Below are 243,793 nucleotides of genomic sequence, written 5' to 3' on the forward strand. Positions count from 1 at the left end.
ATAATAATAATAATAATAATAATAATAATAATAATAATAATAATAATAATAATAATAATAATAATAATAATAATAATAATAATAAATAACAAATAACAAATAACAAATAATTAATAATATATGTAATTTATGATAAATAGTAATAAGAATTAAATAATAGTAAACTTGTTCAAACATTATTAACAAATGTATTCTCTTTTCTTTTGCAGGTGAGTACAAACTCGAAATCTTTTTCCACCAAAAATTACCAGCAAATCTATTGTAAGTAAATCAACAGTTATATAAAATTGAAAATTCAATTTCTCCTCCTCCTTCTTTTTACAGTGCAACTTTTGTCGAAATTCTATTTCATTGATTCGTATAAAACTCTTCAGTTTTATAACATACGAAAATGACAAAAAATATAAAAGACAAACTGAATTATAGGAATTAATATTTCATTTCTCCAAAATACTTCTACTTCAAACTAAATATATAGTAAAATAAACTATAAAAAATTTTATAACCAAATAGAATTTTAATGTTTCTCATTTTTATTTGTCTACCACAGAATTTTTCAATTTCGGAAATGACTTTTTTTTATTTTCCTTCCACAAAAAAGAAAACAATGCCACTGATTTTTTAATCAATAAAAGACAATTACTGGGTTGTAATTTTCTTTTTTTTATGTAGAAAATAAGGTTTTTAGGGAAAAGAAGAGAAAGAGAGGGTTTGTTGTAAAGCGTGGTATATACAAATCGAAAATGTATAAAATGTCAATAGACTTAGAATTTGAGAATCAAAGAGCATTTTCACGCGAATAGGGAAACAATTAGGGTGGTATGTAGGTGGAAGTTTGATATCCTAAAGGGATCGAAAATGCAAAAAGGGACAACGACGAGAGGACGACAAAGACGACGACTGTCTTTCGACATTTTACTTGGAAGATTTTTATCGAATTCTTAGCACGTTTCTTTTATGTTTATGCGTATGCGATTCCTATCTTTGGGTCGTCTTTGTCTGAGGAAAATGGAGTTCCCTCCCATGGGACTATTGAATCTCAGAGTACTCAAAAATGATATCTACCTCTTTCGTTTTCTTTTTACCCACCTCTCTCTCTCTCTCTTTCTCTCTTCCTCTTTACCTTTCTCTCTTCTTCGTTCAGTGCATCTTTTTTCTTTCTTTCCTTCTTTTCTTTTTTTCTTTTTTCTTTCCTCTTTTTCTACTTTACCGCCTTCTCTCTCTACACTGAAAGAAAATAATTACACCTAAAAAAAGTACAATTTTAATTTTTATAAAATAATATTAATAAAATTATAATTCTACTATAAAAGTCGCACCTTTTTGGTACTTTAAAGCAAAATGAAAAAAATTTAGAAGACAATAATTACACCTTAAAAAAAGAGTAAAATTTGAACTTTTATAAAATAATAATAAATAATAATAAAATTATAATTCTATAAAAGTCGCACCTTTTTTGAATTTTAATGCAAAATGAGTAAAAAATTTAGAAAGTTAAATATTTACACCTTTTAAATTAACGCCTTCAAGAAATAAAACTACGAAATAATTCCCAATAAGATAATCAATGATAATAATCTCTTTTTGTTTAACTCCTGTTCTTATCCCCTCTCTTCTCTTGTTTATTTTATTAAATTTAACTCAATTTTGAAATAAGTTTTTTACTCGAAAAACTTCACTCCCAATGACAATTATACTCCTTACATTTTTTACAGTCAGATAAATTATAGAAGAATTTTCCAATTAAGTCAAATGTGTCAAAAAGGGAAATTTTAATAAAAGAAATTCTAATTTTTAAAACAGCTTTTTATATAATTAGAAAAGTAGTATAGTAATGAAAAAAACATTTTAAAAATTTTAAAGTAATTCTCAACATTTTGAAAACTTGTACCTAGTTAGGTTCATAAAATATTTAATGGATTTTTAAATTTTTATACTAAAAATTCATTTTTAAATCCCATTTTCTCAAAAGTGTAGAATACTTTTAGGAAATTTGATAATTTAAAATATGATTTCAGTGATTTAAAATTTTTATAAATTCACTGACTTAACTAATTTATTATTATTATTTATTATTTTCGGAAATATAAATAAAATTCCTTGAACCAATTTAATTATTTTCAATAAAATTTAAATGAAATTTCTTGGAAGCATTCAATTATTTGCAATACAATTTTAACTACATTCCTCAAAAAAAATTTTCTTTTAATTCAAAACTGTTAAATTATTTTCAATACTCTTAATAAAATTCTTATTCAGTATTCAATTTTTTTTTTTTATAAATAATAAATTTCTTCAGAGGAATTGAATTATTTTCAATACAAAAAGTCAATAAAATTTTTTGATAAAATTCAATTATTTTAAAAATTTTAATAAAAATCCTTGAAAAATTTCAAATATTTTCAAATATTTTGATAAAAATTCTTTGCAAGAATTCAATTATTTTTTATAAGATACTGAAAAAATCTTTAAAGAACTTCAATTATTTTCAGTAAAACTTAAATAAAATTTTTTGAAAAAATTCAATTATTTTCAAGATTATTATTAATATTTTAAAAATATTATATCGAAAAAAAATTCTTTGAAAGAATTGATATATTTTTAAAATTTTTGATATGATTTTTATAAAGAATTCAATTATTTTCCAGAAACGATCAAATTCTTTACAGAAATTAAATTAATTTTTACAATTTTAATTGAATTCTTTGCAAGAATTCGATTATTTTTTATAAGTAATAAAAATTTGTTATAGAAATTCAATTATTTTCAAATAAATTTCTTAGAAGAATTCAATTATTTACACAATTATTATTAATAACCTATTAAGCTTCGATCGTATAACTTATTTCGGGTACCGTTTCATAAAACAAATTATGGAAAAAATTCTGTCTTCAGTCGTATGAGCAGCGAAGCGAATAATATTTCGAATAAAATCGACTTTTTTGAACAGAATGAAAATGTTTTTATTTCTAAATTGCGTAATTTAATTCTAAAAACAAATTAATCAATGCGACAGCACTGTTCACAGAAATTTAAAACTATGTACACTTAATCTCAAGGGCGTCTGCCCGTATATGTACTCTAAATAAATAAATAAATAAATATTTTAAAATTACTACATCGAAAAAAAATTCATCGAAAGAGTTGAAATATTTTAAAAACTTTTGATACGATTTTTAACAAGAATTAAATTTTTTTTTAAATAATAAATTTTTTTGGAGGAATTCAATTATATTTTTAATGTAATAAAAAAAATAAAATTTCAATAAGAAATAAAATAAAATTTTATAAATTAAAATAAAAGAAAAATAATGAAAAAATCTTCTTTCAAAAAAAAGTTTTCTTTCAATAAAATTTATTTGATAGTATTCAATTATTTAAAAAAATTTTAATAAAAGTCCTTGAAAAAATTCAATTATTTTCATAAATGATAAAATTCTTTACAGTAACTAAATTACTTTTTACAATATATATATACATTTTTGCAAAAATTAAATTATTTTTTATACGTAATGAAATTGTTTAATTTCTTTAAAGAACTTTAATTATTTTCAATAAAACTTGAATAAATTTTTTTGAAAGAATTTAATTATTTTCAAGATTATTATTCATATTTTATCAAAAAAAATTCTTTGAAAGGATTGATAGGTATATTTTCAAAACTTTTTTAATGATTTTTTATCAAGAATTCAATTATTTTCCAGAAACGATCAAATTCTTTACAGAAATTCAATTAATTTTTACAATTTTAATAAAATTCTTTGCAAGAATTCGATTTTTTTCATAAATAATAAAATTTTTAAGAAGAATTCAATTATATTTCATAAATGATAAAATTCTTTACAGAAACTTAATTACTTTTTACAATTTTGTTTTTGATAATACATTCTTTGTAGGAATTCAATTATTTTTTATACGTATTAAAATTCTTTACAAAAATTAAAATTTTTAGGTATTATTTCGGAAAACAATTTTTGGAAAATGTTTTTTTTCTTTATTTTTATCATTATTATCATTATCACTTTAATAAATAGTAAAGTATGTATACTGAAAAAAAATTTACTTGATTCAAATAACCGATTAATTGACTATTATCAATTAAATATTAAATTGAATCAAATAATTAATTATTGGAGTCAATTAAATGGTATTTGCTTCAAGTACTGAAATTATTGGTTCAAATACCATTTAATTGACTCCAATAAATATTATTTAATTCAAGTAAATATTTAATTGATAATAGTCAATTAATCAGTTATTTGAATCAATTAAATTTTTTTTCAGTGTAGATAAATAGTTTTTATCAATTTTAATTAATACTTTCTCGAAAAAATTCAAATTATCAAATAAATTTTAAGAAAGTTTGTTTATTAGAATTTATTTAGTTTCAAAAATTGTAATGAAAATTTTTTTTTAACAAAACTGTTGTCATTTCAAATAAGTTAAAAAAGAAGTATTCTTTGAAAAAGTAAATAATAAATCTGAATCGATATAAATTTGTGTGGGTAAAAGTTTGAACTTTATTAGAACAAAAGTGATGTAAAATTGATAAAAATTAATTTTTTAATTTTATATAGAACAAGAAATTTTTTCTTACTTTCTTTCTTTTGCTTTCTATTTTTTACTTTATTTTTCTTTCTTTCATTCTTCCTTTCTTTTTCTGTTTCTTTTTCTCCTTCTTTTTCTCTCTGTGTTTCTTTCTCTCTTTCACCCTCTTTCACCCTCTTTCTTTATCTTTTTCTCTTTCTGTCTTTCTTTCTCTATCTTTCTCTTTCTCTTTCTCTCTCTTTCACTCTTTTTTTTTCTATCCCCCGACGCTTGAAATAACGAGCGGGCACGGAGGTACAAAGGAGCGCACACGATATATTTTGCTCTTTGGTTCTCATGTATTCGTCCTGTCTCACCCTTCCTCCCCCCCCTTTCACGGTATATACTCTCTGCCTTTTGCCCCTGCCCCCTCTTTCGCGAGGAGGCAAAGGGGTGGGGCGCAACTGTACGTCTCTATAGGTGGCTTCGTTACGCCGATTTATCGTTTAATAAAAGGTGATACATGGTCGGAACAGGCACGACCTCGTGCCCGTGGCCATTTTATATTTTCCACATTTCCACCGAAGCAACGCAATTTTCTCTCTCTTTCTCTCTCACTCTTTATACATATATGTATATATAATCTATCTCTCTTTCACTATCTTCCTGTCTATATATTTTTGTTCGCCATCTTTTTTCCTCTGGGGACCATCCCTGTATCGATAATGTCGAAATAACTTCGGATGCAGCCTCTTTCCCTTGCCCCCAAAGGCTTTTCCGGTTTATCGTCGCGATTTTTTTTCCCACCCACCCACCTCAAGGATAATAACCTGGAGAAAATATCGTCAAGCCAGCAGATGCTTGTGCAACGATTGATGGAACAATCTCACGAAACCAGCCTGTTACACATCCACAATTGTGAAAATTCAATTTTCATGAATAGAAAAGTAAGCGTATTTTTTTGGGGTGGTCCTTATTTATCTTGCGTGTCTCGAATGTGCAGTTTTTTGTTTTTGTTTTCTTTCTTTTCTTTTTCGAGTGCGGATATTAAAATTCTTTTTTATTTTTGTCAATTTTTATGAGATACTGTATGAGAAAAATCATGGTGCTGGAATTATTAAATATTTTATTATTTACTTATTATTTATTGTTTATTTTAAACTTTCATTTTTTTGGAAATTTTTTATTAATTGTTAAGTTAATTTTTAATTTTCACGTATTTTATTGTCTGTTAGTTAGTATACTCTATAGTGACAGGCACTATTTTGCCTGACACAAAATTGACATTTACTACTCATAAAAAAAAGGATACGAAAAAAGGGATACGAAAAGTAAAATGTCTGACCAAACAAGTGTTCGACTACTGATAAAAATAATAATAAAATAAGTATTTATTTAAACATATTAAAAATAAAAGTTCATTTATTTAAAATAAATATTTTAGTTAATCATAGTTAATTATAGTGCGAGAAGTAAAATGACTGACCAAACAACTCTTAAACTACTGCCAAAAAATAGTATATAAATAAAAACAAACAAATATATAAAATCACTTTGTCTGACTAAAAACTCACTTTTACTACTGATAGTTAAATTAGTAGAAATTTCAAGAAACTTTAGATTTAGAAAAAATCTGTGAGACTAAAGTTGATATTTACCACTCATAATAAAAGTAGAGGCAAAAAAAAGTAATATATCTGACCAAACGAGTGCTGGACTACTGATAAAATTAATAAATTAAATATTTACTTAAACATATTAAAAATATCCATTTATGCAAAATAATATTTTAGTTAATCAAAGGATGACGAGAAGCATAACGTCTGACCAAACAACTTTAATACTACTGACAAAAGTTAGTACATAAATAAAAACAGAAAATAAAGATAAAAAAGGACTTTGTCTGACCGAAACTAACTTTTACTACTGACCATTAAATTAGTAGAACTTTAAAGTCACTTTTAAATTTGAATTCATTGTCAGACTAAAGTTGACATTTACTACTGATAATAAAAGTACAGGAATGCGAAAGTTAAATGTCTGACTAAACAAGTGTTTGACTACTGAAAAAATAGTTAAATAATTGAATATTTATTTGAACATATAAATATTAATTTTAAATATTTAAATAAATTAATAATCTAATAATAATCTGAATATCGAATCATAGAAATACGAAAAGTAAAATGTCTGACCAAACAACTGTTAGACTACTTTGAATTAACATTAACATTATAATTTGATGCATTGTCGTCTGATAAAAACTATATTTTACTACAAAAATAATATTTTCTAAACATTTTTTTATTTCCTAATAAGAAATATCGAACTATAGTTTTCGGTCTGACTGAAAATTGACTTTACTACTGAATGCATTCTCACTTGGGGTAAAATTAACAAAAATAGATTGGAAGAAATGCTTCTTTTTTTTGTTTCACTTGAACAAGAAGAATCTAAGAAATTCGATGAAGAAACGTCTGATCGAATTTTGTCCTATTTCACTCAAGTGGAAAGTAAAAGTGATAGGAATTTTTTTTTCAAAAAGACCATTTCTCTTCTTCTTTTTCTACACGTTCACTAATTGTTGAAAATTACAAAAAAAAAAAATTCTAAAGAATTAAATTATTTAAAAGCACTCTTCTAATTTGAATTTATAAAAATATGTATTAATGATTTTTTCATTTTGCATTACTAAATTTCATTCATTCGAATTTAGAAAATCCGAATTCGAAAAATTTAACTATTTCAAGAAATACAGTCTGACAGAAAAATGCCTGTTTCACTTAAACAAAAAAAGTGGAGAAATCCTAAAAACTTGATTTTGACCAAACTGATTTTATTTCACTTGTTACTAATAATTTTTTAATTAAAATAATCAATTATATTAATCGAAAAAAATACATTTTCGTCTGACTTAAATTTACTTTTACTACTTGAAAATCTAAAAGTAGCACAAATACGTTTTTTTTGTCTCAATTTGATTATTCTTTTTTCGAAAAATGTGATTATAAATAAAAAGGGAATAAAATGTTGTGTTTATAAAATGTGGAGGTCAAGCAACGTTTATGCGATCGTCTGAAAATCATCTTCGAAAGGGGTCTAGAGTCTCTTTTTCGTAAGTCGTTGAACAATTTGAAATCTCTTTATAGCGAAACCCTTTGTATATCTAATCTCGTGCTGCTGTTAACGCGTTAAGCCGGATTACGTTTCGTGGTACACACAAAGGCCAGCGCCTGAGTGGCTTTTCGTTCGTTCTCGGGGGCAGGTTTATGTCTCTCTCACTCTCCCTCTCTCTCTCTTTCTCTTCATTCCTATACTGTGTGGTCCTCTCCTCTTGTGTCTCGTTCTCCATTGATTCTCGATGTTACTATTCCCCATCGAAGAGCAAAATCTACAATGGATTCTCGTTCCATCGCGCTGCTGCTGCTGCTGCTGCTATTGCTGTTCCTCGCTTATATTCTCTTTTTTTCGATTCGCCTCTGTGTGTAAGTGTATATCTATGTACTCCTCTTTCTCTCCTTCTCTCTCTTTTTTATCTTTTATTTTTTATCTCTCACAATCTTTCTTTCTCTCTTTTTCTCTATTTCTCACTCTTTTCCTCTTTTTTTCTCTATCCTTCTCTCTAACTCTCTCTTTCTTTCTTTCTCTCATCCTCTTTCTCTCTATTTTTCTCTCGTTCTTCCTCTTTCTGTTTCTCTATTTTTGTCTCTTTCTTCCTTTTTCTCTCTCTCTCAATTTTTCTCTCTTTCTTCATCTCTGTCTCTCTATTTTTGCCTCTTTCTTCCTTTTTCTCTCTTTCTCTATTTTTCTCTCTCTCTCTTCTTCTTCTTTCTGTCTCTCTAATTTTGTCTCTTTCTTCCTTTTTCTCTCTTTCTCTATTTTTCTTTCTTTCATCTTCTTTCTGTCTCTCTATTTTTGTCTCTTTCTTCCTTTTTCTCTCTCTTCATTTCTTTCTCTCTATATATAAATAGAGAAAATAGAAAGAAACAGAGACATAGAGAGAGCGATAAATAGAGAGACAGAAAGAGGAAGAAAGAGAGAAAATAATGAGAGAGGAAAAGAGAAAGAAGAATAGAGAGAGAAAGAGAAAAAAAGAGAAAAATAGTGAATGAGGAAGAAAGAGAGAAAAAGAACAGAGAGAGAGAGTTTAGCGAATGATGAAACACGAGCGAAAAGAAGAAAGCACCAGTCGCTAAACCGAAGAAGTTCTCTGATGTATAACACGGCTTTTGGCGATATTCGATTTGGATTTGAAAAAAATCTGATTTGCCCCCAAGTTGTGCTGAGAATAAACTAAACTGCTCGGCACGACAAAAGAGAGAGAGAGAGAGAGAAGAAAAAAACTTGAAAAATAAGACAGTGGTACAAAATTTATTTTGAAATTCGAATTTCATCACGAACATTTCGTCCTTTAGGAATAGTTTCGTTTTTCGTAAAATTTTCCCTTAGGCAACGTCAGTGAAGTTAAAAAAAAACGTTTCTTGTTAACCATTGGAAGCAAAAAAAAAAAATTTTTTTAGAGAAAATAACATTTTTTCGGCTAAAACTAAAATACTCGAAAAAATTATTATTAAGTTCTGGGAACGAAAAATAGAAGAATTACAAATAAAAAAAAAATCTAATTGAAAAAAAAGTAAAAAAATTAATTTATAATTTTTTCTCTCCTGTTTTTTTTTGTCTTAAAAAATACCAAAAATCAAAAGACAAAAATTCGTAGAAAAAGAACTAAGAGAAAATTCCGTCAAATGAAATTCAGAGAAATAAAAATACTCTCCTAATGAGTTCTCTAGGACTTTCCTTCGCAAAGCCCCCCCATGGGAAATTAGTGTATTAGAATATATTTTTCTCTCTATTTACAAGAAATTTGTAATTTAAATAAAGGTAAAAAAAGTCGTCTACATGTGTATATTATGTGTCGTGTACATTTTTTTTTTTTGCAATATCAAAGGAAAGAAAATTATTTGAGCTAAAGAGAGATTTTCTAAAGAAGGAGAAACTTTATCATCTTGTCATTCGCAGTGTTTCATTTTTATTGCCGATCATTTGGAACTGTTTTTCGTATATAGTAATCTTGAAGCCAGACTTTTTTTTCTCCTATTAAATCGTATATTTCTTATTGTCACAGTGCGCTATTTTCTCAAGACGAGTTGAAGGTTTTTTTGTTTCGTTTTTTTTTTTTTTTTTTTTGTTGCTGAAAATTCCCGCAAAACACAACACAGTGCACTGTGCAGAGATTTGCAATTTATCCTATTTCGAATTATCCTTTTGTCGTCTCTCTGAACCCTCAGTTTTTCTCGACATCAATCTATTTGTCAATCTATCTAACCCAGAGAGAACACCCTTTCTTCCGATGGTTTTTTTTCTCTCTCTCTCTCTCTCTCTTTCGCTGTTCTTCTTTTTAATCCATTCTCTTCTTTTTTGCTCACTCGGTCTCTCTTTCCTCTCTCTCTCTCTGTTTTTTCTCTTTTTGTTTTTCTTGTTTTCTATTTTTCTCTGCTTCCCTCTTCGTTTCCTTTTTTTTCTCTCTCTGTTTTTCTCTTTCTCTAGTTTTCTCTCTTTTCTGTTTTTCCGTATTCGTTTTCTTTTTCTCTTTCTTTATTTTTCTCTCTTTTCTGTTTTTTTCCTTTTTGTTTCCTTCTTCTGCTTCTGTTTTTCTCTTTTCGTATTTTTTTCTTTTTGTTTCCTTCTTTCCTTTCTGTTTTTCTCTTTTCGTATTTTTCTCCCTTTTCTCTGTCTTTCCCTCTTCGATTCTTCTTCTTCTCTCTACTTTTTTTCTTTTTTTATTTTTCCCTCTTCGTATCCTTTTTCTCTCTCTATTTTTCCCTTTTCTCTATTTTTCCCTCTTCGTTTCCTTTTTCTTTCTCTAGTTTTCACTCTTTTTCTGTTTTTCCCTATTCGTTTCCTTTTTCTCTTTCTCTATATTTTTCTCTCTTTCCTGTTTTTCTCCTTTTTGTTTCCTTCTTCTGTTTCTGTTTTCTCTTTTCTGTTTTTTTTCCTTCTTTTCTTTCTGTTTTTCTCTTTCCGTATTTTTTTCCTTTTTGTTTCCTTCTTCTCTTTCTTTTCTTCTCTTTTCGTATTTTTCTCCCTTTTTCTGTCTTTCCCTCTTCGATTCTTTTTTCTTTTTCTACTTTTTTCTATTTTTCCTTCTTCGTATCCTTTTGCTCTCTCTATTTTTTTCCTTTTCTCTATTTTTCCCTCTTCGTTTCCTTTTTCTTTCTCTATTTTTCTCATTCTCTGCTTTTCTCTCTTGTCTCCTTTTTTCTTCTTTCTCTATTTTTTCCTATGCTTTTTTCGCTCTTTTCTTTTTTTCTTTCTCAATATATTTGTCTTCCTCTCTCTTCTTTCTTTTTTCTCTTCTTTCATTTTCTGACTTCTCTCTCCTTTTTTTCTCTCTATTTTCTCTTTCCCTCTTTTCATCTTTCTGGTTTTTTCTCTTTATTTTTCTCTTTATGTTTCTCTTTCTCTTTTTCTCTCTTCTTTTTTTCTCATTCCTTTTTTTCTCTCTCTTTTACTAATTTTTATTTTTTCCCTCTTTTTTTAATTTTCCTTTCCTCTTTCATCCTTCCTCTTTCTTTTTCTATTTCTCCTCTCATTTTCCCTCTCTCCTTCCTTTTTCCCAATTTTTTTTTCTCTTTCTCAGTTTTCTTTCTCCCTTTATCCACCCTCTTTCCATCAGTGCAACAAATCGAGAAAGAGAGCCATTCTTCGTCTTCCCGCGCGTAAAAAAATGTGCACCATTGTTTCGCGAATGATGAACCGTGCACAACGTCAAGTCGCACACTTTTGTTGTCCCTCCTTCTCTCTCTCTCTCTCTTTCTCTCTATGTATATATTTCTCCTCTCTCTAAAAGTTGATGAAAATGAAAAGTATTATATTTTTTTTTGTTTTCCTTTTTTTTATTCCTTTTTTTGGGTCTTTCGCCTCAATTCTAAATGGAGTGGTTTTGAGATATATGAGTGATATGGGAATGAAATTTTCGTTTGGTTTATATAACTTTTGACATCAATTGTCACTGTTATCTGGTATAAAACTTTTTTTTTTCCCCGGTTGCTTTATAGCGCAACTGTTTTAATCTTACGGATGAAAAAGAGAAGCTTTTTGCGAATGTTGTTCCGCTCTTTGTTATGAGGAGGTGAAAAAAATAAAAAAAAACGAAAAAAATTGTATATATTGGAATTCACACGCATCTATGCTTTTCTGTGTGTATGTGTGTGTGGGTGTATATCTAAATACACATGAATGCAAGAGGAAATATCAATGTTAAAAATATTTACTGAAAAAGGTCAGTGATGAAAATATTTATTGAGGAATATATCAGAGGATATAAATATTTATTGAAAGGGAGCTTTAACGAAATATCATCACTATTTTTCTAAAAGTTTTACAACCTTTTTTTTTAATGGATTTTTTTTGTTTTAACTGTATAAAAAAAAGAGATAATGAATTCTTTTTTTCGATGGTTGATATTTACCCTTAGGGTATTTTTTTTCATGGAACAAAAGGATTGAAGTATTTATATGAAATATGCTTAAATAAAGAATATATATTTTAATTTATTTTATATTTTTGTAATATTTTTTGGAGTATTTTGGGTTTTTTTTGGTATTTTAATATACTTTTTACTATTTTGAGTACTCTCAGACTTTTTTTTTAATATTTTGAATAAATTTTGCACTATTTCAAGTCTTTTTTTGGCATTGTAACATATTTTTTAGTATTTCAAGTGATTTTAATACTTCAACTATTTTGTAGTACTTCATGAATTTTGTTTAGTATTTATAATATAGGTTTTAATTTTTCGAGTACTTTTTCAGTATTGTGAGTATTTTAATTTATTATTTCGAGCATTAAGATTATATTTCAGTATTTGGAGTATTTTTTTATTACTTCAAATATTTTGAGTCATTTTCTTTTATATTTTTAGGTATTTTGAGTATTTTAAATGGTTTCAAAAATATTTTCTACTATTTTCAGTCTTTTTCTTTATTATTTTAGTTATTTTGAATATTTTAAATAGTTTTTTAACAATCCATTATTTTTTTAGTTTTTCAGTTTTTCAGTTTTTTTTTGAGTCTTTTTTATTGTTTTGAATATTTTTTTTTATTATTTCTAGTATTGTGATTATCTTTTTTTTAGTTTTTCAAGCGTATATTGAATCTTTTCTTTTGTATTTTAATTTTTTTATTTATTATTTCGAAAATAATTCTCAATGCTCAAGCCTTTTTCAGTATTTTTTTTTACTATTTCTATTATTTTGAATTTTTTCTAGAATCACATGTTTTCCTAAGAATATCAAATTGAGACAAAAAACGAATCAAAATGTTGCTTCGCAACACTTTTGATTCATTATTTGTCTCAATTTGATATCCTTAGAAAAACTGTGATTTTTTTAATTGCTTTGTGTATTTTAAGTACTTTTTTAGTTTTTCGAGAATTTTGCGACTTTTTTTTAGAATATTTTTGAGTAATTTTTTATTATTTCGAAAATTTCTTTAGTACTTTGTGTATTTTGAGATTTTTTTAATATTTTGAAAATAGTTTTTCATTTTTAGACTATTTTTTATAGTATTTTCAGTATTTAAATTTTTTCTTTCTCATATTTCGATTATTTTTTTAGTATTCTGAGTCTTTTTGTATTTTAAGAATTTGTATTTAGTACCTCTAGAATTTAGATTATGATTTGAAGTATTTTGACTGTTTTTTGTAATTCTAATATTTTGAGTCTTTTCATTTATTATTTAAAATATGTTGAGTTTTTTAAATAGCTTCAGAAATATTTTTTAGTACTTTGAGTCTTGATATGTATTTCAAGTGTTTTTAATATTTTACGTATTTTTAGTGTTTTTATTTAGTATTTCAAATATTTTGAGTCTTTATATTATTTATTATTTTGGGTATTTTGAATATTTTAAATAGTGTTTTAACATTTTTTCTATTTTTTAGTTTTTCACGTATTTTTTTGACTATTTTAAAGCTCAAAATATTTTTTAATTATTGTCATTATTTCTTTTTATATTTCTAGTATTTTCAGTTTTTTTTTTAGTATTTCCAGTATTTTTCGACATTTTAAAAAATATTTTAAGTAATTTTTTTTTTTATATTTTGAGTCTTTTTTTCTAGAATTTCATTCTCTTTATCGTAGGTGAATTTTGATAAAAGAAAAATTTGAATGCAAAAGAGGAAAAAATGTGTCTGTGGATGTTGGATATATATATTGTGGTGACTATATAGAAGGAGGCAAGGCACGAAGTAGAGAACTACCTTGGTTGACTGTGAAACTCAGTGACGTTCTATATAAGAGGAGAATGGAGTTCCATAATCTGCGCTAGATATACTTAAACGCCAGTCGTAAATCATAAGGCACAACTCTCGTAAATATAAGTTACTACCGGGCGAACTTCTCCTGTACCTTTACGAGGCCAGGTCCGAGAGGCTGATTTTAAATATGTGACGAAGGTACTAAGTGAGATTAGGGCCACTACTCTTTTATTTATTATCCAGAAATTCTTTCCAGCCTGTTATTACTTCTGTAAAAGTTCACAGAAAAAGAGAAAAAATGGAGTGAGAGGGGGAAAAAGCGAAAGAAAGAAAAGAGAAAGGGAAAAAAGAAGAGAGAGGGGAAAAAAAGAAAAGAAAGAGAGGAGAAAACTTAAAAAAGGGGAAATGCCAAAAAAAATTCAATGCATAAAAGTCTGACATTTAAGAGTTTCGGTTTTTTTTTTTTGAAAAGAAATAATAAACAGGCGTCGAAAAAAAATTGTAAGGGAGAAATAAGAGATAAGGAGAGGGGGGGGGGTGAAATAAGAGATATAGAGAGAGGTAAATATGAGAAAGAGAGAGAGAGATAGAGATAAATCTGAGAGAAAGAAAGAGAGAGAAAAGGTAGTTTAGTACTTTTGTTGGAATGTAAGGAGAGACAGTGATGAGAGATGAAGTCGAAAGAGTGAAGAGATGAAGAGGAGAGAGAGAGAGAGAGAGAGAGAGAGAATGATGGGAGGAGAAGGAAAGAAAGGGGGAGGGCTCTTTGACAAGTCAAACATGCGCTAACGCCTGCTCGTAGGTTCTCATTTGCACCCAAGCCGCAAAAGCCTAAGCTCAGCTTTTTTTTATTCTCTGAAAACCCTTCTAAAGGTCAGACCATAAGAGCTGACGCACTCAGGCGAATATGCAGAAGGGCTAAAAAGGAATGGAGCCATACTTCATACCCGCCCCCCCCCTCTCCTGCAAAAGTGTGTCCAAAAAATGAAAAATCTCCCTTCCTTCAAATTAAAATCGATAGGGGAAAAGACAGACTAAAAATAAAAATAATAAAATTATTCAAAAAGTAACTAAAATAAAAGAATTAATTTTTTATTCATCTAAAAAAATAAATTAAATTGAAGTAAAAGGAAAGAAATTAATTTAAAATTCCATCAAAAAAACGAATTAAAAAGTAACTAAAATAAAAAACTCACTTTTTTAAAATTTCATCTAAAAAATAAATTGAAGTAAAAGAAAGAAATTAATTTAAAATTCCATCGAAAAAATGAATTGAAAATAAATAAAATACAAAAAGTAATTATTTAACACTATCACTTATTTAATAATACCAAAGTAAAAATGTATACTAAAAGTTATAAAACTATAAAAAATAAAAATAATGAAAAAATACGAAAGAAAAATAAGGAGTAAAAGTGATTTTTTTCTTTCTTGAAAAATATTATAAACACGTTATAATCGTTTCTATTAAAAGGCGATAGAAATACATAAATAAATATGAAATTTGGTATTCATCATTCATCTAACGTGCGCTTGTGGTTATTTTTGCGATGAAAAATACTTGCCGACGATCATAGGGAGCCTCCCCCCTCCCCCTTGCCGCCCCCATCAGGAAATTGCGATCCGCCCCTTGTTCATTCCTCGAATTTCTTTCTCGACCTTAGACGCTCTTAACTCCTTCCTTCTTCTTTTTTTTTTCTTGTTTAGCTTTTTTTTCCCAACATCTGTTCTAGAAGATCAAGTTAATTTGTTTGACATTAATGAAGTTCTTAGACAAAATTAATTTCCTCTAATCATTATTTATTTCCTAGCTGTTAATTATTTTTAAATGGCAGTTTTTTAAAACTATTTTTTATTAATTAATGAAACTGGGTATTTATTTAAAACTTTTATTTTATTATTGTATACCTAATAATAATTATTATTTTGACACCTTTTTATTTTCATGTAACAAAATTTTTGTTTAGAAGAATTTTTATTTAGCAGAATTTCTGAATTTTCATTTAGCAGAATTGTTACTTATGAGAATTTTTATTTAGTAGAATTTTTTATTCAGAGAAATTATAATTGAACAGAATTTTTATTAAAGAAAATTGTCATTAGGGAATATTTTTATAAACAAATTTTCATTCAACGGAATTTTTTTTAGCGAAATTTTCATCAACAACTATAATTATTATATCCAAGGGATTAAAAATAGAAGAATTAATTAAAAAGAATAATATTTTATTATATTTATTAAGAAAATAAATTCAAAGTAAATAATAATATTCAATATGAAGCGGAAATTTGCAATTTCTAAACAGCAAGTTTTGAAATTAGGAGAAGTTTAATTCGAGTTTAAGGAGAGTCAATAAAGATGAATATAAATTCGATTCATTATCTTGCCGTGTGCGCGCTTTGGAACACAGATTGTTTCATGTTCGCAATAGACTTATTTGGGTTAATTTTGGACAATTGGAATTTATTGACAGATCCATTTTGTGCCACTTAGAGTAATAACATTATTAGTTTAGTCTGTAAAAATATTTGCAGAAGTAAATTTGTCTACTCTTTTTTTTTCTTCGTTATTTAAAAAAAAAGTTTGTGAAACTATTTTCATCGATTTTCAGTCTATTTCCCACTGACGCAAATAGGTAATTGAGGAAAATTGTTTCCTAATTGGCTGATTTGAATAATTAAAAAAAAAAAAAAATTGTACCACAAAAAAATAGTTTGTTTACGTAATAAAAGCTTTACTTTACCGATGGATTTAATTTCTGATTTTGAAATGTGTTTGCTCATTTGCCAATTTTAAACATTTTTATATCTTTTGCAATTTTTTTTTGAATTTTGTTAAAATTTTTGAATTTTTAAAAACAATTATTTTTTCGAATAAAAGTCACAATATCAAACAAAAATTTTATTAATTTTTTAAAGTGCATTCTTTATAAAGAAATGATTTAAATTATTTTTAAAACTGTCAAACAATTAAATTTAATTGGATTCAATTGAATTCATTTGAATTGATTTAATTTAATTTAATTAATTGATTAGATTTTAATTAAACTTTAATCGCATTGACAGAATTCAGCAGAATTGTAATTCAATTGAATTAATTAAATAGAATTGAATTTCTTTGCATTGATTAAGTTTAATTTCATTCATTGATTCAATTAAATTCAATTCTCTTGAATAAAATTAAAATTCTTGAATTCTATTTAATTCCTTTTAATTAACTGAATTCTATTAAAATCATTCGATTAAATTTATTTGAATTAATTTTGTATTAACTTTTTTTTGTATTCAATTAAATTTTAAATTAATTAGATTTCTTTCTAATTTATTAATTCTACAAATTGATTGTAATTGAAATTGCGAATTGAAATTCACAAAAATTGAAGTGAATTCATTTGAATTGAATGAATTAAATTGATTTAATGAATTTAATTGATTGACAAATCTTAATTCCATTAAGTTTACTAAATTTGATTGAATTCTAATTCAATAGAATTGATTAAGTGGAATTAAATTTAAATTCAATCCAATTGACTGAATCTAATTGAATTAGAATTTAGTTGAAATAATTGAATTTATTTTCAAATTGATTAAATTTTAATTTAATTAAATTAATTTCTAATTATTAATTTTAACTATTCATTAATTCTTTGAATTTATTAGAAGTTAAATTCTGTTCAATGAATTGATTAAATTGAATTGATTCTTTTGAATGGTTTGAATTCAATTACAAAGATTGTTTTCAATTAAATTTATTTGATTGAATTCATTGAATGAAATTGATTTTCAATTAATTTACGTTGATTAATTTTGAATTGATTCAATTGGAATTTAATTTAACATTAAAGTCAATGGAATTCAATTCAATTAATTTAATTAAGTTAAATTCTAATTAATTATTAATTACATTTACATTATTTACTAATGAATTGCTTCAATTCATTGATTAATTTTGAATTGATTGAATTTGAATTCGCAATTGAATGGAATTAAATTTAAATTCAATCGAATGGACTGAATTTAATTGAAATAAAATTTAGTTGAATTATTTAAATTGTCTGAAATGAATTGAATTTGAATTCAAGTTCATTGATAGAATCAAATTTATTTGAATTGATTTGAACTGATTAAAATGAAGTAGATACTTTTAAATTTATTAATTTAAATTTAATTAAAGTTAAATTCAATTGAATTTGAATGATATTTGAATGATATTTGAATTGAATTTGAATTGAATTTGAATTGAATTTGAATTGAATTTGAATTGAATTTGAATTGAATTTGAATTGAATTTGAATTGAATTTGTATTGAATTGAATTGAATTTGAATTGAATTTGTATTGAATTGAATTGAATTTGAATTGAATTTAAATTGAATTTGAATTGAATTTGTATTGAATTGAATTGAATTTGAATTGGATTTGAATTGAATTTGAATTGAATTTGAATTGAATTTGAATTGAATTTGAATTGAATTTGAATTGAATTTGTATTGAATTGAATTGAATTTGAATTAGATTAACTTTTAATTGAGTGTTATTTCAATTTAAATTCAATTGAGTTCAAACTCATTTAAAATTCAATTGAATATTAATTGAATTTTAATTCTATTTAAAGTGAAATTCAATTGATTCAGCTGAGTTCAAACTTAATAATATTAAATTGAATAGGTACAAATTTAATAGAATACAAACTCAATTAAAATTTAATTGAATTTTAATAAAATTTTAATTGCGTTTGTATTCAATTGATTTTTAACTGAATTTTCATTTTCATTGAATTCAATTGAATTTCTATTAAATTTGAATTTAATTGATTTTTAATTGATTTGACTGAATTCAATTTAATTTGTATTCAATTTATTAAGTTTGAACTCAGCTGAATCAGTTGAATTTAATTGATTTGGAATTCAACTAAATTGATTTTATTGAATTGAATTTGAATCCATTTATCTTGATTGAATCAAATTAGGAATTGAATAGCATTCATTTAAATTGAATGAAATTTAAAAAAAATTGATTTCGTGTAAAAAACACCAAGAAATTCAAAAATATCTAAAAAAAACACTATTTTTTATTAAAAAAAAAATAAACACACATTCAACTATTCTCTAAAAATTCCCAAGTAGTTTCTCGTCTATAGTATCTTATTGTTTCATTTTCAACAATAGGGAAACGAAAAAAAGCAGGGTACAGAAAAAAAAATGGATGAAAATATCTCTGGATATGAGAGAGGCTTGGAAAATGTGAAGTGTATATACGATGACAGACATAAGTGCAAATGTATCTTGCGCACATGGACGCTTTTCATGTACGAGTACTTAGACTTTGGTACTCGTATATAGCAGAGAGAGAGAGAGAGAGAGAGAGAGGATATGGCATAAGTTTCACCCTTGCCCCCGAGCACTATAGCCCTCCTCATTTCTACGCTTGCCTCCATTTCGTATATTTAAACAGCGACGGGAAATACTATTTGTCAACACTTGTGCATTTATACCAAGTCCGTGGACATCGGGCGGTAAATCATACAACAAGCGGAGAAACTACTGACCTTGCGACCCAGCCAGGTCACGTATCGCCAACTGAGGATGAGACAAATTTTCTACCGTCAGAAATACCTTCTGGATATATAGAGATATAGAGAGAAAGGACATGTTCTGTCGAGAATGGACAACTATTGTCCGGTCACGGAGTTCCCATAACTAGCGGTAATAGTCGGAGCCGTTCCGACTCTGTGTGACTGTGACGTCATATCGCGGTATAAAGCCAAACCTTCTTTTTGACCCCAAACCCAAACCCAAACCCACCCAGCTCACTTCAGCACACACCGCGTGTTTCGGAAATTAAAAAGCACTGAAACTCCAAAGCCACTAGCTGTAGCTGTAAATCTTTCCGAATAATCATTACGATTTTTGAAATCGGCTTTTTGTCAATGTTTTAGTAGCTGAAAATATTTCAGTATTGAACCAGCTGTTATCCTGCGAATTTCCAACCGTCTGTTTCTATTTTTAACACACAAGCTAAATATTCTGCCTCCCTTTTTCGTATATCGCAAGCAATACTCGCGCTTTTAACCCATTCTCGTTTAGAGAAATATCTCGAGTTCTCCTCTATATGTATGCTTTTTTTCTCAATTCACGATCGTAAATCAATTTTCAAGTGAGTTGTTTTTTAGAAAAAAAAAACAATTGATAAATAATACTTAGGCTCATAGAATTTTTTATCTATACAATAGAATTTTTATTTCGTAGAACTTTTATTTAACAGAAAATTTTATTTAGCAGGTTTTTTTTTGTTTTAGTAAGATTTTTATAAAATTTGCGGCTAAATCAAAATTCGATAAAAAATACTATCACAATGTAAAAATTTAGCTAAATATATTTTCTCTAATGCCAGAATTCTATTAAGTAACAAGTGAGTCAAATACAAATCTTGAATAATAAATCTTAGTGAAAATCAAAGAAAATAAAAAAAGAATTAATAGAAAAATTCTACTAAAGGATTATTAAATAAAATTCAGCTAAATACATTTTTCCTTAAGACACAATTCTGTCAAACATAAAAAGGATAACATAAAAAAAGGATAAAACATAAAAGTTCTGTTTAACAAAACTTAAATCAAAATCCAAAATTTTTTTTTAAATTTAATAGAAATCCTATTATTGAATTATTAAATAAAACTGAAAATTCTATTATAAAGGAACATTAAGTATAAAATAGAAATATAAATATAAAAATTGTATTAAGAAGAATGAGCAGATATTTAATTTCGTTTGGATAAATAAACCACAATATAATCTAAGAGATGATTTATAGTAATGAAATGAAATTCTGTAAAACATTTGACAAGAAATGTCGATAAATTTAAAACGATAAAGTTTTTATGATTGATGCAACATTAATTGTGCAGATAATAAATCCTTTTTACAGTTGATTATCTTGACTTATATGAAAGTCGATGGAAAAAGAAAATCCATCGAGCTTAAAGAAGAATGTAAATTGGCCGGAATGAGTTTTAAAGTGGTTACACATCATTGAGTTTTTCCAGAAATAGTCTTTCTTACCTTATAAATAATAATAAAAATAATAAAAATAAAAATAAGAAAAAAAATAATAATAAGAAGAAAAAAACTATAATTAATCTAATTATTTATTTAAATATAATTCTAATTACCTGTTTTCTTTTTATTTTTGAATCAAAGCAACTTTCCAGACAAATCTATTTCTGTCTGACTAAGTAAATTTTTACTACTTAAAAAGTGAAATGAATATTTTTTAAAAATCGAGGAATTTTTTTTTATAAATTAGATTTACTAGAAATATAAACGTCTGACTAAATCGTCTCTGTTCTACTTAAAAGGTAAATTTTCTTTCTAGAATCTAGATCAAATCAATTTTCTAGATAAATCAGATTCTGTCTGACAAAATAAATTTTTACTATACTTTTAGAGTAAACAGTTCTCATGAGTTAAAGCATTTTTTTAATAAATTGATTCAATTAGAAATTCGAATTTAGGACTAAGTCGACTTTATTCTACTCAATAAATTTTATTTTTAAATCAAAACAAATTTCTAGAGGAATGATATTATGACCGACAAAAAAAAATTTTCGCTGCTTTGAAAATATTTTTTGCAACTTAACAAATTATTCTTCTAAATTAAATTAGATTAGAAAATTAAATGTCTGACTAAATCGTCTTTATTCTACTTAAAAATAAATTTTATTTTCAAGTCACAAATTTTCAGAAAAAAAAAATTTTGACTTAATAAATTTTGGCCAAATAATTTTTTGCCACATTTTTCTCACACTTTCTAATTTGGATTGTTTTATTAAAAAGTACATTTTTACCAAAAAGGTTGGAAATTTTTTTTTTTTTCAAAAATCGAGTTTAATTTCATTTTTACTGACTAGATTAGTATTACTAGATTTTTCTTCAAATCTGAAGAAAATTAAAGCAATCTGCGATGTTTGAAGAATTTGAAGAAATATTATAAAAACTTGAAGATTATTTGAAAATTTTGCGAAGGCTGTGTATATATCAAGTAATAATGAAAATATTTATAAACATTTAAATCATATAAATAAACCATTTTTTAAAGATAAATTATAATTTCTGTTCTTTACATTCCTATGATTATAATAATAAAAGTAATAATTTTAATTACTATCACAAATGTCACTGTTCCATTTATATTATTTTGCAAATTAAAAAATTTTATATTTTCAAATAAAAACATTAATTTTTGAATAATTTCAGATTCAAAATTTAAAAAATTCACCTATTAACTACATAATTAACTATTTCTATTTATTATTTTTAAAAATGTTAATAACATTTTTCGCAAGAATTAAATTATTTAAAATAACTGTTAATGATAAGAATTAAGTTATTTTCAAAAATTTTAATAAAACATTCTTTGGAAGATTTCAATTATTTTTATAAACAGTAAAATTCATCGCAGGAATTCAATGATTTTCAGAACAATTTTAATAAAATTTCACGAAAAGATTCAATTATTTAAAAAGATTTTTAATAAAATTCTTGTTCAGAATTAAATTATTTTTAATAATTTTAATAACATTCTTTGGAAGAATCCGATTTTTTTTATAAATAATATTTTTTTCGAGAATTCAATATTATTTTCAATATAATTTTAATAATTAAATTTTCTCGAAAGAATTCAATTTATTTGAAAATTTTTTTTAATAAAATTCGTCAAATGACTTTAATTACTTTTAAATTGTTTTATCAAAACTTTGCAAGAATTAAGTAATTTCCAGTGTATTCATTTTCTAAATTTAAAACATTGAAAAAGAAAATTTATTAAAGAAGTTGTGATGCAAACAATAACTAACTTCAAACTGCGAACAGATTCAAACCCAACAATATTAATTTATTTTCTTAAAATTGTTTGTGAAATTTTATTCAATTTATCATATTTTAGAAAAAATTATAACCAAAATCTGAAGAAATTTTTTTTGATTAGTTTAAAAAATTTATTTCTATATCAAAACAAATTTCTAGATAAATCAAATTCTGTCTGACTAGACAAATTTTTTACTATACTTATAATATATCATAATCATAAATATTTTTTGATAAACCAAAGAATTTGTTTAATTAACAAATCATTCTTGTAAATTGATTTAAATTAGAAAATTGAATGTCTGACTAAATCGTCTTTATTCTACTTAAAAAGTAAATATTTTCCCTATATTAACAAATTAGTGTAATAAATTGATTTACTAAAAATTCGAATGTCTAACTACATCGGTTTTATTCTACTTAAAAAATGTATTTCTAAATCAAAACAAATTTTTGTAGATAAATCAAATTCTGTCTGACTAGACAAATTTTTACTACTTAAAAATTGATCTCTTTTTCCATAAATCAGCGAATATTTTTCTATTGAGTCAAGTGTCTGACTAAATCGTCTTTATGCTACTTAAAAAAATAGGTTAATTATTCAGATAAATGCACATCGTTAAAGATAAAGAGTATTAGAGTCAAAAAATCAAAAGTCAACTTGAAGACATGAAAAATTAATTGAATTTGAATACAATTGTGACGACTATTCGTATTCTTTATCCTACAGTACAAAAGATAAAAAAAGATATGAAAAAAAGGTGAAAAAGAAGAAATAAGATAAAATGAAATAAAATTCTTATGAATGATAAGCAGAGTAGAAGCAGAGCTAAGCAGTCACCCGTAACTAGCTGTGATTTCAAGTTAATTGGCACGTTGTAAAATTGGGGATTAGTGTAATGTAGAAAGAAAGAAGAAGAAGGAAGGAGAAAGAGGGATGGTTATCGAAATTATTATTTGGAGTTTTTTACGATGCACCCTCTCTCTCTCTCTCTCTCCAGGGGGTTGACGGGGTCGCGAAGGCGAATTGGTAGAGCTGAAAGGCACGAGGGCAGCAGGGGGTGGGATGCAGACGGTGCTGGTTTTAATGAACTCTTTCACCCACCACTCGTGCCACCCTTAAACCGCCGCTTTAACCAGGGATTCTCAACTCGCAACCCTTTCCATAAGCGATCGATACCTTATACACTCGAAAACTCGTAATCCAACTTGACAGCCCCGTCTCGTTTATGTTTCTTCAATTGCTTTTGCATGCGTAATGGAAATTTCATTCAAAGTACCTAGTCAAAAGTAAACACAACACAACGTGTTACGAACAATAGGATTTTATTCAATTACACCACTGCATTGGCCATTGATCAATGCAGAATGGCTCTGCGTAATGTCTAAATTAGTTTGCCAGATTTCTCACTTCCTCAATTTATATGCCTCACACTTTTTATTGTCTTTTTATTTCATTTTTATTAATTTACTCTTCATTTTATTTTCACGGCTTAGTAATAATAATAATAATAATAAAAATCACTATTACTATCATTATTAATATTATTATTTTTCAAAGTTATCACTTGATCACTATTTAATATATGTGATTAATATTATTATTATTAATATTTTTGTTACTATTACTATTTCTTAAACCGAGGTCTTTAATGTCAATTCATTTATTAGAGAAATTAATTCTAAAGTTAAAAAATTAAAGACGATAAAAATATTAAAAAGAAAAGTAAATTAAAAATTGAAACTCGTTTTTATTAATTTATCAAACTCTTTAAATTTGTATTTGATTATAAATAATTATAGAATTATCAGGGTCGCCACAGATCAACGAAGTCAGGGAAATATTTTTTTAAAAATAGGATTTTTATTAAAAACCTACGGGAAAAAATTAAATTTTTAGAATCCATAAGACAATTCTGAATTTTTTAAAAACTATCATAAAATTATTACCTAGAAATTATTTCATGAATAATTTCACTAAAATATTTCAAAATTAATTAAATTTTAAAAGAATTGGGTTTACAATTTTCATAAATAAATTTTCAATTTGAAGTTTTATAAAATTTCAATTTTGAATGAATTTTCTTAGAAATTTTAATGAACATAGATTTTTGAAAAATTTCAATAATTCAAATTCTTCTCAAGTTAGATAAATTTTTAATATATATTTAATTAATTATTAAAAATAATGGATTTATAGAAACATTTTAGTTAAAAACAATAAAAAAATTGAATTTTAAAAAAGTTACAAATAATTGCATGAATTCAATTATTTTTAAAAGTAATATAATTCTTATAACAAAATTCAATTATGATCAAAAAATTTTAAAAAATTCTCGTCAAATTTTCAATTATCTTTTAAAATAATAATATTCTTCTCCAAAATTCAATTATTTTCAAAAATTTTTCTCTATTCAAAAAGTTTTATTGTCTACTATTTTAATAAAATTTTCCAAAAGAATTCAATTATTTAAAAAGGATTTCAATAAAATTTTAAGTAATTATTTTCGTAAATAATAAAAATTTGACAGGAATTAAAACAATTTACATAATTTTAATAAAGTTCTTATAGCGAGAATTAAATTATTTTTGAAAATAATAAAATTCTACTCAGGAATGCAATTTACTATTTTCATAAATAATAAAAGTCATTGCAGGATTTCAATTATTTTTAATACAATTTTAAATTAATTCCTCGCAAAATACAATTCTTAACAATAAATTTTATTAAAATTCTTCTCAAAAATTCAATTAAGATCAAAAATTTTTTGAATTCTTGTCAAAATTTCAATTATTTTTATAAATATTAAAATTCTTCTGAGAAATTCAATATTTTTTAAAAATTTTAATAAAATACTTTGCAAAATTTTAATAATTTTCCAAAATTTCTCAATACTTTGATTTTCAATATCTACTATTTTAATAAAATATTCCAAATTTTCATTAAATTTAACGCAAACATTTAATTCATTGCAGTAATTCAATTATTTTCAAAATTAATAAAATTCTTCGCAGAAATTCAATTATGTTCAAAAATTCCAAAAAAAAACTTTTGGAAAAAATTTCCATTATCTTAAAAAGTAATAAATTTATTCTCTGAAATTCAATTATTTTTTAAAAATTTTAATAAAATTTGTGGCAGAATATAAAAAATTATAAAGAATTTCTCAATTCTTTGATGTTCAATATCTACTACTTCAATAAAATATTCCAAAAAATTCAATTATTAAAAGAAAATTTGATAAAATTCTACGCAAACATTTAATTCATTGCAGCAATTCAATTATTTTAAAAAGTAATAACATTTTTTGCCGAAATTAAATTATTATTCAATTATTATTAAAAAAATTCCTGTCAAAAAAATTTCAATTATTTTAAAAAATAAAATTAAAATTTTTCTCCAAAATTCAATTATTTGCAAAAATTTTAATAAAATTCTTGTCAAAATTTCAATAAAATTTTCAAAAATTTTCCTCTATTCAATTATTTTTTATTGTCTATTATTTAAATAAAATTTTTGAAAACAATTCAGTTATTTAACAAAATTTTAATTTCAATTCTACGACAATATTTTTGATTATTTTCAAAAATAAAAAAAAAATTTCACAGGAATTCAATTATTCACAAAAAATTATTGATAAAATTCTTTATGAGAATTCAATTTTAAGAAACATTCAACTATTTAATAAATTATTTATTCTTCTATTTAACTAATTTCGCTCATTTTAGTCAGCTCTTTTTTGATTTTCTTTCGCTCTTTTTCTTCACCTCTTTCATTGTTGTTTTTCGCTCTTTTTCTTTATTTTCTTTCGCTATTTTTCTCCATCTCTTTCTTTATTTTCTCTCTCGCTTTTTTCCTTCATCTCTTTCTTTATTTTTTTTCGATCTCTTTCTCCATCTATTTCATTATTCTCTTTCGCTCTTTTTCTCCATTTCTTTCTTTATTTTCTTTCGCTCTTTTTCTGTACCTCTTTCTTTATTGTCTTTTGCTCTTTTTCTCCATCTCTTTCTTTATTTTCTCTTTCGCTTTTTTCCTTCATCTCTTTCTTTATTTTCTTTCTCTCTTTTTCTCCATCTATTTCTTTATTTTCTTTCGCTTTTTTCCTTCATCTCTTTCTTTATTTTCTCTTTCGCTATTTTCCTTCATCTCTTTCTTTATTTTCATTCGCTCTTTTTCTCCATTTCTTTCTTTATTCTCTTTCGCTCTTTTTCTTCATCTCTTTCTTTATTCTCTCATAGTTATATTCTATAAGGATATCAAATTGAAATAAAAAATGAATGAAATTGATTCGTTTTTTGTCTCAATTTGATTTCCGATTTTTTTCTCGTTATAAGAAGTGAGAATAAGTAGCTCTCTTCTTATTTTCTCTATCCACGTGGCTCACGTGACTATCTCTCAATCGGTAATGACCGTAGGTGCTCACACCCACCGTTGTAGACCGCCACCGTTGACGGAAACTTGGAAAGGGTGAAATAGAGGTTGAGTGAGTGAGTCGCAGGCTTCTATGGCTATTATGACGTCAGCCGACGACTTAGGGGCAGTTGAGGAACACGACAAGGCTCCGGGGGGGGGGATATGGCAGACAGAATGCACGGTGCACAGTAGCCATGACACCGACTGGGAACCATGCCTCTGGTTGTAGGGGGCAGCCGCACATCCCTACCTCAACCCTTGTGAGCCAGGGGTATTTTTCCATAATCAATAACATGCCTCTATTCTCGTCACACTGAGCAGGCGAGCTCTGCCCTTGCTTCACCCACCTCTCACCCTCACCACCACCTTCCACTCAGCCTCACTAACCTGTCCAGGTGACAGTGGTGCTCCCTATATTCGCCATCTTACAAAACTTGTACTAAATCCATCCCCCCCCCTCTCTCTCTCTCTCTCTCATTCCTAATCCATTTCAATTACACCAAGAGCATCTCATTTCCAATTCTCTAATTAACTCTTCTATTCATCCATTTAACCCTACTTCATTATCGAGATCAACAAAATGTGACTAATGTAGAGATAGAGAAAAAGTGAGGGAGGGGGGGGCGGGGTGGAGATTGCTTACAAATTATGTAATAGTGTATTAGTAGAGAAGGGGAAAGGTCAGGCAGTGTCTTATCCTCATTAAAATCCCTTTTTTTTCATGCGGATTATCTTTTTTTTTTTTTCTTTTACTCTCAAAGAGAATGGGGCTTGGAAATAATTTATACTTCAATTACGCCATGGACCCAAGAAGAAGATTTTTTTTTTTCAATGAGAAGAAAAAAAGGGAAAATGAACGCAATTCTTCTTTTTTGGAATAATTAACAAAAAAAAAATTGTTTAAACGAATATATTTACTCAATGTCAGTTTTCTAATAATCCAGTGCTGCCAGATGCGATTAAAAGGACAAATCTTCAAACTTTTCTTATTTTATCCTCAGAAATCTTTAAAACTAAGCAAAAAAAAATTTCTTCTGATTTTGGTAATAATTTTTTCTAAAATATGATAAATGAAATGAAATTTCACAAACAATGTCAAAGAAATGAATTAATTAATAATAATTCGCATCATTGTTGTACCAAAATTTTCAAAATTAATATATTTATAAAACATTTTTTTTTTTAGAAAGATTTAAATATCTTTAGGAAAGAAATCCCTATAATTTCATTTTGTTAATCACGAATTTTAAAGAAATTATTTTAATATTGTATTTCCTTACATTTACATTAAAAAAATTTTTTTTTTAATCATAGATCGTCATTACAATAATTGAATATTGTTAGAAAATTTTTTTTTCTCTTAAAAATTATCTTTATTTGAAAAAGAAATGTTTCGAAAATGACCTTTATTAAAAAAAAATTAGAAAATTATTATTAATTATTATTATTATTATTTTATCTTTATTTGAAAAAAAAGGTTTAAGAAAATTAAAAATTAGAAAATAAGTTTTAGTAAAACTGTACCCCAACCAAATTTTACTAATAAATAGTAATTTCTACTAATTTATTAGTAAAAATTACTAATAAATAGTAAATTCTTCTAATTTATCGGTAAAAATTACAAATTGAAAAGCAAAAAGTCAGTAATTAAATAAAATTAGTAAACATTTTTACTAATTAAAATTTAGAGAGTTAATATATTAATAAAAGTAATTAATGTTTTTTCAATTTTTTTAATAAATTTTCTTTTTCAATGTTTTGAATTTTAAAAATTAATGCACTGGAAATTATTAATTCTTCTTTCGAGAATATTTAATTAAAATTGTATTAAAAATAATATATTTGAATTCTCGCAAAAAATATTATTTATAAAAAAAATCGAATTCTTCCAAAGAATGTTATTAAAATTATTGAAAATAGTTTAATTCTGAACAAGAATTTTATTAAAAATTTTTTTAAATAATTAAATCTTTTCTTGAAATTTTATTAAAATTGTTTTGAAAATCATTGAATTCCTGCGATGAATTTTATTGTTTATAAAAATAATTGAATTCTTCCAAAGAATATTTTATTAAAATTTTTGAAAAAAACTTAATTCTTATCATTATCAGTTATTTTAAATAATTTAATTCTTGCGAAAAATGTTATTAACATTTTTAAAAATGTTTAAATGTTTATAAATTTTATTATTTATTCATTATTAATTCATTTTAGTTAAAATTTACTTTTTAATAAAAAAATCAAAATTAGAAAGTCTGAAAAAAATGTGACAAACAATTATTTTGACAAAATTCATTAAGTCAAAATTTATTTTTTCTAAAAACTTGTGACTTGAAAATAAAATTTATTTTTAATTAGAATAAACACGATTTAGTCTTACATTTGAATTTCTAATAAATCGATTAATTAAAGAAATTCTTTGATTTATCAAAAAATATAATTATGATTATGATATATGAAGTAGTAAAAATTTGTATACTCAGACAAAATTTGATTTATCTAAAAATTAAATTAAATTTGATTTAAAAATACATATTTTAAGTTGAATAAAACCGATGTAGTAAGAAATTCAAATTTTTAGTAAATCAATTTATTACACTAATTTGTTAATTTAGGAAAAATATTTACTTTTCAAGTAACAAAACTTTTTTTGTTCAGACAAAATTTATTTTATCAGTGAACTTGTGACTTGAAAATAAAATTTATTTTTAAGTAGAATAAAGACGATTTAGTCAGACATTCAATTTTCTAATCTCAATCAATTTATAAGAATAATTTGTTAAGTTGCAAAAACTATTTTCAAAGTAGCGAAAATTTGTTTCTTCGTCGGTCAGAATTTCATTCCTCTAGAAATTTATTTTGATTTAGAAATAAAATTTACTTCGCAAGTAGAATAAAGACGATTTAATTCGACATTCGAATTACTAATAAATCAATTAGTTAAAAATATTCTTTGGTTTTTATAAAAATATTTATGAGAAATAATTATTTTACTTTGCTAAGTAGTAGAAACTTATTTAGTCAGACAATAATTGAATGATTTTTAATTATTTTGAAAAAGGTTGTGTCTTAAAAATAGAATTTAGGATTTTCTGAGTAGAATAAAGACGATTTAGTCAGACATTCGAAGTTTTAGTAAATCAATTAATTTATGAGAAAAATGTCAAATTATTAATAAAAATAAAAAATTAATTAATAAAAATGAATTTTTATTCATTCTGACAGTTAAACTTGAAGTGACACAAAAAGAAAAGGTTTCAATTATTAGTTTCGAATAAAAAGAAAATCGGCTGAATATTAAAATAGAGTAAAAATTACTACTCGTAACTGAGTGAATTTTTTTTCCTTCTCCTTTTTTTGTACTCCAACCAGTTATTACTTTACTTCGTATACGCCTTTAACTATACAGTATCGAGGCAACATTTATGAGGATACATTTCAATATTAACTTTATCTACCTTTTTCACAGCGTATAGAGGAAAAATATAAAATTTTCTATTTAATCAATAAATAACATAAATAATAAAAAAAAATTAATTTTAATTCTCCATTGACTCTATTATTAAAAAATATAAATCTCAAAATAATTCTTTACTTCATGAGAGAAAAAGTAATAAAATATTATTTTATTCTAAAATTAAATTCCCAGGAGTTATTAAAACGAAAGGAAATTAAATTAAATTTCAATTAAAACTAATTAACGTAAAAATTCATATAGCTGGAATATTGTATTTTTAAATAATTTCAATTTAAAGTATAATTAACGTAAAAATTTCTAAAGGTAAAATATTTCATTGTAACCAACATATCAATTGCTATAGAGAGAATAAGTAGAAATATTAGAGATTATAAATGTGCACTAAAAACAGAATTTCAATTATTCTAACAATAAAATTTTTTTTAACGGTAAAAAAGGAGTAAAAACTAAAATTATAAAAAAGTTTTTGAGGGTTAAATGTTAAAATGGTGGTTTAATTTCTCCACTTGAGAACGCCAAGGTCGCCACCAGATGTCAGTAGAAATTCCAAGAAGGAACTAAACTGACATCTAGTGGTGACCTTAGCGTTCGCATGTGGACATCGAATCTAGAGAGTATAATTTATTTACTAAAAATAAATTAATAAAATAACAGAGAAAAAAAGAGACATAAAATAAACAAATACTTAAGAACAGAGGAAGAATAAAAAAATAGTTAAAAATAGAGCGATAGAGAATAAAGAAATAAAAAGAACGAGAAATAATAAAAAGATAGAGAAAGAGAAGTGAGAGTAGGAATAAGGGGAAAGAAAAAGAAAAAGATAATACAGAGAGAGAGAGAGAGAGAGAGAGAGAATAAAAAATAGCAATAGAGAAAGAGAATAAAAAAAGAGAATGAGAGAAAGAGCGAGAGAGAATAAAGAGAGACAGAAAGAAAAAGGACGTGAGAGAGAAAGGGAGATAAAAGGTAATAAGAAAGAAGAGAGAGAGAGACAGAAAGAGAGAGAGCACATGTGCATGTGCATGCTAAGAGGATCCATAATTTAGCAGTAAGCGAAAACTGCTTTTCGTGCTTTTCGTAATGGGATGAGTATTATGTTCTTAAAAAATAAAAGAGAGATGAAAAAAGTCCTCTTATTCCAGCTCTAATGCACAAGGATTTGGTGAAAATTTCATTTCATAGACAAGTTAAGCTCCTCAATTTAATGCTCCATTCATATATATGTATATATGTGTGAACATCTATATAGGGGTATCTGTGTCATTGAAAATTGACACGCTTTATTAATCGGTGTGGCTTCATTATATATTATGTGATCGCTGCACAAATTTCATCTCTGAAATGTTATGATTGGATATAACCCGGAATTCCGTTTTTAGGAGAATAGTAAATTCAATAGCTGGTACACTGATAAAAAAAAAGAAAGTTTATTATTATGGTTTAGTGAAGCTTTTTTTGGCGTGAGAGAAATTTTTTTTAGTTTATTTTTAAATAGATTTTTTAAACTGATTTTTTAAACAGCTTATAAATATAAATTTTTAGAATTTATAAGAATATTCTGAATTTTTGTGTCATTTTTGTTTGCTTCATATAGTATGAAATTGACAAGAATTCTAATACAAAACCTTCAATTTTCTCTATTTTTAAAAATAATTTCTTTTTAAATAACTTAATTCGTGAAGAACTATCGTAAAATTATTGCTTAGAATTTAGAAATTATTTAAAGAATAATTTTACTTAAAAATTTGAAAATTAATTGGATTTCAAAAGAGTTGTGTTTACAATCTTCATAAATAGATGAACTTCAAAGGTTTCAATTTGAAATTTTAAGAATAACTTCAGAAATTCAATTATTTTCAAAAGTGGTCAACTTCTTCGCATCAATTCAATTATTTTTAAAAAATTTATTAAAATTCTTGGCAAAATTTCAATTATTTTGCAAAATTTTTCTCCTTTCAATTATGTATAATCTACTATTTTAATAAAATCTTCCAAAAGTATTCAATTATTTAAACTAAATATTAACAAAAATTCCACAGGAATTCAATTACTTATCAATTTTTTATAAATTTATTCGCACCAATTCAATTATTTAACATTTTTTTATGAAGTTTCTTGAAAGAATTTAAATATATTCAGAAAATTCAAAAAAAAAATAGTTCTGAGAAATTCAATTATTTTGAAAATTTTACATAAACTTCTTTTAAAAATAGTATTATTTAAAAAAAGTCAATTATTCAATTATTTTCATAAATAATAAAATTTTTCTCGAGAATTCAATTATTTAAAAAACTTTAATAAAATTCTTCCCAAGAATTCAATTCATTTCAAAAATAAACATTATCACAGGAATTCAATTATTTAAAAAAAAAATTTAATACAATTCTTCCGCGGATTTCAATTATTTTCAATTTTTAAATGAAATTTCTCGATGGAATTTAATTATTTTCAAAAAGTTTTTAAAAATTCGGAGAAATTCAATTATTTGAATAAAATTCTTCACAAGAAATTAATTATTTTTATAAATAATATTATTTTTTCCCGTATAATTCAATTATTTTCACAAATAAAATTCTTCACATGAATTCAATTATTTAAACAAATTTTTAATAAAATTCGTTGCAAGATTTCAATTATTTTCATAAATAACAAAACTTATCGCAGAATTGCAATTATTTTTAATACAATTCTAAATTAATTTCTCGAGAAATGCAATTCTTAAAAATTTTGTTAAAATTCTTCGCAAAAATACAATTATGATTAAAATTTTTTTTAAGTTCTTGTCAAAATTTTAATTATCTTTATATAAAATGTTAAACTTCTTCTCAGAAAACTCAATATTTTTCAAAAATTTTAATAAAATACTTTGCAAAATTTTAATAATTTTCAAAAATGTTTCAATTTTTTTATTTTCAATATATCTACTATTTTAATAAAATTTTCCATTGAAATTCAATTATTTACAAAAAAATTTCCATAAAATTCTACGCAAACATTTAATTCATTGCAATAATTCAATTATTTTCTAAAGTAATAAAATTTTTCGCAGAAATTCAATTATGTTCAAAAATTTTAAAAATTTTTCGAAAAAATTTCAATTATTTAAAAATAGTAATAAATTTATTCTCCGAAATTCAATTATTTTTTAAAAATTTTAATAAAATTTGTGACAAAATTTCAATTATTTTAAAAAGTAATAAATTTTTTCTCCAAAATTCTATTATTTTTAAAAATGTTGATAAAATTCTTCATAAAAATTCAATTTTAAAAAATATTCAATTATTTAATAAATTATTTATTTGTGTATTTAAATAATTGATTTAAAAATGAATTTTAATTGAAATTTTAGATTACAATTGAATTTTAAAAGCATTAGAACGTAAATTTGTAGAAATAATTGAATTTTTAAAAGTGTTCAAATTAAAATCTTTGAAAATTTGAATTTATAGTTATAATATTCTTATGATTTCAAATAATGATTTTATCACTCTGTCATCTTAAATTAATTAAAAAACATGTTTTATAATAATATTCTCATAATTTATTGAATTTCAAGGTTTTAATTTAAAAATCTTAATTCCTATAGAATAATAATAATGATAAAATATTTGTTTAAAAAAAAGTTATTGACGTTTTCGAACAATTTTACAATTTTAGAAGTTCGTATATAAATGTAATAGAACATTTTTTTTGAGTATCTATAATAATTTTTAGAGTGAATCAGAATATTCTTTAGGATCAGGGAAAAAAACAAAATCAGTCAGGAAATAGGGGAAAAGTCAGGAAAAATAAAATAAAATTTTTGTGACAATCCTGATAAATCTTTATCTGCTATGGTAATTTTTTTTTCTAAATTTTTAAAGAAAATAAATATATAAGTACCTGTCAATTATATCAATTTACATAGTGAACCATTAACTACGAGTATAAAAAATAAAGAATGGAATATAAATAATAAATAGAATATAAATATAATAATAGAATAATAGAATAATAGAATAATTAGTATTTAGTATTTATTTATAATAATCACAAGTGGTACAAAAAAAAGGAAAAAAATTTACAATATAATAAATAGAATGTAAATATATAAATAATAAATATAGTATAAATAATAAATAGAATATGAATATAATATTAATAATAAAGAATTCAAATGAAATTAAACTCTTTTAATGAAAATATTGGACAACAATTTGCCACACAGTCTTATTGTAATACTTTTATGAGATTGTATTATCGTTTTTTTTTCAACTTTTTTTTTTCTCTAATCGACTTGTGAATGGAGCTGCAGAGAATATCGTCGTCATCAGATAGCCGATATTGGAGTGCGTTTTCGCTAATCTCCTTGATGTCGCGCAAAACGATCAAAGTTTCCTTTTTCACAGCATTTCGCATTGACCTATTCCATTAGGCAGCTTAAGCATTCGCTTCCACTTTATTTGCTTGGCACTTGAAGTAATTATCTGCCTAATTGGTATTCGAATCGCAGTGGCACGCGTGTCCTCCATAAAGCAGTATATTCGTACGTGTTTATTTATCAACTTGTACACATACGGTTCGCTAATGGCACCTATATGAACAGAAAATGCGCTACAACTTCTCTCTCTCTCTATCAGAAATAAGACTCAAAACCAAGCGCCGTTTCCCCACCGCGGTCAATGACCTCCACATTCATATTCAATTTTATGCCATTCTCAACTTATACATATATACATTGAATTACTTTTACATTCGTAAAAACAAATTTTCAAACGTTGGAAAGAAACTTTTTCAATGTGAATAAATTTTTTTCATTACAAAATTACTCGGAAGAAATGTATATATATATATATATGAGGTTTGTCTATTTTTTTTCAGGCGAAAATTAGTTGTAAATTTACATAATTATTTTTGAAACTTTAAGTATATTTATACTTTTTAATTTTTTAATTATTTATTTACTATTTAAAGTTTCTGTCCTAATTATTTCCTTTTATAAAAACTAAATCAAAACAATTGTGAAAATGTTTTCTTTTACTCTTTTTCTTTTATATTGAACGAGAAATATTATACCTCACAAAAAAAAATAAGGTGAAAAAACTTAAAAGTTTATAAACTAAGACAAAAGTAATAACTAATAAGTAAAACTAAAACTTTATACTATAGGAAGAACATATTTTTTTAACTCGAGAAACAAATAAATTATTAGGTAAAATAATAATTGAATTAATAAGTGAAATAATAAACAAAATAATAAATAATAAAGAGAATAATGAAAGAAAATAATTATTGTTATATTAATTAAGGAAGATTTCGACTATATCAGCAATTAGTGACATCTATTAGACGTCAATTGAACTCTTTGGTTTAGAGTCAGGTGTTATTCTTAAGATAATTATTCCGATATGGTTGTCGGTAAATAATTATATTTTTGAATTTAATTTTTGATCTGAAAAAATAAGCTGCGTGAACGACTGCACTGTGCATCTGTGAGGACTCGAACCCCAGTTAATAGCTGCCTTTCGCGGGACTAACGCCTACCAATGCACCATGCCAACACAGCCTGGACGTTCACGTTTCTTATAATCTCAGATCAAGCCCATACACTAGTCGAAGAGCTGTATAGTTAATGTAGGAAATTATTTGCTGATTGAGAATTTTAATTAAGGAAGATTTCGACTATATCAGCAATTAGTGACATCTATTAGACGTCAATTGAACTCTTTGGTTTAGAGTCAGGTGTTATTCTTAAGATAATTATTCCGATATGGTTGTCGGTAAATAATTATATTTTTGAATTTAATTTTTGATCTGAAAAAATAAGCTGCGTGAACGACTGCACTGTGCATCTGTGAGGACTCGAACCCCAGTTAATAGCTGCCTTTCGCGGGACTAACGCCTACCAATGCACCATGCCAACACAGCCTGGACGTTCACGTTTCTTATAATCTCAGATCAAGCCCATACACTAGTCGAAGAGCTGTATAGTTAATGTAGGAAATTATTTGCTGATTGAGAATTTTAATTAAGGAAGATTTCGACTATATCAGCAATTAGTGACATCTATTAGACGTCAATTGAACTCTTTGGTTTAGAGTCAGGTGTTATTCTTAAGATAATTATTCCGATATGGTTGTCGGTAAATAATTATATTTTTGAATTTAATTTTTGATCTGAAAAAATAAGCTGCGTGAACGACTGCACTGTGCATCTGTGAGGACTCGAACCCCAGTTAATAGCTGCCTTTCGCGGGACTAACGCCTACCAATGCACCATGCCAACACAGCCTGGACGTTCACGTTTCTTATAATCTCAGATCAAGCCCATACACTAGTCGAAGAGCTGTATAGTTAAATGCCCATAAATTAAATGGTTAATTTATGGGCTTGATCTGAGATTATAAGAAACGTGAACGTCCAGGCTGTGTTGGCATGGTGCATTGGTAGGCGTTAGTCCCGCGAAAGGCAGCTATTAACTGGGGTTCGAGTCCTCACAGATGCACAGTGCAGTCGTTCACGCAGCTTATTTTTTCAGATCAAAAATTAAATTCAAAAATATAATTATTTACCGACAACCATATCGGAATAATTATCTTAAGAATAACACCTGACTCTAAACCAAAGAGTTCAATTGACGTCTAATAGATGTCACTAATTGCTGATATAGTCGAAATCTTCCTTAATTAAAATTCTCAATCAGCAAATAATTTCCTACATTAACTATACAGCTCTTCGACTAGTGTATGGGCTTGATCTGAGATTATAAGAAACGTGAACGTCCAGGCTGTGTTGGCATGGTGCATTGGTAGGCGTTAGTCCCGCGAAAGGCAGCTATTAACTGGGGTTCGAGTCCTCACAGATGCACAGTGCAGTCGTTCACGCAGCTTATTTTTTCAGATCAAAAATTAAATTCAAAAATATAATTATTTACCGACAACCATATCGGAATAATTATCTTAAGAATAACACCTGACTCTAAACCAAAGAGTTCAATTGACGTCTAATAGATGTCACTAATTGCTGATATAGTCGAAATCTTCCTTAATTAAAATTCTCAATCAGCAAATAATTTCCTACATTAACTATACAGCTCTTCGACTAGTGTATGGGCTTGATCTGAGATTATAAGAAACGTGAACGTCCAGGCTGTGTTGGCATGGTGCATTGGTAGGCGTTAGTCCCGCGAAAGGCAGCTATTAACTGGGGTTCGAGTCCTCACAGATGCACAGTGCAGTCGTTCACGCAGCTTATTTTTTCAGATCAAAAATTAAATTCAAAAATATAATTATTTACCGACAACCATATCGGAATAATTATCTTAAGAATAACACCTGACTCTAAACCAAAGAGTTCAATTGACGTCTAATAGATGTCACTAATTGCTGATATAGTCGAAATCTTCCTTAATTAAAATTCTCAATCAGCAAATAATTTCCTACATTAACTATACAGCTCTTCGACTAGTGTATGGGCTTGATCTGAGATTATAAGAAACGTGAACGTCCAGGCTGTGTTGGCATGGTGCATTGGTAGGCGTTAGTCCCGCGAAAGGCAGCTATTAACTGGGGTTCGAGTCCTCACAGATGCACAGTGCAGTCGTTCACGCAGCTTATTTTTTCAGATCAAAAATTAAATTCAAAAATATAATTATTTACCGACAACCATATCGGAATAATTATCTTAAGAATAACACCTGACTCTAAACCAAAGAGTTCAATTGACGTCTAATAGATGTCACTAATTGCTGATATAGTCGAAATCTTCCTTAATTAAAATTCTCAATCAGCAAATAATTTCCTACATTAATTATTGTTATAATTAACATGATAAATAAAATAGTAACAAAAATAATAAATAAAATAATAATGGAAATAATAAAGAAAATAGTAAATGAAATAATAAATAAAATAATAATGGAAATAATAAAGAAAATAGTAAATAAAATAATAATGGAAATAATATAGGAAATAGTAAATAAAATAAAAAGATAAGAATAAATAAAAGAATTGAGTAAAAAGCAATTTTTAGTGATAAAATAATAAATAAAATAATAGTGGAAATAATAAATAAAATTGTAAATAAAATAGAAAATAAAATAAAAAATATAAGAATAAATAAAAAAAATGAGTGAAAAGCAATTTTGAAATACAAATTCAAATAAATGTTTCACAGGGTCAAAATAGATTTGAGAGACGTTAAACTGTCAGTAATGTGTTGTAAATCGTAATTCTACTTCCAAGCACTTTCGAGTTTTGAAATGATTTGAGAAAGCTCGAAGTTCGTTTTCCAACGTCTATTGAAATTCTCCTCTCGTTACTTGAGTAGACTTGTAGTAAAAGGAGAAGACAACGACGAGCAAGAAGAGAGAGTGGAGAAGGAGAAGGAGGGGGAGAAAACGCACCTTTTCGCTTGCTTAGAGTTTCTTTAATCTTCATTACCTCTTTAACCATTCGTATCCGGGAAACAACTAGAGGGATAACTCCGGAATTATCATTGCAATGCGAATGAAGATAAGTTACAAAGTCGCAAAAGAGGGATTTACAAAATATCTCCAAAATGTCAACCCGTCGAATTAGAATGCTAACTAAAAGGAAATGAAAGGCAACACTTCAAGATAAACACCTTTTCCATCCGGAGATAAATTAAAAATTAAACAAGAAAATTGCAAAAAAAAAAAATATATAAACGAATACAGTTTAAAACGAAAAATAATTGGAATGCAAATTTAGAGAAAAAATTGTAAACCAAAATTGAAGGTGCTTTTTAATTAAACTTATTGCCCCCCCCCCTTCGAAACAAAAATTAAAAAGAAAATTTAAAATACTCTAAAACAAAAATTGAAACAAGCATTAAAACTCTTCCCAAAGAAAATTTATACAAAAATGTTATGACAAAAAATCTAAACAAAAATTGAAAAGCTTCATTTTCTCTATAAAAAATTGACACAAAAAAATTGAAATAATAATAATTAAAACAATAAAAGAAATTTTGATAAACAAAAAGTAAAACAAAAATTGAAATCGTCCTAAACAAGAATTGAAACAAAAAAAATTCTCCCAAACATAAATTGAGACAGATAATTTCGAACAAAAATTGAAATCCTAAAAGATTTCAATTCTTGTTTTAATTTTTGTTTAGAATCCGAAACAAAAATTGAAATGAGAATTGAAATTCTTCCCAAAGAAAATTTATACAAAAATGTTATGACAAAAAATCTAAACAAAAATTGAAAAGCTTCATTTTCTCTATGAAAAATTGACACAAAAAAATTGAAATAATAATTGAAAGTTGAAATAATAAAGAAATTTTGATAAACAAAAAGAAAAAAAAATTGAAATCCTCCTAAACAAGAATTGAAACAAAAAAAAAATTCTCCCAAACATAACTTGAGACAATTTTTGTTTAGAATTCTAAACAATAATTAAAACAAGAATTGAAACTCTTCCAAAGAAAATTTTAACAAAAATAGAATAACAAAAAATGTAAATAATAATTGAAAGTCTTCATTTTCTCTATAAAAAATTGACACAAAAAAATTGAAATAATAATTGAAACAATAAAAGAAATTTTGATGAACAAAAAGTAAAACAAATAATTGAAATCTTTCTAAAGAACTGAAACAAAAAAAATTCTCCCAAACATAAATTGAGGCAAATAATGTTTGTTTAGAATTCTAAACAAAAATTGAATAAAGAATTAAAAGTCTTCCCATAGAAAATTAAAACAAAAATGTTATAACAAAAAATCTAAACAAAAATTGAAAAGCTTCATTTTCTCTATAAAAAATTGACACAAAAAAATTGAAATAATAATTGAAAGTTGAAACAATAAAGAAATTTTGTTAAACAAACAAAAAAAAATTAAAATCCTCCTAAACAAGAATTGAAACAAAAAAAAATCCTCCCAATCATAAATTGAGAAAATTTTTGTTTAGAATTCTGAACAAAAATTGAAACGGAAATTGAAAATCTTCCCTAAGAAAATTTATACAAAAATGGTATAACAAAAAATTTAAACAGTAATTGAAAGTCTTCATTTTCTCTATAAAAAATTGACACAAAAAATTGAAATAATAAATGAAACAATAAAAGAAATTTAGATGAAAAAAAAAAAATAATTGAAATCCTTCTAAACAAGAATTAAAACAAAATAAATTCTCCAAAACATAAATTGAGACAAATAATTTCTAACAAAAATTGAAACGAGAATTGAAAATCTTACCTAAGAAAATTTAAACAAAAATGGTAACAAAAAATTTAAAAATAATTAAAAGTCTTCATTTTCTCTATAAAAAATTGACACAAAAAAATTGAAATAATAATTGAAATAATAAAAGAAATTTTTGTAAACAAAAAGTAAAACAAAAATTAAAATCCTCCTAAACAAGAATTGAAACAAAAAAAATTCTCCCAAACAAAAATTGAAACAAGAATGGAAGCTTTTTCAAAAAAAAAAAAAAATGAAACTTTCAGAAACCAAAAATTGAAACCCATCTTCAAATAATAATCACAACAAAAATTGAAACAAGAATTCAACACCACCATCCGAATAATAATCACAACAAAAATTTTGAAACAAAAATTGAAACTCCCCTTCCAAATAAATAATAATCAAAACAAAAATTGAAACAAAATTGAAAATAAAAATTGAACCAAAAATCGAAACCCCCTGTTTTATGAACTTATTCCCTTTCCCCCCAACAAAGAGGAGGGGGGAGGACCTTTTCTTTTACATTGAAAACAGAATGGAATTTTTAAAGAACAATTTACAAAAAAAGAAGAAGAAGAAGAAGAAGAAGAAGTAGAAAAAAAACAACAACTATAAAATGTAAAGCAAAACGAGTCTTTGAAGTGCACTTTCTTGATGAAAATTGTGAAAGGCTGATAAATTAAAAATGGAAAGCTTTCTATTTCAAAGACAGCATAATTCCCGAGACATGCATAAATTATTCCCCGGCAAGCAACAAGACTGAAGTGTATATCGTCGAATTTTTTCTGCAGACGATACTTGAAGAATTTTTAATTTAAATTCCGATACTTACGAGCGTCTGGCAACAAGTCAAAGCACGCGTAGCGCTATTTTTAATCAGAAAACTCTAAAGCGGAAAGTATTTGACGAATTCATCGAACACTTCCGAAATCTTTTTCTCTCTCTCTCAAACTCTTTAATTTTCATCATAGAGAAAAGGAGGAACAGATATATTAAAAAAAGGGACAATTTTTTTTTTTTACTAAACTGATTAAATTTACAAGGGTGAAGTTTATTTTTATTATATTATTATTTTTTCTTGTTTTATAAATTTTTTCTTATTGTTATTAATTTTAGGTTTAAGTAAAAGAAGTAGTACGGAAATCTTAGTTTTGATTTTTGGCAAGAAATTACGTTTCTTGCTGTAGAAAAAGAAATACTGATCGCTTTAGTTTTTTTTCAATTCTCAATTTTTTTTTTCAATTTGCATTTATTTCCATTCTCCAAACACTAAATATACAAAACATGATTTTTATTTTCACATCAATTTTTAGTTTAATAGATTTTTATTTTTTTTTACTTTCACTTGGATGGATTTTTATTTCCACGAAAATTGAATCAAAAAATTAAATTTTTTTTTAATAAAACTTATTTTCTGCCCCTTTCCAAACGAAAATTAAAACAAAAATTATAACAAAAGATTTGAAACAAAAAATTTAAGCAAAAATTAAAACTCTTCATCTCCTCTGAAAAATTGAATAAAAGAAAAGAAAGAAAAGGAACAAAAAATTGAATGAAAAATTAAAACCCATTTTTAATTAAACTGATTTCCTCCCTCCTTTCTAAAAAAAAATTGAAACAATAATTGAAACACTCCAAATTTTTGAACAAAAAATTAAAACACTTTTTAGTGAATTAATTTCGAAAAAAGTGGTCAATTCTAAATTTTCTTCTTTAAATACTAAGTAAGTTCTTTTCTAAATTTTTCCCTTATTCAAAGTCATAATTTTTTTTTCTTCAGAGACAAAATTATAAACTGTCCTTAATTTCATGAAAACAAGTTCATTACAGAGTTCATTACATTTTTTCTCCCACCGAGATATATTAACGTTTTTTTTTTTTAAGAGCAAAAAAAATTGTTGATGTCATAATAGTTATATGATACTTGTGAACGTGTGTATATTATACCTCAGAATACAGGGAAATGAGACTGTACAATGTGTGTTTCGTATTTTGTGTTCCATCATCGTTTTCCTGCTGTGCGTTCGAGTCTCAAAGTGTAGACACGAGTTAGAAGAGAAAGAGAAGGGAAACTTTACCTGGATAACAACGCTTATTAGAGGAAAATGTAGAGATACGTTTGTTTTCCCCTCTCTTTCTCTCTCTCTCTCTCTCTCTCTCTCTCAGCTTCGTAAGGTAAAGAGGAAACCCAAAATGTGCATTCTTCCTTTTACAAAACCATGAGTTTCCTGTTACAATGTTTCATAAATAGAGCAATTCTCTACTTCTATAGAAATGCGAGTAGTTAAACGACACGTGGAGTTGACATTAATTTGAATAGTTAGTACATTGCGTGTGTAAAATTTAATTTTCCATTTTAAATGTTCTTTGTATAGGCAACAATATATTGTATGTTTTCTCGAAATTAATTACGTTTGCAAAAATTAACTTTCATTTACACATAAGGGATAACATTTTACTTTGATGTTTTCATTTTAAACATTATAATTCAACTAAATATTGGGGGAATTTTCTTAGGCGAAATATTTTTGCTAAATATTAACTAAATACTAATTAAATATTAACTAAATACTAACTAAATATTGGGCCAATTTTCATTAACAATATTACCCCACAGTCAATATCCTCGTCATTAAATATTTCCCTAAAACTTTAAATTTAAAGAAATAATAATTTCAACTATTAATAAAATTTATTTTATTATAAACAATAATGACGTTTATCATTTTTATTAATAATATCAAATATTAATATTATTTTCATTATTATTATTACCCATTATTCATATAATTTATGGCTTCCAAAAATATTTAACTTATAATTAATATGATAAATCACAAAAAAAAATTACCTTGAGCAACGAAATTTTTTTGTGTTGCAATTAATATACAAATTTAGAGAGTTAATAAGAGAATATTTGTAATAATAATAAATTATAATTAATATATTTTTTTAAATAAAAAATTATGTTATTATATATATATGTCAGAATAAATATTAATTGAAAATAAAGAAATTATTATGAATAATTTATTATTAAAAGTTTTTTATTTAAATCAAATAAATTGTATTTGAACTGAACCAATAATTTTATTATTTGAACTAATGATTTCAGTATTTGAATCAAACAACATTTAATTGGCTCATATATAAGAAATATTTGATAGGTAAAGGTAAACATTTATTTGATAATAGACAAGTAATTATTTATCCTGAAAAAATTGCAACAAGAATTGAAACTATCCTAAACAAAAATCAAAACCAAAAATTGAAATCGCCTTTTCGAATCAATAATGAAAGAAAAATGAAACAAAAATTGAAAAAAAATTAAAACAAATAATGAAAAAAAAATTGAAACCTTTTTTTAATAAAACTTATATCCTCTCCTTTTCCAAAATGGTAATTAAAACCAAAATTTTAACAAAAGAAATGAAACGAAAAAATTAAGCAACAATTGAAACCCTTTCTAATAATTATTAAAAAGAAATTAAAGTAAAACTACTTACTTGAATCAAATAATTTTTATTCAAATCTGTTAAATGGTATTTACTTGAAATACTGGAATTATTTTGGTTCAAATTATTCTTGGTTGAAAAATTAAAACGACAAATCTTCAAAATTTTTTTTATTTATCTTCAGAAATCTTTAAACTAATCAAAAAATTTTTTTCAGATTTAGGTTATAATTTTTTCTAAAATATGACAAATGATATAAAATTTCACAAACAATTTTAAAGAAATAAATTAATATTGTTGTGTTTGAATCTGTTCGTAGTTTGAAGTTACGTTTTGTTTGCATCTCAACTATTTTAATAAATTTTCTTTTTCATTGTTTTGAATTTTAAAAATTAATGCACTGAAAATTACTAAATTCTTACAAAGTTTTTATCCAAAAATTGGAAAATAATTAGTCATTTGACGAATTTTATTAAAATTTTTTTCAACTAATAGAATTCTTTCGAGAAAATTTAATTAAAATTATATTGAAAATAATATTGAATTCTCGCAAAAAATATTATTTATAAAAAGAATTGAATACTTCCAAAGAATGTTATTAAAATAATTAAAAATAATTTAATTCTCAACAAGAATTTTTTTCAAAATTTTTTAAAATAATTTAATCTTTTTGTGAAATTTTATTAAAATTGTTTCTGAAAATAATTGAATTCCTGCAGTGAATTATACAGTTTATAAAAATAATTGAATTCTTCCAAAGAATGTTTTATTAAAATTTTTGAAAATAACTTAATTCTTATCATTAACAGTTATTTTAAATAATTTAGTTCTTGCGAAAAATGTTATTAACATTTTTAAAAATAATAAATAAGAATAGTTAATTATGTAGAAAATAGGTGAATTTTTTAAATTTTGAATCTGAAATTATTCAAAAATTAATGTTTATATTTGAAAATATAAAATTTTTTAATTTGCAAAATAATAAATGGAACAGTAACATTTACGATAGTAATTAATAATTACTACATTTATTATTATAATCATAGGAATGTAAAGAACAAAAATTATAATTTATCTTAAAAAAATGGTTTATTTATATGATTTAAATGTTTATAAATTTTTTCATTGTTACTTGATATATACACAGCCTTGGCAAAATTTTTAAATAATCTTCAAGTTTTTACAATATTTTTTCAAATTCTTCAAATATCGCAAATTGCTTTAATTTTCTTCAGATTTGAAGAAAAATCCTCCAATCTGTCAGCACTGATTACTAATAGTTTGATTTTAAAATTTTAATATTAATGTAATGATTAAAACACATAATTTTGAGTTTTTAACTAATGTACTAATTTTCTTTTCCTCTATTTATTAAACAAAATTAATTAATAATTTATAATTAATTTACTACACTGTAAATAAAAGGTTCTAAATTAGACATGATTTTCGGTATTAAAATAGAAACAAATGACGATTTAGTACCCAAAATTGGTACTAAATTAGTACCTTTCTTTTTACAGTTGATTAGTAAATCTAAACTCCTCATTTGTGCGATTTTAATATTAATATAATGATTTTAATGAATATAGTAATTTTAATTAATGCACTACATTTATTTTATGCACTAAAATTAATGCACTACATTTATTTTATTTTATTTAATTTTCATTATTTTGTTTCATTTATTTTCTTTTATTTCCATTATTTTCATTTTTTTTATTATTTTAATTTTTTTATTATTTTATTTAATTTATTTTTCATTATTTTATTCCATTTAATGTAATTATTTTATTTGACTTATTTTTTATTACTTTATACGATGAAATAAAGGATTGGGGTACAAAAGTTCCAAAACGGAAGTTCCAATCGAAGAATTCCAAGAAAAAAGTTCCAAAATGAAAAGATCCAAAATTTATTTTTCCAAAGTACAAAAGTTCCAAAGTCCAAAATGTCCAAAATATAAATTTACCAAAGTGTGAAATTTCAAAAAAAAATTTCCAAAATAAAAAGTGTTGAATTGTTAAATAAGTGAAAAGTATTGGAGTTGTTTGAAAAAATAAGGCATCTCCAATATTTCACATTATTTTTTCTATCTGAATGCTTGTAATACAGAAATCCTTCGATATGTAAATAATTTTTTTCCGACTTGTATTAATTCTACCATAATTAAAATTTACAATTTAATATAATTTCACTGTTCACTATTTTATAGTTTAAATAAGATTTCTAATTTTACTAATTTACAATTTAATATAATTTCACTGTTTACTATTTTTAAATTAGAAAACAAAATTTTAATTTCACAACATAATTTTGGAATGAGCACACGTTGAATGAAATTTTTGATTTGAAATTTAAAAAATAAAAAAAAACAATGTTTGGAAAAAACGACTATTGGAAAAATAATACTTTGGTAAAAATGGCCTTTGGAAAAATAATACTTTGGAAAAAATATCATTTGGGAAAATTATAATTTGGATCCTTCGGAATTGGAACTTCTGTTTTGGAACTTTTGACTCCATACCGAAATAAAGTAATAAGATAATTTATTCCATTTATTAAAAGAAATTAATTTACAATTCATAATGAAATTACAATTAATAATTAATAATTGTTCGGTTTTAATATGAAAATTAGTGTATACATTAACTTTCATGAGAATATAGGAATTTCAATAAAATATCGAAAGTTAAAATTGAATAGGAAATGGTGGAGAAATTTTTAATTAAAAATCTTTAATATAGCGATTCTCGTGGGGGGGGGGGAATTTTTTTTCCTTCTTCTCCATTCTTTCTTTCTTTCTTTCTTTCTTTTTTTTAAATGAAAAGTTTCATTCTTTTAAAAAGATATGCGACTTGGTCGTAAAAGAGTATCTCGTTTGACGGGTAGTTTTTCTTGAGAGGGAAAATGATGCTTGGAATTGGTGGAAACAAGTGGAATAAGAACGATATCGTCAGCCGGATAAACGTGCAGTATGAGTCACTTGGATAGATCTAACCATTTGCCAACGTTCACTTAACGAGAAACGAGAAGAGGTTTGGTTGGGATGGATAAGGAGGATAAGGAGTCCTGAAGGGAAGTTAGAGAGGAATCCAGGAGGATGGTATAGTATATATATGTTGATGGTTCAGCATCTCACGTGATGTATATATCCACTTCCTAATGTTGTTCTTAATGATTCTCAGTGCAAACGCTAGCCGGGAGAGTCGTATATACAAGCAACGAGACAAATAGGTAAATTCCAGAGATGAGAAGCAGTATATTATTCACGAGGCTCTTGAAAATTTTGCGAAAGGAGCAATAGAAACAAAAATAAATGGCACTGGAAACTACTGACGCGTATATAGGGATAAGAAATATTTTGACGAGAATTTCAAATAATGCTGTGTGTTGAGTCACTTGAAGTTGAAAGTTTAGATGAAGGAGTGGAAGAGAAAATTACATGATGAATATCGTCAAGAATTTTGAGAAGATGGAGAAAAATCGAAAAAATAATTTCAACTGGTTCAGAAGAAGAAAAATGGTGAAGAAATAAGACAGAGAATTTAGTAAAGAAAAGTAAAGAAAATATAACAATTGAAAGGTAAAAAATAAGAAGAAGAAGAAGAAGAAGAAGTAAAAGACTTAGAAAAGAGCAATAGTGCAATAATTAAAGCAAAAACCTAAAAAATGAGAAAAAGAAAAATTAATAAGAGAAATGTAAAAGGAGAAATGAAAGTCAGAAAAGAAGAACGAACACTTTGGGTGAAAAAAATAAATAAGAAATACAGAAACCCTAAAAGACGACCGAAACTAACGTAAACAAATGGTACACTTGACTTGTTGTATTCATAAATAAAGTTTCAGTATTTGCGCGACAACAATTTTTCCTATTGTTAAATTTTTCATTATTCTGTCACACCTTTCTTATATCGTGAGATTTTATTCTTTGATTCACTTCTCTTTCTCTCTCTCTCACTCTCAACTCTCTTTCTGTCTCTTTATTTTTACAATCCAAAAAGTACATTGTTCGTCAGGAAAGAATCGGGTCTCTCGTCTTTTCTTAGATATCACGATCTCCTTGTTGCAGTCTCTCTCTCTCTCTCTCTCTCTCTCTCTCTCTCTCTCTCTCTCTCTCTCTCTCTCTCTCTCTCTCTCTCTCTCTCCCAAAAGTGTCTTCAAGCAACGAGCACTCAACCATTCCTGTTTCGTATCACTTTCAAAAGTTGTCCCATTCTAACCCTGCTCAAGAAAATCTCGAAAATTCAAAATAAAATTCACCTCTCTTCACTGAGAGAAACCTCAAATTGGAGTTGTGTGAAAGAAAGAAAGAAAAAAAGAAAGTATTTCTTCTTTTTTTTTATTTTACTCAATTTTGAAGTCAAATATACTGTTAATTTAAGTAGTACTATTACTACTACTACTACTACTACTACTGTTGTTGCTAAAAATTAAAATTACTACTACTACTTTATGGACTAATATTAAAGTTGTCCTTTAAATCCAAGATTACTTTTTCAATTGGTTCGCTTTTTTCTTCATTAAATTTAAATTTGGCGCCAAAATAACTCTCAAAGTTCCCGTCCAGATGGCATGCAAATTCTCTCACAAACGAGATGAAGTGGACGGTTTATAAGTATCAGTCTCTTGTCAAAATTCTGTTATATTCACTTCCAGATACTTCAGTAGAAAATTATTTATTTTTAATAATAATAATAATAATAATAATAATAATATCTACTTAAAAAATTTATTTCTAAATCAAAACAAATTTTTGTAAATAAATCAAATTCTTTCTGACTGTACAAATTTTTACTACTTAATATATCATAATCATAATTATATTTTTTGATAAACCAAAGAATTTTTTTAATTAATCGATTTATTAGAAATTTGGATGTCAGACTAAATCGTCTTTATTCTACTTAAAAATAAATTTTATTTTCAAGTCACAAGTTTTCAGAAAAAATAAATTTTTACTTAATGAATTTTGTCAAAATAATTTTTTGACGCATTTTTGTCAGACTTTCTAATTTGGTTTGTTTTATTAAAAAGTAAATTTTTACTATAATACAGGAAATTTTTTTTTACAAAAATCGAGTATAATTTCATTTTTACTTGACTAGATTAGTATTGAAAGATTTTTTTTCAAATCTGAAGAAAATTAAAGCAATCTGCGATATTTGAAGAATTTAAAGAAATATTATAAAAACTTGAAGATTATTTGAAAATTTTGCGAACTCTCTAAATCTGAATATGTGAAATTTCACTTATTGTACGTTATAAGTCGTCCTCTCGATCAATAAGTGCATATACACTTATAAATAAGTGAATTTTTCACTTATTCTGAGTGAAATTTCACTTATTATAAGTGTATATGCACTTATTGATCGAGAAGACGACTTATAACGTACAAATATGTGAATTTTCACATATTCAGATTTAGAGAGAAGGCTGTGTATATATCAAGTAATAATGAAAAAATTTATAAACATTTAAATCATATAAATAAACCATTTTTTAAAGATAAATTATAATTTCTGTTCTTTACATTCCTATGATTATAATAATAAAAGTAATAATTATTAATTACTATCGCAAATGTCATTGTTACATTTATTATTTTGCAAATTAAAAAATTTTATATTTTCAAATATAAACATTAATTTTTGAATAATTTCAGATTCAAAATTTAAAAAATTCACCTATTTTCTACATAATTAACTATTCTTATTTATTATTTTTAAAAATTTTAATAACATTTTTCGCAAGAATTAAATTATTTTAAATAACTGTTAATGATAAGAATTAAGTTATTTTCGAAAATTTTAATAAAACATTCTTTGGAAGAATTCAATTATTTTAATAAACAGTAAAATTCATCGCAGGAATTCAATTATTTTCAGAAACAATTTTAATAAAATTTCACGAAAAGATTCAATTATTTTAAAAATTTTTTAATAAAATTCTTGTTAAGAATTAAATTATTTTTAATAATTTTAATAAAATTCTTTGGAAGAATTCGATTCTTTTTATAAATAATACTTTTTGCGAGAATTCAATATTATTTTCAATACAATTTTTATTCAAATTTCTCGAAAGAATTCAATTATTTGAAAAACTTTTTAATAAAATTCATCGAATGACTTTAATTATTTTCAAATTTTTGAATAAAAACTTTGTAAGAATTTAGTAATTTTCAGTGTATTAATTTTTAAAATTCAAAACAATGAAAAAGAAAATTTATTAAAATAGTTGAGATGCAAACAAAAGGTAACTTCAAACTACGAACAGATTCAAACACAACAATATTAATTTATTTCTTTAAAATTGTTTGTGAAATTTTATTTCATTTATCATATTTTAGAAAAAATTGTAACCAAAAATTGAAATATATAAACATTTATATAATTAAAAATAAAAAGGGAAAACTAATGTGATATTTTCTTTTTCCTCTGTTTCAGGTGAGTTTTTGCTACGATTCTTTCTTAACTGAGTATAACTCGTGATAAAAAGCAGAATCTCGAAAAAGAACTTTTGTGGAATGGTAACTTATTATGAAATTTTATCGTTATTATCTCGCCAAACAAGGTTAGTGTATTTAATTACAGTTTTTTTGGTAGGAAGAGAGGGAGAGAGACAGAGAGAGAGAGAGAGAGAGAGAGAGAGAGAAGGGAGTGCCTATTAATTACATAAAGCTCTCAAGGGTAGGTAGAGAGAAAGAGGAGAGAGAAATTTTATGATCCCTTACGTTAAGAGTACGTGCGGAAGTTCACCGCATTTCTTAAGCTTTTTCTAATTACTTTTTTAAAATACCATAATTGAATTTAATTGCGACTCTTTAAAAATCATTTATCTCAATATTGTTAGAATTAAAAGCGCGTGACGAGCAAATAATCTTATGGATCATCGTAAATTCAGAGTAGTTCTTTTTCATTTGCAAGCAACATTTAGATTAATTTTCCTTTTTTTTTAGTAGTTTTTCCCACTTTTTAGTAAAATGATTATTTTTTTTCTCTATTTCTTTTTTTAATTTTTTTATTATTTAGTTATTAATAACTTATACTCAATATTAAAACTTATCTATATTTATAATAGATATAGTAATACTTGATACCAATTTTTTTTCTTTCAAACGTGTTCTTTTTTTTTTGTTTTTTTCTAAATGTGTTTTAAACAAATTTTTCGATATTAAATATTTAAAGCACTTATTGGAGCGCTAATGAAATGTTACTTTTAAGCGAGAAATTACCAGAACGTTCAATTGTGGATTGAAACCTTTTGTTACTATTATCGCAAACTCATTCAGACATGCTGAAGTCGTTAATCATTTTGACGTTAATTTCTATTTACTTCCTGCAAACAAGACCGTTTAACCTTCGCATTGACCACAATAGAGATTCTAAAAGTGGAATTTTCTTTACAAAAAGGAAATGTTTCTATAAACTAATAATAAAAAACTAATAATAATCACAATATTAATTTTCTTATTTCTTTTTATAAAAACGAATGAAAATTAGAGAATGAAAACCGAAATGAAAAAGAGAAATTACATAAATCGAAATGAATGAAAGTAGATTAAATTGAAAAACTGAAAAAATGTTTAAAAACAGAAAAATAAATAAAATAATAAAAATAAGTAATAAAATAAAAAATAAAAAAATTAATTAATTAACTATATTAATATTAATTAATTAATTATTAATTGTTCTTTCATTTATTCACTTTTTCTGTTCCTCACACTCTAAAGTTGTCTTTTGTTTATACTTTTATTTTTTGTTATTTTTAGATATATTGTATATTATATTATTATGTTATAATTATTTTTATTTTATGATTAATTCAAAATTGTAATAACAAATAGAAATCATCAGAATTTTTTTCACTTCTTTTCATTAAAAGACTAAAATTTTGTTAAATATTATGTTTTGTCAAATTGAAATTTATGCAGATTTTTGTTCTTTATACTTCTAAATAAAATTAAAAAATTGTTAAACAACTGTGATTAAGAAATAGAAAATTTATTTATTTTGCATTATTTTTGTTTATGAATCACAATTTTTTTTAAAAAATTATTATTTTGTTTTAGAAAAAGAAGAAAAATATTTGCACAATTTCTATTTTTAATCTTATTTTTGGATTTATTTTTAAAAATATTTAAATATTTCTGTACAATTTAATTAATTTTTTTTTAAAAGAATTAGATTCGGAAAATTTTATTAAAATAGTAGATATTGAAAATAATTAAAATTAGGACAAGAATTCTATTGTCATTTTTGAGAATAATTGAACTTTGGGGAAAAATTTTGTTATTTACAAAGATAATTGGGATTTTGACAAGAATTTTTGTTTAATTTTGAACATAATTGAACCAAATATTAAAATCATTATTTTCATCATTTTAATTCAATTATTATTTTCTATAATTTGAAATTATTTTTTATGAAAATAATTAAATTTCTTAAAAAAATTTTTTTATTAATAAAAATAATTGAATTTCTGTTAAATTTTTATTATTTATTAAAATAACTAAATGATTGCGTACAATTTTATTAAAAATTTGTTTTAAATAATTGAATTCTTTTTGGGAAATTTTATTAAAATAGTAGATATTGAAAATAATTGAAATGAAAAACATTTTTTGAAAATATTTGAAATTAGGACAAGAATTTTTTTGACATTCATCAAAATAATTGAACTTTAGACAATAACTTTGTTATTTATAAAGATAATTGGAATTTTTTCAAATTTTGAACATAGTTGAATTTTATAAGAAGAATTTTAATAATTTTATTTATTTATTTATTTTTTTTTAATTAATTGAATTTCTGCAATTATTTGTAATTTCGACAAAATTAAATTTTTTTAGTGTTTTCAACAAAAATTTAAATTAGAATATTTTAAAATCGATAATTTTATTTGAAATAGGCAGTAAGAAGTTAGCAGTGCGCTTATGCGCGCGAATTGTTACTAGTTTAGTAGAAAACAGATTGTATTTAAAAAAATTAAATTGAGAAAATTTTTCTAAAGATGCTAAAGTTTAAATGAACTTTTATATTTTGTTAAAATTCGAATTTCGTTAGAAATTATTTTTTGCTGACTTCAAAAATTAATTGCTTTCTATAAATGTTGTATTTCTTTTATTTTTAATTTTATTCTTGTAATTTTTAAAAATATTATATTGAAAAAAATATTTCTTCATTTGAACATTCAAAACAAGGAAAATATAAAAATAAATTTTATATTTAGAAAACTATTTTTTTCTGAATTATATTATTTATTACAGAAATTAATTATTAAATTGTTAATTTAAATAAAAAATCTATTTTCTTATTTCCCTAGTTTTGAATTCAATATTTGTATGAATTTAATAATTTTTAATTCAGTTACAATATTTTTATAAATTTAAATTTTATTATAATTCAAAGTTATAATTTTATTCAATTTACAATTTTAGAAGTTGTAATTTTATAAATTTAATTTCAGAAATTAGTAATTAAATTTGTTTGAAAATTTATTCAATTGAATTAATAATTAAATTTGTTTGAAAATTTATTTAATTGAATTAATAGTTCAATTTGTTTGAAAATTTATTTAATTGAATTAATAGTTAAATTTGTTTGAAAATTTATTTAATTGAATTAATAATTAAATTTGTTTGAAAATTTATTTAATTGAATTAAAAATCTAAAATAGAAATAGTTTGAATTGAAAAAAGGAACATATTGCATTATATAAAAGAATATTTATTTATTTATCTATTTATTTACTTTTTTATTTATTTACTTACTTATTTATCTATTTATTTACGTATTTATTTATCTATTTATTTATTTATTTATTTACTTTCCCGAGTTAAACGGCTTATTTAGAAAATTTATTTCCAAAGACCATTTTTCTCTCTCGATATATTTTATTCTTATCTTTCCGGCTGGTTTTTTTCACTTTTAAATTCCCGACAAATGGACGAAACTAAAGCCAGCACGAAGGGAAAGTTGATTTGCTAAAGTACAATTAGAAGTGATACTAAAATTGCACTTATATGATCCGATAAAATTGTACTTTAGGAAATGGATCGCTGATGCGTAAACGTTTACACTTTATGTACCATAACATGTTTCGCGTTCTAGTCATTCCTGACCGTTCAAACTGTTATGTACAGAACGAGGTCAATTGACCACAGGCTAGACACGTTTACGTTACAACCCCCCGGTACCTAAAAGCTGGATGTACTTTGCTGAAACTGCGCTCACCCTTATACACTCTCTTCGTATCCATAAAAAATGCACGACCAAGAGTGCACACTATAAAAACAGGAAAAACTTTCTTCAAATAAAATTCCACCGAAGGAGATGATCTTCGTTTAGAGGAAATTTTTATAATCCTCCTCCATATAAACATTTATAATTTTTTTTTTCTCAACTTTCGTATTTTTTCCAGGAAATAAAATTATTTGCTTTTTCTATTTTTTATCTTTTATTTATTCAATTTAATTTTTCTTAATTTAAATTTTTTTTTTAAGGATAAATAAATAAATAATTATACGAATAAGTAAATAATTTCATAATAAGATTCTTGTCTGACGAAACAACTACTTTTCTACTTAAAAAACTTAAATTCGCCTGAATAATATAATGTTAATTGGAAAATAAATTCTGTCTGACGAAAGCAAAAGTTTACTACTTGAAATTTTATTTTTTCATTACAATTCGGTCTAAAGAAGAAAAAAGTTGTGTTTCTATGTTTCTATTTACAAAATGGAATTTCGTATTTGAAAATCAATTTTTGCCCCCCTCCCCCCAAAAAAAAGACAAATCTTTGTCTGTCTGACAGAATTGTACTTTTTCTACTGAAAAAGTTAAATTAAACTTTCGCATTATAAATCAATCGGAGAAATCGATTTTGTTGCAAAATAATTTGACTTCTTTTATTTGAATTTACATCGTAATACTATTTTACTGGAGAAAAATAAATTTCTGTCCAAAAAAAAAAAAAACGAATTGCATTTGCTTAATTTAAAAAGTGTAAATATTTCTTTTTGGAAACGGTTCTTATTTTATTCTTATTACAATTATTATTTATATTCACATTTTCATATATTCTATCTTATTAGACTGATCTTTTTTTTAAAAAGAATTTTGTCTGATTGCAAAAAAAAAGAAAAATTAAAACTAATTACGAAAAAAAATACTGTTAGCAAAAACAATTTGAATAATGAAAAAAAATTAAATTGTAGTTACGAAAAAAATTTTGATCTACTTTGAAAAATTTAAACAAATTTCAACATATTTTAACAAATTTCAACAAATTTTAACAAATATTTATCTAAACAAATATTACGTCTAAAAAACTGTGCTTCTTCTACTGTAAAATGTATTTTTCCATTAACAGTATAAATTTTATCTAAAAGAACAGTTTTGTCTGACCGTACTGCAGTTATACTACTTAAAAATCAAATCTTGATTAATAATAAATTTTTATTATTTCAAACGAATCTCTCAAACAGAACGGTTATTTTTGTATTTAAAAATTAAATTTTCCAATAAAAGAACAATTTTCTTCTGTAATAAATTTTTCGACCTACGAAATTATTCATTTTTAACGGAAAAATTAAATTTTCAGAGAAAAATACAATTTCCTCCTTTATATAAGTTTCTTGTCTGACAAAATCGTTAGTTTTCTACTTACAAAATTTAAATTTGCATTAATAATATAATTTTAAGTGGAAAATAGATTTTTTATTAACAGACAATTAATTTTTCTACTTAAAAAAATTAATTTTTGCACTCAAATTAATGTTTCTACTTAAAAAATTAACTCTTGCCCTTAAATTAATTTTTCTACTTAAATAATTATTTATTGAACTAAAATTAATTTTTCTATTATGAAATATTAATTTTTGCACTCAATTTAAATTTTCTACATAAAAAATTAATTCTTCCACTTGATTTAATTTTTCTACTTAAAAAAATTAATTTTTGCACTCAAATTAATGTTTCTACTTAAAAAATTAACTCTTGCCCTTAAATTAATTTTTCTACTTGAATAACTATTTATTGAACTAAAATTAATTTTTCTATTATGAAATATTAATTTTTGCACTCAAATTAAATTTTCTACATAAAAAATCAATTCTTCCACTTGAATTAATTTTTCTACTTAAAAAAATTAATTTTTGCACTCAAATTAATGTTTCCACTTAAAAAATTGAACTAAAATTAATTTTTCTATCATGAAATATTAATTTTTGCACTCAAATTAAATTTTCTACATAAAAAGTCAATTCTTCCACTTAAATTAATTTTTCTACTTAAAAAATTAATCTTTTTTAAGAATTATAATTTTTCCCAAAAAAAAATTAATTTTTGTCTGATAAAACTAAACTTTTACTACTTAAAAACTATTTTTTGCATTATTATTAAAATTTTATCTTCTCGGCGGCTTATTCGGTCTAAAAATGAAAATCTTTTTATTTAAGACATGAATTTTGTAAGCAAAAAAATTTTTTTTTAAAGGGTAAACAAATATATTTTGTCTGACCGTACAATTTTTATCTACTTAAAAATCAAATCTTAATGTTTGTCTGACAAAACTAAACTTTTACTACTTAAAGACTATTTTGTTCATTATAAATAAAATTTTATCTTCTCGTCGGCATATTGAATTTTCTTATTAAAAAGTATTTTCCTCTAATAGAACGGTTATTTTTCTACACTTAAAAATTGAATTTTTAAATAAAAATACAATTATGTATTAAAACGAAAATTGTGAAATGAAAAATTTACTAGAGAATAAAATTATGATATTAATTTAAATTTTAAAAATTTTAGTATTTTGTATTTTATTCGAAAATTCACTTTTTAAGTAGACGGACAGTTATTCTGCTAGAGTGAAACCTTTTTAAAACGATATTATTGTACTAATTAATCAGAATTTTTTTTTAAGTAGAAAAAACACAATACGTTCAGACATAATTATTCTAAAAATTTAAGTAAAAATTATTTATACATTAGTTTAAAAATTTTTTATATTATAGATCAGTTTCAATTTTAAATTATAGAGTAGTTTCAATTTTCAATTACGGCTCAGTTTAAACTCTCTTATCGAAAAGTTAAAAAATATACCAAATAGTCCAGAAAGTGAATATTTTATAAATTTCCAAATAAAAAATTCGTATTTTCTGCTTTTTTCTTTTTTTTCCGAATTTTGCTGATGAATAATAATAACCGATTATTGTGACAAATAAAACTAAAGTACTAAAATAGAATAATTAAACACCTCGACATATGATCTTTTTTTTTAACCATTTTCAATTCAATTGGAATAAAAAAATTTTCTCTACAATTAAAAATATTTTATTACATCAAACGAATCGAGTTTCATTCGTCGTTAACAATGTACGAGTCATATACTTTTTTTTTTAAACTGAATTCAATGGATTTTGATGATTTAATATAAATACACGTACATAGAGAGAGGTGTGTAAAGGGGAAACATTTTTTTTTTTATTGAAACGAAAAAAAAGAGGTAAAAAAAGCCGCGATAGGAAAAAGTTAAAATAATGTTCGGGTAAATTTTATAATCCCGTATAATACAATTCCCGGATATATTTTTTTTTTCTTTTGCAAGCAACACGAGCGAACTGTCCATATTGCGAATTATTTGCTTGATCGAAGCAAGCGTTCTTGACAGTTTAATATGTCCCGACATTGGAAGTAATCCGGTGCACTGTTTGGAATTTTGGATGTCGTATATTTTCTTCCATTCGAGCGAATATTGAATTATCCATCGGAAGTAGGCGAAACAAGTGAGTGAGAGAGAAAAAGAGAGAGAGAGAGAGAATGGGTTTGGCGCGGCGCATAATCCGAGCTTTTTCAGAACAACATTCAGTATTTGGTTGGCTCCGCAAAGCAGGAGCGCCCTAGTCGTGGCGCGAGAGGACAGGGCATGATTTAAAAGGGATGGTTCGTGCCAGGGTCACTTGCAATAAATCCTGTCACCCCTTCTAAAGCGAAACGCGTATGTGCCTAGTTACTTTGCCGCACATTCACGAAAAATCCTGTGTGCGCCGCTAGGTGAAACGGAAGGATTTATTCTTACGTGTGCAAATGCGAATGTAACATTTTTGCTTGTGTTCCCCTTTTTTTTGTATTTATTTTTTTTTATTCCACATCAGGAGGGAGGAAAAAAAAACTTATTCCAGGGAATGTTGTAATTCATTGGGACAGATTTCTTAGACAGAAAAACGAATAGCTAAAGATAACGCGAATAAAAAAAGGTGGAAAAAAATGTGGGAAACATTTGACAAAAAAAAGAATTAGGTATTAGAAATAAGAAAATTAAGAAAAAAAAACAAGATGAAGAAATTATTAGGTATAAAATGTAATAAAAATAAAAGAAAATATTATTTGATATAAAAAAAAAAATTAAAATAGAGAACAATTAAAGTTCTATTGACACACTTGTTTTTTGCCACACTATTACCACACTAGGTCAATTTGACCAAAAATGTATTCCTACCATAATTGTTTTACATTATCACAGTAAAAAGAAAGTCTTATTTTAAGGCAGGAAAACAGCATTAAATTAAGACGCAACATTTTTAAGGCAGTCAATGCTGATCCGCGTCGAAAAATTCCTTTGAAGTACCCCATGGAAATTCCATGAAATTTCCGTGGAGTTTCCTTGGAAATACTGCAAATTTTTTATTTTAAAAATATTTTAACACTTCCAGGTTTGTCATAGGTCACGAAAATCAGGAAAAAGTCAGCGATTTTTATTAAAGTACTGGAAAAAATTGAATTTTCAAAAATTTTAATAAAATTCTTGTCAAAATTTCAATTATTTTCAAAAAATTTCCTCAATTTAATCATTTTCAATATTTATTATTTTATAATAAATTTTTTCAACAGATTTCAATTATTTAAAAAAAGTGTTAATAAAATTTAAAGGAAACATTACATTATTTTCCAAAATAATAAATTTTTCTACTGACATTCAATTATTTTCATTAATAATAAAACTTATCATAGAATTTCAATTATTTTTAATACAATTTTTAATCGAATTCCTCGAAAAATGTAATTATTCTTGAAAATTTAATTAAAATTCTTCGAAAAATTGAATTATTCAAAAAGTTGTTGATAAAAATTCTTTATGAGGATTTAATTTTGAAAAACATTCATTTATTTAATAAATTATTTATTTGCATTTTATTTGTATTTAAATAATTGAATTCTCGTAGAATTTTTTAATAAAAATTGATTTAATAATTAATTTCAGTTAAAATTTTACAGAATAATTAAATATTAAAAGCATTATGGCATGAATTTTCAAAAATAATTGAATTTTGAATATTTTTGAAAATAATTACATTTTTTATAGAATTTACCTAAAATTGTATTAATAATAATTAAAATCCTGTGAAGAATTTTATTATTTAGAAAAATAATTGAATTTTTGTAAAGAAATTTTATTACATTTTTTTAAACAATTGAAGTCTTGTGAAGAATTTAATTATTTACGAAAATGGTTCAATTCTTGCAAACGAATTTTTATTAAATTTTTTTAAATAATTGAAATCCTGTCAAGAATTGTGTTATTTATGAAAATAATTGAATTTTTGCAATGCATTTTATTAAATTTTTTTAAAAATAATTGAATTTATTTAAGGAATTTTATTAAAATAGTTGATTTTGAAAATATTTGAGTTTCATCGAAGAATTTCATTATTTTTGAAATGTAATTGAATTCTTGCAAAAAATTTTTGATAATAATTGAATTTTTTTGAGGAATTTATTTAAAATTGTATTAAAAATAATTGAAATCCTATGAAAAATTTTATTATTCATGAAAATGATTGAATTCATGTGAAAAATTTTATTACTTGTGAAAATAATTGAATTCTTGGGAAGGATTTTATTAAAACTTTTGTAAATAGTTTAATATATTTTTGAAAAATTTTGTGGAAATTTAAATTATTACAAAACATGAAGACATCAATAACTCCGAGTCTTCGACTCGGAGTGATCGATATCTTTATGTTTAGTAATGATATTTTTATAATTTAGTGAATTTCATAAAGGTTTGAATTTGAAATTTTTTGAAAATCTTAATTTCTATGGAATGATAATAATGATTAAATATTTATTTATATTTATTTAAAAAAGAATTTTTTGGTGTTTTGGAATAATTTTACAATTAAAAAAATTCGTAATTAAATGTAATAGAACAGTTTTTTGTGTGTCTAATTATTTTTCGAATCTAATAATAAGCTTTGTTGCAATTTTTTTGCAAAATGCGTATTTCATTCAAGTTTTGCAAAAAAATTGCAACAAAGCTTATTATTAGACTCTAATCATAATAGAAATGTTAAAATAATATTAAAATATAAAACTTGCAGAATTCACTGAAAATTCAATTATTTGAAAGAAAAATAATTTTTTTTTGAGTTAAAAATTTAGTATTAATGTATCATTAGAATTTATTGAAAAAAATTAGTGTTTGGTCTGTCAGGAGTAGTTTTTTCTACTCAAAAATTAATTTCTAAATTGATAGTTTAAATTTACCCAGTGAAAACAATTTTTGTGTGTGACGAAACTGTAGTTATACTACTTAAATAATAAATTTTGCATTAGCATTGTAATATGATTTGTAAAATAGATTAATGTCTGACCTGAGATCTTCTTTTCTACTTAAAAATTAAATTTCACATTTAGAGTAAATTTTAATAAAAAAAAAAAATTTATGTCTGACAAAATAGTTTTTTTCTACTTAAAAAGGCAATTTTTCTTTTGCAGTTAGAATTGGACTGAAATAATAGTTTTTCGCCTGTCCAAACTGACTTTCTCTACTTAAAAATTAAATTTCAGCTTTCTCGTGTAATTTATTTTTTTAGAAGAAACATTTGTGGCTGACGAAAAATGTAGTTGTACTACTGAAAATGACAATTTCGACATCATATTACAAATTAACCTAAATGTTGTTTTGGTCCAACGAAATCTTACTCTTTCTACTTAGAAATATAAATTAGTTCTTTATTCTTTTAATGTTAAAAAATTAAGTAACTTTTGGACGGATATAATTATTTTTTTTTGGTATTTTTTAAATACTTTTTTTACTTTTAATCATAGAAATCTGTGCAGTAATTTTTGTCTTACTAAATCTATGTTATTCTACTTAAAAAAAATTTGCTTTGCATTTTTAGAACAAGTTGCATGAAAATAAATAATAAACAAAAACTTTTCTCAATTTTATATACTTTTTCTACTTAAAAAGTTAATTTCAACTTTGCTGTTTAGCTTTTTAGCCAAAAAAAGTAAATTAAAGTCTGCGATAAAACTATACCGTTTCTACTTAAAAAGTTAATTTCAAACTGACAATTAACTGTATTAAGTTTAAGCAAAAACAATGCTTTTATATACTGACAAAATGGTACTGTTTTTATATAGAAATTAATTTGTCTTTCAGCAAATAAAAATTAATTTTCAAACTTATTTTTAAAAAAAAAGTTATTGTCTAAGTTTTTTTACTTAAATAACTATTTTAACTAACTTATTAAAAATAATATTAATAATAAATAAATATTATACATAATTTTTTTTTTTAAGTGTCAAATTTAAATACAATAATTAATAATATAAAGTTGAAAAATATTATTTCACGAATTTAAATTCTGTCTAATTAAAAAGTACTAAATTTTAGTAGAATTCATGTAGAAATTCTATAGAATCATTTTTAGTGAAATTCTGTAGAATATTCACTAGAATTCATATATATAGAATGATTCTATTGAAATTCTATAAAACTTTTTCAGCTGGGTTTGAAGAAATTTAAACTAATTTCTAACAAACTCTTGGAGTGAAGAGAAGAAAATTGTAAACTTTGAAAATATCGCAAAATGAAAAATAGAAGTAATTTTTGACATTTTCTGGAAAGAACCTTGTGTATGTTCCTTTTTTTAATTCTTCAGAGTGAGAGAGAACAAAGTTTCAAGGAAATTAATTTTGAATGTTGTGTAATGCGAAGAGCTGAAGGCATTTACCAAATGGAAAGCAAAGGCAAGGTCCATGATAAATTTCTCAACATGATATATTGCCCTAATAAATATATCGTCATTGTAGAGAATATTCAATATTGATCTCACTCTCTCCCTCTCTTTCTCTCTGCCGGTGAAATATTTTCACATATTAGAGTTCCCTTTTACTAGAAACTGACTACTACTACTAATACTACCACTATCCATTTGTAGTCTTCTCTCCTGTATCCCAGAGAGAAGAATTGATTTATTTGGCGCAGTCAAACGAATTCCGCGTCTTTTGTAGCTAGTAAAGGATGGGAAATTAATCAAATTGAGCTCTCTCCCTCCCTCTCTCTCTCTCTCTATCGGTTAGGAGGGAAAAAAAGGAGGAAAATCGAAGAGGTATAGAAAAAGGAAGGGACGGGAAGGGAAGGGAAGATTACTACCGAGTGGAGGCGGAAGTAGACAGGTATACCCCGAGAATGGCAAAGTAGTGGGTGGATGGGTGCCAGGAAAATGGCGATTTCAATGTGTCGTAATCCAGTTGAATCTCCATCTGCCAGTTTCTGTCTTGTAGAAACTCTCGTGTAGCGATGATTCGCTCGTGGCACAGCTGGCCCGTTTGGGCACTTGCATCTTTCAAGTTGGCAGACGGCTTAGCATTTATCAAGTGAGATTAATTAATGGCGGTCGCTCGTAAGTATCTCGGAGTATCGTGTGAGGAATTTCAAAAGGTACCCTCTCTCCCTCTCCCTCCTTCTCTTTATTTCCCTCTTTTTCCTTTGTTACCTCTTTCTCTTTTTCACCTTTCTCTTTTCAAGCTTTATTTTTTCCTCTTTCTTTCTTTTTTTCTCCTCTTTTTTTCTCCATTTTTTCTCCTTCTTTTTTTTGTCCCTCTTCCTTTTTTCCCCTCTCTCTTTTAGGTCCCTCTTTCTATTAAAAACGTCCTCTTTCACTTTTTTCCTCTCTCCTTTTTGTGTCCTATTTCTCTTTTTTTCCTCTCTCCTTTTTGTCTCCCTCTTTCTATTTCCTTCTCACTTTCTTTTTTCCCCTCTTTCTATTTTTCCTCTTTCTTATTTTTGTCCCTTTATTTATTTTTCACTTCTTCTCCTCTCTTTCTATTCTCTCTCTCTTCTTTTTTTGTCCCTCTTTCTATTTTTCACTTCTTCTCGTCTCTCCTCTTTCTATTCTCTCTCTCTCTCTCTTTTTTTGTCCCTCTTTCTATTTTTCTACTTCTTCTCTTTTTTTTCTGTTTCTGTTTTTTCGCCTGTTCCTCCTTTTTACCCCCCCCCCCTCTCTGTTCTCTCTTTGGCCTCTCTTTCTCTTTTTTAATCCTTCCTCCTCTTTTTTCCCTCTTTTCATCATTTTTTTCTTTACCCCCTCTTCACTTTTTTTCTAGAACCAGTTGCAACAAAGTTTTGATGTCTGACCAAACTGTGGTTACTCTACTGAAAACTGTTCGATTAATAATAATAAATATTTTTCGTCTGATAAAATTATTTCTTTTCTACTTAATTTAGATTTCAAAGAAAAATAAAATTTATAAATGAAATTAGCTTCTACATAGATAAGCTTTTCGTCTGACTAAACTGTAACTTATCTACTTAAAAATTAAATTTTTCAAATGAAAAACAAAATAATAATATTAACTATAATCTGGAATAAAACTTTCGTCCCATGAAACAATTCTCTTTCTACTTAAAAATTAAATGACTAATTAACTTGAAAAATTCTTTATCTATATATATCAATTTTCTTCTCTTACTTTTTTCTAGTTTTTTTAAAAAAGGGATTTTCGATTATGATTTTTAATTAATAAAAATACTTTTGAGAAAACGTCGATCAGTTTTTGTTGTATTTCCAAATTTTAATCACAGTTTTTCTAAGTGTATTAAATTGAGACAAAAAAACAGAATTCTTTTTTTTTTGTCTCAATTTGTTATTCTTAATCAAACTGTTATTTTTATTATTAAAATTATATTTTAAAATTCTCTCCCCACCCACAAATTTTTCTTTTTCTTTAAATTAAATTTGACTAATCAGGTTGAAAATTGACATAAAAATAAAATTTCTGACATAAATAAGCCTGTTGTCTGACAGGACAATTCCATTTCTACTTAAAAATAAAATTTGACTAATCAAGTTTAAAAATTGAAATAAAAATAAAAATTCTGCTAAAAATAAGCATTTTGTTTTTGTCTGGCAGAACAATTCATTATCTACTTAAAAATTAAATTTCACTAACCACACTTCAAAATTCGAATGAAAATAAAATTTCCTACTTAAATAATCATTTTGTCTGACAGAACAACTTTTTTTCTACTTAAAAAGTAAAATTTGTGTTAATATTGTACAATATTAACGGAAAATAAATTCTTGTTTGACAGGAAAGTAATCGTTTTAGTTAAAAAATTAATTTCTACGTAACATTACAATTTATCATGAAAAATTAATTTTTGTCTGACTAAACCAATTTTTTACTACTTGAAAATAGAATAAACGAATTAGATGTAACGAACATTTTTTTGTAAGCCTGAGTTTATTTTTTGTCTTACAGAATAATTAATTTTCTACTTCAAAATTAAGATTTTAAATAGTAACTCGATTTTTTGCTGAAAAAAATTTTTATCTGACACCAAATTGTTTTCTCCTTTAAACACTGTTTATTTTCTGTTTATTAACACCTAATTTATGAATAGTATAATGTTAGTTGATAAATATTTTCTTTAATGAATAAATTTTGCCTCGATGGAAAAAAATCTTCTGGCAGAGAAACTAAAAATGTCTTACGAAATTAGGTCTTTTCTACTTTTGAGAATTAAATTTAAGATTCATAGTAAGTACATTATTATTTATTGAAAAAAAAATTGCGTCTGCCCAAACAGTAATTTTTGTACTTAAAAAAATTAGCTTTTTATTTTTAGTACGAATTATATAAAAGTTTTCTTGTCTGACGAAATTCTACTTATTATGTACTAGAAAAATAGACTTTTCTATTCAGAATACAAATTTTTATCTAAAAGAACAGTTTTTGTCTGACCATCACAGCTATTTTTCTACTTTAAAAACTTAGATTTGCATATAAATAATAGAAAATTACCAGGAAAATAAATTCTCTAACAGGAAATTAAATTCTGTCTGACAGAACAACTTCTTTTCTACTTAAAAAAGTCAGTTTTCCATGTATAACATAAAACTAACTGAAAAATAAATTTTCTAACAGAAAATTATTTTTTCTATTTTTAAAAATTTAATATTAATCTTTCAATATTTATGTTTTATCTGACAAAACGAAACATCCACTAATTAAAAATAAAAGAAACATAATTTTTCAAATAGAAATATAATTTTTGGTCTCAAAATAAAATTTGTTGTTCCGCAGAAGCAAATTTTTTTCTACTTAAAAAATTAATTTTCCTTTTTAGTTGATATAAATTTTTTTTTCTCATTATTAAATTTTGCCTCGGCAGTAAAAAATTCTTCGAGAAGAGGAAAAAAATTCTCTGACGAATATATTGGACTTTTATTTCTTAACGCAATTTAATTTTTCGATTTATAGTATAATTTTTTATCTGCAAAAAAAACATTTATGTCTGACGAAATTGTTCAATTTCTTCTTAAAAATAGATTTTTGCTGTGGCATTATAATTCTATATGAATATATAACAAATTTTTTGTCTGTCTGAACTGACTTTTTCCACTGAAAAATTAATATTTAGCTTATTTTAAATTTGACAACTATGCTTCTTGTGGTGATAATTTGACATGAATTGGTTTTTTGTCTGACTGACCTGACTTTTTCTACTTAAATATTAATTTATGAATTAGTAGTGTAATTTTATCTGAGAAATTCCCTCTCTTTTTTCCTTTCTTTTCTGTTTCTTCTTTTTTGCAATTTTCTTTTTTCCTTCCTTCTTTACTGTTTTTCATTTTCATCTATTTCTAATAATTTTTCCCTTTCTCTATTTTCTTCTCTTTTTTTCTCTATTTTTTCTCTTTCAAGTTGTTCTCTTTTCTGTCCTCTTTCTCTTCCTTCGATTTTTTCATCTTTCTCTTTTTTTCCTCTCTCTTTTCTTCGTCTTTCTCTTTTTCTCCTTCTTTCTCTTCTTTTGTTTCTTTCCCTCTTTTTTTTAATTTTCTTCTTTCTTTTTTCTCTTTCTTTCTTTTTGTCTTTCACTATTTCTGTTTTTTTTCTCTCTTTTCATTTTCTCTTTCTCTTCTTTTTCTTGTCTCGCTCTTCTTTCCCTGTTTCTCTTTTTCCCCTTTATCTCTTTCTTTCCCTCTTTTTTTAATTTCTCTCTCCCTTTTTTTTCTATATATCTCTGTCTCTTTTTTCCTCTTTTCCTTTCTTTTCTTCTCTCTTTCTCTCTCTCTCCCTCCCGTATTCCCTTGTTTCAACGCAATTTCTCTTTCTCTCGAATATCCGTTCCCATGGCTTTCCGGTCAAAGGAAAGCTCTCTTTTCCAACTCGCAAGCTTTCCAAGTTGGACAGCCCCGGGTATTATCTATCTCGGAAGTTCGTCGTCGTAGTCGTCGACTCGTACCACTGTAACGACGGTCACACTAATCGCACTCGGCTGGATTGGCTTTTAGCATTAAGTTCGACTAACTCAATACCGACTGATGGAGAGACTCCTCCCATTTCCACCCCCCTATTCAAAAATACATGGAAATAGGCTGGTTACTTTACTTCTAAGTAGCAAGTACCTTCGTTTAATCTTCGCTTTCTAAACTTATCCCTTATTTGCTCCTCCCCTCCCATTCAACAAACTCCAATTTCACCCCTAATTTCATTATTATTAGCCAAATAAAAAGAAAAATAAACTTCATTGATACTACTTCGTTAATAATTTTTAAAATTAATTGTTAAATAGAAAAGGTAAGTTCAGTCAGACAAAAAACTATTCATGTGAAAATTATCACCTTAAAGAACAGTTGGGTAATTTAAAGTATGCTATTATTAATTGTTAAGTGGAAAAAGTCATTTCAGACAGACAAAAAATATTTGTTATTCATGTAAAATTATACTACCACAGCAAAAATCTATTTTTAAGTAGAAAAAGAAGAGTTTCGTTTCTTTTCCATTTTCCAAATAAAAATTTGAATCATAAGGATAAAAGTACAATGTTAAGTAGAAAAGTCCAATTTTCATCAGACAAATTTTTTTCTCTTCTAGAAGAATATTTTACTACCGAAACAAAATTTATTTATGAAGAAAAATATTTGTCAACTTTATTTTCAACCTATTTTCACCTGTAATTTATTTTTAAGTAGTATCAGAAGTATCGTTTAGTGAGACAAAACGTAATTTTTCCTAATAAATTCTATTGCAATATTAATATTAATCTTGTAAGAATAGAAAAATTAATTTTTTGTCAGGAAATTTATTTTTCGGTTAGATTTATATTATTTATTTTTCAGATAAAGGAATTATTACAGGAAATTTTACTTTTTGAGTAGAAAGAAAATTGGTCCGTCAAACAGAATTTAATTTCCTGTTAGAGAATTTGTTTTCCAGTTAATTTTCTATTATTTATGCAAATATAAGTTTTTCAAGTAGAAAAATAGCTGTGTGGTCAGACTAAACTGTTCTTTTAGATAAAAATTTGTATTCTGAATAGAAAAGTCTACTTTTTTAGTAGAATATAAGTATAATTTCGTCAGACAAGAAAACTTTTATATAATTCGTACTAAAAATAAAAATCTAATTTTTTAAGTAGAAAAATTACTATTCATAAATTAGGTGTTAATCAATAAAAAATAAATAGTGTTTAAAGGAGAAGAAAATTTGGTGTCATAAAAATTTTCTTTCAGCAAAAAAATCGAGTTACTATTTGAAATCTTAATTTTAAAGTAGAAAATTAATTATTCTGCAAGACAAAAAATAAACTCAGGCTTACAAAAAAATGTTCGTTACATCTAATTTTTTGTTCTATTTTCAAGTAGTAAAAAATTGGTTTAGTCAGACAAAAATTAATTTTTCATGATAAATTGTAATGTTACGTAGAAATTAATTTTTTACGTGAAACGATTACTTTCCCGTCAAACAAGAATTTATTTTACGTTAATATTGTACAATATGAACGTAACTTTAACATTTTAAGTAGAAAAGAGGCTGTTCCGTCAGACAAAATGATTATTTAAGTAGGAGATTTTATTTTCATTCGAATTTTTAAGTGTTGTTAGTCAAATTTAATTTTTAAGTAGAAAATGAATTGTTCTGTCAGACAAAAACAAAATGCTTATTTTTAGCAGAATTTTTATTTTTATTTCAATTTTTAAACTTGATTAGGCAAATTTTATTTTTAAGTAGAAAAGAAATTGTCCTGTCAGACAAAAGGATTATTTGTTAGAAATTTTATTTTTATTTCAATTTTCAACCAGATTAGTCAAATTTAATTAAAAGAAAAAGAAAAATTGATGGGGTGGGGAGAGTATTTTAAAATATAATTTTAATTAGGAAAATAACAGTTTGACTAAGAATAACAAATTAAGACATAGAAAACGAATGAAAAGTGTTGCGAAGCAACATTTTGATTCTTTTTTTTTGTCTCAATTTGATACTCTTAGAAAAATTGTGATTAAAATTTTGAAATACAACAAAAACCAAGCAACGTTTTCTCAAAAGTATTTTTATTAATTAAAAACCAAAATCAAAAATTCCTTTTTTTAAAAAACTAGAAAAATAAATAAATAAAAAAACGTAAGAGAAGAAAATAGATGAATTTTACTTCTTTGGGGCTAAGAAAGCAATATAGAATGTAGAAAGACGTGCGAATAAGTTTTTGGAGAATTGAAAATTGGGCTTCAAGTAAAACTATGTGACAATATGATGAAAGTAAATTGGAACGGGGTAACATGGTAAACGTTCATGTATACATATATACACTCACATTTGTATATATGTATATATATATATATAGTGGTGAAACGAAATAGAGAACAAAAGAGAATGAAGGAGAATATATGAGAGAATGTAGTAATACAGAATAAAACGTTATGAGGTGTATTTACCTGAACAATAATGAAATTCCATGAGTAATAAAATTTCTTCACTGTGTGAAATATAAGATAAAAACTTTTGTTTTAACGCCGGTATATAAAATTTGTATAAACACATGACAGCGAGTAATTTAGAATTATACTCGAAACTAACATATTACAGTAGTCGAATTATGAAAGGAGCGTTTTTATAAATATTCATTAACAGAAATTTTGTATCCTCTTTATTTTTATTAATTTATTTTATATTCTCTCATTTTAGTTTTATTTTCTTCTTTTTATTTCTTTACTTTTAGTAATTTACTTTCTACTATTTCATTTCATTTTGTTTCATTTTATTTCATTTTATTTCAATTCATTTTATTTTATTTCTTGTTATTTTATTTTTCGTGTTATTTTTTTCCTTTTATTTCATTTATTTATTTCGTTTCATTTCATATTTGATTTTCTTTTTTATTCATTTCATTTTATTATTTTACATTTTAACATCATGGCAAATTGATGGAACGAATTTAAGTTGGGATATTTTGCGATTATATCGATTTTGTATCTAATTAATTTCATTTTGTCGGATATTTTTCGTGGTTTTTTTTTCTACAGTTTTGCCTTACTATTTAGTTCTTATTCTACTTAAAATTATTCTAGTATTATTCTAGTATTACAATTTATCCTGAAAAACTAGTTTTGGTCTGACAGAACTAAACTTTTACTACTTAAAAAATTAATATTATTCTAATACAACAATTTATCCTGAAAAATTAGTTTTTGTCTGACATAACTAAACTTTTACTACTTAAAAAATTAATATTATTCTAATACAACAATTTATCCTGAAAAATTAGTTTTTGTCTGACATAACTAAAATTTTACTACTTAAAAAATTAATATTATTCTAATACAACAATTTATCCTGAAAAATTAGTTTTTGTCTGACATAACTAAACTTTTACTACTTAAAGAATTAATATTATACTAGTATTACAATTTATTATGGAAAAATTAGATTTTGTCAAAAATAATAAACCTTTTACTGCTTAAAAATAAACGAAACGAATTAGACATAATTAACAATTTTTCCTCAAGCAGAACTAATTACTTTAATTAGTAATTTTTTTCAAATTCAAAAAGTATTATTTTATTATAACAATAATACATTTCTATATACCTATACAAGATTTTTGAAAACTTGATATTGAAAAAAAATTCAAAAGCAAAAATAGTTAGTCACCAATGTTATTACATTTGAATTAATAGTTAAGAATTTTTCGCCAATTGAAAAAGTTTTATTGTATTTTCAACATATGTTTTCTCTTTTGTTTTTTTTGTTTTGATGGTAAATTTTGGAAACTTTAAACTATGAATATTTGCAGAGAAGGCGGGAGAGAAGTTTCGTGTGCATAATTTCGTGGGTTTGTGGTATGACTTTTCCATGGATTCGAATCGAACGGAAGGATCGGAGGAATGAGGGGGGTGGGAAGAGGGGGAGGGTAAAGGAAAGGGAAGGTGGAGCATAGTAAAACCTTTCGTGAAATTCAGGAAGCGATGCGCTGCTCGTTCGATAAACAACAATTAAAGCTGGAAAGCCCAGACCTTTTCGAAAGAGAGAAAGGAGAGTGAGAGATAGGGAAAGGTGGAGAGAGAGGGGGAGAGAGGGAGAGAGGGAAACTCTAAAACGCGAGAACCTCTTAACGACGCTTAATTGCTAGGGAATATGCGAACTGGAAAGACTGAGGATGAAGAACGATTGGGTGGAGAAAGAGACTAACTCTTTCTCTTTCTCTCTCTCTCTCTCTCTCTCTCTCTTACTCTCATTTTCTCTCTTTTCCTCTTTTACTCTCTATTTCTCTCTCTTTTCCTCTCTTTCTTTTTTTCTCTTTCTCTCCATCTCTATTTATCTCTTAAGAGTAAGAGAGTGAGAGAGTAAGAGAGAGAGAAAGAGAGAGAAAGATAGAAAGAGAGAGAGAGAGGAAAGGAGAGAATGAGAGAGATAAAGAGAGACAAAGACAGAAAAGAAGGCCAGGACTTGCAGCGACCAGTGGAAAATTTGCATACAAACGAGGTCGGGATTTCATTCGTATCGCGCACGTTTCCGCGTGTTGCCATCGCATTTAAAGTCTTCTCCAAACGCCACCTGGGATTTCTAATCCTAAAATTACGAAGCCGCCTTTCTACACCGAAACATGTTCTCATTCTCCCTCTCTCTGTCTCTCTTTCTCTCTCCTTCTCTTTCTCTTCTGATAGTCATCACAATTTCGAGGGATAACCAGATAAGCCTTTTACTAAGAATTTTTTTCTTTTTTTTACTACTTGTCACTTCATGTTTTATACTCTCTATTGTAGTCTATTGTAGTCAAGTTACAACAATAGCCCAATTTTACCTTTAATCTAAAAACATTTTCAAATACCTAAAGTTAGAAAAGAATTTTTTTTCAAATTAAATTCAAAAAGTATTAATTAAAATGAAATAATTTTATAATAAATATTAAATATTATTTATAATAAATATTAAATATTCTTTATAATAAACTAAAAATATTTATTATAAATTATTATATCCTGCAAATAAATTTATTTTCTTGTTTAAGACAAATAAATCCCTATCTTCTTCAATTTTCTTCTATCGTGATCAATTATAATAAAATTCAATTATTAATAAAAAATTTTTTTTTTTTAATTTCGCGCCAACAGAGTTCATTAAATTGCCGCCTAGATGGGATGAAAGTTCTCTCGGAAATAAAGCGGAATAGAGCGAATAGAGTACATGAATCTTGGTGGTGACACAAAATTGTTTCCTATTTCCTTACAGTTATAAACGATTCTAAAATAATAACAAGAATAATAAAAATAACAATGATTGTTATAAAAAAAACTATAATAAATAAATTCTGAATAATTTACTATATTAAGAGGAGGGTAAATCTACATATTTTGAACTACATGAAGAAAATATTTTAAATATTTAATAAAATTATTTTTATAGTAATTTTTTTAGAGGAATTCAATGGTCATAAAAAAAAGATTCGTCGGAAAATATTTTGACCTTTTTTGAAATTTTATTTTTTCTCAAAATTGATAGATTTTGAAATCCATACGTAATTTTGTAGAAAATATGTTTTTTTATATATCCATAAAAAAAATTACCGAATGAAAAAAATTAATATTTACAAAAGTTTTAGCATTTAAAAAAATAGTTTTCAGGTTAAGAATTTTAAAAAATGTAATTATTATTAAATTTTAATATACGAAAACTCATTTGTTTTTATGTTCTAAAAATTAGTTGAAAAAAAAACAAATGAGTTTTCCTATCAATTTTTAGAAAAAATAAAAATTCAAAAGTGGTCAAAATATCTTCTGACGTTTTTTTTTATGACAAATTTTTGTTTTTTTAATTCAGACATTCAACAATTTCTAATTTAAACCTTTTTGAAATTAAACAACATATGAAAATATTGTTATAAAACATAATAATTAAAAATTTATGAAAATAATTGAATTATTGCGAAGAAAATTATTAAAAAAAATTCTAAATAATTTAATTCTTATGGAATTTTTATTATTTTTGAAAATAATTAAATGTTTTTGTACAATTTTATTAATTTTTTTTTTAAATAATTAAATTCGGAAAATTTTATTAAAATAGTAGATATTGAAAATAATTGAAATTAGGACAAGAATTTTATTGTAATTTTTAAAAATAATTGAACTTTGGGGAAAAATTTTGTTATTTACAAAGATAATTGGGATTTTGACGAGAATTTTTTTTTTAATTTTCAACATAATTGAATATTATGAGAAGAATTTAAAATTTTATTAATTTTCAAAATAATTGAATTTCTGTAATTATTTGTAATTTCTCGAAAATTGAATTTTTTTAGTGTTTTCAACATAAATTTGAATTAAAAATTTTTAAATTCTATAATTTTTAAAATTTAAATTGAATTGAATTATTATTGAATAGAATTAAAAATTTTTAATTCTATTATTTTTAAAATTGCTAATTTTATTTTTAAAAAATGGAGTAAAAAGTTAGCTAGTTCTCATTAATGGACAAAATTAAAGAAAATAAAATAGGGGAGAAAGTAGATAAATTTTATTTACATTAATCTGAGTATTAAAATAATATAATTATTTTTTATTTATTTATTTCATGAACAGGTTGAAAGCTTGTAAATAAAGAAAAGAAGAAAAAAATAATTAAGAATTTTGTCTTTTATCATAGAATAAAAAATAATTTTTTTAATTCAAAAATACTTTACTTGCGAAAAGATTTCAAAAGTTTACTAAAAATAAATTATGAGTTAATCTTGAATTTAAAAATTCTTTATATTTAAAAAGAGAAAATTTAAAAAATTTAAAAAGTTAAACATTTTTTTTTTATCATAATTATAAAATTGGAGTTAAACTTGAAAATCACGATTGAAGTGTTCAAAGAGGGTGGGAGGGGGACAGAAGGGGAAAGTAGGGGATTTATATTTGATTTATAAACGAAAACTAATTATCGAAATTATTAATCATTATATGTGAGTTGATATTAATCCCTCGAGATGGTATAACGATTTTTAAGCTTGATTAATGTTACTGAGACAGAAAAGTTTTCTTCTAATTATAGCGAAAATTGTGGAAATCGATATTCTTGATTGAGCTGTACTAATTTGTTTACCTTGCGTGAATAAGACGTCTTATTAAAACGGAACCTTTCGCGAATTAGAGAGACACGAGCAATTCTGATTAACTCCATAATGGATCGCGCACAACGATTTAAATTTTCACGAAATTTCTATTTTAATTATGAAACTTCATTTTCATCTTATAGGTGAATTTTCCTGTTTTCGACGTTTGCATATTTTTCACTCGTTATTTTTTTCTGTTAAAAAAAAAAAAGATCTGTAATTAAACTTTCGCTAAATATTAATATTTAATAATAAAGGCATAATTTATTTTTAGTTTTATTAACATTTTTGTTGTACGTTTGTTAAATATTATTATAATTTTGAATTTAATTGATTTTATTTTTTATTCATTTATCTTAATTATATAACTGAATAAAAAATAAAGAAGTGAGTGAAAAATTCTTTAATGCTGTCAAATTATGAATGAAATAAGTGTCAAGACAACTTTAAGAGTCAGTTCATTGTCAGGAGAGTTTATATTCTCTCTATGACAAAAATGTACTTTTTCAAAGTTAAATTTTAATTTTCTTGGATAATTAATTTTATTCTGGAAAAAAAATCCTGTCTCACGAAACTTACTTTTTCCTATAGTAAAATGAGAATTTTTTCTTGTAAGACTTTTATATCTAAAGGAGAAGAAAAAATTCTGTCTGACAAAACTGCACTTTTTCTACTTAAAAATTAACTTCGCAGGCAAAACAAATATTTCTTCTGAAAAATAAATTTTTTATTAAGAAATTTTTTTTTTCTCCCTCATAGTTGCCTTCGTAACATAGAACATTAATAAAAAATTTATTCCCGAATATATACTACTTTTGTTATTTATAAATTTAATATTAAATATTTAATATTTTTTTCGAATAAATAAATAAATATGATAATTAATATTATAATAAAAAATAAATCGTATATTATTTGCAAAAAAATTTATTTATCTACATTTACAATTTTTTTATTAGATTTATATTATATTTATTAATTCCAGAAAATTTCGAAAACACTCTTTTTGCTCGCAATTAAAAAATTATTATTTTTTCTATATTTAAAAATGAAATTCGCTCTTTCGCTTGTGAATTAAAAATCAAAAATTAAATTAACAAATTTCTCAAATTGATTTCCATCGAACATTTAAAAATTTGAGTGAAAATTGTATTATATTATTATAACAATTGTCATTGTATAAAGCAGACGAAATTTTCAGCTATCAATAAAGTAAAATAAAATCCATTTTATTTAATAAAAAAATTTTTAACCAGGAAATTTAATTTCCTCAAATTATAAATTTTTTTTCATAAAAAGAAATTTTTTATCGTGAGCTTTATAATAATAAATGTCTAAAACAGATATTTCAAATAATCATTCCGCTTTTATTATAAATATATACACGTGGATAATTTTTTTTTTTTGCTCATGGCATATTAAAAATGTATTCTCGATTCAACAAGAGCAAATGATAATTTTTCCCGACAGTTATCAAAGTTGTTTGCGAGAAAATTATAAACACATATAAAGTATATGTGTACACGACATTTATTTATAAAATTGAATCAGAAATTGTGGATTTATCAAGAGTGGAAATAAATAATAAAACAAAAATATCAAGCTAAGAAATGAAAAGAAAAAAATTGTAATTTTCTTTTGCTTTTTTTTCTCTTTCGCTTTTTTTATTTTTTTTCTAATTTCTCTTTTTTATTATATCTATTAATGGAAATTATTTACAATTTTATTATTTATAGTACCTATTATTTATTTTATAACTGGAAACGAAATGATTTAAGTACTCGATTCGCTTTATTCCGCTTGTGAGAGAACTTTCATGCCATCTAGGCGGCAATTTAAATAACTATTTTGGCGCGAAATTCAAAAAAGAAAATTTTGTTAATAATAAAATTGATTACAATAGGAGAAATTGTAAAAATTTTTCTCCAAATATTTACTAGAATTCAAGAACAATTTCCTTTGAATTATTCCAGGAAAATTCTATACAGAAAATTCACTAGATTTCATATCGAATTATTTTAATTAATCTTTCTAGCAAAAATTCCATAGAATTTTTATAACTAGAAAATTTATACACAGTAAAAAGAAAATCTTATTTTAAGGCACGAAAGCTGCCTTAAATTAAGATGCAACATTTTTAAGACAGTCAATGTTGAATTTACGCACGTTTTTCGTATCCTTTAACATTATAGCAGACAGTGTTGAATTTAAGGCAGCTCTTAAATTAAGATTTACTTTTTACTGTGTAGAATATATTATAACTAAAAATATATAAAATATTTTTTTAAACATAAAATATTCAGGTACGAAAAGGTAAACTGTATAATAGAAAATATTATACTTGAATAGCGTGTGTGACATTACAAGTTATTCTGAATATTGGAGTTGATCCAAAAAATATCTCTTGGGTGTTTTTATTTTCCTCTTTTTTTCTATTTATTTTTTCTTCTTCTTCTTCTTTTTCTTCTTTTTTTTATGTGTGTGTGAATTTCGAGTCTTTAGTTTTGCCACTCCTCGCGGCTTCTTTACTTCCATCGTTACTCTCTTATTCTCATTTTCACTTCTCAACATCCGACACAGACTTCTCTCGATCTTGGCAAGCGTAGAATGCACGAAAACTTTGCGTGGACAGGCATCCGCTCGTTACTTGCAGCTGCCTTTTTCTCCATTCGTGATAAGAAAAAAAAAGAGCACAAAAAAAAATTGAGAAAAGACATGAAAAAAATGGGAAACTAGATAAAAAGGAAACTTGATAAAAAGTCAATATTACTTTATTTGGGAACATATTCTTCAGTGTTGAGAAAAAATTTCGTCATTCACGAAAAATGTACTCTTATTAGAAAATTCACTTTGCTCTAGACGGAAAAAAATAAGTTTTTTTTTTAAAGAGATAGAGAGAGAGAGAAAAAGAGAATTTGACGAAAATGAGATTTTTCGCTAAACTAGATTTGATTTGGAAAAAGTGTTTTTTGTTTTTCTAATAATATTTACGATAAACTGGAAAAACATTTTTTCTGTTGAGTAATTTATTGCTTTTTGTAATTCATTTTCTATTTGTATTAAACAATTTTTAATTTATTTATTTTAAATACATTTATTTTTTAATTATTTATTTTAAAAGTATTTATTTTAAACTCATTTATTATATATTTTTATTATTTTTTTGCTTTTCTGTTTGCAAAATGTGAAGTGTTTTATTTTTATTGTAGCCCCTGAAGAGAGGAGTTCTATTTTAGTTCTCAAAATCGATTATTTTATTCAAATAAATTTTTCCTCTGTGTATTTGTGGAGAAAAAAAATAATAAATAAATATAAAGCAAGTAAAAAAGAATAGAAAAATAAAAAGAAAACATATAAAAATAAATATAAATACAATGAAAATATAGAATATAAAAATATCTGTCTGGAATTTTTATTGTACAAGCAACTTTTACTATTTTTGCAAATGGGTAGATTTATTTACTACGTTCAAAGTAAATTTTAACGAGAATTATTTAAATAATAGAAAATAATAAATCAGGGTTGCCATGCAACCTGAAAAATTAAAATTCTTCTGAAATTAGTTAAAAAATTTTCATATAATATACCTATTTAATTGATTATTAAAAATAATAGATTTATAGAATAATTTTAGTTAAAAACACTAAAACAAATTGAAGTTTGAAGCAAAATTACAAATTATTGCACAAATTCAATTATTTTTAATATCTACTACTTTAATAGAAAATTCCCAAAATAATTCAATAAGTTAAAAAAAAATTTTAATAAAATTTTACGCAAACATATCATTATTTTCATAAATAATAAAAAATTCACAGGAATTCAATTGTGTACAAATTATTATTCAATTATTTTCATAAATACAGGGACAAAAATTTGTCAAAATTCAATTATTTTCAATGTCTACTATTTCAATAAAATTTCACAAAAGAATTCAATTATTTGAAATGAAATTTTAATAAATATCTCAAGAATTCAATTATTTTCAAAAGTAATATAATTCTTCGCAAGAATCCAATTATGTTAAAAAATTTACAAAAAATTCTCGTCAAAATTAAAATTATTTTTATGAATAATAAACTTTTTCTTCTAAATTCAATTATTTTCAAAAAATTTTAATAAAATTCTTGACGGAATTTCAATTATTTTTAATACAATTTTCATGAAATTTCTCAAAAAATGAAATTATTCTTAAACATTTTATTAAAGTTTGTCAAGAGAATTCAATTATTTAAAAATTTTTTAATAAAATTCTTTATGAAAATTCAATTTTAAAAAACATTCAATTATTATTTAACAAAATATTTATTTTTGTACTTAAATAATTTAATGCTCGTAAAATTTTCTAATGAATATTGATTTAAAAATGAATTTCAGTTAAAATTTTAGATTATAATTGAATATTGAAAGTATTATGGCGTGAATTTTTAGAAATAATTGAATTTTCCAAAAGGTTTCAAAATTAAAATCTTTGAAAATTTTAACTTTTCATACTTTTAATTAAGAATTCTGTAGAATTAATTTTTTTTTTTCAAAAAGTTTAATGTAATTTTTTTTTTTTAATTATTTGAATTTTTTAATTTTTAATATATATTTAATTGAAGAATGTCAGAATTATTGAAATTTCGTAAAATTAAATTGTAAGCAAAAGAATTTGAAAATACTCAAAAAACTTCTTTTAAAAATTATTTTTTAAAAATTTACTTAGAAAAGAATTTTAGTAAAAAATAATTTCATTTTTCGAAGAAGCTACTTAAAATTGTATGAAAAATAATTGAAATACTGTGAAGAATTTTATTATTTAAATGAAAATAATTGAATTCCTGCAACTGATTTTATTAATTATTTTTTAAATAATTGAAATCCTGTAAAAGAATTTTACTACTTATGGAAATAATTGAATTCCTACAATAAATTTTATTACATTTTTTTAAATAATCGAATTCTTTTGAGAACTTTTATGTAAATAGTTGATTTCGAAAATATTTGAATTTCAGCGACGAATTTCACTATTTAAAGAAAAGTATTTGAATTTTTGGAAAAGTTTTCTAATATTTCTTGAAAATAATTACATTTTCCGAGAAATTAATTTAAAATTGTATTGAAAATAATTGAAATCCAGCGAAGATATTATTTATTATATTTATGAAAATAATTGAATTCTTGCAACGAATTTTATTAAATTTTTTTTTGAATAATTGAAATCCTGTGAAGAATTTTATTATTTATGAAAATAATTGAATTCCTTCAATGAATTTTATTACATTTTTTTAAATAATTGAATTCATGTGAAAAATCTTATTAAAATTTTGGTAAACAATTTAATTTTTTTTTTTTTGAAAAATTTTATGGAAATTAAAATTTTTATAATATTTTAATAATTTTTATAATATATTTTTATTTATTGTTTTCTTAGTGAATAGTAAAAGTAGTAAAATAGTAAAACTAGTAAAAATAAAAAAAAAATTGTAAAAGTAGTAGACATAGTAAAAATAGTAAAAATAGTAGACAAAGTAAAAATAGTAAAAATAATAAAACTACTCTCTAAATTTGAATTAATAAAAACGTTTACTAATTTTAATTAGTGATTAAATATTTATATTTAATTAAAATTCGTTTCTATTTTAGTAAAAATAAAAACACTATATGAAATTAGTATAAAATTAGTCAAATATTACATATACAATATTTTAATGTTATAAAAGTAAATTTGAACAATGAAGCCCCTTTTAGGAAATAATTTGATTGCTGGTAAAATAATTTAAGTAATTTCACTAATGCATAATATTTCGAGTTCACTTTTCATTTAAAACTATAAGAGCCGAGCGTGTGAGTGAGAGAGAGAGAGAGAGAGAGGAGAGAATGTAAAGTTTACTGCATATGATGATATGTATAGAAGTCGTGGGATACAGTTTCGAGGCAGGAGATCTGGTTTATTTAGTGTTCAAGGCAAATGAAATTGCAGACTTGCTAGGTGCCTGCCTTTCTCTCCCTCATTCGTTTCTCTCAATTCCATTCGGCGCGAAATGTGGTGCAATTTACATCCCAGTGCAACTATTTGCATTTTCAGGACGCGTTTTACTTTAAAATTTAGCTAATACTATTCTTTACGTCAGATCCTTTTATATGGGAACAGCATCACCCGCAAAAGCGAGCGCGCACTCTCTTCTCGAAACGCGAGAGAGAATAGTCAACGAGCTAGAGAGAAAGAGAAAAAGAGAGAGAGATTGAAATCTCGGGGAACATAATAAAGAGCGTTCTTTCACCTTCTTTCACCTATACAGTCAGGTCTCGCTAAGTGTCGTCACTGGGAATTTTTTGAGACCGTCTGTCTCAGTAAGTGTCAGTGGCCTAAGCCACGCCCCTTTAATAAAAGTGGCCATTTCATTGGTTTATGTTGCAAACCGGTTTGGGGAAGTCCATTTTTAGCATTGGAGAGGGTAAAAAAAAGTGGGAAAAGTGACACTTGTTGGGTCTTGAACGATGACACTTTGTGAGTCATGACACTTACTGAAAACGACACTTGGCGAGACCTGACTGTATATATATATTCTTTCGCTTTATATTATATATATATATATATATATATATATATATATATTCTTTTACCTCATATATATAGTTTGGGGTTCTATTCGAGTCCGTCCACATGCTGTTGGCACTATAATAGTGAGGGATGAATGGAGGACGCAAGGGAGAAAGAAGAGAGGCACTTGGTGAAAATTTATCCTGAAACCTTGCGAATTTTCGCGCGTGAAAACGAACATTCCCAAGATTCTAGGTGAAAGCCAAACATTCTTCGAGTTCGTCAAGCAAATTTTCAAACCACCGACATTATTTACTGTCAACTATCTTGGGGAAAATTAAGAATTGCCTCGTGAAAGAGAGAGAGAGAAAAAAACGTTTTGCAGGCAATTACTTTACTGACAGAATTCCATTATACGTGGAGGAGTTTTATTTTTACTAAAACAGTAAATTTTCATTTTTGGAAAATTTTCTCTTCTTTTTTCAAATTATTATTTTCTTGAGGGAAGAAATAAAATATTTATTGGTTTTTTAATAATTTTCTTTAATATAATAATAAGTAATATAATATATATATTCTCTAAATTTGAATTAGTAAAAATGTTAACTAATTAGTAATTTGACATAGTGACTGACTTTTTGCTCTTTTGAATTAGTAAATTTTACTAATAAATTAGTAGAAATTACTATTTTTAAATTTTAAACTTTAATTTTTAAACACAAACCTTAATTCAAAAGAGTTTCAAAACTCCAGCTTCATCAATTTACATTTGTTTTCAAAACTAAATTGCTTCAATTGAAAGTAGTTTCGAAATTCAACCTTCAATTTGCATTGGTTTCAAAACATGTGGTTTTAGTTTGCATTCGTTTCGAAACTAATTACTTCAATTTTGAAATTGTTTAAAAAGTTCAATTTAAAATTGTTGAAAAATTACAATTTTCATTTGCAGTAGTTTTGATTATAACTTGAATTTACAGTAGTTTCAAAATTTTAGCCCACAAATTGCAGGAGATTTAAAATTATGGCTTTAATTGAAAATAGTTTTAATAAAATATTTATTATAATTATATTTTCCAATCGCATCAGTATTAAAATTGACGACTTCAATTTAAACTAGTCAAAACATTATTTTTACTCTACAAATTATTTTTACAATTTACATTGATTTCGAAAAATAAATAGCTTCAATTTGAAGTAGTTTCGAAATTATAGCTTCAATTTACATTGGCTTCAAAATAATTATGGCTTCAGTTTGCATATTAGTTTCAAAACTGATGTTGAAAGTTCAAAATTATTTCAAAATTTCAAAGATTAGAAATTTATTCAAAATTACAACTTTAATTTTCCGTAGTTTCAAAATTAAATTAAAATTAATTAATTAATTAATTAAATTAAAAATTGAATTAGTTAAATATTTATTGATAAAATTCTTTATGACAATTCAATTTTGAAAACATTCATTTATTTAATAAATTATTTATTTGCATTTTATTTGTATTTAAATAATTGAATTCTCTTAGAATTTTCTAATAAAAATTTGATTTAAAAATGAATTTCAGTTAAAATTTTACATAATAATTGAATATTAAAAGCATTATAGCATGAATTTTCAAAAATAATTGAATTTTGAATATTTTTGAAAATAATTACATTTTTCATAGAATACACTTAAAATTTTATTAAAAATAATAATTAAAATCCTGTGAAGAATTTTATTATTTAGGATAATAATTGAATTCTTGTAAAGAAATTTTATAAAATTTTTTTTTAAATAATTAAAGACTTGTGAAGAATTTTATTATGTTTGAAAATAGTTCACTTCTTGCCACGAATTTTTATTACATTTTTTTTAAATAATTGAAATCCTGTCAAGATTTGTATTATATATGAAAATAATTGAATTCTTGCAATGCATTTTATTACATTTTTTTAAAAATAATTGAATTCATTTAAGAAATTTTATTAAAATAGTAGATTTTGAAAATATTTGAATTTCATCGAAGAATTACATTATTGTTGAAATGTAATTGAATTCTTGCAAAAAATTCTTGATATTAATTAAATTATTTTTTGAGGAATTTATTTAAAATTGTATTAAAAATTTAAAAATAATTGAAATCCTATGAAAAATTTTATTTTTTATGAAAATAATTGAATTCATGTGAAAAATTTTATTACTTGTAAAAATAATTAAATTCTTGGGAAGGATTTTATTAAAACTTTTGTAAATAGTTTAATATATTTTTGAAAAATTTTCTGGAAATTTAAATTATTACAAAACATGAAGACATCAATAACTCCGAGTCTTTGACTCGGAGTGATCGATATCTTCATGTTTTGTAATCATATTGTTATAATTTGTTGAATTTCAAAAAGGTTTGAATTTGAAATTTTTTGAAAATCTTAATTCCTATGGAATAATAATAATGATTAAATATTTATTTAAAAAAGAATTTTTTGGTGTTTTGGTTTTGGTGTTTTGAGTGTCTAATCATTTTTAGAATCTAATAATAAGCTTTGTTGAAATTTTTTTGCAAAATGCGTATTTCATTCAAGTTTTGCAAAAAAATTGCAACAAAGCTTATTATTAGACTCTAATCATAATAAAAATGTTATAAAATAATATTAAAATATAAAACTTGCTGAATTTCTAGGGGGGTACTTCCATGGAATTTTTCGACGTGGGCAGTAGTAATAGTAGAAATAGTAGAAATAGTAGAAATAGTAGAAATAGTAGAAATAGTAGTAATAGTAGAAACAGTAGTAATAGTAGAAATAGTAGAAATAGTATTAATTGTAGTAATAATAGAAATAGTATTAATAATAGAAATAGTAGAAATAGTATTAATAGTAGTAATAATAGAAATAGTATTAATAGTAGAAATAGTAGAAATAGTATTAATAGTAGTAATAATAGAAATAGTATTAATAGTAGTAATAGTAGAAATAGTAGTATTCCCCTTTTATTATTACTATTTCCTTTTAATTAATTTTATAAAAAAAAGTTCTACTATATTGATTAATATCATGGACATGAGGGAATGAAAGTCAAAGAACGAATATACCAGATATATAACGATGAGAGTGTGTGAAAATCGACAAATAATGCGGAAATGGAAAAGTTGTGTTTATTGTCACACATGATAATTGTTTATGATTGCTTTTGAAATACAAACTCGAGATGTGTGCGCGCGAGTTTACAGTATAACATCGAATGCGCCCGCAGATGAGTGGACCTTGATGAATGCGAACTCGCCCAAGCATTCGTCAATGTCTTGTTCGTTAATTTCGCTAATTGTGTAAGCGATGAGCGCCCGACCGGCGCCCGACACTGCTAGATTACAAACCTGCTAGTCCTTGTCTTCCTCGTGGTTAACCCACTCATCCTCCCCCTTCCCCCCCTCCTAGCCCCCTTTTCAGCCTACTCTTCATCTGACCTGCCGTTTCCTCCAGTCAGTGCGGTTCAAATTATCTTTTTGTGTATAATAACACACAAAAAACAATTTTTAATTTTTTTCCAAAACTACTTTTTTGGTTTTTCTTTTCTTTTTGTTTCTTTTTTTCTTATTTTCTTTTTGTTTCTCTTTGTTTTTCCTTTTCGTTTCTGTTTGTTTTTACTTTTTGGCTTATCATTTTCTATTTGTTTCTCTTTGTTTTTGCTTTTATTTTTCTTGTTTTTTCTCTTCCTTTTTATTGTTTCTTTTTTTCTCATTGATTTCGTTGTTTATATGCTTTTTTTGTCAGGAAAAAGTCTCGAAATCAGGGAAAAGTCAGTGAAAAACAAAATTAATTTTTTGTGGCAACCCTGTTTTCTTTTTGTTTTTGTCCTTCGAGATTGACGAAAACCAAATGATTCTTGATTCCCTTCGGCGTGTGTCGTGTTTTTAATCCCAAACTTCTGTACAACTTCTCATTCATGCGTGCGTGCTGTACGCATTTTATTTATGCTCCGCACCGTGAAAGTCAATAAACGTATGAGGGGCGGAAAAAAAATCGTCGGAAACAAACGATAACATTACCGTGTATTTCGATTTTACGTTCACGTTCCCTGCGCGCACTTGTCGCGTGTCCAATAATTAACAATTCGAGCGAAAGTGCACGCAGATGTGACTCGAATTGTGGATTATTATTATTAGCAGTTGTAATGGAAGTAGCAGTAGTAATAGTAGTAGTAGCAGTAATAGTAGCAGTAGCAGTAACAGTAGTACTCGTAGTAGCAGTAATAGTATAGAGGGGGGAGTAATTTCTGTTCTATTTTCTGTCCCATTCGAGTGCTGGACAAGATATAATTTGCGGTATTTTTATCTTCTCAAGTATAGTACATGATTTATGGAAATCAATATGAGGGGATAGATTTTTTTTTCTTGCGTGTAAAGTTGTAGCTTCAAATAGTAACTTTAAAAGTAATTTGAGAAAATTTATTCGGTATTTCTAAAGAGAGGAAACCAATTTTTGAGTTGATAAAAAATTAATAGGTACGTAAAGTTTGGATCAAAATTTATCATTTGATTTAGGTTTTTTTTGGTATCAATTCGTTGAAATTTAATAATTTCCAGTTAACAGTGATATTGAAGTGTTCAATTTCGAAACTAACTCAAACCGAAGCCAGTTGTTTTAAAACCAATGTAAATTGAATCTATGATTTTGAAACTACCGTAAATTATGAAGTACCGTAATTTTTAATCTTTGAAATTTCGAAACAATTTTAAACTTTGAACAATTTTGCAACTAATGTAAAAACTGAAGCCATAGTCGTTTCGAAGCCAACGCAAAATTGAAGTTATAATTTCGAAACCACTTCAAATTGAAACTATTTATTTTTGCAATCAATTGTATTATATGCTTTTTTCTATAACAAATTTCGTTTTGATTGATCAAAATTATGCAAATTTTTCTCCTTTTTATTTATAAAAAATAGAAAATTGTTAAAAAGTTATGTTTAAGAAATAGGAAATAAATACCCATTTTAATAATTTTTATTTCTCAATAACAATATTGAGAAATAAACCAATTCTTTTATTTTGGAAAAAAATTACATATTCCCGTATCTTAATATTTTTGGAGAAAATTTTCAAATTTTCATAAATTAATTTACATAATTTCTATTTCTTAATTACAATTGTTTTAATAAAATTCAAAGTTTCTGAAAAATAAAGGAAAAAAATGTTTTAATTCTATTTGTCAATTACAAATTTTGATTGAAAATAAAATTGAAAATTTTTGAATTTTTAGAAAATGAAGGAAAAATTTTTACTGGAAAAAATGTTCTATTAGATTTATTTACAAATTTCCTTGAATGTAAAATAATTACAAAAACATCAATAACTTCGTTTTTAAATAAATATTAAATCATTATTATTTTTCGTTAGGAATTAAGATTTTCAAAATTTCAAATTCAAATCTTTTTGAAATTGAACAACTTCAAAATATTGTTATAAAACATGAAGATATCGATTACTCCGAGTAGAAGACTCGAGATAATCGATTTCTTCATTTTTTATAATTTAAGATGATCGAGAGCTAAAATAATTATTCTATATTATAAAAATATTGTTACTGTAACTTCTTCAAAATTATTTTCATATCCAATTATAATCTAAAATTTTAACTAAAATTCATTTTTAAATAAATTTTTATTAGAAAATTCTATGAGAATTCAATTTATTTCTTTTATTTAAAAAAAAAGTAAATTATATAATTAAATGTTTCTTAAATTTTAATACTTATAAAGAATTTTTTTACTAAATTTTTAAATAATTGAATTCTTTTGAAATTTTTAAGAATTTTGCCAAGAATTTTATTACAATTTTTGAAAATAATTGAATTTCGGAGAAAAATTTTATTACATATTTATAAAAATAATTGCAATTTTAACGAGAATTTTTGTAAATTTTTGAACATAATTGGATTTTTGCGAAGAATTATATTAATTTTGAAAATAATTGAATCCTTAAGATTTTTATTAAAATTTCTTTTCAAATATAATTGCATTCTTTTGTGAAATTTTATTGAAATAGTAAACATTGAAAATAATTGAATTTTGACAAATTTTTGAAATTAATTAAATTTCTACGAAGAATTTTATTAAAATTATTTTCAAAAAAAAAATTTGAATTGATGCAAAGAATTTCATTAAAATTTTTTTAAAATATTTTAATTCTTTGAAGAAATTTCATTAAAAGTGACAAAATGTATTGAAATGAAAATAATACTTAAATTGTAATAAATAAGATGTAGTAAAAGTTTTTAAAATAATTGAATTTCTCTGCTTAATTTTAATAAAATTTTTAAGAATAATTACATTTTTCGAGGAATTCCATTAAAATTGTATTAAAAATAATTCAAAGTCTGTGATGAGTTTTATTATTTATTTATGAAAATAATTGAATCCCTGTAGAAATGTTATTATTTATTTGAATAGAATTGAATTATAATTTGTAAACAAATTCCTGTGAAGTTTTTATTATTTTTTTTAACAAATTTCAATTTTGACAAGAATTTTATTAAAATTTTTGAAAAAAATTGAATTTCTGAGAAGAATTTTACTACATTTGAAAATAATTGAATTTCTCCAATCGTTTATAACTTCTTCATAAATCAATTATTTTTAGTGTTTTTAATTAAGATTCTTCTATAAATACATTATATTTTTAATAATTAATTAAATATATATTGACAAATATTAAAACTGTACTCCAATTCATATTTTATTTTTATGAAAATTTTGTATTAAAAAATTTTACTTTCTATTATTTTTAAAATTGCTAACTTTATTTTAAAAAGGGAGTAAAAAGTTAGAATTATTGCTAGTAAGTAAAAAGCAATTAATAAATCTATAAATTATTAAATTTAGTAATAAATGATAATTAATTATTCAGTAATTAAAACTAAAAAAATCGAAAATTACTTTTTTTATTTATATCCAAAAAAGAGAACCAAATTCAAGTAAAACGTAGTTTTAAATTCGTGTGCAAAAATTCGTAACATTTTTTTTTTTTTACGATAGTCAGTGAAAAACAATGCTGTCCCTCATTTATAACAAGCGTATCAGAGACTGTCTCTCTCTCTCTCTTTTTTACAAAAAAAAAAGAAATAAACATTCGGGCGTTCTTTTATAGCCAGCCACTACTATTCTGTCTGCAATATTTCAATGATAAATGCAAATTCGTGAAAGTATTACGTATATCTCTTTTGTGAGCGTATATATATTAAATATATATATACATGCGTGCGTGTCATCTGTGAAAACAGCCTCGACTGGCGAATATTGTTTACAATTATTAGTCGTTGGTATATAAAGTTAAGCATATCCGCGAGAATGTACGAGCACTGAGATAGAATTATGTAGATTTATAACGAGGTGAATATGTTTTTTTTTTATTTCATTTCATGTGGATTTATATATTATTTTTAGATTTTTATAACCTTGTTAAAGAAAAAGTTGTTCGTATTCAAAATCTCGAACGGCAAGTATCAAATGTCCTTGCGGATAAATGCAATCGACTATTGTGCGTTGGCCTAGAAAAATTACTTCTTACTCGAGATTGTTACAATTTAACGTTTATAATAAAATATAAGAACTAAGAAGAATTTAGTTTTTAAACTTTAGACTTTAATATTCTATTCTTTTTTAGAATCAATATCTTCACACTGAAATTACTTCATTAAATTTTTCAATAAAAATAAATTCTCTAAATTTCTAATAAATTCTTCAAATATTATTCCATTTTTACCAATTTTTAACCTATTAATAAATTCTATCAATTTTTAATTTCCATATTAATAAATTCAATCAATTTTTAAATGTTAAAATAATTCTAGTCAATTCTTTCAATGTTCTTAATATAAATTAACTTTGTTTAATTTTTTTTTTAAATTCTAATTCTCTAAATAAAAATAAATTTCAAATTAAAAATGTATTTTTTTAATTCTCGATAATCAAATAACAATATTTACTGCGAGATTTTGTATGAATAATAATAAATAAATTTTAGCGATAAATGATTTCGTCACATTTGGGAATTAATTTTCACAGATTATTATAATTTATCTGACATTGAAAAATTTAGTGTCAAAATATACAGACACTCTTTATTATTATTATTATTGAATTGAAAAACGTTTATTATTGAATTATATTGATTGATGGTTGGTATTAAAAAAATGTTTCTTGACTTATCATAAGTATAACATGTGTCGCCATCCATTGCCAGTGGGGAGAAATTTTCAAATATCCAACGATTCCATCTTCATACTCATAAAAAATGCATTTCAATTCCTACCTTATTTCAACTTCAAAATGTCAATATATCATACATTTAATGCCTCCTTCAGAATCAGTTGTTTAAAATTAAAATAAACTATACACGAACAAGTTGTTTTTGTATTAAAAGTAAACTTTACAATTTTCGTAATTTTTTCCTTTTCATAAACAATTTTAATGTTTTTTTATATTTTTATATTTTATTTTAATCAATTTTTTATATTTTAATAGTTTTTACTTATTATTTCAATAGTTTTCAGTTGTTAATAAATAAAAAATAAATAGAAAAAAAAAGAAAAAATGTTTAATAATAAATAGAAAATTAGTTTTTGCATTGAAATAAAATTTACTATTTTTATAATTTTTTTTTCAAATACAATTTTTATTGGTTTTTAATATTTGATTTTTTTTAAATTACAAATGATTTAAGACTATTTTTTCTGCGGAAATTTATTATTTTAATAATAAATAATAATTTATAAATATAAACTAAGTAATAATTTATTATTCAATAAGTAATTAAGATATTAAAAATAAAAGCGTAACTATACTAATTTATTTTTCTCTGAAAGTAATTTTCAAAATAACCATAAAAAAGGCCTCGTTAATATTTATTAGTGGACGTTTTATTTCACTACTTAACTAATTGGTTCAAGAAAATAATAAAAAATGTGGGTTATTGTTATTTATAATTGTTCAAGTTTAAAAAAAATTTTTCTAATTGATAATTACTTAATAACTGGTTGTAAATTTCAATTATGTCCTTTTTCTCGTGATGCACGTCGAGCAAATGGATATTGGAAATAATTCAATAGTTTTAATAAATAAAAAAAAAAATTTAATTTATTCTTCAATAAATATTTAAATACAAAATTCAATTTTTTATAATAATTGCAACAGTAACTGTCCTTTTTTCAAAAAAGTTATTAAGCTAAAATATTTTCAAAAAATTCTAATAAAGAAATTCTTAAAATTAATTTTTTAAAAATGTTTTTTGAAAATTATTTTTGAAAGAGAATAGTTTTTCAATTATATACAATTAGAAAATTTCCAAACAATTAAAATTCGGTAAAATCTTTTACAAATAATTAAATTTTTTAAAAATTTGAAAAATATAAAAGAAAATAATAAATTTTTTGAAAAATTCTAATTAAAAATTTTGAACATGATTGTTTTCTCTAAATTGTTAAAAATGATTTAAAATAATTGAATTTAAAAAATTCAGAATAAATTCAATAATTTTCAAAATTTCTAATTAAAATTGCTGAATAATTTATTTTTAAAAATAGTATTAAAACTTTTTAAAAAATAAATTATTTTGAATTATTAAAAATTGAAATTATTAAAATTTTTAATTAAGACGTATATATCTTTAAAATTTAATTATCTTAAAAAAATTATTTAAAAATTTGTTTTTAACAGTATGAAAATTGTTTTAATTAATTTTAGAATAATATAATTATATTCATATTTTTAGAAGTAATAGAAATTTTTTTCATGTATTTTTTTTATTACAGTAGAACATTTTAGTAGATAAAGGGTTAAAAAAGTAGAGAGAGAGAGAGTTCAGAAGTAGAAAGGGGGTTGAAATGGGTAGAAAGTTTAAAAACTAAAGAAAAAGGTTAAAATGTATGAAAAAAGAGTCGAAAAACAATAAATTGTTATTGATAGATACTAAATCTTCATCAATCAAATATAATTAGTCCTCTGGTAAATTCTTTACTTTTTGGCTTCTTTCTTCTTCTTCTTCTTCTTCTTCTTCTTCTTCTTCTTCTTGTTCTTTTTCTTCTTCCTTTGCTTTCTCGACCTAGGACATAATGTTCTAATATGCACTTTAAAAAAGAGAAAATGATCCCCTTTCATACTGTGTAACTGGGATATTTATGCGAGTCGCTTACAGTCTCTTAACTTGAAGCGGCTCTTTTACGAGCTATAATGAATAGATATGAAAGCAGCTTTCTTTGAGGGTCTTCCGTTAAAATTGCAGGGGATCTTTCGCGGAGGCCATGAGCTACTGGCAGCCTATATATTTAAAGGATCGCGCCATGCAATTTGTTTTGCACCGGCAGAAAAGAATCGCGTGAGCTTTCGATCCAACCACTATTAAAGTTTGCCTCTCAAGCACACACGTTTATTGGAAATATATATATACACCCAATAAAGTTGAAAACCTTCGAGACATTTTACTATTATTATTATTATTCTTCTTTTTTTTCAATAAACAAATAATGAATTTCCAGAAAATAGTTTTCAGAGTGTAAAGGAAATAAATTTAATGATAGTGCTATCATTTATTTTGTTTTCAATTTATTTATATCTTCTATTTTTTTATTTTTTATTCACAGCTTTTTTTAAGGATATCAAATTGAGACAAAAAACGTAGCAAAATTGTTGCGATGCAACAATTTTGCTACGTTTTTTGTCTCATTTTGATATCCCTAAAAAAAGCTGTGTTTACTTTTCTTTTTCTATTAGTTTTTTTCTATTTATTTTTCTATTCTTTTTTATTTATTTATTTTTCTATTATATATTTTATTTTTAAATTTATTGACATATTTACAACGGAAATATTATATTACAATGGTAAAAAATTAAAATTTTTAAATTTACGACGTTTATAAAATCAACAATTGGAAAAAAATCATTTTTTTCTTTAGAAAACAATAATATTTTGATTTTACAAAATTTTTTTATTCAATTTTATTGTCGATCAAGAAACATTATAAAAATGTTTTAAGACAAAAATTTTAATAGAAAACAGTGCTGCCAGATTGGAAGATTTTTCTTCAATTCTGAAGAAAATTAAAGCAATCTGCGATATTTGAAGAATTTGAAGAAATATTGTAAAAATATTATATCAAGTAATAATGAAAATATTTATAAACATTTAAATAATATAGATAAACCATTTTTTAAAGATAAATTATAATTTTTGTTCTTTACATTCCTATGATTATAATAATAAATGTAATAATTATTAATTACTATCGTAAATGTTACTGTTCCATTTATTATTTTACAAATTAAAAAATTTTATATTTTCAAATATAAACATTAATTTTTGAATAATTTCAGATTCAACATTTAAAAAATTCACCTATTAACTACATAATTAACTATTCTTATTTATTATCTTTAAAAATGTTAATAACATTTTTCGCAATAATTAAATTATTTAAAATAACTGTTAATGATAAGAATTAAGTTATTTTCAAAAATTTTAATAAAACATTCTTTGGAAGATTTCAATTATTTTTATAAACAGTAAAATTCATCTCAGGAATTCAATTATTTTCAAAACAAATTTAATAAAATTTCACAAAAAGATTCAATTATTTTAAAAAATTAAAAAAAAATTCTTGTTAAGAATTAAATTATTTTTAATTATTTTAATAACATTCTTTGGAAGAATTTTATTTTTTTTTATAAATAATATTTTTTACGAGAATTCAATATTATTTTTAATACAATTTTAATTAAATTTTCTCGAAAGAATTTAGTTATTTAAAAAAATTTTTAATAAAATTCTTGTTAAGAATTAAATTATTTTCAATAATTTTAATAAAGTTCTTTTGAAAAAATTTGATTTTTTTAAAAATAATAATATTTTTTTGTAAGAATTCCATATTATTTTCAAAACAATTTTAATTCAATTTTTTCGAAAGAATTCAATTATTTAAAACAAAATTTTGATAAAATTCTTCAAATGACTTAAATTATATTCAAATTTTTGGATAAAAACTTTGCAAGAATTTAATAATTTTCAGTGCATTCGCATTCATTTTTAAAATTCAAAACATTGAACATTTTTTTTTTTTTGAACATTTTTTTAACAAAAAATAACTTCAAACTTCAAACTGAACAATATTAATTTATTTCTTTAAAATTGTTTGTGAAATTTAATTTCATTTATCATATTTTAGAAAAAATTATAACCAAAATCTGAAGAAATTTTTTTGATTAGTTTTAAATTTTACATAAAATTTTAAATACAATTTTTTAAATAAAGTTTAAACTTTAAAGATTTCTGAAGATAAATAAGAAAAGTTTGAAGATTTGTTATTTTAATTATCTGACAGCACTGATAGAAAATCATTTTATTAGTAATAAAATTTAAAATTTAATTTATTGATGTAATAAATATTTTTTCTAATCTAATTAATTGAATTTAATGTATAAATCTAAATTTTTCGATGAGGAAAAATTTGAATAAAAAATAATTTTTTTCTTTTAAATATGTCGATTTAATTAATTTTTTATAATCGAATTAATTGAAAATAATGAAAAATCAAAAATTTTTTAAGGCAAAAACTCAAAGAGAATCTCTAAATCGTCGATCTAATTAATTTTTTTGTAATCTAATTAATTTTATTTAATGTAAATCTTTATTTTTTGAAGACAAAAGTAAGAAAATAAAATTATTTTCTCTTCTAAATCGTCGATTCAATAAATTTTTTTGTAATCTTATTAATTAAATTTAATTTAAATCTAAAATTTTTTAAAACAAAAAGTTGAAAAGAAAATTATTGAATTATTGAAAATTATTAAAAAGGAGAAGAAAATTATCTTGTCTTCTAAATCGTCGATTTAATCAATTTTTTCGTAATGTAATTAATTAAATTTAATATGTAAATCTAAATTTCTTTAAGACAAAAACCCGAAAGGAAAATTATTTTTCCCTCTGTATCGTTTATTTAATTAATTATTTAATTTAATGAATTTAATGAATTTAATTTGTTCTAATTCGTCATTTACTTAAATATTTATTTTCACAATTTATGTTACATATTCTATTTTCACATTACGTATTCAATACATACATATATAAGTCTACGGATAGTGATGAAGGTAATTTACGAGATAACTGCGCGTAAAGAGCAATTTGAAAATAATAAATTGATTAATGAAGTGAAAAAATGAAGGTAATTTCTCCATTATTGCAAAGAGAAGAAGAAGAAAAAAAAAAGTTTCATCTATGTTAGTTTTTCTTTGCCAATTTTTTTTTCCATCTTCTAAATGTGGTTGTGATATAACTGCATTTGTGATGGGTCACTCTTTTTTTCTCTTCCTTTTTTTTTATTCAATGTAACTGTAACGAGTTTTCGACTAATTTCCATGTAAATTTTGTTTACTGTTGCCATGGTAACATCTCGGGAAACTGGCATTTACCATCACTGGTTTTCGCTGATAGAACTTTCGGGATAAAGTGGGTAGGTTCAGAGAGAGAGAGAGAGTGAGAGAAAGAGAGTTAACGTCATGCGCAGAATCTGATGGATTTTTACTGACCTTAGACCACGTTACGTCGCGCGCTTAGTGATAAGGGATAAAAAAAGATACAGAACAATTTTTCTGGTGCACGCGTAGGAAGAATAGAAAAAAAATTCAATACATTATTTTCAAATTCATTTTTCTTTTATTCGACTGGAGTATTTTATCGAAATATTAGTTTTTAAATTGTAGTTCGTAAATTGAAGTTTATATTTATAAACTACAATTTAAGAAGTACGATTTTTAAACTATTAATACTTACAGTTTCTAAATTATATTTCGAAAATTGAAGTTGATATTTATAAACTACAAATTTGCAAATCTTAGTTTGAATTTAGAAGCTACAAGTTTATAAATATTTATAAATACCGACTATATAAATTTATAAATCTAAGTTTTTAATTTTTACAAATTGTAGTTTAAATCCACAAGCTGGAAATTTATAAATTTCATACTCTAAATATATACCAGAAGTTTATAAATCGTAGTTTAAATTTATATATATAAGCTACAAGTTCATAAATAATTGTTGTCTGTACACAAATTCCACAATATACAAATACTAGTTTGTCTAAATACATATTAACATATCTGGTAAACAGGAAAGTAATTTTTACACACAGTTAATGCAACAATGAATGCAAGTACTAAATCAAGTGTTATATACTATATAGAATGGCAAGCTATATGCATATATTATTATCACACGCCATTAAACATTGCGCGCGTTGGATTCCATGCGCGCTCTCTGCGTATGCATAGCAAATGTACTTTACTAACGTACAAACCCCGGATCGTTACCCAGATAACGTTTACACGACTTAATACACAGCTCCAGTCTTAACAGATAGTAACCATACAGAGAGAGTGAGAGAGAGAGGATACCTACTGAAAACTAATCACTATTGCCACTGACCACACGAGAGGTATTAGTTTATCAGGAGAATTAGGTACAACGATGTGCCATGGGCCAGGAAATATTGACCTGCGTCAATGTTGGCAGGTGAACACGTTTGTTTATGGTTCTTGTCCCTCTGGCAAAAATATATCACCGAATTATTACTATTTGGAAATTCATTATTAACTATTTATTGGGGAAATTACATTATTTAAATACAGAAGTAAATAATTTATTGAATAATTGAATGTTTCTTAAAATTGAATTCTCATAAAGAATATTATCAACAAATTTTTAAATAATTAAATTCTTTCGACGAATTTTAATAAAACTTGCATGAAAATAATATTATTTATAAAAATAATTGAATCCCTGTAAAAATGTTATTATTTATGAAAATAATTGAGGGTCCCAATCAAAAAACCGCTTATAAGTTTTTGAGACTCAAAATTCTTGACCTCTAGATTTAAAATTTCCATTTCTTGAAAACATTTCGCATTTGTATAAAGATTACCAAAATGTTTCTCAAAAAAATTAGGATTAAAAACAGTTTAATTCATGACTTACAGGGCAATGATTTTGAGCTTAAAAAAAATATAACCGGTTCTTTGATTGGGACTCTCAATTATTGAATTATTGCGAAGAAATTTGTAAAAAAAAAAAATTGTAAATAATTGAATTCCTGTAAATATTTTTGTTATTTATGAAAATAATTGAATGTTTGCGTAGAATTTTATTCAAAAGTTTTTTTTAATAATGGAATTCTTGTGGAAAATTTTAGACATTATCATTCCATAGGAATTAAGATTTTCAAAAAATTTCAAATTCAAACCTTTTTGAAATTCAACAAATTATAAGAATATCATTACAAAACATGAAGATATCGATCACTCCGAGTCAAAGACTCGGAGTTATTGATGTCTTCATGTTCTATAATAATTTAAATTTCCAGAAAATTTTTCAAAAATATATTAAACTATTTACAAAAAATTTAAATAAAATCCGTTCCCAAGAATTCAATTATTTTTACAAGTTATAAAATTTTTCACATGAATTCAATTATTTTCATAAATAATAAAATTTTTCAAATGATTTCAATTATTTTTAAATTTTTAATACAATTTTAAATAAATTCCTCAAAAAATAATTTAATTAATATCAAGAATTTTTTGCAAGAATTCAATTACATTTCAAAAATAATGTAATTCTTCGATGAAATTATTCAAATATTTTCAAAATCTACTATTTTAATAAAATTTCTTAAATGAACTCAATTATTTTTAAAAAAATGTAATAAAATACATTGCAAGAATTCAATTATTTTCATAAATAATACAATTCTTGACAGCATTTCAATTATTTAAAAAAATTTAATAAAAATTCGATGCAAGAATTGAACTATTTTTATAAACAATAAAATTCTTCACAAGACTTCAATTATTTAAAAAAAAATGTAATTAAATTTCTGTACAAGAATTCAATTATTTTCCTAAATATGAAAATTCTACACAAAATTTTAATTATTTTTATAATACAATTTTAAGTAAATTCTATGAAATATGTAATGATTTTCAAAAATATTCAAAATTCAATTATTTTTGAAAATTCATGCTATATTGCTTTTAATATTCAATTATTATGTAAAATTTTAACTGAAATTCATTTTTAAATCAATTTTTATTAGATAATTCTACGAGAATTTAATTATTTAAATACAAATAAAATGCAAATAAATAATTTATTAAATAAATGAATGTTTTTCAAAATTGAATCCACATAAAGAATTTTATCAACAAATTTTTAAATAATTCAATTTTTCCACGAATTTTATAAAAATCTTCAAGAAAAATAATGACATTTTTCGAGGAATTCGATTAAAATTGTATTAAAAATAATTGAAATTCTGCGATAAGTTTTATTAATAGTAATAATAATTGAATTGCGAAAAGAATTTTGTTATTTACGAAAATAATTGAATTATTGCGAAGAAATTTATAAAAAAAAATTTAAATGGTTGCTTAGAATTTTATTAAAAAATTTTTTTTAATAATGGACTGCTTTTGGAAAATTTTAATGATCTCCAAGTTTTGAACGTTCAAATGAACGAAATATTTTTTATTGAAGATATTTTAATAAATTACTAATCACAAACAAATTTAAAAACTGAAATATTTACGTTTAAAAACTCAGTAATTAATTTTTTGGATAGTAACGCAAAATAATTGCAATAAAAATTTAATTTGGAGAAGAAATAAATAAATTTCGTTCATTTGAACGTTCAGAACTTTAGGATCTTAAATTTTATTAAAATAGTAGTTATTGAAAATCATTGAATTATGAGAAATCTTTTGAAAATAATTGAAATTTTGCCAAGAATTTGATTAAAATTTTGGAAAGTAATTGAATTTTAGAGAAGAATTTTATTATTTATAAAGATAATTGAAATTTTGACAATAATTTTAAAAAAATTTTGAATACAATTGAATTTCTACGAAGAATTTTATTAAACTTATGAAAATAATTGAATTTTTCTGCAATCATTTGTAATTTCTCTATAAAATTCTTCAAACTATATCGAACAATTTACGAACTTTTCGTCCTTTTTCAATCAAATTACGGACTTTACGGACCATTTTTAAAAAAAAAACTGATTTTTACGGAATTGAAGCAAATTTACGGACCTTTACGGGAGTTCGAGCCCTGAAATAAATATAACTGTCAACATAGATTAGTGGCTTTCTTACTGGATTTCTAATAACAAGGACTGGGTTCGATTCCACCTAAAAGCAATTTTTTTAAAGTCATCAAATTGAAACAAAAAAAAAAAGTATTAAAAGTGTTGTAATTAAACGTTTTGCCACGTTTCTTGTCTTAATTTGCTATCCTTAGAAAAGCTGTGAAAGGAGAAAATAATAATAAATAGAAAAGTGTATAAATAAATAAAAATAAATAGCGAAAAGTATAAATAAATAAAAATAAATAGAAATGAGTAGAAATAAAGAAGAATAAATAGAAAAGAGTATAAATAAAGAAGAATAAATAGAAAAGAGTATAAATAAATAAAAATAAATAGCGAAAAGTATAAATAAATAAAAATAAATAGAAATGAGTAGAAATAAATAAAACAAAATGGAAATGAATATAAACAAATATTAATAAATAAAAACGAATAAAGTAAATACAAATAAAAAAAAATTGCCACAAAAGAAAAAGCATCGAAACTCTGGAGGATGAGGGAATTCCTTATACCGAAAACAACTTGAGATTGCTTCCTTCTCATTGGAAATTGTTAGCATGTTATTTAGGTGTAGGTCCGCGTGAAGTAGGGAAACTGAAAGGGTCGTTACGTTCGGCACTCTCCGCTCGTCGATGAGGGACTGGCGAGTTTTAGGGGTCTTGAACTTTAACACAGCCACACGCGAAATCGTGAGGTGAATCGCCAAAAGCTGTACACGAGACACACTCACACTGATGCATTATATATGTATGTATATGTATAGAATTAATACACATTGACTCTGTTGCGCAAGAGAGTGGTTTCGGATGTTAGTTATTCCCCTTGAGTTAGGCAGCGATACGTCAAATCTCTATTGGTTTCGCCATACTAGAAATTGCACTTCTCAATGAGGAAACTGTTATGCAGATTAATTCCCTTTAATGTACGACATATACCCTTAGGATTATGTGGGGAGCTAAGATATTTCACTCAAATTGCGTCTTACATAAATTCCACTTTCGTCATTTTCATCCACTTGTTAAATATTCCTTTGGGTGTATTCAAATTCTTTTTGTATTTCTTTTTTTTTATTCTTTTCTATTTTTTTCTATTTTTTCTATTTTCTATTTTCTATTTCTATTCTATTCTATTCTATTCTATTCTATTCTATTCTATTCTATTCTATTCTATTCTATTCTATTCTATTCTTTTTTTCTTTTTGAATTTTGATTTTTGATAAATTGATTTGCAGTCAACTCATTATTATTGTTATCAGGTATTATTAAATTATTATCTTATTTATTTTCGTACAGTTTCTCTTTTCGCCCAAGAAAATTAAATAATATTTTTTGTATATAATCAAGTAATATTTATTGCATCAATTATTGTTATTTATATATATTTATTAAGTGAATATATTTATTTATTTATTTATTTATTTATTTATTTATTATCAACTATTATACTATATCAAGAAGGTTAAGTAATATTTCTTTGTTATAAAATAATATTCCTTGCATATATTATTATTATTATTATTTATTGATTTATTGATTTATTCATTTATTTACTTATAATAATTTTACGAGCAGAGTTCATTTGTTCAGTCCCGTTATTATTTTGAATTATTATTTCGACAATAAACAGTAATATTATTTATTTTTCTTTATTTATTCATTTTTTATAACAATTTTACGAGTTCCGTCCATTTGTCCCTTTGTTTCTTCGTTCAATTTGAATTTTATTGGAAGAATATTATTTTGAACATTAAAATTTAACCTTTAACTAATTAAATAGTTATTATTTATTTATTATCAATTATCATTTGCTTATTTATTTATTATTCATTATTCGTTCACTTATTATTTGCTTATTTTTTATTTATTATTCATTATTTGTTCACTTATTATTTATTATTCATTATTTGTTCACTTATTATTTGTTATTTATTATTATTTATTTAATATTTGTTTATTTATTTTTATTTAATTAATTATTCCCGATTTATTTTTCACAACCAGAATAAGTAACTTTCGGCAATATTTAAATAAAAAAAAATTTTCCAAACATTCATTTAAAAGTTTTTGTATAAAACTTTAGGCTAATGAAATTGCAATGCATTTTACAAAAAAATGACAATTTTTTTGGTGTGATATTTCTGTCGAAATAAAAGAGAAAAAAACGATATATTATTTGAAATTGAATTCTAATATAAGAGTGGGCAATCGGCGCTTTTTACAACTATAAAGTAAATTTGAATTGAAAACAATTGGAGATTTTTTGTTTCACTCCGAACACTTTTTACTGTCGTTTTCAAAATTGAATGAATTTTACATTAATTAATCATCAATATTTTTTTTATTGCTTCATGAAATATTGCATTTTTCAGGGGTTTTTTTTTCATCGCCCCTTCTTTTTTTTATATGTCAATATCTACGAATTGATGTAACGAAGATAAAATTCGCTTTAATAAAAAAAAAAATATTGAATAATCTACACTTTTTGTAAAAATAAAAAATACGAAAATCAACAAAAAGAAATAATTTGTTTAATTTGATTTTTTTAATTAATTTTATTAGAACAAAAAGAATCGAATTTGATTTTTGTTATACGAAGGAATTGATTCAATTTGTTCATATGAATATTGAATAAATAAATAAATTAACAAATTTTCTTTTGAGTTAATTTTTTATTTTTGTGCTATTTCAAATATTTAAAATAAGAATTTTTATTTTACTAAAATAATTGAAATTTTTGTTGGGGTTTTATTATCCTGGTGTTATTTTTAATATTTAAAATAACTATTTTTCTTTCATTTAAATAAATCGAAAATTATTTTTGAGTTATTTTTTTATTTTATTGTTATTTATTTTAACATTAGAAAAGTAAAATTCTTTTTTTATTGGAAAAGAAAATGAATAAAAGAACTTGAATTATAAGAAAACTTGCACACATATATGCGTATGAATAAATTAAAGAAATAACTTAGTTTCAGAAGTTTCGTTTGTCTTTTACTGCAATAATAATTAATTAATGATTTTCTTGTCCAAGAATAAAACCGGTGCGTTATAATGCATAAATGATGTAAAAAGAATGAAAAAAAATCAATATAATGCATGACGTCAAAGTTTGGTGACACACACAACTCTTAAGAAAATCAATTTTGCGTACGCGTTTGTCGCTTTTCCTCTCTCTATATATACCTATATACTTTATAATAAAGAAATATATATTTGTATTTTCATCAAATTCTGGAACACATCCAACATAATTTTATTTCACCGTCATTTTGAAATAAATTTCATTTCTCTCTTTTTGATTTATTAACAAAATAATAAAATACAATGAAAATGACAAATTTCACACAATAATTTTCGAAATAAAATGAAAACCAATAATAAATTTAGTCACCTAATAAAAATAATGAAAAAATAAAAAAAAGATTGAATTAAATAAATTAAATTTGATAATAATTAAATATTCAATATCAAAACGAAATTAAATTTGTATTTCCTACAGTAAAATAAATTTACATTTTTAGTTTATAATAAATTTACATTTATTAAAATAAAAATAAAATTTCTGTTTACTGAAATATATTCTTTAAAATAAAACAAAAATTTATAAATTTACAAAAATAGAGATAATTTACGATTTTAATAATTATAAATAGAAGAAAATATTTTGTTTTCGAGAATTCTTTTCTTAATAAAAATTTATGCGTGGGAGTCGTTGAAATTTTCACTCACCAATAAAGTCGCTCGAATTCAACCAGCTTTCCTGCATATAAAAAAAATTGCGATGCGAATTAAAAAAATGGCGATGAAAAAAATACCAACTAGTAAACAAAATTGTGATTCGCAAAAAGATTGTGCGTTCGCGTGTTTATAAAAAAAACGACAAATGGGTAAGTGTGTCACGGGCTAAAAATACTCTTGGGCTTTCAATTTCGTTAAACATATTTCACCGACTATAAATTTCGTGAATAGAAAATTTTTCTTCGGGGGAAAAAAAAGTTAAGTACAAAAAAAATTTCAGTACAAAAAAATGAAGTCGAAAAACCAGTCTGAGAAAATAAGGACCAAACTAATAATGACCAAAATAATAAGGACCAAAAAAATAAAGACCAAAAAATAAAGTTCCATGGAATTTCCGTCGAGTTTCCATGGAAATTCTGCAAGCTTTTTATTTTAAAAATATTTTAACATTTCAGGTTTGTCATAGGTCAGAAAAATCAGGGAAAAGTCAGGGATTTTTATTAAAGTACTGGAAAAAATTGAATTTTCAAAAATTTTAATCAAATTCTTGACAAAATTCCAATTATTTTCAAAAATTTTCCTCAATTTAATCATTTTCAATATCTACTATTTTATAATAAAATTTTTCAAACTGATTTTAATTATTTAAAAAAGAAAGTGTTAATAAAATGTAAAGCAAACATTACATTATTTTCAAAAATAATAAAATTTTTTTACCGAGAATCGCTTACTTTCATGAATAATAAAACTTATCATAGAATTTCAATTATTTTTAATACAATTTTAATCGAATTCCTCGAAAAAGGTAATTATTCTTGAAAATTTTATTAAAATTCGTGGAACAATTGAATTATTTAAAAATTTGTTGATAAAATTCTTTATCAGGATTCAATTTTGAAAAACATTCATTTATTTAATAAATTATTTATTTGCATTTTATTTGTATTTAAATAATTGAATTCTCGTAAAATTTTCTAATAAAAATTGATTTAAAAATGAATTTCAGTTAAAATTTTACATAATAATTGAATATTAAAAGCATTATAGCATAAATTTCGAAAAATAATTGAATTTTGAATATTTTTGAAAATAATTATATGTTTCATAGAATTTACTTAAAATTGTATTAAAAATAATTAAAATCCTGTGAAGAATTTTATTATTTAGGAAAATAATTGAATTCTTGTAAAGAAATTTTATTACATTTTTTTTTATAATTGAAGTCTTGTAAAGAATTTTATTATTTATGAAAATAGTTCAATTCTTGCAAACGAATTTTTATTAAATTTTTTAAAATAATTGAAATCCTGTCAAGAATTGTATTATTTATGAAAATAATTGAATTCTTGCAATGCATTTTCTAACATTTCTTTAAAATAATTGAATTCATTTAAGAAATTTTATTAAAATAGTAGATTTTAAAAATATTTGAATTTCATCGAAGAATTTCATTATTTTTGAAATGTAATTGAATTCTTGCAAAAAATGTTTGATAATAATTAAATTTTTTGAGGAATTTATTTAAAATTGTATTAAGGGGATTTGAACCTTGATGACGTCACAGTTTGTGCAAAGCATTAGTTTTAAATCTGTGACGTCATCATGGTTCAAATGCCCTTAAAAATTTAAAAATAATTGAAATCATTTGAAAAATTTTATTATTTATGAAAATAATTGAATTCATGTGAAAAATTTTATTACTTGTAAAAATAATTGAATTCTTGAGAACGGATTTTATTTAAATTTTTTGTAAATAGTTTAATATATTTTTGAAAAATTTTATGGAAATTTAAATTATTATAGAACATGAAGACATCAATTACTCCGAACTTTTGGATTAGAATTTTTTTTTTTGGAACTTTGACCCCCTACCATTCTTGCAATGAATTTTATTACATTTTTTTAAAATAATTTAATTCATTTAAGAAATTTTATTAAAATAGTAGATTTTGAAAATATTTGAAATTCATCGAAGAATTTCATTATTTGTGAAATGTGATTGAATTCTTGCAAAAAAATTTTGATAATAATTACATTTTTTGAGTAATTTATTTAAAATTGTATTAAAAATAATTAAAATCTTGTGAAGAATTTTATTATTTAGGAAAATAATTGAATTCTTGTAAAGAAATTTTATTACATTTTTTTTTATAATTGAAGTCTTGTAAAGAATTTTATTATTTATGAAAATAGTTCAATTCTTGCAAACGAATTTTTATTAAATTTTTTAAAATAATTGAAATCCTGTCAAGAATTGTATTATTTATGAAAATAATTGAATTCTTGCAATGCATTTTCTAACATTTCTTTAAAATAATTGAATTCATTTAAGAAATTTTATTAAAATAGTAGATTTTGAAAATATTTGAAATTCATCGAAGAATTTCATTATTTTTGAAATGTAATTGAATTCTTGCAAAAAAATTTTTGATAATAATTACATTTTTTTAGGAATTTATTTAAAATTGTATTAAAAATCATTGAAATCCTATGAAAAATTTTATTATTCATGAAAATAATTGAATTCATGTGAAAAATTTTATTACTTGTAAAAATAATTGAATTCTTGGGAACGGATTTTATTTAAATTTTTTGTAAATAGTTTAATATATTTTTGAAAAATTTTATGGAAATTTAAATTATTACAAAACATGAAGACATCAATAACTCCGAGTCTTCGACTCGGAGTGATCGATATTTATGTTTTGTAATGATATTCTTAAAATTTGTTGAATTTCATAAAGGTTTGAATTTGAAATTTTTTGAAAATCTTAATTCCTATGGAATAATAATAATGATTAAATATTTATTTGAAAAAGAATTTTTTGGTGTTTGGGAATAATTTTGTAATTAAAAAAATTCGTAATTAAATGTATTAGAACAGTTTTTTTGTGTGTCTAATTATTTTTAGAATCTAATAATAAGCTTTGTTGCAATTTTTTTCCAAAATGCGTATTTCATTCAAGTTTGGCAAAAAACTTGCAACAAAGCTTATTATTAGACTCTAATCATAATAGAAATATTAAAATAATATTAAAATATAAATCTTGCAGAATTTCCACGGAATCTCTACGGAAGTTCCATGGAATTTCCAGTGGGGTACTTTCATGGAATTTTTTTACGTGCGGTATAAGGCAAATACAAAAATCACAATCACAAAAACAAAAAAAGTAAAACAAAGAAAATTAGGAAAAAAAATTACAGTTCGATTTTAATTTCAAAAAAGTGATCTTTTTGAAATTATCAAAATCCACTTATCGTTTAGGATAGTTTAACGCTATCAGAACAAACAAAATTTGTCGAAAACACTAGGTATACGTGATTATAGTATTTTATGGGCAGCGTAATATTTACCGATTACAGAACCAGTTACAAAAGTAATATTTGAAAAGAGGAGGAAAGAATAAGAATGAAAGAAAGAAAGAAAGCAAAAAACAAGGAAATAAAAAAGGAACCAATTTAATGAGACGTAACTCAGAGAGTCCTATATAATGGTCGTTTGCTAGCGGGAAGCTGAAAGTAATTTCTTATCCCTAATAACATCTTTACCCCCATGACTTTTACAACATTCTTGAACACCCGTTGGATATATTCGGCTCGGTTATTTACCCATGCTTGCGTTCAACTCGTATAAATACAAGTGAATATAGCCACGAGCAAAACGTGCTCACATATTCGTGGCACAATTCATCTCTGCGAGTGGCCCACCACCCCCAAGGACCTCTCTGCCCCCCCCCCCTTAAAATGCAACCAAACCCCGAGATATCCCCGTCTCTCTCTTTAGTACAAAATCTATTTTTTCTCCTCTTCTTCTTTTTGTTTACTTATTTTTTTTTAACTTTACTTTTTGTATTTTACTGATTTTGTAATTTTAATTTTTTTGTATTTTTATTTTATTGATTTTGTTATTTTTATTTTTGTATTTTTATTTTATTGATTTTGTTATTTTTATTTTTGTATTTTTATTTTATTGATTTTGTAATTTTAATTTTTCTATTAGGAAGACAATTTTTTAAATTTTGAATATGAAATTATGTATTCAAAAATTGAAGTTTATAATATTAAAAATAAAAAAATGTTTCTCATTGGCATACATTTACTGTAGTTTATTATTATGATTTCTCATTTTATTTGTTACAAATAAAATAATCATCTAATGAATAAAATTTTAATTTAAAAAGAAATCTACACAAATTATTAGCAATTTTGTTTTTAAAAAAAATAAATCTCCACTCGTTTAAAGAGATTTTGTCTGAAAATGTCACATTTCCGATATTTTATAACAAAAAACCTTTCTGTCATAAATTTAATTTTTAATATTATTTTATTTATGTGCTTTTCTGTTTAATATTATTGTCATCGTTGTTTGCTTCGACATTAATAGGAGGAAAAAGATTTTGCAATTACCTCTTCCCGTCTCTCTCTTTCTCTCTCTATATATATATATATTTATTTATTTATTGAGAATGAAATAAAGTGGAACGGAATTTTTTTTTTGAAAATAAAATACTTTTTTCCCTGAAAGTAAATGAAATTCTTTTTTGCATTGTAAACGATTTTGAAATTTGTCCGTGAATTAAAAAAAAAAAAAAGTGCGTATACACATAGAATGGGTTATTCAATTTAAATTGGAATATCTCTTCCCAAGCTGTGGTTCCGGTTGTTTTACAATACACGGTAAATATCGAAAATGAGAAAGGAAAATGGAATTTGTGAACGAGAAGTAAACGCGACAGCACACGTGAAACGAATACTTCAGTACCATATGTGGTGCAAAATATCCTGAGCAGAAAACTTTTTTCCCCGGGTGACATATGCTCTTATGTTTTTCGACGGGGAAAAAAAAGCTTAGTTTGACAATTTTTTTTTTTTTTAAATTTGTAGATATTTTTTTTGTAGTTTTCTTTTTGCGTAATTCAATATCTATGTGTGGGAAAAATATAGAGGCGATTGCTCATCGTATGTATAAATAATTAAAGAGTTTTTTTTTTTTATTATTAATCCAAGCATGAGAAAGAGTATAAAAAACAGAAACTCTATTCTTTTTTTTCTTTGCTTTTGTCGCACCGAAAAAGCTCCACTCGTTTTTCCGTCGTCACTGCTCTCTTAATTGCTTTAGTTTAATTGCTGTGACGATATAACGTTTGGCTGCTTTACCCATTGTATTAAAGTTTCATATTGATGAGACTTCACTTCCCTGGCGGGAAATGACAATTTCTCGGGAGTTTAAAAACCCTGCAATTTTTTTTTCTGTTCATTAGAAAATTGAGTTTGAGCAATTAATCCTTTTTTTTTTTTTGAATAATAAGAAAAAATGTGAAATTTATTTTTTGGAAATAATAATTATTTTTATTATTATTACAATATTGATAAGTATTATTATTTTTTACTAGCAACAATTCGCTAAAGCGAATTTTAGGGGTAAATTTTTAGGGTAAAAATAGCAAATTTTAAAAATAATAGAATTTCAAAATTTGTAATTCATATTTTTGTTCAAAACACTAAAAAAATCCAATTTTGGAAAAATTACAAATAATTGCAGAAATTTAATTATTTTCAAGAGTGATATAATTCTTCTAATAAAATTCAATTATCTTTCAAATTTAAAAAAAAAATCTCATCAAAATCCCAATTATCTTTATAAATAACAAAATTCTTCCCCAAAGTTTAATTATTTTCAAATCAATTTTAAATTCCCAAAAATAGTACGCAAACATTTAATTATTTTCATAAATAATAAAAATTTCTCAGAAATTCAATTATTTACAAATTTTTTTTCTAAATTCCGCTTCGCAATAATTCAATTATTTTTATAAATAATAAAATTTTTTTTAAAGGAATTCAATTATTTTCATAAAAAATAATTAAAAATTGTAGAAAATAATAATTGATTTGAAAAAATAATTTAGAAAAAGTTCCTGTAATAATATTCTTATAATATAAAAAAAAATTATTTTATCCCTCAGTCATCTTTAATTTATTATAAAACATGAAGAAATCGATCACTCCGAGTCTTCGACTCGGAGCAATCGCTGTCTTCATATTTTATAAAAATATTCTTTTAAGTTATTGATTTTCAAAAGATTTGAATTTGAAATTTTTGAAATTCTTAATTCCTTTGAAAAAATAATATTGATTAAATATTTATAAAAAAAAAAATTATTAATGTTTTCGAATAATTTTACAATTAAAGAAATTCGTAAATAACAGAACATTTTCTTGAATAAAATTTTTTCCTTTATTTTCTAAAAATTTAAAAAGTTTCAGTTTCATTTTCAATTTAAAATTTGTAATTTTTAAAGAAATATTTATTATGACACATAACTGAAAAACTAATTAGAATTAAATTTTCATATTAGATTATATTTTTAAACTTTAAAGTATTTAAAAAAAACTTTAACAAATTTTGATACAAATTTCAAATTTGACATCTGATTTTCAAAATTGAAAATAATTAAACTTTCTTGTTATTTTGAAGAATAGAGAAGGTAAAAAAATAATTATATATTCAACTTTCTGAAGAAAGAATATAAATAATATTTTTTTAAAAGAATTTCCACTACTTTTATTTAATTCGCTAATGTTCAAAAAAATTTCCAAATAATCAATTATTTAGAAAAATTTTATGCAATTTATTTTTCACAATAATTCAATTAGTTTTACTAATAATAAAATTTTTCATGAAAATTCAATTTTTTAAAAAAAATTTTTGATTAAATTCTAAGCATGAATTTATAATTATTTTCAAAAAAAAAATAAAATTCTTGTTTGTAATTCAATTATTTTTGAGAATTATAATAAAATTCCTAGCAACTATTCCTTTTTGGAAGGATTGAATAATTATTTTCAAAAATTCATTAAAATTATTCGAAAGAATTTAATTGTTTTAAATACAATTTTAATTAAATTTTTTTGAAATAATTCATTTATTTTTTTAAATTTTAATAAAATTTTTTCTAAGAATTCAAATATTTAGACAAATAATTTTTCGAAATAATTCAATTATTAAAGATAAATAATAAAATTACTCCCAAAAATTCAATTATTTTGAGGTATTTCAATAAAATTCTGTTCATAATTCAATTATTTTTATAAATTACAATATTCATCACAATAATTCAATTATTTTTATAAAAGTAATAAATTTCTTCTTGATAATTCCATTATAAAAAAGTCTAATAAAATCGTTCGCAAGAATTCAATTATATTCAAAAAAATTTAAGAAAATTCCCCACAGACATTCAACTATCTATTGACAAATTTTTTTAAAGAATTCTTTGTAAAATTTAATTATCTTTAAAAACTTTTCGCAATTCAAAGATTTTTAATCATTTTTTTTTTAAATTTTAAAACAAACAAATAAATGCAGAGAATTTGCTTACGGAAAGGAAACGAAGAATGTAAATAATAAATTTAAATAATTTAATTTAATTTAATTTATTTATGTAAATAATTTTTTGTCGAATAGTAAAAATGTTTTATTTTATAAATAAATAAAAAAATTTTTTTTTAAAGTTTCGAGTAAGAGAGAAAAAGGAGAAAGGAAATAAAAAATTAGTTCCTTCGCACATATTTTTCTTGTCCATTTTTCTAATTTAGTTTTACATTTTATAATTTTCCACACTTGTATATTCCACAGCATTTCGTATATATATGTGTGAATTCTCGGGAGTTTAGAAATTAACATTAAAATTCATAATTGGGACAATATTGTTAAGCGAGAAACAACCGTTTCAACTACTAAAATTATCAGTGTCGAGAATTGCTAATTTAAAATTCAAATTAAAATCTAAATTGAAGATCCTAATTTTGGAAAGGTATATAACATTGCGGAACATAAAAACAGTTGATTCGAAGAGAGAGAGAGAAATAGAGAAGAAGTGAGAGAGAGAGAGAGGAATTTAAAGCAGCGTCTCTCTCTCGACATCTAAGAAGAAAGTCACAAGTAAAATCCAATTAATTAGGATTAGAAACATCATTTGCGCCGAATGTTTCGTTTGCAAGTATTATATGTACAAGATTAGGAGAGAAGTGAGAGAGAGAGAGAGAGAAGACTGAGGCGTTTGGCAGGAATGGAGAAGGAGAGTTTGTCGCCAAGCATGCATTTTGCCGGCAAATAATTAAACTTTACGATCTCGCCAGTTAATTAGAACCAACAGAGGCAACCTCGGCTGCGAATAATGGTTAATTCAACTTTAATGATGCCTTTAGTTCCATCGCGCTTCGCTCGACCGTTGTGTGCCGAATCCCGTTAAACACCATTTTAGTTTTTTTTTTTTTTTTTTTTTACTTTTCTACTTTTTTTTCTTCTTTTCTTTTATTCCAGGATACTCCATTTGTCCAAGACACTCCACGAGTCTTCCGAGTCTCTCTCTCTCTCTCTCTCTCTCTCTCACTTTAATGAAGAGTGACGACCTATCAAAGCAAAGCCAATATTTTTCTTTCTTTCTCTGTCCCTCTGTCCATCTCGAAAAAAGTATTTTTTCCTTCTCTATCTCTGTCCACTTGAAAAAAAATATTTTTTCTTTCTGTCTCTCTCTCTCTCTTTCGCTCTTTGCCTTTCTGGAAAAAACTGTTTTTTTTCTTTCTCTGTCTTTCTGCTTTTTTAGAAAAAACTGTCTTTCTTTCTCTTTCTCTGTATTTTTCTCTCCCTTCTCCTTCTATCTTTCTAGAAAAAAAAAACTATTTCACAACGTTAAAATGACACAGAGAATCGAGACTTGAAATTAAAGAAAATATTGCGATTCAACTAATTTTGTTAATTTTCCAACTACTTAACTTAATAATTAACTGATTAACTAACTAATTAGCAAACTAACTTCGAAACTCAGAAGATGATGAAAATTGAAACCTGGAAAAAAATATTATTTTAACGCACTAATAATTTAGAGAAGAAAAATTTATTTAGAACAAAGAAATAATTTTATTTTGACTAAAAAATATCAAAACTCGAAAAGCGTAAAAAATTCCCTTCCCTCCCCCCCCCCTAGTAAATTAGAGAAGGAAAATTTATTTGAAATAAAAAAAATAATTTTATTCTAACTAAAAAATATTTGGAACAAGGAAATAATTTAGCGAAAGAAAGTTTATTTGGAACAAAGAAATAATTTTATTCTAACTATAAAAAATATTTGGAAGAATGAAATAATTCATGAAATAAAAATTTATTTTAAACAGAAAAATTATATTTCATTCTAACTAAAAAAATACACCAAACTGGAAAAGCGTGAAAAATGAAATAAAAATTTATTTTAAACAGAGAAATTATATTTCATTCTAACTAAAAAAATACACCAAACTAGAAAAGCGTAAAAATCCCCCCCCCCCCCCCTATAATAAAAAATATAATAAAAATCTCGCCTTTGAAAAATTAAACCCCGTTTAGAAAAGTAAATCTCGTGGAAATTTCAATTCAAAAAAAAATCTCTCTTCAAAAATGAAATGCAGAAAGAAAAACATAATAAGCACGAAAAAGAAAAACGATAAAAGTTATTCCGCACTTATCAAAATTCTAAAATAAAATTTTACACAAATTCACGAAAAATACGACATGAAATTCAAAATAGAGAGAAAATAAAGTGAGTGGATATATTTTTTCTCTAAATTCCCGCAGCGATCAATAAAACAATTTTATTTTCAAGTCCAATATAATAACCATAAGGCACACAAATTCCAATGATCGAAGAAAAAAGAAGAGAGACAGAGAGAGAGAGAGAGAGAGAGAGAGAGAGAGAGAGAGAGAGAGTAGGAGAGGGAATGAAAAGAGAGAAAAAAAATGAACTCTCCATAAAACATGAGTGTAACGGACGAAAGGAGATTTTACAATAAGGCGTTTTTCCATTGGGTGAAAATTTGTTCCTCGTACACGTTTCACACGTATATATATAAGAAGAGAGAGAGAGAGAGTGAAGGGTTACGCGTCCAGGGTTTGAAAATTTTTCCAGTGGCAGAAAAACATCTTGATATTTATGTGGTGGCCGATATTTTTTCGTCGTTTCATCGAGGGAGGGAGGAACTCTCTCTCTCTCTCTCTCTCTCTCTCTCTCTCTCTCTCTCTCTCTCTCTCTCGAAAAACTCTCTTTGAAAATTTCTCCATTTCTGTAAATCGTATTCCAATATAAGAATTAAGGAACCGTACTTTACTTTCTGTAACACTTTTTCCCTTTTTAACCACCCTTCTTTATCTTCCTCACTCCTCCCACCCTAAAAAAAATACTAAAAGACTTTTTAAACCCCCTTTTTCTGCCAATTCAAATATTTCAATTTGAGAAATTTATTTATTTCTTTGAAAAATTGACTAGGAATAATTTTTTTTTATTCATACACTTTTATTTTTATTGTTTATTATTTTTATTTATTTTATTTACTTTTGAAGGTAAATAGTAATTTTTGGTTGGTTAGGAACAATATTTTTAATGAACCTTCCAGACAGTAATGAAAGAGACTTATTCTTTAAAAATCCCCTCCCCCCCAAAAAAAAGAAAGAAAAATACTTTTTAACATACTTTTTAACTCTCCTTCCTCAAAAAAAAAAAAAATTCTAGAGAAAATAGAAATTAAAGGGTAATAATGACAATAATAATAAAAATACATTTTAACCCTGAATCTGTCTTCCCCTCCCAAAAAAATAGTGCCAAGAAGAATACTTTTTAATCCTTGCCCCTCGCAAATGAAATCAAAATAGCGGTATAAAGAATACTTTTTAACCCTTCGCCTCTCAACGCTCAAAAAAAAAAAATAATAATTTCGAAAGAAGATAGAAAAGAAAATAATTATGACAAGATTTAAAAGACTTTTTGAATTTCTTTCACCCCTCCCTTCAAAAAAAAAAAAAAAAAAAAATGAAAAATAGTGATAAAATGAATACTTTTTAATCCTTCTTTTCTTCCCCATTAGAAAAAATAATTTGTAGAGAAAATGAAAAATAAAAAATTATAATTACAAATGATTGCAGAAAAATTCAATTATTTTCATAAGTAATAAAATTCTTCGCAAAAATTCAATTCTGTTCAACATTTTTTTTTTTTTAATTCTTGTCAAAATTTCAATTATCTTTCTAAATAATAAAATTCTTCTGTAAAATTCAATTATTTTCCAAAATTTCAATTATTTTCAAAAGTTTTCTCAAATTCAATGATTTTTAATATCTATAATTTTAATAAAATTTTCCAAAAGAATTCCGTTATTAAAAAAAAATTCCAATAAAATTCTACGCAAACATTCAATTATTTTTATAAATAATAAAAAATTTTACAGGAATTCAATTATTTACAAATTTTTTAAATAAATTTATTTGCAAAAATTCAATTATATTCATAAATAATAACATTTTTACAGGGATTTAATTATTTTCATAAATAATAAAAATCTTTTAGAAATTCAATTATTTTCAGAAATAATAAAACTCATCGCAGAATTTCAATTATTTTTCAATCAATTTTAATTGAATTCCTTGAAATTGAATTGAAATCCATTAAATAATGGAATTCTCATAGAATTTTCTAATAAAAATTGATTTAAAAATTAATTTCAGTTAAAATTTTAGATTGTAATTAAATATTAAAAGCAAAATAGCGTGAATCTTTAAAAATAATTGATTTTTGAAATTAATTTTTTCAAAAAAGTTTAAATGATTTTTTTTTATATTATTTGAAGTTTTTATTTTCTAATATGCATTTAATTGAATAATTTAGGAATAATTGCAATTTCGTGCAATTGAATATTTTAAACAAATAGATTTGAAAATTGCCAAAGAACTTTTTCGAAAATTATTTACAAATAATTGATCTAAATTAGAATTTTAGTTAAAAATTTTTGAAAATAATAATTTTATATATTTATTATATTTTTGTTTTTTAGTTATATTTTTGTCAGTAATTGGTCCGCAAAGTCCGTATTTTAATATTTTTAAATACTTTCACTGTTTTGAGCCCTGAAAATAATGATAAAAAGAATAAATTTGTTTCCTTAAAAAAAAAAATGATAATAATTTATAGAGAAAATAGAAAAAAATAAAGAATAAATACAATCCTTTCTCTATGAGGAAGCAAAAGATTTTTAACCCTCTTCCTCCCCAAAAAATAAAAATAGCGATTAAAAGAATACTTTTTATCCCTTCTTCTCTCCTCCTTCGAAAAAAAAATAATAATTTATTAGAGAAGATGGAAAAAAATAACAATTCCATTAATAATAATAAAATGACTTTTTAACCCCTCTCTTTTCTCCTCCCAAAAAAAAGAAAAAAAAAATGATAATAATAAAACGACTAAGGAAAAGCAAAAAAAAAAAAAATACAAAGAGTGATATTTTTTTTCCTCGAGACTGAAAATTACGCTGATATATATACGTACACATATATACACACGTGGTTGCGCATGAAACGTGCAAGTGCCTATAGACCCCCATAGCATGTCTGCGTCCCCGATACCTACTCGAGTGTTGCCGGGAGTGGTTCGTATCGATTCCGCATAAAATTCGAGAATGGTCTCGGGTTCAAATTATTTTGGTGTTTATGACCAGACGGTTCTACAAAAACCAAAAGCATCGATATTAGCTGATGAAGTGTGGCCACATAAAAATTATAAATCACCCTACGCGGTAATTTTTATAGCAAAGTTGCACGCTCTCTTAAAATGCGTATATATGTATATAGTATAGCGCTTGCCCAACACAGTTCTCGTGTTGCGTTGTTTTTTTTAATTAATGACTTTTTAAACATTTTTTGTGGGACAAGTAATGCGAGAGAGCGATTAAATAGAAATTATTGCTTGATTCCATAAATATTTTCTCCTCTTTTAACAACGGGGCTCGTTAAAAAGGGTGCACTTTACTGCAAAAAAACAAAAACAAAAAAAAAAATTACTTCACTTTGTAGATTTCATTAAATGCATTTTTTTCGGACGAAGGGGGGTATATTATTTATTTTCAGCAGAGTAAAATTTTTAAAGTTTTGTGTAAATTCAGTTTTTTAATTTTTGTCTGACACGGCGAAAAAAATCGGGTTTTTTTTTCAATTAGAGGCGTAAATTTAAATTAGAGGTAGTTTAAAAATTTTGTTTTTATTTGGTCGAATTGTTTCAAGTATTATTAACTTATATACATTATTTTGATGGAAAAAACGAAAATTCGTCAAATGTGAATTTTTCATTTATAGGATCGAATTAAAATTTCCGCTCTATACTTTTTGGTTTTATATTTATTTTATTTTTGTTTATTAGAAAAAAGTTTACGCATTTTACTTTTTGTAATCACTTTTGTATTACTGAATAAAAAAATGTAAAAAGAAATTTTTTTTTTCTTCGCATTGTATAATTAAAAACAAACAAATTTACCAATTTCTTTTGTCTGACTGAATACAACTTTTTTCACTTATCCAAGTGGAGAAAAGTGGTCCAAGTGGTCTGACATTGAACGAAATTTCCCCTTATGATGTATTTTCCTCAGATGGGAAAAACTTTTTTCTAATTAAAAGAAATTGCAAAGTTTGACATTTTTTTCCTCGAGAAAAACTAAAGAAATATAATAAATATTGAAATATAAATATAATTATTAATAAATACCTATAGAAAAACTAAAGAAAAATAGAAAAAAAAATAAATCCAAATGTTACGTTGGAATGAAAGCTCTATTTGTATAAGGTGAATGCATATTCGGATATTGAAACTTTTTTCGAAACTTTTTTCTGTTGACAAATTTATAAATTTATATCTACATTTGTATATTGTTTGTCTAATCCTCTAAAACAATTCACTATTTAATATTATTTGTATTTTCAATAAAAATTTGACTCTTTTTTTGCAGATGAAGTGGATGTGATTGGATTGGATGGAATGGGTGGTTATTTGAGCAACCAATCAGATACGGATGACCACAGCAGTGTGCAAAGCAGCAGTGATAGTGGCGTCGCGATGTCCACCTCAAGGCTCACCCTCTCCGAAATGATGGACAATCTATAGGTAATGAATTCTTTTTATAAACACCGATTTTCCTCTGAGGATTATTATTTTTAGCCTCGTAATAATTTTTATATTTTCAATTTTTTTTATATTTTAATATATACAATTTTTTTAATATTTTAATATGTTTTATTTTGATTCACATTTTCTATTCTAATTCACATTTTTCACTCAAATTGATATTTCTAATTTTTTTTAGTAGCAATTTTTCTATTCTAATTCGTATTTTTATCATGATTCATATTTCTTTAATTGTAATTATTTTTATTGCAATTTTTTTTAATTGCAATTTTTTTAATAGCAGAATTTTTAATTCAAACTGAAATTATCCTACAAAAGATATAACTTTTTGTAAATATTATTTTTTTTTAATTCTACTTCACGTAGTATTTTGGTACTATTTTTTTTAATTGCAATATTTTTAATTGCACTTTTTCATAATTGTAATTTGAATTTATAATTAGAACTGAAATTTTCCTACGAAAATAATTTTTCTTTTTAAATCTAACTTCTATTAATTCTAATTTACATTATTTTTATACTAATTCCATTCTTTAATTGTAGATATTTTTTTTATAATTGAAATTAACAATTAAAACTGTACAAATTTTCTTAAGAAAATAAAATATAAAACTTTTAATTGTATTTTTTGTAAATTTTAATTGTTAATTACAATTGCAAATTGTTCTTTTAGATTGCAATTATAAAAAAAATAGTTTATTGTAATCGCAACTAAAATTTTTATACTTTCTGCACTAAAAAAAAAATTGATTTGATTGGTAATTGGTTATTTGAATCAAATAAATTTTTTTTCAGTGCAATTATAATTTTTTTACAATTATAATTTACATTTTTAGGTTTTCTCCTTAATTATTGTGTTTTTTTTTGACAATTGCAAAATTTTTTATTCAGAACTATTTTTTAAATTTTTAATTAATTTTATTTCAGTTCTAATGTTTTAAATTCTTCTTTATTTTTTTAACTAGCAACTAGCAACAACTAGGCTAACTTTTTAGGGTAGAATTAGCAATTTTGAAAATAATATAATTTAAAAATTTGTAATTCACATTTTTTGTTCAAAACACTAAAAAAATCCAATTTTGGAAAAATTACAAATAATTGCAGAAATTCAATTATTTTCAAGAGTGATAAAATTCTTCTCGTAAAATTCAATTATCTTTAAAAAAAAATTCTCGTTCAAATCCCAATTATCTTTATAAATAACAAAATTCTTTCCGAAAGTTCAATTATTTTCAAATCGATTTCAAATTCCCAAAAATAGTACGCAAACATTTAATTTTTTTCATAAATAATAAAAATTTCTCAGGAATTCAATTATTTACAAATTTTTTTATAAATTCTTTCGCAATAATTCAATTATTTTTATAAATAATACAATTTTTTCAATTATTTTCATAAAAAATAATTAAAAATTGTAGAAAATAATAATTGATTTCAAAAAATAATTTAGAAAAAGTTACTGTAATAATATTCTTATAATATAAAAAAAAATTATTTTATCCCTCGGTCATCTTTAATTTATTATAAAACATGAAGAAATCGATCACTCCGAGTCTTCGACTCGGAGCAATCGCTGTCTTCATATTTTATAAAAATATTCTTTTAAGTTATTAAATTTAAAAAAAATTTGAATTTGAAATTTTTGAAATTCTTAATTCCTTTTGAAAAAATAATATTGATTAAATATTTATAAAAAAAAATTATTAATGTTTTCGAATAATTTTACAATTAAAGAAATTCGTAAATAACAGAACATTTTCTTGAATAAAATTTTTTCCTTTATTTTCTAAAAATTTAAAAAGTTTCAGTTTCATTTTCAATTAAAATTTGTAATTTTTAAAGAAATACTTATTATGACACATAACTGAAAAACTAATTAGAATTAAATTTTCATATTAGATTATATTTTTAAACTTTAAAGTATTTAAAAAAACTTTAACAAATTTTGATACTAATTTCAAATTTAACATCAGATTTTCAAAATTGAAAATAATTAAACTTTCTTTTACGAGGAAAATTGAATTTCGCAAAAATTGTTATTTGTTATCTAAATTAAAAATAATAATCATATTTTTTATAAATAAAAATGAGAAAAATTTGCATAATTTAGATCAGTCAAACGAAATTTATTATAGAAAAAAGCATATAATAAACAAAATTTATTTGTTAATCATAATTTTTTTATATTTTCTAATTTTAAATATTCTTTTAATATAAATAATCATGAAAAAATACCTGCATTTTTTCCATCTGACAAACAATATTTAAAAAAAAAGCATACACAAAAACTAACTTTAAAGTGTGGAATGTCAGAATCAGACAGAATGAAAGAATTAAATATGAAGATTATTATAGTTAATTCTAATTCATATATTTGAATAGTAATTTTTTTTCAATTGCAATTTATAAATTCAAGCACAAATTTCTCAATGAAAATTATTGTTTTGTATGTACATAATTTTTGCTTTTAATTCTAATTTACATTTCTGAAAATCTAATTCTTCTTTCTAGCAGATTTTCCATTATTGCGCAATAATCTCTTTAATTTTTGTATTTTTTTTTTTTTTTTGACAATTGCAATTAAATTCTTTCAGTCAGAACTATTTTTTAGTTTCGTAATTGTAGTTCTAATCGTTTAAATTCTAATTTTTTTTAATTCTAATTCATTTATTTGAATATAGTGATTTTCTTGACAATTACAATTAAAATTTTCCAGTGAGAAAAATTTTTTGTTTTCTAATTACATTATTTTTTTTATATACATAATTTTTCTCCAATTCTAATTTACATTTCTAAAACTCTAATTCTTCTTTTTTAATGGAAATTTTCCATAAATACAATTTTTTACTGTACCGTATTTTTTCCAACCAAATAGCGTTGTTAACCATTATTTATTGAGAAGATAACTCTCGCCTTTCCTATATTCGAAAAATAAAATTGATGTTAATCTATAATACGAAACTTGTTGAAATTTTCCGTCTTCTCATCCCCATCATATCATAATATATACACACACAAGTGGTACTTTTAGGAAACAATTTTCAAATTCCACACGACTCCTATTCCATTAAATCCTAAATAAACTGCTTTTCCTATAATCTTGAAACTAAAGCATTTCGTATAAATTTCCATTTGGAGTAAAACCCACTGAATAGGTAAATTTTCAAATAAATAATGAAATAAGCCGTGCGCTCTCTGAGGTTTTGCCTTTGATACTATGCAATTCGTACAAAATACTCTCGTTTCTCTCTCTCTCTCTCTCTCTCTCTCTCTCTCTCTCTCTCTCTCTTTCTCTCTTTCGTCACCCCTTTCTCTCCCGTGTAACTAACATTTGATTGAAAATCGCCGATTTTCTTTGACCCGTAAGAATGTTATTCACAATACACAGTGGAGCGTTTGAAAATTTAAGGGCTCTTTTTGTGCTGCCGAATGAAAACGAGGATGAACGAGAGAAAGAGAGAGAGAGAGAGAGAAAGGGGGAAGGGGGGGGTGGTTTTTGTGTGCGGGTTAACGTACGACTTATCGAGCGAAGAATAAAGCCTCGATCCTCGAACAGATAGGAAATTCGTACGATCTTGTCGAGTGAGCTCGTATAAATAACTCGCTGTTGTTATATCCACGAGACGAGAGAGCAAGTCTCAAGTATGGAATGAGTGTGGAATAAGGTGGAGGAGGCTAAAAGAGAGAAAGAGAGGTAGAGAGAGAAATAGTCGGGTCAAGCAGATGAAAAGAGGCTGATAACACCGGGAGATGATCCTCATTTGCAAATATATACTTCCTTTAATTTCCTCCTTTCCATTTGATTTTTTGTTTATTCTTTCTTCAAAAAAAGAGAAAAAAATGTTTTTCTCTTTATTTGTATTTTATTTTTCATTTCTTATTTTTTTCTTCCCTAAAAATCTATTTGTCTATTCTAACTTTGTCTTTTATTTATTTTCAATTACTATTATTATTGCAATTATTATTATTATTTATTTTATTTATTCTTCAAACTATTTTTTACAGATATTATACTTATTATATTTTATTTCCTTTTGGTAGAAGCGTAAGGAATTTAATTTTTTACATTTTCAACAATTTATTTATAGTTATATTTGAATAAAAATTATAATTTTTTGTCAATACTAAATTATTTAAGTAATATAATCTAAAAATTAACAAATTATTTCTTATTGACAGAAAATTGTATAATAATTTTTATTTTATTTAAAATTTAATTTGTCTTTTTCTTAATTACAAAATGACATTAGACTCATTTTTATTTAAACTATTCTTTATTAATTTTTTTTATCCCTGACTTAATTTTTTATTTATCTTATTAATTTGTGTTTTATTTTTTTTATTACAGTACCGTCCGAAATTGTCAGTCCACCCATTTTTAAAGGAATGAAAAAAATTTGTTAACATAAAATTCATGAAAACTAAATTTTTTTTTGGTTTATATTTTAAAAGACGATCAAATTTTGAAGAGAATAAGACCTTACAGAAGTCATTTGGCCAAAATTTGTAGAAGATATTCTTAAAAATCGTCATTTTCAATGTTTCACAAAAATTTGAATAACTTCTAAAATAATGAACGCTTTTTAATAATCTTAGGCTTATTTTAAAGGTCATTTTCTACGGAATAAGAATTACTTATAGGCATTTACCTGTAATTTTTTACTTGGAATAAGCATGCCGTCAAAGTTGGACAAAAAAATTCAAAAAATTTGAAACAATATTATTAAAAGAAAAATAATTTTTGAAATTCAAACATATTTTTTTATTAAATTTTCTTGAAGAATCTACACCATATCATGTTTTATATATGTTCTAGAATAGTTTTTAGTACAAAAAATTTATTTCAAATTTTTCTAATTTTTTTGTCCAACTTTGACGTCATGCTTATTCCAAGAAAAAAATTACAGGTTAATGCCTATAAGTAATTCTTATTCTGTAGAAAATGACCTTTAAAATAAGCCTAAGATTATTAAAAAGCGTTCATTATTTTAGAAGTTATTTAAATTTTTGTAAAACATTGAAAATGACGATTTTTTAAGAATATCTTGAAAAAATATTTGCCAAATGACTTCTGTGAGGTCTTATTCTTTTCAAAATTTTATCGTCTTTCAAAATATAAACCAAAAAAATTTGAGTTTTTATACATTTTATGTTAAAAAATTTTTTTCATTCCTTCAAAAATGTGTGGACTGACAATTTTGGCCGGTACTGTACTTTTTTATATATTTTATTATTTTATTTATTACTATTTTTCTGTATTATTTTTTATTACATATGGTTCCGTTAATCAAAAAATTGCAATTTAAAAAAAAACTGCTATCACAAAAAATATTACAGTTATCGAAAAATTGCTATTATAAAAAAAATAAACTTTTTTATTTCTTTGACTATCTTTATTGTTACAAAAAATAAATTTTTGTTGATTCCCGTGCAGAAATCGCCACTTTTGTTCCCGATTACCGCCCTGGCCCCGGTCGGGATTTCATGATCTGGCCCCGACTTCGTGGCCCCGACCAGGACCAGACCGGGTTTGCCCAAGGATCTACAAACAGCGCACAATGGGATTTTTTTTACAATTTACTGTTCAAAACTGTCTACAGCCTACAATTCTTAACCGGTTTCAGTATTCTTTATTTTAAATTAAAGGCGAATAAATTCTTAAGACATCCCTTAAGGTCAATTTTTTAGTTCTTAATTGTTTATAATTTTTATTTTCAATCAAAGTTAACAAATTAATACAATTTTTCAAAAAAGGAGGCTTATTTTCTTATTCCGTTGCTGCATATGATCTGAATCAGTTCAAATTAATACAATATGACCACCATATAATTAATAAAACAGAAAGTAATTTATATCAATTGTTATAAACAATATTAATTAACAAATAGTTAACTTTGATTTCTTTCCACTAAAAAATGTTTTTTTTACCTTTTCTTTTTAATTTAAGTTCATTTAAAGAATATTTGCCCTTTTTGATTATAAAATAACTTATTTAAATTGTTATAAACAATATTAATTAACAAATAGTTAACATTGATTCCTATTCCACTAAAAATTTTTTTTTCACATTTTCTTTTTAATTTAAGTCTATTTAAAGAATATTTGTCCTTTTTGATTAAAAAATAACTTATTTAAATTGTTGTAAACAATATATTAAATAACAAATAGTTATGTAACTTATGCTCCTGTCCACCAAAAAAATTTTTTTTCACGTCTACTTTTTAATTTAAGTTCATTTTAAAAATATGTGTCCTTTTTGTTTAAAAAATAACTTATTTAAATGGTTACAAATAATATTAATTAACAAATAGTTAATTTTTGTTCCTTTCCACCAAAAATTTTTTTTTCACGTTTACTTTTTTATTTAGATAATGTTAAAAGACCACGGATATATAATATTAAATATTTAAATAAGTTATATTATAAGCAAAAAAGACATATATTCTTTAAAAGAACCTAAGTAAAAAAGAAAATTTGCAACAAAAATTTTCTGTTGGACAGGATCATAAGTTAACTATTTGTTAATTAATGTTGTTTATGACAATTGAAATATATTACTTTATGGGTTTTTAATTGTCTGCTGGTAATATTGGATTAATTTGAACTGATTTAGAGCATGTGCAGTAACGGAATAAGAAAATAAACGTCCGTTTTTAAAAAATTGTGTTAATTTGTTAACTTTGATTGAAATTTGAAAATAAAAATTATAAACAATTAAAAACTCAAAAATTGTCCTCGAGGGATGTCTTAAGAATTTATTCTCCTTTAATTTAAAACAATAGGACAAACGCACCAATTGTCGAAGGTGAACCATTTGTCGATGTTATCATGGTGATAACCAAAAATATTGCCTAAAATGTTAAATTTTTTTGTGGTTATAATATTAACATATTATTTTTGACATTTATAACTCTTAAAAACTCTTAATTGTTTTTCACACTTAAATTGAAATTCCATGTTTAAGGCAAAAAAATAAATTATTATTAATTAATAATTTTTAGTATTATTGTGAATTATTAATAATGAAAAAATTTTTATTATTTTAAAAAATAGTTAAATTATAAATAATATAGAATAAATAATTAAATTAATAATTTTTACCATATTATTATGATAAACATATTAATTTATATATATATATATATATATATATAACATACATTTTTAATAATTTTTCTATAAATAAATACGATACAGTCAATTTATTATGATAGCACTGTATATAACGGTCCCATGATTCTAAAGGAAGTTTAAGCGAGGTCGCTTCCAGGCTTGCGTGGCTATGCGGTATGTGTATTCGACTTGCGTCCTCGAGGTCTAGGGTTCGGTCCCCCGTGCGTGCGATATTTTTCCGTCTTAGTTTTAAGTGTTTTGTGTATAATTCTTAATAATGTTACATAAAGTATAGGTTTAAATAATTATTAACAATAATAATAATTATAAATAATTATTAATTTAAATAAGATAGTCTGTCTAAATTAATGAAAGAAAATAAGAAAAATATTTTTTTTAAAAACTTAGTTCAATAAAAGCAATTCTAATAACTATTTACATTTTTAATGACACTCATAAAAGTTTATTTACTACAAAAATATTAATAATAATCATTAATATTGAAGTAAATACTCCCCATTCTTTAATAATCAAATAACAAGCTTTAATATAATAAAATGCAGTCAGTATTGGAATTCCACCTGGGTAGCGAAAAGATCGGGGGAAATCCCATGGCCCCGACCGGGTCCCGACAGGGCGGCCAGATCGGGCAAAGTGCCATGGCCCCGGTCGGTTTTAGTGTTTCAACCAGGCCGGGGCCAGGTCGGGTTGCCAGATCGGGGCCCGGTTTGTCCCGATCTGGCCCCGACCTGGCCCCGGTCAAAATTTCTGCACGGGTTAAAATGAAAAGTTTTCATTTTATCAAGATAAAAATAATTAGAAATCAGTTTGACAAATTTTATGTAAATTACTGCAATTAATTAAAAATTGTAATCGTGAAAAATAATTGCTGTCACAGTAAAATTTCAATTATTAAAAAAACTTCTTTTATTAAAAAAAAAATTGCAGAACAGAACAAAAAATTGCATTTATAAAAAAAATTGCAATTATCAGAAATTTAAAATTATTATTCAACAACTGCAAATATCAAAAAACTGCCATTATAAGACAAAAATTGCAATTAATAAAAAAATGCGACAATAAAAAAAATTGCAATTATCAAAAGTCATTTATTACAATTTATTATTGTAATTTATTACAATTATTATAATTATCAAAAAATTAAATTCATTAAATAATTTGCATATTACCAGACGTTTGCAATTTATCAAATAATTGTAACTATCAAAAAGCTGCAATTATCAAATAAATTGCAATTATTTTTAAAAAACTGAGACCAATAAAAAATTTCAATTATCAAAAAATTGATATTATAAAAAAAAATTAATTTTTTTTTCTTCTTCTCTCTTTTTTATTTTATTGCTTAATATAAAATTTTTTTGATTACAACAAAATGTTTACAAAATAAAAATAAATAGGTATCAATTTTCGATTTTATTTAAATTTCTTTTTAATACATATAATTATTATACTTAATTGAAAATTCCAAATTATAAAAGAAGTTTCTATTATTGTAGAATTTTACTAATTAAAAAATTCTTTTGAATAAAAATTGCAATCATTATAAAATTGCAGTTATTTAAGAAAATTGTAATCATCAAAAAATTTGTTTTTAACGAAAAAATGTCAATTATCAAAAGTTTGCAAGTGTCAAAAAATTGCAATTATCAAAGAATTGCTTTTATAAAAAAAATTGAATTCATAAAAAAAATTACAATTCTCAAAAAATTGTTGTTATTATAAAAATAAGTAATCCTGTTTTTTTTTCCTCTACTTTTTCTTGATTAAAATAACATTTTTTTGAAATTAAAACAAAAATTTCTTGAAAATAAAAATAATTTGAATTACATTTAAAGAAAAAATTGCAATTTTCAAAAAAATGTTGCAATAATTAAAAAGTTTGGCAATTGTCTAACAAATTGAGAGTACAGATAATAATAAAATATTTTTTTTACATATATCTATCTTTTTTGTTATTAAAAAAAATACTATTTGATTAAAAAGAAATGTTTTCAGTGCAAAAATAAGTAAAAATTAATTTTTATTTTGCCTATTCTTCAATAACTTATATAAATATTTTTTCAATTAATTTGAAATTATTGTAATTATTCAAAGAATTGTTATTATTAAAAAACTACATTTATTAAGTAATTGCAATTATCATAGAATTACATTTAAAAATATAATTGCAGTTATCAATGAACTGCATTAATTAAAGAATTCCATTTATTTTATCATATGAAAATTGTAAGTTACAGTAAATTGCATTAATAAAAAGACTGAAATTCTTTGATAATGTTTCTTTTATCAAAAAAATTGCAATTATCAAAGAATTGCTCTTATAAAAAAATCGCAATTAGCAAAGAATTGCTTTTATAAACAAAGATTGCAATTAGAAAAGAATTGCTTTAATCGAAAAAATTGCAATTAGCAAAGAATTGCTTTCATCAAAAGAATTGAATTCATAAAAAATTACAATTATCGAAGAAATGAATTTATCAAAAAATTGTATTTATCCAAAAAAGTTGCATTAATCAAAAGAATTACAATTATCAAAGACTGGCAATCATTAGCAAACAAATTGCAAATTGTACAAGTAAATAAAATATTTCCTTCTTCACATCAATTTTTTTTTGTTAAAAAAAATTTTTTCTGATTAAATACAATTTTTTCGATTAATATAAAATACAAAAAAAAATAATTGCAAATCAATTTTCGATTGACGAATAATTTTTAATTTTTCAGACAAAAAGACGACGTGGGGGTGTCAAAATGTGGAATGCAAGCACCTGAGAGAGAAATTGAAGATGAAGAAAAAAAAGAAGAAAAAGAAGAAAGAAGTAGTTGACATTTTCAACGCGATTCACGATTATCGGAATGACGACGAATTAACAAAACTGAATAAAATATTATATATACACACATTACACAGATACACAATTATACTTTGAAAATAATACATCTATACAAATACAAATATATATATATATATTTACTTCTTTTGTCGATTAACAAAAATGAAAAAAGAAAAAAATTCAAATAAAAGAAAATATATATCTGTATATGTATAAATGTACATATGGGACATTTGGTAACCTCGATAAGTCAGGAAAACTTATTGCGCACAGAACGAATCAAGAAAAAACGAAAAAAAAATACGATATTCAAATTGCAAAAGCAAAGAAAAAAAAATTGCACCCCTTATCTACATAATGTAATCAGCGAATAAGAATTTACAATCGAGTCGAGTTCGAAGGTCACACTATTCTTCTTCTTACTTATTATATTGTACATCTTACTATAAAAAAAATAATAATAATAATAATAATAATATTAATGAAACAAAAGAAAAAAAAATTGACAGAAAAATGCAAATTTTACGAAAAAAAAGAAGTGTTTGTATGTAGAGAGCGAGAGAGAGAAAGAGCGAGGAGGAGGAAGCGGAAAACTGGAAATACGATGGTGACCTCTGCGATGCATTATGTGTAAATTATTGAATGTCAATGTAAAGGTATTGTAAATATTTAAAAAAGAAAAAAAAATGAAAAAAAATGCAAAAAAAAAAAATGAAAAGAAAAGACGTCGAATCAAGATTTCCCGAGAGCCTGGAGGGAAAATAACGTGCGTGGTGGAAGAAAAAAAGTGAGACAAAAAAAAGAAAGAAAGAAAGAAGAAGAGAGGCGTACCGAGCGATCAAAAAAAATGAAAAAAAAGCCAGAGAAAAAAAATTTTTTGAGAGAATGAGAATTGAGTGAATGCGCGCCGAAAGAAGGATGAGAAGAATGGTAGGACGAGAAATGACTGCATAGAAAAAAAGGAGAGAGTACAGAGAGAGAGAGAGAGAGAGAGAGAGAGAGGGATAGAGGGGGGTTACAGACAAGGATATAGGAACACAAATTTCAAAAAAGGTAAAAGAATAGAAATTTTTTCCTATTTTATTACCTTCTTTATATTGGCGTCCTGATTTTTGTGTTTTTGCCCGCGCAGGCCTTACGAATTTTCTTTTTAGACGACGTTCACGGATTTCCTATTTTTTATTTTTTATGTATATAAGCCAAATTATTTTTATCTTAATCACGCTCGCCATTATCGCTTTACTTCGTGGCATTAATAGCACAATAATTTAATATATTTCGCGTAGGCTTCTATATATTATAATTTTCATTTTAATTTTTTTTCTCCCCCCCTTTTTTTCTTGTTGTTGTCGGAAAATTATTTTAATTCCTTTAAAAAGGTAAATTTTTTTTTTCGTTTATTTCTGACTTTAATTTGCGTTCAATTTTTTTTAAACCTACCGGGTTGATCTCATTAATAAAAAAAGAAAGAAAGTGAAAATTTGACCAGCCTGTAGAATGTTTGTTTTTTTAAGGCTAAACAAAGTGCGATCTATCTTTAGAAGAAAAAAAAAAGGATGATTCTCTGCTATACATTTTTTAATATTAAAAACGAAAAAAATGTACTAAAAAAACGTGCTACGTAGATTTTAGTTTTTTTTTTTTGGGAATGTGAAATCGCTCCATTATTTTGGAGTGTGTTTGGTTTTTGTGTTTAAGAAATTGAATCAGGGCGCGAAATAAATTGGAATATGGATCTTTTTGGAGGACCATTATGACTCATGAATAAAGAAAGAACGAAAAATGCAATCGTTGTCTACTTTGGTCTACTGACCAAAAACTTTATTAAAACTGTAGTTGCAACTTCCTCCCTCTATAAGTAAAAAAAAAAGAAAGAAAATACAAATTTCATACTTAAGACCATCCAGTACACAATTAATTAACTTAAGTGTACGCTTAAAAGAAACTACCACAAATAATGGGCAATGTTGCTCACTTTGTGCCCCTAATGCTACATTTTAAGATACTTTAAAGTAATTCATGTATGATATATTAAAAAAAAATAAAGTATCGTCGCATCGTCTCATACACATTCAAAGAGTACAAATTCTATAAGTCCCTGTATCGCGTCACCTGTTCTAAAATGCCGAATAGTTCGGTTTTATTTCAATGCTCCAATGATTGAAGACAAAAAAAAATCTGTTTTTGGGGGAAAAATGTGAGAGGAATTTTTTTTTTTTTTTTTTTTGAGAAAAAAAGTTTAAAGTAAACTAATAAAGATAAATCGAAAAAGATAACAAAAAAAATGAAAAGCTTATAGGTGAGAGAGAATGTGTGAGAAAATTGAGATCTCGGATTAGAAAAAAGGAACACAAGACCCCAGATTGCGTATAAATGATATTTGTAGATTTAAAACAAAAAATCTAAACGCAGAATTTTTTATTCTAAAATAGGAATAAAAGAAAACACACACGTACACACAAAAAAAGCCATTCTGCGAATGATGAACAACTGAAGTTTTGCGTAATAGATTTTAAGTAAAACGACTAGATAGACTGAAGTAACGAGTGATCTCTTGAAAGTGAGTGGGAATGGGTGATTTTTTTTTTAAATGAAAAAAATTTTTTTTTCAAAGAGCGAGAAAAGAGTCTCCTGGATAGAAAAAGAAGAATCGTAAATAAATTTTCAAAAATTCATTATTTGTAGGAGTTGATCTCATCAGTTTTTAAGATTTCTTTTAATTCTTTATTTAAAAAACAACAAAAAAAATTTTCTTTTTGAAAAAGGAATTATTTCCTTGAAAAAAAAGTCGAAAATTTTATTTCTTCTTTTAGGTGAAAAAATCTACAATGGGGAAAAATTTTTGATCGGTCAAAAATATAAATTCGGATTTTCCAAATATGGTTTTGTTGCAAAAAATGTTAATTTACCAAAACAAAATGTTTATTTTAGCAGGAAAAACTTTCTTTTTGAAAAAAAATTTCTTTTCCGAAAAGAATGTTTTTTTAGCAAGAAGAATATTTAATTTCTCAAAAAAAATTTTCTTTTCTCAAAGAAATGTTTCTTTTCCAAAAAAATCATTCTTTTTCAAAAACAAATATTTCTTTTCCGAAAAAAAATTTTTTTTTATGAAAAATATTATTTCTTTTCTCAAAAAAGTGTTTCTTTTTTTAAAATCGATTTTTTAATTGCCTCCTTCTCCAAAAAAAATTCTCCTTTTCTTTAAAAAATTATTCTGTTTACCAAAGAAATATTTATTTTCTCAAAAAAGTGTTTCTTTAAAAAAAAATCATTTTCAATACGAAAAAAATATTTCTCTTTTTGTTGGGAAAAAAAATATTCTTCTCTAAAAAAGAAAAACAGCGTTTTTTCAAATATTTTTTTTCGGAAAATGTGTTGGAAGACCAAAATTGGAAAAAGAATGTTAATAATTTAAAATTTTAATGCAAATAAAAATTGTTTTGTGAACAAGGTCGAATCGAATTTTTTAATTGAACACATTTTTTTTATGTTTTTGTTTTTATCAAAGAGAAAATTTTGTTTTAGGATAAAAACGAATTTCAACTCTCGCACAGACCAAGCCAATTGAAATATTTTCAGCGAGGCATGCCGCGTATTTAAAAAAAAAAAAAAAAGAATCTCGTTTATAATGAATGATAATAAATCAGAACATTGTTGTATCAACAATGCAATTATTTAATGTACTCTACGTTCATAGCTAACGAGACATAACCATATTGGTTATTAAGCAACTATCGCGGTAAAAAAAAAAGTCTTAAACTTATTGATGGAATTCGATTCCTAGAATAAATTTTCTCCTAAATTCTGTTTTTAAATTTATTTTTTTTTATTTTGTATTTTTTAAATTTTATTTTTTTTTTAATTTTACTTTTTCTATTTTAATTTATTTTTCAGTAATAGCCGACCTTAGTTTCACCACTTTTTAAAAATTGAAAAATCCCACACTTTTCACCAAATACTTGACAGTTTGAAAAAAAAATGAAAAATTCGTTCAAAATTCATTTAGTAAAAATTGATTTAAAAAATATTTAAATTTAAATTAGTAAAAAAAAAATTCAAACCTGGTTTCAGAGAATTATTTTTCGTTCTATAATTATTAAAGTCATATGACTTCTCGTGCAGTCAGATAAATTTGACAAAAAATATTCAAATTCATTTCTAAAAATATTTATATTTTATTAAAAATTATTCAGACACCTATGGAATTTTTTTTCCCTTTAATTTCTCAAAAATAGAAATTCAATACAATAAGTATCGGAATAAAATAGAAATATCTTCTAATTTTCTCTTCTTTTTCAATTTATTATCTAATTTAATTATTTCCTTTTCACCACATTTTAATAATAAAACTAAAAGAAGAAAATTCAAATTAAAGAAATAAATTTCGAAAAAAAAATTATCCGAAGGAAATAAAATTTTACAGAGTCTTTGCAAGAGTTTTTTTCTTCATTTCAAGGGGTAAAAAAAATGTCAAAGAAAGTGAACACAGAGAAAAATGAGAGCGAGAGACCAATGCAATATTCGAAAAAACGAAAAGAGAGAGAAAAAAAGCGCGAGACAAAATGAAATGTATTACAGAAAAAAAAATCGCTATACCACATTTATTATATATATACCAAAACCAAAAAAAAAAAAAAAATTACACAAAAAATCTACAAAGCATAAAAAATCAATTTCAAACCTAAAGAAAAAATAAAGTAAAACATAATTAACAAAAAAGCTAACGCTAAGAATTTTAGTGAGTAAAATTACAGTAAAGATGAATGTCTTTTTGAACGTGTCAAGCGTAATAATAGTTAAAAAAAAAAATAAGAAAACGGACACATCTCCGTGAGAATTTTTCTTTTTTCGTTTATATATTTCATCGAGAGACCTACATTGTACAATGTGCTTTGGTTTTTTAATACCCTACAAAACTTAGCGAGATATTATCTACTCTATATATAAATATATATAAATATATATATATTAAAAAAAAAAAAAAAAAAAAAACAGGGGAGCACATTTGCCCGGTGTATTTAAACGCGCTCTTTACTTTTACTTCTTTATGCGCCTCTGCTTTTTGCAAATGACAAGTCAATTTAGATACATGCACGTAAATACGCTTTTACTCGAGTATTTGAGCACGTCTGATGAGCGATTATCTTTGAACGCATGAGTGAAAAAAAAAATAAATCATCATCCCACAAAAAAAGAAAATCAAAATCAAAAATACGATTGTTTTCGGATTTTTTTCCATCGAACGGTTTTGACATTTTTTTCTAATTTATAAATTAGGTAATTATACATTTTTTCGGCAATATTAAATAGAAACTAATTTTCATATTTGTTTCTTTTAACAATTAGTCTTCTTTTTTATCAACAATTTTTTTATATTAATAATTATTATTATCATAACTTTTTTTTATTAAATCGACAATTAGGCAATTGACTCCATTTTTTATAATTAGGCAACTCCATTTTATTAAATTACTTTTAATATTTATTACAATTAATATTTATTATTATTTTTATTATTATTATTCAAATTATTATTATAATTATTATTACAATTAATATTTCAAAATTATTATTTCAATTATTATTACAACTATTGTTGCAATTATTATTAATTATTATTGAAATTCTTATTACAACTTTTCTTACAATTATTCTTATATTTGTTTATTTTTCTTTTATTTCTTATCTTCTTAGTTTCTAATTTATTTTTTATTATCACTATTATCATTATTATTATCACTAGTATTATTATTATATTATTATTGTGATCATCATTATTATTATTAATATTTTTAATTTTTATTATTGTGCATTATTAGCGAATAAAAATGTTCTCAACTCAATTATTTAATTAATTATTAATTTATAGTAGATAATTAGCATTTTTTCAATTTTTTTAAATTATTTTAAACAAATTTATACAATGATGGTGTTTTTAATTTTTTTTAACGTTCTTATGACTATTAATTTTTGTTAAAATCTTTTAAAAAAATTGTTTCAATTTACTAAAGAAATACAGAAATATTTAGTAATGGAAAATTAATTTCTTCGATATTTATAATAATTGTAATAATTTTGTAATAATTTATTTTTTTGAAAATACCATTTGAAAAATACTTTCTAATTAAAATTTACTGCTACAATTTTAACGTGACAGTTTGTTTTATTATTATTTACTAAAATTAATATTTATATATTTTAACAACCAAAAAGGAATGTATAAAAAATTAAAAAATTAAAAAATTTAAATAATTAAAATACATTAAATTAAATTAAATTAAAATTGAAATAAATTCAATAAAATTAGAAAATTATTTTCTTGCAACAACGAAAAATTGCAGAAAACTGTAAAATAAAAAATGTAGTAAAACAAAAAAAATTAAATTAAGTAGCAAAGTCAAAATTAAAAAAAAAAATAAACGAAAATTATTCAAACATGAAAAAAGAAAATTTTCAATTTTTGGTCAAAAATTTTTTTCCATAAAAAATTCGTCGGTGAAAAAAAATCCAACAATTTCGTTTTTAAAAAAGGATGAATGAGACTATATTATAAAAATTTGAGCGCAATCCGCTTCTCTTTGCCCTCGAGACCAAAATATTAAGATGAATCGGATACATCGGGCCAGTTTGCTTTCCCGAAAATGTGATATTAAAATTAAAAAAAAAAAAAACGAGATATGACATGAGACCACGGTTCGAAAAAATGAGAAAAAAAACCCGTAGACAGAAAGGAAAAAACAAAAAAAAGAACAAGTGAATAAACCACAAGTAGAAAAACAAAAACAAAGACATAGGGGTTGAATTTTGTCGCAAAGAAAGTTCGTTATTTGAAAGGTGTGCGAGATTTTGAAATCCGGCGAAAAGCAATCGATTCTAGTTTACTTATTAACAAAAATAAAAAAATAAAACAAAAAAAACACTGTAAACTGCGAATTAAATAATTATAATAAAAAAAATTTGGGTAAATAGAGCGAAAAAAAGAGGGGGAAGGGGCACAGATCACACAGCAGCAACATGAACTGATACAGTATTGACGCAGATTACAAAAAAAAATAATAATAATAATAATAAAAAAAAAATAAAACAGAATGAAAAAAACGTGTTACTCCAGCCGCTAGAATAAATGTAAGTGTAATTCTCGGTACATAATTGTTATTAACCTGGATTCAAGAGCTCGCTCTAAAAAAATTGTAAATTAGAATTTTTCCTCTTCCAATTTAATAATGAAAAAAAAAAAAAAAAAAAATTGGGTAAAAATGGAAAAATATCAAAAATCAGTTTTACGAGCGAACTCTCAATTCCTCGGGCAATGCAACAGTGGCCCAGTCTAACATTTAAGGATCTTTTAAATAATATTTGATTGATAACAGAAGAACTAAGAGAGGAGAAAATACAAAATATTGAAATAATAATGAAAAAATGGGTGTTATTTTTAGATGTCTATTAGATTATCGGAACCAGAATTAAAGAAATAAAAAAAAAGCTTAAACATAAAAACGAATAAAAAAAATGAAAATACCTACTACTACCTACTACTGTAATAAGAATAAAAGGATATTAAAAAAAAAAAGAATGAGAAATCTTAGTTGACGCAAATTTCACAAAAAAAAAATTTAAAAAACAAAAAAAAGAAAAAAATATTATGTAAAACACTCCGAACACCGTTTTTGGTACCATCGACCAAAAAAAAAATTAATCATCTCCACATTTCTTCTTTTTGAAACATATTGTACAATTTAAAAAGAAAACGTCCATTTGTAAATTATTGGCATTAAGATCGGTCGTTGATTTTTTCAAAGAGAGAGAGAGAGAGAGAGAGAGAGAAAAAGTAAACTAAAAGTAGAAAAAAAAGGAGAATTTCAATAAAATTTTTGTCCTTAGTACCAAAACGATGATCAAAAAATGAGTCCCATAAAATAATTATATTGTGGGAAAGCGATTAGCGCGTCTAGAATTTTGTTAACGTGCTCGTCGTTCTCTCGCAAAAAAAGAAAAAACTAAAATAAAAAAAAACAATTTTTCCTCCAAATAATTTGCTGCTTTCATTGTTTAGATGAGTATTATAAATGAGCGTAAGGGAGAAAAATATGCAAAGTACCAGATTGAAAAATAGAGTGAAAGAGATTACAAAAAAAAAAGAAGAAAGGAGAATGTGAACTCTAAGCCTGTCCCTCGTTATGTCTCCTGTACTTATCCCCCCTTTCGCCCTTTTCAAACAGCGTCAATTCTTTTTAAAAAAAAAATTTTTTTTTTGTATAGAATTATTTAGATTTAGCGACGAGTGAAGAAAAAAAAAAAAGAAAAATGGTTAGATAAAATTTATACCCTTGAGAGATTTCTTTAAAAATATAAGAGTATAAAAAAAAGTTACTCATAAATTTTAATTGACCATTTTCTTTTTTTTTTTGCAATATTATATACTATATAAATTTTAAATAAATTTATCTTCTTTTTAATGGTTGAAAATGTTCGAGAGAAAAGTGCGGTCCTTTTCTCCGAATTATTCGCCAAGATAAAGTAGAAGAAGAAAAAGATGAAGAAGAAGAAGAAGAAGAAAGAAAAGGAGATGGCGATTAAAAATGGTAGGCATATCAGAGGGCAAGCTGGAGAAATTTTTTTTTATATAAAGAGAGTGAGAGAGAGAGGAGTCCGCGAAAATCCATGATGTACGAACCAACCGCCAGAGGCTCCAGCACTAAGAGCATTTAATCAATGGTAGACAAAAAAAAATGCTTAGTGGATATTAAAATGAAAAAAAAAAAAAATAAGAAAAATGGCAAAAAAAAAAAGAATTACAAAAAATATACAAGTTTCACGTTTGTAATAATAACGTTGTAAACTATATACAATTTAAGGAAGACGAAGATGAAAAATGAATTATAATGTTATTATGTAATATTATTATGAGCGAACGAAAGAATGTGCGATGAGAGAATAAGGGAATGTGAGGGTGAGAGACATTTTTAGGTGTGTTAATAATATGGAGTACGCCTAATTATATTCATATGCGTGTCGAAACAAAAAAAAAAGATGAAATAAAATCCAAATACAAAGAAGAGAAAATAATTGAGTGTTTCACTGTGTAATAAAACAAAAAAAAACCAAAAAACCCTTTTGAAAAAATTTTGCAGAAAGAAAATTTTTGAAACATCGAAATTTCTTATTCACGGAATTTTTTTTAAGATTAATCATTTTTATTCTTATTATTTTAGTTTGTACAGTTGATCCTCGATAAATTGGATTTCAAGGAAAAAATATTCAAATTATCGAAGATTTCATTTTTGAAATATTCTTAGCAATTTTTTTTGATAAATAATAATATTAGCAAATTAATCAAAAGTTTATTTATCGAGAGATGACTGTAGGTATATAAATTCGTTTATCTGAAAATTAAGGAAGTAAAAAATAGAAGAGAAAAAAAATTATAATTATTTTTATTCTTATTATTGCACAGTTAATTAATTAACAATCATTCAATTTTTTTTTTTATTTTCAAATATAAATTTTTTTGAATAATTTCATAATCAACATTTAAAAAATTCACTTTTTAAGTACAAAATTAATTATTACTATTCATATTTTCTAAAATTTTAATAAAATTTCACAAAATAATTCCATTATTTTTTAAAATTTTAATAAATCCTTCTGAACAATTAAATTATTTTTTAAAATACTAAAATCTTTAAAAAAAAAATTCAATTATTTTCAGAACAATTTTAATTGAATTCCTCGGAGCAATTCAATTTTTAAAAAAAATGTTAACACATTTCGAAAAAATTCTATTTTTTTCTAAAATTTTAATAAATTCTTCGAAAAAAATTTAATTACTTTTATAAACAGTAAAATTCTTCGCAAGAATTCAATTAATTTTATAAATAGTAAAATTCTTTGCATGAATTAGATTATTTTTAATTCAATTTAAATTAAATTACAAGAAAGAATTTAATTATTTTTCACCATAAAATTCAATTTCAACAAGAATTTAAAATTCTCTAAGAATAATTCAATTATTCTGAAAATATTTTTTAAAAAAATTCTCGAAAAAATTTCATTATTTTCAAATATTTTTATAAAATTCTTCATAACAATTTAATTATTTCTTAAAATTTTAATAAATTATTCGAAACCTTTCAATTATTTTTATAAATAATAAAATCCTTTGGAGAAATTTAATTCTTTTCAAAACAATTTTAATAGAATTCATCTAAAGAATTTAAACTTTCAAGTATTTACTTAAAATTCATTTATTTTCTAAAATTTTAATAAATTCTTCGGAACAATTCAATTATTTTTATAAATAGTAAAATTCTTCGCACGAATTCAATTATTTTCAATACATTTTTAATAAAATTCTTCTTTATAAAATCCAATTGCTTTCAAAATTTGCAATTAAAATTATTAATGAATCTCCATTAGTTTAAAAAAAAATGAAAGAAATTCTGCAAAAGAATTTAATTAGGATTTTTAAAAATTTTAATTATTATCAAATTTTTTGATAAAATTCTTTGCAACAATTAACTTCAAACTGCCAAGAGATTACCGGAACATGTACTTTATTATTAATAATTAATTATTATTTTATTTATTTAATAACTTTTAGTTGGAAGGAAAAAAGAAGAGAAAAAAATGAGAATTATTTATATTTATATTATTATGGTTTAATTAATACAAACGAAGTTAATACAGTCGATCCTCGATAAATTGAATCTTAAGGAAGAAATACAAAAGCTATCGAAAGTTTTATTTATCAAATATTTTACTGTAATTTTTATTTCTATTTTCCATTCCTGTAGGGACAAAAATCGAGTTGAATTTAATGAAAGTTTAATTATCGAGAGATGACTGTAGAGAAATTCGTTCATCATGAAATTAACACAGAAAAACGAAAAAAAGATGAAAAATATAAAAAACATTTTTTTTATTATCGTAGTTTAATTAACAATCATTCCGTATTATTAACGAAGTAAATAAATTCATTTATTATAAAATTGTCAGAGAAAATAAAAAAATAACTGCTATATATAATATCAGCTTTTAAATTAAAAAAAAAAAAATTTCGAGGGGATAAATAAAAAAATTTAAGCAAATCATTAGGTTTTCAAGTGGATAGCGCAGAGGCTTTTCGAGTTCAAAAGGTCAAGACCAGAATCGACTTCGTTATTCAACTTTAGGGCGTGTACCAATCTCTGACGTCAAGATTTATTGACTTTTAGCGATACTTTGTTTATATCAGAGTACTTTGTTTTCTTAAAGAAAAAGCGAAAAAATAAGAAAGTGAAAATATTTTCTCTCTTTAGTGGGAAATTTAGAAATTAAATTAATAGACAAAATTTATTATTGAAAATAAAATCAGACAGTAAAAAGCTGGTAATTAAACTCAGATGAATAAAACAAAATTGTAATGTAAAATAACTAAAAAATTAATTTTCTGTAGTTGCGAATTATTATTTTTTTTTAATTTCAATAATTATGCGAAATAAACATTTTGAAATAGATTTTAAATATTTTCAAATTAATATTTTTTATTGACGCTAATTTTTCTATTTTGTTTTTGGAAACATTTTGGTGCTGACGAAAAAAAAATTATAAGACGTGTTAAACTTATGGCAAAAATTGATAATTTCGTAATTCTTTCCTCAAGAACAATTTTTTCAAAATATTTTGAAAATTGATTTTGTAAATTGATTTTAAAAAAGTAAAATTAATTTTTTACACATTATTAAAAAAAAATTTAAGTGAATTTTTTAAATTTTGATTATGAAATTATTTAAAAAATTTATATTTGAAAATAAAAAGTTTTGTAATTTACATAAGAATAATAAATTGAAAAACCACATTCCGCGCGTAACATTTGCTACTAGTGATAAATAATAATTATAAAAAAAAAAATTTTTAAATAAAAAATCCTTCTGATTTAAAAAATTTTTTTTCTCCAGCGAAAAAAAAGGGATTTGAGATATGTTAAGTTTGATGAAAAAGGAAAAGTCATGGCATACTATTTGGTACATGCTCTTAAAGAAAAAGTAATTCCGATTGATTTGCTGGACTTTATATAGTATTTACGTGAAGTGCACACAGTAGTATATATAAATATATATATATACATTGTGACTGTGAAGCTTTTCCATCGGCTCTTAAGGGAACTTGGCAAGTTTTTATTACCCGCGAGTATACCACTATCGTAGACTGAAAAGTACTGTGTTTCCGCTAAAGGTTTATCACAAACAGCTGCCTGCCTGCGCGCTGTCTGGACTGGAAAGAAATTAAACTGCCTTCCGCTATTACAGATGTTTCTTTAGGAAAACTTTTTGAGAGACGTGAAACGCTTCTGTTTACGAACACCAAATGATGCATTGGTGTTTTATTGTCCTTTACTAAATTCACCTCCTCTTCTTTTTTTTTCTCTTCTTCTTTTTTCTTCTTTTTTTTTTTTTTTTTTTTTTGCAAAACTCCAAGACATAGAGACCAATCTCACTAATTTATTGGTTTCAATTTTACCCCCCGTTCTGTTTTTATCCAGCTGAGTTAAAATATTTTTAACAAAACTTTTTTAAAACTTGGCAAAAGTTTGCTAATAAAATTTATCCTCTATAATATCGGATTTCCATCAGTTTGACTTTGATAATATATTTTTTTTCTTCATTGAAATATTATCTATTATTTAGTATATCTATTTATTTATTATTTTTACATTATTATCTATTTATTGTTTATTTATTTTTTATTTACTATTTAAAAATTATTTATTTTATATTTTATTAATATCCCACGTCGGAAAATTCCCCTGGAAATTCCATTGAATTTCCGTGGAGATTCCGTGGAAATTCTGCAAGTTTTATATTTTAAAATTATTTTAACATTTCTATTATGATTAGAGTCTAATAATAAGCTTTGTTGCAATTTTTTTTGCAAAACTTGAATGACACTCAAAAAACTGTTCTATTACATTTAATTACGAATTTTTTTAATTGTAAAATTATTCCAAAACACCAAAAAATTCGTTTTTAAATAAATATTTAATCATTATTATCATTCCATAGAAATTAAGATTTTCCAAAAATTTCAAATTCAAACCTTTATGAAATTCAACAAATTTTAAGAATATCATTACAAAACATGAAGATATCGATCACTCCGAGTCGAAGACTCGGAGTTATTGATGTCTTCATGTTTTGTAATAATTTAAATTTCCATAAAATTTTTTTAAAATATATTAAACTATTTACAAAAATTTTAATAAAATCCTTTTCAAGAATTCAATTATATTTTTACAAGTAATAAAATTTTTCGATGAAATTCAAATATTTTCAAAATCTATACTATTTTAATAAAATTTCTTTACAAGAATTCAATTATTTTCCTAAATAATAAAATTCTTCACAGGATTTTAATTATTTTTAATAGAATTTTAAGTAAATTCTACGAAAAATGTAATTATTTTCAAAAATATTCAAAATTCAATTATTTTTGAAAATTCATGCTATAATGCTTTTAATATTCAATTATTATGTAAAATTTTAACTGAAATTCATTTTTAAATCAATTTTTATCAGAAAATTCTACGAGAATTCAATTATTTAAATTCAAAAATAAATAATTTATTAAATAAATGAATGTTTTTCAAAATTGAATCCTCATGAAGAATTTTATCAACAAATTTTTAAATAATTCAATTTTTCGACTAATTTTAATAAAATTTTCAAGAATAATTATACATTTTTCAAGGAATTCGATTAAAATTGCATTATAAAAATAATTGAAATTCTATGTTAAGTTTTATTATTCATGAAAATAATTGAATCTCTGTAAAAAATTTTATTATTTTTGAAAATAATGTAACGTTTGCTTTAAATTTTATCAACACTTTTTTTAAATAATTGAAATCTTTTGAAAAATTTTATTATAAAATAGCAGATATTGAAAATGATTAAATTGAGGAAAATTTTTGAAAATAATTGAAATTTTGACAAAAATTTTATTAAAATTTTTGAAAATTAATTTTTTTCCAGTACTTTAATAAAAATCCCTGACTTTTCCCTGATTTTCTTGATCTACGACAAACCTGGAAATGTTAAAATATTTTTAAAATAAGAAACTTGCAGAAGTTCCATGGAGTTTCCATGGGGTGCATTTATTTTTATATAACAGAAAAAAAATAATTATAATTTAGAAAAATGTAAACGTACAATGATTAGCAAAGTTAAAATTCGCTGCAAAATAAAAAATTCTTATTATAAATTTATAAATTATTAATTATAAATTAATAGGTAAGTTAAATGCTTTGAATTTTACTCCAAAAATAAGTGAATTTGACACTCGGTAATTTTTTACCCAGAGTTAAAAAGTAGAGTTAAATTATTCTGTTTAATTGAATTTTTTTAATAAAAAAAATTTTTTGCTTAGAAAAAAAAATTTTTCTTAATAATAAAAAAATTAAAAATTTATTTTAAAAATTCTCAGTTAATTTAAAACAAATTTAAACTCTCTAGATTCTATTCTCTTCGATTTAACTCTAAATTGAATAGAACTTTTTATTTTTCACAGGTAAGTAAAACATTAAGATTCAATAAAAATTTTAAAATTTTATTAATAAATTATTAATTAACTATAATAATATTGAATAATTACTCAGTAAAAATGTCACTTAATATTTTTTAATAATTTTATTATTTTTTATATTTTTAAAATAATTTTATCAATTTTGACTATAATATTGAATTATTTATACCTACTAATTATTAATAATTAATATTAATTATAAACTACAGTTAATTAATATTTCTTATTACATCTCTTTTTATTTATTTATATTGTTTTATTTTTACTCCGATTTTTTAAAAAATTTTATTATTTATTAATTAATTATCATATTAATTAAGTAATAATTAATATTTATTAAGATTAATAATATTTATTAATTAATTATCAGAGTTAATTAATTTTACGTTTATAATTAACTCTCACAAATTTTTATGCAAAAGTAAAAAAAAACTCCAACCAATTTTCATTAATACTCTGAAAGTAATTCACATTAAATTTTGAATGAACCAATTTAGAACTTGAGAAAATCAATAAATCGAATGACACAAGAAAAGTGTTATTTTTATATCATGATGAAAATTAAAAGAATATCAGAAGGTATTTTTTTTTAAATTAAATTTGAAAAAACAAATTTATTATTCAAATTATATTTTTTTTATTTCGTTACATCGTGTTTATTAATAAAAAAAAATTAATGCATCATCAATTCTTGTTATACGTACTTTGGCCTTTTATTAGGCACTTGAATAATAATTAAATCACTGATATTAATAGATTGGAGCACGTAGAGACACCTCTTGCTAAAATTTCGAAACAATCTATTGATCAATTAAAATTATAAATTCAAAAATTTCATTATTAATTACTTAATATAAAATATCTTCTCTTATTTATTTTACTATATTATAAATATTACTAGTAGAATACAAATCAACCGTTATGTAATTTGAATTTACAATTTTTACCGCCTGTAATAGATTTAAAATAAATTTTGAAAAAAAATATTGTTAATTTAATCGGAAATTGGGTATAAATAGTGGAAAATGGATTAATTTTAATATAAATGGTAAATTTCGGATAATTATCAGGATAATTTGATTAATTTTGTTTTTTAAAAAGAGAAAAAAAAGTTGTTGTTTTGATAACGGAGTTATAGGTTGTGTGTTTGACTAGAGTTGTTGAGGAGAATCAAAGATGGCGGAAACGTCAGTCGCAGTGGTACGACAATTTGTCGTCTCCTGTTATTTTTAGTTTTAATACAATATTTTTATATATTTAATTTATCTAAAATTGACAAATGTTTTAGAATAAAGTTTTAAATATACAGTGATAGTGTTGTCAGCACATGCAATATAAAGATAAGAGGAAAAATGGCACGAACGCGTGTTATTTTAATATCATGCGGTAGTTACGATCCACCAACTAATATGCATTTACGAATGTTTGGTACGTATAATTATCAATTGTGATTTAATTTGATTATTACTTTTATAAATAGATCACTTAAGTTCTTTCTTTCATTTCTGTCATTTTGTTCTTTTTTATTATTTTTCTTTTTCAATTAGTGAAAAAACAATTGTCAATACATTGTACTATCAATACTTTGATGTCATTTCTTTTTATAAACATTTACAATTTACAAATATTAATTATATTGACACATAGTTAGTTGAAAGTTTGAACTTTTATTCATTTTTGTCAGGTGATAATTGAATTAAAACAGTTTTTTTGATTAGCAGAATGATGTTTATATTAGTTGAGGTTATATATACACACAATAATTTAAATTTAATAACATTCCTTTTATATTCAAAACGTGTTTTCATTCTTAAGATTTTAAGATTTAAAGGATAAGTGTGGAAAAGAACGTGATTCGCATTTTAAGAAGTTTAAAATTTTACGAGAAAGTGCATCATGCAATTTTAATCAGGTGTCTAAGGCGCATTTCTGATAAAACTGGGTCACTGAGACTGTTTCTTAAATAATATAATGTTATCTTCATTTGTCTGACCTGAACCTGAAAAACTAGATCCTTATTTTAAGTATAACCTTTGTTTTCTTTCTTTTTTTGCCAGGAAACTGAAAAAAAATTTTGGGAACTTTACAAGAGATAAAGAGATGATAAATCATATTTTTTGTGTAATGGATGAGTAAACAAAAGTTGGTTCATGACGCAAACAAAATTATGTTTTTTTAAAACTTGTCAGAATGAAGAAAACTATTTTTTGCCTTAAAAAATTGCTATCCATCATCAATTATTAAATATCAAATAAATATTTATGATAAAAATCTCTTTTTAAACGAAAATGGTTTCATTTCATTTCAATTTTTTTTTTTTTTTTTTGAAAGAAAAGAAAAGTTTTTAAAATACGAGAAGTTTCAATAACCATGCATTGTTCACCAAGTAGGACACTTATACAATTTAAAATAGAAACTATATACCAATATTCCCTATTGTGTTATGACCCGAGGCATGAAGATTTGTTACCGAATAGAATTCTCTCTCTCTCGCTTCGAGGAAAAAAATATATTTGAAAAAAAAGTCCGCCTCGAAAAAGAAAATGGTAATATTCATTTTATAAAAAGGTTAAATAAGTTTAAAATTGAAAATGAAAACTTGAACGGAAAAATTTCATTATACACGACTTTTTGTTGAGAATTAATTATTTATGCTTACAGACATTTTTAACGAGTATACTCTTTCTCTTTCTCTCTTTCTTTTTCTCGCTCTTCTTTTTCTCATGGACAAGCATTTTAATCCCCAAAGGAAATTATGCACATAATGTGGAGAGCTGTTTTATCAGCAGCAAAAGAGTGTGTTTTTTAGATATTCTTTTTTTTCCCGAATAATTAATTAACTCCCAAAGCCGACGTTAATTGAAAACTCGTATAGATAAAATTTTTAATCAACTCATCTGTTTGTCACATAATTGTGTCATTTACTCGAAGAAAAAAAAAATATTACCAACACAACAGTTGGGAGTGGAGAAATTATTTAATGAGTTTTTAAAAATCGACATTTTTTCTTCATCTCTGAATTTTAATTCTCAAAAGTGAATAATATCGACGAAAAAAAAGTTTTAATTTATTTTTTAAGTAGATAATTTATTTTAATTAGAAAAAATTAAACAGTTAAAAGAAATAATAAATTTATAGAAAATTTATCGAAATTTCTTTTCTGTTATTAAGAAATTTTTTTTCGTATTTCAGAGATCGCGAGGGATCATCTCCACAGAATGGGTACACATATCGTTGTAGGCGGTATTATTTCTCCGGTACATGAATCATATTCGAGGAAAGAATTAACATCATCAACGCACAGACTAGCAATGTTAAGATTAGCCCTCGAAAATAATGACTGGATACGCCTTAGTTCGTGGGAATGTCGACAGAATGCTTGGTCGAAAACAAAAATCTGTCTTCAGCATCATCAGAATTTGTTAAATTCACTATTGTCCGAGGTGAACGATGTCAAGAATGGTATTGATATTGAGGACTTGGACTGGATACCGGAGAACATTAAAAATGACTTGGATTCCACTCCGATTGAAATTAAACTGCTTTGCGGTGCCGATCTCTTGGAAACTTTCTCAATTCCTGGAGTTTGGGCTGATGACGATGTACGATTGTTAAAGATTGTGAAAATATCTTAAATTTATTTCATTTTTCTTTTATTTCTGGCAAATAATACCTTCTCATTTGACGAGAATGCAAAAATTTTGTTTTTAGTGATGCTTAAAGTTCTGAATATTCAAATGAAGGAAATTTTTTGCCGATTGGAATATTTTTAATAATTAGCGAGTGCGAGAAAAAGCAAAAATGTAAATTAAACATTTGGTGAATTTGTAATTTATTTTTTCAATTCGTGAAGCAATTATCTGATAAATTATTATTTTATTATTAAATTGTCTATTAAATTGAAATTTGAATTTAAAGGAGAAATAAATCATTTTCGTTTATTTGAACGTTCAGAACTTTGGGAACGGGCCTCGGCCTTTTTGGAATTCTTTCGACTTATTTTCAAAAAAGTGACTTTTTCGATTTGCAAATTTTTTTTTACGATTTTTTGAAATAATTTTGAAATTATAATTCAAAAAGTTTATATATAAATACTTGAAATTTTGTAAAATTAAATTGAAAATAATTAATCTTTTTTGACGATTTCATTGGAATTTTTGAAAATCAAACTTTGAGGAATTTTAAGAGTAATTGAAATTTTATTAAAAATAATCCATTTCTTATAAATATTTTATTAAAATTATTAAAAATTAAATTTTGAAGAAGTTTTAATTACAAATATTGAAAATAATTGAATTTTTGTACAATTTTATTGAAAACAATTCACTTCTTTTAAATATTTCATTGAAATTTATATTTCATTAAATTTATTTTTAATTTAATTTATATTGATGAATTTTAATTCCAAATTTTGAAAATAATTGAAATTTTGGGAAATTTTATTGAAAATAATCGGTATTTTTAAAGTATTTCATTAAAATTTGTTAAAAATAAATTTTGAAGAATTTTAAATTGCAAATTTTGAAAATAATTGAAATTTTGGGAAATTTTATTGAAAATAATCGGTATTTTTAAAGTCTTTCATTAAAATTTCTTAAAAATAAGTTTTGAAGAATTTTAAATTTCAAATTTTGAAAATAATTAAAATTTTGTACAATCTTATTAAAAATAACTGATATTTTTTAAGTATTTCATGAAAATATATTTAAATAAAATTTTGAAGGAGTTTTATCGCAAATATTAAAAGTAATATGAATTCTCAAAAAATTTTTAAATGAAAATTAATAAAAACTATCTTCTAAAATTTATTTAAAAAAAAATATTTAAATATTTAAAAAAAAACTGATTTGCAGAAATTTTTTATTATATTTTTTAAAATTAGTATTTCATTATTTTCAATATTTTCTATTACACATTTCAGAAAATTCAAATATCTTTAAAACATAATCATTCAAAAAATCAAAATTCAATTATTTTTTGGAATTTTTAATTTAAATTCTTTTTGGAATCAATTGTTTTTAATAATTTTTGTGAGAATTCAATTATTTAAATACAAAAATCAATTTTTTTATGTAGTTTTTCGAAAATAATTGAATTTCTTAAAACAATCTTAGAAAAGTTTAGAAACAATCAATTTTCTGAAGAATTGTTTTTTTTTAAACTGAAAATTCAAATTAAATTATTCTTAAATTTATAATTTTAATAATAATAATTAATAATTATTAAACTTAAAAAATCAAAATAATAAATTTGGCAGAAAACTTGTACTTTCATATTTTTATTTTAAAATCTTTAAAAACTTGACTTTTTAAAAATATTAAGCATTCTTTTAAAAAACACAATAATTTAATTTTAATATTTTTCAAAAATTCTTTTAAAAATTTTGATTAATTTGGAAACAAATTTTATTAATTTTCAATTATTTTGATATTTGTTAATTATACATAATTAAGAAATTTATTATCTTTTAAAAATTATTTAAATATATTTTTAAAAATATAATTTTAGAATTTTTTTCTATTATAATTTTTAATAAACAATTATTTTTAATTTTTGGTCACGTATTGTTAAAATTTTATGATAATAATTTTTTTCTTTCAAACTATGAATAATTGCAGTGGAAATTCTAAAAAAATTGATTTTTGTATTTAAATAACTGAATTCTCACAAAAATTATTAAAAACAATTGATTCCGAAAAGAATTTTAATTAAAAATTCTAAAAAATAATTGAATTTTGAAAGAACTACATTTGTATTTTTTGAAAATACTTCAATTTTCAGAAAATTTGAAATTGAAATTTAACAATTTTTAATTCTTGTGGAAAAATAGATAACAAGTATCTCTTTTTTTCCTAAAGTTTTAAATATTAAAATATGAGAAATTTTTCTGTTTAGATTTTTTCAAAAATTACTACACAGAAATAAAGGATAGTGCAAAATGGAACATTAACTTAAGAATTAATTTTTCTAATATACAAAATAACTTTAAAAAAAAAATAGTAACTAATTTCTATTAATTACAATTTTTTTCAACTTTCGAAACAATATTTTTTCCCGACTCTTCTATTTTTTTTCTGACCAATCTCTTATTTTTTCTCAGGTCGAAACAATCGTCGGTCAACATGGTCTAGTCGTAATAACAAGAGAAGGATCAAGTCCAAATAAACTTATTTACGATTCGGATATACTTTCGAAAAATATGGTAAGTACTTTAGTTATTTGCGCAAGGAAATATAAATCAATACGATAGATAGGTCACATCTGCTTTACCCAATTGCAGCAAAATATAATCATCGTGACTGATTGGATACCAAATGAAATTAGTTCCACTAGAATCAGAAGAGCGTTAAGGAGGAATGAAAGTGTTAAATATTTATTGCAAGATTCCGTAATTGACTACATTTATCAGCATGGAATTTATGGTGCCAAAAGGATGTCTTCAATGTGAGTTTTAAATTATAAAATTAAAAACAAAAAAAAAAAGATAATAAGAATAATTCTCTTTCTACTTAATATAAACAAACTGATTCTTTTTAAAGGCAATATTACCTTAAAAGCGAGTTTACATATTTAACACCACTTCTAAAATTTCAATTTCTAGAAAGCTTTTAGAGGTAATAATTCTTTTCAATTTTCCTTCTCTTTTTTTTTATCTGCACAAAAATGTGTTTATTATACACGGAAAAATTCCATTAGACTAATAGTCATACAAATGTGTGTTAATCTTTATTTTGCGAATAAAATTCTAGTTTCTCACTATAATATATCTTTTAGCACTTTTTCCTTTTGAGAAAATAATTTGAAAATTAAATATTACTAAAAATCTTTTTATAATATTGAAATGTTGTTTCTTCTTTCATGCATTCAAATTTTTTTTTGGGATTAAAAAGTAAGTTAAATTTGTCATCGAGTATTGAAATGAATGTATTGCACAGTGAGTCAGAATTTTTAAGTGCTTTTTTAACGCCATCACCCGTTGATGTACTCATGGAAAGTCCTGTCGATAATTTCCCAATTAATTTACCATTACAATTAAAGTCAATCGGTGAAAATTCCGATGAATCAGTACGTGATAAATTCCTGAGTATGTTTACTGAAAATGGAAATGATTCAGTGCCAAATAATATTTATTCAGACTTGACACAACAAGTCGACATTGTTGCCAATGAATCGGAAGATTCGAATATTAATGATGAGGTAGGTTCCAGTCAATATATCGAGAACGTTACAACAATTGTTGGCTCCGATAGAAAATCATCATTAGAGCACTCGCACAACAATTTTAATGTAGAATTTACAAATTTAGAATCCAATACACCAGTTCCCCTCGATAATAATAGCACGTTTAGCAATAATACTCTTAGTCGAAAAGATTCCGGCGATAAATTCGAGATGCGTAGTAATAAGCAAATTAGAAAATCCATCATATCCGAGAGCAAGGAAATAGTCATTGTTTCATCGATCGATAATTCTTGTGATATCGAGTACATTCTGTCCCGTAATATTCACAATACAACAAAACAACCCGAAATAATTCCCGATGAAAAGGAAAATCGAAATCGTCACGACGATGCAACAAAAATCGCCAGCATAAAGCCAATCGTCAGCAATATCAAGAGCAATGAAAACCGCAATAATATTGACGAAAACGAACACTGCCCAAAGACTGATGTGGAAAATGCAAAACGAAGTTTCGGACAAGTTGTCAACTTTAAGAAACTCAATAAGACCCGAGGCACCCAAACTTTTATCGACAAACATTCTGATATTGAAGATCAAAAGGAAATTGGTCTCACCGAAAGTGAAACCGAAGACTCTGAATTCTCCCAAATGGAAACATTTCGTGAATCTCATCTTGAAATCGATGGCAAGTATTTGAAATCACTAGTCAATTCAAAGAAGAGTCCAAAAAAAGTGAAACTCGACGGTAAATTGAAAGCAATCGAACATCAAAAATCCGATGAAACAACATCGGAGGGCGATCAAAGTATTTACGAGGAATCACGAGAAGTATGGTCCAGTCCCGATTCAAAAGCAAAAAAAAATGATTTCACCATTGATAATCAAGAAAAAAGACAAACAATTCTCCAAGGAAGTTTAGATTCATTCGACATTAAAAAACCCACAATTGAAAAAACATTCGAGTCGATGGCAAAAAAATCGAAAAGTTTAGAATTAATAAAAAATAATTCACTCTCATTAAAAGCGCCGTTAACTTTATCGAATCCAAAAATAATATACGACGAGATAAGACCAAAATCGGAGAATATGTTTCAACCCATCACCACAACAAATAATTATGACGATCAGACTGATAATTTTTGCTCCGAATGCTATCTCGCCAATGATCCATCATCCACGGAATTATTCTACACAATTCGTTCGAATTGCAGTTCACCAATTGAGGATTCAACCGAGTGTGATATTTGTAGTTCCTGTAATCTTCCCGATTCGGCGGATGTCCTCGAATTTAAGACACTGGCGAAAAGTAAATCTGCCTGTGAAGTTTGTGAAATATGCGGCGAGCCGGCCATTGAATTCGAACAAGATTTACAAGTACCGGAGAAACGACGTGTTTCTGTTTTGAAATCGTTGCACTTGAGTTTACCAAAAACGAGTTTTGAATCCGACGACGAATCGAATCGAACGCTTGATGATCGTTTTGAAATTAATAATATTGGGGAGAGAAAAATTCGTCAACTCGAGGAAAATGAAAAACAGGAGAATAAATTACAGAAGGAGAATAAAATACAGAAGGAGAATGAAAAGCAGGAGAATGATAAGAAATTAGAGGTGTATTTGGAGAAGAAAAAAGAGCCGTTGACAATTACTAGAGTTGATTTTCATGGACCGGATTTTTTTGTCCCAAAAGATGAGGTTATAATGTTGACGGAAAATTCGAGACGATTGAGTAGAAAGGGTTCGTTTTTGCGTAAAACTGATCGACAGGAGAAGAGACGCTACTCGTCGGCTGATAATTTACAGCACAAATTATTTTCTAAGGGGAATGATAGATTTTTAAAGTCAAAGGACATGAAACTTATGGCATCGGCCGATAGTATTCGACCGTTGAAGCATTTTCGTAGTCGATCGCTGAGAAGATCTAGTGACAATGTTGGACGTTCTGATTCGTCGAATGATAATTTAGATCGTCTTGATGAGACGGTCGATAATGATGAGGAGTTAACGAAGGAAGAAATTCCTGGACCCGATGATCTCAAGAGGAAGGATAGCGATTCTCTTGAGACTATTTTATTGAAGCATGGAATTAAACTTATTAGTCAGAAAGAGACTGTTTTATAATTCTATTGATTCGATATAATATAATTATTTGATTTCGAAAAAGAAAAAAATTTCGATAATTCGAAAATTTATTGAAATAAGAAAATGTTTTTGATATTTCATTTTACAATTTTACTTTTTCTTTCCCTGAAAGATATATAAAAATATATGAGGGGAAATTTTTATTGCAACTACAGCGAATTGTCCATTTTTATTGTAGAAAAAAAGATCTTTTACTCAAAAAAAAAAAAAAAAGAGATTTACCGAAAAATGTTTTGCTCCTTCCAATAAGGACATTCTTTGACTGGGAATGTTTTAATTTTGTATTAAGATTAATAATAATAGTCTTCGCACCGGTTTTTAGTGGAATGGACCAAAAAATTACTTTTTCAATCTTTTTTTTTTATTTGAGAAAAAACTCTTTGAGACAAATTGAAAAGAAAAGCCTCGGATAGTGTGATTTTTTACTTTTTCCGATTATTTACGAAAAAGGCGATATTTTTCTGATAATTTTCAAGAAACGCGACTTCTTTTTAATTATCTTCCAAATATTGCAATAAAAATTTTTGTATAGAAAGCAAATTATTTCATTTTTTTTTGTGTGGAAAATAAGTATAGTTGAATCTTTCAAAACTTATTTCTGAATAAATTTTTATGATAATTAAAATTTAGAAAATCAAATTTCGAGAGTCATTGAAATTTTATTAAAAGTAATTCTTTTTTTATAAGTATTTCATTAAAAATTTTAAAAATCAAATTTTGAGTAATTTTTAATTGCAAATTTTAAAAAGAATTGAAATTTTTGTATAATTTTATTGCAAATAATTCTCATCTTTCAAGTATTTAATTAAAATTTTTGAAAATCAAATTTTGGCGAATTTTAATTTAATTCCAAATTTTGAAAATAATTGAGATTTTGTAAATTTTTATTAAAAATAATTGGTTATTTAAAATTATTACATTAAAATGTTTAAAAATCATATTTTAAAGAATTTGAATTTAAAATTTAGAAAATAATTGAAGTTTTAAACAAGTTTAGTGAAAATAATTGGTTTTTTTAAAAATTGTTTCATGAAAATTCTTGAAAATCAAATTTCAAAGAATTCTAATTGCATATTTTAAAAATAATGGAAATTTTGTATAATTTTATTGCAAATAATTCTTATCTTTCAAGTATTTAATTAAAATTTTTGAAAATCAAATTTTATCGAATTTTAATTCCAAATTTTGAAAATAATTGAGATTTTGTAAATTTTTATTGAAAATAATTGGTTATATAAAATTATTTCATTAAAATGTTTAAAAATCATATTTTAAAGAATTTGAATTGAAAATTTAGAAAATAATTGAAGTTTTGAACAAGTTTATTGACAAAAATTGGTTATTTAAAAAATTGTTTCATGAAAATTCTTGAAAATCAAATTTCAAAGAATTGTAATTGCATATTTTGAACATAATTGAAGTTTTAAACAAGTTTATTGAAAACAATTGGCTTTTTAAAATTATTTCATTACAATTGTTAAAATTTATATTTTGGCTAATTTTAATTCCAAATTTTGAAAATAATTGAAATTTTGTAAATTTTTATTGAATATAATTGGTTATTTAAAATTATTTCATTAAAATATTTAAAAATCATGTTTTAAAGAATTTTAATTAAAAATTTTGAAAATAATTAGTTTTTTAAAAATTTTAATGAAAAATCTTCAAATGAAAATTTATGAAAATTACTCTCAAGAAAAATTATATTGAAATATTTTTTAATACAGTAATTCTTAGAATTTTTTCATTATAATCTTTTAAAATTAAATTATTTTCAATATTTTTAAAACATTATTTTTAAGAATTAAATCATTTTCAAAAATTTTCACTAAATTTTAATTATTTGGAAATTTTTCAATTAGATATAAAATTGAAAAATCTATTATCTTTCGAAAATTATTTAACAACTTAAATATTATTTAATAACTTTAAAAAAATATGAAAAGTTACTGTTCATCTTTTGCAAAAAATTGAATTTTCGTCTTTAAATAATTGAATTTTCGTCTTTAAATAATTGAATTCACGAATAAATTTCAGAGTATTACTAAAAATAATTAATTTAGAAAAAAAAGTTTAGTTAAAAATTTGAGAAAATAATATAATATTTAACTATTTTATTCAAGAATTGAAAAGAAATACAAAATAAAATTTTTATGACAACACTGAATAAAATACATTTTTTTAAACTTCTTTTTGTACCTTAAATCTACTAGGTCGATTTTTTGCGCTTTCGAAACGTTCCGAGGTCTAAAAAAATTAAGTTAAAAATTAATTAAAAAATTACATACAAATTACAAAAATGTAAATTGTTTTTTTCCTAAATAAAAACAAAACAAAGAACAAGATGATTTTTTGGTCCACTAGTGTAGAAATTAAAGGAAAAATTTAAAAAAAAAGTTGACGAGAGTCAACAGTTAAAAAAAAAGTAGAAGATAATAATAAAAAAACACAACTAAAGACTTGAAAAAAAAATCGAATGTATTAAAAATAAGGCAAATACGATGGAATATTTTCGACAGTTGAGTAATAATCCCAATCGCGTTTGAAATCTAAAAGCCAAAACAGTGCCAAAGATAATTAGGCTTACTGTTAGAAACTCAAAGTAACATTTATTATATAAATTATATAAAACTCGAACCGACAATCTAAAAATGTCAATATAAGCATAAATAATTATATGCACGTGGTATATATCAGAGATTACTATGTCGGTTATTATTTCAATTAAAAATATTAAATTTTGACTGCGGAGAGAAAATTTCCATTTTTCCCGTCAAATTAATATAAAAATAACTAATAAACATGTCTAAAATTCAGTATTAAAAAAAAACCTAGAAAAATAAATGATCCAATTTAGCTTAGATGTGTTAATTAGGATGGAATGAAATATCAAGATGAAGCAAACTTTTGTTTAATCAAAACCCAAGTTTTTTCTGAAACTAGACAAAAGTTATGATTTTTTAAAATTTGTCAAAAAAATTCATTTTTAAATTTTCACTCCGTCCTAGTATTAATACTGATAAAATAAAAGAAAAAGAAAATTTTACAATATGTATAGTTATAATGATAAATGAAATTTATCGTCGTGTATAAATTTTTAAGGAGTTGAAAATATTGTATGGGTTAGATATTTTTTAGGAAAAAAAAAATAATAATTAGGTATTGAAGCTTTTAGAGAATTAAAAGTTTCTTCGACTCTATAGAAAGAAACGAATCATTAGCTAACGAAAATTTAGAAAATATTACAAAACATATTTACATTTTTCATTTACATATTTTTACATATTTTTTTATTTACACTTTTTAATAATTTTTTTTTTTTTATTTAAAGAGGAAAATTTTATCAATTTGTTTTCAAATATCGATTAATTCGAATCTGATAAAATTGAAAATAAAATAAAAACTAAAAATACATAAGAATTGATGAAATTTCCAATAACAAATATTTTTGTTCTAAATTTTTTCTGCTGTTATTTTTTCATAAGAAATTTTTTCCGAATAATGAAATTTACGCAATTTGCGCAAATATTTTCGTGACAGATAATTATTGGACTTTTGAATCATTAACGAACACATCATATACACGAAAACAATACCAATTTATTATTATATCTACTTTACTGAATTTTATTTAATTAGTGCATGAGATTTTTTAAATTTCAGCTACTTATTAAATTTAGACTCTAAAGAATTTTACTATTTTTTCTGATTTATAACTTTTCTTTGCATGAAATGGCGTGTATTGAAAATAATGAATTTAATGTTTATAGAATATTATTATTATTATTATTATTGAAATGTATACGTTATAATATTAGAATATTATAATATTAATATTTTTATTTTAAATAATTAAATATTATTTGATAATATTTTAAAAGTAATATCAATATTATTTATTTATAAAAATAGTTAATGTTGATATTATTATTAATTAATATTAATATAGATAATGCTTATTATTTATTATTAATTAACAATTAATATTGCTATTATTTGTGATTCAATATTTTATATTACAATATTATAATATTATAGTCTAATAGTAAATTTATAAATAAAAAAAATATTTGAAGTAAGATAAACAAAAATAGCTGTAAACTCTAAAAAAAAATTTTTTCTTGTTTTGTTCTTGCAAATTCCTCTAAATTCAAGAATAAAATTTAAGAGGATTTTTCCTCTCAAAACAAGAATACATTTTTTTTCGGGCAAAGAAATTAGTTCAAATGTTTAAATTTCTTTAATGGAAATGCAAAAAAAAAAAAATAGTAAAAATGCTTGGATTTTTAGAAAAAGCTGTGCTTTTTTTAAAAGCGATACGATTTAAAGCAATATTGTAATGTTTTGCGTGTGCGTGCCTTTCTCTATTTTCTATATATGATGTCATAGATAGAAAATTCTCATCAACTTTACAATTTTCTCGTCCGTTTATATAACTCCATATTTTTCAATTTTCAACTTTTTCTTTTTCGTCTAACCCAATATAATGTCCCTTTGTTATAGTTTTACTGTATTGTTTAGGAAATCCTGTTTGTTAGTCTTTAGTCATTGTTAGTTTTTTCCTACTCTTGCTTCCTGATTGTTATCAATGTTTATAATTTTATAAATATTTTATAAATAATTTTCTATTTTCTATTTTTATTATTTTATTATAATAATTATTATTAGGTATTATTATTATTATGAATATTATTATTATTATTATTATTATTATTATTATTATTTTTATTATTATTATTATCATTATTATTATTATTATCATTATTATTATTATTTTATTATTATTATTATCATTGTTGTTATTAATTAATAATAATATAATAATTTCAATAACAGAAAAATAGGAATTTGTTGATGTTTTTCTGCAAGAAATATTTTTCTAAATATTTTTTTATACAAACTTTCCCTCCCCTGAAATAATAAATGCTTATGGATAATTTATTTATCAAAATAATATATATACACTTAACAAAAAAAATTTGGGCAAAATTGTCATATTTATTAATTATAAGTAAAAAAAACGAGTTAAAGAGTACAAAAAAAAAATTTTTTAAAATTGTATTTCTCCACTATAAGTAAAGTATAATAGTTCTTTTAGAAAGAGTTGCAAATATTTTGCCCTTGAATAAAAGTATAATATTTATTACAAAAAGAAATTAAATTTTATTATCTGCATAAGCAAATTAATCAGTAGAATTTTCGAATAAAAATCTTTATATAGATTCGTTTTTTATGCATGCTCGCTATGCGAAACTGTTTCAATAAGATGGACAAAATAAAAAGAAATACTTTTAATTTTTCTGCTTAATGAAATAAATAAATAAACCAGGAAACAATTTTGGAAAATTATAGTAAAAATTATTTTTTAAGACAAAAAACGAATCAAAAGTGTTACGAAGCAATATTTTGATTCTTTTGTCTCAATTTGATATCCTTACAGAAAAACTGTGATATAATTTTCTAATTTTATTTATTTTATTTTTATTTATTAATTATAATTTATAATTTCAAAAACTTATAAATTTACCATAAATTAAAAAAAATTATAATCATTAATTTTATTTATAAATCTACAAATTTATTTATAAATATTGGTAAAAAAAAACTTGTTTCTTTGCTGATAAATTGAAAATTGTTAAATAAGAATATTTTGACCATCTTAATTTTTTTTTTCGTCTTGTCATCAACTTTTATTCCTGGAGAAAAAGATTTTATTTTATTCGATATCTGAATGTCTTGAAAAGAAAAATGTTTCACTTTTCTCAGTTTTTTTTTAAATTTAAAAAAATCGATTTCCATTCGATTTGCCATTAACATGATCCAGTTTGCAGATTTTTAATTTCGATCGAAAGATTAAAATTTTTTTTCCAAATTTTAACAGAGAATGAATAATTTCTTTTCCAAAGGAATATTAAACGGCGAACATGAAAGACTGAATTCTAGTTTTGCTTTTTATTCTCATTTTATATTCACTGAAAAATAAAATTTAACTATTCGAAATTCTTCTTAGAAAAAAATGGTTTTCTATAAATTTATTTAAAATTAATTTAAATTAGCAAGATTAATTTTTTTCCAGTCACTATTAACTTAAAAGTATTAAATTGCAACGAATTGATACCAAAAAAATTGTGGATCAAATAAAAAATTGATCCGAATTTTTTTTTGCATCAATTTGATCCACTTTAGTATCAATTTTATACTTTCAAGAGAACTGTGAGACTATTTTTAATTGAGAAATTTGTACACCTAGAATTTTTTAATTTTCGGTGAAAAATTGAAATTTTTCAATTTTTTTTTGTAATGAATTTTGAATGTATTTTTTTTTTGAATTTAGTTTTTTTGAAATTCTTGTTGCGAATGAGATTGTGCATAAGATGTTGGCGTTTCTGATCAGCATGTGATATGTGTTTTCCAGGGTACAGCAAAACCTGCATGCCTACTGTAAGACAGATAGTTGACTGTCTTGTCGCTGCTCGTCCTATGCCCATTCGATGCGGCCCCTGCCTTTCTGCTAAACATATTAATCACGCTACTAAAAATTGTAGTAATTGCGACGACAACGTACACATCTTCAACAACCTCAAAATCCTTCACGATAATGATAAAGACAATATTAAAAAAACAGTTAAAACGAAATATCGTAAAAACAGTCATAGCATAGATTCTTTAGAAGTGTCTCTCAAAGTTCGAATTTAGAAAAAGAGAAAACGAAAAAAAATATTCTATACATCTCACGAGTTCAAATATCATTTTATCACTGTACAATGATTTTAAATTGCTGTCGTCTTTTTTCATTTAATTTATTTAATTTTTAATTTTTGTTTAATTTTAATTAGCTCACAGTTTTTTTAAGGATAGAAAATTGAGACAAAAAATGTATCAAAATATGTTTTTTAATATTTCTTCCTTATAATAAAATATTTTTTCAACATTTTTTCTTCGTTTTGGATAAATTATTACTATTGAAGAAAATTAAAATTCAAAGTGCAGAGAAATATAATTTCTTTGGTAAATAGTTTATGATTGGAATTTGAAATAAATAAAATTAAATTAAATAAACTAAAATATTATTATTTTTTTTTCGAAACTTATTTTTATGGTTTTAGATTTTATAAGAAAATTTTGAAATTTAAATAAACCGTGAAATTAGTGCAGAATAAAACAATTTTTAATTATCGTACAGTGATGGCTGCTTTAAAGCGAAATAATACTTTAAAATAGTTTTCGCAAAAAGTTGACTTTTATTTGCGAGCTTAACAAGTAGAATTCTATTTTAATTAAATTTCTATTACTTTCAATGTATCTGTTCTTTAATTTAATCCAATAATTTTTATTGTTACATATTATTACTCGTAATGAGAAAAATATTCATTTTTTGACGAGAATGACAAATTTTATTGATATTGACTGGAAAAGAAAATTTAGTTATTCATTCAAAAATAAACTTTTTTCTTTTCAGCTCCAAACATTTTTTTAACATTTTTTTTCTTCGGGAAAAATATTTTTCATTGACCGAAAAAAAGTAATTGTTTAGAGTACAAAAATTTTGTTTGACTCAATCAAAAAGTTGTTGATGAGCCAAGAAAAATGTTTCATTCTGTAAATGACAAAAATACAAAATTGAAAAAAATGAAAAATTATTTTAAAAAATAAATTAAATCGAAAATTATTTTAAACTACAAAAACCACAAAATTACATAATTTGAATAAATAATTTTTTTCTAAAATCAAATAATTTAATGTTAAAAATTTTAATTTACATTTGTCGAAAAGAAATATTTTTTCTCATTGCGCAATTTATTGTTTGGCGATTTCTAATAATTAGTTGCATGAAATAATAATTTATAAACTATGAATGAAGCTTTCTATATGATATTAATGTTTATTTAATGCAAAAATTCATCAAAAAATTTTAAAAAATTAACAGTTTTTTAATTAACAGAAATTTTTGTAGAAAAATTCGTAGGTTCAAAAATTGGAGGTACAATTTCACTAATATCTACAAATCATTTCTTTATAAACAGAAAACTTTCTTCATACAGAAAAAAATCGATTAAATTGTATAAAAAATAAAACCTTTTTTCGTCCTTTATAAAAAGAAAATTTTCAACTCGACTTTCAGTAAATTTTATTTTTTCTAAACCCCCAGAAAAGAAAAGTTATAGTTGTACTGAAAAAATTAATTACCAAACGAATCCGAAGGAAATGAAAAGGATCTATATTTATTTTTTCTATACAAATAAAGTGGATTGATGACTAAAAATAATTATTTTTCGAAAGTATTTAATCATTAAGCTAATCGAACTTATTTACGTTCGACTCTAATAACTATTTCAATTAAAAATCCCTATTTCCATTATTAATAAAATTCCCTATTAAAAAAAACCAAATTACGTACTCATCTGATGAGAATATATGTGTGTAAAAAAATAGTTTTTTCCATTTAGTGTCAAAAAAAAAAACTAAAATAGTAAATTTCCTTTGATTAGGTCGAAAAAAAAATTTGAAAGTCTTTCAAAAAAAGGTACGATTCTAAAATTTCTCATTTTTTCAATGTCTATAAATGATCTAGAGTGCACTTATATCAAATTTTTCGAGGACGAATTATAAATAAATATATATTATAAATAAAATGAAAAGAAAAAGAAGAAAAACTAACTTATAATAATATAGAGAGACGTTGTAATTTAGAGAATCGCTTGAAATGACAAATAATAAATATGAAAAAATTAATTCGCATTACCAAAAAGTAAATTATTTCATGGCTGATTTATGTTTAGCTGTAAGAGTACAGAAAAGTTTGTAGACTGATAAATCTTTCTTAATTGCCAAATATTTAAGTGAAAACAAAAAATGAAACCCGAAAATATGTGAACATATTTTAAATAATAAGCTTCGTCTTCGTCATTGTTTTTTAGATATTAATTAAAATATAATGCATACAAAATTTATCAATGTGTGACATAAATTTATATAGTTTACGCTCAAAAGAAATATTTTCTCTTGACTTTTGAAATGATTTTTTGTCATTTGGCGTCAATAATTTATTGGTATTATTATTAATTATTATCATTAATTAACATTTTTAATAATTAATAATTTATAATATTGAGTCATAATTATAATAATTATAATTATGATAATATATTGTTTTATATTAGACAATTTTAAAATTACAATATATATTACTTTTATTATATATTTGAAAAGTGCTCCGACTTTCAAGAAATATTTTTTATTACTGAAATTTAACTTAAGTGATATTGAGAAACACGTTGTCCTACTAAAAACGACTTTTACTACTGATTTTAATATTAATTTTTATTAGAAACATGTTGTCTGGCTAAAACTTCCCTTTACTACTGATTTTAATAGCGAATTATTACTAGATACATGTCTGACTTAAATTTATTTTTACTACAAATTTTAATTATAAATTATTACTAGATTCATGTCTGACTGCAACTTACTTTTACTACTGATTTTAATGGAAATCACGTTGTCCTACTAAAAACGACTTTTACTACTGATTTCAACAGCAAATTATTACTAGAAACATGTTGTCTGACTAAAATTTTCTTTTACTACTGATTTCAATAATGATTTTAGCTGAAACATGTTGTCTGACTAAAACTTACTTTTCCTACTGTTTTCAATATTAATTTTTACTAGAAGCATGTTGTCTGAGTAAATCTTACTTTTACTACTGATATGAATTCAAAAATTTAATTTACTTTAATTTAATTAAATTTAAAAAATTAATTTAATTAATTATTAAATTAATTTTTTTTTAATTTAATTTATTTCAATACGTTGTTCTACTAAAAACGACTTTTACTACTGATTTTAATAGCGATTTTTAGCAGAAAGATGTCTGACTATACTTACTTTTACTACTCATTTTATTTTAAAAATTTAGTTTAAACAAGTCGTCTGACTAAATCTTACTTTTACTTCCGATTTGAATTAAAAAATTTAGTTTAAATTTAAACATGTCGTCTGAATGAAACTTACTTTTACTACTGTTTTTAATAGTAAATTTTTACTGGAAACACGTTGTTCTACTAAAAACGACTTTTACTACTGATTTTAGTAGCGATTTTTAGCAGAAACATGTTGTCTGACTAAACTTACTTTTACTACTGATTTTACTATTAATTTTTACTAGAAATACCTTGTCTGACTAAAACATACTTTTACTACTGATTTTAATTTAGAAAAAGTAGTTTAAATAAGTCGTCTGACTGAATTTTACTTTTACTACTGATTTTAATTAAAAAATTTAGTTCAAACAAGTCGTCTGACTAAAATTTACTTTTACTACTGTTTTTTATAGTAAATTTTTACTGGAAACACGTTGTCCTACTAAAAACGACTTTTACTACTGATTTTAGTAGCGAATTTTAGTAGAAACATGTTGTCTGACTAAACTTACTTTTACTACTGATTTTAATATTAATTTTTACTAGAAACACGTTGTCTGACTAAAACATACTTTTACTACTGATTTTAATTTTAAAAAAGTAGTTTAAATAATTCGTCTGACTAAAATTTACTTTTACTACTGTTTTTTATAGTAAATTTTTACTGAAACCACGTTGTCCTACTAAAAACGATTTTTACTACTGATTTTAATAGCGATTTTCAGAGTTTTTCAGCAAAAACATGTTGTCTGACTAAAACTTACTTTTACTTCTGATTTTGATAGTAATGCTAAATCATTTATTTAGATTAAGAGAATTTTTTTAAGAGTTAAAACTTTTACCTGGAATTTTTTTGTATATTTTGAAAATAAGTAGTTAAAGTCAGTACATGTTAGACGTAATTTATGTTTTCTTTATAATTTCGATGTTTCTGCCTGACTATAAATGTCATTTACTACTAACTGCGATAACAATTTTTCCCTCATAAACTAACGTCTGACAATTGATATCTTTTTCTACTGATACCCAGAGAATAATAATTATTAATGTTTCGTCTGAACAAAACTGGCCATTATTACTGCGACCGAACTAAATAAACATTTTGTACTTAATACTGATTTTAAAATATTTTAATGTAATAAAATTTTGGTTTTTAATTAAATTTAAGTTATTTAATTATTTATTGAATTTAATACTTTTTTACTAATTTAATTTTAGAGACGTAAAAAAATATAAATTATAATAAATATTCGTTTAAAAATTGACAATTTGCCTTTCATTCGGTTAAAAAGTAAGTAATATAAATTAAAATAAATACTGCTTTAAAAATTGGTTTTAAAAATAAAAGAAAATTATAACAAATATTAAAAATATAAATTATCTTCGATTGTCAATAAAAAATATTTTTTTTTAGTGTAAAAGAAAAAATGTACTACAGTTCAAAAAAAAAAAAAAATTCCTCTTCAGTTTTAGAATACAGCATATTGTACATGTTTGTATTATAATAATTATATAAATATAATATACATTAAAGATATATGAAATGTACTTCGAAGAAAAAAATAAATTATATTTAACGTCGATGTTTGACGTTTGCTGTATAATTTATAGTAAATATTTATTTCCCACTACGAGAGAAATTCCTGAATTTTTTTTTCTTTTTGTGAAAACATTTTTAAATGAAAAAGTGAAGAAGGAGATTTTTTAAAAGGAAAAAAGTTTTGCATTTTTTTTACACACACTCTCAATATATTTACAATACTATAAATTCTACATGTTCATAACATAAAATACGTTTAAAAAAAAAAACAGCACAGATATTCATTAATTTTTACTCCTATTAAGTATTACAGGTAAAAATAAGAATTTCCAGTACATAAAAAAAACCAACAATAATCGTATATAAAATAAATGGATGAGCAAAAATTTTTCTTTCTTTCTACATAATCTAAACTATTTTCTAATTTTAAAATTAACATGCGCATAACATTCATTCGAGAAATATTTTACTTTGAGTAAATTTGGATAAAAACCAATTTTTTTTTTGTTTACTAAATTAAAAATTTTTTTCACACTATACAATAAATACAAATATGATTACAGTGTTTATAGTTTCTAAAATAAAAATCCATATAAGTATATCTACATTTTTTTTAAACTAAACCAACCGAACAGTAAAAATTTTTCAATTATAGTCTGCTGACTAGAAAAAATAATTTACAATAAACGTTACACTTTTCTTTAAAATTAAATTCACATTTCTTTTTTGTTTTTCTAAACAGTTTACAAACAACTTATACACTTTTTGCGTTTGACAATATTAATGAAATTTTCTTTTCAGTCCATATATTTCTCATTCTAAACTTATATAAAAAATATATCTTCTTATCACAATTTTCTTGAAAGTATCATATTGATACAAAAGTGAATTAAATTAATATATTAATTAATTTAATTTAATATTAAATTAAATATAATTTAATATATTTAATAATAAAGAGAGAATATATATTAAATTCTGTAAAAGTATTTTACAATTTGGGGAAGAAGTACAAGAAAGCAAAATTTTTATATAAAAAATACTAAACATTAAAAAAAACTTATGTGAAATTTAGTAAAGTTATATTAAAATTTAATTAATATTCTTGAGATTTGATAAAATTATTTTAAATTCTACATAAATTTTTTTAAAGTGTAGTATTTTTTACATCAAAATTTCAAGTTTTAAATTGTAAAATATTGTTACGAAATTTAATATACATTCTCTCTCTGTGTATAAAAAATTCGAGTTTGATCCACATTTTAATTTTTGGTATCAATTCGTTGCAATTTGATACTTTTAAGTAAACAGTGATGTGATATGAGAATGAAGAAAAAAAAACCAGTAGCAGACACGAGTAAATTCATTAATTAACGCGTACAGTAAATAAATTAATATTCATCAAAACAGTATACATAAAACAACAAATTTTAACGAAATTATATATAGTTACTAAATTAAAAATAGAAAATCAGTAATATGAAGAGAAATTATGCTTTCAATATAAAAAGAATACTTAATTCAAGTGCTTAAAATATAAAACCCTGTTTAATAAAACATTTTTTTTTTCTTCAGTTTTTAATACGTTACTGATGTGAATATATATTAAAAAAAGAGAAAATGATTTCAAGAGAGACAAAATATGATTGTTTCTCTGCAAGAGGAAAACAAAATTTGTACAAAATTTTTCTTTTTTAATTTAGTAAAATTATTACGTTACTTCTTTTACCCTAAGACCAATTAAGCAAAGAGCAATGAAAAATGCAGTCCAACCGGAAACTATTAAAAATCCATCGTAGACTATTGGTTCGTTTACTGAATATCCTTGATCAAATATTCCTCTCAAGGAAAGACCGGGAACAGTTATTGGTAATATTAAACTGAACCAGTGAAGGAATTTTGGCATTCCCTCTAACGGCCATATGCACCCTATTAATTAATAAATTAATTAATTAGTTCAATCAATTACATACTGAAAAAAAATTTATTTAATTCAAATAACCAATAATAATTGACTATTATCAATTAAATATTTAATTAAATCAAATAATATTTATTGGAGTCAATTAAATGGTATATTTGAACCAATAAATTCAGTATTTGAAGCAAATATGAATTGAACCATTTAATTGACTCCAATAAATATTATTTGATTCAAGTAAATATTTAATTGATAATAATCAATTAATCGGTTATTTGAATCAAATAATTTTTTTTCAGTGCAAGGTTGCCACAGGTCAGAAAAATCAGGGAATTCAGGGAAAAGTCAGGAAAAGTAGAATTGGTCAGGTAAATCAGGAAAAAGTCAGGGATTTTTTCTAAAGTACTGGAAAAAATTTAATTTGCAGGAATCATAATTAGTTTTATTTTATTTTTTAATGTATATTTAATTAATTATTGAAAATCATGGATTTATAGAAAAATTATAGTTAAAAACACTAAAAAAAATTGTATTTTAGAGAATTTTGTTCAAAAATTTAAAAAAATTCTAGTCAAAATTTCAATTATCGTTAAAAATAATAAAATTCTTCTCCAAAATTCAATTATTTTTATAAATAATAAACATTTCACAGAAATTCAACTATTCACAAATTTTTTATAAATTTTTTCGCAATAATTCAATTATTTTCATAAATAATAAAACTCAACATAGAATTTCAATTATTTTTAATACAATTTTATTCAAATTCCTCGAAAAATGTAATTCTATGAAGAAATTTAGTATTTAGGAAAACAATTGAATTCTTGCAACGAATTTTATTATATTTTTTTTAAATAATTGAAATCCTGAGAAGAATTTTATTATTCATGAGAATAATTGAAATGCTGAGATGAATTTTATTACAGTTTTTTTAAATAATTGAAATCCTGAGAAGTATTCTATTACATTTTTTTGAAAATAATTGAAATCCAATGAAGAAATTTAGTATTTAGGAAAACAATTGAATTCTTGCAACGATATTTATTACATTTTTTTTTTAAATAATTGAAATCCTGAGAAGAATTTTTTTATTCATGAGAATAATGGAAATCCTAAGCAGAAAGTTATTATACATTTTTTTTAAATAATTGAAATCTTATGAAGAATTTTATTATTTATGAAAATAATTGAATTCTTTTGAGAAATTTTATTACATTTTTTTAAATAATTGAAATCTTATGAAGAATTTTATTATTTATGAAAATAATTGAATTCTTTTGAGAAATTTTATTAAATTTTTTTTAAATAATTGAAATCCTGTGAAGAATTTTATTATTTATGAAAATAATTGAATTCTTTTGAGAAATTTTATTAAATTAGTAGATTTTGAAAATATTTTAATTTCATTTTAATCCTAGAAAAAATTTTATTATTTATGATAATAATTGAATTCTTACAATGAATTTTATTACATTTTCCTAAATAATTGAATTTATGTGAGAAATTGTATTACTTATAAAAATAATTGATTACTTGTGAAGGATTTTATTGAAATTTTTGTAAATAATTTAATTTTTTTTTTTTTAAAGATTTATAGAAATTTAAATTATTATAAAACAAGAAGATAGCGATCACTCTTAGTCGAAGACTTGGAGTGCTCGATATGTTCATGTTTTATAATAATATTTTTAAAAGTTATTAAATTTCAAAAGGTTTAAATTTGAGAATCAGAATATTCTTTTGGATCAGGGAAAAAGTCAAAATTTTGTCTGGAAATCAGGAAAAAAGAAAATTAATTTTTTGTGGCAACCCTGAATTAATAATAATAATAATAATGATAATAATAATAATAATAATTTAGAATTATTAATTCTTTTACTCACCACAAAGTAATATAACAGGATAAAAACTTCCCGTCGCTATAAAATTCGCTAAAGTGTGAGATTTACTATAAACAGATATCAGAAATCCTGGAAAAGTTAACAAAAAATTTACTATAATTAAAATTGAAATTATTAATAATTAAAGTTAAAATTTTCATTAATTATCATTAATTTTGTATAATGGTAAATTATGCAAAATTTAATAAAATTAAAATTGGTTTAAATTATAATTATAAACCAGATATTCACATTTTTTATGAGAATTTAATAAAGAAATAATATACTAAAATCTGCGAGTATTATTTTTATTAATTATTTTAAATTGAATATATTTATTTTTTTTTGTAATATAATTTTGTATTTTGTAATATAATGATAATAATAGTAATATCTCACCGTAACACATTCCGCAAAGGCCCATTAATATTACTAAACAAATGGCTGTTAATAATGGTCCTTCACAAACCAAATTGAATACTAAAAAGCTCAAGCTCAAACATATTGCACTCTGAACAAGAATCACTGTGAATTGTGTCAGCAAATGAGCCATTAAAATTTCCGTTGTTTTAACACCTGCAATAAATAAGAAAAATAATAATAATAATAAATAAATAAATAAATATTATTTCAAAGCTGAAAAGACACTTATTATAAATAATAAATACTTCCTCTATGAGGAAGTAATTAATGGTAAATAAAAAAATGAAGTAAGAAATTAATTAAAATTTTGATATTTGGAAATTATGCACCCAGAAAAAAGAAATATTTTACTCATAGCCAACTAGACTTTTTATTTGTTTCAAATAAATTTTATTTGGTTTAAATAAAATTTTATTCGGTTCAAATAAAATTTTATTTAGTTCAAATAAAAGTTTTATTTAAAGTCGAATACAATTTTTACTTGAAACAAATAAATAATCTAGTTGGCTCCGAGAAAAATATACTTTTCTTTGACTCAAATAAATTATATTTTGTTCAAATAAAATTTTTCTCTGGGTGTAAAATTGAAAAACGTATAATAATAAAATATTTATAATCATACTAATTAATAACAATACTAATAACAATAATAGCAATTTTTTAATGCACTTTAAAAATTTAATAATATAATAATAATTTAATAATAATTATTGCAAAATTGAATAAAGTTTAAATAAATAAAATGATAAATATATTTTATCACTAATATTTACACTATAATTTAAATATATATTCATTTACATTATATAATTATACTTAGTACGCTTTTAAAAAATTATTTATAGATTAATTTCTGCAATTTAAATGTTAGTTATATTTTTAGCATTATTTGCATAAAGAGATTACAAATCCGATGCGCCATTGTATTTATTATTATAAATATTAATTTTTCTATATAAATGAGATAGGTATCGGTTGAATTTAAAACAATAGACAGTTTATTATTCTCTATACTCAATATGTGTTGTGATCATTTATGATCAATGTCATCAAATAAAATTCTTTTTAGGAATATTGAATTTTTTCTTTTTTTAATTAATTTTTCAAATTTTAAATTTTAATTAAAATGATAATCATTTATTTATTAAAAATGAAAATACCTTGAACGAGACTTCTATCCCAAACTCCTTCGTGTCGATCAGTAATGATAATAAAACAAGCTACAGCAGTTGCTAGGAAAAAGACAAGTCTGCAAAAAAAAAAATTTTTAATTAATAGTTATTAATTATTATATTAATTGTATAAATAATTATTAATAATTGCAAGAAAAAAAAACAAGTGTGTAAAAAAATTTTCTATTTATAATTATTAATTATTATGTAAATAATTTTTAATGAGTAGCAAGGAAAAAGACAAGTGTGCAAATAACTTTTTAATTTTTGATTATATTGTACAAATAATTAATTAATTATAAAAGTATTTCTTAATAATTGCACACTTTTTTTAATGATGTCACATTAAGACAAAAAACGTATCAAAACGTTGCATCGCAACAATTTTTAATTGTTGCGATTTTTAATAATTTTTAAAAATTTTTAATAATTTTTTATAATAATTATAATAATAATTTTTTTTAATAATTTTTAATTTTTAATATTTAATGAAATTATCAACTCTATTTAAGAAATAGACAATTAACTCACGTTAATATAAACACTGGGGCTACAAACGATCTGTACGATTGATCCATTTTTCCAAATATTGGAGTTTCAAACTGAAAAAAAATTATTTATCAATATTTTTTCGGGGTTTTTCTTACAATCACAAAAAAATTTTTTATTAAACTCTTACTTTTACAGGCATATTTGCGAATTGCTCAGGAATCCCACATTCCCTATAGACTTTCCGTGTAATCTCAAAATATCGATTATACAATCTTGTTTGCATAAACATACCAATTTGTCTGTCTAAGAAAAAAATTGAAAAAATTAACAAAGAATTAATTGAACTTACGTCACTAGTAAAAAAAATTTGTATAACTTAAATTTTAATTAAATAATTAATTTTTTTTAATAATTCCATTAATTTTTTAGGTTTAATGAAGTATTAATCAATTTTTAAGTTGTAATGAAATATTAATCAATTAATTTTTTACTATCAATTAAATATTAATTAAATATTCATTCATTTTAAGTTTCAACTAAATTTTAACCAATTAATTTTTTACTTTCAATTAAATATTAATGAATCAACTGTTTAGTTTCAATTAAATATGAACTCATTAATTTTTCAATTTTAATTAACTGTAAAAAAAAAATTTTTCAGAATGATAAAAATTGAATTTCCTCTTTAGAGAAATTGATAATCGTTTTGTAATTCTCCATCTTATTTATTCTTTCTTACAGTCAAGAATAATAAAAAACAATAAACAAACATAATAAACAATTTATAATTGTGAAATGCAATTTTTTTGGTGTTTACAAAAAAAGAAGAATTTTAATTAATTAAATTTATAAATTTATTACGTGAAGGTATTTAATTTTTTAGTGATTCCTATAATTATACATAACTTTTTACGTACCACCCATGTCCAAAAATATTGGTATTTCACTAGCCGCGATTGTTCCTTCATCCAAATAATTAGTACTATCGCGTTTTTCTTCGAATGCTCGAGAAAAATTTTTTGCAAAATGCACTACACCAACAACTTTTGCTGACGATTTTAAAACAGCTCTGTTTGCCTCATCAATTGTTGAATAATATACCTAACAAAAATTTTTTTCTTTTAAATAATTCAATTATTTTTATTACACAAGTTTTTTTTAGTATAACTTTTTTTTTTTAAATTAAAATTGAAATTAAAATTTCTAATTTTAAAGTTATTTCTTAGTTAAAAGAAGTAAAAAAGCTATTCAGATAATAAAATAAATTAATAAACGATTAATTAATTATTCTTGAAAATATTAAATTTATTTTTCTGAAATTAATTGATTTCTGAAAGTAATTAATTTCTGAAGTAATTAACTTCTGAAGTAATTGACTTCTGAAAGTAATTAACTTCTGAAAGTAATTAATTTCTAAAAGTAGTTAATTTCTGAAAATAATTAATTTCTAAAAATTTTTAATTTAGGAATTAATTAATTAATGAATTAGAATTTAATTTAAAAGAGTTATTATTTGAAAATAATTAATTAGAATTTAATTAAGAAAAGTAGGAAAAATTTAGTAAATTTAGAAAATTTTAATTAATTTCAAAAAGTAATAAACTTCTAAAGGAATTAACTTCTGAAAATTAATTTTTTGAAATTATAAATTTTCACAATTAATTACTTGCTAAAGTTACTAAATTTAAAAATTAAATTATTAACTCGAATTTAATTTAGAAGAATACAAAAAAAAATTATAAATTAATTAATTTTTGAAAGTAATTAACTTCTGATAGAAATTAATTTTTGAAAATAGTTAATTTCCAAAAGTAATTAATTTAAAAAAATAATTTATTTACAAAATTAGTTAATTTTGAAATTAATTAATTAGAATTCATAGATTTATTATTTTATTCAGTACAGAAAAAATGAGAAACTTTAGAAATTAATTAATTTCTGAAATTAAATTAAAAATTAAAATTTCCTGCAAAAATTATTATTATTATCATTTATTTCCCAACCTTGCCAGCAATCGAATCATCAAATCCGTTCAAATAAGTGCAACTCAAATCCTTATAATAACAAGTCAAATTAACTGGATCGTACGAAATGTGTCCTGTATTATTACCAAAATTACAATTTCCCGCTTCGTCATTAACCACAGCTAATTTTAATCCTTTTGGATCGCCGCCGATTGATAGAAAAAAACACATTACCTCAGCTATTGGAAACAATAGCGCAAACAGGATTCCTCTAAGCAAAGGAAATAAAAAATTGAATTTGAATAAATTTCTTCATTTTTATTCCAAGCGTAATTAGCATTCTAATTTTAATTGCAAATGTAATAAATTACGGAGGGATCATTTTTTTTTCTTTCATTATTTTTTTTTTATAAAGATATTTCATACTTATTGCATTGCAATAAAAATTATAAATTTTATACTAAATTACGTTTTCATATTTTGAAAAAAGAAATATTTTTTACCCTGGATGACGCAGGAACTGTAGAGTATTTTTTATTATCAGTGCTTTAAATCTCCTAAAGGACGATTCCCTCCAACTTTTTTGACTAATTAGACGATTTTCGTTCATTGGATAAATACTCTGAAATCAAAAAGGAAACGGGTTTTTTTTCTGGCGTTTGTAAATTTTTCTATAATAAAATTTCTTTTTAATATTCTATAATAAAATTTGTTTATAATAATATTTTCTCTAATACAATTTTTTTTTAATAAAATTTTTTCTCATGAAATTTTTTCTAATGACACTTTTTCCAAAATAAAATTTTTTTTAATAAAGTTTTATTTAATAAAATTTTTTCTAGTGAAATTTCTTATAATAACTTTTCTAATATCAAACTTTTTTTGAATTTAAATATTAGTAATTTTTCTTACATTTTTTTTGCCAATTTTTCGTGGCGCTGCTGGTGAAACGACTTCATCCAATTCAGAATAATATTCAGTTTCAATTTCCATTATTCCTCGATCTTGTTTATCCTTTTGACGTTGACTTAATGCGAGAAAAGCTTCTTCCAATGTTTGACATTGAAATTTCCTTAAAAGGTGTCCAGGCGGAGCTTCGGCTAATAATTGACCGCATCGCAATAAGCCAATCTAATAAAATTAATTCATCAAGAAAATTTAATGACTCAAAATTTTTTTTATTTCGGAATGAAATTTAGATAAATATTTAGATAAATTTATACAACTTATAACTACTTGATATTTATTATTAACTATAATTATTGTAAATTTATTGCATCAATAATCTAAAATATTAATTCATCAAGTGAATTTAATGATTCAAATTCTTATTATTTTCGAATAAAAATTAAATAAATTATTGCTATTTAATATTTATTATTAATTATAATTATTATAAGTAATTATTGTAATCACTTGTATAAAGTGTACAATAGAAAAATAATTATTTACTTAATTAATAATAATTAATTAAATAAACCAAAAATTTCGTTAATATTGTGAAATTTTTATCATTTCTAGGTGAAATTTTTTTCCGTGCTCTTATATAAAATATATTATCAATTATAATTATAAATAATTATATTATTATGTTATAATTATTCTTATTTTATAATTAATTCAAAATTGTAATGACAAATAGAAATCATCAGAATTTTTTTCACTTCTTTTCATTAAAAGACTAAAATTTTGTTAATTATTATGTTTTGTCAAATTGAAATTATGCAGATTTATGTTTTTTACTTCTAAACAAAATTAGAAAATTTTTAAACAACTGTGATTAAGAAATAGAAAATTTATTTATTTTGCATTTTTTTGTTGTTTATGAATCACAATTTTTGTAACAAAATTATTATTTTGTTTTAGAAAAAGAAGACAAATATTTGCACAATTTCTATTTTTAATCTTATTTTTGAAACAGGATTTTCCACAGGAATTAAGACATTCAAAAATTCTAAATTTATTTATTTATTTAACTTCAAATCTTTTTGAAATTAAAGAACTTTTAATATTAAATTATTATCTAAAATATTAACCAAAATTCATTTTTAAATAGATTTTTATTATAAAATTCTACGAGAATTCAATTATTTAAATTCAAAAATAAATTATTTATTCAATAATTTAATGGTTATTAGAATTTAATTTTTACAAAGAATTATTAACAACTTTTAAAAATAATTAATTTATTTTTAGGAATTTACTTAAAATTTTACTGAAATTTATTATATTAAAGAATTTTATAACAACTTTTGAAAATAATTGAAAACTTTTTTAAGAATTTTTAAAAAATTTTTAAAATTAATTTAATTCCTGAGAAGAATTATAATAATTATTTTTTGAAAATAATTTAATTCAGGCGATGAATTTTATTAAATTTTGTTTAAATAATTGTAATTTTGACAAGAAGTTTATTAACATTTTTGACAATAATTTAATTCTTGAGAAGAATTTCGCTACCTATTTATAAACATAATTTAACTATTGAGGAGAATTTTTAAACAATTCTGATAATAATTTAATTTCTGCAAAGTATTTTACTATTTTATTACTTTTCAAAAAAATTGAATTCTTCTGATAAATTTTGATATCTATGAAAATAATTGGAATTTGTAAAAGAATTTTATTAAAATTCCTTAAAATAATTGATTTTATGGGGAGAATTTTGTTGTTTAATAAGATAATTGAATTCTTTTGCAGAATTACTTAGAAATTTAAAAAAATAATTGATTTCCTGAGACGAATTAAAAGTTATTTATGAAAATAATTGAATTATTGCAACGAATTTTATTATTTTATTTAATAATTGAATGTTTCTTAAATTTGAATTCTTTCGTCAAGATTTAATAAAATTTTTAAGAATAATTGCATTTTTCGAGGAATTTATTAAAAATTCTGCCGTGAAAATAATTGAATTCCTAAATGAAATTTTATTATTTACGAAAATAATATTGAATGTTTTTGTAGAATTTTATGAAAAATTTTTTTCAATAATTTAATTTTTTGATAAATTTTATGAAAATAGTAAATTTTGAAAATCATTGATTTACGAAAATCTTTTGAAAATAATTGAAATTTTGCAAAGAATTTTATTTAAATTTTTGTAAATAATTGAATTTTTGGAGAAAAATTTTGCTACTTATAAAGATAATTGAATTCTTGTAGCGATATTCGTTAAAATTTTTAAAATATTATTGAATTTGAAGAATTTTATTACATTTGAAAATAATTGAATTCTTGTGATGAATATTATTATTTATAAAAATAATTGAAATTAGGACAATAATTTTTTTTTGACATGTATGAAAATAATTAAATTTTTCAGAAGAATTTTTTTATTTATAAAGATAATTTTCTTACTTTATTCGCCTGTTTGGCTTCCTCGATATAATGAGTCGTAATAACAATTGCCGTGCCTTCTTCCACGGATAATTTTACCAGAAAACTCCAAATACTGTAAAAATTAACAATTAAACTTATTTAGAAATGAAAAAATTCGATTGAAAATTTAACACTTTTACAAATTATTTAAATAAATAAATAAAATTAAATACATATTTAAAATTAATGAAAAAATTTGAATGCGGAAATTGAACACTTTTTTCTCAAATTAATTTAAATAAATAAATTAAAATTATAAATAATTAAATAAATATTATATAGAAAATATTTTTGTTGTTTTTTTTCTTTTTTTGAAAAATAAATAAATTTGAAAAATATGTTCTCTTGATAAATTAGATGATAAGTAAAAGTACTTGCTTCTCCCGTAGAATGGGATCCAGTCCCACAGTTGGTTCATCTAAAATTAATAATTCCGGATTGTGAATGAGAGCAGCTGCAAAGGATACTCTTCTTTGTTGCCCGCCACTCATGTGCTTGACCATTCTGTTTTTTGGTGGAAGATCAAATAGTGTCGCAAGTTCCAAGTACCTTTTTTCTGCAAAAAAAGAACATTTTTTTTCGTTCACATAGTTCATAAAATACAATTGCAAATTTTTTTTTTGCAAACTCAATATTCAATTATTTTATTCTTTATTTGTGAAAAAAAATTATTTTCTTCTTTGTTTATCTAAAAAAAACAAATTTCTTTATTTATGAAATATAATTATAATTTTAATTTATTCTTTTCACTATTAATTCAAATTTAGAGCGAGAAGTAAAATAAGAAAACATATTTATTTTTTTTAAACACTATATGAAATAATAAAATTACTATTTTATCGAATATATTTTAAAATTGATTTGAAAGAAATCTTTTTTTTGCTCAAGAAAATATTGAATTTAAAAATTATTTTACCAATCATATCTTCATTGACTCCATTAATTCGACCAAAATAGTAAAGGGCATTAAGAACAGTGAATTCTTGAACCAAAGAGATTTCCTGAGGCATGTAACCTAATCGAGGTCCTGGAACTCCTGATCCTTTTGATCCTGGTTTTCCACCTAAGCACCATATTGTGCCACTGTCCAATCTTCTCACGCCAACCACACATGACAGAAGAGTGGTTTTTCCACATCCACTCGCTCCCAATAGACTGTAGCTGAAGAACAAATTTATTTCTTAGCATGGCAAATATTAAACGTATTAATTTATTAATTAATTTATTAATTTGTATTATTAATTAATTAATTAATACAAAATGAATTTTTTCCTCTTTCTCTGCATATAAAAACTGAATTATTTTATTAATTAGACTTAAGTGAAATAAAGAATTTCTATTTGCTTCATTTTGTTTATGAGAGAATTTTCATGACACCTAGGCGGCGATTTAATAAACTGAATTAAAATCAATAAAAAACAATTGACTGGGAAATTACTTTACTACTTAATAATGCTAAATTAGGTAATTTTTCAATTAATAAAAACTAAATTAATTGATTTTTTATTTAATAAAAAACTAAATTAATTAATTTATAACTTAATAAAGAAAACTGATTTTATTTATTTATTAATTAATAAAAATGAATGAATTTATTAATTAATAAAAAAATAAATAGAAAAGTAAATAAAAAAATAAACAAGAAATTAAAAAAATATATTTCCAACATAAATTTAAGAGTTCAATAACTAATTATTTTTAATTTTTATTTGTAATAATAAATTCATAACATAATTTTGAATTTTTGTGTCTTTTTTCTTTGACTCAAACTATAAAATTACCACAAAATCTAATACAAAACCTTCAATTCAATTATTGAAAATAATGGATTTATAGAAGAATTTTAGTTAAAACCACTAAAAAAAAATTTAATTTTGAAAAAGTTACAAATGATTACAGAAATTCAATTATGTTCAAAATTTACAAAAAAATTCTTCTTCAAAATTTAATTATTTTTAAAATTTTTAATAAAATTCTTGTCAAAATTTCAATTATTTTCCAAAATTTTCCTCATTTCAATAATTTTCAATATCAACTATTTTAATAAAATTACTCACAAGAATTCAATGACCAATTTAAAAACAATTTTGATAAAAATGTACGCAAACATTTAATTATTTTCATAAATAATACAAATTTTACAGAAATTCAAATATTTACTAATTTTTTATAAGTTTCTTCTCAATTATTTAATTATTATCGGAAATAATAAAACTCATTGCAAAATTTCAATTAGTTTTAATACAATTTTAATCGAATTCCTGGAAAAATGTAATTTAAAAATTTTATTAAAATTCATCAAAAGAATTCAATTATTTAAAAATTTGTTAATAAAATTCTTTATAAGAATTAAAGTTTAAAAAACATTCAATTATTCAATAAATAATTTACTTTTTTATTTAAACTATTGAATTCTCGTAGAATTTTCTAATAAAAATTGATTTAAAAATGAATTTTATTTTAAATTTTAGACAAATGAAAATAATTTTGAAGAAGTTACAGTAACAATATTCTTAGAATATAAAATAATTATTTTAACACTCGATCCTCTTTAATTATTAAAAAACATAAAGAAATCGATCACTCGGAGTGATTGATCTATTCATGTTTTATAAAAGTTTGAATTTCCATAAAATTTTTCAAAAAAAAATTAAATTATTTACCATAATTTTAATAAAAATTTTCACATGAATTCAATTATTTTCATAATTAATAAAATTCTTCACAGTATTTCAATTATTTTTAATACAATTTTAAGTAGCTTCTTCGAAAAATGAAATTATTTTAAACAATTTTATTAAAAGTCTTCGAATGACTTCAATTATTAATTATTTTAATAAATTTATGCTATAATGTTTTTTAGTATTCAATTATTATCCAAAATTTTAACTGAAATTCATTTTTAAATCAATCTTTATTAGAAAATTCTTCGAGAATTCAATTATTTAAATACAGAAATAAATAATTTATTAAATAATTGAATGTTTCTTAAAATTGAATTCTCATAAAGAATTTTATCAACAAATTTGTAAAAAATTTAAATTTTGAGAATAATTGAATTTTGAAGAAAAATTTTATTACTTTTCAAAATAATTGAAATTTTGTCAGGAATTTTTCTAAATTTTAGAACATAATTGAATTCCGACAAAAAATGTTACTACTTTTGAGAATAATTGAAGTAGGTACTGCAATGAATCAAATGTTTGCTTAGAATTTTATCAAATTTTTTTTTAATAATTGAATATTTTGGAATATTTTATTAAAATGGTAGATATATTTAAAATAAAAGAATTGATAAATTTTTGAAAATTATTGAAATTTTGCAAAGAATTTTATTAAAAATTTAAAATATTTTAAAAAGAAATTATTGTTTTCGAATAATTTTACAATGAAAGATATTCGTAAATAAAAACAGAACATCTTTTTCAATAAATTTTTTTCCTTTCTTTTCTAAAAATTCAAAAATTTTCAGTTTCAATTTCAAATAAATTTTCCAATTGACAAATATGATTTATAAACATTTTTTCCCATTATATTTAAAAAACTTTGAATTTTATTAAAACAATTGAAATTAAGAAATAAATTTGATGCAAATTATTTCCTTATGAAAATTGAGAATTTTCTACAAAAATATTAAGAAACGGGAATATCTAATGTTTTTCTTCACAAAGGAAAAAAATGAGTTTGTAAACAACATTGTTATTGAGAAATAAAAATTATGCATAAAATGGGTATATTTCCTACTTCCTAATCAGAATTTTTTTAACAATAAACAATTTTCTAGTATTTTTATAAATAAAAAGAAGAATAATTTGCATTATAATTTAGACCAGTCAAGCGAAATTTGTTATAGAAGAAAGCATATAACAAACAAAATGGGTATATTTTCTATTTGTTAATCATAATTTTTTAAACATTTTCTAATTTGTAAAATTATTTTATTATAAATCATGAAAAAATACCTGCATATTTTCGATTTGTCAAACAATATTTAAAAAAAAATCGAAAGCATACACAAAAACTTTCTTTAAACTGCGGACAGAATGAATGAAAGAATACGTAGATTATATACTGATTAATGTAATTAATTAGTAATATTAATAATGATATATTGAGTTGAGACAATTGAAAATCGTTTAAAATATTATTATTGAATATTTATTCAGAAACAATATTTTAAACGATTTTCAATTATCTCAATTATTATTATTATTGCCTCTAAAGTGGAACTGAAACGATAAATTATTATTATTGCCGAAAGCAATCAACGAACTTTTCATGGCAATTATATTCGGTCTATGGTCATCAAATAAAGCTTTTGTTTGCTTAATAATTATTGCGGATCAACATCGAGAATAACAAGGATAATTAATTTAAGATAAGGTCAAAATTCAATTTGCCCAGTTTGCTCCAGTTTTCATTCATTGAACAATTTGAAATAAAGAAGAGAGAGAGAAAAAAAAATGAATTTTCACTCAATTTTATTTACTCTCATTATCATTACAAGTGAATTAACATTTTCTTCAATTATTTCTAGAATACAGAAAATTTTACCAAATTATTCATTAAATTTTTCCACAATTAATTTCACGAATAAAAATAAAAATAATATTGTTGGGGAAAAAAAAATTCTCGACACACATTTTGACAATAAATTCATGTCGTTAAATACCAGTGATGTTTCTGATTTTCCTCAAGGATTTAGTGATATTGAAGTCAGGAATACAAATGATTTGAAGATTAACGAGAAATTGGCAAGAAACGAAGAGAATTTAAAGGAAAATTTCGATGAATTTATGAATGTGACTGGTAAACAAAGGAATTTTACATCAGTTAGAGAAAATATTGTTTCTAATGAAACTCTTCGAGAATTATTATTAGAGACGATTAAATATTGTTTGAAATGTCTTCATGAATTAGCATTATCGCAAAATTTATCCGATTTTGTAAAATCGCTTAAAGAGGAAAATTTTTTAATTGAACAATTTTTAGAGAACAAAAATTTAGAGGAAGAAAATATTTAAAGGAAAAATATTTAGCAGAAGGAGAAAATTTTTTTCCAAAAGGAAAAGTTTTACTGTGCGCAAAGAAATTTTTCTTCTAAATCTGTAAAATTCTACCCAAACAAATATTTTATTTCTCGAATTAAATCCTTTTTGAGAAATCTTGTTAGAAATTTGAATTCGGTGAAAAAAATTTAAATTTGCAAAATTCTAACCAAAAAAATACTTATTTCTTGAATTAAATCCATTTTACAAAATCTCATGAATTTAAATTCTACAAAAAAATATCTAATTGACAAAAAAAAAGTAATGAGACAAAGGAAACAATAAAAGAAAATCTTGAGGATAAAAATGTCACTTCTTGAAAAAAATCCAATATCATAAAAATAATGGGAAAAAAAATCTCGAAAAGCATTTTCCCGAAGGTTCCCAGCACTCGAAGCACAATAGTCATCAGCGTTCGCCAAAAATTTATGATGATTCTTTAACGACGACAATGCCTTTGGAAATCGTATCCGATCTCGATATAAATACAACAAATGCCAATGGAATACAAAAGGATTCTAAAAGTTCCTTGACAGAAGTTCATGGTCTTGAGAAGCTCGTGAAAAAAAAAATTCATACGTGACACGAACACGAGATAAAAGAACAATTCCCAATGATGCACAACTGCGAATGAATTTCAATAATTTGCAAATTCTCCAATTTTTCCCACAACAATAAAATGTGAAACGTTCAAGTTTTAATAAAGACAAAATAATCGGAAGAAGAAGACAGATTGTGACTACCGAATTTTTTAGAACAAAAGAATTTAAACTATTTTCCATATTAGAACTTGACTATTGTCAAATAATTTTTATTTAATAAACAATTAAATATTTGCATTAAACCATGTAACGTAAGTTTTATTTGACATAAAATTCATTTAATAAAATTCCCATTTAACAAAAAATTTAGTTGACGTGAATTTCACTTGACATAAAAATAACTTGATACTTGATAAAAATTTAATTCAATTTATATTCAATATCAATTCATTTGACGTAGAATTTGTGTCATTTGACACAAAATTCATTTAGTGTCATTTAACATACAATTCGTGTCATTTGACATACAATTCATTTGATGTAAATTTTATTTTAACCTAAAATTCATTTTTCATAAATTTCATTTGGCGTAAAATTTATTCGACATAAATTTTATTTAACGTAAATTTTATTTGACATTAAGTTCATTTGACATAAAAGTCATTTAACGTAAAATTCACTTAACACAATTTTTATTTGACAAAAAAATTAAATGGCTTGAATTTCACTTGACAAAAAATCCATTTGACCTAAATTTTACTTCATACAAATTTCATTTGACATGATGTTCATTTGACATAAAAGTCATTTAACATAAAATTCACTTAACACAATTTTTATTTAACAAAAAAATTACGTGGCATAAATTTCACTCGACATAAAATTCATTTGACCTAAATTTTATTTGCCATAAAATTCACTTTACATAGTTTTTATTTGACATAAAAATATCGGCTCGAATTTTAAAAGTAAGCAATCAGATATTTTCAAGAGAATTATGTTTGGCTAATTTTAAAATTCGCGCTTATATTTTTAAGTAAAATAAAATCTATGTTAAATGAATTTTATGTCAAATGAGAATGTATGTTAAATGAATTTATGTCAAATGAAATTTAGGTCAAATGATTTTTGTACTAAATTTAATTTATGTGAAATGGATTTTTTTATTTATATATTTTTTTATTTTTTATTTATATCTAATGAATTTTAAGTCAAATAACGTTTATGTCAAATAAATTTTATGTTAATTAAAATTTGTGGCAAGTTATTTTTATAACAAATGAAATTTATGTCAAGTGATATTTATGCCACGTAATTTTTTTGTTAAATAAAAATTGTGTTAAGTGAATTTTATGTTAAATGAATTTTATGTCAATCGATTTTTATGTCAAATGAATTTTACGTGCAATAAAATTAAATATGAATATTTTTTAAAAACAAAGAAAAAAATTGTTTATAAATTATATTTGTCAACTAGAAAATTTAATTGAAAATGAAACTGAAAATTTTTAAATTTTTAGAAAGGAAAGGAAAAAATTTTATTGAACAAAATGTTCTGTGAAATTTATTTACGAATATCTTTAATTGTAAAATTATTCGAAAACAATAATTTCTTTTTTAAATATTTAAAATATTTATTTATAATTATTTTTCCGTGGGAATTAAAATTCTTCAAAACATTCAAATTCAAACCTTTTTGAAATTAATCAACTTTAAAAATATTGTTATAAAACATAAAGAAAACAATTACTTCGAGTCTTCGACTCGGAGTGATCGATTTCTTCATGTTTTATAATAATTAAAGAAGATTGAGTGTTAAAATAATTATTTTATATTATAAGAATATTTTTACTGTAACTTCTTCAAAATTATTTTTATATTCTATTATTATCTAAAATTTAAATTAAAATTCATTTTCAAATCAATTTTTATTAGAAAATTCTACGCGAATTCAATTATTTAAATATTAAAGTATTTATTGAATAATTGAATATTTCTTAAAATTTAATTCTTAAACAGAATTTTATTAACAAATTTTTAAATAATTATTGAATTCTTTTGACGAATTTTAATAAAATTTTTTAGAATAGTTACATTTTTCAAGGATTTCGATTAAAATTGTATTAAAAATAATTGAAATTCTACAACGCTTTTAAATAAAAATTTATTTTAAAATCAAGTTTTACTAGAAAATTCTACGAGAATTCAATTATTTAAATACAAAAATAAATAATTTATTGAACAATAATTGAATGTTTCTTAAAATTAGGAATTTTATTATTTATGAAAATAATGGAATTTCAGTAAAATTTTTATTATTTATGAAAAATATTAAATGTTTGCGTATAATTTTATTAAAATTGTTTTTAAATAATCGAATTCTTTTGGGTATTTTTATTAAAATAGTAGATGTTGAAAATCATTGAAATGAGAAAAAGTTTTGAAAATAATTGAATTTTGAAGAAGAATTTTTTTTAATTTATAAAGATAATAATTGGTATTTTATCGAGATATTTTTGTAAATTTTGAACATATAATTGAATTTTGTGTTAAGAATTTGATTACTTTTGAAAATAATTGACTTTCTGCAATTATTTGTATCTTCTTTAAAATTCAAATTTTGTAGTGTTTTTAACGAAAATTCTTCTGTAAATTAATTATTTTTAATAATTAATTAAATATGTAGATTGACAAATTTAACTGATTTTAGAAGATTTGGAATTATTAAATTTTTTCAAAAATCTAAGTTCATTAAAATTTCTAATTAAATTCATTCAACAATGAAATTTTATAAAATTTCAAATTGAAACCGTTTGAAGGTCATTTATTTATGAAAATTGGTATTGGCAACTCTTTTAAAATTGAATTAATTTTGAAATATTTATGTAAAATTATTCATTAAATAATTTTTGTCAGAAATTGAAAAAATTGAAGGTTTTGTATTAGAATTCGTGGTAACTTTATAGTTTATGAGTCAACAAAAAAGACACAATAATTCAGAATTTTCTTATGAACTTTAAAAATTTAATTTTTTTCAGTACTTTTAATAAAAATTCTTGACTTTTCCCTGAATTCCCTACGTCAGAATATATGATTATTATAATTATAATAATATTAAAATTATATATTCCAATTAGTATTTAATTTTTATAAAAAAAAATTTTAAGTAAACATTTTTACGTTTTATTATTTTTAAAATTGCTATTTTTATTGAAAAGAGTGTGTGAGAAATCAGCCGCGCGTGTAGGTGCGCTAATTGATGCTAGTAATAATTATTATAATACAATAATAATTGTAATATAGTAGTAATAATTATTCTTTCAAAGTTAAAAGAAATAAACTATGCGCAATTGAATAAATAATAATAATTATTAAAAGACAGTATAATTATAATTAATTTAAATAATATTTGCATCGAATGATACTATTTATTTGTTTACAAACAAATAGTAATTATACGAAATTATTGTACTAGTCATACATTTTTTTTCAAATATTCGAATCATAGATAAAGCAGCAAAAAAGGTTTTAAAATTAGCGTTTTTTGTTCTATGCCATCATTAAGTTTGCAGTGTATAAACATATATGTACATGTAATATGAAATTATATGCTTTGAAATATCTCATTATACTCACATAGTTCCACGAGAAACTGTCATATTTAATCCATTAAGGACAAGATTTGCTTTTCCATAATATTTCCGTGCATTTCTAACGACAATTGCTTCCTGAGAAGTCATTTTCATAAAAATTGGATCCTCAGTCGAGGGAATTTGATCTACAACAGAAAACATTTTTATATTAAAAAAAAATATTTTTCTTTTTGCAAAAAATAAACATTGTTTGTTTTTGCTTTATACTTACATGCAAATAATAAATTAATTTAATACAAACAAATTACAAAAATTATCAAATTAAAGAATGAAAAAAATAATAATTGTAAATTAAAAATAATTAAATATGATAGAAGTTTTTCTATCGTTTTATTATCGTTACTTATTCTTATTTTTTATAGTTTATTTACAAGAAACTAAAAAAAAGGGGGAGGAAGTTCTATAAATTTTTATAAGAAAAAAATTATTAAATTTATATTTCTTTATTGAATTATAGTAATTTATGAGTTTTTAAAAAATATAAATTACAAATTTAACAATTATTTAGTTGTAAATATTTTATTGTTTATTAATTAAAAATTAGTTGGTTATAAACTAGTTAATTAACTGGTTAAAATTAGTTAATTAATAACTAATTTTTTTATTTAAAAATTGTAATTTTTGTTTACTACTAATCATAATTTATAATTTATATAAACAAATTTCATAAATGGTAAATAAAAATTCTTTAATTATTAAAAATACAATATAATTATTAACTCTAGAGGCTAAATGTTAAATATAATTTGTTTGAAAATTTCAATAGGGCGATTTCGAAAGTTGTATTCAAATAATTATGAAATTTTCTAATTTTTTTCCAAGAAGTTCAATCGATCTAGACACCTCGTAATTACATATTATTTATAAAGAAAAATGCCAAAGGTTATTTTGTAAAAAAAAACACACCCCTTTTATTAAAATCGAACATTCTCTCCACAAGTTACTACTAATATACCCAAAGAAAAAAAAAAGAATTAAAAAAAAATTTTTTTTTACCAATCTTTTAAATTAAAGTATTACGTTTATTAACTTGTCATTTATAAATTGCTACTGTGTAAACAAGTATCGTGAATGTCATTTATTATGGAAAATAGATGAAAAATTGATCATTCGAAAAGAATTTATAGCATTTGGAAAATTTATTTCGTGATTTTTGTCTGTTTTTTCTTTTTTTTCTTCTTTTTTTTGCAAAGAAACACATATTTCTTAAATAAACAACTTTTTTTTTGATAATAATGCAGGAAAATATTGAATATTAGCAAAAAAAAAGAGAAAAAAATTCAAGAATTATCGTTAATGATGCGTAATTTAAATTGAATCATTAATAAATTATACTTGAACTTTTATATTATATGAGAAATCAAGAGGGAATTGCAAAAAGACATTTATGCAAAAATTTCCATGAGTAAGCAGATAGTTTTGACATGCAACATATTTAGTGGAAAATAACGAGAAAAGTTTTCGGACCAATAAAGAAATGATTCAGAAAAAAATTACAAGTGGTGGGGGGGGGGGGTAAAAAGATTTTTAAAAAATTATTTTTGCAATAATTAAATTCTGATTTACAGATTTTTCACTTTCGACTGCCAAAAAAAAAAAGAATTAAAAATAATACAAATTTTAAAATAATGCAAAAATTAAAAAACAATACAACCATAAATCATAAAATAATAAAAATAATACAATCAACAAATATTTAAATTTTAAAGCATTACAATTAGTACAATATTATCAAATTCAAATAACAAATAATGCAATTAATTTTGCATTTAAAAATATGTGAATATTTCCAAAATCATAAACTGACATAAATATTCCGATCAAGTTTTGTATTATTATTATTATTATTAATTTATCAACGTTGGGGGCCAATAATAATTTTTCAGTGACCATTTCCTATTGGAAATTATTATTATTATTGCATTTTTTATTTAATCACGCGTGTATCGAATTTAATTAATGAGATCTATCAAGATTTTCAAGAAATACAATTGACATCGAGCAAATGCATAAATTAACACTTGTCAATTTAGTTTGTGAAAAAAAAAAATTGAAAAATAGCACAACCGCTTTTTTGTTGATAATTAACAAAAGTGATTATATACTTTTGACTCAATTAAACGGAAAAGTGTAATTTCAAAAAAAGCTCTTAAACACTTTTTTATTCTCTCAATTCTGAGCAATTTATTTAAGATCAACATTTTTTTATTTAATTATTTATGGTGAGGAAAATTTTTAATTGTAATAAAAAAAAGTGTTTAATGGTAACAAAAAAAAAGTCGTAACTAAAAGTAAAATCGTATAACAGAAAAAAAGTTTTAATACCACTGAAAAAAAATTTTTATTTAATTTATACAATATTGATTACTTGTCTATAAGCTAATAAATATTTACTTGAATCAAAAAACTTTTATTTAAATAAAATTAATTTTATTTGCATCCATACTTTCACGATTTGAAGCAAGTTTATTGAATTACAAAATAATTTGTTCAATAATTTAATTTTTCTTTTATTATTTATTATTATTAGGTATTATTATTATTATTATTATTATTATTATTATTATTATTATAATTATTATTATTATTATTATTATTATTATTATTATTATTTTTTTTATTTTATTATTACTTTTATTATTATTTCTATTATTATTGTTATTATTTTTATTATTATTATTATTATTATTTTGAAAAAAATTAAAAACTCTTCTCACAAATAAACTAAAGTTTAAAAAAATATTTATTGGTAAAAAAAATTATTTTTAAATTGAAATCTAATATTATTTTGACAAATATGTTTATTTGTGGATTATTGTCTGTCGAGAAATATAGGTCAGGGTTATGCACTGTGCCTATGAGATTCATCTCTAGGTGTATACCTAGGGACAGAAAAAAAAACTGACAAGTGGCAGACTGATTTACCGTTATAAAGGAACCGCTTGATTATAAAACATACTATACCACATTCCACTATGAGCATCAGGGGAAACCATAATTCTAGCTCTAGGTCAATGTTCTTTATAATCTTGCATTATATGCGTCTCTCTTTTGTATATCAAAATTATCTACTTGTCCATAATTAAATTTTTAGATAAAAAGAAATCTAATTTAAAAATAGTATTTATATTTTTACACAAATTTTTTTTTTTTTTTTTTTTTTTGCTTTATTCATGGATATTAAAAGAATTATTGTCAATTTCTTACAATAATTAATTTTATAAATAATAAATAATTTTAAATATAATTAAAAATTTTAATAAATAATTTCAAATAATTTTAAATTTTTATAATTAATTTTACTAATTTTAAATCATTTTTTGAAAGAATTTAACTGAAATTTACAAAGTCAAAATTGTCTATTCTTCTAGTAAAAATTTGGAAAATTGTCAGTTTTCATGTTATAAACTTTAGTTTAGTAGATATTTTACAATTTTTTAAATTACAATCGACAAGATTTATGTTCAATTATCAGGAATTTACATACCTTAATAAATAAATAAGAATTAATTGAGTAGAATTAAAGACTTCTTTATTTATTTATTTATTTATTTATTTGAAGAAAATAAGAATTTTAATAAAATTCATATGTTTAATATAAAATTTAAATTGTTTATAATTTTTTTTCTAATTTTATTTCAATTAATTATAATTTTTACTTCAAAATTTTCAAATTAAAAAATTTTTGTTTCCTTGTCAAGAATTAATGTATTAAAATTGAGAAATTTTTTTGTAAATTTGTATTTTTTGTAAAATTTATAATTTTTATAAAATTTCCAACTTTTACAAAATATCTGTATCAGTAATACTTGAAAAATATAAAATGATCTCTCATTTTCCATTATATAATATACGTGAATTTCTTGTTTCTCTTAAATACAAGTTGTTGAAATATTGTAAAATATTAATAACTAGCAATAAGGCAATTTTCAAACTTTGTTGACAGTGATTAGTTTATATCGCTCTTTTACATTATCGTAGAATTCAAATTCTACTTTCTTTATAAATAAATTGAAAAATTCTCTTTTTCAATCGTGTATTTATTGCAATTTTTTGTTTTATTTTATTTTTTTTCTATTATTAACATTATAAAAAAATTTTATTTATTTACGTGTGCGAGTTTTTTTAAATAAAAATTTTGTTAACTTTGAAAAATATTTCTAAAAAAAAGAAAATAAAAGAATTATTTTACGATAATAATCCTCTTTGCCCCGAATAATAATCGTTTTACCCCAAAAGTTGTATTTACACCCCTATTTTTACACTACACCCCAAATTTACGATATTTAATAATAAAATGCACCCTCACTTTTTTTTAAATTGTAATTTTTATTATTAATTTTTATAATACACTGAAACGTTTACTGAAGTAGCACTTAGTAAATATTTTTCAAAACACAAACTGATCTCAACGCTCTGGTAAAACTGATTATAAACTGAGACACTGATACACAATTTTACCTCAGTTTACTTCATTTTAATGAATTTTAAACCGGTTTCAATGAAAAACAAGTAAAAAATTACCACTGTTTTTCTATCTTCACAAAACTAAATATAATCAAATATACCATAAATATTTATATTTGTAAAAAAAATATAAAAATTAATTACTTCTATTTATGTCATTGAAAGTTTGAATTAAAATTCATTTAAACTAGAAAAATGAAGAGAAAAATCCAAATTCGAATTTATAATCTCGATTTTTTTATTTTTAAACTTCAATTTTTTTCACTATTTTTTTTTTTTTTTTTTTTTTAAATAAAAAAATACTTTCAAAGTAAAATAGCAAAAAAAAAAAATAAAAAAAAATAAAATTGTTCGAAAAATTTATTAGATACCTTTACGTAAAACCATTATTTTCAACTAAGAAGAAAATTAATTGACAGTTTAGTACTCTTTACGAATTGTGAATAAATACTGAGAGTTGATTCCTCAGGTAAAGAAGACAATTCCTCGAATCATTATATATTATGACTTCATGCAAGCTCAATAGTTCACGTATTTGCAAATTTTTCATGATAATAATTTTTTGCAAATTCATTATAATATGATAGGCAATTTTCTTTTTTTTTTAAACTATTTTTATACGTTTTTGAACAATTTGATTTGTGAAGAAAATTTTTTTTTGATTAATTTATTTTTTTATTAGCATATTTTTAGCTAATATACTCTCTAAATTTGAATTTGTAAAAATATTTATATACTAATTTTAATTAGTGACTTTTTGCTTTTGAATTTGTCAATTTTAGTAATAAATTAGTAGAAATTAAATTAAAATTAATTTTTACTAATAAATTAGTAGAAATTAAATTAAAATTAATTTCTACTAATAAATTAGTAGAAATTAAATTAAAATTAGTTTATTCTAATGAATTAGTCAGAGAGCTGTTAGTATATTTTTTAGTTAACATATTTTTGTAATTACTTATTATAGTATATTTTTAGTTAATATCTTTTTGTTATTAGTACTTTTTTATAGTTAATACATTTTTGTTATTAGTATTTTTTTAATTAAGTACTTTTCCTATTAGTATATTTTTTAGTTAATATATTTTAGTTATTAATATATTTTTTAGTTAATATATTTTTGTTATTAATATAGTTTTTAGTTAATATATTTTTTAATTAATATATTTTTGTTATTAATGTATTTTTTAGTTTATATACTTTTGTCATTAGTATATTTTTTAGTTAATATATTTTTGTTATTAGTATATTTTTTAGTTAATATATTTTTGTTATTAGTATAAGTGGTTCATATTATTTTAATTTAAAAATTTTTTTTATTAGTTTTTTTTATAATTTTATAATTTTTTTTATTAGTTTTTTTATAATTTATTTTTTTATTAGTTTTTTTATTAACACATTTTTTTTTTTAATTAATAATTTTTTCAAAGAAAAATAATCCCCATCTATGGTTGATGATGAGGATTCCTATTTCGCGATCGCACGAGAAGAAAGTTCAAATTGAGAGGCGAAATCCAACGCGCAGGATAGAGACCTCCTATAAGATTACAGAATATAATTCGTTCGTGAAAGTCGAAAAGTTACGAGAATACCACTTTGAGTACAATTTCCGTAAAAACATTGTTTCTTACGCGAGTTATGACAACGTATAAAATAATTTTAATGAGAATCTCTTTTGTGATTGAAGGAGATAAAAAAAAAAATGTTTTCCTTCCTTTTTTCGAAAAATATACGCCAACGCAGAGAAATGTAAACATTTATTTTTCACATATATATGCAAAAAAAAAAATTTTTTTCAAATCAAAATATTTCAATTTGAAAAAAAAATTATTCTTAATAAAAAAAATACCTATACCTTAATTTTTAATATTAAAAAAGTTTTTCAGGAGATTAAATGAATTTTAATTTAATTACCTATATATTTTAATTTAATTTTCAAATTTTATTTCAAAATTCAAAAAATACTGTTATTTTTAAATTCACAGTAAACACAGTAAATTTTTTTTTTTGTAAAAATATTTTCATTATCATTATTTTTACTAGTTTTCAAGTACCGTCGTCAATTTAAAAAAAAGCAAAATTCTTTCTGAAAAAAAAAATTTTTAATCGTCAATTATTTTGAAACGTGTTAAAGAGCGTTTATTATTTTTTTTTGTCTAAATTAAGTAATTAATAATTGCCTTTTAAATATGCACTTATCTCGTAACAACAACACATTTAAAACTTAAAAGTATTATAAAAATGAATGAGTAGAAAAATTGTAACAATTACGTTTTACGATTTTTCTCCCGCAATCGCATCGCGTCTTCCCGGTGTAATTATATATAATTGAAAAGTCATTGCTCATTGTGTTGCATAAAATTGTTATGTTTCACCAAACATATATTATAAAATAGATCTTAAAAAAAAATTTACTAATGCATTTACTCTATGCAGAGTTTAAATACAATTTAGTGTCATTTTGTAGTTTAATATTTTTTTATTAAAATGAAAATAATATTAATTTTATTGACTAGTGTCAATAAAATATATTGTTCGTAAAAAATTAATAAAACATTATTTATAATGATAATAATAATAAAAATCATAATAAAAATAATATTATTATTTATTTATTAATTTTGTACAACAATTATTATTGCTCAGACTTTAAAAATATAGATAATTATCATTATTAATATTATTAAAGAAAAATCATTATTAATGTTATTTTATTATTATGTTATTATAAAATAATAATTTAAAATGAAATAGTATAAAAATTAAAAGTTATCACAAGAAGAGAAAGAAATTTTCACTAAAGTAAACAATTAAATTACGAAGAATATTATTTTCATTTGTTACTCGAGGAATATTTTTTTAACAATATAAAGTAGCGGCAATTTTTTTTTTTAATTTATAATGAAATAAATTTAAAAAATATATCTGAACATCGGTTTTTTACTAGTATCATTTTATTATTGAATTATAAATATATGCTAATTAAATAATTTATTTCAAATGATTATTCTCTATATTCAGTATTTTTCCATTTTCTTGTATTTTAAATTTTCCTATTTTTTCTATTTTTTCTATAGTTTTCTATTTTTTTACTTACGAGTTTTTTTTTATTTACTACTTTTTTTTTTATTATACAGCAAAAATTGTTTATTTATTTATTTCCTTAATCGACAAAAAGTCTTAAAATCCAAAAAATCAGTTTTTAGTTTTTAGTCTTATTTTTTATTTTTTTTCTATTTATATTTTCTTTTGCAATTTTTCTATTAATAGTAAAATATAATTTAAATATAAAAGTTAATTTGATTCGTGACAATAATCATCGACGATTCCCATTGAGAAACATAAATTTGAAATAAAAAGTACTTAAACTTTCAAAAATGGCATTTTTTTTTTGCCTAGATTAAGAAATTCGTTTAAACTTATGTAATTTCTTTTTGAATTGACGAAATTAGCATCTGTCTCTCTGTCTCTCTTTTTCTCTTTTTCTTTTCTATACAAGAGAGCCTAAATTTCTTTACATCGCGGACTTAGCTTTGGCACATTCTTTTTTTACTTTCCCTCGTAACTGAATCGAGGGCCTTTCCTTCAGTGATCCACTAGCACACTTCATTTCTTCTTTTTTTTATTCTTCAAGTTTCTAGGGACAAAACGCCACATAACGTTTATACCTCTCACAGAAGTCATTCAACTTTTTATTTCTCTTTCATTCTTTCTTTTTTTTTGAATCGAAACAATCAGTATATAATTAATTAAAAACTAATTATTCAATTATATGATATAATTATTTTTATATTATCACAAATATTCTATTTTATTTTTTTTTTTTTTATCATTTTAATTATCATCACTTTGAATTATATAACTAAAAACATGTTCAAATGAAAATTTTTTATTACAGTGAACGTAATTACTATGCTTTATAATGCTTATTAATACTCGATACACATTCGTTAAATTAGCAATTAAAATTATTTACAGGGGAAATTTATCGATGAAGTAATAAATCATTTTCTAAAAACTTTTTCTGTTAATCAGTATTGTCACATCAGTTATTTTTTTTTTTTTTTTTGAGAGAGCGCAGAAAAAATAATGCAGAGGGAATGGAAAATTATTTTTAAAATTCATTTATATTTATTGAATGTTGTTATATTTATTTTGTTTATAGAGTGACAAAATTTATAGAAAATAACAGACAGGAATATTAATATGCAATTAACGTGAATAAAGTATGTCATCATCGATAAGACCGGATGCCTTTGCATTTAAATTTAAATCACTGTTGAAATACCATCAAATTGCAAAAATCAGTTACATATTTTATTTTTTGAAAATAAAGCTGGAAAAACAATTTTTAGAAACTCGAATTATTTCAATTTTCACGTAATATATTTAACGAAACGGTGTCATTAAACTTTTTCCAAAAATTTGCAAATTTACCAATTGTTTAAAATTATGTTCTTATTTTATTAATTTTCGAAAAAATTATATTCTTAATATTTATTTATTTAGAATCAACAGTCTTTTAATAATTTTCGAAACAAAAAATATAATTTTATTTTATTAACTTTCGAAAAAAATTATTTTCTTATTTTATTAAGTTTAGAAAAAATTATATTTTCATTTAGTGATTTTTAAACAAAACCTATTTTTTATTTTATTAATTTTCAAGAAAAGAAATTCTTGTTTTATTAATTTTCAGGAAAAGACATTCTTGTTTTATTAATTTTTGAAAAAAAAATTATTTTCTTATTTTATTATGTTTAGAAAAAATTGTATTTTTAATTTAGTGGATTTACGAACAAAACCTATTTTTATTTTTATTAATTTTCGAGAAAAAACATTTCTATTTTATTAATTTTCTAAAAAAACATTCATTATTTTATTGATTTTCGAAAAAAAATCTTCATAAAGTTTACAAATGTTTTTTTATTGTTCTACTTAATTTCCTTCAGCACAGCACAAATAATTTACTTCACTCACATAATTAAGTTATTTATCCTTAGTTTAGAGAAATTAGTTTCATTTAGAAACTGGATAAATTGCAGTTAATTAATTATTTCATACACTTGAGTTTAAATGTTGGATTTTTACACAAACTTAAATTAAGCCTAATTTTTCCCTTCATTCTACTTATTTTTTAGTTTTATTGCTAAATAAAAAAAATTATTAATAATAAGAAAATTTAATATTAATTTTTTTGAATAAAAAATATTATTTTTTTTTTACTTTTGAAAAACCGGATGAAAATTAATATTTATTTATTTATTTATTTATTTAGAAAATATACGGGCAATATTAAATAAAAAAGTATGTTCGTTGAATAAATAATTATATTATTTTATTCATTCATTTCATTTAGTTAAATTTATTTATTTAAACATTGTCAATTTTATTATAAATAATTATTAATTAAATAATATTTTGATTTATTATTTATTGAAATATTTATTGTCTTTATTTAATAATTAAATAATATCAATATTATCAATTTTTATTATTATTTTGTTTTATTTAATTTTTTATAATTAATTCTTAATTAATATTAAGAATTTATTGGACTTTGATGTTACAATTGATATTATTATTATTGTATTAATTTATATTTGTCTTATATTTTATTAAATAAATAAATATAATAATTTAACACTATTAATAATAATATTTTTAATAATTATTAATAATTAATTATTATATTATTAATATAATTAATTTAAAATTTTTTTTACTAATTATTATTTTAGTATTTTTAATTTAAAAAAAAAATGTTAAAAAATTCCTTTTCAAACTTATTCAAAAAAGCTTTTTTTTGTCACTACAAAGAAGCATTTTTGAAATACGGAAAATATGAAATATGGAAAGAATTATAATTAAATAACGAACTTTTTTGAATTTATAAATTAAAAAAAAAATTATCGCATAACTTTTTTTGAAAAATATCTAAATGCTTTTTTTCGAAATTACCTAACCATTGCTTAGCCATTGCATTATCCAAAAATCACTGGTTAAATCACAAACAAAATGACACTTCGATTAACGATAAACCGTTTGTTTTAGTCGACTCGATTGCACGTGAGTAACTGTGAGTTTTAGTGGAACATCGAAATTCTGTATGCACCAAAGAAAAAGAGGGGACACCCTGTGTGTTAAGTCTTTGCCACAATTCCTTTTACAAGTACAACATAAAATAACGGTCTTCAAAAAAAAAAAAAAAAAAAAAAAATATACAGACAGAAAAGAAACCCCTTGACAAACGGCAGCCTGTCCAACACAACTGCTTACAAAAACCTCTCTCAACAGGAGTTTCTTTCAAAATTAATTTCCCGCTCAAAAAAAAAAGTTAAAAGATTAAAAGTTAGAAATTTTTTTGTAAGAAATGATAAATAGAAATAATTTTTAAATTGAGTTTATTTTTACAATTTTTGGTCGTTATAATTGTTATTATTATTATTATTGACAATTTTTTAATTTATAATTTGTACATTTGTCGATAAGTCATCTTCGGAAGGATTCGACTGATGCTGGTAAACCAGAACTCTTTATATCAATTTTTTATTATTCACAGGTGATTAAATAAATATCACCTGTGAATAATAAAAAATTACAGAATACTATTTTATTTCTCGTTGGTGATAAAATTAAGAAAAAAAATTAGTTTAAATAAGTAGCAGTAGGAGAAAGTTTCTTAGTTAATTCGAACTTTTTCTCTTTCTTCCGTTCTTTTTTATTTTCTTATTTTATTTTTTATTTTATTTAGGTATTTTTTTCTATTTTATTTTTTATTATTTTTAACTCTATTTTGGATTTTTTTTTATTAATCTCTTTTTGGACCAGTTTATGGAATAAATAAATAAATCGAATTCACTTCTCAACAAAATAAATGAATAAATATTAGAAAAAATTTAAAAAAGTAATAAATATCTATGAATAAAGTTAAACAAATAAAAAAATTGATTAAAAAAAATATGTTTGAATCGAATTTGAACTAACTTCAAGATCGAATTTACTTCTCAACAAAATAAATGAATAAATAAATAGTAGAAGAAAATTAGAAAAAATAATAAATTGAATAAATAAATTAAAAAGTTGAGAAAGTAAAACATATTTTTATTATAATATTACATTTATTATTAACATTACATTTTATTATTAACAATAATAACAATAATAATAATAATAATAATAATAATAATAAATATTAAATATTAAAAATTTAATTACAATATAAAAATTATAATGTACGCTTTAAATAAAATAAAACATAAATTATGATAATATATATAAAAGTTTACAAAAAAGGGAAACAAAAAAATTACATAATAATCGCATAAAAAATAAATAACAATACACTTTAGAATATTTACAACGTTTATCCAGTAAAGGAACATTAGAATACGATTACATAAAACAAAAATGTTTTTGACTTCCATTTCAAGTACCTATAGTATATATAAAAAGGGGAAAATGTTCTGTGAATAAATTCAGTTTTGAATAAAGGAATAAAGAATTATTTAATATAATAGGTACTATTGTATAAAACTATATACTCTTTTATGAATCTTTGATCTATTATTATTCGAAATTTCATGCTTTTAGAAATTCCTCTTTTATATATTCTTTATATAGATATATATAATACTACTACTACTACTATATGCATATCGCGTGAAAGCGCGAAGTCATTGATCAATTCCCGACATTTTAAGGAGCCATAAAATTTTTACATAACTTAGAAAAAAAGGGGTTTTAAAAAAATCACTGTGTGTGTGTGTGTGAGTGAAAAAGACCAAAAGATAAATTAGTGTAACCTTTTGAATTTGTCATTGAGAGAAAAAAAGATAATCATTTTTAAGAGTGTTTTGCACGCCTTTATATAATTTAAAACATTTCGAACAGAATTAGTCAAAGTCAAAGAGAGGATCTTTCAAACAACTATTTTAAAAATAAATTTACTAATTTGAGAGACATTCAAATATTTTTGAATAAAGAAGAAAATAGAAAAAATTATTTTGAATAGACGTCTCCATAATTAGTTTTATTGTATTTTTTTCTTTTTATATATTTTTCTCCTTATTTTTATCTCTATTTCTTTTTTTTATTAAAAGTATTTCATTTTATTTAATTTCTTTGTTTAAATTTAAAATATATTATTTTCATTTCATTTTTTTAATTTCAAATGAAAATTATCTTACCTAATGATAATTATTTCGTTCAAAAAGCCACTAATGAAATTATTTTTTAAAACGAGTTTTTAAATATCAATTTATTTAGTGAAAAATGAATTCTAAGACTAAAAAAATTAAAAACGATACAAACATTCAAAAAGAAAAGTAAATTAAAAATTAAAATCCGTTTACATTAATTTTCAAACTCTCTAAATTTGATTATAAATAGTTTTAGAATTACAAATATTGAAGAATATTTTTAGATTCAATATGGAAGTGCTACTCTCCACCTGCGAACGCCAAGGTCACCGCAAGATGGCAGTTCAGTTCCTTCTTGGAATTTTTACTGTCATCTGGTGGTGACCTTGGCGTTCTCAAGTGGAGAAATTAATCCACCATTTTATTGATCAGAAACTTTTTTATAATTAAAAATTAAATTAATAGTAGTTAATTTTTTTAGTAGTTTTTAGTATTAAAAAATTAATAGTATTCAATAAAAATACTAATTTATTATTAATCGTATTAAATAAAAATATAAATCAATTAATTATACAGTATTAAATAAATAATAAAAGAACTAATAAAAACAGTTTTAAAAAAAATTAGGTAATTCATTATATAAATTCGCGGTGATAAAATTTATTTCAACTCTCGTCAAAATGAATGAAATTATAATAATGAATATCGATGAAAGTCCTTTTAAAAACATAAATAAATGTCGTTATTCAAATAGTGAAATATTATTAGAATAAACATTTTCGTTTGTATATATTAAATTTTTCGTGCGTGATTTTATTTTTCTCAAAGAAAATATGATTCATAAATTCAATATAAGTAAAAATTGATAGATATGAGAGGGAAAAAGAAGTTATATACATATGCGTGTGTGCTTTGACAATAAACAAGACAGTTTGAATGTATAACTGCAAATTAGCAGTCTCTTTTTTTCTTCTTCTTCTAAAACTAATGAATAATTAATTATTTTCTGTGAAGTGCTGTCTGAAAAGAGACATGGAACAAATTCTATGGCATTAAACGCATTTTTCTTGTTCACTTTTTATCTTTTATGTTTAGTTGAATCAAATATTTAAATCATTAATTTCATCTTTTTTTATTTAAAAATTATTTATATTTTTAATTCTTTCTATTATTATTATTTTATTTCCTTAAAATTTATTTATCTTTTTATTCTTCTATTTTTTTATTTAACATTATTATTTATTTATCATACCTAGTTCGTGCCATTCGGCTATGAACGAGCTCCCGCGGCATTTTTCTTTTATTTCTTTACTATTTATTTAATTGTTTCTTTATTTGTCAATTATTTTCTATTAGAATCGAATTTTTTTCGAAAATAGAAATAACAATCACAATAAAAAATATAAATAATTAATTATTTCTATTTTATTATTATTTCTATTTTGCTGAAAAATTAAATTCTACTTAATAAAAAATAAATTATAAGTAAATAAATATAATTAATTAAACATTTAATAAATAAAATATAAAAGTATCAAAAAAAAAAGAATTTCAGAAATAATTTTTTTTTAGACAATTTTTAAAAACACAGTTAACTTGAAAGAGTCAAATTCAAATAAGTCAAATTTGATACCAAAAGTGTCACATTGATAAAAAATTTGATACTTTTGGTATAATTTGATACCTTTAAATTAATGGTCTTTGAAAAAAATTGCCTTTCATGTTCAAGAAAATTTTCTTTAGAAAAAATTATTCTTTCAAAAAAGTTTGTTTGCAAAAATAAAGAATAATTGTAAAAATATTATTAATTAAAAGAAATTTTCAATCGACGAAAACTAGAATTATAAATATTTTTCTTTTTGAACGATATGCTAAATTTTCGAAAAAAATTATTTTAGCTTAAAGGAATAATTTTTAAATCAAAATTTTTTAATTATTTATTTATCTAATTTATGTACCTAATTGTGAAGTATTAATTTCCATATTATAGATATTCTTGCTTTATACTTTATAATTTTTTTTTTTTGTTAGAAATAGAAAATTTATTTAGAAAAAAAATCTTTCGCTTGATTCGAAAATAATCGAGTAAAAATGAAATAAAAAAATTCCCTTTTTCACCTAAATTTACGCGGAGAATTAGGGGAGAATTAAAATATGTACTCTAGGAATTAAAAGTATAACTATTTAATTCACTAATATAAAACTGGTTTACCCTCACCGATACTGACCTTGCGTTGATCAGAAACATGTCAATGTCACCGTTAATGAGAAACGACAAAGCACAAGTGAATCTTGTACAGTATTCTTTGAGAAAAATAGGGTCATTTTCCAGTGAAGATTTTCTAGAATTATTATTTTTTTTCTTTCTTTTTTTAAATAACAAATAAATCACTAATCATAAATAGAAATTCCTCCCGCTTTAGAGAGAAACGGTTGAATATATATTATAAATTATAAGACGTCTATTGTTAATTAATTCACGACACACGACACATATAATGCCGATAATTCCTGATAATTATTGACTGTCTGATTGGAAAATCAGACGATTTTTTCCACTTAAAATAATTATCATTATTTGTATAGAAATACTAATAATTTAATTATTGTAATTAAATCTTTTTTACACTTTTTTTCATAACATACAACTATTTTGTTAATATTTTCAAAAATGAAATATTATACATAAATTTTCAAACTCTTTAAATTTGATTAAAAAATAATTGTAAAATTACGAATATTGGAGAATATTTTGAGATTCAATATGAAGATGCTACTCTCCACCTGCGAACGCCAAGGTCACCGCCAGATGGCAGTTCAGTTCTTTCTTAGAATTTTTACTGACATCTGGTGGTGACCTTGGCGTTCTCAAGTGGAGAAATTAAACCACCATTTTATTCATCAGAAACTTTTTTATAATTAATAAAATGTAAAAAATGTGAAAAATATTATTGTGAGAATAATTAAAAGAAAGTGAATAGTAAAATAAATTAATAAAATTAGTAAAGTGAATAATAAAATAAGGACCTAAAGTAAAAAATTAAAAACGAATAAAATAAATAAAGTAAAGAATAAAATCAACAATATAAAAATTTAAAATCAGTAAAATAAATAATAAATTCAGCAAAGTAGAAAATTAAAAAAGAGTAAAATAAATAAAGTTAAGAATAAAATGAGAAAAGTGAATAGAAAAACAAATTAATAAAGTAAGTAAAGTAAATAGTAAACTAAATAATAAAATTAGCAAAGTAAAAGCTAGAAAAAGAGTAAAAAAAAATAAATTAAAGAATAGAATAAGTTAAGTAAAAAATAAATAAAATAAATATAGACCAAATACAAATAAATACCATAATAATTAACAGAATGAACAAAAAAACAAAAAATACAAACATTTAAACAAAATTTCTTAACAAACCTTCCTGATAATGTCCAGTTAGGAATAAACAATCACATATTATCAAAATAAAGAAATTTTTTCTCCTAAATTTCATAACTTCATAATATCAATCTCTTGAAGAAAAAATCATTTTTTTCTCTCACTTTCCCAGCTTTTTAAAATTTATTGTAATTTTCATGGAAAAATTTTTTTTTCGCACAATTTGTTTTTAACTTTTGTCAAGTCATCATTTTTTTCCCCCTATTAATTCGTGTAATTTTCAATATTATTATTTATCTTATTTTTGTTTTGTTCATACGAGATTTGTACGTCATTTACAGACATGACGTTTAAAAAACTGGCAGCGGTTGTTTTGTATTTTTCCTCTTCTTTTGTTAACAATTATTTTTTGTTGACAGGTGCAATCGCGAAATAGAAGTTAAAGAAGAGAAAACAAACACGAGTGTCGCGCGGTTAAAGTTCTCTCTTATTTTATACATGCACATATTGATTTGTACACATCAGATTCAAAAATTTGATTGACACACACGCACATAGGCACAAAATTGAAGATTTTTATTTTTTATTCTCATTTATTTTTTATTATTATTTATTTTATCACTATTACTTATTTTATTATTAATTTATTATTAATTTTATTATTAGTTATGGTTTTTATTATTAGTTCTGATTCTTATTATTAATTATGGTCTTTATTATTAGTTACGGTTTATTATTATTACTTATGGTTTTTATAATAAAAAAAAAAAAGAAAAAATTGATATTTTTAAAAAAGAAAATTGACCGTGTATTGTATTTATTATAAAGAACTGGGAAAGGTTTATTATTTATTATCCGCTCAGTGGTTCTGACGAGAATGATATGAAATTTTCTTAATAAATTTAATTTCTTTGCCCTTGCTTAACGGGATCAATAACTCAATGGTATATTTTTGTTTACAAATTATTAAGCGCCTTAATTGATTGTGATGATATACTCCCGCAATGGTTAAACTTCCTAAGACACGGAAATCGATATTATCACATAAAAGCTATTCTATGCGCCGATAATTTATGCTCATACTTCCTCTTTAAGTTTGTCTTCAAATATGTTAACAGTACGCATATTTAATTCAATTTTCTGATACATTTTAATAAATTATAAACTACATTTGTAATTATAAAAAAAATGGAATTAATTTTACAAATTATTAATAAGTAAAAGAAAAGAACTTAAAAATTTAGACGAATATTTATTCGTCTAAATTTTTAAGTTCCATAATTATTTAATCATTATTATTTTTCCATTGAAATTAACATTTTCAAAAATTTCAAATTCGAATCTTTTGAAATTTAATAACTTATAAGAATATTATTATAAACATGAAGAAGTCAATCACTCCGAGTCTTCGACTCGGAGTAATCGATTTCATCATGTTTTTATAATAATTAGCCATAACCCAGGAATAAAATTATTATTTTTTATAATAATATTGTTACTCCTAAAATTCATCAAAATTATTTTCATCATTTAAATTCAATTATTATTTTCTATAGAATTTTTAACCAAAATTCTTCTTTTAATCGAATTTTTTTAATTACAAAATTATTTCAAAACACCAAAAAATTTTTTTTTAAATAAATATTTAATCATTATTATTATTCCATAGGAATTAAGATTTTCAAAAAATTTAAAATTCAAACCTTTATGACATTCAACAAATTATAAGAAAATCATTACAAAACATGAAGATATCTATCACTCCGAGTCGAAGACTCGGAGTTATTGATGTCTTCATGTTTTGTAATAATTTAAATTTCCAAAAAATTTTTCAAAAATATATTTAAATTATTTACAAAAATTTTAATAAAATCCTTTCCAAAAAATTCAATTATTTTTACAAGTAATAAAATTTTTCACATGAATTGAATTCTTTTCATAAGTAATAACATTTTTCATAGAATTTTAATTATTTTTAATACAATTTTAAATAAATTCCTCAAAAAATGTAATTATTATCAAAAATTGTTAGCAAGAATTCAATTATTACATTTCAAAAATAATAAAATTCTTCGATGAAATTCAAATATTTTCATAAAATACTATTTTAATAAAATTTCTTAAATGAATTCAATTTTTTAAAAAAAATGTAATAAATGCATTTCAAGAATTCAATTATTTTCATAAATAATACAATTCTTGACAGGATTTCAATTATTTAAAAAAAATTTAATAAAAATTCGTTGCAAGAATTGAACTATTTTCATAAATAATAAAATTCTTCACAGGACTTCAATTATTTAAAAAAAAATGTAATAAAATTTCTTTATAAGAATTCAAGTATTTTCCTAAATAATAAAATTCTTCATAAGATTTTAATTATTTCTAATACAATTAAGTAAATTCTATGAAAAATGTAATTATTTTCAAAAATATTCAAAATTCGATTATTGTTGAAAATTCATGCTATAATGCTTTTAATATTCAATTATTATGTAAAAATTTAATTGAAATTCATTTTTAAATCAATTAAAATTTTTTAAAATAATTGAATTCCTGAGAAGAATTATAATAATTATTTTTTGAAAATAATTTATTTCAGGCAATGAATTTTATTAAATTTTGTTTAAATAATTGTAATTTTGACAAAAAGTTTATTAACATTTTTGACAATAATTTAATTCTTGAGAAGAATTTCGCTACCTATTTATAAACATAATTTAACTATTGACAAGAATTTTTAAAAAATTTTGATAATAATTTAATTTCTGCAAAGTATTTTATTACTTTTCAAAAGAATTGAATTCTTCTGATAAATTTTGATATTTATGAAAATAATTGAAATTTGTAAAAGAATTTTATTAAAATTCCTTAAAATAATTGATTTTATGGGGAGAATTTTGTTGTTTAACAAGATAATTGAATTCTTTTGCAGAATTACTTAAAAATTTTGAAAAATAATTGATTTCCTGAGACGAATTAAAAGTTATTTATGAATATAATTGAATTATTGAAACGAATTTTATTATTTTATTTAATAATTGAATGTTTCGTAAATTTGAATTCTTTCGTCAAGTTTTAATAAAATTTTTAAGAATAATTGCATTTTTCGAGGAATTTATTTAAAATTGTATTAAAAATATTTAAAATTTTGCCGTAAAAATAATTGAATTTCTAAATGAAATTTTATTATTTACGAAAAGAATTGAATGTTTTCGTAGAATTTTATGAAAAATTTTTTTCAATAATTAAATTATTTGATAAATTTTATGAAAATAGTAAACATTGAAAATCATTGGAATTACGAAAATCTTTTGAAAATAATTGAATTCTTATGATGAATATTGTTATTTATAAAAATAATTGAATTTTGCAAAGATTTTTTTTAAATTCCTAAAAATAATTGAATCCTTGTGAAGAGTTTTGTTATATTTATCAAGATAATTGCATTAAATCTTTTGAAATAATTAAATAATATTAAAAAATTCATTCTGGGCAGAATTTTCCCTGAATGCACTGATTTCCCTCACCTATGGCAACCCTGAATACCAATTGGAAATTTAAAAAAAAATTAAAAATACCGAGTAAAAATTAAAAATAATTTTTATTTTTATTTAAAATCTTTTTTTTCAAACATATTTATCAACCATAGATAAAATTTTCTTTGAGTAAATATAGACAAAAATTGTTTTCTACGTGTATGGAAATTTACTATTTAAAATAGAAAAAAAAGGTTTATTTTTAGATAGAGGTTTTTCTTGTCGATTTTTATGAGTTTTACAAATACAGAGCAAAGAATATAGGTACACACACACACATACAAACAAATACAAGAATAATTCAATAAATTATTAATGCTTTCTGGGATTCACTCTTTGATTAATTAGTGCTGGAATTAATAAGTCGTCCTTATATTATTGATTTGCATTTAAAAAGTCGAGCACTTGCGAAGAAGAATTATTGATTGTCTATTAATGAGCTTTTTAAGTATAATACGCTTTTTGCAAGCTCGTCTAAATCTCTAATCATCAATTAAAGTCATTTTTACGTAACGAACTAATCTTACGTAGTTAAAAATAGTTTTTTTTACTATTAATTCTAAATAAAACCAATTCATTATGAATATTTATATAATTTCTGTAAATATATTTTTCTCTTTAAAATTCAAATTTTTTGGGTCAATTTTTAATTTTTAAAAACTGTTATTACTATATTTTTTTGTGTTTAATTTGTTTGATAATATCTCAGTTATTTATATAAATCGCTATATCTTATTACTATCTTTTTTATAGTAATTCATTATTTGGTAATAAAAAGGCCTAAAATGGTAATAAAATAATTAATTAATAATAATTAATTTAAATAATTAAAAATCGGTTTTACCAAAAAATAAATAGTACCTAATTATTTATAATTTTAATAACTTAATAATAATTAGTTACTTAATCAATTATCAATTAATTTCTTAATTAATATATTAATAGGCAAACTATTTTAACTTATTTTTCACTTCCTTAACATTGTATTAAAATATTGCTAATTCATTCCAATATAAATAATTTCCTTTTTTTTTATCCAGGAAGTGTACAAAAATTCTGAATTAATGATTCATATTCAATTTTAGTCCTGGGAATAATTATTAGTTAAAAAAAGACATTCTGTTATTTCCCGATATGACTTTTTTTTTAATGAACAAATGAACATGTGTACAAATCTATTTAGAGAAAAAAAATACGTGACACAATACGAAAACAAATCAATAAAGAAAAATACGAAAATTATAAAATTACAATTCTTGTTATTATGGTAATAACCAGTTTACTATTTTCTGGGCCGAGTGGAACTCGTTTTAATTACGTGAGCTGACAATCTTATTACAATTCAGCTTTTACTGGTGTACTTACTTATTTTTATTTCGTGAATTTCTCGAGTTTCATTAAACTCAATCGATCAACAATTAATTATTTTGTCCTCATAGCAAAATTTCCAATATTGATGAAATTTAGTTGGTAAAAATTCTATTTCACTTTTTTAGACATTTTTTTTTCTTTTTTTTCATCTGTTTATTATTATTAATATTATCAGTATTTTTATTTTTATTATTTTTATTTTATAAAAAAAATTTTTTTTATTATTATTTTCAATAAATTCAAATATATGCACAATGAGTATAATTATATTCATAAAAATTATTTCATTGACGCGTATAAACACTGTGTATGAATGTTTCCTTTTTTTTTTGTTTTGCTTACGGTCAAGGATTTTTTTATTGCAATTATTGTCATCAAGTGTAGTTGAAAATTAATTAATTCTAATTATCCATTATTACATAGATTTCTCTTGAGATTTTCTCTTATTTTATATTGTAAAACTTTTCGAATAAAGGAAACTTTTGAAAAGACACTTGCGGAAGTTCCGACTTTATTGTACTAAATGTTTCTTTTCATACTCGGACAAAGTCAAGTTTGCAAAAATCAGCAATGTCTGCAATTTTTATTTTTGCAATGTAGGTCGAATTCTTATAAAACCTTCCTTATGAAAAATTATCGTGAATTTTAATAAATTCGCAATGAGATTTGTGAAATTATTTTTTCAACTGAATTCAAAAAATTATTTTTGTAAATATTTAAATTATGTACAATAATATTAATATTATTATAACAATAATAATTACTTAAACCTTTATAGTTCGAGCAGTAACAAAAATAATTATAATAAATAATAATAATAATAATAATAATAATAATAATAATAATAATAATAATAATAAAATGAAACTGAAAATAAAATTGAATAAAATGAAAAAAATAGCGAAGAAAAAAAAATAAAAAACAAAAAATACATTAAGGGCATTTGAACCTTTATGACGTCACAGTTTGTGCAAAGCGTGGGTTCCAAAACTGTGACGTCATCATGGTTCGAATTCCCCAAAAAAAATTCTATGAAAATTTTTTAAAATTTTTTCTTTATTAAAAATCTATTTTTTTAGTTGTATGAAATATAAGCATGTGGAATATTTTTTAAATAAACAAAATTACACACTGAGTATATTCAACATTAAAGATGGTAAACAGCGTAGGTTTTTTGATAATAAAAAATCCCTCAAGGTGATCGTCTTTTTTTTCAAAACACGAATGTATAGTTCTTTGTGAATCTTTTTTATTTTGTAACTATCTTCCGTGTCATCTGTGCACACTTTTATTTTATGAATATTGTAAAGTATTAAAAAATATATGAGTTATGTTCACATAAAAGCTTAAATGAAAATTAATGCTACAATATTTATTCACCTAAAAGAACTGGTGTTTAGCACCTCAATTTCAAAAAAAAAATATTCTCTATAAATATTTTGCATTTGCAAATATATTAATTTTAGGCAAAGAAAGACAGTTTTTTTTCTAAAATTCTTTTGCCTGCAGGAAAAATTATTATAAAAATAATTGCTTTTTCTAGAACCTTTGTCCTTGCAAAAAATGTGATACAATTATTATGTACGTTAATTTTCCTTTTATTTTTTCTCATAATTATTAGAATTAGAAGGAAATTTGTTTCCCAAGAAAACAGAAATTGCCAAAGGAAAATTATTATAGTTCGAGGAAATTTATTTCAAAGATTAAAATTCAGAATAATAATTAAAAATGAAAATTAAAAATAATAATTAAAGATTGACATTAAAAATAATAGTTAAAAATTAAAATTAAAAATTGAAAATTAAAAATTAAAATTAAAAATTAAAATTAAAAATTAAAATTAAAAATAATAATTAAAGATTAAAATTAAAAATAATAATTAAAAATTAAAATTAAAAATAATAGTTAAAAATTAAAATTAAAAATAATTGTTAAAAATTAAAATTAAAAATAATAATTAAAGATTAAAATTAAAAATAATAGTTAAAAATTAAAATTAATAATAATTTGTAATTGAAAATAAAAATTATTTTTTTATTTAGATCCAATAAATATTTTTTAATCAATTACTTGAAATATTATTATTATTATTATTATGCTCGTCAGTAATTTTTTAGCAATTCTAGTAAGTAATTATTGGTGAAACAATTAATTTGCATGATTTTGAGAAAAGTAAATTGTAACCGAGGAATTTGACAAATGACATGACGTAGTTACTGAAATTCTTGCCCTAGGTTTCAAAGGCGAAGGGAAAGTTAAACTTCGAAATCTTGAAGGTTATTCCACATTGGCATATTACATCCTATGCCAGAGGCATTATTCTTTTATACACGTTCCGTAGGCGTTATAGTTTATTATAATTATCTACGTTGATCCTGAACCTTAACCCATGATCATATAAATTGAACATTACCTGCGCTCGTTTTTTTCTATAATTGACAATTACAATCATTGATACTCAAGTGCTATACATTTGTATTCATTTTTATTATTCATTTTTACTCCTCTTAAAGTAATTATCAATTCAAATTATGCTTATACGTGAAGAGTGAAGAAAATTGGAAAATAAAAGTTGAAATTAAGTTCGTTTAATTTGGCGAAAAATTAATATTTGAAGATAATAAAATATTAATTTGACGAAAAATTAATATTTGATAATAATAAAATATTAATTTGTCGAAAAATTAATATTTGATAATAATAAAATATTAATTTGACGAAAAATTTATATTTGATAATAATAAAATTGTAAATAATAAATAGTGAATTAATTAATAGTGAATAATAAATAGCTTCTTTTGGCTCAAGAGTAGAAATTATTAAAAAAGAAATATATTCAAATTTTTTTTAAATTTTATTTTCTTTATTTTTTTCTAGTTTTTAAAAGCATTTGAACCATTATGACGTCACGGTTTGTGCAAAGCATGTGTTCTAAAGCTGTGACGTCATCATGGTTCCAATGCCCTTTAAATTAGAAAATAAAAAAAAATTAAACTGGAAAAATTCTTTTATAAAATTCCAAAGTTGTGTTTAATACATTATACTTCCTCATTCACCGGATATCGCTAAGTCATCTTCTTGTTAATTCCAAAGTGTATTATTTTCATACCTCACATTTTTTTTATTCTTAAATTTATATTTGTGTCGAATTTTTTACACTTAGTTTTTATTTATTTATTTACATATTTATTTATTTATTTACTAACTCATTTATTTATTTACTTATTTATGTACATATTTACTTACTTATTTATTTACTTATTTACTTACTTATTTTTATTCATTTTTTACTAACCTTTTTTTATTTTTATTTCCCAAAATTGCATTACGAATTCGAAACTTTCACAAGTATAATTATATTTAAATTTTCCTCAAATTGAATTTTTAATTTAAAAAAAAAACAAACGAATTTCTACATTAAACTTGAAAATCGTAATTCAAATGTATTCGCAAAACAAAATGTTTATAAAACACTCTCGTTATTAAAATGATAAAAATTTCGCAGAATTCAAGAAAGAAGCAAAAAAATAAAAATTTCTGACATTCTTTTCTTTCAGAATAAATTATAATTTTTGCATGACAATAAGTTTTAGATCTGAGGATTATGCGTGACTCATATATGCATATGGTATGAGAATAAATTCTTCATTCGCGAAGAAGAAGATCTGCGTCACTCATGATTTTCGGAGGTATTCCCCTTTATAATTTAAAGAGAAATATTCCATTTGCAATTTTTATCATTTCAAAAATTTTTTTATAATAATTTATTTTCTCTATTTTTTTTTAAGAATAAAAATAAATAATTTAATTATCTAATAAAGTCTTTGTGTATCGATATTAATCTTCAAATAAGCGATAAAAACATTTCTAATGAATAAATTTTTCCTTCTTGAAAATTATTTCAATTTTTTTTTCTATTCTTTTTCAGAGGCATTTCACTCACTGGGATCGAAAATTAATTATTTTCTTTCCTAGGGAAAAAATTAGAGTCGTACCTTTCAGAACGTATCTCTATTTTAAAAATTTTTTTGTATTCAAAAATGTCCAACAAGAATTATTTTCACTTAATTTAAGAATATTGTAAAAATATTAAAAATTATAAAACAATTTTTTAAGGATTGTCTACTGTAATAAAATTTAAAAAGTCGAGTTGCATTCCGACAGGTTTCACTGTATTGTATTATATGAAGTTATTATTATAATAATAAATAGCAATAAATTTATTTGTTGAATTATTTATTTATTTATTATTATTAATAGTTAATATTAATATTACATTATATTAATGGTAATATTATAAAATTTGACAAAATAAGTACTGAATAGCAATGAATAAAAAAAATTGTGTTTAAAAAATTTCTTAATTGTAAATATAAGTACAGTGTGAATTAACAATTAAGAATTTTCATAAATTATGGACTGCTTTATAGAGTTACATGATGAGAATTGAGAAGTTGAAAAAAAATGATATTTAACATAATTTATGATCTGAAATGATCTCTAATATTAAATTGACACTCAGTTCACGCTTCTTGTTTACATGAATTTATTAATAACTCTTATACCAGGACAGCATCCTTGACTTAGGTCCAAAGAGGCATTGATGTGCTTAACGCTGGTGTCAATTATATATTCTGAGGTGTTAAAAAGTTCACAAGCAATTTACACGGATGACATCCATTGTTCATTGTTGTACATAATACTATTCAAATAATAATTTCTATAGTGAAACTTCGACAAAGCGTTAAGTATTATTTAGTTAATTAATTAATATTAATTATTCAGTTGATTAATAAATATTAATTATTTGGTTAATTAACTAATAATCCCACGTCGAAAAATTCCATGGAAGTACCCCCCTGGAAATTCCGTGGAAATTCTGCAAGTTTTAAATTTCAATATTATTTTAACATTTCTGTTATGATTAGAGTCTAATAATAAGCTTTGTTGCAATATTTTTGCAAAACTTGAATGAAATACGCATTTTGCAAAAAAATTGCAAGAAAGGTTATTATTAGATTATAAAAATGATTAAACACTCAAAAAACTGTTCTATTACATTTAATTACGAATTTTTTTAATTGCAAAATTATTCCAAAACACCAAAAAATTCTTTTTTAAATAAAAATATTTAATCATTATTATTATTCCATAGAAATTAAGATTTTCAAAAAATTTAAAATTCAAACCTTTATGAAATTCAACAAATGATAAGAATATCATTACAAAACATGAAGATATCGATCACTCCGAGTCGAAAACTCGGAGTTATTGATGTCTTCATGTTTTGTAATAATTTAAATTTCCAGAAAATTTTTCAAAAATATATTAAATTATTTACAAAAGTTTTAATAAAATCAGTTCCTATAAGAATTCAATTATTTTTACAAGTAATAAAATTTTCCACATGAATTCAATTATTTTCATAAATAATAAAATATTTCATAGGATTTCAATTATTTTTAATATAATTTAAAATAAATTTCTCAAAAAATGTAATTATTATCAAAAATTTTTTGCAAGAATTCAATTCCATTTCAAAAATAATGAAATTCTTCGATGAAATTCAAATATTTTCAAAATCTACTATTTTAATAAAGTTCTTAAATGAATTCAATTATTTTTAAAAAAAATGTAATAAAATACATTACAAGAATTCAATTATTTTCATAAATAATACAATTCTTGACAGGATTTCAATTATTTAAAAAAATTTTAATAAAAAATAAAAAATTCGTTGCAAGAATTAAACTATTTTCAGAAATAATAAAATTCTTCACAAAACTTCAATGATTTAAAAAAAATGTAATAAAATTTCTTTACAAGAATTCAATTATTTTCCTAAATAATAAAATTCTTCACAGGATTTTAATTATTTTTAATACAATTTTAAGTAAATTCTATGAAAAATGTAATTATTTTCAAAAATATTCAAAATTCAATAATTTTTCGAAATTTATGCTATAATGCTTTTAATATTCAATTATTATGTAAAATTTTAACTGAAATTCATTTTTAAATCAATTTTTATTAGAAAATTCTACAAGAATTCAATTATTTAAATTCAAAAATAAATAATTTATTAAATAAATGAATGTTTTTCAAAATTGAATCCATATAAAGAATTTTATCAACAAATTTTTAAATAATTGAATTCTTTTGATGAATTTTAATAAAATCTTGAATATTGAATTTTCAAGATTTAATTGTATTAAAATTAAAAATAATTGAAATTCTATGTTGAGTTTTATTATTCATGAAAATAATTGAATCTCGGTAAAAAATTATATTATTTTTGAAAATAATGTAATGTTTGCTTTAAATTTTATCAACACGTTTTTAAATAATTGAAATCAGTTTGAAAAATTTTATTATGAAATAGTAGATATTGATAATGTAATGATTAAATTGAAGAAAATTTTTGAAAATAATTGAAATTTTGCCAATAATTTTATTAAAATTTTTGAAAATTCAATTTTTTCCAGTACTTTGATAAAAATCCCTGACTTTTCCCTGATTTTCCTGACCTATGATAAACCTGGAAATGTTAAAATATTTTTAAAATAAAAAACTTGCAGAATTTCCATGGAAACTCCACGGAAATTCCATGGAGAAGTTCCATGGAATTTGCATGGGGTACTTCCAAGGAATTTTTCGACGTGGGAATGATTATTTATTTGATTAATTAATATTAATTAACATTAACAATTAATCCGATGAATTATCAAAGTTAACTAAAAGAATGTAGTTCATAAAAATTTATTTAATTTATAAATATTGAATTTAATTAATAATAATTTAAATAACTATTTAAATCAGTGACCGACTTTTTGCTATTAAATTAATTCTTATAAATAAATAAATTAATTAATTAATTTATTTAATTTAAAAATTTAATTTAATATATTAATAATGAAAATGTAATAATTAGAAAAATAATTATTGTATAATAATAATTCATTAATAGTAACTAAAAAATAATAATAATAATAATAACTAATTTAATAGCTAAATTCATAATTAAACAATAAGTTGAATAAATAATTTCTAGAGAATAGTAATTAAGTAAATAATATTATTCGGCACAAAAAATAAATTGTAATTTTTTTCTTCTTTTAAAATTACATATTTAGAAAAATATGTATAAAAAAAAATTTTTTTTATTTATAAAATATTAAATATGAAAGGAACTATAAAATTCAATAATTCGAGAATATAAATTTTAATTTCAAGTATAAAAACATTAAAAATATGGAAACAAATTACATCATAAATTTGTTGAGTTTGATTTGAATAAATTTAGACAAATCTGTGGTTTCATCACTTATGGAAATCAAATGCACCGAAAATGATCTAAACGCGTGTATTTCAATCAAGAGTTACATATACATTTTGATTTTACATATCCATTTACATACATATGTACATTTTTTACATACGATTATATAACACAAAATTTTGGTTCAAGTTATATATAAACTTACGTCAAGAAAAAAAGAAATAATGATAGAAAAATAGAAAAAGAATTGTAAATATTTCAAAAACTGAAAATTTTCAAAATTTCCATTAGAATTTCGATAAATTTTATATATTTTTGAAAAGATAGTTAAAATTAATAAGTAAAATAATCGTTTGCATTAGTATCTGATTAGGTGTAAAAAAATTATTTATTATTTTCTTTTTAAAAGATTTCTTATTGATTATATTTTTTTCTTTTTGTTAAATGCTATCAACACATAAAAGACGATATCTCGATTTTTTTTACCAATTATTAATAAAAAAGAAAATTGAAGAAAAAACTTGTAATATTGAAATTTTATCTGATACAGTAATATTTGAAACACTCATCGAGAATTGGAAAATACATTCTTCGATAACTGCGGTGATTTGAATGCTGGGAATTACAAGGAGTTATTTTATTTTATTATTAATTTTTTTTTTTACAAAAAAAAAGTGTAATATTTTTATCTGAAATATATTGAGTTTGATTAACGTGTCCAGTGGCTACTTGTTAATCAGTCAGGTGATTGACCTTTCAGGAAGATTGAGAACCATATAGTCCTCCAGTTACCAAAAGTCCTTGATGTGTTGAATTTAAAAAAAATTGCATTGACTTTTTTGCACTTTCAAAGAAGAAGACGATAAAGGAGGAGAAATGTTACGTAATATCGTTTAATTTCTTTGGGACATATATATATGCGAATTGAAAAAAAAGAGTACAAGAATTAAAGGATACATGAATTAAAAATTTATTAAGCAATCGTGACGACAATTTTGGCTCATGAAAACATGTTTCGATTTTGTAAAAATTATATTGATTCGAAATAAAAATGACTAAAATGGAATTTTTTCTGAAACTTTTTTATTACAAAAAATATTCTTGGCAATTTTTTTATTTTAATAAAAAAATTCCAAATATCCTATTGATTAGAATGTTAAGAAAAACTTTTAATTGAAACAAAAAACTGTCAAACTTAAAAAAAAAATATTTTTGAAATGCCAAAAGAAAGGAATTTTCTTCTAAAAATAAAAAAAGAATTCCATATAATTTTTGAAACCAATTTCCTTTATTTAAATTTAATTTTTACTGAATTTTTTTTAATTCATCTTATTTTATTCATCCTACCAAAAATTTACAAAAAAAAAGAAAAATTATACTTGAAAATTCAAATGTTTAAAAATTGAAATTAAAAACCAGGAAATATTTACAAAAATTTATGTAAATAAATTTCAAACGTAAATTAAAAAATTTCACTTCATTAGATATTCTTTTTTTCATTCCTATAACTGATAATAATTAAAAATTTTAAATAATAAAATGTAACAATAAAAACAATAATAAATAGAATTTAATAATAAAAATATATAAAATTGAACTATTAATAAATTTAAATTAGAAAACAATTAAATTTGCAGTCAATTATTCACATCAGTAATTTAAAATTATTTTCAATACATAAAGTTTATACTAATTTACAAAAGAACTTGTCCTGTCTATTTAATAAATTAAAAATGTTAAACAATTTTAATTTTAATTAAAAAAAAAATTAAAAATTTCAAATGTTGAAAAATTAAAATTGAAAAATTGGAACTTTAAAAAATTAAAAATTTGAATTGTTAAAAAAAATAAATTTATATTATGATGATGTTGAATTTATCACTTAGTTAAAATTGTTTAAATTAGAGATGAAGTATTATCAATCTACCCAAGTCAGGTTAAATTATAAATTTGTAATTTATATTATAAATTTATAATTTTAAAAATTAGAAAATTGAAATATTAGGCAAAAATTTTCAGATTGAAAAATTGAAAAGTGAAAAAATTTGAAATGTTTAAAAATTGAAATTTAAAATTTAAAAAAAAAACGTTAGAAAACTAGAATTGAAAATTTAAAATGTTTAAAAATTGAAATTGAAAATTGTAAACGTTAAAAAATCAAAATTAGAAAATTAAAACGATAAGAAAATTAAAATTTAAAATTTTTTTAAATTTTAATTGAAAAATTGATAACTTAGGAAACTAAAATTGAAAATTTTAATTGTTAACAAATTTTAATTTATCAATGTAAAAATTAGGAAATTGAATTAAAAATTTTGAAATATTAAAAATTTTTAAATTGAAAAATTGAATAGTAGGTAAAAAAATTAGAATTAAAAATTTTTGTAATGTTGAGAAATTTAAATTGAAAAATTTGAGAGGAACGTTAGAAAATTAGAATTAAAAATTTGAAATGTTTAAAAATTAGAATTAAAAATTTAAAATGTTTAAATAAATTGGAATTGAAAATTTGAAACGTTAAAAAATTAAAAATCAAAAATTGAGAAAAATTGAAACGATTCAAAAAATTAAAATTGAAAATTTGAAATGTTAAAAAATTTTAATTGAAAAAAATCGATAAGTCAGGAAACTAAAATTGAAAATTTTAATTGTTAAAAAATTTTAATTATGATTAATTTAAAAATTAGAAAATTGAATTAAAAAATTTGAAATATTAAAATTTTTTGTAATGTTGAGAAATTAAAATTTGAAAATTTGAGAGGAACGTTAGAAAATTAGAATTAAAAATTTAAAATCTTTAAAAATTGAAATTGAAAATTTGAAACGTTAAGAAATAAAAAAAAATTGGAATATTAAAAAAATGAAAAATTTGCAATGTAAAAAAATTTAAATTGAATAATTAAAAAGTTAAGAAAATAAAACTGTAAAAGTGTTAATTGATAAATGAAAATTATAATTTGAAAATTTGAAATGTTAAGAAATTAGAATTAAAAATTTGAAACTTTAAAAAATCAAAATTTTAAATTTTAAATGTTAAACAATTGAAATTGAAACATTAGGAAATTAAAATTTAAAATGTTAATTAAACAATTAAAATTGAAATTAAAAATTAAGAAATTAAAATTGAAATTTCGAAGCGTTAAAAAATAAGAATTCAAAAATTTTAAATTCAGAAATTGAAATCTTGAAAAGTTAAATTTCAAAAAATTGAAATATATTAAAAAGTAAAAATTGAAGAAAAAATCTAAATAACAAAATTCCCAAACGTAATTTCCAAAAATCATCCCTATTTTGTTTGTGTTATCTTTTTTTATTATTATTTATCACTAATAATAATCCCCACCAGGTGAATGTGGAATTTCCATATTGTACTCTAACCGGCATCCAAAGTTGCACAAGGCTTTGAATCTCTTTTGCTCTGATCGGGCAGTCGAGCCAGTTCTCAGTGGCTTCGTGTATAAGCCACAACTTTATTTTCTTTGCTCGCGTTGTCATCGGTCTTCTGGTGGGACCCCTTTGGGAATTGCACAAATGATAGAAACTCTCGTGTCCACCTTTTAATGTCAACGTACTCAATATATAATCTGTTGATTTTCAGCAGATAATTTTAATTCTTTTATTTTTATTTTTAGTATTTTTTTTTCTTTATTAATTTTAATTTAAAATTTGTGTGTGTGTGTGATTTCTTCTAATTTTGTTTATATTAAAAAGGTTTGTGTTTTTAACTTTTTTTTGTGTTTTGTTAGAATTTGTTGTACTCAAATGGGTGAAAATTCAGTGTCAAAGGATGCTGTGGTGTTTGTTTTCATACAAATAAGTGCAAGTGATTCATTTTAATGAGTTTTCCTAACTCTTCTTGGAATACAGCTAATTAATTTCTCTACGTGAGTTTTTTTTCAATTCGGTTATAAGAAAAGCGGAAAAGATTTTTTGTAAATTAGTAACAATATAATGACAATGGAGAATTAAAACAGTAACAATTTTTGCCAATTGGCAATTGACAATTGCCAATTTGACAATTAAATTTGTAACTATTTTTCGATTAATTGAAACTCTTTCAAAATTATACTAAACTATTTATTTATTTATTATTCCGTAAAAGGAACCATAAACTATAAAGTTATAAAAAAAATTTGAATTAACTATATAAATTAATTTTATTTAATTGCTAATTTAATTACTCAGACTAATTCAGATTTTTATTTTACAACAAACAAAGAAGTTGCTTTTTCATAACATTTTCTTTTTTACTCAATTATCTTTGTAAAAATGTATCTTATAATTACAATGTTATTAATATTTAACTAAATCGTGTTTTAAAAAATTTTAAATCATTTAAAAAAAAAGCTACTAATCAATTGTTGATAATTATGAAAAGATGATAATAATAAAACAATAAAGATATCATTAAGAATGCAGAAAGTTTAATTTTTATTTTAATAACATTGTGATCACGATTATTTATTTTAACCGAGTTTGTTTATAAAAATGTTAATGAAAAAATAAAATGAATTCATAGAAATAATATTTTCAGCAAACATTTTTGTTATGAATGGAATTTTTTTTTTTTTTAAGTATATTCAAAATCTTTGAAACTAAAAATGAACTTTGATCAGATTATTCTGACTAAGATTACTTAGTCACTAAGGATACAAAAATTTTATTTTTATAGAACAATAGATTTTTATGAAATATTTAAAAAAATTATTAACATACATAGTATTGTTTACTACTAATACAATTTAATAAAAAATGTTAGTCAACTTTTATTAATTTATCAAAATCAAAATGAATAATTAATTTTATTTTATCCACATTGAATAATTTTTTTATTCTAAAGTTATAATTAAAAAAAAGTATTAAAATATTAATCTACTCTCATATTTAATTCTCATGAAAAATTTATTTTTTCTCCAAGAAAGTGGAAGTTAAAATTTGAAAACAAGTTTGATTTTAGAAACACGTGGTCGAACGACACACGCGCGCACTTTCGAAGTTATGATGAATTTATAAAGAAAAAATTTCTTATTCGCATAAAAAAATAAAAGAAAAAGAAAAATAAACAAGAAAATTTATAAAAATAAAGTAAAAATAATAAAAAAAATAAAAAAAATTATAATAAATAATAAAAAATAATAAATAACAATTTATATTTATAAATTACAATAAATAAATATTATAATTTTACAGATTTTTTTCAAGAATGTTTAGAAAAATAATTTCATTGCAATTGCAAATTCAGAAATATAGCGATTTAAAAAAAATATTATTGACAAAAAAATATTAAAATCGATATAATTGGATACGTAACAAAAAAAAAAAAAATTGTAAACGAGTTAGAATAAAAAGTAGCAACATATTAACAATACTTTTTCAATTACCTTCTTTTTTTATTGATTTTAAATTGGCTTTTAACTATTTTAACTAGACGGGAAAAAAATTTGTTTATTACGCTCGAGTAGACTTCATTAGAGATACAGACGAAAGAAAAAGTATATTTTTATGAATTCAATATCTCTTTTTTCATCATTAAAAATTATTTGTTTCGAAAAAGATTTAGAATAAATTCTTTAAAGAAATAATATATAATTTAATTTAATAATTAACTAACTTAATAATAATTTAGATATAATTTATAAAACAAAAAAGGCGAAATACGACTCGTATTTAGGCCATTTTATTAAAAAATAATTCAAAAATACAGTTTTAGCAAAAAATATATAATAATTGAAATAAAAATTAAAAATACAATAAATAAAATAGCAAATAAAAAAATAGAAAATAATAATCGTCAAAAAATGGTAAATTAAAAAATAATAATTTATGTATATAATATAGTATATAATATATAATATATATATATAGTATATAGTATATAATATAGTAAATAAATAAAAAATATGATAATCTCCCAATAATAAATATAAATAACAATTTTTAAATAATAAATAATAATTTGTATTACACAAAATTTTCAAATCAGGAATTTTTCTTTTCTTAATTTCAATTAAATGAAAAATACGAATTACAAATAATATTAAATTGATTAATTCGTAGAATATTAAATTTTCTCGAAAAGAATAAATAAATATAGAAGTTATTTTCTTGTTATACAAATTGACACTTTTCGCATAAAAGCCAATAAACTTTGTATACAGAAAAACTTCGTGGGTGGTCCTTATGTTACATAATTTGAAATAAATTTTTTGATAGAAAAATAGTTGCGAATAGATGAGAAAATATTGCTCAATTTTTAGACGTGTTCATTTATTGGCGTAATATTCGCTAGATTTTTTTTTTCATTTCTCCTCCTCTCATTTTTTTTTCTTTTTAAAAAGTTACTTCATCGAGTTCGAGGTTGCCTTATATGTATAGTAGACCAGACAATAATAATGATTTATCCCCCCAAAAAAAGTATATGACGAAATTTTTCAAATTTCAATCTCAATGAAACTTGTCCTTTAATTAATTTTTCGGTAAATTTTTTTTTAAAATTAATTAAAGTGATTTTCGAGAAGAAAATAATTTTGGAAAATTAATTTTTGGACAAAAAATAATTTGGAAAAAGTAATTTTTGGGGAAAAATCATTCGGGAAAAATTAGTTTGGGAGAAATAATTTTCGGGGAAAAAAGTAATTTTAGGAAAAATTTCAATTTGGAAAAAGGTATTTTAGGGGAAAAAAAAATTTGGGGAAAGTAATTTTCAGGGAGAAAATAAATTCTTTTTCTTCTCGTCCCATTTTTATTTCAACAAAAAAATAAGTTGTAATGAGAATGAAAAAAAATTTAGTGCATTAATTTTTGTTCATAATTGGGTAAAATAAAAATTAAACAAAAAGATAAAAATATCAAGCATTCACAACATCAAATATGTCAAAAAGAAAAAATATTTGTTTGTCTTTACATTAGTAATAACTATGATAATCGCAATTACCAAGAAAATATTATTTTTTTCCCCCTTTTTTTCTACAAACAATTCATTCAGAATTGATTTTAGTTAGCAATTCAGATGACGCGGGCAAAATATTACAAAAAAAAAGTAAGAAGCTATGTATTTTATTTTCATCTGACATCATAAAGACACTTTATGTCACACACGTCACACACGTGGAACTTGACAGCAAAAAAAAAAAAAACGAAAAAAGAAAAATTACAATACATCATGCAAATTTTTTTAATTTCAATAATATGCCCTAAATTCCTACACTGACTGCACAACGTTTCATAAGAGGCACGAAAATAATTTAGCATTTAACTTTCCCAATTTTTTTCCTCCTTTCCCTTATAATAATAATTTCTCGTTTACAACACAATTTAGTTTACTTTTATCTCATCATTAATTAAATTTTAATGAAACAATAGTTATAAGAAAATGAAGTCATTTAACATAAATTTTATTGGTATTAATTTTTTTTTTGCTATAAACATTCTTTTTCCTTCTTTCTAGAATCTTAATTGTTTTTCTCCTCAGAATTTTATACAAAAAGACGAAAAGAAAAAAAAATTGTTTACGACTTTTATGAGAAAGAAAATAGATATTTTATTAGAACGAACGATATTTATTAACAAAGAGAAGAGAAATAATTATGAGTGCAAAAAATTGTTATTAATAAAATTTTTATTTATTTACATTAGGTATTAGACGAAGGAGAAAAGAGTAATAATTTTAATAATAAAGTAAATAATTATTAGGCCTTCAGATTATTTATTTATCTAATAATAATAATAATCATTATTACTCCAATTTTTAATCATTTTTGTTACTAATATTATTTTTATGTAGTGTTTCATTATTATTATTTATATTATTATCTCAAAGAAGTAAAATTATTAAGTTAATAATAAAAATATAATTTAATAATAAAAATATATTTTAATAATTATACAACTATAATTCTATGGAATATATATATTATTGTTGTTGTTATTATTAATAATTATCATTATCATTATTATACTAATAAATAATAGTAAAATCAATAACAATAAAAATAATTGCTACTAAAAATAGAATAAAACGAAAAAATTGTTAATTATGATGAGAGATAGTTGTAATAATATGATGTTAAAATGAAGATTAATTAATAAGATAATTAGAATTTAATTGCACTTGATTAATTGATTGTAGTTAATTATAGTAATAATTATATTGTTGCGGTAATTTTTTCTTTAAATATTATTTACTCAGTGTTTGGTCATCGCAAGAGGACTATATTCTTTCGAAATAAAACTTTCAATTTTCATTTTTCCTGTGAGAAGGAGAATGAATTAGTTTTTTTTCACAATATTCGCATCAAGTGAAAACCTGATTCTCCTTTTTCCCGCGTTCAAATCACACTTCCACATGTACGCGCAATTATATATTACAACACGCGTGTTTTACTTTTAATTTCTGTCGATAATAATTTATAAAATATACTTTATTATTAATTGTTGCATAAATAAATAAATAAAAAAGTTTAAATTTAATTACAAGTATTTGTCGTATTTTTTACTTTATTTTTTTTTGTTGTAAATCGATCAATTACAGTATTTTTTTTATTATAATTATTGTTTTAGTGCGAAAAGTGAATTAAATAAATTTTTATTTATAATAAGTAATTTGATAATTAATATAAATATAATAAATAATTAATAATTATGATTATTACTATATTAATTATATTATTATCATAATTACAATTATTTATTTCAATATAAACGAGATTAGGTATTATATTTATTATTTATTAGTATATTAATTTCATTATTATATTCATAACAGAATAATAATAATAATTTTATAACTTAAATTTATAAGTTTATAATTATTTTTAATTACAAAAAATAAATTAAATTTACACAGTAAATTCCTTACATTTTCCAAACGATTGACAATGAATAAAAATCGAAATTTAGAATTCCATTAAAATTTGGTTAAAAATCGGAAGAAATGATACTTTCTCATATAATAGAATACGAATGAATGAATAAAATCGTACGATATTATATAATATCGTGACTCAAAAGTTAGAAAGTGAAAATACGATGTTGTTTGATTAGTTTTATCACAGCAGATCAATAATAAAATATTATATAAATTCTTTGACTAGAACTTTTTTTTTTACACAATCGATAATATGTAAAATAGATAATTTATGTAAAAGACACAATTTTCAATGAAAAAAGAGGGGAAAAAAATTTTTTACATTATGCGCGACAAGTTCAAGAAGAGATCCTCAATGGGGTTAAGGTTATTGTTAGTAAAAAGTGTGAATAAAACAATAAAAAGGTCTCCATTAGACGGTCAAAAAAAATGTTAATAATTACTTCCGTAATTCTTTATATATATATATGTATACATGAAATATTTTATTTAAACAGAAATCTAAATAAATTTTATTTATAAACTAAAAATAAAAAAGAGAATAATTCTAAATAAATTTATTTATGAAATAAAAGTTTAAAAATGAAAAATCTGAATAATTGCTTCCTCATGGAAAAAGTATTTATTTGTAAAATAAAAATAGAAAATTTGAATAAATTTGTTTATGAACTAAAATTAAAAAAAGAAAATATTTATGAAATAAAAATATAAACAAAAGATTTGAATAAATAATTTAAAATTATATTTTTTTTGTTTGATCTTTACCGCAAATTTTTTCTTAACTAATTTTTCTTTTATTTTCTCGCTGAAAAAAAAGGAGCAGAAATGGATCCGACAACAAATAATCCAGTAGCCCCGGTACCATCATTGGAACTGAAAACAAGAAGGGCTCAGTTTCAAACTCAAGCTTCAACAGTTGATACGAGAAGAAGGCATGCGGTTTGTGTTCGTAGAGCTTTCAAGAAATATGGACCGAAAAAAAATCCAAATGTTATATTGGATGGTCTCAACATGACAGTGCCAAAAGGAACAATGTTAGTTTTCTTATTTATATTTATATGTACAAAAAAAAAATTAAAAACTAATAATTTCTTTCTTTTTAACTACTAAAAACAATTTTTTTTCGTCCAAAATTTATGAAGTAATAATTTTTTATTATTAATATTAAACGGGACAAAAAACAGCTCAAACTTGAATTTTTCTTCAATAATTATTAATCGATGTTTAAAAATACAAGAATTTTTTATTATTAATGAAAGTAAAAAAAATGTCAGTTTTTTTTAATTTGTATGATAAAAATTCACAATCTAAAAAAATTTGTTCGCAACTAAAAGTAAATTTTTTTTTAGTAAAAAAATATGCTACCTTCGAAATGGCGAAAAATAAATTTTTTATTTTTTAATAAAAAATGAAAGCCTTTTTTTGTTTAAAAATGTTTAAAAATGAACAATTCTTTTATTATCAATATGAGACGAAAGAAATAATTTTTTTTTCGACAGAATTTTTAGTTTTTTGTAAATTATTATTCGGTGTTTACAAAAAAATGAATTGTTTATTATAGTAAATAAAATAAAAAATAGTTCATTTCAATTGCTCTTTTCTATTTGGATCTCGATGTGTAAGAATAAGCAATTTATTTATTGTTTATTTATTATTTTACTTATAACAATAAAAGTGAAAGAAATCTTTATACTGAATTAATAAAACATAATTTTGTATTCTTGTCAGTTAATTAATTAGTCAACAAAAAAATTAGGTTTATTAACAAATTAACAAAATTACTATTGTTATTATCAAAATTAATCGATGACTAAAATTAAACAATTCTCTTAATATTATTTTTTTTTTAAATTATGTTTATTAACAAATTAACAAAATAATTATTATAATTATCAAAATTAATCGATGTTTAAAATTAAACAATTCTTTTATTATTAATAATAAGGCAAAATTTTTATCGCCATTTTTTATTCATTTAATCGATGTTTAAAAATCATTAATTACTTAGTAACGATAATAAATTTTAAAAAATAATTTTTATAATTGTTAATCGATGTTTAGAAATTAACAATTCATTATTATTTAACAAAAGTCAAAAAAAATTTTACACTAAATTTCTAAATTAAGCAGAAATTGTTTTTTTAATTTGTAGTACCTAATAAATTATTTAAAAAATAGATTACTTTTGTAATTATTAATTAATTGATGTTTAAAATCAAACAATTTCTATTTTTTACAGTTTAAATAAACAATTAATTTATTATTAATGGAAGTAAAAAAAAATTTTATTTTAAATTTATACTAAATCAAGCAGAAAATAATTTTTTATTTTAAATTTTTATTATTTGAATAAGGAGCCAAAAAGCAAATTTCTTTCTATAAATTATTATTATAATTATTAATTAATCGACATTATTTTAATGAATTGATTAATAATTTTAAAAAGTTTAAAATAAACATAATTATTCTTTTATTATCAATTATTATCAAGAAAATAATGATTTATTTGAAAAATTTTGTCTTCAGTTTTGCTAATTATTAATCGATAATTAATTGTTTACTTATTTATTATATAATCATTTACTATTAATAAAAAATGAGTGAAAAAAATAAATTTTTACTAAGTGGAAAAAAATTTGTTTCAACTATTTTTTTTTTGTGATTATCAATCGATATTTAAAAATAAAATCTTTTTCTTCAGATACGGCCTTTTAGGTGCAAGCGGTTGTGGAAAAACAACATTACTCTCGTGCATTGTTGGTCGAAGACGTTTGAATTCGGGTGAAATCTGGGTACTGGGTGGTCGACCCGGCTCGAAAGGCTCCGGAGTTCCAGGGCCACGAATCGGTTACATGCCACAAGAAATTGCACTTTATGGGGAATTTTCCATAAGAGAAACATTTATCTACTTCGGCTGGATTGCTGGAATGACGACAGAGCAAGTCGATAGTAAATTAGATTTCTTATTAAAGGTAATTTATATAGTATTGTTTTTCATTTTATTTCCTTCTTTTTTTCTACTTATTCTCATATTTTTTATTTTGCAATTTTTCCACTTATATCTAATTTATATCTATTTCGCAACTTTTTAAATCTACAAGCGTTTCAATCTTCCAAAATTCAAAATTTTTTTTCCAAACAAAAAAATTAAAAATAAATTAATAGTAATTCATTTTAAATAATTAATAATAGATTTAGATTTATTTCTCCATGAAAGACAAAAACATTTGGAATTTACATATTTTTTTATTCTATAATTAATTAATTAATATTTAATTAATTTATTATTATTTTTTCCAATTAATTATTTCTTATTTTTCTTTTATTATTTATTATTATTTTATTTATTTATTTATTTATTTATAAACAGGACACACCTAATATTATTTTATTAGTTGTTGTACATAGTCCATGACTTTCAGCTGTGAACGTGTTATTTATTATTATTTAATTAATTCATTAAAATAATTTTAGGAAAAAAATCACAAAAAGTCCAAATAATTTGGTCAATTAAAATTCAATTTAATTTTTAAGAATAATTTCTCTATTGTAAAAAATTTTTCTATTTGCTCACTTCTATAAAAAAGTCAAGAAATAAAAATTTATACATATAAAGAGAACAAATTTTCAGTTGCATTGTCTTGATAATTAATCTCTTTTCTATAAATATCTTGATTAAAAAAAAAGAAACTTCATTGTTTACGAAATTATTTGTACTTTATTGCAACAAAGGAAACTCAATATGGTTTTAATCTGTCCCAATTGGAAACTTATTTCCCCCATCGTTGAATTAATTATGAAATTATTATTACTATTATTATAATTATTTTTATTATTATTATTTAATTTTTTTTATTTATTTACTTAAGCAATATATACGAGTTTACAAAAATAAAAAATTATTCAAAATAAATAAAAATATTAAATAAAATAAAATTATAATAATAAAGCAAAAGTAAAAATATAAAATATAAGAAAAAAAATATTATTATCAGATACTATTAATTAAGTTAATTCAAATTAAAGTACCCATTATTGTTATTTCGGAAGATTTTACAAAAAATAACCGTTTTTTTCAACGTAAAAAACAGGTTTTACAAGTTCAAAGAAATTTGTTTTTTTCCCAAAAAAAAAAAAAATAGAACAAACCGCAGTCCTTTGTCTCAAGAATTATAAATTCCCCCAAAATGAGATTAAGTTATTCTGAGGTCAGTGCACTTGAAACTAAAGATTCATGAAAGTGCATCAAGTTGAAAGATCTTTTTAAAATTTACTGCATTCAACATTAACATTATAAGTATGAAAATTCCTCAAAAAAAAAAAGATTATAATAAATAAACTACATGCCTTCTTTTACGAGTGTACATCCTTTAAAAAGCAAGACCGGTTTTTCGACTATAAAAATTTAAAGAAGCAAACTTTTTGGTTTTGTGCTGCGTGGTTTAAATGAAAGGAAAAACACTGGTTTTTTTCCTCTCTTAATTATAATAATAATAATATCTGTAACGAGCATCAGTAAAACTGAATTAAATTCTACAACTCGTTAAAAGTAATTTATATCTTGAATCCATGTACATATATATACAATGAAACATTTCTTGCACGAAACATTTTTGTTGTAACTTTATTGAAACTTAAAATGTGAGGTTTTTTTTCTTTTTATTGGCCTTTGCAATATATCTACTCTACTATGACCCTGAAAACTTTCGTTACGCGTTACAAAATAATTACAACAGAGGAAATAACTTTCTATATCTGAATTCATAGTCTTGGAAATTTTGTTCTTTCGAGATATTTTTATAGATTTCTCTATTTTTTCAAGTATTTATTTTCCGGCAAATTTCCATATAAATTGTCAATTTTCCATTTTCTACGTTTAAATAAATTTTTTATTTTTATTCTTTTTGAACGAATTTAATTTTTTTTGTAATTTATTTTTTGTTTAGTAATTTATTATTGAATTTGTTTAACTAAATTTATCATTTATATTATCATTAATTTATTAATATTATACTATTTAATTAATATTCGAAATTTAATTCACTATTTTTAATTTTTACTAATGCGATTGATAAATTGTCCATTTCCATTCTTTTGGACCGAATTTTATTTTTAGTAAATTATTTTTCACTCGAATTTTTTGAACTGAATTTATCAGCGCAATTGATAAATTTTCCATTTTTATTCTTTTCAACGGAATTTTCTTTCCTTTAGTAAATTAATTTTTATTCAAATTTTGTAACGGAATTCGTCTTTAAGACGATATATTATGACTAATTTATTAATTATAGCAATTAATTATCACTTTATTATTAGCATTTCAAATTTAATTCACTATTTTCAATTTTTTATTCGTCGCGATTAATAAAATTTCCATTTCCTATTATTTTTAGACCGTTTTTTCTTTGCTTTAGTAATAGATTATTTTTTATTCAAATACGAAATATTACTGTTAATTTATTAATTAACAAATAATTAAAATTTGGTTATTATTTAAAATTTAATTCACTCTTTTTATTTTTTATTACCGCTTTTGATTTCGTAAATATTTCATTTTTATCTTTTTGAATCGAATTTTATTTTTAGAAATTTATTTTCTATTACAATTTTGTAACCGAATTCATCTTCACAGAATATAATTACATAATTTTAATTATTATTTAAAATTTAATTTACTATTTTTAAATTAATACTTTTTATTAGCACTTAAAAATATTGATAAATTTTATTAATTTCTTTTCGAAAGAATTTTATTTCCTAAGACAATTTCTCGTTTTATTCAAATTAAAATATTTTTTTTCAACATTTTCTTTGCTAAGATTATTTTTTTACGATATTTGGTTAATATTTTATTATTACCAATCAAAAGTGCTTCCGATTCAAGTAGTTTTCGATTAAATTTTTTTTTAGAATAATTTTCATTGTTAATCATTAATATTTTCTGCTGTTAAAAATTTAAATAGTTTTCGATCGAAATATTTTTTTTTTGACAATAATGATTTTATAATAAAAATAATTCCACGTTCAAAAACGAAAGACATGGACTAAGTATAATAAATAATAATAGATGAAATTAATAATAATAGAAATAATTTGTTCTTAATAATAATTTTTTATACTAATAATAATTTTAAATTCAAGGCCGAATGGCATGAATTATATATAAGAATAAGAAGTAATAAATAATAAAAAGAATAATTTATTTATGATAAAAATTATAATTACGATAATAATAATAATTTAAGATTTGAATTAAATTTTATTGTTTTATTTACTGTTTAAAATTATTGTTTCAGTTATTAGAATTGCCCTCAGAGAGTCGATTTGTGAAAAATCTCTCGGGTGGTCAACAGAGGCGAGTATCATTCGCAGCAGCACTATTGGCCGATCCTGAATTATTAATTTTGGATGAACCAACAGTGGGCGTTGATCCTGTTCTTCGGCAAAGTATTTGGGATCATTTGGTCCATATCACTAAGGACGGCAATAAAACAATTATCATAACGACTCATTATATTGAAGAGACAAGACAAGCGGGTATTATTGGCCTAATGCGCGGTGGCAAATTTCTTGCCGAGGAATCGCCAAAACGACTAATGGAAATGCACAGATTGGATACATTGGAGGAGGTTTTTTTGAAACTCAGTAAACGTCAAAATATGGGTCTCAGACGAAGAAGCAGTATTCTCAGCAGTGTTACTGGCGTTCTTCCAGAAGCTGTAAGAATTATTTTTGTTATTAGTTTAATTAAAAAAAAGAGAATTTTTTTGTTGTTGTGCGTAATTACATAGTCTGTTAGAATTAAATTTTTTATTTATAGAAATAACAATTTCTATGAATAAAAAATTTAATTCTAACAGACTATGTAATTACTCACGAAAAAAATTGTCCTTTTTCATCTAATTAAAGATATTATATTTTCAAAATTTTGAATTTCAATTATATCCAATATTTTTGGTTTCACTATTTTTAATTTTAATTTAAATATTTTCAATATTTTCAATTTCAATATTTTGAATATTTTTAATTTAATAATTTTCAATTTCATTTTTTTGAATTTCAATTATTTTCACGATCTTCAACATTTTCAATTGAATGTAAGAATAAATTTATAAATTTACAAACTAATAAATAAATTCATTTATTTTTTCAATTATTTATATTTGGAACAATATTTTAAGAATATTTTTTATCAATTAATTTTTTTATTAATTATTTAAGACATTAATTAAGGAGACTAAAAAACATTTCCAGTTTATTATTAAATAAAGAAATTGGATAATAATTTGTTTTAGACTCCAGATGACGAAATGAGTGGAGAATTTGGTGATAATGTCAGTATTTCTAGTCGCAGGAAAAGTATCGTCGTGACTGAAGAGCAAATAGTAAGATCAATTATTTACTTTTAGATTATAAATATCTAATGACTATATATTTATTTAAAATCATTTTTTTTCCGCACCTTTAATTATACAAATTAATCATAATTAAATAGAAATACTTTAACAAATTTTTCATACATAATAAAATATTTATAGTAAATAATAAAATGTAAACTATTTTTCACTCTTAAAATGAAACTAGAAAAATATTATTCTAATTAAACTAAATTAATTAAATTAAAAATATTTTTTTTTCAATAAATAGGCGGCGGATCTTCCACCTGATGAGGAAGGGAACTCAAATTTCAAAATGCTCGATCCACAACACATGAAGGCTCTGATATGGAAAAATTTCCTTTGGATGTGGAGGAACGTAGGGTAAATATTAAGAAAAATACCATAGGTCAGGGAAATCAGAAAATTCAGGGAAAAGTCAGGGAAGTCAGGAATTTTTACTAAAAGTACTAGAAAAAAATCAAATTTTTGAAATCCATAAGAAAATTCTGAATTTTTAGTGTCTTTTTTGTTTGCCTCATAAACTATGAAACTGCCACGAATTCAAATACAAAACCTTCAAAACTTTTTTCTATTTCTGACCAGAATGAATTTTGTAATATTATTTAATTATTTCAAAAGTTTTAATGCAATTATCTTGATAAATAACGAAATTCTTCACAAGGATTAAATTATTTTTAGGAATTTAAAAAAAAATCTTTGCACAATTCAATTATTTTTATAAATAATAATATTCATCACAAGAATTCAATGATTTTCAAAAGTAATAAAATTCTTTGGAGAAATTCAATGATATTTTAAAAATGTTAACGAATATCTCTACAAGAATTCAATAATTATCTTTATAAATAGCAACATTTTTCTCCAAAAATTCAATTGTTTACAAAAATTTAAATAAAATTCTTTGCAAAATTTTAATTATTTTCAAAAGTTTTTCGTAATTCAATGATTTTTCAATATTTACTATTTTCATAAAATTTATCAAAAAATTTAATTATTGAAAAAAATTTTTCATAAAATTCTACGAAAACATTCAATTATTTTCGTAAATAATAAAATTTCATGTAGGAATTAAATTATTTTCACGGCAGAATTTAAAATATTTTTAATACAATTTTAAATAAATTCCTCGAAAAATGCAATTATTCTTAAAAATTTGATTGAAACTTGACGAAAGAATTCAAATTTAAAAAACATTCAATTATTAAATAAAATAATAAAATTCGTTGCAATAATTCAATTATTTTCATAAATAACTTTTAATTCGTCTCAGGAAATCAATAATTTTTCAATATTTTTAAGTAATTCTGCAAAAGAATTCAATTATCTTGTTAAACAACAAAATTCTCCCCATAAAATCAATTATTTCAAGGAATTATAATAAAATTTTTTTCAAAAATTCAATTATTTTCATAAATATCAAAATTTATCACAGGAATTCAATTTTTTTGAAAAGTAATAAAATACTTTGCAGAAATTAAATTATTATCAACATTTTTTAAAAATTCTTGTCAATAATTAAATTATCTTTATAAAATAGGTAGCGAAATTCTTCTCAAGAATTAAATTATTGACAAAAATGTTAATAAACTTTTTGTCAAAATTTCAATTATTTAAACAAAATTTAATAAAATTCATCGCATGAATTTAATTATTTTCATAAATTATTATTTGAATTCTTCTCAGAAATTCAATTATTTTTAAAAATTTTAATAAAATTCTTCAAAAAGTTTTCAATTATTTTCAAAAATTGTTATAAAATTCTTTAATATAATAAATTTCAGTAAAATTTTAATTAAATTTCTGAAAAGAAATTAATTATTTTCAAAAGTTGTTAATAAAATTCTTCGTAAAAATTAAATTTTAATAAACATTCAATTATTGAATAAATTATTTTTTTTTTATTTAAATAATTGAATTCTCATAGAATTTTATAATAAAAATTTATTTAAAAATGAATTTCGATCAATATTTTAGAAAATAATTTAATATTAAAAGCATTATAGCATCGATTTTTAGAAATAATTGAATTTTGAAAAAGGTCTCAAATTCAAATCTTTGTAAATTATTATTTGAATTCTTTTCAGTAATTCAATTATTTTAAAAAATTTTAATAAAATTCTTCAAAAAGTTTTCAATTATTTTCAAGAATTGTTATAAAATTCTTTAATGTAATAAATTTCAATAACATTTTAATTAAATTCCTTAAAAGAAATTAATTATTTTCAAAAGTTAATAAAATTCTTCGTAAAAATTAAATTCTAATAAACATTAAATTATTTAATAAATTATTAATATTTGTATTTAAATAATTGAATTCTCGTAGAATTTTCTAATAAAAATTTATTTAAAAATGAATTTCGGTATCAAATTCAAATCTTTGGAAATCTAAATTTTTCATTTTTTAAATAATAATGGATTTAAAGAAGAATTTTAGTTAAAAATTCTAGAAAATAAGAATTGAATTTAAATGATGAAAATAATTTCAAAAAATTTTAGGAGTAACAATATTCTTATAAAAAATAATAATTTAATCCCTGGGTTATCGTTAATTATTATAAAAACATGATGAAATCGATTACTCCGAGTCGAAGACTCGGAGTGATTGACTTCGTCATGTTTATAATAATATTCTTATAAGTTATTAAATTACAAAAGATTTGAATTTGAAATTTTTGAAAATGTTAATTCCATTTTTTGCCGATTCTGTTTATTTATTTAATGAGGCGGGTATAAAGATCCTTTCGTGCAGAGTACTTTCGTAAATATTTCTATTTATTATTTATTTATTATTATTCTAGTAATAAAAAACAAAAACTTGCAATATATTTAGAATTTTAGTAATAATTGTAAAAAATAAAAATAATAATAATTTAAATAGTAATAGAAGTACTAGTATAATAATCATAAAATTTTTTTCAGAATAATGGCCTTCATTATCGGTTTACCAGTTCTGCAAATAATTTTGTTCTGCCTCTCAATTGGCAAAGATCCAGTGGGATTAACATTGGCTATTGTAAATAATGAATTAAATAACAGTATGGATCGATGCATTCCATCGGTGGGTTGTGATAACACACGATTAAGTTGTCGATTTTTGTATCATTTGGAAAAGCGGACAGTACAATTTCTGCCGTGTGAAACAGATGAGGAGGCGAGATTTGCCGTCACGAAAGGCTGGGCCTGGGCTGCTATTTCCTTCCCGTCAAATTATTCCGAATCCTTACAAAACAGAATCAATGATGGTGCAAATGCTGATAATGACAGTGTCATTTTCGCTGATATGAATGTCGTCATGGACATGTCGAGTAGGTTTTCCTTCACCTAAGTTAAATTTCATAATTATTAATAAATAAATTAATTAAATTAGTTAATTTTTTAACTGTTTATTCCTATTTTTGGAATTATTGTCAATTACAATATTAATACTGTATTTCGGAGTTTAATTTTAATTTTTAATGGCTGTAATTCTGCTTCAATAGATCAGCAAATTGGTCAACTTCTCCAAAGGGATTTATTGTATTCGTATCAGGACTTTGCAAAGGACTTTATAGGTGCATGTAATTACAGCGAGAAATTGGCAACACTTCCCGTAAACGTAGGATATTAATTAATTAATTACAAATTTTATTCTTCGATTCGGTATTCGGTAAACCAATTTCCATTTTAATTTCTCTTCTCAAATTATTCTTTTTTTATTCTATTTATTTAGACACATTTTTAATTAATAAACAGAATACAATAACAAATTTTTTTCCATTCAATCATTTATTATCTCTTATTATTCTTCTGCTTTTATTTTCATAAGTAAATTCCATTTCAATTTCTTCTCTAAAACGATTCTTTTATATTTTATTTATATAGATACGTTTTCAATAATTAAATACAAAATTTAATTATACAAACTATTTTTTCTATTCAATCTTCTGAAGCGGATGTGGCATTTGTTATTCTTTAAATAAATTCTATTCTAATTTCTTTTCTTAAATGATTGTTTTCTATTTTATTCATTTAGATTAATATTTATTTATTTTATTATTATTTATTATTTTTTAATTTGAAATAAAATTAAGTGCAATTCGTTTGCTAAATTTAATTTCTATTCATCTCTAATTTTTTCTATAAATTAGTTTTAGCAGGTGATTTGTTTTCCTCTTTTAATGATTTCGGGAAAATTAATCTCTATAACATTATTCTATTTTCGACAACCATCTTTTTATTTTAATTAATTCAAATTAATGTCTTTTCATCTAACTCAATAAAAATTTAATAAATCTTTATTTAATAATAAATAAAAAAAATTTCAGTTTAAAACACCGATTTACGGAACAAGAGAGCCTAATTTCACCGATTTTGCAGCCCCTGGAGTTATTTTGACGTGAGTATATATATATCTTCCTTCTTAGTTTTATTATCACAATTATTTGAATCGTAGAAAGAAAATGATAATTGAATTTTAAATTAAATTTAATCAAAATAAATTTAATTTAATTTTAGTAAGTTCATGTAATTAATTTAATTATAATTAAATTTTTTTTTTGAAATTTTAACTTTATTTCTATTCTTTAAGGATTATATTCTTCTTGTCTGTTGCACTCACTTCGGGTGCCATGTTACTGGAAAGAAATGAGGGTCTACTTGAAAGATGTTTAGTATCAGGTAAATTTGAATTTAAATTAGAAAGATATAAAAAATAAAAAAACCTTCTTTATTCTTTTAATAATAAAAAACAAATATATATTTTCAGGTGTAACCGGAACGGAAATTCTGTTCGGTCAGGTAGTTACACAGTTTATGGTGATGACTGGCCAAACAGTGATGGTTTTGATTTTCGCATTCGCCGTGTTCGACGTCACATGTGAGGGAGATTTGGCATGGGTGACTATTCTCACAATTCTTACTGGATTGTGTGGAATGTGTTTCGGTAATTTTACTGTTTTAATTAAAATTTTCCATTCAAGTTTCTATATTTGAATTTTCCATTTTCAATCAAAAGTGAAAAATCCAAATAAAAAAAATTAAAGTACAAAAAAAGGCAAATTTTGGAAAAAAGTTGATTTATTTAAAATTTAAAAGTAAAGATTTATTTAAAGATTTTAAAGTCATTTTTCTTTTATTTTGTTTTTATTTCTATTTTGTTTGTTCATTTGTTTTTTGTTTTTTGTTTTTTTTTTTTTGAAAAACGGAAAAGGAATGATTATTGAAATTTTTTCAGGTTTTGTTGTGGCGTGTTCGTGTGAAAATGAAAGAAGTGCAACGTATATGGCGATGGGATCATTTTTGCCAATTGTCATGTTATGCGGAATTATTTGGCCTATTGAAGGAATGCATCCAGTATTGAGATATATCAGTTTCATTTTGCCCCTGACAAAGAGCACAGAATCGTTTCGATCAATGCTGGCGAGAGGATGGACAATCTCAGAGGCAACGGTTTATGAAGGATTTATTGCCACTTTCATCTGGATTATTGTTTTTCTAACAATCGCAATATTATTACTTAAATTCAAAAAGGGATAAATGGAAAATTCTTTTTTTTTTATTGATTTTTTCTTTTAACGGAAATTCCAATTTGCCATTATAATTGACCGTATTTTTTTTTATGCAAAAAAATGGCGAGGTCAATTTATTTTTATTGTAATACTCCAAATGGCGAGTATGAAAGGCTTAAATTTATTATTGTTATTAATTATTATTATTATTATTATTAATATTATAATTATTATTATTTTTATTATCGATGTTATGAATTTTTATGCGTGTCAATAATGAAATGCTCAATGCGATGTAATGTATTTATTATTGTGCTTAATGTGAAATTTAGAAAATATTTATAAAGATGAATACAAAAGAAAATATTAATAAGATAAAAATAGAAATATGCAAAATGATGATGTCAGGATACAGGGTTTTAATTGCTCAAGGTTTTCAGTGTTAATTTTTCAAATGAATTTCAAATTTCTATTTCGTCATTAATTTAAATTATTTTAATAAAATAATAAATTTGATATTAGCATTAGTAATTATATTTTTAATAATAAGTAGGACAGTATTCGTTATGAAATTGTAAACTTTTGTACAGTAGTGGTGCAAATTTTTCTTTATATTGGTTGAAAAATGACAGTTTTGTATAATTATTGATTTAAACATTTTTCAAGCAAGAAAGGAAAATGTTTAAAAAATTATTCTTATAAAAAAACGATTTAGAATCAAAAATAAATATTGTACTTAATGAAAAATTTTAATTCGTCTATTTATTATTAATTTTTTCTTATTTTTAATAATTAATTTTTATTAATTTTATTAATTTTATTAATTCTATTTATTAATTTTATAAATGAATGTCTATTTTTAAATTAATGAATGAAATTTTATTTACATTCATTTCTTAATTTTCAATTATTTAAATAGTAATTAATTATTATAGTTTATAATTATTTGATTAATAATAAATTATAATTTATTTTAATTAATTTATAATAATTATTATTTCTTTATTATAATTTATAATTATTTAATAAATAATAGTTATTTTTACAAATTATTTGAATAATATTAAATTATTATTTATTATAATTTATAATATAGATAGTAATTTATTTATTTAACTTTCTTTTTATTATTAATAATAATTCTTTATTTAACTGGAATTGATTATAAGGCGATTAATATTCAATGTAATAATCACTTTTAATGCATTCTTTGAAATTTTTAATTACCCATCAAAGTTATTTCCAATTATTAATTATTAATTAATAAATTTGAAATTGAACAATAATGCACAACTTCAAAGTGTAGTCTTCAATCACTAGCCAAGGGCAAAGGGGAATTCCCTTTTTAACATTTTTCAATTTTAAACAAATTTTTCCAATAATTAGTGTAACTTTAAAATTTAAATTAGTAATTATGCATTAAAATATAAAAAAAATCCAATTAACATTCAATATAAATGCAAATTTATATTAAGTTTAATATTTACCTCTTTTAATTGTTATAATAATTAAGACCATATTTTTCCCGCCGCTGGATTTAAAAATGTAAATTACACATACGATTAGCTGAAAAATGTTTCAATTGATAAACAACGTAATTTTTATGATTTTTATCGTAATTTTTATTACAAATAGCTTATAATATTCTAAAATAATAACGAATAATTTGTAAAATGTTTTTTTTAGTGAAAAGCATAATAAATCATTATTTTAAATTTTACATTCTCATTTTTTTTCTAAAAATACTTGTCGAGTGTTTTGACTCACGTAGTTGCTTACATTGTTGTCACTTTAATTAAATTGCCGGCGACTTAATTGTTTGCCGGGTTTGCCGTTATTTTGACAAAATGTTGTGAAGTATTTGTGCAATTTTTCTTGCATTTATTTACATTGGGAATTATTTACGAACAATTGACAACAAAAATTAAGTTAATTTGATAATTTGATGTAATTATAATTGAAGGTAAGAGTCTTTTAAATTATCGCACATTTTTTGAGGTTAGGTTCTGAAATGTCATATCAGAGTTTTAATATTAATTTTAAAATCAATTTCTGTGTTAATCGACTGTTTAAACAATGACTGCTCAGAGTCTAAAATTATTCTTAGTAATAAATTTATGGAATTGAAAACAATTTGTACAACTTAGGAAATTAGAAAAATATTAAGAGCGCACGTGTTTACATTGTACATGGAACAAATATTTTTCACATGAAACTAATTGAAAATAATTCTTAAAAATTCAATTTCTTTGAATAGTATTTTATGTTTGTAGTGGTAAATTCAATTTATAAATTTAAATATTTGTTTACTTTCATATTTTTTCACTTACGAATGTTTAAATTTTTTCACTTTTTATTTTTTTGTACTTAATGTATACTTTTTTCTTACGTAGAATATTTTCCTTACTTTGAAAGTTAAGAAAACGAAAAAGTACTTTTAAAAAGTAGTTTTAAAATTTCAATGTCAAAAATTAATACGTTTATCTGTGTATAAAGTTGACACGAGTTCCTAAACCATTTACCTGCAGACTCAACTTAAGTCTCTAAGTCCTTTTAGAATCCCTAAAGTTGCAAAGAGCTTATAATCTTTAATCTGTTGTGTCCAAGACTTAATTAATCTTTCGAAAGTTTATTTCCTAATGGAGAAAATAAACGCCAAAACATACTGTTTTTAAAAAAAATTGTGTTCATCGTAAAATAAAAATTGTTCAATTAATTCTTTAGAGAATAAATTCTAAATTCTATTTTTCCTCTTCTTTAATGTTTAATATTTAATAAAAAAATTTTAACGAAGACTGTTAAAAATATTAATTATTTAAGATTCCTAGTCATTAGCAATTCGATTATTATGAACGGAATTAATATTTCTCTTATACGAACTCTAATTTAATTTTAATAAATTCTTCGCTCTTCAGTATCTATTTTCTTTTTCACTTTTTTTCATTATTCATTAAGAGGAAAAATTGATTTTTTTTGCATTAAATTAACTTTAATTATCGGAGAAAGTAATTTTAATTAGTTGATAATTTTTTTAAATTTAAAAGTAAATTATTATTTTTATTTTAATTATTTACTATTTTTGATTTAGTAATAAAATAAATTGAAATTTCATTTCAGACGTGTCCTCAATTATGAATGAAGTCACGTGTGCGATTGAGGATTCCGGACGTCCAGAAACTTTAATGGATCAGTTGATTAACGATGACAATAACAACAGCAACAACAAAATCAACGAATCTTCAGAAATGGACACTGAATTTATCGATACAATTTCCATGACGAAAGCAGATACCGATGATTTATTCAGTATGGACACATTACACGATTCGACAATTGATAGACTCGATGAACCAACGCTTGGAGGTTTTTACGACTTGTCAGACATCGATAAATTTTCCAATTTTAAGTCCAAAGCCGTTCAAATGCCTGAAGTTTCATCGACTGAGAATGTAAAAATTATTGTTAATACTTCACAGCCAATAGACGCAGATCTCGATGAAATACCACCGAATAGACCAAAAATAATTTCAGAAGAAATTGTCGAAACGAAAATTCTCCTTTATCAAAAATCGACAATCTATGAGAAGGATAATGAAAAAACTTCCACTGCGAAAAAATTTGAAGCTGACAAAAATACATCAAGTAATTCACTCGATATTTGCGAAATCGAATCACTATCAGGAATGGATGATTGTCGTGGATTTTCAATTGAAGATGTGACAGAAAGTTTCGAGAAAATAAAGAAAAATATATCTCAACAACCAGTTGAATACGATTTTCCAAATATTTACCGAGAAACATCGATTATTTCAATTCCAAACGCCGAATCAATTTCGTATTTGAATTTCAATCTTCCCGATCAAGTTGAACCACTCGAATCGATAGTATTAGGAAAAAATTTGATTAAACCCTCAATGTTTTATTTCAAAGGCTCCGGCTACACGGAACTTGATTCATTAATGAGAAAATGTAGTATTATTGGTCAAAAAATTGCCGGAAAATCGAAGAGAGCCAATAAAAAGGATAAAACATTATCAATTATTCAAAAAGGAAAATTAAATGTGTTGATGAAAAAAAGGAAAATTGAACAATTTGTCGCCAATGAACAAGAATCAAGTGTTGAACGACGACAAACAAGATTTTTATTAAAGAATCAAAATCAATTGCTACAACAATTAAGTGACACGCCAAAATCAAATCAAAATAATCATCAATCGAAACCGAGAAAAATTATTTCTCAAATAAATAAATTAAACTTAAAAGACGTTCGGGTTAGTCTTGAGCGTATTGAAATCATAAAAGAGTATGCACATCTAGATTATTTGAATTCAAGTCCTCTTATTGATCCTTCTGACTCTTCAGAAAACGAACAGTCATTACGTATGGATGAGAGTTCAAAAAAGGAGATATCATTCGCAACCCGCAGGTCGGATAGGCTAAGAAAAAGTGAGATAAAAGGTATCATTCCTTTCAAATCTAAATATCGTAGTATTAAACAAAAAAAACGGGTCTCATTTTCAGAGTCCGTTTTTATAAAGGAGTTTTAAGAAAAAGGTTCTTTTTTCGGGGGATGAATTTATGATTCAAAATAAAAATTTGTGATAGTCCTAAAACCAAAGCAAGTTAAGTTTAATTAATTGTTTTCAATTAATAATCAGTGTTACCTTACTTGCTAAGAGAGAAATAATTTTGTTTAAAGAATAAAAAGTATTAGGACTAAGTATTATTAATTATTAACTATAAATAATTAAATTTAAAAGTTATTAAAATATTCAAAAAAATATTCCAATATTACAATGTTTATAAATTTATAATGTTACTACTAAATATTATCGATATTTAAAGATTCTCTTTGAATCGAAAAGAAAAAAAGTACAAATTAAAATCAAAGAAAAATCTCTAAAGAAATTGTGATTTAAAAACTATTCTATGAAAATATTTGCAATAAATATTATGTACATTTAAATATTACAGGAAAGTATTTAAAACTTGTTTTTTGTTAAAAATATTGTTATGAACGAAACAAAAAGTTTTCTTTGGTACGAATTTCCTCATTTTTTGCCTTATTGTTCAAAACAATAGGTTTTCGAATAAATGATTTGTTTTCAATAAATAAAAGCAAGAAGACTTTGAATAAAACTAAATTAAATTTTTTGTTAGTTTAAACAAAAAATTCAAATTTGAAACAAGTAATTATTTTAACTTGACGTAAATTTTAAGACATTCTACTTAGTCGGCAATTCAAGAGACTGTTAAGTTCTAAAATTAAAATGTAATATTAAAAAGAAAATATTGTAATAATTCTGTGAACAACTAGTTTAAGATAAAATATTTATTTTATATAAAATGTTTTGTAAAAGGAAAAAGTTTTGAATTTATTAAAATTGTTAAATCACTTAAATTCTTATTTTATTAAATCGTTGAAACATTAAATTGAATCATTGAAACAGTTTTTAAAACATTAAAACTTAAAATAAAGAATAAAAATTATATAATTGAAATCTTAAGTGTTTTAAATATTGAAATTAATTTATTAAAAATCGTTAAATTATTGTTTACAATCGAAAAATTTGAAAACAATTGAATTTCTTTGAAGAGAAGGAATTCAATTATAATTCAATTAATTCAAAATTTTTAAAAATAATTGAATTCTTCCAAAAAATGTTACTAAAATTTTAAAAAATAATTTCATTCTTTGCGAGAATTTTATTTAAATTTTTCTAAAAATAATAGTCTTTTTTAAATAATTTTGATTGCAAATTTGGAAAATAATTGAATTTTATGAAGAATTTTATTAAAATTATTAACAGAAAATTAAATTATTCTTTTAAACAATTTTATTAGATTTTACGTAAATATTTAAGTTCTTTTGAAGAATTTCTTTAAGTTTTTTGAAAATAATACCTACAGTTTTTTTTTAATAATTTTAATCGAAAATTTTGAAAATAATTGAATTAAACTATTAAACAAAGAATTTTTTTCAACTTTGTGAAATAATCGTTTCTGTTAATAGTTGTAATTAAAATTTTACTTCTTGAATTTTAGTGAAATTGTATTGGAAATAATTAAATTCCTAAAAGAATTTTATTATTTATAAAAATAATTTAATTCTTGCGAACAATTTTACAATTTATTAAAGTAATTAAATTTGTTTCGAGAAATTTTATCAAAATTCAATTTTCGAAAAACTGCCTTTGATATTATTTTGAAATAAAAAAATTGTTATTGATAACACTTAAATTAAAATTAAATTAAATTAACTAAAAATTTAATTAAATTGAATTAATAAAAAATTGAATTAATTTAATAAAATTAATTAAAATAAAATACAAAAATTATGTTCCAGTTTGATAAAGAAAATTGACATTAATATTCTTTTGCATTAAAAAAAATTGTCATTTATTACAATTAAATTAATTAAAACAAAATTATATATAATAATCGTCGTGATTCCAGATTTCCGGATCTCTGTCCACACTTGAAGTTAGTTATAGTTATTCTTTTGTTTTTTATACGTTTTGATAGAAAATAGAAATATACATATACATATACATACATTATAATAATCGTAAGTTTCCTTTCCGTTAGCAAATTATCTGCATTCATTTGTTTGTTTTGAAAATTTAATTTTGTGGGTTAAGTATTGGCATTTTTTATATATTTTTTAATGTCAAACTTTTTAATGTGGAAAATACTTTACTTATTAAATTGTCTCGACACTTTGGTAAAAAATCTAAAATTATCGAAAATTATCAAAAATTCAAAAATACGAATTTCTTAAAATTTAAGATTCTTTCCTCTCTTTTATGGGATTTAGCTTCATTATTTTTGTGCTTTTGAAAAATACTTTACTTATTAAATTGTCTCGACTCTTTGGTAAAAAATCTAAAATTATCAAAAATTCAAAAAATATCAAAAATCCGTTTTTCTTAAAATTCAACATTTTTTCCTCTCTTTTATGGGAATTAGCTTTATTATTTTTGTGCTTTTGGAAAATACTTTACTTAATTAATAGTTCGACTCTTTAGTAAAAAATCTAAAATTATCAAAAATTCGAAAAAATTCAAAAATCCGATTTTCTTAAAATTCAACATTTTTTCCTCTCTTTTATGGGAATTAGCTTAATTATTTTTGTGCTTTTGGAAAATACTTTACTTATTAAATTGTCTCGACTCTTTGGTAAAAAATGTGAAATTATCGAAAATTATCAAAAATTCAAAAATCCGAATTTCTTAAAATTCAACATTTTTTCCTCTCTTTTATAGAATTTAGCTTCATTATTTTTGTGCTTTTGGAAAATACTTTACTTATTTAAAAGTCTCGACTCTTTGGTAAAAAATCTAAAATTATCGAAAATTATCAAAAATTCAAAAATCGGAACTTTTTAAAATTCAACATTTTTTCTTCTCTTTTATGGGATTTAGCTTCATTATTTTTGTGCTTTTGGAAAATACTTTACTTATTAAATAGTCTCGACTCTTTGGTAAAAAATCTAAAATTATCAAAAATTCGAAAAAATTCAACAATCCGATTATCTTAAAATTCAACATTTTTTCTTCTCTTTTATGGGATTTAGCTTCATTATTTTTGTGCTTTTGGAAAATACTTTTCTTATTAAATTGTCTCGACTCTTTGGTAAAAAATGTGAAATTATCGAAAATTATCAAAAATTCAAAAATCCGAATTTCTTAAAATTCAACATTTTTTCCTCTCTTTTATAGAATTTAGCTTTATTATTTTTGTGCTTTTGGAAAATACTTTACTTATTTAATAGTCTCGACTCTTTGGTAAAAAATCTTAAATTATCAAAAATTCGAAAAAATTCAAAAATCCGAATTTCTTAAAATTCAACATTTTTTCTTCTCTTTTGTGGGATTTAGCTTCATTATTTTTGTGCTTTTGGAAAATACTTTTCTTATTAAATTGTCTCGACTCTTTGGTAAAAAATGTGAAATTATCAAAAATTCGAAAAAATTCAAAAATCCGAATTTCTTAAAATTCAACATTTTTTCCTCTCTTTTATAGAATTTAGCTTCATTATTTTTGTGCTTTTGGAAAATACTTTACTTATTTAATAGTCTCGACTCTTTGGTAAAAAATCTAAAATTATGAAAAATTCGAAAAATTTCAAAAATCCGTTTTTCTTAAAATTCAACATTTTTTCTTCTCTTTTATAGAATTTAGCTTCATTATTTTTGTGCTTTTGGAAAATACTTTACTTATTAAATAGTCTCGACTCTTTGGTAAAAAATCTAAAATTATCAAAAATTCGAAAAAATTCAACAATCCGATTATCTTAAAATTCAACATTTTTTCTAATCTTTTATGGGATTTAGCTTCATTATTTTTGTGCTTTTGGAAAATACTTTTCTTATTAAATTGTCTCGACTCTTTGGTAAAAAATGTGAAATTATCGAAAATTATCAAAAATTCAAAAATCCGAATTTCTTAAAATTCAACATTTTTTCCTCTCTTTTATAGAATTTAGCTTTATTATTTTTGTGCTTTTGGAAAATACTTTACTTATTTAATAGTCTCGACTCTTTGGTAAAAAATCTAAAATTATCAAAAATTCGAAAAAATTCAAAAATCCGATTTTCTTAAAATTCAACATTTTTTCTTCTCTTTTACGGGATTTAGCTTCATTATTTTTGTGCTTTTGGAAAGTACTTTACTTATTAAATTGTCTCGACTCTTTGGTAAAAAATCTAAAATTATCAAAAATTCGAAAAAATTCAAAAATCCGAATTTTTTAAAATTCAACATTTTTTCCTCTCTTTTATAGGATTTAGCTTCATTATTTTTGTGCTTTTGGAAAATACTTTTCTTATTAAATTGTCTCGACTCTTTGGTAAAAAATGTGAAATTATCGAAAATTATCAAAAATTCAAAAATCCGAATTTCTTAAAATTCAACATTTTTTCCTCTCTTTTATAGAATTTAGCTTTATTATTTTTGTGCTTTTGGAAAATACTTTACTTATTTAATAGTCTCGACTCTTTGGTAAAAAATCTAAAATTATCAAAAATTCGAAAAAATTCAAAAATCCGATTTTCTTAAAATTCAACATTTTTTCTTCTCTTTTACGGGATTTAGCTTCATTATTTTTGTGCTTTTGGAAAGTACTTTACTTATTAAATTGTCTCGACTCTTTGGTAAAAAATCTAAAATTATCAAAAATTCGAAAAAATTCAAAAATCCGAATTTTTTAAAATTCAACATTTTTTCCTCTCTTTTATAGGATTTAGCTTCATTATTTTTGTGCTTTTGGAAAATACCTTTCTTATTAAATTGTCTCGACTCTTTGGAAAAAAATAAAAAATTATTAAAAATTATCAAAAATCCGAAAAATTGAATTTCTTAAAATTCAACATTTTTTTTCTCTTTTATACCATTTAGCTTTATTATTATTTGAATTTTTATTCAAGAGAAAAAATGGAAAACTGAAAAAATTTAGAAACTTTTACAAATTCCAGGCCTTTTCCATGATTTCCCTGATTTTCAGATTCTGTAGGAACCCTGCTTTTGTCTGACTTTCTTCTAAATTATCGAATTCAGTGATTTCTGGGGTGAATTTGGTTAAGTTGTTAAATGATTAATTTCTATTTGAATTCGTTTTTTTTGAATGTAGAAAATCTGATGTTAATTTAATTCTTTTTTCGTTATGCACGGCAAAAAATATTTAGCTGGATGAAGTACAGATTTCACTTTAGTAGCGAAATTATTTAGTGCTTCAATTAATACTTTCGTTATTCTAGAGAAACTTATCGCTATTTCAAGTAAAACTTTTTTCAGTGTGTAATAATTATTATTTCTTTAAAAAGTATTCAATTTAAAATGGCTTTATAAAATAAGCAATGCAAAAGATGACCCAGATACTAATTGTAATTGTTCTAGCCATAGTTTAAGTCTAGTTATGTAAATTCTATTTAAATTGAGACCATTGAGTGAAATTATTTGAATTTTAGTTAGTTAAATCTCTTTGTTAGGCTATAATAATTATTTCTTTAAAATTTTTTAAATTGTTTAAAATAAGCAGCCCCATACAACATTCCCGCGCGCTTGCGCGCGGATAGTTTGGCTAGTTAATTACAAAAGTTATACAGTTGAAGTTATCAGTTTGATAAATAAAATTATCATTATTATTTTTTTTTGCAATAAAAAAATTGTATAATAAAAAATATATATTTCTCTATTTTCTTCTTTCTTAGTTTTAATTAATTTTCTAAATATCAATAATAAATACTTAAATAGTACATAAACTTTTTGAAAAATGTATAAATTCTATTTTTTTTAATTAAAAAATAGGATTTAAAAATAATATTACACAAAAAAAATGATATTTCAATCCGAGAAATATTTTCCTTTTTAATAATTAATGACTGCTTTATTTGACGGCCAGTACTTGAAATACACGTGGATATTAATTTATTGTAGACTAGAAAACAAATTCGGCATATAAGTATTTTGTTGCAATATTTATTGCTCTTTTTCTTTCATAAATAAGAAATAAATACTAAAACTAAATTTATTGTTCATTCGTTTTCCGAGAGAATAAAGGATATTTTTTTACATATACTATAAATGGTACAAAATTTTGATTTCTAATTAAAGATTTCTATTTATATGAACAATATTTTCGCTTTTCTCATATATATTATTTATTTATTTTCCTCTGACAATTGGCACCAAAAAAGAAATTTAATTTTTACTTTACAACTTCAAACATTTGGAAATTAATTTCTAGAGGATTTCTTCAATTTATTTTTTCATTTTTCTATTTATTTTCTTGGAAATTTAATACTTTTTTAAATGTTAATTTAATACAGTAAAATTGAGTCAGTTTGGAAATTTCGATTTCATTATAACAATGAAAGAATATAAAGTAAAAATTAAACATGGTGCTAATTATGAAACTTTTCACAATTTTTTCTTTATATTTTGTTACACATTTTGTAACGTAGCTATTAAATAATTTTTCTTTTTCCTCTGAACAAGTTGATAATAATCTAACAATAAATCACAATAATTTATGACGTTTTAACTTAGCTTAATTGAAATTTACAGTTTTTTTTTCTTATATAATATTTACATCTAAAACGATCTTATTTATAAAGTGTGTCTATTTATTATTTAATTTTCTAAATTTATTACATTTACGCAAAATTCATTGCTCATTAAACCCTGTTATTTTAATGAATTTTATCGCCAATTTGAAAGAGTAATGTTTCATCATAGAGAAAAAAAAAGAAATCAGTCATTTTCATAAAAGTAATTTTAATTTTGCTCTCAATTTTACTAAAAATCGAAATTATTTTTAACAAATTTAATTTCTATTTCGTAAATTATTTTTTGAAAATATAACGCAGTATAGAATTAATACAATATTTAAAAAAAAAAATTATTGTAACAATAATAATATCTATGTATTACAAATTTACAACACAATATAATACAATACGATTATGAGAAAATATAATTTTGACGATTATAAAAAATATTCTCCAAATTAATTAATTGTATTTTCTAAATAAATTTTGGCGATTATGATTAATTGTTCAAAGTAAGAATGAAGCGAAAACGCATTAAAAAATCGTCGTACAAAAATCAGATTTTTTTCTTTATTTTTTTATTTTTTTTTTTTTGTCTTTTTTATACAATTTTTCAAAACAGATAATTTTAGTATAATGAATAACATTTTGTTGAATACAAACCGATAGTTGTCGATCAACAATAAAACATTTTTAAATTTTATTAACAGTTTTTCCAGAATTTACAAATTTGATTATTGTTTATAATTTTTATTTGTAAGTGATTTGTCAATTCGCTTTAATTAATTTATAATTTTCAACTTCTTCTCAGAACAAAATTCTCTCAGTTTTAGCAATTCAGATAAAAATCCTCAATTACAGAAACAATTTTTCTTTTAAGAAAAACGAAGAAAGTTTTCTTTTTCTTGCAAAAACATTTTAAAAACAATTTTTTTTATAATTATTTGAATATTGAAAAACGTTTTGAAATGAAATATTTTCATAGATTTTTCATTTATTAACAATTCTTTGAATAAATTTTCATCTTCGCTACAAATTTTTCTGTGATAACATTTTTTTCTCGAATAATTTTATTTAAGAAAAAATAATTTCTTCAAAGGAAGGAAACTAAAATTCAAATTTTACTTTCTTGAATAAAAAGAATTCCGGAAAAACTTATTTCTGAGCAACATATTATTTGAGAGTTCTTTTTATACTCTTGGAGTTTATTAAAAAAATTTCCCTAATATTTAAGACTAAAAATAAATTTTATTTTAAAACAATATTATTAATTACCATTTTTTGCTTTTTGTGTATATAGAAATTTCTTTTTTGAAATTTTCTTTTTTTGTAGAGAATGGAAAAATGAATAAATCCAGATTATAATCCAAGTAGTAATAAATTTTACAGTAAGTACCATTTGCCCTTGGTATTATTAACAGGTAGATTTAGGATTAAACATAATTAGCTATAAATAAAAATTTAAGCCACAACATTTTTTTTACGACGTGTACAAAATTTAAAGGCAACAGTTTTAAAATAAATTTACTTTTTCTTTTGGTTTAATACAAATTTTTACAAAATTATGTTTTCCTTTTTATTTCAGGAGAAAGAAAAATGATAACTAAAAATAATGTTTTTCTCACGTAATTTTTAAAAAAGTTTCTAAAATATAAATTTCTCATTACTGTTGACTGTAAAAAACAGAAATAATTTTTCAGAAGCAAATTTTCTCTGAAATTGAACAACAATATATGGTATAAATAAAAAAACACTTTCTTGTGTATA

General features: G+C 22.7%; 4 protein-coding genes across 11 annotated transcripts; 3 read left to right on the forward strand and 1 right to left on the reverse strand.

Annotated features, from left to right (window-relative positions):
* Positions 1 to 140,938: 140,938 nt before the first annotated feature.
* On the forward strand, positions 140,939 to 219,036 carry LOC122507766 (nicotinamide/nicotinic acid mononucleotide adenylyltransferase 3). 3 transcript variants are annotated; one of them, XM_043620659.1, is made up of 5 exons: positions 140,939 to 141,215; positions 142,980 to 143,389; positions 145,888 to 145,989; positions 146,068 to 146,231; positions 218,907 to 219,036. In XM_043620659.1, exons 1-5 carry the CDS (start codon positions 141,140 to 141,142, stop codon positions 218,932 to 218,934), a joined length of 780 nt encoding a protein of 259 aa, XP_043476594.1. In that variant the 5' UTR covers positions 140,939 to 141,139; the 3' UTR covers positions 218,935 to 219,036. The 3 variants fall into 3 exon arrangements, with proteins under 3 accessions (XP_043476594.1, XP_043476593.1, XP_043476592.1); XM_043620658.1 differs by lacking the exon at positions 218,907 to 219,036 and adding an exon at positions 155,527 to 155,714; XM_043620657.1 differs by lacking the exon at positions 218,907 to 219,036 and adding an exon at positions 146,678 to 149,105.
* On the reverse strand, positions 161,676 to 202,063 carry LOC122507768 (ABC transporter G family member 20). 6 transcript variants are annotated; one of them, XM_043620661.1, is made up of 15 exons: positions 197,074 to 197,707; positions 181,034 to 181,175; positions 172,724 to 172,968; positions 172,186 to 172,363; positions 171,787 to 171,880; positions 169,339 to 169,557; positions 168,930 to 169,048; positions 168,466 to 168,697; positions 167,380 to 167,563; positions 166,650 to 166,765; positions 166,502 to 166,572; positions 165,959 to 166,047; positions 164,775 to 164,951; positions 164,379 to 164,465; positions 161,676 to 162,503 (listed from the first exon to the last, which is right to left on the reverse strand). In XM_043620661.1, exons 1-15 carry the CDS (start codon positions 197,147 to 197,149, stop codon positions 162,286 to 162,288), a joined length of 2,247 nt encoding a protein of 748 aa, XP_043476596.1. In that variant the 5' UTR covers positions 197,150 to 197,707; the 3' UTR covers positions 161,676 to 162,285. The 6 variants fall into 6 exon arrangements, with proteins under 6 accessions (XP_043476596.1, XP_043476599.1, XP_043476598.1 ...); XM_043620664.1 differs by lacking the exon at positions 197,074 to 197,707 and adding an exon at positions 191,484 to 191,626; XM_043620663.1 differs by lacking the exon at positions 197,074 to 197,707 and adding an exon at positions 191,479 to 191,614.
* Positions 218,915 to 231,702, forward strand: LOC122507767 (ABC transporter G family member 20-like). Its single transcript, XM_043620660.1, has 11 exons — positions 218,915 to 219,123; positions 220,791 to 221,061; positions 224,386 to 224,808; positions 225,385 to 225,474; positions 225,737 to 225,849; positions 228,409 to 228,794; positions 228,969 to 229,084; positions 229,794 to 229,864; positions 230,057 to 230,145; positions 230,234 to 230,410; positions 230,702 to 231,702. Exons 1-11 carry the CDS (start codon positions 218,915 to 218,917, stop codon positions 231,001 to 231,003), a joined length of 2,247 nt encoding a protein of 748 aa, XP_043476595.1. The 3' UTR covers positions 231,004 to 231,702.
* A 1,046-nt stretch (positions 231,703 to 232,748) lies between these two features.
* LOC122507797 lies at positions 232,749 to 236,334 on the forward strand. Its single transcript, XM_043620704.1, has 2 exons — positions 232,749 to 232,938; positions 234,093 to 236,334. The coding sequence occupies exon 2, from the start codon at positions 234,107 to 234,109 to the stop codon at positions 235,520 to 235,522; it is 1,416 nt and encodes a 471-aa protein (XP_043476639.1). The 5' UTR covers positions 232,749 to 232,938; positions 234,093 to 234,106; the 3' UTR covers positions 235,523 to 236,334.
* Positions 236,335 to 243,793: the final 7,459 nt, after the last annotated feature.

The sequence above is a fragment of the Leptopilina heterotoma genome, unplaced genomic scaffold, assembly GCF_015476425.1.
Source record: "Leptopilina heterotoma isolate Lh14 unplaced genomic scaffold, ASM1547642v1 Lhet_51, whole genome shotgun sequence".
Taxonomy (NCBI): Eukaryota; Metazoa; Arthropoda; class Insecta; order Hymenoptera; family Figitidae; genus Leptopilina; species Leptopilina heterotoma.

What these genes read in the sequence shown, in the direction of transcription:
- LOC122507766 (XM_043620657.1), top strand. Translation starts at nt 141,140, where the DNA reads ATGGCACGAACGCGTGTTATTTTAATATCATGCGGTAGTTACGATCCA. An exon ending in TATGCATTTACGAATGTTTG is followed by an intron (nt 141,216 to 142,979) that starts GTACGTATAATT and finishes TTCGTATTTCAG; the next exon opens with AGATCGCGAGGGATCATCTC. An exon ending in ATATACTTTCGAAAAATATG is followed by an intron (nt 145,990 to 146,067) that starts GTAAGTACTTTA and finishes ACCCAATTGCAG; the next exon opens with CAAAATATAATCATCGTGAC.
- LOC122507768 (XM_043620661.1), bottom strand. Translation starts at nt 197,149, where the DNA reads ATGAAATTTAGGAGAAAAAATTTCTTTATTTTGATAATATGTGATTGT. An exon ending in GATCCCATTCTACGGGAGAA is followed by an intron (nt 171,881 to 172,185) that starts GCAAGTACTTTT and finishes TAATTTTTACAG; the next exon opens with TATTTGGAGTTTTCTGGTAA. An exon ending in TCGCAAATATGCCTGTAAAA is followed by an intron (nt 166,573 to 166,649) that starts GTAAGAGTTTAA and finishes ATTTTTTTTCAG; the next exon opens with TTTGAAACTCCAATATTTGG.
- LOC122507797 (XM_043620704.1), top strand. Translation starts at nt 234,107, where the DNA reads ATGAATGAAGTCACGTGTGCGATTGAGGATTCCGGACGTCCAGAAACT.
- LOC122507767 (XM_043620660.1), top strand. Translation starts at nt 218,915, where the DNA reads ATGGATCCGACAACAAATAATCCAGTAGCCCCGGTACCATCATTGGAA. An exon ending in TCGTGACTGAAGAGCAAATA is followed by an intron (nt 225,475 to 225,736) that starts GTAAGATCAATT and finishes TTCAATAAATAG; the next exon opens with GCGGCGGATCTTCCACCTGA. An exon ending in TGTCGTCATGGACATGTCGA is followed by an intron (nt 228,795 to 228,968) that starts GTAGGTTTTCCT and finishes CTGCTTCAATAG; the next exon opens with ATCAGCAAATTGGTCAACTT.